Source organism: Lynx rufus, unplaced genomic scaffold (genome assembly GCF_022079265.1).
Source record: "Lynx rufus isolate CCGP_SWC_20201006 ecotype Redwood Valley unplaced genomic scaffold, mLynRuf1.p SCAF_8, whole genome shotgun sequence".
In the NCBI taxonomy this organism is placed as follows: domain Eukaryota; kingdom Metazoa; phylum Chordata; class Mammalia; order Carnivora; family Felidae; genus Lynx; species Lynx rufus.
This window is the reverse complement of record NW_025814896.1, coordinates 61,846,777-62,055,955: the sequence shown is the minus strand read 5'-3', so window position 1 is coordinate 62,055,955 and position 209,179 is coordinate 61,846,777. Positions and strand designations below refer to the sequence as shown.

Genomic DNA, 209,179 nt, shown 5'->3' with positions numbered 1-209,179 from the left:
GTGGCCTTGGGTCACCTAGTTGCCTAATCTTATATCTCAGTTTACTTATCTGTAAAATGGGGATAATCATAGCATTTTCCTTCTGGAGCTCTGTAAGGATTTAAAGAAGCGATATATATATAAAGTGCTGAGAACAAAGCACTTTAAGTGCTTTTAATAAATTCTAGCTATTATTTTAAATGTTGGTTAACCCTGAACATAGTAATTATCAAGAGTAGAACAGTTATGCCTAAAAGCTCTGTTCCTCCCAAAAGATGTTAAATTGAGAGCCACAGGTTTGCAGCCACTCCCCAAATAGTGAACAGTGAAGTGCAGAACATAATATACACAAATGTTCATTTGTACTTTGCCTTCCCCTGCTTCTATCCACCTCTCTCAAGGCAGCCTCTGACGGCCCAAACACCCTAGACCAACAGTGCCAACCAACACTCAGCCTCAACTGCAGTCTGACTCACTTGCTCAACTCCATCCTCCTCTTGTTCCTCTCCCCCTTCCTTCCTCTTCTGAGGAATGCTTCTGGGTTAAGTCCACCTCCAACTCTTTTTCACACACATATATGATTCCCTTGATCAATATTCTACTGCTCCTCTGATTCCAGTTCTTGCAGTGGGCTTAGGAAAACTGCTTTTCTTCTCTTTAGTGACCTCCCCCACCCCCAAAGATTCTAATCATGATCATAAACACAAGTAGTGCCCAGGATAGACTTGTTTAAAGAAAAAGAAAAATGATTCAACCTGAAAAAACAGCACAAAGGTCAAGTAACAATGGAAAAGCTGTCACAAGGCAGTATACCACTGCCAAGAGTGCTAACTGACAATGGCTGCTCTGAGTCTGGACACGTGGAGAAAAATTACTGGGACTGGAGTGTCCATGAAAGGTTTTGTGAAGAGAGAAGAGCTTGAGCTGACTGTGAATGACCTGGGGGTCTGTGGCTCCCAAGTAGTGTGATCCAGGTGAGGGGAGTGATCTGAGTAAAGGCATCTGTAGTCAGAGGCAGGGACAATAGAGTCTCTGCTGGAGCGTTTATGTTGTGGGCAGTGGCAAAGAATCTGAAGGTAAGGATGGGAGTCAGATGGTAAGTGCCAATTACTGAGGTTGAGAGTAGGATACAAGTGATCTGTGAAGTGTAAATTCAAAACAAATTTGTTAAAGTTCAGTACAATGGTATATCACAACTGTGCAAAAGGTATTCTTATTCCAGACCACCCAACAAACAAAAAGGAGGTGAATCATCCTGTGGCTAGCTGAATTCAAGTCAGAATCAACTATGCAGTACTGCAAAAGGACCTAATCTGCTCATTTGTCTATCTGCAATTAAAGTAATTCATGTTTCACATTTTCATATGAACTTACTCATGCAGGCACATATATATAATTGACTAAAGCATAGAATCATCTGCAGTTACTTGCATATAAGTGGCAAGTGTCCCAGGAAAAGGAAAATGCACGGGGTGAAGGTGAGGATAGGAGTGTCTGGTGTGACTACGTAAGGCAGGGTTTTGGCTATGTGAATGTTTTGTGCTCTATCTAACCGCTGAGACCCAATATTAGTCTGGCAGGGTGGGGACAGCCAGGATCACTGTGGCATTGGCAAATGTGGGCGTGGCTGCTGTACTACTCTCCTTCTGAACACAACCTTTTTTTGTACTGTTGAATTTGTGTTTGTTCTTTAGTGGTGTGGTTGCAGGTGTCTTTGCAAGGTCAGCGGTATACAATCTAATAATGTTATGGAAGGATTTTTGATCTGAGATCAAACATTTTGGTACTTTTAAAGTTATGAAGGCATTAAAAGAATGTAGGAAAATAACTCTGTGGGTGAAGTAGTTTTTTTTTGTTGGGGACAGAATTGTTCAGTTTGATTATTAACTATGTTTTATTTGATCTTTGATTCAAAAACCTACAAATGATCTGGTCACTTTATGAGTTTTGTAATCTAAAACGCACTTTAATATCCCAACATAGTAAAACAATACTTGCCTGTGGGATCTTTTATTAAGGATTTAAAGATGTATTTCGTAAGCACAATTTTATTTGAGTGACTGAAAAATCACAGGCATGTATTTTGAGCTCTTTGCTTACTTGATACAGTAAAAATAAGGTTAAAAACAAAGCCGAATGGAGAAAATAATACTATAGGAATACTCATATCTGATAGATAAGGGTATTTCGGTAATTGCAGCCCCTCCTCCAAAACTGCAGCTCACTGTCTCACCCGTCTAAGCTTCACATTCGCTCCGCCCCTGAGCGATCTGTAACTGCCCCACCTCTTTAAGCTTCTTTCCCTCAACCGTAAAATGAAGAAAATAGCTCTTCACAGCGTTCAGGTGAAAATTAAACAAAATTACACAGGTGTAAGTGCTCTACACGCTGCAAAGCACGTACAGAAGTTAATTGCAATGTTTGCTGCAATGCACTGGCCTACCTCCCGCCTTGGGCGCCTTTCTCGCCCCTTACCCAGGCTCGTCAGTATGTTTATCTGCTTGTTAACTTAGTTAATAAATATTCACCGTCGTTGTTAATTTTCCCTATAACAGCAGGCATAGAGGGCAGTGCCATCCACCCTGTCCCCTAGCGTGGGGGCCCTTGCTTTGGGTCTGAGGTGGTGACCTTGGGTGCCTCAGGAATCCGGCACACCCTCCTTCGCAACCTCGCCCCAGACCCTGCCTTAGAGCCCCGCCCCTTCGTCCCGCTGGCCCCGCCTCCACTGGGCGCACGCTCCGTGGGCGGGGCCGGCTCAGGGAGCCCTGCTGTGGTTGGCCGCGTCCGAGCAACCGGGGCTACGCCGTGGTCAACATGCTCTGAGTTTAGCTCTCGGGTCACAGAGAAATAGAACGTCTGGAGTCCTTCGAGCCAAGCGCCGACCCTTTGCCCGAGGGAGTTGGTGCTTTATCAACCAGGGGGATGCGCGTCTCACCCGCCCTCAGGGGTCAGAAGGCCCCCAGACAATGGGAGGGCGGCTGCTGAACAGGAACCGTCTTGTCTTTCATCCGACAGATTGCCTAGTAAGTGGGATGCGATCCCTTCCACGCCAGAACCTTCCAGGTGCCAAGGTTTCCAGCAGGGTGTGGAGGGAAAGCTTGGAATTATGCAGTTTCCGACTTGCACTGCCCTCCACAAAAGCTCAACGATTTTCCCAGGTTCACTTAACTATTTGGTTCTGTGGTCAGGCTGAGACACAAGGTACCGACCCCTCCTACTGCACAGCTCTAACCACCATACCCCACTCCCAGCGGAGCTCAGCCCCTCTGGTGGGGAACCAGTTTTCCTGCTTTCTGTCTTATCATAGGCCAATAGTAATAAGGTGAAGTTCGCTAGGCTTGGAATTAATACAAGAACCAAGAGATATTTATTTATTTATTTATTTATTTATTTATTTATTTATGTATTTATGTATTTATGTATTTATGTATTTATGTATTTATTATTTTATGTTCATTTTTGAAAGAGATTCCCATGTAGGCTCCGCACTGTCAGTGCAGAGCCCAACTGGCCGGCTCTATCTCACCAACCCTGAGATCATGACCTGAGCCAAAATAAAGAGTTGGACGTTTAGCCAACTGAGCCACTTAGGCACCCCCCAGGAGAAATTTATTTTTAAGAAATAGTGAGAACATGAATAGTCCAAAACACAGGGATTTGCTTGTGTCCAGATTTCTACAACTTTCCGTTCTGGGATATCCCCTCTCTCTCCCTTTCTTCTACACTTACATGGTTTTAACAATCACCTCACTAGGACAAACTCCATTGTCTTTTGCTCTTTTCATATGGACATAAAACTTAATTAGGCTTAGTTTCCACTTGGTAGAGTTTTCCTTTTATCTTCTTGGGAGCTCTTGGTTTCTTTCTTCTCAGCAATGACCTTCCTAAAGCAGCCCAGTTAGTTATTCTTAGATCTTCTTTTCTTGGCTACATTTTCTCAGCCGTGGGCCAGTCCATTTCACTGTCCTTGCCTCTACCCACATTATTTGAGCAGATGATCACAGGCTAGCCTTGCTCTTTAAGGGCAAGAAAATGGAGGGAGAAGTAGATTAAGGGTTTCTGGGGGAGAGTTGCAGGAGGATACCCAAGTGGCTTGACCCAGCTTCCTTTCTCCCTGGAATAATTATAATTCAAAACTCACATAAATCACAAGATATATCCACCTAACCTACGCTTCATTTTCAGTAAGAATTAACAATGATATAGAAGTTTTGGGTGTTGATAACAAAACAGGAGTATACCGAATGTTTAATCTGAATTAATGGACTTGAAGTGCATTGTGCCTCAACCTCTGACTATGTAGGACCCAATCTCTTAAGCCATGAGAACTTCCCCAAGGTGCTCACCTCAGAACAACCTTGGGGATCTCTTGGCAGCCCCCTATGGGCAGACTTCAGCAGTACAGACTGGCTGCACTTGGAGCCCCTTGTTCCCTTGGTTGGGGCTTTTGACTTCTGCCGACTTTACCTTTCTGTGTTCCCCCAAGCTCTGCCTCCCTGCTCTTACCTTCATTCTTTGTTATTATTTTTTTCAACGTTTATTTATTTTTTGGGGACAGAGAGAGACAGAGCATGAACGGGGGAGGGGCAGAGAGAGAGGGAGACACAGAATCAGAAACAGGCTCCAGGCTCTGAGCCATCAGCCCAGAGCCTGACGCGGGGCTCGAACTCGCGGACCGCGATGATCGTGACCTGGCTGAAGTCAGACGCTTAACCGACTGCGCCACCCAGGCACCCCAACCTGCTCTTACCTTCAGCTCAGACTTTCACTTCTTTTCTTTCTCTTCCAATTTTTTTTTTTTTTTTGTTTATATTTCCACATTCTTTTTTGGAAATCCCTTCCTATTTCCCCAAACTTTAGCTCTTGAGATAGCTTTTGAAACTTAGGGCAGTGTTCAACTGGACTTGTTTCTTACTTCTGGATTCCTCTGTTCCCCAATCTGTAATAACCTCAGATGAAGAGATTCTGAAAAGTCATAGTAATAATAATAACAACATAGTAATATCTGGAAGATAAAATGTCTCTGTTAAAGAGACGACATTTCCCGATTTTAGCCTTGTTTGACCTAAAAAAAATTGCTGCCTTATTGAAAAATTAGGATTCTCAGGGTGCCTGGGTGGCTCAGTTGATTAAACGTCCGACTTTGGCTCAGGTCATGATCTCATGGTTTCTGAGTTTGAGCCCCGCATTGGGCTCTCTGCTGTCAGCACAGAGCCTGTTTCGGATCCTCTGTCCCCCTCTTTCTGCCGCCCCCCCCCATTCTCTCTCTCTCTCTCTCAAAAACAAACGTTAAAATTTTTTTTAAAAAATCAGGATTCTTAGTAATTCTGAGTGATCAATTTAATTCAACACCCTTACAAAGTGCCTGCTGTATTTAAGGCACTGTACTGAGGACATTCATATAGTTTGTCCCTGCAATCATTGAACCTTTTAGTTTAGACAAGGCAAACCTGAAGTGCCCAAGGTCATATTGGTGAAGTGCCAAAGTGACAGTTGGAACTTTGCTGGAAACATGCTGCGGAAGGTTGGGGAGGCGGTCTGGAGATGCTTAATAGAGGGGATAGAGTTTGAAATGGGCCTTGAACTCTAAGATTTCACAAAGGAGAACTGCCTGAGACCAGCTTAGGTATGGGAAAGCAGGTGGGCAGTGTGTGGAGGGGTTGCTTTGTTGGGTCATTTGGCATCATTGCTCTGGCAGGCTCCCTTGCTCTGACAGAGTATCTTTTTTTTTTTTTAATTAAAAAATTTTTTTTAAATGTTTATTTATTTTTCCCAGAGAGAGAGAGAGAGAGAGAGAGAGAGAGGGGGAGACCCAGAATCTGAAGCAGGCTCCAGGTTCCTAGCTGTTAGTGCAGAGCCCAATGTGGGGCTTGAACTCATGAACCGTGAGATCATGACCTGAGCCGAAGTTGGACGTTCAACCAACTGAGCCACCCAGACACCCCCTGACAGAGTATCTCTTATACAGCCTGAGTAGAATGATCCCCTCTGTTTGGACGTTTAATCACCCGAGCCACCCAGGCACCCCTTTCTTCCTGTTTTCTCGGATTATTTCCATTTTCCAGGTTCTTTCATTTCTGACAATGTGGGTAGTCTTAGGCTTAAAAATCCTTAGTCAAGATCTGAATCAGAATGACTCATACAGTTTCTCAAATTCAATAGAGCCAACCAGACCTTTTTAAAAATATTTATTTAAACATTTTTTTAAGCCACGTGAGTGCAGGAGGCACTGGGGCATGCACCTTAGCTGGAGGATTCAGTTGTATTTTGTTTGGGATCAAGAACATGTTCGGGCCTGGGTGGCTCAGTTGGTTAAGCATCTGACTTCTGCTCAGGTCATGATCTTGTGGTTCATGAATTCAAGCCCCACATCGGGCTCTGCGCTGACAGCTGGGAGCCTGGAGCCTGCTTCAGACTCTGTCTCCCTCTCTCTCTGCCCCTCCCCTGCTCATCATGCTCTGTCTCTCTCTCAAAAATAAACATTAAAAAAAAAGAAAATCTTATATAAAAAAACGTATGACTCTTCTGAAACCTTCTTTAAATGTCCAAAATCCAGTTTAGGAGCTTTATAAGACAATTTGTATAGCTGTGCCCCCTTTTGAACCTCTGACATGTAGCTCCCTCTAGTAAGAAAAACATAGGAGGTGGGTGAGTGTGTGTCAGGGAAAAGAAAGATTAACTGGAAATGATGAGATAGTAAAAAATCTTTATTCTGAGATTACTTTTCTTGTTTCTATAGGAACTGTTAACCAAATTTAAAAGTTCTTCAGCTGGCAGTCTTTGTTGGACAGATCTCAAAAAGAAAGTTAAAGTCTGTTCTTGTTTTCACATTCTGTGAGTCTAAAGTCAGACGAGAAGCCCAAACTTAGTAGCTCAGACAACTGGGAACTTGAGGGTAAAACGTACTTGGAATAAAAGAGGGTATATAAACAAGGCACAATTACTAAAGGATAATGATTTCTAAATAATTTATTTGGACATAGCTCTTTGCAATCAAGTGCTTACCCACGAAAAACTCATTCATTGCTAATAATAATATTTGTAATATCTTTTTTATGAAAACTCCCTAGCCTATGTCCAACTGATTTCTTTTTTTTATTTATTAAAAAATGTATTTTAAAGGTGATTTTTTTTTTTTGAGAGAGAGAGAGAGAGAGAGAGAGAGAGAACGCACAAGCAGGGGAGTGGCAGAGAGAGAGAGGGAAACACAGAACCTGAAACAGGCTCCAGGCTCTGAGCTGTCAGCGCACAGCCTGATGTGGGGGTTGAATTCACGAACCTTGAGATCATGACCTGAGTTAAAGTAGGATACTTAACCGACAGAGGCACCCAGGCGCCCCTGTTCAACTGATTTCTGTATTTGATTGCTCATACTGTAACAGAGTCGTGCAGGGAATATGTTTGGAGTTTTAGAAATGGGAAACTACTCTTGTTGAAGTTTTATAGTCCAGGGAACAAATTTATATGTGTTTCACACTCTGGGTACAGAGAAGAGCAGACCTTTGTCTTTCTCCAAGTTAATCAGGCCTTCCCTTGAAGTTGTGATGAGTGGGTTAAGATTGCATTACCGTCTGGCCACTCCTTTCCTCTTGTGCACACTAGCTATATTTAGGCGGGTCTAGATAAGTTTAATATGTAGCATATTGCCTTGAGTCCAGCTGGTCCCAGAACAGCTGGCTACATGATTCAGAATGTTTAAGTCCAACTTTAAAATAAAACATTTGGCAAGTGAATCCATGTATTCTAGCTGGGCTGAGCTGCAATCCAGTTCCCACGCTATCACTAGCTCCCAATTAGACACTCCACTTACAGAACAGGTGTGTTTCCTCTCAGGATTTTACCCTCTTTATCCTTTGGAAGTGAAAGGTCAGGTGCAATTATAATTGGAATACTGATGTGTAATGAAGGTTCTGGAGCGAATGTTTATTTTCCAAAATGGAAGAACTTTGCATTTTTTCTGATTATGAAAGTAAATCCTCTTTCAGAAATGTTTAAATATTCAATGTAAAAATTTAAACAGTATGGAAAAGGCAAAAACTACACATATTCCCACCACACAGATAAAACTACTGTAACCTGTTGGTATTTACCTTTCTAGGTGTTCTTCTGTGTGTATAGGAGTATGGATGGATGCAGATTGAATTTTATGGATAAATTTTAGCAATATATGTGGGCCTCTTTGTTGGCAAATATACATCTATATTAAAATTTTTAACTGGTAGATAGAATTCCACTTAATGGTTGCACTGTAATTTATATTAAACCAATCCCCTGTTGATGTTAGATTGGTTCCAAGTCTTCAGGAAGTCTGATTTTCACACTTGCCCTTATAGGAGGTCTCTGTGATTTAGATCCTAATTCCGAGATGGAGCTAGCAGATTCATCTTCCACCATCTCTGAGCAGCAGCTGCAGGGGCAAGAGAGACTAAGAAACACCAAGACAGATTTGGCCGGGCAGAGTCTCATCTCATCTGAGGAATGGCTTCAACTACATGGGCTTAAGAGCAAAAAATTGACCTTGAAACAGATTTTGTCACAGATCGGATTCCCACATTGTGAAGGTATAGTACTCACAAAGTAGTATCGGTTGGAGAACCCAACCAGCATCCCGTCCCGTAGCCTTGGAGGGGACACTGCATCAGCTCTGAAGGCCCCTCAAAACCACACACCTCTGAGCTTGTTCTGATCTCGCATCTTTATTGGTAAAAAATGTTTGTGCATGGATCTCCAATATATGTTTTTTATATAGGTATATGATTATCAGTCCACTTATAAAATATTAGTAATGCTGCATTTCATTCTTTGCCCTTTTAAAGATGAAATAAAAGTAAATAGAAGTTGTGCACACCACAGCAGACGTCTTCTTCATCCCTTGGGATGTGCAGACCCCTTCAGGAGGCTGTTGATTAAGACAATAGCTGTGTATGGTTTCAGGGAGAACATGCTGTTTTCCTGTCATAGCCTCTTTTTATGTGATATCATGGTCCAGTGTTTTTAAATACATTGGTTAGAAATTTGATCCTGAACTCCCAGTAGTATAGCTTTCCAACAGGGAGTATAGAAATGGGTGAGGGTGTATTTTGGTTTTGCTTTTGTTTTTTAATTTTTAATTTTATTTTAGAGAGAGTGAGAGTATGAGCAGGTGAGAGGGACAGAGGGAGAGAGTGACACAATCTTAAGTAGGCTCCACACTTAGCTTGGAGCCCCATGTGGGGTTGGATCCCACGACCCTGGGATTATGACCTGAGCTGAAATCAAGAGTCAGACACGCAACCAACGGAGCCACCCAGGCACCCTGCTTTTGTTTATTTTCTGATGACATATTGATTTGGGTTGCTACTGAAATATAGGGCCCAGGGGACCAGGGATACAGAATATCTTACAGCGTGTGAGATAGCCCACCCAGCAGGAGTGTCCTGTCCAATGTATGAGTAACACCCTATTTGAGGAGCACTCCTTCAATCAGGGCAATTTCTATTACTTGGATTTTACTCAGTAATTTTGAATTAGCCAATTAATTAATTAATTAAGCATATATTTATTGAGTGGCCAATAATACTGTGGTTTTGAGATTTTTCACCAGTTCTCTTGGCAGCTTTGTTCTATACTGGTGATAAGGAAGGTGTAGGGGATGTGGTTGTTACAGACTGATCTGGAGGCCCATTCTAATGGCAAGAACTTTGCTCTTCAGGGTTCAGGCTGTGCGTTATTTGTCCTTCTGTAAGGGGTGGTACAACCAGCCCTATACCTTCTAAATACCTTTCAGCGAGGGCTGGGGGTGGGGCTGCCAGAGTCAGGGTCTATGGGATTCCTACATAAGGAAACAAACTGAAAGTTTTATCTTGTATTTCAAATAACTATAATTCAGTTATTAATATTAGCAAAAATAGCAGTTCAGTATATTTTGTCAAGGATTTTTCAATCTAAGGTCATGGAAAATACTGCTCTGTGATTTTCTTTTAATGCCCTTGTCAGACTATGGCATCAGGATTATGCTGGCCTCATAAAATGATTTGAAAGTATTCCTTCCTCCTGTATGTTCTGATGGTGCTTTTATATGAGTGGTATAATTTCTTCTGTAAATGTTTGATGGAACTCACCAGTGAAACTTACCTGAAGTTTTGTTTATAGGAAAATTTGGACAAGAATTCCATTTCTGTAATAGACATAGGGCTATTCAGATTTTCTGTTTCATCATGCCAATTTTAGAAAGTTTTGTTTTTCAAGGACTTTGTTCACTTCATCAGTGTTTTCCAATATATTGACAAAACATGTTTCATAATATTCCCTTAACACTTTTTTTAATGCCTGCAGAATCTATAGTGATGTTCCCTCTTTCATTTCAGATATAATTTGTGTTTTTTCTCACTTCTTTCTTGATGAGTCTTTTTAGCAGTATATCACAACTCTTTCCAAAGAACCAAATTTTGGTTTTGTTGTTTCTTTTTCCCTATTCTTTGTTTTTTATTTCATTGATATCTGCTTTGATCTTTATTATTTCTATCCACTTACTTTGAGTTTAATTTGCATTCCTTTTTCCAGCTTAATGTGGAAACTTAGGTAATTGATTTTAAGCCTTTCTTCTCCTTTCACATAGTCATTTAAAATTCCTCTAAGGATTGCTTTAGCTGTCCAGATCTTGATAGGTAATATTTTCATCATTACTGAGTTCAGAATATTTTTTTCTCTTGTGACTTTTTTCTTTGATTCATTTTCAAAAGAAATGTTTAATTTTCAAATATTTTTGGATTTTTAAAGATGTCTTGTTATTTACTTCTGTTTATGTTAGAAAACATAGTAAGATTTTTGTCTTTTAAAATGTACTGAGATTTGTTTTATTGTGCACATTTCATAACACATCTGAAAAGAACGTGTATTCTGCAGTTGTGAGGTAATATTTATAAATGTTAATTTGTTCAAGGTAGTTGGTTTTATTGTATCATAGAGATGTTCTGTGTCTTCAGAGATATTTTTGCGTAGTGGCTTTGTCCTTTTCTTAGTTCTATAAGTTTTTTTCATGTAATTTGAAGCTCTAATAAGTACACACACACATTTAGGATTGCCATATCTTTCTGATGAATTTACAAATTTTAATAATTTTTATTTTTATTATTTTTAATATAATTTATTCTCAAATTGGCTAACATACAGTGTGTAAAGTGTGCTCTTGGTTTTCGGGGTAGATTCCCGTGGTTCATTGCTTACATACAACACCCAGTACTCATCCCAACAAGTGCCCTCCTTAATGCCCATCACCCATTTTTCCCTCTCCACAACTTCCCCATCCACCCTCAGTTTGTATTTAAGAGTCTCTTATGGTTTGCCTACTTCCCTCTCTGTGTGTAACTATTTTGTTCCCCTTCCCTTCCTCTATGGTCTTCTGTTAAGTTTCTTCAGATCCACGTATGAGTGAAACATATGATAGCTGTCCTTCTCTGACTTATTTCACTCAGCATAATACCTTTCAGTTTTATCCACGTTGCTGCAAATGGCATGATTTCATTCTTTCTCATTGCCAGGTAGTATTCCATTGTATATATAAACCATACCTTCTTTATCCATCTTCAGGTGATGGATATTTAGGCTCTTTCCATAATTTGGCTATTGTTTAAAGCACTGCTATAAACATTGGGATACATGTGCCCCTATGAATCAGCATTCCTGTATCCCTTGGATAAATTTAATAGTGCTACTGCTGGGTCGTAGGATAGCTCTATTTTTAATTCTTTGAGGAACCTCCACAGTTTTCCAGAGTGGCTGCACCAGTTTACATTCCCACTAACAAAGCAAGAAGGTTCCCATTTCTCTACATCCTTGCCAGCATCTGTAGTTTCCTGAGTTGTTAATTTTAGCTACTCTGACTGGTGTGAGATAGTATCTCAGTGTGGTTTTAATTTGTAGTTCTCTGATGGTGAGTGACATGGAGCATCTTTTCATGTGTCTGTTGGCCATCTGGATATCTTCTTTGGAAAAGTGTCTATTCATGTCTTCTGCCCATTTCTTCAGTGGATTATTTGTTTTTTGGGTGTTGAGTTTGGTAAGTTCTTCATAGATTTTGGATACTAACCCTTTATCTGATATGTCATTTGCAAATATCTTTTCCCATTCCGTTGGTTGCCTTTTAGTTTTGTTGATTATTTCCTTTGCAGTGCAGAAGCTTTTTATCTTGATGAGGTCCCAATAGTTCATTTTTGCTTTTAATTCCTTTGCTTTTGGAGATGTGTCAAGCAAGAAATTGCTGAGGCTGATGTCAAAGAGGTGGTTGCCTGTTTTCTAGTGTTTTGATGGTTCCTGTCTCACCTTTAGGTCTTTCATCCATTTTGAGTTTATTTTTGTGTATGGTGTAAGAAAGTGGTCTAGCATCATTCTTCTGCATGTTGCTGTCCAGTTCTGCCAGCACCATTTGCTAAAGAGACTGTCTTTTTTCTATTGGATGCTCTTTACTGCTTTGTCAAAGAGTAGTTGTCCATACCTTTGTGGGTCCAATTCTGGGTTCTCTATTGTATTCCATTGGTCTATGTGCCTATTTTTGTGCCAATACCATACTGTTTTGATGATTACAGGTTTGTAATATAGCTTGAAATCCGGGAATGTGATGCCTCTTGCTTTGGTTTTCTTTTTCAACGTTACTTTGGCTATTTGGGGTCTTTTGTGGTTCCATACAAATTTTAGGATTGTTTGTTTTAGCTTTGAGAAGAATGCCAGTGCAATTTTGATTGGGATTGCATTGAATGTGTAGATTCCTTTGGGTAGTATTAACATTTTAACAATATTTGTTCTTCCAATCTATGAGCATGAAATGTTTTTCCATTTCTTTTGTCTTCTTCAATTTCATTCATAAGTTTTCTATAGTTTTCAGCATACAGATCTTCTACATCTTTGGTTAAGTTTATTCCTAGGTATTTTATCATTCTTGGTGCAATTGTAAGTGGGATCAGTTTCTTGATTTCTCTTTCTGTTGCTTCATTATTGGTGTGTAAAAATGCAACCGATTTCTGTACATTGATTTTGTACCCTGGGACTTTGCTGAATTCATGTATCAGTTCTAGGAGTCTTTTGGTGGAGTCTTTAGGGTTTTGTATGTAGAGTGTCATGTCATCTGCAGAAAGTGAAAGTTTGACCTCTTTGCCAATTTGGATGCCTTTCATTTCATTTTGTTTTCTGATTGCCGAAGCTAGGACTTCCAACACTATGTTAAACAACAGTAGTGAGAGTGGACATCCCTGTCGTGTTCCTAATCTCAAGGGGAAAGCTCTCAGTATTTCCCCATTGAGGATGAAATTAGCTGTGGGCTTTTCATATATGGCTTTTATGATGTTTAAGTATGTTCCTTCTATCCTGACTTTCTTCAGGGTTTTTATTAAGAAAGCATGCTGTATTTAGTCAAATGCTTTTTCTGCATCTATTTGATAGGATCATATGGTTCTTATCCTTTCTTTTATTAATGTGGTGTATCACATTGATTGATTTGCAAATATTGAACCAGCCCTGCAGTCCAGGAATGAATCCCACTTGATCATGATGAATAATTCTTTTTACATGCTGTTGAATTCAATATGCTAGTATCTTGTTGAGAGTTTTTGCATCCATGTTCATCAGGGATAATTGGCCTGTAATTCTCCTTGTTTGTGGGGTCTCTGTCTGGTTTGGGAATCAAGATAATGCTGGCATCATAGAATGAGTCTGGAAGCTTTCCTTCTGTTTCTATTTTTTGGAATAGCTTGAGAAGGATAGGTATTAACTCTGCTTTAAATGCTTGGTAGAACTCCCCTGGAAAGCCATCTGGCCCAGGATTCTTATTTGTTGGGAGATTTTTGATAACTGATTCAATTTCTTTGCTGGTTAGGGGCCTGTTAAAATTTTCTATTTCCTCCCGTTTGAGTTTTGGTAGTGCGTGGATGTCTAGGAATTTGTCCATTTCTTCCAGGTTGTCCAGTTTGTTGGCGTTTAATTTTTCATAGTATTCTCTGATAATTGTGTTTCTGTGGTGTTGTTTGTGATCTTTTTTTATTCATGATTTTATCTCTTTGGGTCCTCTATCTTTTCTTCTTGAGAAGTCTGGCTAGGGGTTTATCAATTTTGTTTATTTTTTCAAAAAACAAACTCTTAGTTTCATTTATCTGTTCTGTTTTTTTGGATTCTATATTGTTTATTTCTGCTCTGATTGTTATTATTTCTCTTATTCTGCTGGCTTTGGGGTTTCTTTGTTTTTCTGCTTCTAGTTCCTTTAGGTGTGCTGTTAGATTTTGTATTTGGGATTTTTCTTGTTTCTTGAGATAGGCCTGGACTGCAATGTATTTTCCTCTTAGCCTTTAGCCTTTAGCCTTAGCCTTATCCTTTGCTACATCCCACAGGGTTTGATTGTTGTTGTTTCATTTTCATTTATTTCAATATATTTTTAAATTTCTTCTTTAATTGCCTGGTTGACCTGTTCATTCTTTAATAGGATGTTCTTTAACCTCCATGCCTTTGGAGGTTTTCCAAACTTTTTCCTGTGGTTGATTTCAAGTTTCATAGCATTGTGATCTGAAAGTGTGCATGGTATGATCTCAATTCTTTTATATTTATTGAGGGCTATTTTGTGACCCAGTATGTGATCTATCTTGGAGAATGTTCCATTTGCACTTGAGAAGAAAGTATAGTCTGCTGCTTTAGGATGAAAAGTTCTGAATGTATCTGTCAAGTCCATCTGGTCCAGTGTATCATTCAGGGCCATTGTTTCTTTGTTGATTTTCTGTCTAGATGATCTGTCCATTGTTGTAAGTGGAATATTAAAGTCCCCTGCAATTACCACATTCTTATCAGTAAGATTGCTTATGTTTGTGATTGTTTTATATGTTTGGGTGCTTTCAAATTTCGTGCATAAACATTTATAATTGTTAGCTCTTCTTGATGGATAGACCCCATAATTATGATATAATGTTCTTCTCCATCTCTTGTTATAGCCTTTAGTTTAAAATCTAGTTTGTATGGTGTAAATATGGCTACTCCAGCTTTATTTTGACTTCCAGTAGCATGATAGATGGTTCTCTATCCCCTCACTTTCAATCTGAAGGTGTCCTCAGGTCTAAAATGAGTCTCTTGTAGACAGCATATAGATGGGTCTAGTTTTTTATCCATTCTCATACCCTATGTTTTTTGATTGGAGCATTTAGTCCATTTACATTCAGTGTTATTATTGAAAATATGGGTTTAGAGTCATTGTGTTATCTGTAGGTTTCATGCTTGTAGTGATGTCTCTGGTCCTTTGTAGTCTTTGCAACATTCCACTCACAGAGTTCCCCTTAGGAACTCTTGTAGGGCTGGTTTAGTGGTATTGAATTCCTTCAGTTTTTGTTTGTCTGGGATAACCTTTATCTCTCCTTCTATTCTGAATGACAGCCGTGATGGATAAAGGATTCTTAACTGCATATTTTTCTTATTCAGCACATTGAAAATTTCCTTCCACTCCTTTCTGGCCTTCCAAGTTTCAGTAGGTAGTTCTGCTACTACCCTTATGTGTCTACCCTTGTAGGTTAAGCCCTGTTTATCCCTAGCTGCTTTCAGAATTCTCTCTTTCTGTTTGTATTTTGCCAGTTTCATTATAATATATCATGCAGAAGATCGATTCTGAAGGGAGTTCTCTGTGCCTCCTGGATTTCAATTTCTGTTTCCTTCCCTGGATTGGGGAAGTTCTGAGCTACAATTTGTTCAGGTACACCTTTGGCCCTTTTCTCTCTCTTTTTCTTCTGGAACTCATATGATATGGATCTTGTTCTGTTTCATTGAATCACTTAGTTCTCTGACTCTCCCCTCATGGCCCAGAATGTTTTTATCTCTCTTTTTCTCAGCTTCATCTTTTTTCATAATTTTATCTTCTATTTCACCTAATCTCCCCTCTGCTCTTCAGTCCTCACTGTCATTGCCTCTAGTTTATTTTGCACCTCATTTACAGCATTTTTAATTTATCATGACTATTTTTTAGGTCCTTAGTCTCTGCAGCAGTAGATTCTCTGCTGTCTTCTATGCTTTTTTCAAGCCCAGCGATTAATCTTATGACTTTTATTCTAAATTCTTGTTCAATTATCTGTTTTTTGTTTATATTTGTTTTGATCAATTCTTTAGCTGTCATTTCTTCCTGGAATTCTTTTGAGGAGAATTCTTCTATTTCGTCCTTTTGGCTAGTTTTCTGTCCCTCATGTGTTTAAAAGCTTGTTATGTGCTCTGCACCTGTGAGCACTGCTATGTTAAAGAGGGGTCATATACTGTCCAGGGCCTGGCCCTTCAGGCGGTGTTTTTTGGAGAGTGTTATGCTCTCTGTTATTGTGACTTTGGCTACTTTATCTCCCTACTGTAGTGATGTTTTGGACCCTCCACTAGGTGTGCTTTGATTTGTTCCTTAAAGTTGCTGTGGGAAGGAAAACAAACAGAAAACAACAACAAACACATAAACAAAAAAACGCAAAAACAAAAAACCAGAAACACCAGCTATAAGTAAAAAACAGGGTGGAAGCTGTGCTGATGGAAGAGGCCTTATCCCATACAAAGAGAGAAATGACAGGGGCCAGGAAAAAGAGAAGAAAAATTGACCAGATAGAGAAACTATATGGTTTAATCCAGAGAGAGAAAAAGGAAAATAAGGAGGTATCTAACATGTATGAAGAGAATAGATTAAAAAATATGTCTGCTTAAACAAACCAAAACCAGAGTGACCAGACTAGAGGAGGGAAGAGATAAGAAAGAGAACAGGAAGGAAGAATATACATATATAATAAGAATTGTCTGAGAACTAAACCAGGCAATGCAAGAGCGCTGGTCTGTGTTGTAGACTCTAAATCTAAAGTTCTCTCTTGACCAGCAAGAGAGTGGATGCAGAATTAAAAGCAAGAGATGGCTAATGTCCAGGAAAAGACAAAAGCCCTGAATAAGAGTCCTTGCTCTGTATTTATTAAGATTATAAGGCTTACAAACCTGATGGGCATGCACAAAGAGACAATGAATCTGTGAACATTAACTCATGGGCATGAGGAAAAGGGGGTTTTGAAGATATATGGTGTTTGGGGTTTGGGTTAATATGAAATAAAACCTGGTGCTGGGCAGATGGGCAGATGGTTGTTAACGGCAGACAGGAGGCACCATGTCTGTTTATCTTAGCTAGACTAGGGGATGAGACAGATAGAGCATATAACCTCAGGGTTAACAAGGCACCTTTCTTTTGTTAATCAGCTCCCATCTGGGTAGCTTCACCTGCAGTGCAGCAGTCTATAGCCCTATTTACTCCTTTACCTAATTTAGTCCTTCCCTCCTGTGAAAGCAGCTTTCTGCTATAGTACAAAATTGGGAGACACTTTTGCCCTGAATACCTAATCTTGTTTACCTCATATGCCTTTTTATTGGGGGTCTTTGCTCCCCCCACTCTATTCTGGGGGACTTTGCCCCCCTCTGGTCTATCCTGGGGGTCTAATCTTGTTTACCCAAGCTTGGATGTGAGCATCCTATGACTTTGTAATTCTTTCTGCCTTGTTAACCCATTGGTGCAAGCCTAGGGAATTTCTAGGCTTATTCCTCACAGGTCTGGAGGAGGGGCTGACTGGTTTGTCACTGTCAATCCCGCTCCAGTAGACATGCACTTACCAGGCACAGAGGGGCGTGGTTTGGTGTAGGTGGGTCCCACCTCCACTGTGGGCCCACTGTCCACTGTCAGTTCCCTGAAGCCCTGCCTTGGTGGTGGTGGGGAGAAAAATGACGACACCCCAGTGTCTCCTCCATGGACTGGGTGTCCCCAACAACTCTGTTCAAGCCGTCCTCACTGTGTTGCAGGTGCAAACGAGGCAGTTTGTCCCACTCTGCTGACTCCTGTGCCTTCCTGGCATTGGGCTGGGATTTAAACCCTGATGTCTTTAAGGTTCCCACTCCATCCACCCTGGTTTCGGGTAAGTGCTGCTTTGCACTGCCCCATTTATGGCCTCTGGCTGGTGGGCACAGGCAACCTTTGCCCTTTGAATGGCTACATACCTTCTTCCCACAGCACTCCAGGGAGGGGATTGCTTTCTCCCATTGCGCACTATGCCTCTGAACTAGTTACTGAACCAGGGCTGTCTCCCTTCCTCCCCAGGTACTCAAACAGGGCAGCTGGCCCCAGTCTGGAGAAAGCCCCACAGTTAGATTGGATCTTTCTCCATCCTGGTCCATGGTTTTTCTCTTGTCCAGATACCGTATTACACTTCCCCAGCCTCTTTTTCTCTTCCCTTTGTCTCTCCACAGAAGGGGATCCCTCCCCTCCTTTCCTCTGCCTCCTGTTTTATCTCTCCCAGTTCACAGTCACGCAGGTATGGCCTGTCATGTTGTCCCCATGGGTCCCTGGAGGCGTCTCTATCACTTTGCAGCCTGGACTCTTGGAGTTCAGAGTCCTTTGGCCTCAACACTGCTGTGTTTGAGAGATGAGGGAACTTCGGATCTCCCTACTTCTCCACCATGTTGGCCCCTCCTCCCTTAATAATTTTTAAATGTCCTCTTTATCTCAGATGATAGTCCTGGTTTTGACATTTACTTTAATATTGATACAACCACTGCAGCTTTCTTAGGCTTCATTTGTACCTGGCATATATGTTTACAGTCTTTAACTTTCAAGCTATCTGTAGTCTCTAAATTTTTCCATTTACATTTCAATAGGCTTTTTATGTATGCCCTTTTTGTGTTTTGTTTTCAGTGGTTGCTTTAGTGATTATATCCTTAACTTGTTATAGTCTGTCAAAAGTTAGCTTTGTACTACATCATGTAAGGTGTAAGAACCTTGCAACAGTATAACTCCACTTACCCCCCAATCCTGTCCTTGGTATTATTGTTTAATGTATTTTATTTTTATATACATCATAAACCTCACAAGCCGGTGTTATGATTATTGCTTTAAAAAGTCATTTGTCATTTAAAGAAACTGAGTGGGAGAAAATAGCATTTTACATCCACATATTTACTATTTATAATATTCTTGCTTCCTAGAAGTTCCATCTGGTATTTGTTCCTAAAGAATTTCTTTGAATCATTTCTTGTAGTGCAGGTCTGCTGGTGACAGATTTTCTTAGTTTTTGTTCATCTGATACTGTTTTTATTTCACCTTCTCTCTTTTTTTTGAATGATTAGTTGTTTGGTTGATTGATTGGTACTTGTTATTCTGAAATTATGATAGCTTTACAGGAGGTTGCAAAGATGATATAGACAGAACCCAAGAACCCTTCACCTAGTTTCTCCTAATGGTTACATCTTATAAAATTTGGGTATAATATCATATCAAGGAGTTTGACATGGATGCACTGTGTGTGAATAATTCTATGTAATTTTACCACTTGTGTAGATTTGTGTAACCATCACCACAATCAAGATATAGAACTGTTTATTACCACAAAGATCTCCATTGTGCTACCCTGTTATAGTCGTACAGACACTGTAACCCCCAACATCCTTAACTCCTAGCAACTACCAATCTGTTTTCTATCTCTAATTTTCTCATGTAGAGAATGTTTATATAAATGGGATCATGTAGTATTTGACCTTTTGAAATTGGCATTTTTTCACTTAGTATTATTTCTTTGAGATTCATCCAAGTTATTGCATGTAGCAATGGTTTGTTTCTTTTTATTGTAGTTGTATTCCAGGGTATGGATGTACCGCTGTTTGTTTAGCCAGTCACCATTAAAAGACATCTGCGTAGTTTCCAATTTTGGGCTATTACAAATAAGTCTGCTACGAACAATTGTTTACATGTTTTTGTGTGACCATAAGTTCTCATTTCTCTGGGATAAGTGCCCAGGAATGCAAATGCTACATGGTATGCTAAATGTGTGTTTAATTTTTTGTTTTGTTTAGTTTTATTTTGTTTTGTTCAGAAACTGCCAAACTTTTACAGGGTGGCTATGCTATTAACTTCAGTAATATATGAGAGAGACAGTTTCTCCACGTCATCATCAGCATTTGATATTGTCACAATTGAAAAGTTTTAGCTGTTCATGGCGATTAAGGAGTGCACTTACCCTGATGAGCACAGGGATGGAAGTGTTCAGTCACTATATTGTACACCTGAAACTTAATATTACACTATATGTTAACTAACTGTTATTTAAATAAAAACTTAAAAAAAATAAAAGTTTTAGCTGTTCTAATATTTTCTAATATTTGTGTAGTGATATTTCATTGTGGTTTTAGTCTATGTTCGCCTAATGTCTAGTTTTGTTGAACACATTTTCATGTGCTTATTTGCTGTATATCATCTCTGGCAAAATGTTTTTTTATTTATGTCTTTTGGTCATTTTCTAATTAAGTTTTTTTAATGTTGAGTGTTGAGAGTTCATTATATATTCTAGATGTGAGTCCTTTTTCACATATGTGGCTTACAGATATATTTTCCTATAGCTCATCTTTTCATTCTCTTAACAGAGTTTCTCAGAAAAGAAGTTAATTTTGGTGATTTTTTTTATTTGATGATATTTTTCTTGTGTGAATCTTTCTGATGCTCAAAGTTTTCTCCTATTTTTGTTTTACTAAAAGTTTTATAGTTTTCTATCTTACATTTAGCCCATGATCAATTTGAGTTACTTTCTGTAGAAGTTTCACTTTTGGACTATGGATATCTAATCGCTCCAGCAACTTTATTTAAAATTAAATAAAAGGCTTTTGCACAGTGAAGGACAATAAAAAGGTTTTCAGTAAAAAGACAACCTACTGAATGAGAGAAGATATTTGCAAATAGTATACCCAATAAAGGGTTAATATCCAAAATATATAAAGAACTTATACAACTCAACACCCAAAATGCCCCAAACAACCTGATTTAAAAATGGGCAGAGGACTTGAATAGACATTTTTCCAAAGAAGACATACAGATGGCCAACAGACACATGCTCAACATCACTCATCATCAGGGAAATGCAAGTCAAAACCAAATAAGATATCACCCCACACCTGTCTGGATGACTAAAAAAAAATGCAAGAAATAACAAGTGTTGGTGAGGATGTGGAGAAAACGGAACCCCCATACACTGGTGGTGGGAATGTAAATTGGTACAGCCACTGTGGCAAACAGTGTGGAGGTTCCTCTAGAAATTAAAAATAGAAATACTATATGACCCAGTAATTCTACTACTGTGTATTTACCCAAAGAAAAGGAAAATATTAATTTGAAAAGGTATTTGCACCCCTGTGTTTATTGGAACATTATTTACAACAGCCAAGATATGGGAGCAACCTAAGTGTTGATCAGTAGACAAATGGATAAGGAAGATGTGGTATATGTATATAATGGACTATTATGCCACCATAAAAAGGATGAGATCTTACCATTTGTAACAACATGGATAGACCTAGAGGTATTGTGATAAGTAAAATAAATGACACTGAGGAAGATAAATACCATATGATTTCACTAATGTGGAATCTGAGAAGCAAAACAAATGAATTAACAAAAAGCAGAATCAGGTCTATGCAGAGAATAAACTGATGGTTGCCAGAGTTGGGATGGGGTGGGGAACACAAGAGACCAGTTAGAGAATGAATAAGTCATGGGAATAAAAGACACAACAAAGGGAATATAGTCAATGATACTGTAATAGTGTTGTATAGTGACATATTTTAGCTACCCCTGTAGTGAGCATATTGCATATTGAGAGGTTGAATTACTGTGTTGTATACCTGAAACCAATGTAACATTGTGTGTCAACTATACTAAAATAAAATAATAAAAGACTGTCCATCTTAAGAATTGCTTTCACATCTTTGTTAAAAATTAGGTGATTGTACTTGTGTGGGGCTATTTCTGGGTTCTCTATTTTGTTTTATTTGTCTATGTGTCTCTCTACCACTACCACACAGTCTAGATTACTGTAACCATGTAATGTCTTGAAATTGGACAGACTGATTCCTCCACTTTATTCTTTTTCAAAATTGTTTTAGCTACTCTAGTTTATTTGCCTTTTCATAAAAGTTTAGAATAACTATGTCTATGTCTAAATATTGATGGGATTTTGATAGGAATTGCATTAAACCTGTATATCAATTTAAAAATTTTTTAATGTTTATTTATTTTTGAGAGAGAGACAGAGACAAAGAGTGCGAGCAGGGGAGGGGCAGAGAGAGAGGGAGACAGAATCTGAAGCAGGCTCCAGGCTCTGAGTTGTCAGCACAGAGCCCAATGCGGGGGTTGAACTCACGAACCTTGAGATCATGACCTAACCTGAAGTCAGACTCTCAACTGACTGAGCCACCCAGGCACCCCAGACCTGTATATCAATTTAAGTAGAATTGACATCTTTATTATAGTGGGTCTTCCAGTCCATGAATGTGGAATATCTCTCCATCTATTTACATCTTTTATTTATTTCATCAGCTGTTGTACTTTTCAATATATGTCTTGCACATGTTTTGTATTTTATTTTTCTAAGCAATTGTAAACGCTGTTGTGTTTTTTATTTTGGTTTCCACATGTTCATTGCTAGTATAAAGAAATATGGCTAATTTTTTAATGTTGATTTTCTATCCTGTGACCTCACTGAAATCACTAATTCTAAGAATATTTTTTTGTTGCTCTTGATTCCTTGGGATTTCTAGGTAGACCATCATGTCCTCTCCAAATAGGGAAAGTTTTCATTCTTCCTTTGTGATCTATATACCTTATATTTCCTTGTCTTACCATGTGCTGGATAGAACTTTCAGTACTATGTTGAACAGTAGCAGTGAGAGTGGACATCCTTACCTAGCATCAGGTCTTAAAGGAAAGCTTTCGATCTTTGACCATTAAGGATAAAGTTAGCTTTAAGTTTTTTGTAGAATTAAAAAAAAAACAAGTTGAGAAAGGTTCGTTATATTCCTAATGTGTTGAGAATTTTTATCATGAATGGATGTCGAATTTTGTCAGATGCTTTTTCTGTGTCTATTGAAAGGATCATGTGGGTTTTTTTCTTTGCTAGCCTGTTAATTTGGTTGATTCTATTGATTGGTTTTTGAATATTGAACCAATGTAGCTAATACATTTTTGCATATGTAATAATGAAGGATATTGGTCTATAGTTATCTCTTTTTTTTATAACTGCCTTTATCTCTTTTTGGTATCAGGGTAATATGGGCTTAATAGAATGAATTGGAAAATGTTCCCTTGTCTTCTGTTTTCTGGAAAATATTGTGTAGAATTTTAATTACTTCTTGTGTGTTTGGTAGAGTTCTCCAGAGAACCTATCCAGGCCTGGGGATTTCTGGTGTAGAAGTTTTTGATTACAAATTCATTTTCTTTTTTTTTTTTTTTCAACGTTTATTTATTTTTGGGACAGAGAGAGACAGAGCATGAACGGGGGAGGGGCAGAGAGAGAGGCAGACACAGAATCGGAAACAGGCTCCAGGCTCTGAGCCATCAGCCCAGAGCCTGACGCGGGGCTCGAACTCACGGACCGCGAGATCGTGACCTGGCTGAAGTCGGACGCTTAACCGACTGCGCCACCCAGGCGCCCCTACAAATTCATTTTCTTATTAGGTATAGGGCTAGTCAAATGATCTATTTCAGATTAAGAAAGTTGTGGTAGTTTGCGCTTCTTGTGGAATTCACTTCATCTAAGTTGTCTAATATATGTGTGTGGAGTTGGTGGTAGTATTCCATTATTCTTTTGATGTCTGAAGGGTCTTCTGCAATATTCTCTGTTTCACTCCCAATATCAGTAATTCATGTCTTCTCTCCTTTTACCTTTGTCAATTTTATTAAACTTATTAAAATACCAGGTTTTTATTTAATTGATTTTCTCTATTGTTTCTCTGTGTTCAATTTTCTTGATTTCTGCTTTCATCTTTATTATGCATTTCCTTCTACTTGCTTTGGATTTGTTTTGCTTTTCTTTCTTAGTTTCTTCAAATGGGAACTTAGATTATTGATTTCAGACTTTTCATCTCCTCTTTATGCTATAAAGTTCCCTCTTGGCAGTGCTTAAGCTGTGTTCCTCACATTTTATATTTTCATTCAGTTTAAAATATTTATTTCTGTTGTACTTCTTTGACTCATGGATTTATTAGAAGCATGTTATTTAGTTTCCAAGAGTTTGGAGATTTTCTTATCTTTTTGTTACTGATTTCTAGTTTGTTTCAATTGTGGACAGAGAACATACTCTATTTGCTTTTAGTTTTTTTACATTTTTTGGATTTTTTTTTTATAGCCATGGCTATGCTTTGTCTTGGTATATATTCTGTGCTTAAAAAAGAACGTGTGTTCTTTTGTTATGTAGATTTTCTGTAAATGTCAATTAGATCTTGTTTGTTGATGGTGTTGAGTATCCTTGATGATTTTGTGTCTAGTTATTCTATCAGTTGTTGAGAGAGTAGTATTGAAATCTCCAATTATAATTGTGAATTTGTCTCTTTCTCCTTTCAGTTCCATCAATTTTTGCTTAAGGTATTTGCAGTCTGTTGTTCAGGGAGTACACATTTAGGATTGCTATGTCTTTCTGTCTTCCTGGTGGGTTGACACTTTTATAATTATATAATGTTGTGCTATATCCCTATTAATATTCTTTGCCCTGTAGTTTACTTTTGTGATATTAATATAGTCAATCTACTTTCTTTTTATTAATACTTAAATGACATCTTTTTTCCTTTTTATACTTCTAGCTTATATATGTCATTATATTTGAAGCAATATAATATATATATAATATATATATTATATATATAATAAATTATATATAATATAATTATATTATAGATGCCTTATTGTTGGGTCATTTTTTTAAATCCTCTTTGCCTATCTTTTTTTCTCTCTCTTTGTAAATTTATTAAGTTTTTATTTTAATTCTAATATAGTTAGCATACATACAGTGTTATATTAGTTTCAGGCCTACAATCTAGTGATTTAAAAATTCCATACATTACTCAGTGCTCATCATGACAATGCCCCCTTAATCCCAATCACCTATTTTACCCATTCCCCCTACCCACCTACCCTCTGATAATCACCAGTTTGTTGAGTATAGTTAAGAGTCTGTTTCTTGGTTTCTCTCCTTCTCTCTCTCTGTTTTTCTTTGCTCATTTGGGTTGTTTCTTAAATTACATATGAGTGAAATCATGTATATTCAGCCCTAAAGAATAAATCTTGCCATTTGCAAAGGCATGGATGGAGCTAGAGAGTATAATGTTAAGTGAAATAAGTCAGTCAGAGACAGCTAATCACTATCTTTTAATTGTTGTACTCAGGATATTTACAGTTAATGTAATTATTAATTTGTTACAGCTGTGTTTTAGACTGTGCCTTTTGACCTCTATTTTAGTCATTCTGGACAGAAGAATCTGGAAACCAAGAAACAAACTTTATTTTTCCTCTCCATTCATTTGTGCATTAAAGGGTTATGCATGTCATAAATAGTTAACATATACCATAGCACCTAGAAACACTTCATTATTTAGGACAGAATACCAAGCATCACATATTTTTGGTGTCACTGGGGATATAATTTGAATGGTGTCAGAGAAAACCATTTTGAAATAAAAATAAGAAACATTGATAATGCACCATTTTGACTGCTTTTCTTTATAAAAATACAGATTACGTGACTTCTCTGGGGAGACTCGTGGCTTCCCGGTATGCAGATGGCCTGTTTCCACAGTTCTACAGACCCGAAGATGGCAGAGTATACAATGTAAGTCGGAGTTCCCTTGATGGATAGGCCCAGTGACATGCTTCTGGTGTCTGGGAGTGGCCTATGTGGAGAGGCTCACACTGCTTCCTAGTGATGCAGTGGAGCCCAGGCCTTATCAGGGCTGGAGGCTTTCTTCTGGCCATGTGGAGAGTGATGAAAGTTATGGCTTAGGGGCTGGGAAGGGAAGCACTTGACCTGTTAGAGATGAGTGCATGAAATCGTTGACCAGAAAGTGAAAACCTTCGCATATCAATAGTACTTTGTTTTGCCTTGAAAATAAAGAAGGTGTAGTATGACAGAAGTTAGCAGACGGGCAAGAGCTGCTGCTGTTACCTGACAAATGCACAGGGAACAGGGGGCTACTTTTATAGCTAGTGGTTTTATAGCAAGCGGCACCTCTTACTGGAGTCCTTAATTCCGGCAATTCAACACGTGACTCGTGTAGTCTCATAACGTGTCTGCCCCTGTGCACACCCTGGTACACCACAGGGAACTCACAAAAACTCATATCCCATCATGTCACTTTACAGATATTTGTTCGTGTCACTGTATATCTATGTACCACCTGGACTGCTATATCTTTTTTTTTCTTAAAAATTTTTTTTAATGTTTATTCATTTCTGAGACAGAGAGAGACAGAGTATGAATGGGGGAGGGGCAGCGAGAGAGGGAGACACAGAATCCGAAGTAGGCTTCAGGCTCTGAGCTGTCAGCACAGAGCCCGACACGGGGCTCGCCCTCACAAACGGTGAGATCATGACCTGAGCCGAAGTCGGTCGCTCAACCGACTGAGCCACCCAGGTGCCCCCCCTCCTTTTTTTTTCTTTTAGAGAAAGCATGTGAGTGGAGGAGAGGGATAGAGGGAGAGACAGAGAGAGAGAGAGAGAGAGAGAGAGAGAGAGAGAGAGAGCCAATGAGAATCCCAAGCAGGCTTCATGCTCAGTGTGGAGCTAGATACAGGGCTCCATCCCATGACCCTGGGATCAGGACCTGAGCTGAAATCAAGAGTCAGATGCTCAACCAAATGAGCCACCCAGGCACCCCTGTTATTTCTAAATATTTAAAAAAGTTTACATTACTTTTTGAACTTAGCAATAATATCCATAGAATCTTGAGTTTGGTGTGCTAAATATATTTTTTATCTTAACCACATGAAAATCAGTACAGAACTATTGAAAACATCTGTCTTTGCCATCTGACCACCTCCACAGCCCCTATGACATGGTCCTACCCTGGTTTCTGTATCGTGGTAGAAACTTTAATAAGTTCTGTGAATGCTGGTGAGAGATTTAGGAATTTTGCCCTCAGGAACCATGGAAAGCAACAGGAAGTGGTGCTGGAGCTTGAGGAGTAAGCTGGAGAGACACAGGAGATAGAGAAGGAAAACAGTTTGAGGCAGAGGGAACAGCGCGAGCCAAGGCATGAAAATGTGGAATTACATGGTGTGTTCAGAAAACACATTTTCCTTAACAATTTAGGTATTTAAGGGGTATTCTGAGGATTGTTAAAGTTAAAAATAAGTACCAGATCTTTCAAAATTTGATTCTTCACAGAATAGGGCACATTTTTTTCTTATTCCTTTTCGATGTCTCCTACCTCCCTACACCCTAAGAGGCCTTGCACAGTTGTGCCTGGTCTGTGTGAATGATCGTTTTTTTGTGTCTACAAGAAATTGCCTGCAAGTCTCTGTCACCTACCTTTCAGGCACAGCCTCTGCAGGTGTTCGTGATCCACTGATCCAGGCATGGGGCAGTGTGGCCTGGGAGACAGAGGATACAGGGTGCAGGTTGTGAGCAGGAGGATGCGTCACTGGGGCACATCTCTTAGAGGAAGCCAGGCAGGTGTGCTGGCAAATCTAGAAGCATTCTCACAAATATTTTTGGCATCTTGGTGTTAGGAAAACTTTTTAGAGAGACTTATTTTTTTCCATCTGCCTTTGCTGATCTCTCTTTTCTTCTACCGAATTCCTTGAAAGTTCTTTTCTTCTACCTAATTCCTTAAAATGCCCCCCTGAACATTTTCTGGTAAAGATAATTCTGTAACTATGAAGATAAAATATAATTTAGAAACACATTTTTTTTTAAAGTGTTATATGTTGGATAGATCACATCATCATCATTTCTTCTGTGAGGAATCATCCAAAGGTTTTCACTTGAGAGACTGAAGCACTTCCTTCTGGATTATGTGGGGTTTAGAGGATCATCTACAGAATTGTTATTAGTGTCCAATTCTTGATGGCAGAGGTCATGACTCAGTGGGCCCTGTGGTTCTTGGCTGCATGGTAGTTCAGATGATGTATTATGGTGTGTTTTTGTTCTGTTTTTTGTTCTTTGCCTTGATTTCCATTAAGTTGACAGCGAAGTCAGAACTGATCTATCAGTTTGTGGAATATTTAACACAAGCTGTGGAGAGCTACAAGCAGCGGATGGACTGGCTCACCAGCAGAAGCCGCCAGATTTTTGGTGTCATCTTGGAACAGTGCATCACCATAGTGCTGGATTTTGGCAGCATGCGGGAGGAGGAGCTTAATCTGTGCCAAGATGCTCTAATAATGGTCCTCCAGGAGCAGGTGGCTCACATAGCCAAGTTTAATATCATATGGTGAGTTCCCATAGGAAGAGGATATTTCTGGGAAACTTCATAAGTAGCTTCCATTTATTCGGAGTTAAGTAACATAACTAACATAGTTCTATGGGGAGTAAGGAGGTCTTATCTTGTCATTTCCTAGAATATGTAATTCCAGCAGAAGACCCACAGTAAAACCTTGATCTGCTTTGCATGTGGTGTCTTAGTTTTCAGATGAGAAGAGATTTAGAAACCTACTTTTCTTCAATGCATAGCAAGGTCAAAATAGAAGAATAGGAATTTTATTGAATATATATTTAAGGCCATAAAAATCCTTTAGGTGATTTTATCTTATATAATGAATTCAACCTTGTCACAAGTATCACTTTTTTCAGACTGAGCTTATGACTCCCCTGTAAATTGACCCTCTTAAATCAGAACAACAGGTGATTGGCTTTATAGAATTTCCCATATTTCAGAGTTTTCACAACCAATTATTTACGGATTTTTGGATTTGAGAGAATTTGGGCTCTAAGGCCAACTTTTCATGTGGAACATTGGCTGTACCTCTCTGACGGGAAAAATCTGGATGAAGGCCATCTACCTAACTGAGTTTTTCTTTAAAATAAAACAGTTTCAGCTAAACAGATAACATCTTTGGGGATGCTGCTTAATTGTGTTCTATCCCAGATTCCTATTTCTGTAACAGATATATTACTGAGGGAATTGAGCCTTAAGTTTGCAATGCTTTAACTTTCTTGGAAACATTCTGTAGCATATAGGCCACTCAGCCAGATTTCTACCCAGAGGAGCCACACAGAGGTGACACAGGTATGAGGCAGCCTTTGTCTCTGAAGGTGGGCTATCAGGGACAGCTCGGGCTGGCTCATTAATCAAGATTCATATAATTCTTATAATTATGAATGCATGTATGATTCATATAATTTGTTCAATTATAAACACAGAGATACATAAATTCAAAGTTTGTTTATTTATTTATTTTTTAAGAGAGAGAGAGAGAGCAGGGGAGGAGAGAGAGAGAATCCCAGGCAGGCTCCATGCTATCAGCACAGAGCCCGATGCGGGGCTTGAACCCATGAACTGTGAGATCATGACCGGAGCCCAAATCAAGAGTCGGATGCTTAACCGACTGAGCCACTCATGTACCCCAGAGATAAATAAATTCAAATGGCTGTTCTTTCTTGGGGGGATTCTACCACTTTTTTCTAAGTCCAAACTAAATTGTTTAATCACATGTTCCCAGGATTTAAAAACTAATGCTCTGCTAAACTCAATATTATTTTTGATCCAGAAGAGGTAACTGATGTGAATTCAGAACAATGAAAACAATGTCTTAAAAGAATTAGAAATAAAATTCTAGCATAATGAAATCATTGCTGATTTGTAAATATTAATGCTGTGAGTCCTTATAAATTTACTATTAATTGAAGGTAGTTGTATATAAAACTGCCTGTTTATGAAAATAACTCAATAGTTTTAATACAGCTGTTAATGTTTGCATTTTTGAGATTTTTAATGTTTATTTTTGAGAAAGAGAGAGACAGAGCGTAAGCAGGGGAGGGCAGAGAGAGAGGGAGACAGAATCTGAAGCAGGTTCCAAGCTCTGAACTGTCAGCACAGAGCCTAACATGGGGCTCAAACCCACGAACCACAAGATCATGACCTGAGCAGAAGTCAGACACTTAACTGACTGAGCCACCCAGGTGCCCCCATTTTTGAGATTTTTTTAACCCTCCTGTACACATTGTTCTTCCTAGTCAGTACACTTATGAAAGATAATGGTGCTTTGCAAACCCATCTTAAGCAGCTTGCCTATTTTGTTGGTAACTTTCAACAAGGGCTGGGAGCTGCGTGTTCTTTCCTTCAGCTCTGGTGATGTTAAGTGTTTGTTGCTCGCAGGTGTGGGCCTGAAGGCTGATAGCTATGTTGCCCACTGCCCATGACAGCCCCATGTGATTCCTTTCAGGGTTTCTCAGGAGCCTGTGAAATGGCAGGAAAATGCTGCTCCTGTGACAGGACAGTCCATAGCTGCTGCCATCAGTTGGGTTGAAAAACTGCCTTTTGAGCTGGCTGTGAGCCATGCTAGCCGCCTGGACGCACTGCTGGAAGCTGGGCAAGACAAAACGGTAAGTGTGCATCCATGGTGGGCCCCAGGTCACGTAGGTGGCTTCAAGTTTATCTCTCTACACCCAGTATCCTCATACTGCCTTTCAACTGACCTTAGCCCTTACCCCTCCCAGCAGCATCCCACAGAGGCTACATCACTGGCATTGAGGAGTCCTATAAATCCTGTTCACCTCTGAATTTGGAACCAACTGAGAAATCAGTGACGGGGCCCAGGTGGGGATCAAAATAGCAACTTTGGTGATGGCTGAGCTGGACCAACCACAATGAGGCTCCATAATGCTGCCCCCTGAGCCTGGCAGGGCTCCCTCTGGGTGATCAGGGCACAGGGTAGACCCTTATTTAACCAGTGCCAGCAGAGCCACATGCTGCTCACATCCACTGAGCATTGAGAAAGGACAGAGAATTAGGCATAGTTGTGCATCTTTAATATTTTAATTCTGCTCTTGCTCTCCTGACAGTCAGATAAATCAATCCATCTCTAATGGGGAAGAGAGGCTGGAAGACTCTTCATAGAACCCTGAGATCGAGGAAGTAGTTTCCCCACATCTATGTTCTGAGTCTGTCCCAGTCCCTCTTCTTCACAAATGTGTCTGTTACGTGCCTTCCAAGGTGAAGTATATCCATGCAGATGAGTCATCCACTTTTGAATGTTAATGCATTTGCACATGCTTTTTGATAGGACCCTTTGGACACAAAGCCTTACCTAGAAGAAGTGCTGAAATAGTGGTGGTTTATGTTCTTTTAGCCACAAGGGTATGAGCTTTTGTGAGTGATTCTAAGGATGGGACCTGAAGGGCAGTGGCAAGTTAGTGGGCAAGGACTCTGGACAGGTGGGGTCCTTTGGACAGTCTCAGCTCCCCAGATGGGGGTAGATCTGCTTTCCTTTGGGATACAGATACTCAATTAATTTTTGATTGGTATTAAAACTTAATTGCTTCCTCTGCTCTGGGCGCCCAGTGATTCTGTAGATTCAAGCTTTTCTCTGCTATGTTAAAGAGCCTTTTCTTTTGGGCAAGGAGGCCATGTGCTGGCACCTTGAAAGGATAGCCCCCAGTGGTCACCAGATTGTTTTCATTGATACTGGGGATGATGGTTTGATATTGGAAATGCATTGTTTATCCTTTCGAAGCCAGAGGAACAAATGTTCCCATTAAAGAACAAAATACAAGCTACTTTGTTCTTTGGCCTTTCAAGTTTGTTTAAACATCTGTAAAGTTTCAGTTGTCTGGACACTATAATAAAGATTCAAGAAATGGAACATTTCACAGGATCTAGGATGCACACATGGGTGTTCTGTTTCTTTGTTCACCTGGCTTCCTCAGTCATAGCAGACTCTGGCGACCTGCCATGACTTGAAGATTTCCCAGAGATCTTGATTTTCTGTTTTACTTCCCCCTGGTTTGTACTTCTCCTTTCTCGGGTTCATCCCCAGCCCAGGAAACATGGAACAATTTAGTGAGTGCCAGGGAAGTTCTGTAGAGGATTAAGAACCCAGAAAGAGGTTAACAGGCACTGATTATCAAATGCCACTTGAAAACTCTTGAGAAGAGACTGTGGAGTATGGCAAATACAAAACAGATTCAGACCACTGCATCTGTCCTCCTAGAGCTTCTACTTGGTTGTGGTCCATAGGAAATTTCTAGTAACTATAACTGCCTCATATATAAAAATGCCATTCTCTATGTTTTGTGAGGTATGTAGGGTAGGGAGAGGAATAGATTTCCCTTACTGGTTGCTTCTCTGACCTGTGCCCCTCATGCCCACCCCAGTGAGTTCCAAATTTACCCATGTAGCTGTAGTTTTCTCTGAATAGAAAATATGTAAGGCTTAAGAAACCTTTTGAACAGTAAATCCTGCTGATGATAACTTGCTTTGGGTTAGCATCTCCTATGAGTGAGTTCTGAGAAGAACCAAGAGAGTGGGGATTGTCTTGTGTTCAAAGATTAACACGGGAGTTGGGTTTTGGTATCAGGTTCCACTTGAGGAGGAAGGGCTGACTGATGCACTTGGTGAGTGTGAAGGAGAATAATCGGAGGCTACTGGCCTCCTCCAGAACTGGGCTTTGTACCCATGATTGGACCAGAAGACTGAACAGGCAGGGATGACTGAGGGTGAGCCTTTGAATCCAGAGGAGCCAGGCAGTGTGGGGTCTGTTTAATCCTAGCTCTGATGGCAGCACTTAGAGAGCACTGTTGATGAAGTACTCTTGTATCCTGTGCCAAAAGGCCTGGCTCATGGGAAGGCAGCCTGTGGGGTACTGAGGAAATGTCTGGCAGTTTAGAGGGGCTGGCATTGTCCTCAGAGCCCAGGTGTGCCATCCAGCCCAGGGTTTCTGCTCTGCAGCATCCCGTGGTCCCAGGATAGGTCTTTGGGAAGTTGGTAGCTTCCTTGGCCTTAATGAAGAGGAGTGTTGTGCCAGGAGGCCCTGGAATGCGTACTGATCCAGGATGTGACGGGTCGTTAGGAAAGAGAAGCCTGATTATCCAAAGCCTTGATTCCCAGCTGCCTAAGAAAGATAACTGAGGGGGCTTTGCTTCTGCTTTCAGCAGAAGGCTACCTGCCCAAAGGGCACCTACGTTTCTCTTTGTGTTCTCTCAGCCTCTCTTCCATCCAGGTGATAGGCACACATTTGTTTACTTAAAAAAAAAATCCCATTCACTGGGAGGCTAAGGGGGTGAATTAGAGACAGACCCACATGATTCCATAAGGAGCCTTCAGCACTGGACAGTAAACTGAAGGGCTGGCCACACCAATCATGAGCTTGGCAGTGGGTCAGACAGGCATCAAATCTTTTCACCTTTGTCCCTAGAGATGGCAGTGCCTGGCAACGTCTTGATAGGTGTTTGTTGTACATTGAAGGAATGGGAAAGAAGTAATGTTGATAATTTTGAGGTTGGGGCGAGATGTGCATCCGAGAAATTCCCATTGACTATGCTGTGGTACAGATTTGATTATTTTGAATTGAAGTGTAGTGGTCTGTGTGGGACCAGGCCAGTGAATTTGCTGAGCCTTGTGTGACGGGGCTGGTGGGGATAGTAGGTGGAGACAGGGACTTGGAAGCCTGGGAGGCCAGAAAGTTGGTGGTGGTCAAGGGTGTTATCAGGGATTGGAGAACTGAGCTGGGTTAATATCAAGAGGGCAGTCACCACCATGGAGGGATCAGAAAAATCAAAATAGGCTGAATCAGGAAAGAGTCCCCACAGGTACTGGGAAGATCTGGAGGTCAGATCCAAGGTCTGGAGTTGGTCAAAACTGTTGAAATGGTTAAAATTTTATGAAGGATAGGAGAATTTTGTTAGACCTCTGGTTGCCGTTCTGGTTGACTTTCATCTGACTTCTCGCAGAGTGGAGATTTTTACACTCAGAGGTTTCCGACAAGCTGTGGCAGAGGGCAGTCAGGGAAGAAGCAGCCACTGCCAGTCTGGTTCTTCTTTTCCCCCAAACCTGTGTTTGAGAAGATGTCAAGGCTTCCTTGGCTAGGCGGAATGCAGGTTACCGTGGGAAGCCTCGGAACAAATGGGCCAGGCAGAATAAGATATTTCAAGTGAAAACAGAAACGTTCCACCCTATTTTTGGTGGTGTAAAGTTTTCAGCTCACAGTAAAATAGCTGAATGGAACCGAAAATATTTTCTATGTCTTGTGTTATCAAATTCAGTGCAGATTAGCATTTAGGGAAATGCTGGTCAGTGAGAAGGCTGCTCCTGGTCCTCACTGCTGTTGCTCACCCTTAAGACTGGCCCTTGTCTTAAGAAGCTCAGAGGTACTGGGGAAAGGGGAGAGGATTCCAATGAAGACAGTTCCCTTGAGCCAGACAACCTCACCCAATTTCTGGTCTGTGACATTGATTTCATGGGCTAGGAGCCTTGAATGGTGTGGGTGCCAAGGAAGTGAAAACAGTGCCTGTTTCTGGTCACCTTCCTGTCCCATGATCTCGCGTACACAGTTCTGGAATTCACGTCCATCTCTAAGAGGTAACCAGCCTTGCCATGATGAGCCAACAGAATAAAGTGGTTGAAAGCAAAGGCAGAAGCTCCTATGGGGGTCAGGGAGCTTGATTTACTAGCTGTAAGACCAGGTCAATTTACCTGTTCAGACCTCAGTTTCTTCATCTGTAAACAGGATGCAATAATAAGAATTCATTTTCCACAGGACTATTGTGAGTGTTGAATAAAACAATCTGTGTTGGCTTATCATCCCAAAGAGCAGATGACCCCAAAGCCATTTCACTTTAAAAGGTGTTTTGCCAGTTTGTGGGGGAATGGGCTAGGTAGCAGCATATTTATTTTCTTTTTTTCTCAGTGTCATTATGTGAGTGGAAAGGAGAGGCAGGAAGGCAGTGTGTAGGAGGTGACTGAGAGTGGGACAGGTCGTCTTGTTGTAGAGCATGTCCCAGGAAATATGGACCCTGCATGGATAACCGAAAACCTAGGCAATTCAGAAACTGAGCAATGAACTTGATGAATAGTGAATAACCCCATAACCTGAGTAAAGGAAAGGAAATCCTGACTCACTGCTGGCTACATCAATTTTTAGCTTGATGAAATCTCAAGGGAAAAACATTTCTGCACAAGGATTTCAAACTCTGGGGTTATTGCCAGAGCAGAGAAGCTGAGTTTGCACAATGTGCAACAGAGATGCATGGTGTCAGAAGATGCTGACAGACCTCCCTCCTAGAGATGTTTGCCCCCACCACTTCCCTTGTTGAGCTAACAAATCCTAGAAAAGAATCCCAAGACTCCTCTCTTGGGCCATGTGTGACTTTAGATCTTTATGTGAGGTTGAACCTGTCCTCATGCTAAACTTGAGCCCTGACCCAGCTGAAACACTACTAACAGTGCAACCGAAGGGAGCCTACTTAACCTGTCTCACACAAGGTAATGCGTAACATGGGGGAAAAAGGGAAAGAGAATGCATTTGCTGGGAGAATAATACTAGCTGCCTGACAAGGAATGTGAAGAACAGTTTTTTCCTTCCTTTAATGTTGTTTTGTTTTGTTTTGTTTTGTTTTCTGTCTCTTGGTGACTGGCTGAAAGAAATGTGTAGTATTGCTCAGTCTTTACCCCCCGTTAGGTCTTTAAAAAAATTTTTTTTAATGTTTTATTTATTTTTGAGACAGAGAGAGACAGAGCATGAGCAGGGGAGGGGCAGAGAGAGAGGGAGACACAGAATCCGAAGCAGGCTCCAGACTCTGAGCCCAACGTGGGGCTCGAACTCATAAACCACGAGATCATGACCTGAGCTGAAGTTGGACACTTAACCAACTGAGCCACCCAGGCGCCCCTAAAAAAATTTTTTTTTAATGTTTATTTATTCTTTAGGGAGAGAGAGAAACAGAGTGTGAGTGGGGGAGGGGCAGAGAGAGAGGGAGACACAGAATCTGAAGCAGGCTCCAGGCTCTGAGCTGTCAGCACAGAATCCAACTCAGGGCTTGAACCCATGAACCACGAAATCATGACCTGAGCCAAAGTCAGACGCTTAACTGACTGAGCCACCCAGGTGCCCCCAGTTAGGTCCTTTTTAAAATCGTGGTTTGAAAGCCTTGAGAGAAAGAGTCATGAGTGTGGGAGCCCCATGGAAGAAAGGCTGTTGCTGGAGTAGGCTGCTGTCAGCTTCCACTCTGGCCGTGGCTTCCCTCCCAGCCGGGGCCCTCTGCCACCCTGCTCTCACCATCTCCCTGGGCACAGTTGGCCCCAGCTGCTGCAAACAGGGTGGCCCAGCCAGCTGGAGAGCTGACCATAAGTCCTCTTCATAAGTGCCAGGTGGGTTTGAGTCCCAGTTTGAAGTTGAACTGAGGCACCTGACTATTTACCTTCAGTTCACAGGGCTTTATGATTAGAGATAGGCTCAGGAGTCCTAAGGGGATGGTGACACCTATTTTTTCCTTCAAACCCATTTCATTTTCTGGGGGTTCTCCCCCAGTTAGCTATGGGGACAATCCATGAGGGTGCTTTTAGGGACAGATTCAGATGATATGTGCTGCTGGGTTTTAACTTTCTGAAATATATACATGCATAAGTGGAAGTCATCTCGTTTAAACTTAGTCACAAGGGACACTATATTACCTCCCTTTGTATAAGTGAAGAAACTGAAGTTCTATCACTTGCCCAATTTCATAGAACTCATTAGTTCTCATTGCCCTCCCTCATTAGCAGGGAGGGCAAACACTGTGAGAGGCAGAATCTTCAGGAAGAGCAAGAGCAGTGTGGTTGAGGTCGGGGTGGAACCTTGTCACGCGGCCCCCTTGGGTGGATTTCATGTGTCTCTAAATTAAGCAGGGAGCACTTTGGGATTGTCTCCTACCTAGATGAGGTATACATCTCCCATATCCCTAGCTGAAAGTTGGGGTGTGTGTGTGGTGGGGCTCCTGACATGGGTTTGTTCATTCTCTCATTCTCGTCATGGCCTGGCATGGTGGTGAGAGTCAAGGCCCAGTGCTGCATGAAGTCAGGACAGTCTCACCTCCCAGGCATGTGTTTCCTTGTGAGATGAGAGCAGAGCATGAACCCAGTGGGAATATGCCCTCCTTCCCCCATTCTGCCTCAGACTGAGGATAGATGAGTCTGTAGAATTCTGGCACCACCATGGGAGATGGTTAATAAGCTTCCTGCCCACAGCGGCTGTGCCAACACTTCCTTCATGTTGAAAACAGCCACTCCTGACCTGTCGACTGTATCCGGGGGCTTAGTGGAAGCTATTTTCCACATTGGCCAATCATATCCTTCCCATGCAATATCTGAGACCGTGAGCACTGCCAATAGACCTTCTTGGCACCAGGCCTTGAATAGTTCACTTCCTGACTTCAGCCTCTAAATGTCCTCACAAAACATGGAATAGTGCTGTTATTCTTGCTGTCCCCCACTGTCCCAAGGCAGTTTTGTAGAAAGTATATTGCCAGTGAGTTCAGTACAAGGCTGGGGCACGTCAGGGAGATAAATTGTCAGTAGTACTGTCTTGCAGATGGAATCCATTTACTACTTTGTGGTGGGAGACATTCCTGAGCAAACCAAGGAGCTTCTCCTTCAGAAGGCTTTGGAGATCCCATGTCCTGTCTGCACAGTGTCCTTCAATGCCAGAGGAGAAGGCACTATAGCGTTCTTAAAGGATCTGAGTGCCAAGACCCACAGCAGGTAGGCAGAAAACATGCTCTTGAGTGACAGTGGGTGAGCTGCCTACTTCTGCAAGGTCAGCAGTGGTTTTCCTAACTGGTTTGTTCCTATGTTCTCCTCTTTCCAGTGGTCTTTAGTCTTCATGGCCTTTTCTTTTCTACCCTATATTAATATCTTGCCTTGTTATTGCTTTGACATCAGGGGTCCTTGCTGCCCCTGGAAAGACTGCTCCTTCCAAGGCTAGCTAATTCCTAGAGAGCATAAATGACCCAGGAGTGCACTTTTGTATGCAGGTTAACTGATCCAGAGCCCGCTGTGATGCCTACGGGCACTCACACTCAATACTGCAAGCCAGGCCAGGTAGCAGACAACTTGGGGTAACTCCTATACCCCAGAACCCACTGAAATTATTCAGCCAGCCAATCCTAAACCTGCTTCCTCTCCCTCACCCATTCCATCCTCCTGCAAAATCCACAATAAAGACTCTTACTCATGTTTTCTTCTTGTTCTCTCAAGCCTCCTGACTGTCCCTGGTGCTGCCCTGTGTGGCCCTGTGTGGTGTGGTGTCCTGTGTCCCCTCATCTTGGGAACTGAGTAGTCAGTTTTGGTTGCCATAATAAATACCACAGACTGGGTGGCTTAAACAACAGAAATTTGTTTCTCACACTTGTGGAGGCTGGAAAGTTCAAGATCAAGGTGCTGGCTGATTCAGTTTCTGGTGAGAGCTCTCTTCCTGGCTTGTAGACAGCTGCTTTCTTAACTATATCCTCTCATGGGAGGGAAGGAGGGTAGGAAGGATGAAGGGAAAAAGAGAGGGGGGGGGAGAGAGAGAGACAGACAGACAGACAGGGAGAAAGAAAGCAGGAGCATGCCTGTAAGCTCTCTGGTGTATCTTCTTAAAAGGAGATTAATCTCACTGGATCAGGACCTTCTGACCTCATTTAACTTTAATTACCTCCTAAGGCTCTATTTCCAAATATGGTCAAATACAGTTACATTGGGGGTTAAGGCTTCAACATATGAATTTAGGGGGCAGAGGATGCAATTCAGTCTATAGCAGGGACTGTGAATAGCAAACTGTATTTTCAGTGGCAGCTAAACTGATCTAATGGCCTCATCATACCTGAATAATAAAAGGGCCTACATTATAAAACATACCCACCACCTTGTCTGTGTGCATAGGTTTAGGTCCCTTGTGGAGGGAGAGCAGCTACCTATGTGGTTATAAGGAGAATGACTGAGTCCTTTCCTAAGTTAGCCTGTCTGAAATGGGTACAATTCCTGCCCTTGAGCATTTGTTCCCAAATTTAATTGCTCATCGTATTTGACTGAGGAGCTTGTTAATAATTCAGAGGTCAAGCCATAACCAGTAAAGAAATCGAATTAGTAATAAAAAATCTCCCCAAAAACCAAGAATCCAGGGTCAGATGGCTTTCCAGGGGAATTCTACCAAACATTTAAGGAAGAGTTAATGCCTATTCTCTTGAAGCTGTTCCAAAAAATAGAAATGGAAGGAAAACTTCCAAACTCTTTCTATGAAGCCAGCATTACCTTGATTCTAAAACCAGATGGAGACCCCACTAAAAAGGAGAACTATAGACCAATTTCCCTGATGAACATGGATGCAAAAATCCTCAACAAGATATTTGCCAACTGTATCCAACAATACATAAAAAAAATTGTTCACCATGACCAAGTAGGATTTATACCTGGGATGCAGGGCTGGTTCAATATCCAGAAAACAATCAGTGTGATTCATCACATCAATAAAAGAAAGGACAAGAACTATATGATCCTCTCAGTAGATGCAGAGAACGCATTTGACAAAATACAGCATCCTTTCTTGATAAAAACCCTCAAGAAAGTAGGGATAGAAGGATCATACCTTGAGGTAATAAAAGCCATATACAAAAGACCCAATGCTAATATCATCCTCGATGGGGGAAAACCGAGAGCTTTCCCCCTAAGGTCAGGAACAAGACAGGGATGTCCACTCTTGCCACTGTTATTCAACATAGTATTGGAAGTCTTAGCCTCTGCAATCAGACAACACAAAGAAATAAAAGGCATCCAAATAGGCTAGGAGGAGGTCAAACTTTCACTCTTCACAGATGACATGATACTCTATATGGAAAACCCAAAAGATTCCACCAAAACACTGCTAGAACTGATTCATGAATTCAGGAAAGTTGCAGGATATAAAATCAATACACAGAAATCAGTTGCATTCCTATACATCAACAATGAAGCAACAGAAAGAGAAATCAAGGAATCAATCCCATTTACAATTCCACCAAAAGCCATAAAATACCTAGGAGTAAATCTAACCAAAGAGGTAAAAAATCTATACACTGAAAACTATAGAAAGCTCATGAAAGAAATTGAAGAAGACACAAAGAAATGGAAAAAGATTCCATGCTCCTGGATAGGAAGAATAAATATTGTTAAAATGTTGATACTACCCAAAGCAATCTGTATATTCAATGCAATCCCTATCAAAATAACACCAGCATTCTTCACAGAGCTAGAAAAAATAATCCTAAAATTTGTATGGAACCAGAAAAGACCCCAAATAGCCAAAGCAATCCTGAAAAAGAAAACCAAAGCAGGAGGCATCACAATCCCGGACTTCAAGCTATACTTCAAAGTTGTAATCATCAAGACAGTATGGTATTGGCACAAGAACAGACAATCAGATCAATGGAACAGAATAAAGAACCCAGAAATGGACACACAAACATATGGCCAACCAATCTTTGACAAAGCAGGACAGAATATCCAATGGAATAAAGTGGTGCTGGGAAAACTGGACAACGACATGCAGAAGAATGAACCTGGACCACTTTCTTACACCATACACAAAAATAAACTCAAAATGGATGAAAGACCTAAATGTAAGACAAGAAGCCATAAAAATCCTCGATGAGAAAGCAAGCAAAAACCTTTTTGATCTTGGCCACAGCAACTTCTTACTCAACACGTCTCCAGAGACAAGGGAAACAAAAGCAAAAATGAACTACTGGGACCTCATCAAAATAAAAAGCTTCTGCATGGTGAAGGAAACAATCAGCAAAACTAAAAGGCAACCAATGGAATGGGAAAAGATATTTGCAAACAACATATCAGATAAAGGGTTAGTATCCAAAGTCTATAAAGAACTTCTCAAACTCCACACCCAAAAAACAAATAATCCGGTGAAGAAATGGGCAAAAGACATGAATAGACACTTCTCCAAAGAAGACATCCAGATGGCCAACTGACACATGAAAAAATGCTCAACATCACTCATCATCAGGGAAATACAAATCAAAGCCACCACAATGAGATACCACCTTACACCTGTCAGAATGGCTAGCATTAACAACTCAGGCAACAACAGATGTTGGCAAGAATGTGGAGAAAGAGGATCTCTTTTGCACTGCTGGTGCGAATGCAAGCTGGTGCAGCCACTCTGGAAAACAGGATGGAGGTTCCTCAAAAAATTAAAAATAGAACTACCCTATGACCCAGCAATTGCACTACTAGGTATTTATCCAAGGGATACAAGGATGCTGTTCCAAAGGGACACATGCACCCCCATGTTTATAGCAGCACTATCAACAATAGCCAAAGTATGGAAAGAGCCCAAATGTCCATTGATGGATGAATGGATAGAGAAGATGTGGTATATATATACAATGGAGTATAACTTGGCAATCAGAAAGAATGAAGTCTTGCCATTTGCAACTACATGGATGGAACTAGATGGTATTATGCCAAGTGAAATTAGAGAAAGACAAATATATGACTTCACTCATATGAGGACTTTAAGATACAAAGCAGATGAACATAAGGGAAGGGAAGCAAAAATAATACAAAAATAGGGAGGGGAACAAAACAGAAGAGACTCTTAAATATGGAGAACAAACTGAGGGTTACTGGGGGGGTTGTGGGAGGGGGGATGGGCTAAATGGGTAAGGGGCACTAAGGAATCTACTCCTGAAATCATTGTTGCACTATATGCTAACTAATTTGGATGTAAATTTAAAAAAATAAAATAATAATTCAGAGGTCAAGGGCTTCACCTTACAGGCTGATACTTCTACATAATAGAGGAGATCCTGGGGATATGCATTTAATCATTCACTTTGAATAAGAGCTGCCTAGGGAGTTTGATTAAAATGCAAATATCTTGCCACAGCCCCAGAGATCCTGATTTGTGAGCTCTAGAGAGGGCCAAGAATATTCATTCTTAACCAGACCCCTGGTGACTCTGAGGACCACTGCTCTGGCTTCTCTTAAGGCCCTTTGAAAATCTTTTAACATTAGGTGCTTCAATTTTGGGTTCCTAACCACCTCCCCCCAATAAAGAGGGGGCTCACTGTCCTACTTTTGCTAGTAGAGAGAGTAAAAGTCAATTGGCAGGACCATCTGTCTTGCTAGTCCTCTGCTTAATTCACGTGGGGCACTTTCTGTGGGCAGGTGAGCTGTTAGGGCGTAATTTAACATGGGAGAAGCTGCAGTTTAGGCCGAGCACCATCAAGTGAGTTTTGCAGAAGAGGATGACACATAGACATGCTTTTCTGTCTCTGTTTTGGCCCTCGTGGATGAGCCTGACCCACAACCAGCAGTGCTCCTGCCTGCTCCGCCCCCAGCCGGACCGCTGTGTCTCTTGCTTGGCCTCTGCACACCTTTGGTTTTTGAGTTCTAGCTGTGGTGCAGTTTGTATGGACTATAAAGGGCATGCCCTGAGCTGCTCAGGCTTGCAAGGAGGCTGGACTCTTGGTTCCCTTGTGCCCGAGTCTGTGTCTAAACAGAGCCACCCAGCTGCAAAGCATGTTTTGCTTTCTTGCACAAATGAGGTTGTATTAGCCAGAGGAAATGTCTGCCCTGTTCTCTTTTCTAATCTGGAGAACAGGTCCTGGGCACTGAAGTCCTGGGCACTCAGAGTGTGGGACCTGGTAGGACAAACCTCAGCCCTCCACACTCTGCTGGGTAAGGAGGTCACAGGACAAAAGCAGCTGGCCATTTCCGCTCTGGTGGAAGCACCTGCGGGAGGCAGGAGTGGCCAGGTTAAGGGTCCATTGTCCTCATGAGGGGCTATTGGAACAAGGTTGGCTTGTTTAGTGCCATCAAGTCATTGTTCTAGTCTTACCTGAAACCCTTTAGAAATAAATAGGGCTGAGGCTTCCCGTGGCCCAGGAGAAGCCCCCACATCTCTTCTATCATCCATGCATCTGTCTGTCCATCTCAACTCGTGCTTCAGGATTCTCTTCGTGCTGAGTAACAGGCCGAGGTGGAACTTTAAGGGGCTGGAGGAGCATTACCCAGAAATCTTCTGATAATCTGAAAGAAATTACCTGCTATCACTGACTTTTTGGATTCCAGATAATTGGTGTCATGGGTGTGCTTAGCCTATCATTTTGTAGATTACCCCAGTGCTTCTTGAGCTTTATCATGCACACGAATCCCCTAGGGATCTTATTAAAGTGCTTATTCTGACTCAGCAGATCCAGGTAGGGCCCAGGAATGTGCATCTCTAACTAGTTGCCAGTGCTGTTGCTGCTCCTGGGACCACATTTTGAGGAGTCAGGCCTTAAAAACTAGTCCACACAAGAATTTTTTTCATTAGTGCTTCTGCTTACACTCAAGGGAAGTTTGTGTTTGCCAAGTTAAAGTTGACTGAAGCCCTTTGGCAATTGACAGTTGAGCCAATGGTGCTTGTTGTCGTCAGCTTTCAACACTGAATCCACAGGGCCACAGGCACTGTTGGGGCCTCATTAGACTGTTGGCTTGTCAACACTGTGTTGACATGATTGAACCTGGGAACAGAAGATAAATAAAGCAGAGGGTATCATTTTTCCAGGGTCAATAAATACAATTTGGTTGGCCTAATTACTCTCTAATGAGGAGAAGAGTCATCTGTTAAAATCCCAATACATTTGCAGCTCTCTCTTCTCTTTTGCCTCCCTGTCTTTTGTTTGGGGGAATTGATCAGGTACACGGAAAAGCAGTGAAACATCTAAGATGCTCAGTACCACAGCAGAGCAAGTTCACAGTCCTGGGAGAATGAATAGACATACACAAATACCACGATTAGCCTAATGTTGCAAATCTCTTCATGTTTCAGATTCCATGCCTTTGCAGAGAGAACAGAGTGTGTGGAATTTCCTGCATCTGCCTTAAAGGATGGTGACAGTGTAAATACTTGGAATTCAAGGAAACTGAAAGGAAAACCCCCTCCAGGTACCTGGGATAGAAAAAACAGCAACAACAACAAACAACAACAACACAGTGTGGTTTATATCTTAACTTCAGATTTTCTGTATGCTTGGGAAATAAAGCACCACGTAGGGACCAATGGTATCCTTTTTCTTATTTATATGGTCCAGGGGAAGTTCATGATGGTAATGATGAATTTGTCAGCTCAGCAACCAGGCATAAGTTTGTTACCCAGGGAAGTGGCCTAAGTAGTATGTGTTGAACTAATATGAGAACCTTCTGGAGATGTAGTCCTGGTGTGTCAGTGCTGGACTTAGTTCCTGGTAAGGCAGAGCTCCTGTGCTGTGCCCAGGTTAGCTGGATGCTGTGGTGAGGATCCCTGCAGTTCTTGGGAAGTTTCTGCTGCCCAGCCTGTCAGTGACAGCAGGGCTTGTAGATTCATGTGCAGGATTGACCTGCCTCTTATGAGGGCCAGGCATGCACAGGAACCTTTGTGGGGGCAGAGTGAACCTCCCCCTTCATTCAAAGAGTGTCATCAGAGATTTAACAGGCATAGGGAAGGAGGTCACAAAATCAGTGAGAAATAGGTTCAGAAAAAATGGTACTAGAAGGTTACTCAGAAAGCCAAGGGATGGGACTTTCTTTGGAGCTGCTGACATTGCAAAGTGCCAAAGACACCAAGTGAGCTCTGCTGAGAAAAGCAAGGAAGGAAGGGATTGAGAGGTGATGCGGCATGGTGCCGTTGGAGGTCTGAAAAAGGCCCATCGCCACCTCCACCCTCCTACATTTGAAGTTATTGGCAGAGATTTCTAGCTTCAGTATAAGGCAAGAACTACTCTCTGGGAGAAGAGAAGAAGCTGCAGGACACATCTGCGTGACAGGTTTCTTTGTTTATATAACAATACTGCACCTGAGGAGGACACAGTTGCGTAAAGGGATGGGTGGTCAGGTGGAGGCGAAGGAGAGGGGTCAAATCACAAAGCCTGTCCCTGACACATACTTTGTGGATTCAGATTCTCAGTGTCCCACAGGAGCAGGGAAGAGTTTCCACTAGGTCTCATTGGCGGCCCTGATTTAGGTAACTTACGCCCTTGTTCTGTTGGTGAAGTGGGTTTCTTCAGAGAGTTTGAGAAAATGTCAATTGTCAAGGAAGATTAATGCTAATCTAACAAAAACAGTTAATTCAGGATGTATGCCATGCCTACTGAAAGTATTTTACAAGATTAAGCCTAGTGGGCAATATTTCAATCAGGGTAAAGAATGTGAGATGTCCCAGTTCCCCAAGGCATGCCAATTTCTGTAAAGGGGTTTAATTTTGGCTTATGTGTTCCTTGGCAACTTAGTTATAAAGGGAAACCTATCTGGCTGCATAGCTTACATTTGCAGCAACTACCATCTTCCCAAACCTGTGAATCATGCAAATTAAATTATAGATTAAAACATTTTCTTGGAACGAAGTGCTCAGACTGTGGCCTGCCATTCTGATGCCATTTCAGCGATCCCACATTCTGAATCTGAGGAGAGAGCCCGAATCCTAAATATGCAATCTTGTCTCCTCTATCCGTCACAGTGTCCCAGAAATGCCAACATTGCATTTCTCCTACTCAAAAACTGCCCAGAAATCCTTTGACACAGTCTTTTGGTTTGGAAAATAAGTGGTTTCCAATCTGACCCAAGGCCTCAGAGGCAGATGTTCAGGCCTTCCTGCTCAGTTCCCTTTCCCTATTTCCCACTATTGAGGTCAAGCATTTATCAGTATGAGTTTGCCTGGGCCCCTGTCCAGGCTGGGGAGAGAGGATGCCTCCTCAGGAGTTCATTGTGCCACCTGTTGTATAGAAAGAAGAGACTGTCAATTGAAGGGTTAGAGGGACACTGCTCAGAGAACTGACCTGGAAGAGATTTCCTGCTATTACCAACTCTCTGGGTTCCAGATAATTGGCATGACTTACCATTACCCCGTGCACTATGCCAATGCAGAAAAACTGTAGTCAAGATAAAGGATCATTTTAAAAATTGTAGTAACATATATGTAACATAAAATTTGTCATCTTAACTTTTTTTTAAGTGTACAGTTCAGGAGTGCTATGTGCACTCACATTGCTGGGCAGCCAATTTCCAAGGCTCTTCTCATCTGCAAAGCTGTACCCATTAAAACAGCAAATCCCCATTTCCCCTCCTCCAGCCCCTGGCATCTGCCATTCTACTTTCTGTCTCTGAATTTGGCTACTTTAGATACCTCATGTAAGTGGGATCATACAGTATCATTTTGTGTCTGGCTTATTTTACTTTAACCTATGTTGTAGCATGCGCCAGAATTTCCTCCCTTTTGAAAGCTGAATAATCTTCTCTTGCATGTATAGACCACATTTTTTTTTTTATCCATTTATCCATTGATGGACACTCAGGCTGTTTCCGCCTTTCGGCTACTGTGCATGATGCTGCTGTGAACACACATATACAACTATCCCTTTGAGACTCTGCTTTCAATTATTTGGGGTATATACCCCACTCATCATGTATGGTAATTCTATTTTTAACTTTTGTGGAACCTCCATCTTGTTCACTATAGTGGCTGCTCTGTTTTACACTCCCACCGACAGTGCATAGGTTTTCCACTTCCTCACTAATACGTGTTATTTTCTGGGTTTTGGCTTGTTTACTTTTTGGTTTTGGTTAATAGCTATCCTAGGTGTGAAGTGGTATCTTGTGGTTTTGATTTGCATTTTCCTATTGATTAGTGATATTTGAGCATCTTTTCATGTACTTGTTTAATACAATAGTGCAGTGTTTTAAAAGTTCAAAGTTAGGGGCACCTGAGTGGCTCAGTCGGTTGAGTGTCTGACTCTTGGTTTCAGCTCAGGTCAAGATCTCAGGCTCCTGAGTTCAAGCCCCATGTCGGTCTCTGCACTGTTAGTGTGGAGGCCGCTTGGGATAATCTCTCTCCCTCGCTCTCTGCCCCTCCCCCACTTGGACTGTCTCTGTGTCTCTTAAAATAAGTAAATAGACTTAAAAAAAAAAAAAGTTCAAAGTTAGTGCAAAAAATCCATCGTGATCAGAGCGTCACAATTTTAAATAAAGACAGGCTCCAGCAATGATATGTTAGGTCATACGGTAGCCTAAGGTAAAGGGAAAAAATGTGTGCCTCTATACACATTTTATTTATTTGTTTGTTTATTTAAATGTTTATTTTTGAGAGAAAGATAGAGTGTGAGTGGGGGAGGGGCAGAGAGGGAGGCACAGAATCCAAAGCAGGCTCTAGGCTCTGAGCTGTCAACACAGAGCCTGATGCAGGGCTTTAACTCATGAACCATGAGACCATGACCTGAGCTGAAGTCGGATGGTTAACCTACTGAGCCACCCAGGTGCCCCATGTACATGTTTTAATTTATTATTTTTAATGATTGTTTCTTGGTTATTAAAATAGTTGAAAAATATTGAAGAATTGAAACATAGGTGTATTGAAATGACATTATTAAAAAAAAATTTTTTTAACGTTTATTTATTTTTGAGACAGAGAGAGACAGAGCATGAACAGGGGAGGGGCAGAGAGAGAGGGAGACACAGAATCTGAAACAGGCTGCAGGCTCTGAGCGGTCAGCACAGAGCCTGATGCGGGGCTCGAACTCACGGGCCATGAGATCATGACCTGAGCCGGTCGGACGCTTAACCGACCAAGCCACCCAGGTGCCCCAAAATGACATTATTTTAAATTTAAGTGTTTTGGGAGTTCATTCATAGCTTTTGCTGAAGTTTTATATTCATCAAGCATGGTACTGTTCACTTGGTTCTGCCCCACCTTGTAACCTCACTTTTGCACAGGACCCCTACTTTCTGTCTGAGGCCCCTGTCTCAATGTTTGTTGCCTTTTCAGAGCAATACATATTTGCTCTCAGTTGAGCCCTCAAAGATACCTCTCCCCTGCCTTTGCTTGGGTTTCTCTGTCCCCTCTGTATATATGTTACCTTTCTGAGGACTCTTTCCTGATGATCCTCTCCACTCTGTTCTCTCAGATTACTTATAAGGCATCTATCTGCTTGTGGCCTATGAGTCACTGACAGGACAGCATCTTTTAGTCATAGTTTGGGAAGGGTCCAGAAACCAGGGCAGACAAGAATCTCTCTTCACAAACTCTGATGTGCAAGATAGATCAGTTAAAAATTTCATAATGATTTTTTATTACCACCTCACTCTCATTTTTTCACACATTAGGGGAAAATGTGCTTTCCCCTCGCTGTGGGCATCTCTGGAAAACACAAGCACAGAGTAATGACAAAGGGAAAGAGTGTGTGTGTGTGTGTGTGTGTGTGTGTGTGTGTGTGTGTGTGTGTGTGTGTGTAGGGTACAGTAGTCATATTGCAAAGGTCATGACATGACCTTGGCTATCCACATTTCCTGAAGCAAATCTCCATGTTTTAAGAAAGGAATGGTTTGTCACCTGCAAAAGGGTGGGGCTAGGTCACTGGCCAGCATTGGACTCTCAGGACATTGGTAGTATTTGGCTGGGTGGATTATAATCTCAGGCTCCCAGGAGTTGGGTGTGGAAACTTGGGCGCTGTGTGGACTTCTTACCTTTCACTTCCAGCGATGACTTCCTGTCTTAGAAAGTCTGCTTCCTCCCAGTCCAGGCTCTATCCTATATAGGAATGCTCCATGACCTTTGAATGGGCTCTCCTCATTGGGGAGAACAGGATTTTTGGTTTAGATTTAGGAATTATGGGAGATTTAATCTGGCAGATGATGCCAACCTAAAGCTTTAGGTCTGTGCATTGTCACAGCAATCTTCCTCCTTGGCTTTCTGCCCAGAGTTGGCTGGGTGCCTGCTTATGTTTATAGTTATGGGGCATAGAACAGCCAGCACTCTCCTCTCCTGTGTTTCTCTTCATGTGGTGTCCTTGCCTCTTTCTCTCTTTGTTCTGGGCTTGACAGTCTGCTGGAGAGGAAGAGGGGTACTAACAGAGCCTAATTACTGTGGGACCAGAGTGATGCTACCTTCTAGAGCTCTTCTGAGCTACCCAGCCCCCTGCAACTTGACTTCCCTCCCAGTTAATGAGTATGGATTCTCTTCATGGTCTTTGTATATCATGAAATATTCATCTCATCCATAAGCAAAATAAAACAGGTATTTGAGCTTCCCTGAACTCTAGGCATTTTTTGAAGAAAAGATTCCTCTTCAGGACTGGGCAATACTTTCATTGTTCTTGCCTGGGCCAGGCTTCCCCCTCCCCAACATTCTCCTGGCATGCGCACCAGGCCATCTCTTTGACAGCAGGTCAAGGTGTGGGTTGGATTGCAGGTAGCAGAGTCTCCTTGTCTTGGTGGTTGGCTTTTATGAAATCTGTGGAATTTAGCTTCCTAACCTCCTAAACATGACAGCCAGGGCTCGACAGCAGTGACAGGCTTCATCTGCCCTGGCTGGTAGGGCTTCAGCTGGTGCTGCTGAAATAGTTCTTTCTTCAGAATCTGAAATAGAGGCCTGAAAAATCATCGTCCATGTCCCTGTTTCTGGGCATTCTAGGGAAACTAATTGTCTAAGCAAACTCCAAGTGGCCTTTTAGCCGACTACTTTGTATCTGACCAGGACTTAAAAGTATTGTGTACTATTCTTTCAAACTCAGTCTTATCTCAAGCCAGTGGTGTTCCCCAAGTCTGCAGTGACTTCCAAGAGACCACACCTTTTTTGCACATCGGTTTCCAATGGTTACAGCCATCCACTAGAGATGAATTGGCTCCAGTGTAATGCTTGTGTGAGAGACACTGCCCACTCAAGAGAAGCCCCTAATGTTACATATGAATGTCTGGTCACAAAGCAAGTTGGTCATATTCTTTGATTTCTAGAATTCAGTTTAATTTTTGATTCCAGGGCCTTTCTATCCTAGCACAGTGGTAGGAAATTAAACTCAGTTATTTTCGGGGTCCCCCTCCTGAGGTTTTCCCAAGGTTTAGAGATCCTAGGCAGTGCTAAGAAACCCTTCAGGAGAGGGCTGTAGTTATTGGACATCTGTTCCCGAACATCATCCTATAAATACCCATTATCCCTGGCTTATGGCCATTCTAGGTCGACCAGTTCTCTACTGCTCCCATGCTGGGCTTTGGATGTGGGAGTCTTTTACAGACCCTGCCGTACCACACTGGATTCACCATGCACCTTCCAAGGGGCTGCAGAGATGTGGGGACAGTCCCCATCTTCTCCTGGGACCCTCTCCTCTTCTACCCCCACACTGAGGGGAATTTCCTATTCTGGGACAACTCCTCTCTCCCTCCTGCTTTTTCAAAACTATCTGCTCTGTAAACCCTCTCTAGGGGGTTAGACTTCAAAAGAAAAAGCCAGAATGTCTTGCTGGCTTGTTTGTCTTTCTGCCCTGCTTCCTTTAGGGCAGATTTGCGATGTGCCTGATATCTGCTTGAATATGGAGGGAGGGTGGGGAACAGGAAAAACAGGGAGAACAGATCACCATCACAAGATATGATCCAATGACATGTGTAAATGTGACCTTCTATACAGGTGAAGCCCTAACCTAACCCTAGGATAGCTTTTCTGTGAAGGTGGAGATCACTGAGATCATGTAACTCGTTCCTTTTTTTTTTTTTTTTTGGTAAAATAACACTTCAGGAATAGATGCTGGAGAATGGAAAACGGAGGGTTTGTATGTCGTTAAAGTTGGTGGCACATGCAGATCTAAGGCTTCTCTGTCCAATTACAGAAGCCACTGGCCACATGTGACTACTGAACACTTGAAATGCATTGAGTCCCATTTGATATGTGCTGCAAGTGTAAAATGCACACTGGATTTCAAAGACTTAGTATGGAAAATGATTTTTAATATAGATTGTATGTCAAAATGATAATAGTTTTTAATATAGATTATATGTCAAAATGATACCAAGGATATGTCGGGTTATAGCAAATATAGTAATAAAATTAAATTCACTTGTTGCATTTTTCTTTCTAAAATGTGGCTACTAGAAAATTTGCTATTATACATGTGGCTCACATCATATGTCTATTGCCTAGCACTGCTCTGCAGCCACACTAGCTGGCCCTGTCACTTAAATAGCTATGTAACTTTTGGCAAGGTATTTAACCTTTCTGCTTCCTGTTCCTTATCTATAAAATGGCAATAATAAGTTGTTATTATTGTGATATATTATCTGTGTTAAATGATGAAGAAGCAGAGAGGAATAAGGCACTGTCCTGGGTTCTAGGAACTCAAATGCAATAGAATCAAGAGTCCTGACTTTGGAGTCAGACCTGAGATTGGATTTATCACTTAACTGCATGATCTTAGTTAAGGTACTTAACTAATCTGAGCTTTAGCTTTCTTATTTATGAATGAGGATAATGGTGTTTACTTTATGGGTTTTGTGTGTGTGTGTGTGTGTGTGTGTGTGTGTGTATGTGTGTGTGTGTACAACAGTATTTTATATAGCATCTGGCACATAGTCGACCAGTCAATAAATTATGGGTGCTTTTATGCCTGTCATCATCCGGCAGGTTACCTTGCTATAGGTAAGCAACTTAAAGACTAAATTTTTATTTTCTTCTGTTATGCTGATTCTCATGTTTGTTTCAGTTTTATTTCTGTCATTAAATAGATTCAGTTCTGTCTTGTAGTCCATTTGCTTTGGTTTCCCAAGCCATCTCTTGATTGGCTGAAGTCCTAGTAGTTTGCTCAAGGGAGAATCACAAGAGCAATATTCCCAGGGTTTTTGAATGTTCTTTTCTGTATCTTCATACTTAAAGGGCAGCTCGGCTGGGTAGAAAACTCTTGGCTCATTCTTTTCCCTTTGAGTGTGGTATGGCTTGTGTTCCAGTGTCTTCTGTTGCCAAGGAGAAACTGAAGCCAGCTTGATTTTTTTTTTCTTTTTGAGTGACTTTGTCTTTTTGCCTGGTCGCACAAGGATTGTTTTTATTCCCAGCTTTATTGAGATATAATTGACATATGATATTGTGTAAGTTTAAGATCTACAATACAATGATTTGATACACACATATATTGCAAACTGATTACCATAGTAAGGTTAGTAAATGCATCTATCACCTTGTATAATTACCATTTCTTTTTTCTGGTGAGAATATTTAAGATTTTCTCTCTTAGTGACTTCAGGTATATACTACAGTGTTAACTATAATCATCATCTGCACATTACATCCCCAGAACTTACTCACATAATAATTGGACATTTGTGCTTTTGGACCGGCATCTCTGCATTTCCCCCAGTAAGCCCCTGGCAACTACCTCTCTACTGTTTCTAGGAGTGTGTGTGTGTGCGTGTGCATGTGGGTGTGTTTTAAGATTCCACATGTGAGATCATATTTTATCTTATTTCACTTAGTGTAATGCCCTTAGTGTAAGGTCCATCAGTGTTGTTGCAAATGATAGGATTTCCTTCTTTCTTAGGACTGAATAATATTTCATTAAGATATCTGTTTCATCTGTGTCTATATCTACACCTCACATCTTCTTTATCCATTCATCCATTGATGGACACTTTGGTTGTTTCCATGTCTTGGCTGTTGTGAATAATGCTGCAGTGAACATGGGGGTGCAGATGCTTCTTCAAGATGGGGATTTCACCTCCTTGGTTAAATTTATTCCTAAGTATTTTATTATTTTTGATGATGGGATTGTTTTTTAATTTCTCTGATGGTTTGTTGTTAGGGTATAGAAATGTAACTTATTTTTGTGTGTTGATTTTGTATCCTGCAAAGTTTACTGAATTTGTTTATTCTAACAGTTTTTTTGGTGGGATCTTTAGGGTTTTCTGTATATAAAATTATATCATCTGCACACAGAGGCAGTTTTACTTCTTCCTTTCTTATTTGGATGTATTTTATTTCTTTTTTTCTTTCCTTTTTTTTTTTCTTTTTTTCTTTTTTTGCCTGATTGCTGTCACTAAGATTTCCAATACTTTGTTGAATATGAGTGGTGAGGGTGGGAATTCTTGTCTTCTTCCTGACCTTGGTGGGAAAGCTTTCAACTTTTCATTGTTCTGTATGTTACCTGTGGATTTGTTGTATATGGGCTTTATTATGTTAAGGTGTGTTCCTGATATACCCAATTTGTCAAGAGTTCATTTCCTGGTCATTTTTCATGAAAGGATTTTGAATTTTGTCAAATGCTTTTTCTGCATCTGTGAAAGGATATATAATTTTTAATCCATTGTTCTATTAACATGGTGTATCACACTGTTTGCATGTGTTGAACCATCCTTGCATCCCGGGGATAAATCTTTTGGGGTCATGATATATATATGATCCTTTCAATGTGCTGTTAAATTCGGTTTGGTAGTATTTTGTTGAGAATTTTTGCAAAGCCAGATTTATCTCTGATAAATTTATCAGAGATAAATCTGGCTTTGGTATCAGGGTAATGCTGGCCTTGTAAAATGAATTTTGGTGTGTTCCCTTCTCTTCAACTTTTTTGGAAGAGTTTGAGAAGGATTGGTATTAATTCTTTAATGTTTGGTAAAATTCATCAGTGAAACCATCTGGTCTTGGTCTTTTCTATATTAGATTTTTGATTACTGATTCAATCTTCTTGTTATTGGTCTCTTTGGATTTTCTGTTTCTTTGTGATTCAGTTTTGGTAGGTTATATGTTCCATTATCTAGTTTGTTGGTGTTCATATTAGTCTCTTATAATCCTTTGTATTTCTGTTGTGTCAGTTGTAACTTTTCTTTCATTTTTGACTTTATTTGTTTGATTCTGTCTTTTTATCCAAGTCTAGCTAAAAGTTTGTCAATTTTGTTTATCATTTTAAAAAAAACAGCTCTGAAATTTTGTTGATCTTTTCTATTGTTTGTGTGGTCTCCATTGTATTTATTTCTGTTCTGATCTTTGTTACTTCTGCTAGCTTTGGGCTTAGTTCTTCTTTTTCTAGTTCCTTGAGGTATAAATTTCAGCTCATCTGTGGTCTTTCTTTTTTTTCCCCCTTTTAATGTAGGTGTTATTGCTGTTAATTTTTCTTAGACTGGCTTTTGCTGCAACCCATAAATTTTGATATGTTATTTTCATTTTCATTTCTTTCAAGATATTTTTTTATTTCCCTTTCACTTTTTCTTTGACTCATTTTGTTCAGGAATGTGTTGTTTAATTTCCACACATTTGTTAATTTTCCTGTTTTCTCTGTTAGTAAGTCCTTATGTATCAATAATTACATTTGGTGTGTTTAGTCTAAGATATAGGTCAAGTCCAATGTTTCTTTCTTGATGTTCTGTTTGGGTTATCTGTCCATTGCCGAATGTGGAATATTGAAGTCCTGTTACTGCACTATTGCCTGTTTCTTCCTTCACTTCTGTGAATATTTGCTTTAAATATTTAGGTACTCCAATGTTGGATACATATATATTTATAATTATAATAGCCTTTTGATGAATTGATCCCTTTATCATTATATAGTGACTTTCTTTGTCTCTTGTGACTGATTTTGATTAAAAGTTTGGCTGGGGCACCTGGGTGGCTCAGTCAGTTAAGCATCTGACTTTGGCTCAGGTTTTGATTTCATGGGTTTGTGAGCTCAAGTCCCACATCCATCTCTGCCCTGATGGTGTGGAGCCTGCTTCAGATCCTCTGACTCCTTCTCTTTCTGCTCTCTGCACCCCCCGCCCCCGCACATGCACACTCTCTCTTTCTCTCAAAAATAAACATTAAAAAAAAGTATATTTTATCTGATATAAGTATAACCACTCTATCTCTCTTTTGGTTACCATTTGCAATGAATGAATGTCTTTTCCTATCCCTTCACTTTCAACCTATGTCCTTAAAGCTAAAGTGAATCTCTTGTAGGCAGCATGTTGTTAGATTCTGTGTGTGTGTGGGTGTGTGTTTTAAATATATTCAGCCACTGTGTCTTTTGATTGGATAATTTAGCCTCTTATTAAAGTTTAGCATAATTATTGATAGATAAGGACTTACTATTGTAAGTATTTTCCTATTTGTTGTTTCCTATTTTTTAATTTCCTTTGTTACTTTGTTCTTCTCCTACAGTCTTCCTTTGCTTTTTTTTTTTTTTTTTTTTTTTTTTTGTAGTGGAATGCTTTAATTCCTTCATCTTTTGTATAACTACTATAAATATTTTTGGTGGTTACCATGAGGTTTACATAAAATAAAACATTATGTAGATATCACAGTCTATTTTAAGCTGATAACAAGTTACCTTCAATTGTATATAAAAACTCTACACTTCTACTTTTCCTCTCCCCACATACTATACTACTGATGTCATACTTAACATCTTTTTATATTGTGCGTCTATTAACAAATTATTGTAGTTATTTTTAATAGTGTTTAACTTTTATACTAGAGATAGAAGTCATTTACATACCATCATTACAGTATTAGAGTATTCTGAATTTACTTAAATATTTACCTTTACCAGTGAGTATCAGACTTTTATATGTTTTTGTATTGTTACTTAGTGTCCTTTCATCACAACTTGAAGAATTCCCTTTAGCATTTCTGCAAAGCAGGTCTAATAGTGATGAATTTCCTTAGTTTTTGTTTGTCTAGGAACGTCTTTATCTCTCCTTCATTTCTGAAGGACAGTTTTCCTGGATATAATATGCTTGGTTGGCAGTTTTTTCTTTCAGCACTTTGAATATATTATCCCAATTCCTCCTGGACTGCAAGGTTTCTGCGGAAGAAATCTACTAATAGCTTTATGGGGTTCCCTTGAATATGACAAACCATTTTCCTCTTGGTGCTTTCAAAATTCTCTCTTGGTCTTTGAATTTCTACATTTTTATTGTAACATGTCTCAGAGTAATCTTTGGGTTGATCTTGCTTGGGGTTCTTTGAGGTTCCTGTACCTGATGTCCATGTGTCTCCCTAGATTTGGGAAGTTTTCAGCTATTATTTCTTTAAATCATTTTTCTGCCCCTTTCTCTTTTCCTACTGGGCTTCCCACGATGTGAATGTTTATTTGCTTGATGGTGTCCCATAATTCATATAGACATTCTTTACTCTTTTTTTTTTCTTTTTTCTTTTTGTTCTTCTAACTGGTTAATATCAAATGATCTGTTTTTGAGTTTGATGATTCTTCTGCATGATCAAGTATGTTATAGCTCTCTTGAATTTTTCAGTTCTATCATTGTATTCAGTTTTGGGAATTCTCTTTTGGCTCTTTTTTATGGGTTCTATTTCTTTATTAAAACTTTTATTTTGTTTATGCATTATTTTGCTGATTTCATATGGTTGTCTATGCTCTTTTGTGTTACATTGAATGTCTTTAAGATGATTATTTTGAATCTTTGTCAGGTAATTCATAGATCTCCATTTTTGGGTGCTTGGTTACTGGAACATTTTTAGTTTTCTTTGGTGGTGTCATATTTGCCCAACTCTTCATGATCCATGTAGCCATAACAGGGATACAGAGCTGTTTCTGTTTCTGTAGCATTGATGCCAACTTGCCTTCTCAAAATGGCATTGTTATGGGAGGGGGTGTGATTGAGGGATTCAGCCATTTTGCTCCAAAGGATTCTTTCTTTATCTTTAAAGTCCATTAAGTCCCCTAATATGTCTCAGTGTTGACTGCTGTGGTTGATACTCCCTGGTGTTCAGTGTGCCCTTTACATATGGAGATCTAAAACTTCTATTTGAGGCAAGTTTCCTTGAATTATATCTTTAAATATTTGCTCTGTTCCATTGTTTTATTTATTATTATTTTAAAATTTAAATTATTTATTATTTTCAGATTTAAGAAAAAACTTAGACATTGTTTAGTACATGTGCTGGGTACTGTGCCAGCCTCTTATCAAATTAAAAAAAAATTTTTAAGAGACAGAATTTTTGAGAGACAGAGACAGAATAAGAGAAGGGGAAGAGAGAGAGGGAGACTCCAGGAGACTCCAAAGCAGGCTCCAGGCTCTGAGCTGTCAGCACAGAGCCCAATGTGGGCCTCAAACTCATGAATTGTGAGATCATGCCCTGAGCTGAAGTCGGAAGCTTAACTGACTGAGCCACCCAGGCGCCCTAAGCCTCTTATCAAATTTTAAGTGACTTAATCTTTATAACAACCCTATGAGGTAGGTACTATTATTATTTTCATTTTAGTGATAGGGAGACCAAGACAATGTGGTTAAGAAGCTTCTCCAAGTTCATATTGTGACAGAGCCAGGATTCAGACTCCGTTTATTCTCTTAACCATTGCACCATGCCTGTTTTCTTCTTCAGGGACTCATTTTATGTGTAAAGCATGATTGATTTTCATTGACTGTCACATCTATCATTTTATCTCTAATATCTTAAAATACTTGATTTCTGCTCACCTTATCTGGCTTCTTATAATGAGTTCCAAAGTATATTTTCTTCATTGAATTCCCACCAATTTTCTCCTAGCTTCTGTGATTTTTTTCTTGTTTCCAGAGTTTTTATATTTCATCTCTTCTTGTTTCTTGCCATCTTACTCTGGAGTTTTTAAATTTCTGCTTTGTTTTCTTCCTTCATGGACATGATGGCTTCATATGCATTTTTATTCATGGTGAAATGTTAATCATGTTCATGTGTTCCTTGATAACATTTTTTATGAAGCATTACTCATCTCTTGCTAGTTTTGCTGCTCTTTTTTTTTCTCCTTATAGTGCCCTTATTTAGATGCTGTGTGCTAATCTCCTTTTTATTATTCAGCACAGGAAGGAGATAAGTTCCATATCTGTAGGCAGGATATATGGGAGTTAGACTAGGGAGGGGTCTGTTTCACAACTCAAGGCTTTCTTCTCTACTGCTCTAGAGAGAGAGAGAGAGGTTCCTACAAATAGGTTTGTCCTGGGTGATGCTTTGTGAAGCCCTACCTCTTTTGCCTTTGTAAACCAAATAAGTAGACTTTTGCTACTAGTCCTTGTCATTAAGTTTCCAGTATCCAGTGTTGCTGACCAGGCTCACCCTTGACATTGAGTGGGCCCCCCACTTTCTAATACCTGCCCAACTCTCTGGACCACTGCCAGGTGCATGTTCTCTGTGCTTTCTTCTGCATAGCTACTGCCCATTCTCAGCTGTTCTTGACAACCGTTATCTGGATGTTATTTTTGTCTCCTAATTTGGCAAAGAAGGCATATGTGTTTTCTTTTTCATTCTTATTTCCCACCCCCCATGTAATTTCTAGGAAAAAGAAAAGATGTTGAGTTATATAGTTGTGTTTATCCTGGAAGTGAAGGCTAAATCTTGAATGCTCAAAGATGTGTTAAAGAGAATTCTAAAACCAGTGTGAAACCTGATGTCTTCATCTGTGTGGGATGGATGGTATCTTTCACTTTTTCTTGTCACACATTTATATGTCATGTATTATGTTGCCATTCACTGTATTTACATAAAATCAAAGTATCATTGAACACTTAGCCCATCTATTATCAAGTTCTCAAATTACAAAATATCTTTCAACAGGTTCGGATAAAATTCTGGTGTTTTAGGGGTGCCTGCGTGGCTTAGTCAGTTGAGCATCCAACTTTGGCTCAGGTCGTGATCTCACAGTTTGTGGCTTTGAGCCTTGTGTCGGGCTCTGTGCTGACAGCTCAGAACCTGGAGCCTGCTTCAGATTGTGTCTCCCTTTTTCTCTGCCCCTCACCCACTCATGCTCTGTCTCTCTGTCTCTCAAGAATAAATAAACATTAAAAATTTTTTTTAAAGTCAGATGTTTTAAAGAGAATATTATTTGTAAATATTAAAAAATAACTTTTGTCATTTTTCCCTCCCACTATTACATCAGTTATTTCCCAGAAAACATGATATCACTTCTAATTATTGGATGAGGGTGCTGAAGCGTACTATCCTGCAAAATGTTTTTTTTTTTTTTTTAAATTTTTTTTTCAACATTTTTATTTATTTTTGGGACACAGAGAGACAAAGCATGAATGGGGGAGGGGCAGAGAGAGAGGGAGACACAGAATTGGAAACAGGCTCCAGGCTCCGAGCCATCAGCCCAGAGCCCGATGCGGGGCTCGAACTCACGGACCGCGAGATCGTGACCTGGCTGAAGTCGGATGCTTAACCGACTGCGCCACCCAGGCGCCCCTAAAATGTTTAATTCATGTCACTTCAAAGGATTTTTCCCCCAAATGATTAAAGCAGGTGTGTGTGTGTGTGTGTGTGTGTGTGTGTGTGTGTCTGTGCATTGCTAAGTGCGTTATACACATTGCCTCATTTAATCCCCATAACAATTATGTGAAGGGACTGGTATTATTATTCCAGTTTTTCAGAAGAGAAACAGCCTGAGAGTTATTTTTTGAGGTTACATACCTGGGAAGAGACAGAGCAGGAGGTCTGAGCCTAGGCTGTCATAAACCTGTCCTGCCCTCTGCAGATACCTTGTAGACAATTTGGAAAATACAAAGAAAGGAAAAGAAACATTGTTGCCACCCAAAGATTTTCACTCTTGAACATATTGGTGTATTTCTTTCAAGTCTTCTTTATTGCCCACTTAAAAAAAATTAAAGCATAAATGTCATATTATGTACCACTTTGAATTCTGAATTTTTTCCTTAATATTATAGCAAGTATTTTCCCATGTTCTTATAAAACTTCTGTAAGTTACATTAAAAGATACATAATGCAGTTGACCCTTGAATGACAAAGGGGTTAGGAGCACCCACCCCCTGAGCAGTGAAAAATCCACATGTAAATTTTGTCTCCCCTAAAACTTAATTACTAATGGCCTCTTCTTGACCAGAAGACTTAGTGATAACAAAAACAGTTGATTCACACATGTTTATTTTATGTGTATTTTATAATGTGTTTTTATAATAAAGTAAACAAGAATAATGAAAATTTAAAAAAAAATTTTATAAGTTTATTTATTTTTTCAGTACTATCTACACACAATGTGTGACTCGAACTCACGACCCCACAATCAAGAGTTGTACACTCCTCCGACTGAGCCGGCCTGGTGCCCCTAGAATAAAGTAAATGTTATTAAGAAAATCATAAGGAAGAGAAAATACATTTACAGTACTGTGCTGAATTGAAAAAAATCTGTGTAGGGGCACCTGGGTGGCTCAGTTGGTTAGGCATCTGACTCTTGATCTTGGCTCAGGTCATGATCTCATGCTGCATGAGATCAAGGCCTGTGTTGGGCTCGGCATTGACAGTACAGAGCCTGCTTGGGATTCTGTCTCTCCTTCTTTCTCTCCCCTCCTCCACTCATGAGCACACTCTCTCTCTCTCAAAAGAAAAAAAACTTAAAAAAAAAAAAAACCAAACCTTTAAAAAAGGAAAAAAAAATCTGTGTATAGATGGACGCATATAGTTCAAACCCATGTTGTTACAGGGTCATTTGTACTTCATTAAAGTGGTATACTATAATTTTGTAAGTCACTTTTTGTTGGACATTTGGGTAAGTTTGAATTGTTTTGCTATTAGAGATAATACAGCACTTATCTTTTTCTGTGGTATATTTCCTCCTTTAGTTTTGACTTTTTTGGGGAGTAGATTTCCAGTAGTTCAAATACTGGATTAACATGTTGAACATTTTGGGTTAATCTTTCCCATGGAATTGCTTTCCAAAAAACTGTTTTAAGACGATATAATTCACCTGGGGTGCCTGAGTGGCTTAGTTAATCGTCTGACTTCAGCTCAGGTCGTGATCTCATGAGTTCGAGCCCCGCATCGGGCTCTGTGCTGACCACTCAGAGCCTGGAGCCTGCTTTGGATTCTGTGTCTCCCTTTCTCTCTGCCCCTCCCCTGTTCACACTCTGTCTCTCTTTGTTTCTCAAAAATAAATAAATGTTTAAAAAAATTAAAAAAAAAAGACGATATAACTCACATCAGCAGTGTATGGGGAATACCCATTTCATGGAAACTGAATTAGCATAAAAATAGTGATCTCCTTTCTATCTAGGTTTCTTTGATGAATAACTTAATGTCATCAGTAGTGAATAGTAGTGGAATTTAGCATGTTTGTATTTAACTTCTTTTGTGAACTACCCACTTGTCTTTTGCCCATTTATTTGCTGGCTTCTTGTGTTTATCATGTTGTGTGAACTCTTTGTGTATTAATGACATTAACTCATTGGTATTCTTACTTATTGATAACTTATCCTAGTTATTCGTCTTCTTTTTCATTTTGGCAATAATTTAGATTAGCCTCAAAATTTGCATTGCAAGCCCAGTCTGTAAATCCTGTAACTCCTTTGTGATTCCATCTCTTTTTCAGGTGTGGCCTGAGTTTTTCCTTTATAGCCTGAGTTTTTTTTTTTTTTTTTTTTTTTTTTTTTTATTTTTGGGACAGAGAGAGACAGAGCATGAACGGGGGAGGGGCAGAGAGAGAGGGAGACACAGAATCGGAAACAGGCTCCAGGCTCTGAGCCATCAGCCCAGAGCCCGACGCGGGGCTCGAACTCACGGACCGCGAGATCGTGACCTGGCTGAAGTCGGACGCTTAACCGACTGCGCCACCCAGGCGCCCCTATAGCCTGAGTTTAAAACAAAAATAAAGATCTTTTTGGCCTCTCAAATTTTGGCCTCTCAAAGCAAAAATAGATTTATTTTTGAGGTGTGGTGTAATGTCAGGATATAAACGGAGTTTTCCGTAAATAGCTAGCAGCTCTATTCACCTCATTGACTTATGAACCTTTACCTTTCTTTCTTCTCTGCTGTATGTGACTTCTTTTGTAATATACTGCATTCCTGTATGTAGACTTGCTCCTGGGCCATCTTCTCTGCTTCATTGCCCTTCCCTGTTCTACTTTTCCCTTTCTGGTGATGACCTTTTGACATTAATTTGTTTTTCTATCTTCCCTGTGTATTTATTATAGATGTGAAAGATGGATTTGATGTTATCCAAATAAACCTTCATTTTGTGTGCTCCTGGACTGAATCTTCTGAGGGGAGAGCACATGTATGTTTGGTTTCTGTGCTGTCTTAGTCAGTGAACACTTGTTTTCCCATAATATCCATTGACATTTCAAGGTTTTTATTTTTTGCCCCAAATATATTTTGTTTCTTTCCTCTTCCTTTTTTCTTTTCTCCACTCCTCCCCCACATTGTTTATTTGTGTAGTTTTAGTAGGTCCAGTGGTACAATTTGAAAGCAAAACAAAAGATTGAGCTGTATCAGTAGTTTGCTTACTATAGCTTGTATTAAAAGCTGTATTAAAGCCTTAAAAAAACTTAGAACAATAATGTTGCATTTTTTTAAATTAAAAATTAATGTTTATTTTATTTTTGAGAGAGAGAGAGAGCAAGTGAGGGAGGGGCAAGGAGAGAGGAAGACACAGAATCTGAAGCGGATTCCAGGCTCTGAACTTCAGCATAAAGTCCTGTGCAGGGCTCGAACTCACGAACTGTGAGATCATGACCTGAGCCGAAGTCCAGTTCTTAACCGACTGAGCCACCCAGCGCCCCAATAATGTTGCATTTTTACCCATTATCAAGTAGAGATTTAAAAGGCTATACTTATTCTCTCAGGTTTCCAAAGTCCTTTAGAGTGCTCTAATGTAAACTAGTAGAAACTGGATAAACTAGATACATTGCTACAAAATCTGATTTCATTTAATTTTGACATTTGATATTTGGTGGTAAGTCGACATTTGTAGGAATCTGCATTTCTCCTAATGTGTTTGATAAGTAAATTGTAATAGTATCTTATATATGAATAAGTTACTTATATATGAAATATTACCAATTTTTAGGCCTTATATTTTGGGGTGATTTCTTACATCAGCCTCTTCCCCTAAGAAAGTAAAAACTAGTTGTAGACTGAGAGCAATTTGGTCTTGTTTCTTCCTTCACTGCAAAGATAACAATTGAAATATCATATATAGTCATTTATTTATCACGTGCTTGCTTTGGATTATCATATGTACATTAGTTCCTTGGAAGAATTTCCCTCCGCATTGAAGTTTTTCCTGTTTATTTTTCTAGGACTGTTCTTTTCAGGTGATGGAAAGCTTTTCCATTGTTTTGACAGAGGCTGCTTAGGGTGGCACATTAAATAGCACATGATGCTTTAAGTTGTTCCTGTATTACCTCCCAAGAGTTTAAGGTCAATCTCCTTTGACTGTCAAGAACATTTAGAGAGAGGACAGGAAAGGGACTAAGGTTCATGGCACCTACTGCATCAGTCCCCCTGAGCACTTGTGCAGATGGGGTGTCTGCCCACCTCAGGAATTAACAGAAAGTTGCCTTTAACCCTGATTCTGTGGCCAGCTGCTCTCTAGAGACCTTCCCCCTGGATTTCTTTTATGGGACAACTTTTAGGGGAGGAATCATATCCTTTTGTTCCCTTTGCCCTCTAGAATTCTCCGACTGCCTGCACTGTGTCTGGTTTTCCCCACATTGGTCTGGATGGAAATTCAGCTCCTCTCATAATTCCCATCTACTACCCTTCACTCACACTCTTCATCAGGTGTGATTTTTTTTTAATCTTAAGTAGGCTCCATGCCCAGTGCGGAGCCCAATGCAGGGCTTAAACTCATGACCCTGAGATTAAGACTCTGAGATCAAGACCTGAGCTGAGATCAAGAGTCAGATGCCTAACCAACTGGACCACCCACATGTCCCCATTAGGTGTGATTTTTAGTGCTACTGACCCTCTGTAGGTTGAGAAAAGACATATCCTCCCTGGCTGCTCCTTTATTTCTCTTTTTGCCTCCTGAAGCCGCTTAGCATTTCTTTTTAAGTGCAAAACATGCCACAGAATCTCCCTTCCAGTCCTTCAGACATGTATCTTGTACTTGGGTTTGTTGGGCTTCTTAGATCTGTTGGTTTATAGTTTTCACCAAATTTAGAAAGATTTCAGCCATTGTTTCTTGATCACAGGTCTATAAGTCAGCTTCAGTTTGATTAATCTAAGATGGACTTGCCCTTTTTTAACTAGTGCTTTCCAGAGTATATTCTTATTGTGGTGAACAGCATGAGCCATGCCAAACCATGCAGCTATATTGAAGGCCTCTGCTTATGTCACATCCACTAACATTTCATTGGCCAAAGCTAATCACATGACTGAGTCTAACATTAGTAGGATGGAGAGGTAAGTATTTTTGCTGAACAGTAATGTAAGCTATCAAAAATTTTTGGTCTTGTGTGATTCTTTTTTGGCTCTGGAAAACAGTGTTTGCTGGAAAGTGAATCAACTTTGTAATCAGACCTGATTTCAAACCCTAGTTTTGCCACTACCTACTTATGTGACCTTAGCAAGTTACCTAAATTTTCTAAACTATGTTCCCACAGTTGTAAAAATTGGAACAACAACATTTACCACATATGGTTGTTGGGAAAATTAAAGCATATAGCACACCTGGAAATGTTTATTACAAAATTAGCATTCAATTAATGTTAGTTTCCTTTTGGGGTTCCAGGTGGGGTTTTATTGTAGACATTGGTTCTAGAAAGTAATACAATCTGACATGATACAAAAGCTTCTGTCATGAAGAATATTTTTAGAATAGTCATGATACTGGGGTGCCTTGGTGGCTCAGTCGGTTAAACATCTGACTCTTGATTTCAGCTCAGGTCATGATCTCATGGTTCATGAGATTGAGCCCTGCATCAAACTCTGGGCTGACAATGAAGAACCTGCTTGGGATTCTCTCCCTCCCTCTTTCTCTGCCCCTCCCCTAGTTGTGAGTGTGTGAGTGTGCATATATGTGCATGCTCAGTCTCTCTCTCTCTCTCTCTCTCTCAAAATAAATACTGAAACAAAAAGAATGATACTAACCAGTTTATTTTCATTCATAATGATGGATGAGAATTGGAATTTAGATCCAGGAAATGAATACTGTTCAACTATGTCCCGATAGAAGGAAGGTCCATTTCCAGGGTTGATACTAGTGGTGGGCTCCTTCAGGAACACCCATTCTTCCACTATAAGTAGTAAGTAGGATTATACTGAGGCCTTTTCTGGGCATGACCTTCTCCTACTTTCCTATTGTCAGACCGGGCTCAGGGAGGAGCTTGAATGGTGCAAGAATAATTGTAAATTGGATGTGGTAGTTTTCAGCTCTCAGAAGTTTTCATGTAGGGACAGGTTGTTCAGGATGGGGTCTGGGTTATTGCTCTTTGGGGATGGAACTTTAGGTGCTAGAGCTTTCCAGTGACTGTATCTTTAAGGGGTACAATCCTAATAATGTGGGGAGCTGGCTACTCCTTAGGTTGTGAAAGTCTTGTGGGCCTAGAGTGAGGGGTCTATTTTGGTGGTTTGGGGACTCCCTTATAGGAGGGAAAAAGGCTTCTGATGATCTCTTGGGTTTGGAGCAAACCTCATCTTCTATATTGGTTCTCACTTCTTATTTTATCCTCAAAAAATGTAACTAAACTGAAATAGTAAATATGAGTAGTAAAATCATGTTAGAGCAAAAATTTTCACTTAAGGGTCTGGCATCTGGCAAAACAAACAAACAAACAAACAAACAAAAAACAAAACAAAGAAAACAATTTTGGCATTGATGTAGCTATCATGGGATCTGGACTGATTGGCGAAGCAGACAGTGCATTTATTTTAGATGGTCCACCAGGCTCTTCAGAATTGGAAATTCAAGGCAGTCCAATGGTAGAATGAGCACCCAGGCTGACATCCATGATCAGAGCTCTGAGTTCCTACTTCAAGCCAGAGCATCACACTTTATACCTGAGGGGGAGGTAGAGGGCGGGTGGGGAAGTGGAGGAGGAAGAGGAAGGAGGAGGCAAAGTGCAGACAGTTGGGGCACAGTTATACCTTAAGTCTGGTTTCATATCTAAAGCCAAAAGGGCTCCCGGCTCAGGAGCCTGTCATGGTTCTTGGAGGTCAGGTTTGGGCAGCCCAGGACCTTTCACTTACACCTGCATCCACGTCAGGCATCCCTAGTGGATCCATCATCATCCTTACCACTGAGCATTACTGCCCCAGGCCCTCAGCATTTGCACCTGGCCACCCCTAATTGAATGAAACTATAAACAGTGTTCATAGAGCTCACCACCATATTGGCTCCTGCCCCCAAGAGAAGGATTTCTCAATGAATTAGTAAAAAGGGATATCCAGTAATAGAAAAGGGCACTGTTTTTCTGAGAATATTTTTACGTTTAGTACTCCTGGCAAAATGGTGTTAGAAAAGCTACTCAGATCAGCTAGTTTTATTCTGAAGTCCAAAAATGGTGTAGCTGTAAAAATTTGTCTGATTCTGCCTTTGGAAACTGCACTTTTTTTGTTGTGGTGGTGGAGATAAATGCGTGAATTAAAACTAAATATCATGAAACCAAACTTTTATTTACTTTAAGATATATTCAGGCTGTTAGGCTTGCGGAGAAAAAATAACCAAGTTGTGTTCTTGGAAGGCACTTCCGATCTTTAATTAGGTATGTAAAGTTTACTGGCCCATCACTCGGGCTTGGCATTGCCTCTTTGTTTCTAATCTCTGATTTAATTTAGAAGCACTGATTGTAACTCACTGACAGCAGGAGGCTCTCTGAGGTCTTCTTCCTTCTTCCTAGAACTCAGTTTAATTCAACCCATGGAGCTAGAGCAGCTGCACTTCCAAAATTGTTGCCACATTACAGCTTTCAAGGCTGAGAGACTTTAATTATCTCCCAAGTCCTGCTCCTCCCAATAAATGGTTCGCCTTGAATTTCTGTGAGACAGTTGCTCTGGTTAGTTAACAAGCATTTGTTCAACACCTTTTTTGTTTTTAGAGGCTCAGTAGGGCTGAGGAGGAGATTCCAAAGGAACAAAGGACAAGGTTCCTATTTAGGGAACCCCAAACTCTTAGAGTATCAATTATGCCTCTGCTTGATGATTTAAATATTTTTATTTATTTTTTACAGAGAGAGAGAGAGAGAGAGAGAGAGATTGAGCGAGCATGAGCAGAGAAGGGGCGGAGAGAGAGGGAGACACAGAATCTGAAGCCCAGAGCCTGACGTAGGGCTCGAACTTGTGAGCTGCAAGATCATGACCTGAGCCAAAGTTGAACGCTTAACTGACTGAGACATCCAGGCACCCCATTCTGCTTGATGAGTTATAAGTTGCTCCTTCCCTCCATGACTCCAGGATCCCAGTTTAGGATTTCAGAATTTCCCACCTCCACCTCCACCCACTTCTTCCCTACATCTTGGTATGTGTGAAGGTCTGGTTTTCTTAACCAGAGACTAAGACTCTTTCAGGGCAGGGAACTCCTGTATTCCTTCCCCCGCAGTGGGTTTACATCCTGGGTTCCTTGTTATTCTTGGCTCCTGGCTGTAGTATAGCCTGTCACCAGGATGCCTCCATTGCTTACCACAGCTCTTTCTCACTGGGCAGTGGTGGGCTTAGCCCATTTCTTTGGTCACCAACATAATCAATCTTTTAGTATCCCACTGAAATAATTGAGTGGGTCCAGACATCTTGCATCACCTAACAAAACATATGGCATAGAGAAATCCCTCAAGAATCTCTTAAAAATTAAATCGAATCACTAGGTAAAAGAGCCGGTGTTGATTTCTGATTACCTTTGAATATACTCACCCTGATTTGAGGGTGAGAGATTCTCCACATTTGCTTTTGAAAGTCAAGCACTGTGCTGAGCTCTGGGGATACAATGATGAAAAAGGAAGTCCCTCTCCTCAGCAAGTTTATGCTCTGGAACAGTCTATTTGGAAGTGTCTTTCAGCTGTCAGGGATGTACCAGGGGGGCTGGTTATAGAAATGATAAATGTCTTCAAAGAAATCACAGTTGGATAAGGGAGACAAACATGCAGATAACAGAAGTCTAACACTTCAGAGCTCTGGGAGTTAAGAACCCCATGAGGCTGTCCTGTGGGTGACTGCCAATCCCAGCGCAGGCAGATTACAACTAAGCCACCAAGTGTGTGCTGTTGCTCATCAGAATGTCGCATTAGGCCCTGGCCTTGGATAAGTAGCTCAGCAACCATCATCACCTACATATCACAATTACAGACTGGGTGTGTTCCATCCCAGGAAAAGATGAGTCTATAAGCCCCTTGAAGGAAACTAAAAACAACCAGTACATCACAGATGAGATTTGCTTTTAGATCTAGTGTTTACGAAGATACACAAAGACGATATTCTAGTGTGGAAAGAGAATGGGGAACTTTGGAGACAGACCTGAATAGAATCGTGACTGCACTACTTATTAGTTGTGTGGCCTTGTGTAAGTTTCTTAATTTCTCTGAGCCACAGTTGGCTCATCTGTGAAATGGGGGTAATGATCCCTACTTATAGGATCATTTTGAGAGTAAATAAGGCAATAGGTTTAAGTGCCCAACACAAGGGCTGGCACATAGTAGGCACATAGTAAATTTTAGTTTTTCCCACTTTCTCCTCCTTTATGCATCAGCAGGAAGCAGGCTTTATAAAAGACATGTAATCTTAAAGAGATGACGCTATTAGAAATAGTGGAATGTTATGAACCACATCAGTGAGGTTCATGGCCTGGGATAGGTATATAGAAAAGATGGTATGTCAGGGACTCTCCAGTACTTTGAAAGGGAAAAAGAACTCTAATTCCTTTGAGGAGCACTTCTTTAGGGCAGAAATTGAGGCATCAGGGTATTAGAATATTGTTCCAGAAATCACTCAACTTTTTTTCTCCAAGACTATTTTGTGTAGAAATAACTTGTTTACATGCCTGCCTTGCCTATCAGACTAAAACTTTGCAAGGTTTTGTTGCAAAAGAATCACTGGGATGCTTTTTTGTTTTTTAATTTTATTTTTTATTTTTTTAAATTTACATTCAAATCAGTTAGCATATAGTGCAACAATGATTTCAGGAGTAGATTCCTTAATGCCTCTTACCCATTCATCCCATCCCTCCTCCCACAACCCCTCCCGTAACCCTCAGTTTGTTCTCCATATTTATAAGTCTCTTCTGTTTTGTCCCCCTCCCTGTTTTTATATTATTTTTGTTTCCCTTCCCTTATGTTCATCTGTTTTGTCTCTTAAAGTCCTCATATGAGTGAAGTCATGTGGTTTTTGTCTTCCTCTGACTGACTAATTTCACTTGGCATAATACCCTCCAGTTCCATCCACGTAGTTGCAAATGGCAAGATTTCATTATTTTTGATTGCCAAGTAATACTCCATTGTATATATATACCACATCTTCTTTATCCATTCATCCACCAATGGACATTTGAGCTCTTTCCATACTTTGGCTATTGTTGATAGTGCTGCTATAAATATGGGGGTGCATGTGTCCGTTTGAAACAGCACACCTGTATCCCGTGGATAAATACCTAGTAGTGCAATTTCTGGGTCATAGGGTATTCTATTTTTAGTTTTTTGAGGAACCTCCATCCAGTTTTCCAGAGTGGCTGCACCAGCTTGCATTCCCACCAACAGTGCAAAAGAGATCCTCTTTCTCCACATCCTTGCCAACATCTGTTGTTACCTGAGTTGTTAATGTTAGCCATTCTGACAGGTGTAAGGTGGTATTTCATGGTTGTTTTGATTGGGATGCTTTTAAGAGTACAGTTTCCTGGAGAATGAGTCTGGGGTGTGGCCTAGGAGTTTGTACTTTGAAAAAGCAGATGGGGGGTTTCTGACACGGGTTCTGAGGACCACACTTTGGGAAGACCACACTGGAGTGAGAGTCTCTTAAAAGCTTGGACTGTTTCTGTTCATCCTGTATTTCCAGTGCCCAAATATAATAGATATTGATTGAGTTTTGTTGAATAAATGAGTGAATGATGATTGCTCTAAGAGGATGTCCTATTGAGAAGAGGATATTTTAAAATAATTGTCTTCCTGGGTCCTAGGTCAGTGTCTTATGAGTTTAAAGAAAATCATTAATGCGCTAAAACTTGTGAATGAGACCCAGTCCTCAGTAACCCACATGATCAATTTTCACAAAAATGGGCTTTTGTTGAGGACAGGAGGCTGAGTAGATGCTAATGTGGGGTTGATCCCCAAGACAAGCCCTAGCCTTACTGTTTCTCTGTTGATTCAGAGTTGGTTGACAGATATCAGGGAGCAGCTCTGTGACCATCTTGTGTTCATTTTGTGCACTGTGGGGCCCTTAGAACCAAAAGAAGGCCAGGTCTTTTTGTGATGGAAAAGCTGAAAGACATCAATTTTAACAAATTTTCTCTGAAGGAAACCCATAAAGTTCCCCTGAATTGACCATTTCACTAAAACACCTTTTGATTTGGTGCCTTTTAGAGGGTATTGCCTGTTCTAAAAAGAATAGATTTACTCAGCTAAACTTTATTTGTGGGCATTTTTTCTTTGGATATTGCTTATCTTTCCCTGTGCCCGTGTCTTCATCACCTGCTTGCTTGGTAGCACCCAGAGCCTGGGGTCATGCTTCTTGCTGAGTTTGGTGGAGCACTTGTTCTTTACCCTGGGGTGAATAGCGATGGCTTATATTCAGGTTTGCTATGTGAATATTGGACGATTAGACTGCAACACATTTGCATTTTGCGGTGTTCCACTTAGAAGAGAGAGGCCCCAGGAGATAGTATCACGCCCACTTATTAAAAGTTGCCCATACTTGGTATTTGAAATTACTTTTAAGACATCATGGCCCTTGTGAAGCATATACATTCATTGCTCCAGGGAAATGCTAGATGTTTATCCAGATGGTGAAATGCCTCTATTTTCTTTAAATTAATTAGTGGCTAATTTCCATAGGGCGACTGAGTACAGCTGTACACGCACCTCAGTGGTTGGGGGGATGGTGCCGGATCAAGCCACAAGGTGTTCAATGACTTCTCAACACCAAAACATCTTAATATATAATTTAACAGGAATAACTGGGGATTTTCCATTGCAACAGAAACTACCGATTTCACCACTTGCAATATCTTTATGGATGTAATTGCCCCCTTTCATCACACCTATATTATCCCATATTATAATTTTATTTTTCTGGACATTTTAGTCACCTCTTGGTTTATTATATTTAAAAAAACGTTGTATTGCCTTCTGTAAATAGAAGCATGTGCTTCTTTTTCCTGAAAATACTGCCTTTTGATAGTTCTGTTCAGCTCTTTCAGATCCTCACAGCTAAATAGAAGTTTAGGGCTCAGGCAGACAGCAATCTCCTTTCATCTGGGTCAGTTCTTCACCCAGGAGTCCTGGGCAGTGGAGAAAAGCCACAGACAGGTGAGCCTGCACTGGGACTAGGGGGTGGTCTGGGATTCAAGGTTGCTGAGGGTGGTTTTAGTTTCTGGATTGCCCTCTCCCTACATTAAATGTCCTGGGGCCAGTGCCATCCCTGGCTGCTTTTGGAATCACCTTTCCTCTCCTGCCCTTGGATTGCTAGTATTTCAGATAATGGGGGGAGCCTTGTGTAGCTGTGGCAGGAGCATCTGAAAGGAAGTGACTTACTGCTTGAGGGCAAGTCATTGCTAATGTCTAGAATACCTAGGGCATAGCTATATACTCTAAGGATATGAGTCTGTTACATACCACTCTCGAGAGTTTCTTGCAATATTGGGCCTCTCAGTCATGAGGCAGGGCAATTCCCCGAGGAAAGACCATATTAGGTGCTCAGTCATTGTTTCTTTTTAATAAGGAAAATAAAAACAAAGAAGGATAAGAATTCTTGCTGAAAACGCTAGCTTCTGTGCTAAGTGCTATGGAGGATACAACGAAAGAAAAGATATTGTCCCGATGCTCAAGATGTTTATAATTTAGTGAGCAAAGTCAGCCTGCACAAGCATAAACAGTAATCCAAGCCTGTGTGCTAACACCATAGGAGAGCTGTAGACCACACGTCTGGGTAGCAGGATGACAGGGGACATGCTGCTGGGTGGTGAGCTGTGTTATAAGCAGCTGCGTACCAAAAATAAGGCATCATGTTTGCGAAGGATTGACTTAAATTAGACTATTCAAGGCTATGCATATTCTAGTTCACCATCACTGGCTGATGCTTCTTTGTGCTCTTTGGAATTGGAGGTTGGGGGACAGGTGGCCAGGAATTGCATATACTGTCAGCCTATCTAATGGGGGTGGTAGTGGTGGTGGTGGTGGTGCTGAGAGTGTGCCCTGGCAGCAAAAGGACTGAGAACAGTGGTGTGGCTGATTCCTTCCACAGGGTTGAGAAGGAGCAGGAGGCAGATCACTATTTGCTGGGATGCATGGACCAAGCTTGATGGTGGAGGCTGAACAGTGCCTTGAATGAAGGGTGGGGTGGGTGGAGTGGAGGGCTGTGAGTTTCCTGGCGGTGAAGACAGCAGCGTCCGGGGGCCCAGGGGGGCTGGAGGACAGTGCCCTGACTAGGTGGCAGAGTGTTAGAGGGAGTGTTATGGGGGCCTGGACCTGATTGGACCTGATTGCAATGCAGGGAGCAGGGCCCTCAGCACTGGCAGTGCTCATCTGCCACATTAGGTAAGTGCTTGACAAATATTTGCCAAATGAATAATTAAGGAATTGGACTTCTGTAGGTGAGACATGGAAGATTTGACAGGGAGGTGGTGTTCCCCTGACATATCAAAACATATCTAATCTGGGTCTCATTTCATTTGTTAAACCAGCCAGTCTGAGAAATCAATACCAGGTCCTAATGAAAAACAGCAGCTTAATGTGACATCTCTCCCAGCTGGTGTCAGAATTTTGTGAGCCTTCAAATTGCTACCTCACGACACATGGGAGATATCAGGGGTTGGTGCACGAGAGGGGACACTTGGGTTGGAAGATTTTGTAGGTCGTCTGGATGTCTCTATGAGAAACCATATCCTGCTTCTGTGCACAGCAGACTGTGGCTAGCTTATACCTTGATGATCAAAATCCGTACAGCTTCATCGTGGTTTTGTCGCCTCTGTGGCATCTCAAATTCACAGAGCTCTCTGAATACTGGGATTTCCTGTGCCTTGTCTTCCACCCTCTTCTGTTTTAAGAAGAGGGCTGTCTCCCTTGGCTGCAGCTGTCTGATGTCCCAGCTACATCCCTTAGAAGTGACCCTCACAAAAATGGCAGCCCTTCCTCACTGCCTGTGGAATAATGATATAAAACCTCTACATTCTAAGGTCTACTTTGTATTGCCCTGCAGCTTTTCTTGTTTTGTTTTCAAAGCAAATCTGGTTAAATGGACAGTTTTATTTTGTTTTCTGATCACCAGTATAGGAATCTGTAACTGCCTAATTATAATGACTAAACCCGTGTAGTGATCATCTCGTTACTGCCTGCACTGGGAGCATGCTGTCAGTTGCTGCCCCTTAAACACATGTCCTGTTCCTGCATCATAAAGAGCCACCTCCGTTTCTTTGAATTTTTCCTTTGTTGCTGACCCGTGGTCCACTACCTCTTAAGACATTATTGGCAAATCTGGGGAAAATGGAAAGCCTTGACTCATTTGAACTTCTTGGAGGATTCTGCTGTTTAACCCCTCTGTGCTGCAGCAAGCAACCGGAAGCCAGTTTTGTTTTTACAACAGTCAGAAAGTGCTATGGGCTTAAGGTTTGCATTTGGCAGCAGTTTACGATATTTTTGGAGTTCTACCATGGAGCTGGGTGTACATCACGTGCCATTCCTTGGGCTGTTGATGGCTGCAGAGGCATGGTGGCTATCCATCTCTGTCAGGGCTTGTCACTTGCTTCTTTATGAATATAGCTTTTAATACTCTCTCACTTCGGGAGGGCCAGATCCCTGGTATCCCTTCACTTCTGCCCTGCCCTTCCTGACGACATTTTAAAAGTCAGAAACATTGACTCTGGTCTATCCTGGTAGCTTAAGGTCCATCCTTTTACCCTGGGTGGGGGCAGCCCCTAGACCTGATGGTGGTCTCTCATTTTCCGTGGTTATGGGATCTCAGGCGTCTGTGGACTATTAGGTAGACAGACTTGGAATCTTAATAGCAGCTCAGGGAGGGGGCTGCAGGGACCCTCTATAACCATCCAATCCTTTTCTAGGGCAACTATTCAGGGTGGCTGAATTGGTATAGTCACACCAACTTGGGTTTGACTCCTTCCCTGCTCTGCCGCTTGTTGACAGTGTGACCTTGGACAGTTCATTCTGTCTCAGTTTATATATACTGTAGAAGGAGGACAAGAATATAATTTGCCTGCAGAGTTGGGGTAAAAAGAGAAAGAGACAATGTTTAGAAAGGCCTGAGCACAATACTGAGCACAATGCAGGTACCCTCAGAGGTATTTATCATTAGAGAATTTGGATGTAGCTTACTTTAATGATAACAGAGTCATTGTTCTCTGAGCTGACTGTATACTGTCTGAAATTGAGTTGGTTGTTGTTGTTGTTGTTTTTAAGGTTTTTATTGGAGTGGAATTTTTAAAACTAGAAAATATAGCTATTAAATAGTTGTCTGTACAGCCGAATTAGGAACAACCCCAGAATGGCAACTCCCTGGTAATCCTGCAATGCCTTGGGTAGTACCAAGGCAGTGGCTGGGCCCGTGGATGCCATGGAAAATGGGTGGTTCTTTCATGGCCTCTTGGAGTCACTACTGGCCTTGTGTGCATAGCAGGCTCTAGTCAGGAGGTGTGTGGGGATAATCATAGCTTTATACACAGTTGTAAGAAATAATAGAGATAGCCAGGTCCTCTCTATCCAGTTTCCATTTATGGTAACATCTTGCAAAACTATAGGACATTACCACAACCATCACATTGATATTGATGTTGTCAAGATACCACCACAGATCTGATGATGTCAGATCCCTTATATTGCACTTCTGTGGTCATATCCATTTCCCTCCCACTCCTATACCCTACTTAATGTATGGAAATGACTAATCTGTGAGGGCCTAGATCTTGGTGAAGGCAGAGCCTCTATCCCAGCTTTGGACCTGTTACCTACGGGATAAACTTTTATTGATTAATTGATTGTGAGAATGATATTAGTATCTATATTTAGAAGCCAAATCATTTTGAAAAAATATGCCATATGGCCAAACCTAACCCTTAATTCAGACAGCAGAGATCCAGAAAAGGAGGTCAAAGAATCACTCTTACCTTAGGGGAAAATAAAGACTGTGAAGGTGGTTTTCAAAGAAGCAGGAAATCTCAGCTTAATCAAGAAAGGTTAGGAAGTATTACTTTCCTAAACCATTGAATTTCCCTTCCTCACCTTGGCCTTTATTAGGTGATTTTGAATATTTTTATTCTTTACCTTATTTGAGTATTATCAGTAATTCATCTTAAAATATTCTGGCTGGTACAGATATTTACAAAGATTTACTGCATCCCAAAGTCTGCATTTATGTTTCCTTAGCTGACAGCACTTCCTTAGGGATTTCAGTTCTGATTCTCACACTAGGGGAGACGGTGGAATTTGATGTTCAGAAATGTTCTAGATACTTGACTGGGGTATGCCAGGCCTCTAGGACTACTAGAGGGTTCTTGGGCCTGCCATAGCCACCCACTCACTCTGTGTTTCCCTTCCCAGGAGCTGGGGTCAGAGAGGACGTGTTTCTCATCTGGAAGGAGATGGAGGAAGCATGCAGCATTCTGACTCAGATCCAGAGGCTGGTTGCTGAGCCGCCCAAGTCTGACGTGGCCACACCAGACAGTGGTGGGTGCTGTTTATGTTTATAGTGTAAGAGTCATAACTGTTACTAGTTGGGGATGAAGGACTGTTTCCTGAGGATTGCTTCCAGAGTTGTGCTGTGGTTTGTGTGTATGTGTATGTGAGTGTATGTGAATGTGCGTGTGTTAGTGAGATTGTCAAAAAAAAACACCAGCTGGACAGGAAAGTGGTAACCTGCAGTTACCAGTATAGAGCTGGGCTTAGTGATGAATACAACATGGACAAGTGGGGATTTGTAGCCAAGGAACAGGGGTTGAGGGGGCAGTGGTGGTTAATGGATGGAAAATTACTAAGAGGAGACATCAGGGGTAAAGGGGAATTCTGGCCAAACCTACCTGACAGGATTCTTCTTGAAGGCAGGCCAGGGTGACCAGCTACCACCTGGGTGTGGTAGGCTATGAGGAATTTGATCATATGTGAAGGGTGGGGAATTCTGGCTGAACTGACTTAACAGGATTGTTGCTAAAATTGGGTGATGCAGAGACGAACACAAAAGTCCGAAGGTGGTGGCTTAGTTGAGAAGAGGATTCAGAGGACCCTGAGTTTGCAGTAAGAAAGTCCTGGTGGAAAATCCCAACTCCATCATTTGGAATTAACCCAAATTAATCTATTTAAGCTTTAGTTTATTCTTCTGTTAAATAATTATAATATTGGTCTTGAAGGATTATTGTAAAGATTAGGTAAAGTAATGGATGCTTTGCACCAAGCAGGTATTTGGTAAATGTTAGCTCACTCTTTTCCCTTTCACAGTTGGGGACTTTGTGTACTGATTCTCTTAAGTTAGTAAACGATTTTCCTCTGTAGGGAACTGGTTTCATTTAGACATTTCTGGTAACAATGGTCGTTAACACTTATAACACATACCTTACGTGGCAAGCACCGTTCTAGGGTCTTCACAGTATTAACTCATTTAACCCTACCTACAATCTTATAAGATAGGTGCTACTATTTTCTCCATTTAGCCCAAGGTTACACAGCTAGAAGCAGTAAAACTAGGATTCAAAACCCAGTTCCTCAGGAACGTACTGATGTCTGGCTTTCACCCTGTACATTCTGACTGAATCCATAAAGTATGTGATCTGGACATTGAGGGGGGGTTTTGAAAGCTTCCCAGGTGATCCTAATCACCACAGCAAAGTTTGGGAACCCTTGCCAGGCTGTATTGCCTCCTGGTACCCTGCCTATATTACAGAGGTGTCAATGTGGAAGAAGGGCAAGGAGGCCAGAGCAGCTGGGCAGGGATACAGTTGAAGAAAAGTGGGGAAGCGATACGTGTAGAGGGAGGAAGAGGTTAAAGGCATGGGAGAGCATACCCTGTGTAACCTGATAAATTCCAGGTGACAGTGACTTTTTACTGTGACTGGGTGTCCAGCTATGGGTCTGGGGCAGCACAGCTGCAATGTTTTGCCAGGGCCAGCTCTCCAGGTCCCCAAGCTTATCCAGAGGGGCTGCTCATTTGTAGTGACACCATACTCAGTATCAACCCAAAGAGTCCTCTGTCATCCCAAGAGAATGAAAATGAAGCAGGGGGACCTGAGCTAAAGTCAACATCCACGCCAGGCAAAGATTCTCTGCTCAGGGTTTGGGGGAGTACAGTGGACTGAATTGTTTCCCCCAAAGTTTGTGTGTTGAAACCCTAACCCCCAGTGTAGCTGTATGAGGAGATAGGGTCTTTAAGAGAGGTAATTAAGTTTAAATGAGATCATGAGGGTAGGACCCAAATCCAGTCTGACTGATGTCCTTCTAAGAAGAGGAGGAGATGCTAGAGACTTCTCTCTTTCCATGCATGCACAAAGGAAAAGCACAGTAGGAAGATGTCAATCTACAAGCCAGAAAGAGATGCTTCATCATAAACCAATCCTGAGGGCACCCTGATCTTTGACTTTCAGGCTCCAGAACTGTGAGAAAATGAATTTATGTTGTTTAAGCCACCCAGACTATGGTATTTTGTTGTGGTAGCACAAACTAATGTAGGGAGTATTTAAGCTTGGGGTAGTTAGTTTTGAGGATTAACAGAAGATTTTTAGGTATTATTCCTAAAGGAAACAAAAGAGATAGTGGCCTTAGTAATTGATAAAGGATAGATTTTCATCCCTTTATTTCAGTCAAATACACACACACACACACACACACACACACACACACACACACACATACACACACACACACCCAAAACTGAAAACTGAAATTACTCCAAGCATACATTTTCAAAGATGCTTCAGGTGTCCCATTTCTAGTTAAAAAGCAAAATTTGGCCACTGTTGGATACCCACTGAGGCTTTTATAACTTTGTTTTGGCCCCAGAGACTACATGTGGAGTGTCTGATCTGTTCCTGTTGCTACCCACAACACAGTGTTATTGAGGCAAAGGAGGGTGTGCTTCATGTGGAGGCACAGCCAATCCCTAAGTTTGGCTGCCCAGAGCCTGCAAGGCTGAAGGAGTTAGCATAGCCATCTGGAGGGGGAAACGTTAGGATGGAGGAGGCCAGATGGACTACCGTTGCATGTGAAACCTTCATGTGAATTAAACAAAATCTACCTTCCTGAGCTTAGCAGCCCCCACATGCCCCCTGGGCTGGATGTACTGGTTCAGGAACCAGCTGGAACCTACAACCATAGGGCAGGAGGGCAATATCTGGCAGGGATGGTTCATAAGCTTGAGGCTTTGGATAAGAAGATGGTGAGGTCAGACACTCTGGCCACTGGTAATTTTGACCTCTTTTACTTACCAAGAGTAGGACATGAGAAATCTCTGGTAGGGAAAACCTGACAAAAATATATGAAGTAATGGTTTTTAGAGATACTGGGCACCAAGCAATGAAGGCCAGTGACCCCTGAGATACAGGGAACATCCAAGGTGAACTCTGCTGTTATCCCAGCTTAATGCTTTGAGAAAGTTTCAGGGCCATGGTGTAGGGAGAAGGATCCTGGGTGGAGCACAGCAAACTTCTGAGTCTGGGAGACAGAGCTAAAAGTCCAGGAAGACCAAGAAATCTAGATTTCATAAGACAAATTACCAGAGAGGAGAGAGGTACAGACAGAGAACTCTGGAAATCTGCAGAGCCCCCCTTGAGAATTTGTGGATGAATTCTTTCATGTGGAGAAGTCACCTGAGGCTGGGAAAGATCCAATGGGAGGAATTCTAGAATAGTCTTGGAGCTCACACAGGAGACCAGTCTTTTCTTTCTAAGAGAGCTCACCTTGGATATTCCCTGTATCTCAGGGAACACGTAGATAGAATTTCCAAGGAGAGAAGAGAAAAGGGAACAGAAAAATATTGGAAAAAATAAAGATTAAAAATTTCCCAAGTTTGATGAAAACTATAACACCAAGATCCAAGGAGTTCAATGGATGTCAAGTACAGGAAAATGAGAGAAAGTATGCCAAAAGACATCATAATCAATTTGCTCAAAACCAGTAAGACAGAGGAAATCTTAAAAGCAACTAGAGGAAAAAGAAGAAACATTACATACAAAGGAACAAAGATAACCATGACAGCAGAATTCTTTTTGCAAGTGAAAAGAGTAGAGCAACGTCTTTTTTTCCTTTCAGTACTTTAAATTTTGAATCCAGAATTCTATATTTTGTGACAATAACTTTCAAAAAAACAAAAAGCAAAATACAGATGTTCTTAGACATATGAAAATGAAAGAAGTATTAGCAGTGATCTGCACTTCAGGAAATGTTAGAGGGAATCCTTCAAGCAGGAGGATTATGATACTTTAAAATGGAAAAATGAATGAAAATAATGGAGCTACACAAAGGAATAAAGAACACAGGAAATAACTGCATGGGTAAATATATGATATTTTTCTATTTAAATGTCCAAAAGACAATTCACTGTTTAAACAGAAATAATATCAGTGAGGCCTGTCACGTATGTATAAGTAAAATGTATGACAACAATGGCATAAAAGCCAGGAGGGGAATAGCAGCACTATTCATTAAGTTCTAAAGATGAAAAACCCACAGATGACTGGATAAATAAACAGTGCTATGTACATACAGTGGAATATTATTCAGCCTTTAAAAGAAAGGAAATTCTGATATAGGCTAAAGCAGAAACAAAATGACAAATATGATATGAGTCCACCTATATGATGTGCCTAGAATAGTCAGATTTATAGAGTGATTACCAAGGGTTGAGGGGAATGGGGAATGGAGAGTTATTATTTAATGGGTATAGAGTTTCTGTTTGGGTTATTGAAAAAGCTGTGGCTATGGATGGTGGCAGTAGTTGCACAACAGTGTGAATATTTAATGCCACTTAATTGCATTCCTGAAGATGGCTAAAATGATAAATTTTATGTATATTTTACTACAATTAAACAACAACAACAACAACAACAAACCAATGCATTGCAAAACAAACAAACAAAAATCCAGAAGGGGAGAAATGGAAGTATGCTATTGTAAGGTTCTTATACTGTGCATGAATACCAGCTGAAGTTAGGGCACAATACATTGAAGATGTTTGCTATATACCTAAAGTAACTACTATTTAAAAACAAGCCAACAAAGGAGATAAAATGGAATTAAAAAATAATCTAAATCTGTCAGGAGAAAAAGAAAGAGAGCAAAGGATAGATAGGGCCAATAGAAAACCAATGGCAAGATGATAGACATAAACTACCATACATATGTCAAAATGTACCCATTTGTACACTTTAAATCTGTATGGTTTATCTTATGTCAGTTATACCTTAACACAGCTGTTAATAAAGTAAAAGGATGATGTGGATCACTCATGAGGTGCTGAGCTGTTCAGAATGTTGGCGTTAATGCATCTGAGCATTGTGTGTGTGTGTGTGTGCGCGCGCGCGCGTGCCAGGTATGACTCTCAAACAAGAAGATGGCTTTTCTCACAAAACATTCAAGGATTTGTCCCAGTTAGGGAAACTTTACCCTTCTTTGGATGATGCTGCAGCTCAAAACATTTCAGGAACTCCTCATTTGTAATAACCTTCACAGCCATTTTATGACTCACCAGAGATAATAAGTCTAATTGTGTTGTATAATCATACCAAGGTTGGACTCCCAATATTTGGTTGGTTCAAAATATCAAACTTGATGTCAAAAGACATGGAAGAGGATAGAGGCTCATTGAATCCCTTGTAGGTAATTCCAATCCAACCGGGAGCTCTACAGGAGTTTTGAACACTTTTTTTTTTTTTTTAACACATGGTGGGTGGGGGGGGAGGGGTGATGCTTGTTTTTATTGACATTGTATTAAATCACCAGCCAGATGTCTTTCTTGTCATAAGTCATGGTGACATACACAGATTTTGAGTTAGAAAGATGAGTGGGGTAGAGATCAAGTTAGCAGTTGACCCTCAATGAGTCTGGAAAGATAGGCAAGGATCAGATCATGCTGGGTCTATAGGCCATTGTATGAGATGTCAGTCCTTAATTTAATACCAGGGGGAAGCCACTGGAAGATTTTAAGCAAAGGAATGATAAAATAAGATTTGCATTTAGAAAAAAAATTCACTTGGGCTACTGGGTGGGAAACAGATTAGAAGAGAGAGGGCAAGTGAGGATGAGGGAAAAGAGTTAAGATGTATAAGTGAGAGATAAGTTGGCAGATCTGAGGGAGAATTCATATATTGAACTTGGAAGAACTTGGGAGTGAGGAAATTATAGGTGTCAAAGCTAAGCTCCTAGATGGACACCATGCTGGAGGAGAACCAGATTTGGGGGTAAACATGGTGAGGCTTGTTTGGATTATTAAGACTGAAGCCCTCTGGAGAGACCAAACAGAGAAGGAGGAGAGGCAATTGACTCTATAAGTCTGGATTCATATAGCTGTGAGTGAAGTGATATATGATAATGGATGGATGAGCAAACATTCTTGGTATAAACACATGGACCCATCAAGTGAGAATGCCATGTTTCTGAATCTTTGATCCCAAGATCTTTGGATTCTGATATATACGGAGAAGAACAAATGTGAGTTCTCTGTTCTGTACCAGTGATATACAATCAATGTAATAGATGAAGACTGTTTTACCAACATGATGACTTGAGATCTGAAGCAAAACAGGCTAATTTACAGAGCCCTTGTACATATTTACTTTCTCAAGAATACATTTCCCTTTTGTTCAAATAGAACTGGCAGGATGAGATCTGGGGCAGAGCACAGCTGGTTTCTTATGTAACCAAAAGCAAATCTAACACTTGTCAAAGTGCTCACACTTCCAGCAAGGCAAAAGAGAAAATAATATTTCTTCCCAGAACTGAATTTTTTTCCAGTATGCTTTTATACCTTTAAAGCTCTTTATAGTCAAATCAATGTTAACAGAGCTGATTATAAGCAGTAAGTGATACTGCTAAAAGGGCCAGGATTTTGTTGATCTCAAACATGCATTTTTTTAATAGGTAGTAATCCCTGTCTTTTCCAGATTAAAAAAAGAAACAAAAGTTTCTGTGTAAGAGTATCATGTAATGCCTCCACAAGTTAGAGTTAAAGCTGTTACTGAAAAATTTCTCCCAAAATGTGGGAAAAGAATTAGTTCATTAGAATCCTGTAGATGTGATGCATTAAATTTAGGAAGGATATTGGAATGTAATACAAAGTATGATGAAATGTCAGAGCTAGAACCATGTTATTAAAAAGTGACTATGGTAAATGAAAATGAAAGTTCAACTTACCAATATTTGTAGGATGCAGTGAAAGCAGTGCTTGGAGGGAAATTTATAACATTGAATGCATAAATTGGAAAAGAAGATAGATCTAAAATCTATAAGCTTCCACCTTAGGAAACTAGAAAAAGAGGGACAAATTGAATCCAAAGTACCCAGAAGCAAATAATAATAAAAATTAGAGCAGAAATCAATGAAGTTGAAAATGAGAAATCAGTAGAGAAAATCAACAAAATCAAATACTGGTTCTTTGAGAAGACAATAAAATCAATAAGCCTCTAGCCAGGCTAACCAAGAAAAAAAGAAAATACAAATTACTAATATAAAAAATGAAATATGAGATCACTAGATATCCCATAGGTATTAAAAGGATAATAAAGGAATATTATGAAAATTCTGTGCCTACAAATTTGAATGTATCAATTGATAAAATGGGTCAATTTCATGAAAGACACGATCTGTCAGAACTTCCACAAAAAGAAACAGACCATCTGAGTAGGCCTATATCTATTAAAGAAATTAAATAAATAGTTAATAACCTTCCACAACAGAAAGTGCCAGTCTCAGAAAAGGAATCTTGAAAGCAGCTAGACAGAAATGACTCCCTGTATGCAAGCAACCCTCAATAAAATGAACAGCTGATTTCTCATCAGACACCATGAAGGTCAGAGGTAATGAGATGAAATATTTAAAGTGGTGAAGAGGGGCGCCTGGGTGACTCAGTCAGTTGGGCATCCGACTTCGGCTCAGATCATGATCTCACGGTCTGTGAGTTCAAGCCCCACGTCAGGCTCTGTGCTGACAGCTCAGAGCCTGAAGCCTGCTTCGGATTCTGTGTCTCCCTCTCTTTCTTCCCCTCCCCTGCTCATGCTCTGTCTCTCTCTGTCTCAAAAATAAATAAAAACATTAAAAAAATTTTTTTAAATAAATAAAGTGGTGAAAGAAAAAAGACTGTCAACCAAGAATAGTATACCTGGCAAAACTACCCATCAAAAAAGGAGGAGAAAGTAAGACATTCAAGATTAACAAAAATAGGTGTCATTGTTAGCAAATTTGCCCTATGAGAAAAATATTAAAGGAAGTCCTTCAGGATGAAATTAAAGGATATTAGAGAATAACTTGAATCCACATGAAGAAATAAAGAGCACAAATAAAACTAACTATATGGGTTAATATACAAGTATAAATGTAGTTTTTATTATAACTCTTTTTTTCCTTCCTATCTGATTTAAAAGACAACTGCATATATCAATACAGGAATGCCTTGGAGACCTTGTCACTTTGGTTCCTGACCACTGTAATAAAGTGAATATCACAACAAATTGAGTTAAACACATCATTTGGTTTCCCAGGGCATAAAAAAATGATGTTTATACTGTAGTCTGTTAGGTGTGCAATAACATTATGTCTTAAAAAACAGTGTACATACCTTATTTAAAAATTACTTTATTGCTAAAAAATGCTAATCATCATCTGAGCTTTCAGTAAGTCATACTCACTGATCACAGATCACCATACCAACTGTAGTGATAATGAAAAAGTTTAAAATACTACAAGAATTACCAAAATGTGACACAGAGACATGAAATGAGCAAATGCTGTTGGAAGAATGATACTGATAGATTTTCTTGATGCAAGATAGCCACATACCTTCAAGTTATAAAAAACACAGTATTTGCAAAGTGTGATAAAATGAGGTATTCCTGTAGCAGGGATGTAGTGTACATGATGACTACAGCTAATGCTGCTGTATGCTGTATAGAAAAGTTGTTAAGGGGCACCTGGGTGGCTCAGTCAGTTAAACGTCTGACTTTGACTCAGGTCGTGATCTCACAGTTTGTGAGTTTGAGCCCCCCACGTTGAACTCTATGCTGTCAGCACAGAGCCTGCTTTAGATCCTCTGCTTCCTTCTCACTCTGCCCCTTCCCCCTCTCAAAAATAAATAAACAAGAAAAGAAAAGTTGTTAAGACAGTAAATCATGAGAGTTCTGATCACAAGAAGAAAGATTTTTCCTTTTTTTCCTTTTTTATCTTTCTTTTTATTGTATTTATATGAGAAGCTATTAGTTGTATTAATTGAAGCTATTATGGTAATCATTCCACAATATATGTAAATCAAACCATTATGCTGTATTCCTTAAACTTACACAGTGATGTATGTTAATTATTTCTCAATAAGACTGGAAAAATATGAAAAGACAACCCACAGAATGGAAGAAAATATTTGCAAATCATTTATCTGATAAGGACCTAGTATTCAGGAGACATAAAGAACTCTTCCAATTCAACAAGAAAAAAGACCAATAACCCAGATGAAAGATAGACAAAGGATTTGAATAGACATATCCCCAGAGAAGATATACAAATGACCAGGAAGCACATGAAAATATGTTATGAGAGAAATGTAAACAAAAACCGCAGTAAGATAACACTTCACACCCACAAGGATAGCCATAATAAAAGAGAAAGATAATAGCAAGTTGGCAAGATATGGAGAAAATGGAACCCTTATACATTGCTGGTGGGAATGTAAAATGTTACACCCACTTTGAAAAGTCTGGCATTTCTTCAAATGTTAAACATAGAGTTAGCATACACCCCAGCAATTCCAGTCCTAGGTATATGCTCAAGGGAACTGAGAACATATGTTCACAACATTCTCCAGATTAGATTACATGTTAGGCCACAAAACGATTATTAAATTCAAAAATGTTGAAATCATATCATGTATCTTTTCCAACCACAATGGTATGAAACTAGAAATCAATCTCAAGAGATAAATCTGCAAAAAACACAAATACATGGAGGCTAAACAACATGCTTCTAAACAATGAATGGGTCAACCAAGAAATCAAAGGTGAAATAAAAAAATAAACGGAGACAAATGGAAATGAAAATACAGTGATCCAAAGTCTTTGGTATACAATGAAAGAGGGAAGATTGTAGGAATACATGCATACCTCAAGAAGCAAGAAAAAAATCTCAAATAAACAAGCTAACCATACACTTAAAGAAGCTAGAAAAAGAAGAACAAAGCCCAAGGCCAAGAGAAGGACATAATAGAGATTAGAGCAGAAATAATTGAAATAAAGACTTAATAGAATAGACCAAAGAAACCCAAAGTTGGCTTTTTGAAAAAATCAAGGGGTCCCTGGGTGGCTCAGTTCGTTAAGCATCCAACTCTTAATTTCAGCTCAGGTCATGATCTCATGATTGTGAGATGGAGCCCCACGTTGGCCCCATGTTCTACTCACATGCATGTACATTCTCTCTCTCTCAAAAAAAAAAAAATCAATAAAATTGATAAGCCTTTATCCAAACTCATCAAAAAACGAAGAGGATTCAAATAAATAAAATCAGGAATGAAAGAGAGGAGAAATTATAACCAACACCACAGAAATGTAAATGATTATAAGAGAATATTATGAAAAATTATATGCCAACAAATTGGGCAACCTAGAAGAAATGGATAAATTCCTAGAAACATATAATCTCCCCAAAACTGAAGCAGGAAAAATAGAAAATTTGAACCGTCCAATTGCCAACAATGAAATTGAACCAGTAATCAAAAAACTCCTACCAGGGATGCCTGGGTGGCTCAGGTGGTTGAACAGCTGACTGTTGATTTCGGCTCAGGTCATGATCTCAACCATTCATGAGTTCAGGCTCTGTATCCAGCTCTGTGCTCACAGTGCAGAACCTGCTTCAGATCCTCTGTCTCCCTCTTTCTGCTCCTCCTTCCCCCCCTCCCTCAGCTCAAAGGTAAATAAATATTAAAATTTTTTTTGAAAAATCCAAAACTCTGAACAAACATAAGTCCAGAACCAGATGGTTTCACAGGTGAATTATACCAAACATTTAAATAAAAGTTAGTATCTTTTCTTCTCAAACTCTTCCAAAAAATAGAAGGGGAAGGCAAGTTTCCAAATTCAAGGCCAGCATTACCCTGATACCAAAACCAGATAAAGACATCACAAAAAAAGGAAACTATAGGCCAATAACTCTGATCAACATAGATGCAAAAATCCTCAATCAAATATTAGCAAACTAAATCCAACAACATATGAAAAAAATCATTCACCATGTTCAAGTGGGATTCATTCCAGACAGTGGTTCAATATTCACACATTGATCAATGTAATATATTAACAAAAGAAAGGATAAAAACCATATGATCATCTCAAAAGGTGAGGGAAAAGCATTTGACACAATATAACATCCATTTATAATAAAAAACTTTCAACAAAATAGGTATAGAGGGAATATACCTGAACATAACATAGGGCCATATATGAAAAATAGCTAATATACTCAATGGTGAAAAATTGTGAGCTGGAACAAGACAAAGATGTCCACTCTCACCACTTATTCAACATTTAACATAATACTGGAAGTCCTAGTGACAGCAATCAGACAAGAAAAAGAAAAAAAAAGGCATTCAAATTGGTGAGGAAGAAGTAAAACTTTTACTATTTGCAGATGACATGATACTATATGGAGAAAATCCTAAAGATCCCACCAAAAAACTGCTAGAACTGGTAAATGATTTCAGTAAAGTCACAGGATGCAAAATTAACATACAGAAATCTGTTACATTTCTATACACTAGTAATGAAGTAGTAGAAGAGAACTTAAGAAAGCAATGACATTTACAGTTGCAACAAAAAGAATGAAATACTTTGGAATAAACTTAACTAAGGAGGTGAAAGATCTATACTCTGAAAACTATAAAACATTGATAAAAGAAATTGAAGGCAACACAAACCAAAAGGTAGTCCATGCTCATGGATTGGAAGAACAAATATTGTTAAAATGTCCCTATTACCGCAAGAGTATACAGATTCAATGCAATCCCTATCAAAATACCAACATTTTTCACAACACAAATAATCCTGAAATTAGTATGGGACCACAAAAGATCCCAAATAGTGAAAGCAATCTTAAAAAAGAAGAACAAATCTGGTGGTATCACAATCCCAGATTTCAAGACATACTGAAAAACTATACTAATCATACCAGTGTGATAATGGCACAAAAACAGACACAATGATCAATGGAACAGAAAGTTCAGAAATAAAACCATGCTTTTATGGCCAGTTAATTTACAGGAAAGGAAGTAAGAATATACAATGGGAAAAAGACAATCTCTCCAACAAATGGTGTTGGGAAAACTGGACAGCTACATGCAAAAGAATGAAACAGCATTACTTTCTTACACCATACAAAAAAACTCAAAATGGATTAAGGGCCAAATATGAGACCTGAAGCCATAAAACTCCTGGAAGAAATCATAGAGAGTAGTTTCTTTGACATCAACTGTAGAAACATTTTTCTAGATATGTCTTCTCTGGCAAGAAAAACAAAAGCAAAATTAAACTATTGGACTACACTAAAGTAAAATGTTTTTGCACAGTGAAGGAAACCATCAACAAACCAAAAAGGCAACCTACTGAATGAGAGAAGATATTTGTAAATGATACATCTGATAAGAGGTTAATATAAAAAATATATAAAGAACTTATACAACTCAACACACACACAAAAAAACAATTTAAAATCCAATTTAAAAATGGACAGAGGATCTGAATAGATATTTTTCCAAAGATATACAGAGGGCCACAGACGTATGAAAAATGCTCAACACCACTAATCATCAGGTAAATGCAAAATAAAACAACAATGAAATACTACTTTACACTTGTCAGAATGGCTAGAATCAAAAAGATAAGAAATAACAAGTGTTGGCAAGGATGTGGAGAAAAAGGAACACTTGTGCGCTGTTGGTGGAATGCAAATTGATGTAGCTACTGTGGAAAACATTATCAAGGTTCCTCAAAGAATTGAAAATAAAATTATGATATAAATCAATAATTCAATAATTGCACTAATGTGTATTTACCCAAAGAAAACACACTAATTCAAAAAGATATATGCACCCCTATGTTTATTGCAGCATTATTTACAATACCCAAGTTATGGAAGCAACTTACATGTCCACTGATGGATGAATGGATAAAGAAGATGTGGTATATATACACAATGGAGTATTATTCAGCCATAAAAAATGGTGAAATCTTGCCAATTACAAGAACATGAATCAACCTAGAGGGATTAACACTAAGTGATATAAGTCATTCAAAGAAAAATAAATATCATATGATTTCACTTGTATGTGGAACTTAAACACAACAAAACAAAGAAAAAAAAGAGACAAACAAAAATCTGACTCTTATATACAGATAGCAAACTGGTATTTGCCAGAGAGGAGGTGGGTGGGGGGATGGGTAAAATAGATAAAGGGGATTAAGAGTACACTTCTCTTTAAAAAAATTTTTTTTAATGTTTATTTATTTTGGAGAGAGAGAGACAGAGTAGGAGTGGGAGGAGGAGCAGAGAGAGACAGACAGACAGACAGAGACAGAATCTGAAGCAGGCTCTAGGCTCTGAGCTGTCAGCACAGAGCCCGATGTGGGGCTTGAACTCACGAACTATGAGATCATGACCTGAGCCGAAGTCGGACGCTTAACCAACTCAGCCACCCAGGTGCCCCAAGAGTACACTTATCTTTATGAGCACTGACAAATATATAAAATTGTGGAATCCTGTTGTACATTTGAAACTCCTGTAACACTGTATGTTAATTATACTTGAATTTTTTAAAAGTCCTTAAAAAGACATGTTCACACAAAAACTTGTACATGAATGTTCATAGCATCATCATAATAGCCATAAAAACAAAAAGTGGAAACAAATGTCCAGTAACTGATAAGTAGATAAGCAAATGTGATACAGCCCTACAGTGGAATATCATGTAGCCATAATACATGTAATGTGGTACTGATACATGCTACAGCACAAATTAACTTTGAAAGCATTACGTTAATTGAAATAAGCCAGTCATAAAAGGCCAGTTTGTATGATTCCATTTATATGAAATGTCCAAAATAGATGAATCCGTAGAGTAAACTCATAGTGGGGAGAAGGGAAGGGAAATGAGAAATGACTTCTAATAAGTATAGGGTTTCTTTGTGGGGTGAGGAAAATGTACTGGAATTAAATAGTGATGATTATACAACCAGGTAAACAAACTAAAAACCACCAAACTAAAAACATTTAAAAATATTAGTTTTATAGCATATGAATTATAGCTCAAGAAACAAATTTTTAAAGAATACATGAAATAAACAAACTGACTAAAATTAAAAAAAAAAAAAGATCAAGCCCTGGCATTGGTGATGCAGGATCAAAAAAGTGGCAGTATTTTAATTTCCCAAGGGAAGCAGATTCAGATTTCTCTGTTGGTCTAATCCCAGCATCCCCACTCTGCTTTATGGTTCCCATTCTCACTACCATGTGATCTTCAGGTTCTAATCTAAAGTTCCCAAACTCTGTCAATCCCTTTCTCATTTCTTAATCTTGATTTTTCCACTTTATACTAAGTATCTTGAATTGATTTATCTTACCACATCACACTACTTTTAAAGAAATTGTTGCCACAGGTATAATTTGTTGCCTACTCAACTATTATCCTTCAATTTATTTTAAATGTCATTGTAGATGTAGATACATTGGAATGTGGCATTTGTTGGCGCACCTGGGTGGCTCAGTCATTTGGCATCCAACTCTTGATTTTGGCTCAGGTCATGATCTTCTGGTTTGTGAGTTCAAGCCCCATCCATATCGGGCTCCAAGCTATCAGCTTGGGATTCTTTCTCACTCTGGCTCTCGATCTCTCTCTGCCCTCCTCCACTCATGCACTCTCTCTCTCTCTGTCTCTCTCAAAATAAATAAATAAACTTAAACAGTGTGGCTTTTGTAGTTCTTGTCTTGGAATCTGTGGTCTGCTAGTGGTTTCTTCTCAGCCTTCATGCTGGTCTGTCACTGTCTGACTGCTGCTCTTAGTAGCCAGTTGCAGGTCTTGTTTGGGGTTTAAACATTCTTTCTGCAGCTGCCTCATTCACAGCCCACATATAAAGCAAAAATTTTTCAGTTTCCTTCTTTCAGAATCAGGCAGAGGAGAAGGTAAGGGAAATGGGGACTGCTGTCTTGGAGAGGGCGTTAGCTCCTCTCCCACCTCCTGTCCACTGTTGGTGCTTTTTTGTCTTTGTTTTTATGTCTGCTTCTTTCTTGCCTTTTTGTTTTTTCAATTTCCTTTCCCTCCCACTTCCCCCCACTGAGGATTGTAGGAATTAGAGACACTTAGTGTTACAATCATTTTTCCGCTGGTTTACAAATAAGTTGGGTAAGCCATGGAACCCTTCTTTTCCACAGAGATTTTGCTTTGATTTTCACAAGTATTAAAGGAGGAAGTAAAAATCATTTCATGATATTCCAGAGGAGAAAGGGCCTAGGAGTCACGGTCCACTCAGGGCCTACTCTATAACTGTACATTTGGCTCCGTCCCATATTAGAGATGTGACCGAAGGCCCATCACTGCATCTCTTTGTTCCAGGGCCTTCGTAACCCTTGGTGTGTGCATAACCCCTGGGGCACTCCAGAGAACAATTACCCAAACCTGCCCTGCAAGGCCAGGTGGTGCAGAATATTTCTGGGTTACCCTTCTCTGTCCCTGCATCCCCTTCTCCTCTTTTTTGGCTCCTTGCAGTGCCAGGCAAATATGCTCAGCACATGGTACTATCACAGCTGTAGAATGGAAAATGTCATGTTAGTCAGCAAGTACAGTGAACAGAGCACATGTCTGCCCAGAGACAGATATGTCTCTAGAGCCATGCTTTCAAGACGTCTCCTGGGTGCCCACCCAGGCAGGCTTCATCGTGTCTCTCACCTGCAGATAGTCCTTGGTCCAGCAGCTGCCATCTGCTGAGCCGGCTCACATGTCTGACAGGCAGGCAGCTGGATTTCTTATCCTTAACAGTTGCCACCTTTCTTCTTCCCTCCCTCCCAGCTGTTCATAATTCCTTCCTTCATTCCCTGCCTGTCCCCCTCCTTTCCTTGTTTCTGTTGAACATCGCTTTCAGCTTCTTCTGAACCTTTCCTTTTCAACTAATTCACAGCATCCTTTGCCAATGCCACTTCCCATGGGGCAGCCAAGTGTTGGCTTAGTGTCTCATGACACTCATGATAATAGGGATGCTGGGAAGTGTGTACCAAACTGTGGTCTGTCAAATATAAGCCCTCCCAAATGTTCTATGCAGAAAGGGTTCTGGGACCAAATAACTGTAGGAAATACTATTTATGTCTCTACCCATGGTGAGGCCCACTGCTGATTCCTGTAACAAAGGCTCATACAAGTCCTGTGATGAAGAACTGATTGAAACTTTATTTTCAAACTCCCTAAACTTTTTGCTAAGAAACCTCTTTCTGAGTGATAGCCACCGACATGCAGGGTAAATAGTGTTTGTGGACCATAGTGCGAGAAACACTGAACTTGATGCTCTCAGAGGTCGGTGTCAGATCTAGAGCTCTAGTTTATTCATTAGCTGATGGTTTGCTTGAAAGGCACATGAACCTTGCATGGCAGGAATGTGGTGCTGGACAAGTCCTCTTCAGTGGAGGAGGATGAGCATATCAGTCAGGGATCTGCACAGAAACAGAACCAATAGGATGTGTGTGTGTATGTAGTGTGTGTGCGCATTTGTGTGTGCATGTGTGCATGTATATACAAAAAGAGGTTGAGATAGAGATTGAGGGAGATTCAAGGAATTGACTTGAATGAGTATGGAAGCTAGAAAGTCCAAATTGCAGGACAGACCAGACAGGCCACCCACCCTCATGAGCTGGTTTTGCATTTCAGGTCCCAAGGCAGTCTGCTGTCAGAATTCCCCTTCCTCAGGGGACTTCAGTCTCTTTCCTATTAAAGGCCTTCAACTGAATGGAGATGGCCCTCTCATGATATGGAGGGTAATCTGTTTTACCCAAAGTCTACTGATTAAAATGTTAATCTCAGGGCACCTGGGTGGCTCAGTTGGTTAAGTGTCTCACTTCGGCTCAGGTCTGATCTCACCATTTGTGAGTTCGAGCCCCGCATCAGGCACTGTGCTGATAGCTCAGAGGCTGGAGCCTGCTTTGGCTTCTGTGTCTCCCTCTCTCTCTCTGACCCTCTCCTGCTCACACTCTGTGTCTCTCTCACTCAAAAATAAATAAACATTAAAATGTTAATCTCACCTAAAAATACTTTCATTGAAACATCTAGAGTAATCTTTGACCAAATATCTGGGTACCATGGCCCTGCGAAGTTCACACATTAGGATAACCATCACCATAAGGAGAGCAGTTATGATGGTGATAAATCCTTGATGGCCATGAGCCACTACAGGACTACACCTTGTGGGGAGGAAGGGGCACAGATAAATGGTACCCATTTTGTCTTTTTGATGTAACCCTGGCTAGTGATGTTTCAAAAGTACTGGCCAGTAGATCCTGCTCATTAAAACATGTTTTGAGATCGACAAGTAGGATGGAGAGGACCAGGCACATTATAGATGGCATAGATATGGTCTGTCATGTGCTGCTTCTCCTGCAAGTAACTGAGAGAAAATCTTTAGCAATCTGTCACATGGAATAGGATGAGCTGTGAGCTCACAGCTCTAATAAATGAAAGTATTATCCTAAGCTCTGTGGGTGAGAATTTATGTAACACTTTTAATTAAGATAACTGCAGGGGAATGGAAAGAACTCTCTAGTAAGTGACTCTAATGAATGGATAATGCCCTTCCCCTTCCCATCTGGGGAAGATGAGGCTCACCCACTAATTAGTGTAATTAGCACTGAAAGTGGAAAGATTTACCCCCTTTTTCTCCTTTCTTCATCATTGGAGCACCTAGGCTCTTTGTTTTTGCATGCCTGGCTGCCCCTTCTTTCCTTTATGAAGTTCAAGTTGCTTTGGAGTTTTCCTTGAGTCCCCATCAAAGTGACTGTACCGCCTGTTCCTGGGTGAAGCTTAGAGTCAAAAGTTAGTCTCTGGCTCTTTAAAATCCCTTACTGGTTTGATGTATTTTTAGGAAGTCCTTTTATGGTAAGCTTGAATTTATAATTGAGAAAAGGCTCTTGTCTTTTTAAAAGAAGGCAACCCCTTGGGGCAACTGGGTGGCTCAGTCAGTTAAGCGTCCAACTCTTGATTTCAGCTCAGATCATGATCTCAGCTCAGATCGTGATCTTGTAGTTCTCGGGTTTGAGCCCTGCATTGGGGTCTGTGCTGACAGCTGAGAGTCTGATTGGGATTTCTCTCTCTCTCTCTCTCTCTCTCTCTCTCTCTCTCTCTCTGAATAAACTTTGAAAAAGAGAAGACAACCCCAAAACAGCAGAAATATGTGCTAATTTATGTGTTGCTATCTATGGACATAACTGAATGAAAATTTTATTTCCTACTACACCTGTTAATCAGAAAGAAGGAAGGAGAATAAAGTAGGAAGAAAGAGGAGACAAAGGCTTAGAATGTAATTAACAATAACTGTGGAAAAATAGTCACTCAAAAGGTTTCTCCAAGGAGACTGATCCCACTGACAAAAATGGCTCTGTTCTCTTTGCTGTTTCCCTGAGATGCAGGAAAACAGGAGAGCCTTGGGGATGAGAAGCTCTGGGGAACCTCTGATTTGAGTTCCCTGGACAGGGTATGAAGATACTTTGTGAATCACATAGAAACCAACTGCTGGTAACTGGGGACAATGTGCAAAGGGGCTTTTGGTGCCAGATTGGTTTAAAGTTCAAAAGCCAAAATCAAACTTCTTTGAGAAAGTCTGGTTCTAGAGGGTTTAAGCGCATTATTTATAAGGTGTTCTATTAAAATCTGAGGACATGGCTCACATATAGTATTACTTGGCAGATCCTTTACATACTATTGAGAAACAGTTGTCTCTAAAGTGTTTTATTTCATCAAATGCTATTCTAATTTTATATTCCCTTAAATATAATAATGGATAAGTATGGGTAATATTTTGTTGCACTAATATTGAGTGCTTCTTTTTCATTAAAAGTGTCCTTGACCTTGAATCTATGTCTGATAGAAGCATAACTGGTGGAGTCACCAAATCATAATTTAGAAAGCTCTTTCTACCTGACAGTAGTTGTAAAGCTTGGTTGCACAGTACAGTCACCATGGGAGCTTTGAAAAATCTCAATATCCAGACCAATTAAAGCAGAATCTAATGGGTAGGGCTCAGGTATCAGTACAGAACTCAGAGGATTCCACTCTGCAGGGTTGAAAACCACTTATCTAAGTGCAAGTAAACTTTTAGGGCTAGTAGACCTAATATGCAGTGGTACATGTTATAAAAAACTACTTCTTTGCCCAGCACCCCCTCCTGGTACCTCCTAGGGCTCTGCTGGTCTCAATGGGGCTAAGAGCTAGTCCTTTCTGCCTTCCTTCCAGTGGCAGGCAGGTAAATGTTTGCCAGTGCACTCCCTGGAATAAAAAAGCTCTGATTTCCAGATTCTGTAAATACTTCCAGCATGGTCAATTTTTTCCTACTAGTGTACTTCTAGGGAGCATGGAGTTGGGAGAAGAGGTGTACATTTAGCTTCCATTGGCTAGTGCAAGCCTGCTCCAGAAACGAGTGCCTCCTTCTCAGCTTCAGATTTGCCCACCCCCAGATACTCCTGTCTCCTTTAGGTGGCACTAGTAGTTTGAGCCACCTGGATGAATACTTTTCTGTTGTATGGTGTTCTGACCAGCTAACAGAGCACCCCCCACCCCCCACTTAAAGAGTATAGATAATCTTTGGAAAATGGCAAAGGAATGTGCTAAGGCTGGGGATATTTGGGCAATTAGCTTTCTGGATTATACTTTAACCTGTGAGCCTGACTAGGGTGAGTTATAGATATAGCTATAGGTGCCTGAGCTGACTATATGAGGTTTCTCAGCCTGCTGACTTGAGGCCCAGGCTCTGAATCAGAATACATTCGCCAAAGTTAATAGGGGAGCTCCTGAGAGGCAGGCTTCCAGCCTTCTGTGGTTGACTGACTTCTACCTCAACACAGGTTACATACCCCTAATTCTCACCCCCACTCATCAAAAAGCACTTTCGCGTAACTTTTCTCTTGAATCGCTTCAACACATTTAGGAAGGCCAAACAGATGCTATCTTCGATCTGCAGGTAAGCAATTCTGTGGAAGCTCAGAGAGGTTAAGTGCAGTGATTCATCCAAGTCTGAGCAATTTGCCCGAGCTAGTAAGTGGTGGAGCCATGACTTGAACCCAGAGCTTCTGACCCCAAGTTTAATGCTCTCCTGACACATGGCCTTGGTCTGCCAGCCATCTCCCATACGCATGGGGTAGGCAACTTAGGTAAAGGAAGAAATGAGATGAAAAGTAGCAGATCCCTGCCTTCCAGTCTGGTGAACTAATTCTTTGCCAGTCCTGTTTAGAAAGCATGCTTCCTGAAATGAATGTGACCTAACAAAATATGTTCCCGCTTGCTAAATATTAAGTTGGGGGTGAAGTATAAATGGCTTGCAAAATATGAATGGCACTGATGAACTGTAATTCCACAAATAGAATCAGGAGCAACCTCTGTAGAGAATGAATCAAATCCAGAGAACACCTGGGACTCCAAGAAGTGGCTACAGAAATATGGCTTGAAAGCCCAGGGGCTGTCCTTTTATGACGTCCTTGCTGACTGCTCCTTCCGCCATGCTGATGGAGTCGTTGATGTAAAAGCCAAACCAGGAAATGAGTCTGTGCAGACTAGTGCGGTAAGTGAAGTGAACTCCTGGGCATGGCTATGGGCTTCCTTTGGTGCCCTGGATGGGTGAGGCCCCCCTCAGACTAGAACCCAGGGCAAGACCAAGGTTGAAAGGCAGCATGGAGGGAAACCAGCTTGGGTTTCCACGAAGGAAGATGGCTTTGTGCTTCCCATGTTACACTTCACTGAACACCACTTGGGGATGTGGAGACCATGTCTGGGAATGGTTTCTGAATATAAATAGATTACACAATAATGGTACATAAGCCAGGAGCTGGCATTATGAGTCTCAGAATTATTCAACCTTGTCAGTTATTCACCTTTTATTGGTGAATTGGATGGTGAAAATGCCCAAAGCAGGGATTTCTATGGTCCTCTTATATTGTCACTCTCTTAAAGATATATTAGTCTAGTGGCTACCAGCCAGTATTTAGTGCATTCCCCATAAGTATAAAAAGAAATTCTCTTAAGAGATTATGGCACTGGACAGGTGTATATTGAAAACTTTCAAAAGGTGGTTCCATTGTGTCAATGGCTCTGGAAGGAACATAGCTTCTCAAAATGCTTGACTCTGGTTCACAATCAAAGGATAATTAGGTTCCTAAACTTCAGCATGCTTGAGTCAGTGAGTTTGAGGGAGGGCCCAGATGATGCTGAAGCTACTGGTCCAGGGTCCACACTCTGCAAAACACTGATGTGTAGACAGTACCCAGAAGATGGTCAGAAGTTTAGAATTATGGAAAGACTAAAAAGTATCACAATAGGAAACAGAAAATCAGGATAAAATGAATATTCCAAATTTGTAAAACTGAAGGAAAACTCTTTTAGAAGATAGTAAAGGCCCATACTCTGAAGTGAAAATCAAAATGTGAGCAACAAAGCAGATGTGCCAGTAACGGCAGCCCAGGAGAGACCACTGGAGAGGAAATCAAGGTCCTCCAATGTACTGTCACTTTATGTATTCTCTAAGGCTCTGATTCAATGTCATGATCACTGAGATGTCTGTCCATCCTATAGAGGTAAAACCCCAGTGTCTTTGCCACTCCTTTAGGCTGGCTGGCCACTGGGTTCTGTGCGTCCTCCTGAGGAAGGGCTTTTTCCGTGGGGGCTACATTAACCACACAATGTGGTGTTTTAGCCTTCTTAGTGCCGTGTGTTTACAGTGAACTACAAGGAGGAAAATGTAAAAATTGGTTGAGAGAAATGCAGAATTGACAGAAGACTTGTGTCCAGGAGTTGTGTCCCCTACACTGGAATGTGGAGTAATTGCCATATTGCAGGGAAATTTCATTTGTGGGTTTCCTCCCCTGGCACAGTTTTCTGATTTTGTAGTCATTATTCAGTAATGTTATTAGTTCAGGAAATCATATGTTATCGTATGTAATCTAATCATATGTAGATTTTCATTTTTTAAATACATTAGGCCCTGGATATTTAGAAATATCAATCCATGTCAATTTGAACATAGCTCACTGTGAGCTGGTGACAATGTGGTATGTTCAAGTCCTCTCTAAAACTGATTTCTCATTTTTTCTTGACAATTTAAACAAAATCTTATGGGGACAGGTTGAAGAGTCTGGCTTATAAATGGGGAATTTTACCTCAAATTTCTTGTGCTAAAAATAATACAGTAGAAGTTGAGAAGTGTACAGTACAGTTATCTCCACAAATATTGATAGAAAAGGGACAATTTTATTTTCAGTATTTGGGGCCACAAGCTATCTGGATTTATACCTAAAATTGAATTGTGTGTGAGGTAGGGAGTAACTGAAGCCATGAATAAGTTGACTATTTAGGGTTCTCCCAGACCCCCACTGGGAAGGACCCCCTAAACTTCTAATGATAAAAACTGGTTTGTAGGGACGGATCCAGGAAACTCGCTTACACTGAGAAATAAATGACTAAAAAGGCCTTGCTATGTAGTATTTCTAAGATGGATGAACAGGTGGGAGGAGGAGACCAAAATGCATTTCCAGGGGTACCTGGGTGTCTCAGTTGGTTAAGCAACCGACTTGATTTTGGTTCAGGTCATGATCTTGTGGTTCAGGGACTCGAGCTCTGTGTTCAACTCTGTGCTGATAGTGTGGAGCCTGCTTGGGATTTTGTCTCCCTTTCTCTCTGCCCCTCCCCTGCTCATGCTTTCCCTTTCTCTCTCTCAATAAACAAACAAACATTTAAAAATGCATTTCCAATTAGAGGATTTCAGACACCCCTTAAATCACATTGCATTCATGGCTGCTCATGCTGTTTGTGCACAAAGCCAGCCTTGATGTTCACAGACCCACTCTAGTCTTGCCATTCATTCCTCTAACAGATATTCATTGAGCTTTCACTAGGTACCGGTCCATGTGGTCTGGACTTGGAGTAGGAAGACCTGCCTGTAAATGCTACTTCTCCAGTTACTAATTTAGAGATGTTGAGCAAATAATTTAACACTTTAAGTCTTACTCTCCACCTCTGTAAATGAGTAGTGTAAAGTCCAAACTAAAAAATGCATGTCTGAGTACAGTGCTTGGCACTTAGGAGATGCCCAGTAGAGGTTACCTTCTTTCTTTTTCTTTTTTTTTTTTTAATTACAAACACTGTGAATCAGAAATGAGCATTTATGGAATGCCTGTGGGCTTTATATGCAAGGTGAGTATTTGTGCTCTCATAGCACACGTGAGAAGACAAAGTCACAAGGCCTCTGAGAGGTTATATCATGAGATGGCAGGGTTTGAACTATCTGCTGGGACCTTACACTGTGCTTTTCCCATTCTGACACTCTGCTGTCTGACACCCGTATTCATGTAACATATGGTCTGGTGTGTTTCCATCTGGGAGTGCATAACGCACAGTTAGAAGGCCATGTTTTGGGATTGAGACTAGGGAGAACTCTTGAGGGATAAGAACATGGTGAGAATGAGAGAGAGGACATCTTTCTCCTTCCATCCTTATGTTGTGGTTGACATGTGGTTCCCCTGTCTGCCTGTCTTGGGAACATCAAGACTGATCTCATCATGCCCTTCATCCATGTTCATATCATTCACCACCAGACTTCTCAATCCTCATTCCCATCTCTGAGTTTCCTCCATTCCTCCCTAACTCCTAAATTCCCTCCACTGTGCCCCATGGAACTAGAAGATATCAGTACACCCACTGTAGTGTCAAGTGCTCTGCAGTGTTCTCTTTGCCTGCTTGTCTGGGTTTTTTCTCGAGGACCCTGGTTTCTCTCCCATTCTCCTTGGACCTGTGGGTGGGAGAGGTGGGTGCTGTCCTTCCTTATTCCTTGTTGCTGTTTCTTGACCATTCTCCCTCTGTCTTCCTATGTCATCAGAATGTACCACCCATGACACTTCCTATGGCTGACATTTTCTGACTCCCAGGTTACCCCCATCATTAATTGAAGATTGTAGCTTGTGACTTGCTGTCACTGGATCCAACCATTTTTTAATGTTAATCCCATGAAAATGACCCTTCTCACACCCTGGCCTTTCATTTCTCTGACCTCCTCTTTTCTGGTGACTTTCTCCTCCACCCCATCTCTACCAATCCTGCCATAGGCATCCCCTTGACCTTGTCATTACAAATAACTCTTCCATCATAACCCACATAAATCAGTTCCAAAGGTCCCACTTTTTGACCTCTTTTTTTAAGGTCATTTCCTCTACTACCTAATTCCAATCTTTCAACTCACTGGGATTATATAATTTGTTATTTCTACTCCCTGTTGTCTGTTCTCTCTATCCTTTTGTCCCTCTTGTACCTGCTCAGCTACTTTTCCTCTCTTAAATTATTATTCTCATCTGGCAAAACCCCAACCCTGGTTAAATCCACCTCTCTGCCTTTTCTGCATTATAGCTGTGCATCTGACTGCAGCAGAAGAAACCAGAGAAAAGCACATAGCCACAGTACCTGGCTTCCCTTTAAATTCATGACCTCTAACTTCATGAATCTCTCCATGAAGAACCTCATGGATCTCTTGTGCTGTCCACCTCCTGTAGTTTTCCAATCCACTCAGATGCTCATTCTCCAAGATGTCTATTCTTTTTTCCTCAAACTTCAAACACCATCTCCTCTTTGCTTACTCTAAGCTAGTGACCTTGCTTCCCATTTCATTGAACATTGGAATGAATATTCATAAACATCCACTTCTTATCTACAAATCCCCAGCATTTGTGCCTGTGTTTTCTACCCATATTACTTCCAGGATGGCTAAATTGTCCTCACTTCTGTCTATGGTCAACCCTTCCATGTGTGCACTGATCCCTATTTGCCATTTACTCATTTGCCCCCTTTCTATTCTGTATCATCATTATTACCCTTATTTCTGCATCTTTCCTATCAGCACACAAATATGGTGTTCTTTCTCTCATCTTAAAAATATAGGATTTTGATCCCCATACTTGCCTCTGCTTCTGCCTCATTTGCCTCATTTCTCTGTTCCTTTGTAGAATCCAACTCCTCAAGAGTTGTATATGTTCCCTTTCTCTAGTCTTGGCAATTCTCCCGTGCCCTCTTGAATGCACTCCACTTCAGCAAGGCCCTCTCTCCACCAAAACCCTCTCTTTCCAGGGATACATGTATTGCTAAATCCAGGGGTCAGTTCTCAGTCCCACTCTTACTTGACCTACTATCAACATTTCATATAGTTGGTTACTTCCTTGAAATTCATTTGCTTGCAGAAAACACTGTCCTGTTTTCCTCTTACTTCACTGGCTATTCTTTGTTAGTGTTCTTTGTTACTTCTTTCCCATGTTCCCAGCCTCTAAATGCCAGAGGGCCTCAAAGTGCGGTCCTTGGACCTCTTCTCTCTCTGTACCCATTCTCTACATGATCTCATCAAGTCCTGTGGCTTTTAATACTGTGTGCATGCTGGTGACTTCCACATTTAAATCTCCAGCCCTGAGTCCTTCCCTTATCTCCACCTGGCTACTTGCCATGTCAATGGGATGTCTGATAGGCACCTTGAACCTAGTACATCAGACACCAGATTCAGATTTTCCCATTCAAGGCTACTCTTCCCATAATCTTCCTCCCATAAATTCATTGCAACTCCATTTTTGTAGTTCTGTGGGCTGAAAACCGTAGTGTCATCCCAAACTGCTCTCTTTTCTCCCACACCCACATCTGACCTCTCATTAAATGCTGTCAGTTCCGTCTTCATAATATGTCTGTAACTCAGAATCCAACCACTTCTCGCCACGTCTGATACTACCCTGGTATGGACCTGCTTCTGTCCTTGACCCTCTATGGTCTGTTCTCAACAGAGTAGCCAGAGTAACCTTCAAAATGATATTTTTATAAATTAAATTTTAAAATTGTAAATAAAACTTAAAACTATGAATTCTGTCACTTCTCTAAGAGAGTAGATCTTAAAATAGATCACAAGAAAAAATCTGTAACTATGTGTGGTGATGGGCATTACTTATTTATTGTGGTAATCATTTTGTAATATATCCATATATCAAATCATATTGTATACATAATATAATGTTATATGTCCATTATATCTTAATTAAAAAAATTTGTCTCTTATCATGTTAAAGTTCTTGGATAGTTCCTTTTTCACTCAGAGGAGAAGCCAGAGTCACTTCCATTAGCCAGTAGGCTTTACGGAGTCTGCATCTGGCTCTCTTCCTCACATTGCCCTAGCATCATCTCACCCCTTACCCTTGCTCACTCTGTTTGGACTACACCAGCCTTCCTAAAATTCTACAGACATGCTAGGCACACACTTACTCTTACCACAGGGTTTGGCACTTGCTGAGTCCTCAAGCTTCCCCCAGATCTCCATATGGCCACACTTTTTGTTCCTGCTGGTCTTTGCTCATATTTTACCTTCTGTTTAAGGCTTTCTTTTTTTTTTAGGTTTTAACTTCTTTGGAGCGCCTGGGTGGCTTAGTCAGTTAAGTGTCCAACTCTTGATTTTGACTCAGGTCATGATCTCACAGTTTCACGGGTTCGAGTTCCATGTCGGCCTCTTTGCTGGCAATGCATGGTCTGCTTGGGATTTCTTTATCTCTCTCTTTCTCTCTTTCTCTTTCTTTCTTTCTTTCTTTCTTTCTTTCTTTCTTTCTTTCTTTCTTTCTTTCTTTCTCTTCTTCTCTCTCTCTCTCTCTCTCTCTCTCTCTCTCTCTCTCTCTCTTCCCTGCCTCTGGTTACACTCTCTCCGTCTCTCTTGAAATAAATAAACTTAAAAAAAAAACCTTCTCCATCCCCTCCCATCCCCTGTTCTTTATTCTCCTTCCTTATTTTTCTCTATAGCATTTATCACCATCTGACCTGCTGTATGATTGTTTATTATCTAGCTCTTTCCCTGTAATGTGAGCTCCATGAAGGCAGGAATTTTGGTCTTTGTTTATGGTTTCTAGTGCTGCTGCCTAGAAGATTGTATTGCTGGTGACATGGAGTTGTGCTTGATAAATTCATAAATCAGTTGAGTGAGCTCTATGTGTGGGAAGCCATTGTCCTCAGACCAGTTTTGTATGTACCAGTAGAGGATGCTAGGTGTAGAATGGGTTTCTTGGCTACTTTTCTTCATTTGGGGCTGGGAGTAATAATGGAAAGATTTTTTGTGTGTGAATCTTAAGTCCCACCTCCTCCAGAGAGTCCTACTGACCCTCTAGTCCTTGAGAACTCTTTATTCTGTTGTCAGATTGCCCAGTTATTATTGTCTCAACCTAGCACCAGGTGCTGGGTGTCTAGTGCTCTGCCTTCCTAACTTTCTGTGTGTGGGTGCATGCGTGTGAGCATGTGCATACAGTGTCTCCCTGCTGGAAACATTATCTTCTCTGGGGCACAGATGAGATTGCACATGTTTTTCTGACTATCATTCATGACATCTGGCACAGGGCTCCATATAGAGCAGGCCCCAGTACATGTTGGTTGAACCAGCAGTTGAATGATTTTACCATGGAAGTGAGTGCTAGGAGCTGTATAAATAAGGCAGAGATGGGGTGCCATCTGGAGATTTCTTCTTTGAATGGTCTGAATGGCTTCTGTACTTTGTCCTTTATTTAGGAGACCAACAAGAAGACAGTCCATGCGAAATACTGCAGCAGATTTGTCCATGCACCCTGGAAGGATGGGAGCTTGGTCCACGTCTGCATTACCAAAGAGAAGTGTACCTGGTACAATGAGAGAATCCACACAGTCCTTGCTCAGATTCAGAAGAGGTTGGTAAATTTGCAGGAGGGTACAAGTGGTCTAGTTTCCCTTGAAACTAAAATCTGTGACTTCTCTGTAAATGCTTAACCACAAAAAACAGCCAATTAACATTGTTATGTCAGGGTTGCCATCTGATGGTTTGCTCGTGGCTTTTTGTTTGTAATAAAGGGGAATGTTTGGATCCAGATTCCAAGCTGCTTTGATTCCAAGCAGACTTTTTAAAAAAGACAGCAAAGAAATATGTCATTATGTTGGTTGTACACTATAGGAGACTAAGGAATGCTTCTGCTCATGTCTTGCATTTTTTGTGGGCCACGAACATATTGCAAATTGTATTACACCTGTCCTCTGTACTTGTATATTACATTTCAAGGCAACTGTTAACAATGTTGTGGAGTATTTTAATACAATGGAATAATGTATATTCAGCTAAAAATAACTTCATGTGGTCCTTGTCAACCTTGCTGGTTCTTAAAATCTGCCAGTGCTAATGCATCTGAGGTACTAATGCTGTGACCTCAGCATCAGTCCCATGGGGATGATCTACCTTAATGCTTTCACCTCCCTGATGCCAGAGGACAGCTTTAGACCACAAAGACCAAATCCATTTAGGTGCATGGCCTCTGAGGTCAGATGGAGCTGGATTATAATACCAGCTCTGCCACTTTCTGTGTGACCCTGGGCAAGTTAGTTAATGTCTTTGTGCATTGGTTTCTTCATTTATAAAGTGGGAATGATAATGCCATTTACAAATATGCCCTATGGATTATAGAGTATAGACTAGTACTCAGTGGGCAGTAACCACTTGAAAATGAGAGTTCTTTCCATCCTTCTATGTTTTCTGCTATAAAATCACAAGCTGCAGACAACTGTTCGCCTCATATTAACTCTTCAGAGCCCCAGTTTCTTAAAACCCACCTGGCAGTGGGTAACTTAGAACAAGTAATCCTTGTGTCTGGAGTCTTCTGTTTATTGTTTTGGGGTTGACTTTTGGGGAAAGTAGTTTGGACTTCAGGTCTGGGGAAAAAGGATGCTGTTTAAGACACTCCACTTGGTACCTGCCAGATCTATTTGTCCTTTTCCACCCACCAAGTGTTAGGGGTTGTTGGGAACTTCTCTCCTCTTTTCTATTCTCCAGAAGTCTTTGTGGAGAGTTGGTATCATCTCTCCCTTAAATGTATGTAGAATTCACTACTGAAACAATCTGGGCGTGTAGTTTTTCTTTGTAGGAAGGTTTTTAATTATGTATTCCATTTCTTCACATACACATAGAACTGATATTAGTAATTTATATTATCTTTATTTTAAGCCTGGTTGGAGATTATCCATTTTATTGATCTTTTCAAAAAATCAGGTTTTGGTATCAGTGGGGTTTTTTTCTCTGTATGGTTTTCTCCTTTTGGTGCCATTGATTTCTACTCTTTATTATTTCCTTCTTTCTCCTTACTTTTAAGTTTCTTAAGATGGATGCTTAGATCACTGATTTGAGAACTTTCTTTCTAACATAAGCATTTAAATTTTCTTGGGATATTGCTTTAGCTGCCTCTCACATTATGTTGTATTTCATTATGTTCACTTAAAAATATTTTGCAAATTTCCCTTATAATTCTTCTTTGAACAAAGGTTATTTAGAAATATGTTGTTTACTTTTCAAGTATTTGTGGATTTTCCTGATAGCTTTTAATTGCAGTATGGACGGAGGGATACTGTATGGCTTTAGTTCTTATAAGTTTATTGAGACCTATTTTGTTGCCCAGGATATGAAGAAAAACTACATATTTTGCTTTTGTTGGGTGGAATATACTATAAATATCTCAGTTCAAGTTGATTGATAGAGTTGTTTCAGTCTTCCATATCATTACTGACTTTTTTATTTAAATTGTTCTACAAATTGTTGAGAGAAGAGCACTGAAATCTCTAGCTATAGTTATGGATTTGCCTATTCTTTTTTCAATTCTGTCATTTTTTCCTTCATGTATTTTGAAACTATTAGTAGGTGTATGTACAGTTAGGGTTGTTATGTCCTCTTGATGAATGAATTCCTTTAATATTATTAAGTGTCCCTTTTTATCTCTGGCAGTATTCCTTTTTCTGAAATCTGCTTTGTCCAGTATCAATAGAGCTGCTCCAGTGTTTTTTTTTTTAATATATGAAATTTATTGTCAAATTGGTTTCCATACATCACCAGTGCTCATCCCAACAGGTGCCCTCCTCAATACCCGTCACCCACCCTCCCCTCCCTCCCACCCCCCATCAACCCTCAGTTCTCAGTTTTTAAGAGTCTCTTATGCTTTGGCTCTCTCCCACTCTAACCTCTTTTTTTTTTTTAGCTCCAGTGTGTTTTGATCATTTTTTTGCATGGGTTCTCTTTTTTCTATCTTTTTACCTTTACTTGTTTGTGTCTTATATCAAAATAGGTTTCTTGGAATATATATGGGTATTGTTTTTTAAATCCAATCTATCTTGGCCTTTTAACTCCATATTGTTCTCCAAAACAAATAGACAAAGAGACTAAGATAATACATAATACAGGGAGTAAAAAACAAAAACAAAAAACAAAAATAAAACTTCGGAGAAAACCAACATATTAATATTCTCAGAAAGACAGAAAATATTGCACTCAGAAAGTTGGAAAATACTGTTATACATACATATAGATATTAAGAATTACAAGAGCTCTTCAAAATATGATAGCCAAAATAAATGATTCAATGGGAGAGCTGGAAGATGAAGGCAGTCTCTCAGAAAGCAACACAAGCATCCTGTGGTTGAGGTTAACATACATGTGTACCTACAAATAGACAGCTTATAGACATATATAAAATGAAGGGGAAATCTCACAAAAAATTTCAGAACTGAGAGACATGTAGTTCCAAACTGAAAGAAAGTTGCAAGGAATGTCCAGAAAATGAGTAAAAAGACCTATTCAGCATACATCATCACAAAATTTTAAATATTAGAGATAAAGAAAAAAAATCCTAAAATCTTCCATTTATCTCCTCCCCAAACTCTGGTTGGGTTTTTTGTTTGTTTGTTTGTTGTTTTTTTTTTAATTTTTTTTTTCAATGTTTATTTATTTTTGGGGGGACAGAGAGAGACAGAGCATGAATGGGGGAGGGGCAGAGAGAGAGGGAGACACAGAATCGGAAACAGGTTCCAGGCTCTGAGCCATCAGCCCAGAGCCTGACGCGGGGCTCGAACTCACGGACCGCGAGATCGTGACCTGGCTGAAGTCGGACGCTCAACCGACTGCGCCACCCAGGCGCCCCTGGTTTGTTTCTTTTTATCTGTTGGTTCCTTTCACCCATTTTTCCCACCCTGCCTCTTGGAGTCAGCAGTCTTTTTGTTCTCTGAATCTATAAACTTGTTTTTTGTTTTTCTTTTAGATTCCACATATAACAGAGATGATATGGTACTTGTCTTTCTCTGTCTGACTTACCTCACTTAGTGGAATGCCTTCAAGGTCCATCCATGTCATTGAAAATGGCAAGATTTAATTCTTTTTATGGCTGAATAATATTCCACTGTATATATATATATACCACAATTTCTTTATCCATTCATCTGTCAATGGACACTTAGGTTGTTTCCGTATCTTGGCTATTGTAAATAATACTGTAGTGAACATGGGGCTGCATATATCTTTTCAAGTTAGTGTTTTCTTTTTTGGATAAATACCTGGAAGCAGAATTGCTGCAATGTATGGTAGTCCTCTTTTTAATTTTTGAGGAATCTCCGTGTTTTCCACGGTGGCTGCACCAATTTACAGTCCCACCAACAGTGTACAAGGGCTCCCTTTTCTCCACATCCTCTCCAACACTTGTTATCTTTTGTCATTTTAATAATAGTCATTTCTAATCTCTACCTTTTATTTTAGTATTAAGATCATTTCCTTAATGTGATTATTTATTTGGTTGGATTTAAATCTAGATCTTGCTATTTGTTTTTTGTCTTACCTGTTCTTTGTTCTCTTTTTACTCTTTTTCTACCATCTTTTGTTGGAGAGTTTATGATTCCATTTTATTTCTACCTTTGGCTTATAAACTCTACCTCTTTATTTTGTTTTGTTGTATGTGTGACAGCATTAGCATTTACAGTATACATCTTTAAATTACCACAGTCTACCTTCAAATACTATTTCACTTCATCTATATCATAAAAATCTTATAACTTCCATTCCTCTCTTCTGTCTTTTCTATTGTTGTCCTATACTTTTTTTTCTTTTTTTAAGTAGGTTTCATGCCTAGTGCAGAGCTCAGTACAGGGCCTGAACTCAGAATCCCGAGATCAAGACCCGAGCTGAGATCAAGAGTTAGATGCTCAACTGACTGAACCACTCGGGCACCCCTATTATTGTCCTACACCATATTTCCACATATGCTATAAACCATAATGTATTATAAATAATCAATTTTTGTATAAATAGATTTAAAATGAGAATTAGTGTATTTTGTATTTATCCACATATTTGATATTTCCGTACCTCTTTATTCTTTATATTTATCCCAGTGCAGGTCTGTTGATAATGAATTATTTCAGCTGTCTTAGTCTGAAAAACTCTTTAATTTCCTTTTGTTTTTGGAATATTTTTTGTTTTGCTTTATATAGAATTGTAGGTTTACACTTTATATTTCAGTACTTTAAAAATCTTTCTCCATTATCTTTTGGTGTGTTTGATTTATGGTGAAAAGTCTTCTGTTATTTTTTTGTCACCTCTGGATGCTTTTAAGACTTTTTTCTTTATCATTGGATTTCAAATTATATTATGATGTGTATTGGTGGTTTTCTTTTTTTCCATTTTTCTTCTTTTTGGGTTCTTTGAGCTTCTTGTATATATTCATATATTGTTTTATCAAAATTGGAAACATTTGGCCGTATTTGTCCAAATATTTTTCCTGTTTCCCTCTTTCTCCTTTTTCTTAGTTTCTACATATATGTTAGACTCCTTGACATTGTTCCATGAGTTGTTTATTCTCTACTTTTTGTTTTTTTCTCTGTTTTCATTTTATTATTTTTATTTTTTTATTTTTTTTTTTTTTTAAATTTTTTTTTTCAACGTTTATTTATTTTTGGGACAGAGAGAGACAGAGCATGAACGGGGGAGGGACAGAGAGAGAGGGAGACACAGAATCGGAAACAGGCTCCAGGCTCTGAGCCATCAGCCCAGAGCCTGACGCGGGGCTCGAACTCACGGACCGCGAGATCGTGACCTGGCTGAAGTCGGACGCTTAACCGACTGCGCCACCCAGGCGCCCCTATTATTTTTATTTTTAAAAATGTTTTTATTTTTGAGAGAGAGAGACAGACAGTTTGTGAGCTGGGGAGTGGCAGAGAGAGAGAGAGAGAGACATAGAATCCAAAGCAGGCTCCAGGCTCTGAGTTGTCAGCACAGAGCCTGATGCAGGGCTTGAAATCTACAAGCCATGAGATCATGACCTGAGCCAAAGTTGGATGCTTTATAGACTGAGCCACTCAGGCTCCCCAGTTGTTTTCATTTTAAATTGCAATGTCTTTCTTAATGTTCCCTGATCTTTTCTTCTGCTAGTGTCTGATGTCTATTAATACCATGTAGTATATTTTTCATTTTGGTTATTGTGCATCTCTATAAATTCCCTTTTATATTTTCTATTTCTGTCCTCATTTTGCTTATACTTTACCTTGTTGAAAATATGGGTTATGTTTATAATAGGCTATGTAACATCCTTTTCTGCTAATTCTATCATTTGTATTATTTTAGGGTCTGTTTCTGTTTATCTGTTTTTCTTCTGGTTGTAGATCATATTTTCCTGCTTCTTTGTATGCCTGATAATTTTTTACTGAAATGCAGACATTTTGAATTTTACATTGTTGGGTGCTGGATTTTGCTGTATTTTAAAATACATGTTCCATGATGCAGTTACGTTCCTTTCACGTGGATCCCTCTGGGGCTTGCTTGTAAGTTATGTTAACAGGTCCAGGGCAGCCTTTAGTCTGGGGCTAATTTGGTCCTACTACTAAGGCAATACCCTTATGAGGACTCTACTTGATGTCCCATGTATTATGGAGCCTTTCCCACTCAGGTTGTTTGGAAGATGAACTAGCCCTGGGTAAGCTCTGAGGTGCTGATCTAGTTACTCCTTTATGGTGATTTATTCCTTGGTTTTAGTAGTCTCTTCACATGCATGCCCTGATTATTACTTAGCCAAAATCTTTTTTTTAATATTTCTTTTATTGAGAGAGAGAAAGGGAAAGAGAGAGAGCAAGGGAGGGGCACAGAGAGAGGGAGACCCAGAATCCAAAGCAGGCTCCAGGCTCCGAGCTGTCAGCACAGAGTCTGTGCTGATCTCACAAACCATGAGATCATGACCTGAGCCAAAGCTGGATGCTTAACTGACTGAGCCACCCAGGCGCCCCTACTGAGCCAAAATCTTTAGGGCACTCTCTGCAGATGGCCAGAATGCATTCTTTCTCCTGTTTTCTCTCTCTGTCCATCCCTCCCCACCCCCTCTGCTTCTATGCAGCAACCTCTTCATCAATATTTTGCCCTACAAATTGTAGTTACCTAGGCCTTGGTGAACTCTGAACTCAGTTTCAAGGATTTTTTCCCTCTGCCTTTCCCCTTACCCCAGGTCTCGCCTTGAACTTAATTTACATCCTGTTATGGGAGTCTGAGATCGCATCACAGAAGTAGTCCTTCTCCAACTGCCTGATGCTTAGTTATTATAGGGATCTGGGGTTGCTTGATATTGTCTATAGGCTTCACTGAAGCTTCAGGAATGTGCTGGCATTACTAGCTTGACTGCAGTCAGCAGGGTTAAAAGAACAAATGGTCTGAAGTCACTGAGGGATTGAAACTATCAGATGACAGGAAGTAATTTACTTCTGGCTTTGGAACCCAGTATTGGATTTATTTTTCTGTCCTATTGATTTTCCTAGTTCGGTTTTACATGGATTGATGATGGATAGTGGAGGTGGGGATGAACAAGGGAGCCAGCTCAAATGTAGGATTTTTCACAGGAAACCTTCCAAGTGAGTAATCCACTCACAGAAGATTATGCATAAACAATATAGTACAGCTTGGCCTCTGTATATGTATTATTAAGTTCTTAGGAAGACCTGTCATTGCCACAGGCCGTAAAAATTCACTTTCAACCAATTTCCTGCCTAGGATTAAGTGGCTGCAGGATGGAAGTCAAATCGTCTTTGGAAAAGTACGTAATGATTTTGTCTACGTCCTCATTGATACATCTCACTCAATGAAGAGCAAACTGGACTTGGTGAAGGACAAGATCATCCGGTTTATACAGGTTAGATGGAGCTGTCAGGTTCATGGATTTGGGGGACCTTTGTGTCATGAATGCATCTTTAGCAGCCTTCATCTGCATTGGTTCTGCAAGGTGCACAGGTAAGGTCTGCACTCAGGCATCCACAGGGAAGCCACTTCAGATAAAAGCTCTCTTTTGCCAGTTAGAGATTCATCAGTTCTCCTTTGCAAGCAGACCCTTCCCGTGGCAGGGTCTTCTGTAACAGGTGGGACACTAAGGGAGTTTCAGTGTCTATCGCTCCAGGTTTTCTCTATCCTGAAATCTGTGGTGTGCCCATATCTCCATCGTTTTCCAGATGCTCTTCAGCTTGGCATTTTTATTTTAATTTCCAGTGTTTATTAGGGGTGTTGCATGCATTGGCCCCAGAACTGATGTATGGGAGGAGTGTAGGCTGATGGTTAGGAGCTTCCAATTCTTATTCTACCTGTGCTGTGACCCAAGGCAGACTGCTCTGAGTTGTGTGACCCAAGGCAGACTGCTTCCACTTCCTAACTCCTAGAATGGATATAGCGGTACTGTCACAAATGAGTAGTATTGATGTATTACCACAAAAAATAATTGTGGGGAGTGTTCACAAATACAAAATACAGGTTTTATTTCGATAAACCTCTACTGGAGAAATGTGGGTTGGTGGAAGGCAAATAAAAAGGTATGTAACCAAATGCTAGCCTTAACAAAAAGATGATGGCCAAAATGATGATGGCATTTGGGATTTCTTTTCTTGAAGCAGATTGCATTTAGTTTGTGTATGCAGTATACCATTAATGTCAGTATTAAAGACAACATTTAAGGTCATATTATATACAAAAACACACACGCATATATATATGTGTGTGTATATATATATACATATATATATAATATATTCAGACATATATACATTTGTAAAAGCATAATATCCAAACTGTGTATAAATTTTGTTTAAATATTTTCTGAAAAGATTTTTTCTTTTGAATGTAATTTTTAGCTTCCAGATCTGAAAAGAGATTTCATAGTGATTAAAATGTATCAAACTGTGACCTAGCCTAACCTTTTCTTACATCTGAGTGGTGTTTTGGTTAAATAATAATTTTCTCTTACAGGAACAGCTGAAATATAAAAGGAAATTCAATTTTGTACAGTTTGATGCTCAAGCAGTTGCTTGGCGGGAAAAACTTGTTGAAATCAATGAAGATAGTTTGAAAGGGGCTCAGTCCTGGATTAGAAACATCAAGGTAAGAAAGATGGAGACTGGGTCTGGGAGAAGAAGCCTGATTTGATCACCTGCTGAGTTAATTCATGCCATGGAAATTCTTGAGAAAAGGGTTCTGAGCCCTGAGACAGCAGGGTTTTCACACAGACACTCATTTTGTGTACAATGGTCACATGAATCCAAGCTCATGAGTCACTGTCTTAACATTTAGATAAGCTTCTGTTCACAGTACACCATTTTCAGATATGCCCTTGGCTCTGATCTCACCCCTTTATGAAGACAAATGTCAAAATTTAATTTTTTTTGTACTCAAACATTCAGATTTGATCCTCCTGAAACCTCATTATTGTTTCAAATGATATATTGCAGCTATTTTTAACAGTTGACTTTGTTCAAAAGTAATGAACTGGTGGGTGGAAGCACACAGTACAGTGTGACTGGTTAAGACTGAAAGCAAGGAGGGAGAGAGTGGCGGAGGATACAGTGAGAAAGGGAAATCATTTCTTCAGGACTGCCTTTCATTGGAGAACTGCTCTTGGCACTTAGACTACTGGGAAGGAATTTCCTTTCCTTGAATTTTCTCTTATCCTGAACTTACCTTCCTTTTTAAAAAAGGTCTTTTTTCCAGAACCACAAGCATTCCAGATAGTTGAGATACACTAAAATTGAAACTAAGGGCTCTTCTCAAAAAGTGAAATGTAGATCATAAACATCTTTAAATAGTTCAGTGCCTGAGTGTCCCAGATTTGACAGGAAGCCACAAATGGACATTAGCAGAGCTCCTTGAATATCGGGACATACCAGATATGCTGTCATTGGGATATACCAGAGTTCCATTAGGATTGATTCTTTAAAAATGGGAGAAGGAAGAAATATGTTCTGTAAGAAATTATGATGCCTTAAGATCTTGATCTAACTGGCTATCTTATGCTGGGAAAGAATATTCAATTCACACCCAACTTGATAAATTTCCAGGGTTAGCCAGTGAAGTTACTTGGGATACATGTTCCCTCCTTTTATGGACTATAGGTGATTGTTAACTCAGAGCCCATTTATTTAGAGTTGGTCATAACAGATATCATATATGCAGTCTCATTAGATTAAAACACTAACAGGTGCTGCTTTTTATAGAAATCACTAATGAATAGAACCAACTACCTGAATGGCTAAAAATATAACTAAAATAATTATTTGTAAAGTATAATTCTGTTATCTTCAAAAATCTTCATCGAGGCTCCCTTGCTTGCTGAATGTGCAAAATTTATTTTCAGGAAAACCACATTTCTCTATATTCTTTTGACTGGTCGGCTCAGGAATCAACCCAATAAATTCAGGATACCACTAGAGCTTCTGAAACTGCCTTGTGCTGGTGTTGGAGCAGTAGTTCCCCAAATAGGCCTAACCAGTCCTGAGGTCAGAGGAGCATAAGCTTGGGCTGAGTCTGCCCAGTAGTTGGGGGTGGGGGTCTGGCCCAAGGCTGGGGGAAGCAAGGAGGGAGCAGGTGCAGAAGAGGCACCAACTTCTGACCATCTTTCCCATGATTCCCAGTCTGGCTTTCTCCTAGCTTTTCTACCATCTTTGCAACAATCCCTGAACAGTGGGATTGTCAACAAGACTATTGAGATAGGGCCTAGAGAGAAGAGTTGTACTGTTTACCATCTGAGCTATATTTCTGCTGCCCAAATGTTGAAGCAGTTTTTTGGTGTTTTTTTTTTAACTTTTTAATTTGAAATCATTTTGGACTTATGAAAGAGTTGCACAGATAGTACAGAGGGTGCCTGTAATACCCTTTAGTTAGTTTCCCCTAATGTTAACATCTGACGTAAACATAGTTTAATTGTCAAAACTAAGAAAATCACAGGGGTGCCTGGCTGGCTGAGTTGGTAGAGTATGTGACTCTTGACCTTGGGGTCCTGAGTTTGAGCGCCCGTTAGGCTTAGAGCCATTTTTTTAATGTTTATTTATTTATTTTTGAGAGAGAGAGAGAGAGAGAGCACAAGCAAGGGAGGGGCAGAGAAACAGGTAGACACAGAATCCAAAGCAGGCTGCAGGCTCTAAGTTGTGAACTATGCTGACAACTTAGAGCCTGACACGGGGCTCAAACCCATGAACCACGAGATCATGACCTGAGCCAAAGTCAGACCCTCAACCAACTGAGCCACCCAGGTGTCCTGACTTAGAGCCTACTTAAAGTAAATAAATAAATAAATAAATAAATAAATAAATAAATAAATAAAATCTATTTAAAGCAAAACAAAACCAAAAACTAAAAAAATGACAATGCCATTATTAACTATATTACAGACTTCATTCAGGGTTCATTAGTCTTTCTACTAGTATTCCTGTTCTGTTCCAAGATCCAATCCAGGGTCCCATATTGCATTTATTTCTTAAAAGTTTTATTTATGTATTTATTATTGAAATATAGTTGACATACAGTTTTATATTAGTTTCAGGTGTAAAATATAGTGATTTGACAATTCTCTACATTACTCAGTGCTCCACACAATAAGAATAGTCACCATCTGTCACCATACAATACCATTACAGTATTATTGACTATATTCCCTCTGCTGTGTTTTTTATCCCCATGACTTAATTATTTGATACCTGGTAGTTTGTACTTCTTAATCCTGTTCACCTGTTTCACCTGTGCCCCCACATTACAGTTATAGTTGCAGTGTCTTCTCAGTCTCTTCCAGTCTGTAACACATCCTCAGTGATGCCTTGTCTTTCATGACCTTTTGATCATGTGTTTTGCAGAATGTCCTTCAATCTGGTTTCATCTGATGTTTTCTGATGGTTAGATTGGGGTTAGAATACTGCAGAGGTGATGTGTCCTTCTCAGTGCATCATGTTGAGCAGTACACTGTGGTGATACACCTTACTACTAGTGGTGTTAACTTTGATCTCTTGGGTAGGGTGGCATCTGATAGGTTTCTCCCTTGTAAAACTACTTTTTTTTTTCTTTTTATAGATAATACATGTTTTGGAGGATATAACTTTGAGGCTATGCACATATCCTTTGTGTCTTGAACTTTTACCCACTAATTTTAGCACTCAATGGTGGATCTTCTCTATAGCACTTATTAATGTGCTGTTCTAATGGTGACTTTCTATTCCCTCTATTCCTTTTACATTTATGTGTTGGAATTCTGTAATGAAGAACTTCCCCTTTCCCCCTCTTATTTATTCATTCAGTCATATATTTATTTCATTATGGACTCATGGATATTTATTTACTGTTTCAGTAATAATTCAATACTGTTGTTATTTATTTTGTTACCAAGCTTGTTCCCACTCTGGCCATTGGGAACTCTTTCAGTTTGCCCCCTGTGTTCTTCACATATGCATCTATCTTTTTTTTTTTTCCTTGAATACTTGTTTATTTTCTGGCACTATAGATATTTCATGATCATCTTATATTTTCCCACCTGAGTCCTGGAGTTTACCACTTCTCCAAGGAACCCTTGTTTCTTTTATTAGAAAGTGGTATTTGAAAACCAAAATCTGGGCACTTAGGTATGCATATTGCTGCTACTGGACTCACTGCTTCTAGGCTCTCTCAGTGGACAGAGATGGGAAATATATGTATAATAGCCCATCAATCCATAAACATCTATATTCCTGTATCTATTTATCTATATTTTCATTAAAAAAGGAAAATAAGGGACGCCTGTGTGGCTTAGTTGGTTAAACATCTGACTCTTGATATCGGCCAAGGTCATGATCTAATGGTCATGGGATTGAGCCCTGTGTTGGGCTCCGTGCTGAGTGTGGAGCCTACTTGGAATTCTCTCTCTCCCTTTTTCTCTGTCCTTCCCCCGCTCACACACATTCTTGTACACGTACTCTTTCTGTCAAAAGTAAATATATAAATGTAAAAAGATACATAAAACCATGAGTTCATACTAATAACTCTTTACTCCAATCCAGAGCCACAGAAATTATTTGTAAAGAACGTATTTGCTTATTTTTAACTTCTTTGACCACGAAAAACCTGGTTTTCGTTATCTGTAATGATTTAGTTATTTGTTAAACCCTGGTATACATATAGTTGCAGAATTTCTAACCCATACTCTGAGAAACACACTTATCAGCTGGGGTACAGTGTTTACACATAGTTCTTTCTCTCTTTAGCCTTACACTATCCAGTCAAAAAACTGTTTCCTAAAGTTCTTAAAGTCAGGTATTTTTTTACTCAACTACCTCAGTGTGATTATATCATTCATTATTAATATGTTCACTTCCTCCCTCATCCTAATTGAATTATATTTTTTTTTTTTATAAATTTTTTCAACGTTTATTTATTTTTGGGACACAGAGAGACAGAGCATGAACAGGGGAGGGGCAGAGAGAGAGGGAGACACAGAATCGGAAACAGGCTCCAGGCTCTGAGCCATCAGCCCAGAGCCTGACGCGGGGCTCAAACTCACGGACCGCGAGATCGTGACCTGGCTGAAGTCGGACGCTTAACCGACTGCGCCACCCAGGCGCCCCTTGAATTATATTTTAATTTGCACACAGCAAAAGCACTCTTTTTGGCGTATAGATCTATGGATTTTGACAAATGTAGAGAGTCATGTATTTACACCTCTCTGGCTGAAGGACTGGTGAAAGGTAGGCCCACCAAAGATCTAGTGGGACTCCCCAAACTCCACAACCCAGACCCTGACACGTAGTCTAGTTCATTGGAAGCAGTGGCAAGAGTAAAGCCATGACTGTCTCAGTCCCTGCCTTACAATTCAGATCCTGTCAAGTGGTCTGGTCTTCCAGCAGCAGCAAGAGCAGCAGAACTCCAGCTGCCCAGTTGCACAACCCAAGTCTGGCAGGCAGTCTGATCCACCAGAAACAATGGCAGCAGTAAAGTCCTCAGCCACCCCAGCTTCTATGTCACAACATTGTGGCATGTATGAGCAGTCTGATCTTTGGCAGCAGTGACAGTGGCAATATCCAGACTGTCTTAGAGTGCACTCCACACGTGGGGTACTGGCAGGGGGTCCCATACAACTGCTGCAGTGGCAGCAGCAAAGTCTTGGGCATTTCTAAAACCAGGTCACCTGTAGATGGTGTGACCAGCCAACAACAGCAGAGTTCCTGACTGTCCCAGCTTCACAACTGGGGCACCAATGAGAAGTCTAATCTTCCAACAACAGCAAAGGTGAATAAAGCCTTGTGTCTTCCTGCTCTCAACTCAGTGGCATAAGTAGAGCCAGGTTCAGCAGCTTCTGCTCCTATACCCCAGAAGGTCACCTAGCACCAATAGGCAGCCCCAAAACATGGCTTTTCTGGGCTTCCCACAGACAGCACCAAATAGGAACTGAGTGGGAGACCCAGCAGCGCAAGAGGAACAAAGACCAGAGTAGGGTTGCATAGAGTAGAAAATTAAATTGTCATTGGAACTAAAGCCCAAAAAAGTAGACTAAAATAAATATACTAAACCTGAACAGGGTGACTGCCTGCTAAATAACATTTAAATGGGAATAGTCTCCTAACATAGTGACCAAATTGTCCAGGACATAAAAACCACTTGTCATACCATGATCCAAGAAATCCATATTTCAATGAGAAGAGCAAACCACTGATGCCAGTACCAACAGAGCCTCGGAGATCTCTGGGACAGTAAAAAAGATGTACTATTCATACCATCATAATTCTAGAAAGGATAGGTGAGTGTGGGACTGAAAATGTATTTAAAAAAAGCAATAGCTAAAAACTCCCCAAATTTGGTGAAAAACATAAAAACTACAATTCAAGAACCTAAGCAAACCCTAGACAGGGTAAAACCAAAGAAATCCATACCACAATACATTATATTTAATCTTCTGAAAAGTAAAGACAAAGAAAAATCCTAAAAACAGCCTAAGAGAAATAATGCATAAGCTATAAAGGAATACAAATTCAAACGGCAGCAGTTTCTCATCTGAAACTATGGGACAAGAGGGAGGTGGCACAACATTTTTCAAGTGCTGAAAGAAAAGAACTGTAAGCCATGAATCGTCTCTCTGGTGAAAATATCCTCCAGGGTTGAAGGAGAAGGAAAATGAAGAGAATTTATTGCTGGGAGACCTACTTTTAAAGAATGGCTACTGGAAACTCTCCAAATAGGAAGAAAGCTTGGACCTTCAGAAATGAAGGAATAACAGTGGAATGGGTGAATATAGAAGTAAACATAGGAGAGAATCTGTAACCTCATGAGTTTCTTTACTCATGTTTTATGGTGCCAGCAAAAGTTTAACACCATCTATATATATAATGAATATAGAGGAAATACTTCAGGCAATTATATTTTTTAAATGGCTACAGTAAAGGGACCTAAATGGAAGAATAATTTTTACACTTAATTTGAAGTGGTAAATTATCAGTATCACTAGACTGTGATTAGTTACACATATGCTTAAGAAAATACCTAGAGCAACCATGAAGAAAACTACATAAGACAATACACTCAAAAATATTACAAATAATCAGAATAGAACATTAAAAATTTTCAAATAATCCACAGCAAGGCAAGGAAAAATAAGATAAATGAGAAACAGGAAATACACAAAAAAACAAAAATGGGAAGCTTAATTAAATATCAGCAATTACATGTAAATAGTCTAAATATACCAATTACATGACAGATATTAGAGAGCAGACAAAAACATGATCCAACTCTATGTGGTCTGTAAGAAACTCACTTCAAAAATAACAACATAGGTTGAAAGTAAAAGGATGGAAAAGATATATAAACACTAATTTTTTTTAATCTGGAGTAACTATGTTAATATCACATAAAGTAGACTTTAAAGCAAAGAGAATTGCAAGAGGCTTAACATGATAATAAAAAGATCAATCCAATGAGAAGATAACAATTCTACCTACACTTGTGGTGAGCATAACGTATAAACTTGTCCAATCATTATGTTGTACACCTGAAGCTAATGTAACAGTGTGCGTCACCTATAATTTACAAAAAAAGAAGATAAGAATCCTAAATGTGTATGCACCAAACAACAAAGCTTCAAAATACATGGAACAAAATCTGATGGAGTCAAAAGGAATAATGGACAAATCAGCAATTATAGTTGGGGCCTTCAGTACCCTAGTCTTAGCAGTTGATAGCACTACTAAAGAGTCAGCAAGGATTTGGAAGAACTGAACAATACCTTCAACTAACCATATCTAATTAACATTTATAGAATGCTCCACCCAACAACAGAATACATATTCTTTTCAAACAAACATCGGACATTCACGTAAAGAGACATATCTTGAGTCATAAAACAACCCTTAGCAAATTTAAAAGAATTGATATCACAGAGTATGAAGTCACACAGATGTCTCCTGACCATAGTGGTATCAAACTAGAAATCAATAACAGAAAGACAACATGAAAATCTCAGGACACTTGGGAATTAAAGAACAGGCTTTAAATAATTCACAGATCAGAAAGAATGCCACAAAGAAAATTTAAAATATCATAGAATTTAATGAAGATTAAGCAAAACGTGAAAATTTGGGGGGATGAAGCTAACACAGTGCTGGGAAGGAAGTTAATGCACTAAAAGCCTACATTACAAAAGAGGGAATGATTTCAAGTCAATGATCTTCTTATATCAAGAACCTCTGGTCAGTCTTTTCAAGGATGTTTATATAGCAAACTGCCTGAGAAATTAGAGATAGTGTCTCCTTTCAGGGCAGAAGGTGATGTGTTGATTATCCAGTATAAAGATAATATCTAACTCCAGAGCAAAGGACAAGCATGCTTACAGTCCATTATAGAATATACAGTTTCCTAAGTTCAGGGTCCCTCTCCTTTAACACAATCTACTGTGTGTGCAAGTGTCACTTAGCCTTCTTCACATCACTCTATGGGAATTGGAACTCAGGACACTGGTGCCAAAAACTGACATTCTGGCTACTGCTATTGCTGTGAGTAGTAAAGTCCTTCGTCAGTGACCCAAGAGTCTTGAATCTTCTGCCAGCATCCATGTTAGTCTGCAAGTAAGGGAAAATTGCAGACCTTTCACAGTTCTTGATGTATATTCACTCAAAAACCTGTAAGCAAACGTTTGTAACAGCTTTATTTATAAACACCCAAAATGGGAAATGACGCAGATATCCTTCAATAGGAAAACAATGGATAAACAATTTTACATCCATACATTGATATACTAGTCATCAATAAAAAGGAACAAACTCTTGATTCATGAAATAACTTGGGTAAATCTTAAATACATTTTGGGAAGTGAAAGAGGCTCAACCCAGGAGGCTACATACTATGGGGAGGAGGTAGAAGTTGGAGTCCAGCTTCCCCACTTGAACTCGGAGGGGTGCAGCATCTCATTACTGCTGGGTGGGTGTGAGCGCTGTTGGGCGGGGAGGGCTTGTTACACTTGGTAAGGATGAGAGTCTTGGCTCACTACTTGGCTTTTTCTGCCACAACCCTGGTAGAAGTATCGGGGCACTTTATTCATTTATCTGACTTGACCTTCTTGGGTCCATGGGTTCATGTCTGTCATTGTTTTAGGAAAACTCTCAGCCATTCCTTTTTTCAAATATTTCTCCTATCCTGTTTCCTTTCTTGTGTTTCCAATTATGCACATGTCAGAATGTTTGATACCATCCCACAGCCCTTTGATGCTCATTTCTGTTTTGATTTTACTCTTTGTATTCATCTGCATTACTGTGTTTTTGATTTTTAGTGTTTCCATTCAACTGTTTCTTAAGGTTTCCATCCCTCTGCTGAAATTACCCATCTGGTCTTTAGTGTTGTTCACCTTTGCCATTAGAAGTTTTAGTGTATTAATCACAGTTATTTTAAATTTTCTTTCAAATAGTTTCAACATCTGTGTCATATCTGAGTTTGTTTCTGAGGAGTGTTTTTGTCTCTTGGTAATATGTTGTTTATTTCTTTTTAGTATGCTTTTTTTGTTTTGTTAAAAGCTGGACTTCACATGTAGTATATAGAGACTGAGATAAATATTATTTATGTCTGGAAATGAGCATACCTTTCTTTTTGAGGGCAGAGGGGTAAAATTAATCCGGAGTTGGGCTACGTTTGAGGTTTGTTACCGTTACCATGTACACCAGGCCCCTCACATTTTTGTAGTACTTGGGGTTAGGGTGGGGGATGATATGCTAGAGACTTGTTTGTCAGTGTCTGCTCCACCCTGTGATTTTGATTTTCCCTTCATACTGGGCCTCACACTGTAACTCTCTTACCAGTTCCTTGCCAGTCAGTATTGGTAGGGGAACGTAGGGTGGGTGTTCTCTGAATGAGCCTTACTCTTAGGCAGGCTGGTGTCCCAGAGTCACTCCCTAGAGTGTGTTTTTCTCAGTAGTTCTGAGCCCAGAACCTAGCCCTGTTCCTTTTCCAGGAGTGGAGGGTTTGGAGAACTTCCCCCAGCTCTCCTGGATTTTCACCAGTACCCTAAGGGTAACTCTGTTTGTTGCCCTTCCTCCCCTCCCCCCACCACACACACAGATACATACACACACACATTAGGGCTTTTGTTCCGAGGGTGAGATGGAGGAGAAGGGTCCCTGTGTCACTGTTCTCCCCCAGTTCTGCACCATGTGGGAGACTTTCTTGAGCACCCTGTGGGCTTTGTGGTGAAAAAGCCTCCAAGAGAGTGCAGATTCCCCTATATTTGTGGCCTGTGGACCTTTACCTTCTCACCAGTATATACCTGGCTAACCTCTACCAGTTCACCAGTCACCCCAGCCAACCTCTTCTTACTAGTGTCTGCCGCATCTCACCCCAGAAGCCAGTGCTTGCATCTCGCCAGTCTCTGCACATGCCTGTCTGTCCTCACGTTTGGGGCAAGTCGATTGCCCTGTGACCTAAGCACTCTAATGAGCCTAACAAAAGGCATTTACTTGCTGTTTGTCTGGCTCCTTTTTGTTACAAGGCTGGCAGTGGCATTCTTTCCAGTGCTCTACATCCTTGGGCAGAAACTGCAGGGGTTTCAAAAACTTAACAGTTTCTTTGCTGTACCCCAGATTGCTGATGTTAACACACTCATGTTTGAATAAATCCTGGTTTGCCCTGCCAGGCTTATATTCAGACTGTATGTTTAAGCTGTGTTGACAGCCGAATGAACAGTAACTGAGTTAGTTACACAAAGATAAAGTTGCATTAAGAACTCTGTCGTCAGGACAGGAAATCCATAGTCCTGGCTTCTAGCTGTCCTGGAATTGTCTGGATAGAGGCTTTTATAGAACACCCAGGGATTTGGCTCCTTGGAATTCCTGGGCTTAAATTATTATCTCGATATAATTTTATCTTTTATTTTGCAAGTACTTTTCTATCTTTTTTTGGAAGCAGAAAATAACTTGTTTGTGAGATCTGTTTTGAGACTCAAGTATGTGCTTGGTATCTCTCTCTCTCTCTCTCTCTCTCTCTCTCTGTTATAGATTGGAAGTTCCACAAACACCCTAAATGCTCTGCAAATTGCTTTCGCTGATGAAGAAACACAAGTAATCTACCTTTTGACAGATGGGAGACCTGATCAGGTACTTACCAAAGTTGGGGACACAGACAGATTCACCAGTACCCTTTCAATGCTGAGAATGAGTTTGAGGGACTTTTATAACTGCCAGTGAAAAGCTGTTGAGAGATGGTTCCTTGGCTTAGGGACCCAGAACTGAGGTGAGAAAATACACTGAGGAATTCTTTTGTCTGCTGAAATGCAGAGGAGAATTTATATGACAGCAAATGTTGTCTGGTTAATGCACCACACACCCACAGGCCTGGAGACCAAACCCATGAAAGGAGATGTCCACCTTCCACTGAGGACTGGTTTATGTTTTATTACAAACTAAGAGTAAGGAGATTCTTTTTTATTTTTTTTTTTCCTTCGGGGACTCCAAATCTAAACATGTCACTGCACAATGTCCTTGGTTTTACCCCTAATTTTAACTTAGTAATCACTTAAACAAAAGCATGCCTTTCTAGTGAAATGTTCTTTGTTTTGCTTAGCCTGACTGGAAAATATTTGAAAAGTTTTAGTGGAGTCTGTTCATCTTCTTTTGAGCTTTGTGAATGAAAGACTAATGCTCTGGGCATTAAATAAACATACGGATTTGCAGGCCAGTACAATGTAAATTAACCGCTGAAGTGAATTAGTATCAACTTGCATCCTTCATTGTGAGGTGTTTGCATGTGAAGAGTGCTAGACAAATACTGTAAAATATCCTACGTCAAATGGTCCAGGGCTTAAATAGTAAAGCAACCGGATTTTATCACAGCATTAGGTTTATGGCAGAGAAGTTATATGTAAAGTGAAATTTTATTTTGAATGATTTTCCAATCAACTTCACTATGCTTTCTGTTTAAAAACAATTTATTGTGCTTTGCTTATGCTCCATGTGTGGTGCCAAGGTTTGAGGCTACAAAGATGAATAACATCTTACCCCTGCCTTAGGGGCACTTACACTTTGGAGGATGTGCTGGACATGTATGGTTAACTGTGATATGACACAGGGTGTGGGGTTGTTTGTGCTGTGAGATGTCTGGGAGCTGAGTGATGAATTCTGCTGTACAAGATGGAGAGAAGGCTGGGAAAGAGTCCACTGAGGAGGGGGCATTTGAGCTCTGTCTGGAAAGAGGACAAGTAATTTCCTTTTAAATTATTTTTTTATGTTTATTGACTTTTGAGAGAGAGAGAGAGAGAGAGAGCGCTGGGTAGGGACAGAGAGAGAGGGAGACACAGATTCTGAAGCAGGCTCCAGGCTCTGAGCCGTCAGCACAGAGCCTGATGTGGGACTTAAACTCACAAACTGCGAGATCATGACCTGAGCAGAAGTCAGATGCTTAACGAACTGAGCCACCCAGACACCCCAGGAGAAGGAAATTTCTAAACAGAGATTATTGGTGTCTTGGGCAGAAGGAACAGAAGTGTGGAAGTATGTGGGCTACCCAGAGAAACAATCTGAGAGCAAGGGCAATGACAGAAGAGTGTCAGGGCTGAGGCTGGAAAGTTTGGTTGAGGAAGATTATGAAGGTCCTTGACGGCCACCTGGAAAGAGTGAGTGGGTTTTACCACAGTAGGGGCTGTAGTGGGGCAGGTGGTCCCATTCACCTGTACTTCAGAAATGTGCCTCAACAGTGGGAGGGAAAGACTAAATCTAGATGGGAGCTGGTGAGGGCCCACCTCAGGTAGGAAACAGAAGTGGGGAGGAGAGGACTCTCCTCAGAGATGAGATAATAGAAGTAGCATCAAAGGATGTGGGGACCAGTTTGGGAGCAGAGGAGGATGGAGTGAGAAGATAGGACCAAGAGAGAAAGGCATCATGATTACTGATATCTGGTTTATAATGATTATGTTAGTAACTGATTTAAATTTAAATTTAAAGAAGAAGCAAGCTTGGGAGTTGCTGATGGAGGAAGCTGAGTTTGAGCACCTGTAGTCCATGGATGTCCAGAAGCCTCTAAAAATATGGGGCTGGTGTTTGAGGAATATGGGGGCTAGAGATTCTGATTTGAAAGTTATCTGGACAAGGGGTCTTTTCTTTTTTAATAAACTCTTGCTGATTTTACTCTTTGCACTATAGGCAATTTAGAAAATATAGATAAGCATATAAGCATAAAAAAGAAAATTTAACTCAGTCATAATTCAATTTTGTTTTGCTTTGTTTCATCTAATATATGCATTTTTTGGCAAGTCATGAGAAATTCTTCCAAAACATCATTCACAATGACTCCATCATATTCCATTATATAAATAAATTTAATATAACTTCTACCTTGGAAATTAATTTTGTTTATTTCATTTTGAATAGTAATGAGTGTAGTGTAATAGTATACCATTCACATGGTATTACAAAGGTATACAAAGATATACCTAGTTACAAAGGTATAAAGGGCATGCAGAGAAAATTCTCCTTCCTACCTCCTGTTCACTAGCTAAGAGGCAATGTATATTACCAATTTTTTGTATCTTCTTTCAGGGATTGTTATGCAAGCAGAAGTGTATTTATATATACTCCCTTTCATAAATATATAAATGATAGTGTATTCTGCACCTTTATGTAAAACAATATACCTTGGAAATTGCTTACTATCATTTCATAAAGAGCTTCCTCATTTTTTATAGGTGCCTAGTATTCCATCACATGGCTAAGTTATTTAGCCATGTGTCCTGGAGATGGACATTGAAGTTGTTTTCAGTCTATTTTATTATTATATTATGCAGTGCTTCTGTTATACATGATGCTGCAAAAGTAACTATTCGCATGTGTTTTGCAGATGTATAGCTATAGCATAAATTCTGAACAGTAGACTCAGTACAAAGGTATATGTTTTGATAGATACTTCCAAATATCCCCCAGAGAGGATGGACCAAGTAACACTCCTGCTAACAGCATATTGGGAAGGATTCTTGTCCTATGGTCCACCATGTTGGGAAGGACTCTTGACCTACAGTCTATCATTACTTCTGAGAGTCTGGAATCTTCCGAGAGTATATGCAGAATGTCCTTGTACATTTCTCTGGGGAGAAGATCTCTCGGTTTCATCAGAGGGTCTGTGGACCACTTAAAGATGAAGGACTAAGGATATGGATGATAATTGGAATTAGAAATATACCGGCGACCCAAATAGTAATTTATAAACTCCTAGTTAGGCATTTTATGTTCATATCTGCATTTTCCTCACATGCAGTCTATTTCTCTTGCATTACCCCTCAGATTCTCTCAAAAAAGCAAATGAATATTTGATATTCATGTTCTGTGTAGAGGACATTAAGATGTATCACACAATCTCCATTTCTTTCTGAATTTTCACTGACTTTGTAGGACCTGAATATGTAAGGCCAATGCTATTATTCCCGATACTCAGCAGAATTTTCTGCTTGAAAGCATACACAGAGATGCTATTCAGGATTTAATTCCATAGATACCAACTTACTGCTTGTTTGTTAAATGTCTGGGGAAGAATTATACAGCAAGACAAGTCTTAAATTAACCAAGTGAAAAGAATTCTAGTAATATTCATCTTCATTAAAATGGAATTTATAGGTGTCCTTTGATGGGCATCTCTAGGTGCAAATGGACACTGCAGGGCCTCTGCCAGGAGCAGCCCAGCACATCTTTGGCCATTGTCATTTTGGGACTTCTTTGAAGTTAGGGACTTACCCTGGTAGGAATCAAGAAAATGGGAGTGAGGAAGGCTTTTGCACCATTCCAAACAAAGAGAAATGAGTAAAGCCTAATATGAGGTATACCAGGGATGGGGACACAGAGAAGGCACAGAGTGAGCCACCTGCACAGCCAAACCTCCTTCAGGCAGTTGGGAGAACTGATCCTTGCCTTTCTTGCCACCCCAGTTGACATTTGTGGTGAAAGGGTCATCTGGCTACTGTGTAGACTCAGAGAAGAGAGAACTGGGGAGAGTCTCTCAGGCACACTGCTTGGCCTCATTTAGGGATTGAAGGGACCTCCATGAGGAACATATGAAGGAGTCTTGGGCTGTGAAAGGCTTCCTCAATGTCATGCAGGGGTTCCACATGGAAAGGCCCCGCTACTTTCTTAGACACAGAGCTGCTAGAATAAGTGTGTGGAAGGAGTCAGGGTCAGTCAGGCTGGTGTGCGTGAAAGGTTTACTTCCATGTTCTGAGTCTTCTCTTCAAAGCTGTGAGAACATAAACTAGGGAAAGGAATCCTTGAGTGGGGTGCAGGCAGGAGGTCAGGAATGGCTGGTTTCCGTTGCAGGGATGGAGCTCCTTCTGCAGTCCAGGTGTGCCTGCACCCTCTGCCTAGCTCTCCCAACACCACATTGGGTCCAGTTTAGCAAACACTACCTGAGGCTGGGTGAAGGTGGGGGGTTCACGAGAATACACTAACAGACTTTCTCATGCCTGCGCTCTCTTTAGCGGTATGGAATGACGGAAATAGCTTTGGAGCTAGAGAACAGGGTTCAAAGTTCATCCCCAGCACTGCCCATCTGAATGACCTTGGGCAAGTCCTCTACTGTGAATTTCCTCATCTGTGGCTAGAACTAATACTCCCTATTCATGAGTAAATGAGATGATGTTCCCATGAATGCATTCCACAGATATTTACTGAGTACCTTTTATGTGCCAGGCATTGCTATCAGTCTAGAATACAGTGGTAAGCAAGATGAACCTGTCTTCAGTGAAACTTATGTTTTATAGGGAAATAGGCAATGAGCAAATAAATATATGAAAATGTCAGGTAGCATATGAAAAGCTGAAAATGCTACCCACAGTACCTGGCACCCACAATCAGTACTAAATCAATGTTAATTGCTTTCCCTTCCCAAATATATCAGCTATAAGTCAATACAGGAATAGTTCCTGGCTAAAACTCTACAAAATTAACAGAATTTAGGTCTAGCATATCCAGTCTGGTATCAGGGGTAGTGGCCAGGAGTCCCTGGTAAGAAACAAGGATAACGATAGCCCCCCCTCAGAGGGTTGTAGGGAGGATGCAGGCAGAGAGCACAAGCAGAGCTCTTAGTGCTTGGTATACAGTATGTACTCAGAGATGGAAGGTAGGCTGAAGGGAGGGGAGGCAGCAGAGAGGACTTTGCTCTGTGCTTGCAGTTGACAAGAGGGATGAGGTCAGCTCAGTTAGGTTGCTGTTTGGTTAGGAAACCAGCTGATGGCCAGAGGGGAGAGGAGAGAAAAAAGGACGAGAGGTGGAGGTGGGCTCGTGGCCAGGGGCAGGCTCAATTGCTGCAGCCAGATCCAGAGACTGAGGCTGTGTGTAAGTGGTGGTTGGAATGAGGCCAGACCCTGGGGGACCACTTAACCAGTCACCTCCCTGGGTGGTGTGTGAGCTGCACAAGGCCAGCCATTGGTGCATCCCGAGTCCTCTCTCCCTTATCACTCTGCCTTTCCAGGGCTCATAAGATGAATATAGGAAGGGTTAAAGACCAAATGATAGGAACTAGAAGCAGAGAATAGAAACTGGCTGAAGGAGCCAGCAAGTTGGGTCAATCAAAGAGGGACTCCTGGCACTTGGAAACTCAGAGGAAGTGGGGACAGGACAATCAGAAGCAGTTTCTGAAGGTTCCTAGCTGGGCTGTGGTTGTGGTGGTGGAGAGATGACAGAGGAATTCATCAGTTCATCTTTTCTGAGAGCCAGATAATGTTAACATTACTTGACAGTCGATCCTTACCAAGAGACAGTTTTTTTTCAGAGATATCTTTTTAACGTTTTTTATTTATTTTTGAGACAGAGAGAGACAGAGCATGAACAGGGGAGGGTCAGAGAGAGAGAGAGGGAGACACAGAATCTGAAACAGGCTCCAGGTTCTGAGCTGTCAGCACAGAGCCCGACACGGGGCTTGAACTCACAAACCGCGAAATCATGACCTGAGCCAAAGTCAGACGCTTAACCGACTGAGCCACCCAGTTGCTTCTAATACCAAAAATTGGCTTTGAATTTCAATCCTACCACGTAAGAGCTTGATGACCCTAGGAAACAATCTTTCTGAGTCTCAATTTCTCCTTTTTCTGTGGAGCCCATACCCATTGGGCCATTTAGGGTTGCATGTTACTGGGAAGAAAAGCAGAGGAGCAGACAAATGACTGTAACAATGGAGAGATTTATGTTCCTATGGATAAGAAACCCAGGGGTAGGTAGTCTAGATTCTATAGCTACTCACGGATGTCTCCAAGAAAACAGACTTCTTTTTATGTTCATTCTCTACCATCTTTGTTTATGATTTCCACCCTCATGGTTGTAAGATGGCTGCTCCATCTCTAGGGTGTGTCCATTTTCCAGGGGGTGCAGATGGAAAGGGGAAGGACGTTAGGACATTAATGTTGTTGTTGTTGTTGATGTTGTTGTTGTTGTTGTTGTTAAATCTTTGCCTTTTTACCAGAGAAAAGGAATCTTTCCCCTGGGACTTCCACCTGTATCTCAGTGGACAAAACTGGGTCACATGGCCCATTCTAGCTGCAAAAACATGTCAGAAGATGAATTTTTATGTGTATATGGTTGTTTGTTTGTTTGTTTGCTTTTTAACTGGGCACATTACTGTCATGAAAAGAAAACCAGGGCTCTGCCAGTAAAAACAAGATGGGAGGAATTGATATTAGTAGACAACTATCCGTCTTTCCAGCACTGCCTCACAGGATGATTGTGAGGACTAACTGGCATGTTATGCTCCCAGCAGAGTGCCTAGCACGTACAAGGACCCTCAATAACCGTCTCTTCTTTCACTCTGTGGGAAACTCATTGACAATGGCCTTTCTGAGGCTGGAAATTGCTCTTTTGGAGTAGGTGCTTTGGAAGCCACCTTGAGATCCAGTGGCCTCACTCTCTAGAATCCCAATAGCAAGGATGTTTTACCCTGATACTTTCAGTGCTCTAAAATATAACCCAGCACTTTATTATTATTATTTTTAAATATGTTAAGTTTATTTATAGTTTGCTGTGTTTCTTTTTTTAAATTTTTTTAATGATTATTTATTTTTGAGAGAGAGAGAGAGCATGAGCAGGGGAGGGACAGAGAGAGAGGGAGACACCAAATTTGAAGCAGCTACAGGCTGTGAGCTATCAGCACAGAGCCCAACACGGGGCTCAAACTCATGGACTATGAGATCATGACCTGAACTGAAGTCAGACGCCCAACCGACTGAGCACCCAGACACCCCTGCCCAACACTCTAAAAGCATGAGCTTTAGGCTTAGGTGCACCTAAAATTGAGTGATTTAGTTAGTCACATCTTTCTTCCAGATTCTTTTCTCCACCAAATTGTGAGCCCTCAGAGGCAATGGCTGAATCATTGGTCTTCATACTCTCACCACCTGGCATTGTTTGCTTTGTTTATTGAATTGACACCTTTCCAAGAAGCCACTCATCACTGTATAAGGAATTACTAGTTGAGAATCTCACTGTCTATAGCAAATACTAAGGACTTTCACATCTAATTTTTTCTTTCTTTTCCTCTCTTTCCATCTCCCTTTTTTCCCCTCAAAATGTATCATTTCAGCCACCTGAAATGGTTATAGACCAAGTCAAAGTTTTTCAGAAAATTCCCATTTGCACCATCTCCTTCAATTACAATGATGAGATTGCAAATGGATTTTTGAAAGAGCTTGCTTCTTTGACTGGAGGAGAGTTCCACCTTTATAATTTTGGCTGCAAAGATCTGTATCCTCCAGAGCCTATTCAGGTAAGAGCTTAATGAACTGAGAAGAGAGTGTTCACTCTGTACAGGCTGGAGGCCAATGGATAATACCTTAGTTGAGAAAACTGCAACCACAAAGACAACTTAGTCAAGCAAATGAAATCACTTAACCATGTACTCCAAGATGTGGTCCAAGGACCATCTGAACTAAGGCATTTGTGAAAATGCAGATTTCCAGGGTCACACTTCAGAGCTACTAAATTAGACTCTAGGCATAGAGGCCCAGAAATCTGAATTAATAAATTTTGTTTTTCTTCTAAGCTTTTTATTATGGAAAGTTTCAAACATACAGAAAAGTAGAAAAGTATATAGACCCCTGCCTCATGTACCCATCAGTCAGATTCAATAATTATCAACATTTTGCCAAATGTTAGGAATCTGTCTTTTTTTAAGTTTATTTTTGAGAAAGAGAGAGAGAGAGGGAGAGAGAGATTGAGAATCTCAAGGACACTCCGCTCTGTCAGTACAGAGCCCGACACAGGGCTTGAACCCGTGAACCATGAGATCATGACCTGAGCCAAAACCAAGAATCAGACACTTAACCGACTGAGTCACCCAGGCATCCCAGGAATCTGTATTTTTAACAAGCATCCCAAGGGGTCCCTACTTGGAACTTTGTTAACCTCTGCTGTTTATAGACATTTGTGGAAAACTTAAGAAAAATTCAGATCCTAGGAAGTCTCCTGACTTCTCAGACTGTATAACCATGTGACCATCTGATAAATCAATTCATTCTAATGGGCTGATAGGAGAAACTAAATAACATTCTATTCTCCAGTACTCCAGTCTTGGCCTGAGGATATGCATTTCAAGAATGCCCTTCTAGAGAATGTTTTTTATCTTATCGTCTCTCCTGCAGAGTCACTTTAAATCCAGGACAAGCCAGAGCAATGCTGACATTTGAATAAACTACTAGAGTCTGGGGAATGAATCATCTGAAAGGAGAAGGATCGGAGGGAACAATGAGCTCTCTGAGCTCACACAGGGCAGGGAATAGTGACTCCCTCCATCAGCTAGACTGGAAAACTTCATAATCCAATGGACATTGGGTAGAGTATAAAGAAGGATCTTGCCTCAGGAGTGTGAAAAACCAAATGCTGCTCCAGGTCTGCCTAGAAAATCTTCAAAATGCACGACCCGAAAGGTTTGATCTATTTCCAAGGAAGTTAACTGCATCCCTGAACAAACCCCAAGAATAATTATAAGAAAGCAAAAATATCCATGACCCAAGAAAGTAAAATTAACAGTTTCTGACATTAATTCAAATAGTACCAGGTATGTGAAAAAAGCAAGAAAATACAAGTCCATAAGGAGGAGAAAAAGCAAACACAAAAATTAAAACATGTGCATAACTGATGCAGATATTAGTGTTAGAACATAAAAACAGTTATTGTAGCTCTATCTGATATATTCAAAAAGGGAGAGATGAAAGATACAATTAAGACACAATTAAAAATTTTAGAGATGTAAACTACAATGTATGAGGTGAAGAATACATGGGATGAGAAGAACAGCAGGTCAGACATTGCAGAACAAAAGATTAGTAAACTGTAAGGCAGCAATAGAAACTATCCAAAATGTAACAGAAGAAAAAAAAATTAAAACAACAAACAAAAACCTAGAAAATAGGGCATAAGTTAGCTGTGGGAAAATTCAAGTAGTCTAATATGTAGTTGAAGCAATAGTGCCAGAAATTTTCCAAATTGGTTAAAAACTATAAACCCACAGATCCATGAAACACAATGAATGCCAAGCACAAGAAACAGGAGGAAACTACACCAAATCATATCAGACTTAAACTTCTTAGAAGCAGTGACAAAGAGAAAATCTTAAAAGAATAGGGTAAAAGAAGCCGAATTATTTACAGAGGAACACAGATAAGGATGACAGCATATTTCTCATCAGAAACAATGCATGTGAAAAGACAGTGGAGTGATATTTTTAAAGTACTGAAAGAAAAAAAAAAGCTCAGTGTAGAATCTATAAACTGAAAATACCTTTCAAAAAGGAAAGTAGAATAAAGACTTCAAAGATATACAAAAACTGAAAAAAATTGTCACCATTAAACCTGCAGTAAAAGAAATATTATAGGCAGTACTTTAGGCAGAAGAAAAACTATACCAGATGGATATACAGATCTACACTTAGGACTGAAAAGCAAAGGATAACTGCATGGGTCGATAATTAAGACTTTTTTTTTTTTACTTCTTATTTAAATCTAATTATAAGATAAATTACCAGAGGGACTTCCAGTTCCAGCTGTAACGGTGTTGCCCCATTCCTTCCAGATCCTACATCTTATAGCTAAAAAAAATCCTGGATATAACACAACAAATAAGCATAGGAATATTCTGAAAGGTGGAGAGAAGAAAATAGAATCCCTAGGGACCTCAGAACTTAAGGAATGACATGGAAGTAAGTCTTGGGGGATTTGTTAATGCCTCCCATATATCCCAGATAGGACACTACTGAACCCTCCAATCTGGAATCTCTAACAGGCACAGTCAAAAAAAAAAAAAAAAAAAAAGACCCAAGAAAACCTCATTCTTCCTAGCCAAAGGACTGAGAAGAAGGTGACCTAAAACAGAAAACCTTTTTTGCAATACCTGCCATAGTCTAGCCATACACCAATAGAAAAACTTCACCCCTTCCCCTGAGATTTGAGCTGAACAGGGAGCTGATCTTCTGCAAACCCCTGGAAGCAAGTGATGGTGCTCTGATCCCTCTGCCAGGTGGCATTCGTAGAGCTGACCAGAGAGCTAATCCTGCATCCCCCACATGGTGGAAGCAGGCAATGCTCTGATCTCTCTGCCAGGGTAGTATGAGTAGGGCTGAATGGAAAGCTTATTCTCCAAACCCTACTAGACAGAAGCAGGTGGTGTTCTAAATCCTGTGCTGGGGTAGTATCAGAGGAATGAGAGGAAGCTTATTGTCCAGTCAACAGTGCTCTGATTCTCCCATCATGGAGTCCAGTAGCAAGCTGGACTACCCCACCATGCAGCTCTAAGACTTAACAAGGTAGTGTGAGAACACTCTAGTCACTGCCGTGCTTCACCACAGCCCTCATCTGATGGGACTCAGTGAGGAGATGAGCCTCCAAAAACACTCCTCATCAGTGAAAATGAAAAAGGAATTGTGATTTGGAGATAGGCAGCACTCCACTTGCCCCCTATCCCTGGTGCCAGTGAGGGTTGATAGGAGGCTGAGGCTCCATAACACCCAAAAGAATAAGCATAAATTAAATGTGAAAGAGGAGTAGCCCTCCTGTGATCCTCCCTGAGTGGAGAACTGATCCTCCACCCCATCCAGTATCAACAAGACCAAAGGAGGCAGTGCTATGTGGAGCTCCCCAGTACTCTGACTCCCTACTCTTAGGGGCTCTCTCTGTGAACAAAGTAGAGATTGCCATCCCACACAAAGATAGCTGAACTCCTGACACTGTGACAGCTTGCTTTGACGACAATAACTGGGAAAAAAAATCACCAGATACACAGTTGTGCCCAAATGAAAGTAAAATTTAGCCATGAGAGCCCCAAACATATAAAAAGTGTACTAGAAAAACAGGTTCCCTAGGATAAGTGGGTAGGACTAGCCAAAGAGACACAGCAACAAGTGGTCTGGTTTGGGAAGCCTTTTTCCCCAGAGACCTGAGATTCTTCTCTGCACAGAGACACCAGAATGTGTGCGGGAAAAACAGGCAAGAATGATCCAGCCAGAGCAAGTGGTCCATTCCAGGAAAACTCTTCCTATGGGACAGGGACCCTCCTACCCCACCCAGTGACACAGAACACCCTGGGGAGAGAGTAGAGGCACCAAAAAATACCTGGCAGTGTGACTAGAGGAAACTCCTTCTGCCGGCTTAGACAGCACCAGCAGGGACCAGCGGGTGCCCCAGTGACACCAAATTAATAAAGGAGACCAAAATAATATCAAAAAGGCTCTGAAAATTAAACTGCCATTGGAGCAGCAGCCCACAAAAGTAGGACAAAGTCCCACATGCTAAATTTAAACAGTTACTGTGAGCTAAAATAAAAGTTTTATTTTGAAATTTTTTTAAAGTTTATTTATTTTGAGAGAGAGAGAGAGAGAGAGAGAGAGCAAGTGGGGGGAGGGGCAGAGAGAGAGGGAGAAAGAGAGAATCCCCAGCAGGCTCCACACAGCCAACATAGAGCTCCATGTAGGGCTTGAATTCGCAAACTGTGAGATCATGACCTGAGCCAAAGTCAAGAGTCAGACGCTTAACTGACTGAGCCACCCAGGTGCCCTAAAAATAAAAATTTTTAAATAAGACCTAGAGTTTCATAACACAATATAACCAGAATGTTCAGGATACAGTAAAAAGTCACTCATCATACCAAGAACCAAGAAAATCACAACTTGAATGAGAAAAGACCATCATATGATCCCAACACAGATAGATGAATCAGATGTTGGAATTACATGACAAGGATTTTAAAGAACCTATTATAAAAATGCTTCAACAATCAATTACAAGTTATCTAGAGAGAAATGAACAAATAGAAAATCTCAGCGAAGATGTAGAAGTTATAAAAATTTCCAAGTGGGTATTCTAGAACTGAAAGATGCAATGAAAAGTAAACTCACTGGATAGGCTCAGTGGTGAGAATGCAGATGACTTAATGTTATCAGTGAACTTGAGGTCAGATGACAGAATTCTGTCAATCTGAACAATAGAGAGAAAGCCAGAACCATGGGAACCTATAGGACAATAATGAGAGACATTAGTATAATCGGAGTTTCCCAAAGAAAGGAGAAAGAAAGGGGGGTGAAAGACTACATGGAAAAATAATAGCTGAAAGATGCCCAAATTTGGTGAAAGATATAAACATACAGATTCAAGAAAATGAGTAAACTCCAAAGAGAAGTATGGAGTGGACAACTTTGCAGTCATAAATTTGACAACTTAGAAAAAGGACCACTTCCACAAGAAACAAAAACTACCAGAAATCAACCAAGATAAAATGTGCAGTGTGAATCACACCAAAATAAATATTTTATCAAGAGAAATGAAAGCAGATGTCTGAAAAAATACTTGAACACAGAAGTTCATAGCCTGTTTATAATAACCCAAGCTCATAAAGTCCCTCAACCAGTGACTAAATTTAGGTATTCAATATATAATATAATACTACTCAGCATCGGTGAATGAACTCCTGATTCATGCTGCAACCCTGGTGAATCTCAAAGCGTATGAATGAAGTTGGACAAAGAATACATACTGCATGATTTCATTTATATAAAATTCTACAAAATTGAAGCTATAGTTTCAATATAGTGACAGAAAGAAGATGAATAATTGCCTAGGAATTGGGGGGGAAGGGTTTTAGGGTATGGAGGATGGCAAATTTACAAGGGGACCTGAGGAAACTTTTGGGGGTTATGGATATGTCTATTATCTTGATTGTTATGAAGATTTTACAAGTGTGAATGTCGAAACTATTCAAATGGTACACTTTACATACATTTGGTCTATTTTATATAGTTTTATATTCATATAAATTTTATATTAATTATACTTCACTAAAACTGTTTATTAGAATGGAATAATATGAGAACTACATGAAATTCTTTAGATCTTTTCTTGATACAGTTGGTTTTCTGTTAGAAATGTTTGAAATTTGAACTCTTCACAATATATTTACTTCTCATTTTGGCAGAATGAAGATCTGACTCTTTTAATTAAGGAAATGGAGCAGGGACGAAGTGACCTGGAGAAGGTACAAAACCTTTATTCGGAGTCCTTGATCATGGATTGGTGGTACAATGGGGAAAAGGAAGGAGACAGTAGGTGAGTGTGCCAGAGCCCCTGTTTTCCCCCTCAGATGCTCTGCTCACTCTCCTTGCTACCTCTTTTTTCTGTAGTACTTCTGGGGATTTCTTTTAGTGAAAGGAATCACATAGCATGATTATGTAGGAATTTTTTTTAAGGAAAGAGAATTCATAATCTAATTTTATAATCTAATATGTGGCTTAAAGAGGCCACATGTTTACCTTTATATGTAAGTTCTAAAATCCTTGTGTGGCACTTAAGAGAGCAATGTTAACATCTCATCTCCACCCCGTGTGGATAGGCCCCCCACCCCCAGCAGTGACAGAGCACAGCAGGAGTGCTATGTTTTGTAGCAGATTTGACTCAGGGATCAGGAGCCCCAAGGGTCTCTGTGTGATCTTGGCGAATCTCTAACTTCTCTCCATACCTGTCCATTGCTGAGTCTCCATTTCCTCATCTTGGAAATGGCAGCTGTGGTGGTAGGTTTGGGATAGATAATTTCTCAGGTCTTTTTCTAGCCTATAATCTAATATGCCTGTAATTAGAAATCTTTTAAACAAAAATCAAAACCACACCAATATTCAGAAATGGTGTCAAATCTTATTAATACAATTTAACATTATACAGATATTCAAATATCTCAGCTTCATATAAATACCCTATCAGGAAGATGTCTTTTTTTTTTTTAAGGTTTATTTACTTATTTGGAGAGAGAGAGAGAAAGCGTGCACATGTGCACATGACTGGCAGTGAGGGAGGGAGAGAGAGGGAGGGAGGGGCAGAGGGAGAGAGAGAATCCCAAGCAGGCTCCACACTGTCAGCACAGATCCTGTTGCAGGGCTGGATCTCATGAACTGTGCGATCATGACCTGAGTCAAATCAAGAGTCAGGTGCTTAACTGGGCCACCCAGGTGCTCCAGGGGGATGTCTTTTTTAAAAAACAGTGATAGCAAATACAAAGAAGTTGAAAATACATTTATCAATCAGGATTTTATCTTTGTCAATATTAACTGTCTTCCTCTTAGCAAATTAAGCATTCATATGGGCTGGAGGCAGGGCATGAGCATGGAATCAATAAAAAGAGATAAATATTATACTGGGAAATCTTCTAATTTTACAGAATTATTTTTAAAGTATTTACTTGGAAAAGCTCAGGTCCATCTTCTCAATTCAGATAATTGGAACAAATAAACTAACAGTCAAATAAATGGGCAGCACCTCAATGTAAATTACCCTTTGTAGCTTAACTATCTTCTTTCCCTTATTTAATCAAACTAAAAAATCTCGGGACAAAATGACTAGCTATTACTTGGAAGTTGGCTTAGTCAGTTGACTGTATCTGCTATTGATTGAGTGGTGAATGCATTTTTGGTTTTTGTGTTCTTTTTTAGGGGCTATGTTCTAGAGTCATGCAGAAAAGTATTTTAATCCAGGCTTCCCATCATTACATGTTGGGTAAATTTGGGCAAGTTAGTTAACCCTGCTGAGCCTCAGTTTCCTCATCCACAACATGGGAATAATGGTGGTCATATGGTTGTTGGGGAGATTAAATGAGGATATGCCTGTCATGTAATAAAAGCCTCATTCTAGAGAGAGTATCCTCCTATACTTCCTTATAACATAACATTAGGAAAAGTTAATTCGCTGACATAACTATAGTCAAAAATAAATTACCTTGTTCTAGCTTTTTACTAGGTGAAAAAATGTTTCAGCTCCAAATCTCCTCTCCCTTCCTTCTTTTTTAAAGCATTTATGGAAGCGCAGATCATTTGCCTGGCGAACTGGGATGCACAGATGAATATAAGCCTGGCCCCTTCCATCACAAGATGCAGTGTGGTGGGGGATACAGACACACAAGATTATGGAACACTGTGGAGTGGTTGATGAAGTAGGCAGGCAGGTGGGGGGGGGTGTAGAAGAGAGGGCATGTTTTACAGTGTTAGAGCAGGAGATTGTTCTGGAAACTTTCCTTTCTGTGGCTGCTATGTTTAGAGCTTCAGGAAAGGTGTGTCTGGGAAAGTTCTCTGGCATTTCTAGGGCCCCTCCTGGCTCCAGATCTTCACCAGAATGGTTTGCTGTGATCTGGTACTGGCATAGGGGGTCCAAGGCAAGGGTTTCCCTTCTCTGGCTTTTATAAGAGCTATCTAGTCAACCCTATGGTTAGAGAAATGGGTTTGTGTAAGGCTTTCTCATTTACAACTGGCTTTTCCTCATGTTCATTCTCACATCAGTCCCACAGAGTTAGTGCACAGCTGAATTACCCCACAGTTTATAGAAGAGGAAAATTAGGAAGTTCAGAGAGGATTCAGGGACTTCGGCAAGTCACACAGCAGGGAAAGAACAGAGCTGCAGTGTGAGCCATAGCTAATGACTCCACATCTGGGCCCCTGTCCTTTCTTTGGCATCAGGGAAGATAATTCTTATATTCACCAAGTGAGGCGAGGCCCATTTCTTTAAGTTTGTAGCATTCAACATGATTGTATTGATCTAATTCTGCCTTCTTGATGGAAATTCTGTGTTTCTCCCCACTCCTTTTTTTCATCTATTTTTTTTTATCTAAATCAAAACAGGCATCAAAAAGAAATCTCTTCTATGGTTTCAACTTCAGAAAAATGTGCAAAACCTCACTCTGATGTCAAATCAGCACAAATGTCATCCCTAGATACGTTGAAATTACCAGAGGACTTTTCAAATCAAAAGATTCCGAAAAGGAAAGTCCTCCACGCAGGTATCAGTGAACAAAATGGTTTGAATCTCATTACTAGTTTTCCTTCAATGCAAGAAGGTAGAATAAAACTAAATCCACATAATATTTATTTTTTTTAAATGACACCAACACTTCTTTTTTTTTTAATGTTTATTTATTTAGTGAGAGAGAGAGCTGGGGGAAGAGAGAGAGAGAAAGTGCACAAGCAGGTGGGGGAGAGAGAGAATCTCAAGTAGGCTCCGCATAGAGCCCTGTGTGGCCCATTCTCAGGAACTGTAGGATCATGACCTGAGCAGAAATCAAGAGTCAGACGCTTAGCTGAGTGAGCCACCCAGGTGCCCCAATGCACATAATATTTCAAAAGGAGCCTAAACCTATGGGTTTTTGGTTTTGTTTTTGTTCTAATGACATGTAATTGACACATAACATTATATTGGTTTTAGGAGTACAACATAATGATTTGATAGTTGTATATATTGAAGATTGATCACCACAGTAAGTTTAGTTATCATCCATCACCATACATAGTTATAAAAACATTTTTCTCTTATGATGAGACAAAAGATCTATTAAGATCTACACTCTTAGCAATTTTCAAATACGCAGTAAAGTGTTAACTATAGTCACCATGCTGTACATTACATCCCCATGACTTTATTTTATAACTGGAAGTTTGTACCTTTAGACCTCCTTCGCCCATTTTGCCAACTTCCCCATCCCCCACCTCTGGCAACCACCAGTCTACTTTTTTTTTTTTTTTAACTTTTTTTAATGTTTATTTTTGAGAGAGAGAGAGAGAGAGAGAGAGTGTGAGCGGGGGAGGCCAAAGAGAGACACACACACAGAATCTGAACCAGACTCCAGGCTCTGAGCTTTCAGCACAGAGCCTGACACAGGGCTTGAACTCACGAACTGTGAGATCATGACCTGAGCCAAAGTCAGATGCTTAACCACCTGAACCACTCAGCATCCCTCTGTCATAAATTGACTAACCATATAAACATAGGTTTATTTCTGGACTCTTATTCTGTCCCATTGATCTGTGTGTCTGCTTTGATGCCAATACAATACTGTTTTGATTACTATGGCTTTATTAACAGTTTGAAATCAAGGAGCATGATACCTCTGGCATTGTTCTCCTTTCTCAAGATTGCTTTGGCTCTTTGGGGTCTTTTGTGGGTCCATACAAATTTTAGAATTGTAAACCTGTGTTTTTTTGTTTTTATTTTATTTTTTTAAATTGTGTTAATGTTTGTTTATTTTTGAGAGAAAGACAGAGCGTGAGTAGGGGAGGGGCAAAGATAGAGGGAGACACAGAATCCCAAGCAAGCTCCAGGCTCTGAGCTGTCAGCACAGAGCCTGATGCAGGACTCAGACTCACGAACCATGAAATCATGACCTGAGCTGAAGTCAAACGCTCAACCGAGACACCCAGACGCCCCTGTAATGGCTAATGATTTTGAATATCTGTTCATGTGCTTGTTTGCAGTCTGTATATCCTCTTAGAAAAAATGTCTGTGCATGTGCCTTACCCATTTTCTACATGGATCATTTGTTTTGTTTTTTATTGACAGGTACTGAAAGTTCTTCATTCTAGATTCTAGGATTTTAAATATGTTGCTTGCATATATTTTCTCCCAGGATGTAGTTTGTTTTTTCATCTTCTTGAGTCTTTGACCAAGCAAAAGCTTTTAAAAATGCTGAGATTCAGTTTCCCAGTCTTTCCTTTTATGGATCATGCTTCTGGTGTCAAATCTAGGAACTTTTTCCTTAGCCCTAATTCCTGAAGATATGCTTTTATGTTTTTCCTTAGAAATTTTGTCATTTATTTACATAGTTTTAAAACAAATGTAGCTTTATATTATACATTTAAATCCATAATACATTTGAGTTTTTATTATTCTTATTATCCAAGTATAATTAACATAGTGTTATATTAGTTTTGGGTATACAATATAACAATTCAACAATTATATACATTTTTCAGTACTCATCATGATAAGTATACTTTAAAAATTTTATTTATTTATTTTTAATATGAAATTTATTGTCAAATTGGTTTCCATACAACACCCAGTGCTCATCCCAACAGGTGCCCTCCTCAATACCCATCACCCACCCCCCATCAACCCTCAGTTTGTTCTCAGTTTTTAAGAGTCTCTTATGTTTTGGCTCCCTCCCTCTCTAACCTTTTTTTTGTTTCCTTCCCCTCCCCCATGGGTTCCTGTTAAGTTTCTCAGGATCCACATAAGAGTGAAAACATATGCTATCTGTCTTTCTCTATATGACTTATTTCACTTAGCATAACAGTCTCCAGTTCCATCCATGTTGCTACAGAACGCCATATTTCATTTTTGCTCATTGCCACGTAGTATTCCATTGTGTACATAAACCACAATTTCTTTATCCATTCATCAGTTGATGGACATTTAGGCTCTTTCCATAATTTGGCTATTGTTGAAAGTGCTGCTGTAAACATTGGGGTACAAGTGCCCCTATGCATCAGTACTCCTGTATCCCTTGGGTAAATTCCTAGCAGTGCTACTGCTGGGTCATAGGGTAGATCTATTTTTAATTTTTTGAGGAACCTCCACACTGTTTTCCAGAGCAGCTGCACCAGTTTGCATTCCCACCAACAGTGCAAGAGGGTTCGTGTTTCTCCACATCCTCACCAGCATCTATCGTTTCCTGATTTGTTCATTTTGGCCACTCTGACTGGCGTGAGGTGGTATCTGAGTGTGGTTTTGATTTGTATTTCCCTGATGAGGAGTGACGTTGAGCATCTTTTCATGTGCCTGTTGGCCATCTGGATGTCTTCTTTAGAGAAATGTCCATTCATGTTTTCTGCCCATTTCTTCACTGCATTATTTGTTTTTCAGGTGTGGAGTTTGGTGAGCTCTTTATAGATTTTGGATACTAGCCCTTTGTCCAATATGTCATTTGCAAATATCTTTTCCCATTCCATTGGTTGCCTTTTAGTTTTGTTGATTGTTTCCTTTACAGTGCAGAAGCTTTTTATCTTCATGAGGTCCCAATAGTTCATTTTTGCTTTTAATTCCCTTGCCTTTGGGGATGTGTCAAGTAAGAAACTGCTACGGCTGAGGTCAGAGAGGTTTTTGCCTGCTTTCTCCTCTAGGGTTTTGATGGTTTCCTGTCTCACATTCAGGTCCTTCATCCATTTTGAGTTTATTTTTGTGAATGATGTAAGAAAGTGGTCTAGTTTCATCCTTCTGCATGTTGCTGTCCAGTTCTCCCAGCACCATTTGTTAAAGAGACAAACTGAGGGTTGATGGGGGGTGGGAGGGAGGGGCGGGTGGGTGATGGGTATTGAGGAGGGCACCTTTTGGGATGAGCACTGGGTGTTGTATGGAAACCAATTTGTCAATAAACTTCATATAAAAAAAAAAAAAGAGACTGTCTTTTTTCCATTGGATATTCTTTCCTGCTTTGTCAAAGATTAGTTGACCATACTTTTGTGGGTCTAATTCTTGGGTTTCTATTCTATTCCATTGGTCTATGTGTCTGTTTTTGTGCCAATACCATGCTGTCTTGATGATTATAGCTTTGTAGTAGAGGCTAATGTATGGGATTATGATGCCTCCTGCTTTGGTCTTCTTCAAAATTACTTTGGCTATTCTGGGCCTGTTGTGGTTCCATACAAATTTTAGGATTGCTTGTTCTATCTTTGAGAAGAATGCTGGTGCAATTTTGATTGGGATTGCATTGAATGTGTAGATAGCTTTGGATAGTATTGACATTTTAGTGATATTTATTCTTCCAATCCATGAGCATGGAATGTTTTTCCATTTCTTTATATCTTCTTCAATTTCCTTCATAAGCTATCTATAGTTTTCAGCATACAGATCTTTTACATCTTTGGTTAGGTTTATTCCTAGGTATTTTATGCTTCTTGGTGCAATTATGAATGGGATCAGTTTCTTTATTTGTCTTTCTGTTGCTTCATTATTAGTGTATAAGAATGCAACTGATTTCTGTACATTGATTTTGTATCCTGCGATTTTGCTGAATTCATGTATCAGTTCTAGCAGATTTTTGGTGGAGTCTGTCGGGTTTTCCGTGTATAATATCATGTCATCTGCAAAAAGTGAAAGCTTGACTTCATCATCGCCAATTTTGATACCTTTGATTTCCTTTTGTTGTCCGATTGCTGATGGTAGCATTTCCAACACTATGTTAAACAACAGCAGTGAGAGTGGACATCCCTGTCATGTTCCTGATTTCAAGGAGAAAGCTCTCAGTTTTTCCCCATTGATGATATTAGCTGTGGGCTTTTCATAAATGGCTTTTATGATGTTTAAGTATGTTCCTTCTATCCCGACTTTCTTGAGGGTTTTTATTAAGAAAGGATGCTAAATTTTGTCAAATGCTTTTTCTGCATCGATTAACAGGATCATATGGTTTTCATCTTTTTTTTTATTAATGTGATGTATCACAATGATTGATTTGCAAATATTGAACCAGCCCTGCAGCCCAGGAATGAATCCCACTTGATCATGGTGAAGAATTATTTTTATATGCTGTTGAATTTGATTTGCTAGTATCTTATTGAGAATTTTTGCATCCATATTCTTCAGGGATATTGACCTGTAGTTCCCTTTTTTTACTGGGTCTCTGTCTGGTTTAGGAATCAAAGTAATGCTGGCTTCATAGAATGAGTCTGGAAGTTTTCCTTCCCTTCCTATTTTCTGGAACAGCTTGAGAAGGATAGGTATTATCTCTGCTTTAATTGTCTGGTAGAATTCCCCTGGGAAGCCATCTGGTCCTGGACTCTTATTTGTTGGGAGATTTTTGATAACTGATTCAATTTCTTCGCTGGTTATGGTCTGTTCAAGCTTTCTATTTCTTCCTGTTTGAGTTTTGGAAGTGGGTGGTGCTTAGGAATTTGTCCATTTCTTCCAGGTTGTCCAATTTGTTGGCATATAGTTTTTCATAGTATTCCCTGATAATTGCTTGTATTTCTGAGGGATTGGTTATAATAATTGCATTTTCATTCATGATTTTATCTATTTGGGTCATCTCCCTTTTCTTTTTGAGAAACCTGGCTAGAGGTTTATCAATTTTGTTTATTTTTTCAAAAAACCAACTCTTGGTTTCATTGATCTGCTCTACAGTTTTTTTAGATTCTATATTGTTTATTTCTGCTCTGATCTTTATTATTTCTCTTCTGCTGGGTTTGGAGTGTCTTTGCTGTTCTACTTCTATTTCCTTTAGGTGTGCTGTTAGATTTTATATTTGGGATTTTTCTTATTTCTTGAGATAGGCCTGGATTGCAATGTATTTTCCTCTCAGGACTGCCTTTGCTGCATCCCAAAGCATTTGGATTGTTGTATTTTCATTTTCACTTGTTTCCATATATTTTTTAATTTCTTCTCTAATTGCCTGGTTGACCCACTCATTCTTTAGTAGGTTGTCTTTAACCTCCATTCTTTTGGAAATTTCCAGACTTTTTCCTATGGTTGATTTCAAGCTTCATAGCATTGTGGTCTGAAAGTATGCATGGTATGATCGCAATTCTTTTATACTTATGAAGGGCTGTTTTGTGACCCAGTATATGATCTATCTTGGAGAAGGTTCCATGTGCACTCTAGAAGAAAGTATATTCTGTTGCTTTGGGATGCAGAGTTCTAAATATATCTGTCAAGTCCATCTGATCCAATGTCTCATTCAGGGCCCTTGTTTCTTTATTGGTCCTGTGTCTAGATGATCTATCCATTGTTGTAAGTGGCGTATTAAAGTCTCCTGCAATTACCACATTCTTATCAATAAGGTTGCTTATGTTTGTGATTAATTGTTTTATATATTTGGGGGCTCCTGTATTCTGTGCATAGACATTTATAATTAATTGTTAGCTCTTCCTGATGGATAGACCCTGTAATTATTATATAATGCCCTTCTTCATCTCTTGTTACAGCCTTTAATTTAAAGTCTAGTTTGTCTGATATAAGTATGGCTGCTCCAGCTTTCTTTTGACTTCCAGTAGCATGCTGGATAGTTCTCCATCCCCTCACTTTCAATCTGAAGGTGTCCTCAGGTCTAAAGTGAGTCTTTTGTAGACAGCAAATAGATGGGTCTTGTTTTTTTATCCATTCTTATACCCTATGTCTTTTGGTTGGAGCAGTTAGTCCATTTACATTCAGTGTTATTATAGGAAGATATGGGTTTAGAGTCCTTGTGATGTCTGTAGGTTTCATGCTTATAGTGATGTCTCTGGTACTTTGTGGTCCTTGCAACGTTTCACTAACAGAATCCCCCTTAGGATCTCTTGTAGAGCTGGTTTAGTGGTGATGAATTCCTTCAGTTTTTGTTTGTTTGGGAAGACCTTTGTCTCTCTTTCTATTCTGAATGACAGACTTGCTGGATAAAGGATTCTCGGCTGCATATTTTTTCTGTTCATCACATTGAAGATTTTCTGCCATTCCTTTCTGGCCTGCCACGTTTTAGTAGATAGATCTGCCACTAGTCTTATAGGGCTCCCTTTATTTGTTAGAGCGTGTTTATCCCTAGCTGCTTTCAGAATTTTCTCTTTATCCTTGTATTTTACCAGTTTCACTATGATATGTCGTGCAGAAGATCGATTCAAGTTACAGCTAAAGGGAGTTCTCTGTGCCTCTTAGATTTGAATGCCTTTTTCCTTCCCCAGATCAGGGAAGTTCTCAGCTATGATTTGTTCAAGTACACCTTCAGCCCCTTTCTCTCTCTCTTCCTCTTCTGGAATTCATATTATACGGGTATTATTCCAGTTCATTGCATCACTTAGTTCTCTAATTCTCCCCTCATACTCCTGGATTTTTATCTCTCTTTTTCTCAGCTTCCTCTTTTTCCATAATTTTATCTTCTAATTCACCTATCCTCTCCTCTGCCTCTTTAATCTGAGCTGTGGTCGCCTCCATTTTATTTTGCACCTAATTTGTAGCAATTTTTAGCTCCTCCTGACTGTTTCTTAGTCCCTTGATCTCAGTAGCAATAGGTTCTCTGCTGTCCTCTATACTTTTTTCAAGCCCAGCAATTAATTTTATGACTACTATTCTAAATTCTTGTTCCATTACATTGCTTAAATCATTTTTGATCAATTTGTTTCATTTCATTCAATTTGTTTTGATCAAATTCGTTTGATCAGCAGGACAAGGTGAGCCCAGTATCCTCCTACTCCACCATCTTCCCCTGATTATATCCACAATCTGATCTTAAAACGGGCAAAGGACCTGAACATACTTCCAAAAGAAAACATACACATGAAAAGACAACAGACACATGAAAAGATGCTCTGCATCACTAATCATCAGGGATATGTAAATCAAAACCACAGTAAGATATCACCTTACACTTGTCAAAATAGCTAAAATCAAAATGACAAGAAATAACAGTGTTGGTGAGAATGTGGATAAAAGGGAGCCCTCATACACTGTTGGTAGGAATGTAAATTTGTACAACTACTATAGAAAACAGTATAGTGGTTTTCCCCAAAAAATTTAAAAATAGAAATACCATATGACCCAATAATTACACTAGGGACTTACTCAAAGAAAATGAAAACACTAATCCCAAAACATAGATAAATGCACTCTGTGTTTATTTCAGCATTATTTACAATAGCCAAGATATGGAAGCAACCTAAATGTCCATCAATAGAAAAATGGATAAAGAAGATGTCACACACACACACACACAGAGGAATATTGCACAGACATAAAAAAGGATGAGATCATGTCATTTGTGGCAACATGGATGAAGCTAGAGGGTATTATGCTAAATGAAGTAAGTCAGACTGAGAAAGACAAATACCATGATTTCACTCATATGTGGAATCTTTTAAAAAAAATCAAAACAACAACAAAAAGCAGCAGCAGACCTGTAAACACAGAGAACAAACTGATGGTTGCCCGAGAGGAGGAGGGTAGGAGCTGGGCAAAATGAGTGATTCTGTCTCCTTCTCTCTCCACCCCTCTCCCACTCACGCTCTGTCTCTGTCTCTCAAAAATAAATAAATAAACATTAAAAAATTAAAAAAAAAAAACAAGGGCATGTTTCACTCATGAATACTTCATAAAGGCTTGGTACTTGTACCTCCAAATTGTGAAATACAGACCACACTTACAATTAATGCAGTTTCTATAATCACATATGAAAAATAATCAAGATGTCTTAGTACAGGCTCATTTACCTTGTACATAACACACTGACTAAATGTCTATATTTGATAAGTATCTATTTGCTAGTTAAAGGGCTGCAAATGTGAATAGGGTGAGGTATCACTCCCAAGATTATGTTATGTTGACCTTAAGCCAAGGTTGTCTAGGAGAGCCCGGTAATACTCACAGGTGCTCTTAAAAGCAGGAGCTTTTTTCCGGCTGGTGACAGAAAAGAAAGTCAGAGAGACTTGAAGCGTGAGGGGAATTCAATGTGTCATTGCTGGCTTGAAAACAGAGGTGCCACGTGAGTAGTAATGAAGGTGCTTAGGGAGCTGAGAGGCCCCCCAACAGCCAGCAAGGAAACAAGGACCTCAGTCCCACAACTGCAAAGAAATAAACTCTGCCAACAGCTTGAATGAGCTTGGACGCAGATCTCTCTCAAAGAGGGATAGAGCTTCAGCTCAGATAAGTGGAAAAAGCCTTTACCTCAGCATTGAGTTGGTGGCAGAACTGTTCTCTGAGGTTTGGGAGACTGAACTTGCAATCATTTTTTGAGGATCCAAGGAAATGGTTGCATCTAATAAAATATCTTCTTTTGTCCCAAATTCCTTTAATCCCTTTCCCTTTGATACCAACAGAATCAACCAAAACCAGCCTGCTCAGAAGCCAGATGTCCACCCACAAGAGCTCAGCTTGCAGTGAGAGGATGGATGACCTTTCTAGTTTCAGCAGCGGGAACACTCCAGGTGACAGAGGCAAGCCAGAGAGGGTCTCTATGTTAGGAAGCCCAGGGTGGCCTTCCTTTGCCCATTGTGTCTGTTCCTAAAGAGCTGGGTGTAGATACATTTCGATGACAGCGGGGACAAATCATTTTTAAGTGGATTAGGATTGATTCCTATTCAGGGACTCCTTGTAAATCAGGTCTACCTGCTGGAGACCTGATTTTCTTTCTTTCTTCTTTCTTCTTTCTTCTTTCTTTCTTTCTTTCTTTCTTTCTTATACTAACACTCCCAAACACTCCTTCTTCTAGATGTTGCTGACTCAACTAGCTAATATTTGTTTTCATTTATAAATCCAAGTTTATATAAGGATATATATTAACAACCCCAAATATTAATTGAAAAATTGTACCTACAACTAAACAGGATCTAATAGGAGTTTTGGTTTTCCATACAGAGTTGAGGAACCACAAAGCAAACTATTAGAAACTAAAATGTTGATGAACCTTCTTTTGTATAATTTGGGGGGAGTCTAATGAGGGCAACACTGAACAATCAATGGTTACTGGCATTCTCATTCAACATTTTAAAAATGTATTTTCTGGGGAATGAGAGAATGAATGTCTCATTCTTCCTGGAGAGGGATCTGAATGGGTATGGGATGAAGTAGGTAAGCAAAACAATAGGGCCATTTGTATCTATGCATTGGTCTTTTGTGTTACTGTAAATGAATCTTGCCTGAGAACCCACTATGACAGGTCAGTATTCTCTGAAATATGATTCATTTATTAGCCTTCAGTCACAACTGAACTCTGAGATAAGAGCAATCCTTTTGCATTTTGGTAAAAAAATATATATATATACAACTGTCATTTCTCTTTCCACAGAAATGAGTGTCCTGTTGATAAATGAGTATCCAGATGGCATATCATTAGAAAAATTGAGTGAAGAAGAAAGCCAGGTCCATGGCCAAGAGTGAGTACTTTAATTTTCCAGGACAGTTGTGTTATGTTTTTGTTTATTACAAGCTTTAAGCATCATAGTTTTGTGGTCTTATTTCTTCAAGTATGTCTCCCGAAAACTGGCTCAAAACTCATGGCTTGGTTGCCAAGAAACTCACCATCATGGATGCCTTGTCACTGACAGCGGTCCCTCACACCCCCACCTACATTCCCATTCTGGACAAGTATGTTGTTTCCAAGGTCTTTGATGAGGTAAGACTGTTTTTCTCTATGTCCCTGCCTGATGTATTTTTCATTTCCAGTTCAAATAAAAAGTAGCCCACTTCAGTCTTGTACAGTTGTAAGAGAAATGTATTTCAGCCATTGAAAAGAAAAGTGTTTGTAAAGATAGTAAAAAGGAGAGAGGAAAGCTCTTAAGCATTTTTGTTTTTAAGCTGAGAAGAAATTGGCCTTTTTCATGACTGGCTGCTGGTGGGTGGCAGTGTGGAGCTGCAGAAATGTTTGAAAAGCATCTCAGAGTCATGAGTCAAGAGTGAACATCATCCAGTATCAAAGGACTGGGAGAATTTGTGAGAGATTATGTCCTTTGCTTACCTTCTGTTCCTAAATATAGTGCATCTTTTCCATCATAAAAGTCTCCAAAAGAAAAGAGAGAGAAAGAGGGAAGGAGGGAGAGAGAGAGAGACTGAGAGAGACTGAGAGTGAGCCAGAGCAAAGAACCATAAGAGAGTGACAGCCGTGTCTTGGAAGGGGAAAAAGCAGTAGGAGGGCATGGAAGGGTTAAACGCGGAGGACAGCCAAATAAATACTGAAAAGTTCCCCTTGAATTGGGCAACCAGAAAGCTCTTGCCCTTGGCAAGAACAGATCTAGCTGAACAGCTAGACTGTTCAAGGATGAGGAACACACAAAAAGCAAGGATATGAAGATCAAACCCCAGTGCTTCTGGACAAATACAGTGTTAGCTAATGACTTAAATAGGAACATATCAGGCTTTATGGGCACTAAGTGGGAATAGTATCCTTAAAAGATCTTATCTCATGTTGAAATATTTATAGAATAAATGTAAGGTGTTTGGGATTTGTTTCCAAATCATTGGGATAGTGGGAGTAGTTGGGGGAAGAGAAAATAGATAAAACAATATTGTCTGTGAGTTGATAATTGTTAAATTTTCATAAGAAGAATATTGAGTTAGGGGAAGCTCATTCTATTCTGTCTGCTTGCTTTTTTTTTTTTTTACATAGTTTCAATTTTCCATCATAAAAATTTGAAAAAAGCAAAGGCAGGAAAACTTTTTTAAAAAGGCTTTATCTAACTGGTCTTGATATATTTGGAAGAAGCAGAGAAATTGGCAAATTTTTTCTATTAGTCACATTTAAGACATTATGCCCATGGAGTTCAACATGCATCCTGGTTTGACACAACCAGTGGTTTTTGCTCTGGAGGTTGTGTGTGATTTATCCTACATTCCTGATGACTGTACCTCACGGTGAGTGGTTCTGTCCCTGGCTGAGACCTTGTGACTGGCAGGTTCTATTTGTACCTCCAGTGAACTCTAAACCGATTAGATAACAACATATCCCTTGAACTTGACTTCTTCCAGAAGCAACAGAGAGAAACCGAAACTGATTTATTTCTTCTAGGAAGTTTGGTGGCAGCTTCCCCTATTTTGTGCATTTATTTTCTTAATATTCTTTTTTAGTGTTTATTTTTTGAGAGAGGGAGAGAGAGAGAGAGAGAGAGAGAGCAAGGGAGGGGCAGAGAAAGAGGGAGACACAGAATCTGAAGCAGGCTCCAGGCTCTGAGCTGTCAGCACGCAGGGCTGACAGATGCAGGGCTCAGAGCCAGATGCAGGGCTCAAACCCACAAATCGTGAAATTGTGACCTGAGCTGAAGTCAGACGCTTAACCAACTGAGCCACCCAGGCACCCCTTTTTATTAATATTCTTGAGTTTTATTTGGAATAAAATGTATTTAGTGAACTGCCCTGAGAAGTAGAATTTTCTTGTGCTTATCATGTCTCTTTCTAAGCCTCCCAATAACCTGAAACTTGGAAAAGTACATTTCTCAAAAAACAAATATGATAACCGTAGTGAAGTATAAGCATAAAATCAAAGGAAGAAACCATGAGGGAAAGATTTATAGATTGAATACAGAAAAATGTTATATTACATAAAAACATGTAAATAAAGTGAAAGAGCTCAGAATAATATTTGTAACATATACAACAAAAAGTTATAGGAGTAATGTCTTAAATATATTTTTGTGTGTGCATCCATATAAATGTGTGTGTGTGTGTGTGTGTGTAAGCACATGAGTGCATATAAATCAGTGTTTTGTTCTGTGTACACATACACATGCACATGTATTCATACCATAAAGGAATAAAAAAATGGTAAATACCTCAGTGGAGAGTCTGGAGAGGGCGGGGAGTCAAAACCACATTCAAAAATATTTCTTACTGGTAACCAAATATATGTGTTTAGAAAAAATACAAATTGATAAACCAATTAGACAACTCCCCTACCACCACCATCAAATTTGTAAGATTAAAAAAGTACTAATAAACAAAAATACTAATGAACAGTGATGGAAAAGATAGGATGAAATTGGAACTTTTATATCCTACTGGATATACTAGATTTATACAGGAGTATAAATTGTTTCAGCCTTGGCAGTACACTCAGAGGTGTTAAAAGCATATAGTCTTCCCTCCAGCAAATCCATATTTAGATATTTCATAATCAGAAATACTAATACATATATTCAAAGAATAGTTAGCACTGCCTTATATCTAACATTGAGGACCCTAAAAGCAACCTAAATATCTAAACATCTATATCATGGAATGTCATACTTTCATTAAATATCATATTTCTCCAGAATAAGAAATGATGTGGGGAAAATCTCTCAACATAGTTAATGCTAAATGATAAAATCAGGTACATATCTTCACATATAGCATGTAAATTTGGTTACATGTAAGTATGATGTAAGATGTGGCACTCTTTCTCCCTCCTTTTCTCTTTTACCAAAATGTTAATAGTGTTTATCTGAGTCATGAGATTATTGGAGGCTTGGGGGTCTTGTTTATGTGCTTTCTAATTATTGTTGTAGTGCTTTTAACTCTGAATATGTATTAATGATACACTGAAAAAAAAGTTAAGAAAAACAGACCTATAACAAATGATAAAATGGTAAAATATAAAGGGAACTTAATTTTTTACTAACTTATTTTTTTATTTTTATTTGCTAAGTAACATATGAATACATTCTCAGTAGGGAATGAGCATATAGAAGTCTTTAAAGGAAAACATGGAAACTTCTTTCTCAACTCCTTTCATCTAGGAAGGAAACCCTCTGAGTAGTTTGGTGAATGTCTTTCCAATTCTTTTTCTACACACAAACTCATATATGTACATATGTATACCTAACATATACATATGCATAACAATTTTAGTAAACATAAATGAGGTGATATCATATGGATTTGCCATTTTTATTCTTTTATAAATTATCTTTTATAAAAATTATCTTCTAAAAATTAAGATCTTAGAGACCTTTACACATGTGTAGATATGGGTCTCATTCTTACTAGTTTCAAGGTTATTCTCCAATGTTACTTTTATTTCATGTGCACAACATAGTGATTTGACAGCTCTGTAAGTGACGCTGTGCTCAGCTCAAGTGTAACACCATCTGTCACCATCCAATGCTATTATAATACCATTGACTATATTCCCTATGCTGTATATTTCATCCCCAGTTCTTTCCCATTATTAATGGGCATTTACACTGTATCCTTCTTTTCCATATCACAAACAATCCTGTAACACATTTCCTTGCACACAGATTTTGGGGCACATGTACAAATCTCTCTTTGGGATAGATTCTGTAAAGTGGTATTGCTGGACCCAAAGGGTGCATATATTTAAAATTTTGACAGATGAAACCAAATCACCCTTGAAATAAATGTTACATTTCTAGTAGTTACAGTGACAGCCTTTTTTCTGAGAGGAACTCTATATAATGTCTCTTGATAAACATTTTCTCTACAAGTGTAGAAATGCTTTGAAATCCCTGAAAATAGTATACAGACATAAAATCTTATTCAACCTATCCTCTCCTCACTGGCTCATATTCTGAAGAAATAAACAGCAATTCATGTAATAATAATATACCTACTCTGAGACTGTCATGGGATTAAAAGAAGTAATGCACATAATAAGGCACTCAATAAACATTGGCTTTTATTACAAAAATATTTCACAAATATTACATGCCTACTATATGCAGACCCTGAGCTGGTCTCTAGAATATAGCTAAACAAGACAATCAATATTCTTACCCAAATACAGCTTACCATCTCATGGAGGAAATAGTAGTTAAAATAAGTTCTAGTTAAATGTGACAAGTGGGAAGTACTGAAGTCAAGATGCAAGAGGGGCCCCTAACCCAGTTTCCATTGTCAAAGAGGCTGCACACTTGGCTGTGAGAGTTCAGAGCCTGGAGCAGAAAAGGAGTTATGAGGTGATGAAGTGGGGAGGGATATCCTAAGTAGTGAGAGAGCAGGTGGCAAAGTCTCAGGGTCGGAGAAAGTTTGTCATTCCAAAGAAAGTTTGGTGTTAACACTTGTAAAGGAAGGGCCTTGATTAAGAGTTTGGAATATCAACCTGAGGACAACCAAAGGATTTCTAGCAGAAGAGAGAGAAGATAAAGTTTGGGCTTTAGCTGCAATATGCAGAAAAGTTGGAGAGGTTTGAGGCTGGGAAGGTAAGGGTTGGTCAGGAGGCAAGGCCTGGGTGTTTTTGACCCAGGCGGCAACAATGGCAGTGAATCCAAGGCTATTTTTTCTCTTTTTAAAATTTTTAAAATTTTTTAAAAAAAACTTTTAAAAGTTTTATAGAGAGATAAAGAGAGTGTGAGCAGGGAAGAGGGGCAGAAGGAGAGAGAGAGAATCTCAAGCAGGCTCCATGACCAGTGCAGAGCTTGACACAGGTCTGCGTCCCATGACCCTGGGATCATGACCTGAGCCGAAATCAACAGTTCCTTAACTGACTAAGCTACCCAGGTGCCGAAATCAACAGTTGGATGCTCAACATACTGAACCATCCCAGCACTCCCAAGGCTATTTTTGAAGTCAGCTAAGTAGGATTAAACCATGTAGGGCTGAGAAAGAGAAAAATATGGAGTGATTTCCAAGAAGGAAAAACTGGAAGAGTAGTGAGGATCCTGTTCTTTAGGAGAGCATTCTAGTCTTCTGACTCTAGAAAGCAAAGTCAAGGGATGAGGATCAACATTTTTCAGTTGCCTTCCACCATGGACACTTGTGCTTGGTGCCTTTGGTGGCAATGGAGACATTTGTGCTTGGTGCCTTTTGCAGCAACGTAAATTCTCATCACAGACCTGTGAGTAAGTAGCACACTACCCAGCATGCTTTCCTTCTTCCATTTTTAATGGTAAGAGCAAGAATTATGATGATGATAGAAATATACTGCAGTAAATTCCAATTTCACTCTCAAAGCACACTTTTATTCCTTAATATTTTCTCTGACTGGAAGAGACCCTCACTTATAAATAGGAAGAATAGGAAAACAATAATCTAAAAATATATCTCCCTTAGTGGGACAAAAAAGTAGACAAAAAAGTAGAATGGAGCTGAAAAGGAAACATGAATCTTAACCCACTTCATTAAGAATTTTAATTGACTCCTACTCCTACATTGTGTGTATGGCCACATCTGTCTGGGCCGAATTGTAAAGCAGAGTTTGGCTTTGTCCCCAGCTCTTTGTTTCATTCATGACTTATATATGGACTCTTTCTTCTTCTGGAACACAATGCTGCTTTGGTTTTCAATGTTTCCTGGACCAGCATCAAATCTGTCACCTTGGAAATGAAGTATTGAGCAGAGAGGTTGCCCTAGCAACTCTTCATTACAAGATACTAACTGGCACTTATGGTTTCCAACGGACCAGATAATTTTACCTTAGCTCTTTCAAAAAGATTAGTTCTTCACCAAGTCATATACCAAATAAAACTGTTTTAGTTATTTGACAAATCTGGAATTGAAAGCTCTTTATTGCCAATTGCTTCGGAAAAAAAAACCCAAATAATTTGGGAACATTAATCTATCATTGGAAAGTTTACATTATCATCATCAACATCATGATGTCTTTAACAGCTTCCCATCAAGGCTTTCCTGCTTTGCCCTAATCTGGGTTCATTAAGCACATAGTTCTGTGGTCAGATACCCTGGACTTGCACACTAGCTCTGTCATTTACTCCTGACAGGTCATGGCACAATCCCATTAATATAGTACATGAAGAGCCCTCACACTAGGTACTGAGTGAAGCATTTGATAGCAACAAAGTATCTGTCTAAAAATTAGAGCAACTTAGTGAAGTTACTGTTCATCTCATCATTTAGCTGATGAAGCTAAGTGCAAAGAGGTTAGGGATGCTGTGAAGGACAGGCATTTTGTTGCTTTCAAATGTAGTAACATTGAACATAATGCAATTATATATTGATAGAAAGGCTTATCTTAATTAAAAATTTAAAAGGACAGTCATTGCAAAAGCTAAATATATTCACTGTGTCTAAAAATTAGAAAATACAGATAAGTGAAAAAGAAGGAAACAGTAGAGTCATATTTCCACCACTGATGAATCACTTGGTGGTTGTCAGGCCAGACCTTTTTATCTACCTATATATCCTTTATTCTCTGTGTTTGTTTTACCAAAATGAAGTCAAACTCAATGTACAGATTTGTGCCTTCATTTTTACTCAGCAGTCTACAGTGAACATTATTCCAAGTCAACAAGTTTTAATCTACTATGCCAATTAAAATGCTCACTACATTGAAAAAAATACCTTTTATTTTCTAAAAGTTTAGATGAAAAATGTGAGACATAATCTACCCTGTAGTAAGTAACATATTGTCATGGGTTTATGAGTGATCTTGTTGACACACTGCTGCTTTGCCAGTTAATTCTGTGGTCCTGCTTTCCTTTGTTCTTTGGAGACTGGAGATGTTCCAGTTTGAAAGCAGACGTTTAAGCTTCTACACTCAGCATTTTGTGCAACTGCACTGTCTAAAAAGCCACTGCGTCTGCGTTCAGAGTTACCCATGCAGGATTTGCATGGCTTTTGGGTTTTCATTACACATGTCCCATCAGACCTCTCCTTGGCCAATCTGGCAGCAAGCTCTGGGATATTTGTTGGAAGAACTGATTTAGTTGGAAAAAAAATGAAATTAGTGAATTCAGTCAGGGTTGAACAATAAATATATAAACACACAATTTCATACTGTTTTCTCATTTTCAAAATGTGGGATTACTGATAAACACAGAATGTTGTCAGGAGGAATTCTACCTGTAGTATGACTTTAACAACTAATAGCTGTTCGTACAGTTCTGTATTCTGCTTTCCTCATTTAGCATATGTTATGAACATATTCTCTTGTAATGACCATATTTGGATTAATTTTTAATGGTTGTACCAATATTCAATAATATGAATTACTACAACTTGTTTAATTATTCCCCACATTGCACAGTTTACTTGGAATTTTTTTTAATATATAAAATTTATTGTCAAATTAGTTTCCATACAACACCCAGTGCTCATCCCAAAAAATGCCCTCTTCAATGCCCATCACCTACCCTCCCCTCCCTCCCACACCCCATCAACCCTCAGTTTGTTCTCAGTTTTTAAGAGGAATTTTTTTTAATGTTTATTTATTGTTGAGAGAGAGACAGAGCATAAGCAGTGGGGGTGGGCAGAGAGAGAGGAAGACACAGAATCTGAAGCAGGCTCCAGCCTCTGAGCTGTCAGTACAGAGCCTGACGTGGGGCTCAAACTCACAAACAGTGAGATCATGATCTGAGCTAAAGTCGGACATTCAACCGACTGAGCCACCCAGGCACCCCTACTTGGAATTTTAAGAGTGCCTATTTACCTATATTTTTGTTATCACTTAAAAGCAATACACTTAAAAAAATTGCCAATTGTTCTGTGAAAATAGTATTTCATTTTAATTTTCTATTTTCTTGTTTCAGAATAGTTTTCTTATGTAAGCTAAATCTCTTAAAATCTTCTTCACATTATTCATGTTTCTAGCAAATATCTCTTTAAAAATAGCAAGTTACACTTATCCTGTGCCTTAATTACTAAGAATTCAAATTTGGTGGAATCCAGACTTCATTATGTTTTACAATATAGATAAACTTAAAATTTTTTTGAGCCTTGGCCATTATTTTATTTATAGTTTTAGTCTTTCAGATATTCAATAAATGGTTACTTTGTACATGTATTATGGAGAAAACTAGGGTTTTTTTTTTAAAGAAATAAAGAACTGAAGAGTTTAGTGGAGAGGAAAGCCATATAGGAAAACCTGCCGTTCAATGTATATATCTATACAGGGATTGGATGAGAAAATATGTAGAGAGTACTTAGTGCTTGGCAGAGAGTAAAGGATAAACACTATCACCATTATTGACAACATTATTCTTTTTTTAATGTTTATTTATTTTTGAGAGAGAGAGAGAGAGCAAGAGCGAGTGGGGTGGGGGGGAGTCAGAGAGAGAGGGAGGCACAGAATCCAATGCAGGCTCCAGGCTCTGGGCTGTCAGCACAGAGCCTGACGTGGGGCTCAAACCCACAGATTGTGAGATCATGCTGAACTAAAAGTCAGGCACTTACCCAACTGAGCCATTGACAAAATTAGGTTGCTTATGGGTTTTCTCTGGTCTAACAGTGGGAAAAATTCTAACAGAATTGGCCGGAATTGACTGTCCATGTATTGACCCACTCTCTTTCTCTCTCTCTCTCTGCCTCCCTCCCTGCCCGCCCCCCAGTCCTTCTCTCTCTCTCTCTTCCTTTCCCTCCCTTTCTCATGGTTAAAATTTTCTCACACAGTGTGTGATTATTTTAATACCAATTTGGTAAGACTTCTTTTAGGTTACTTTCAGGAGAATTGAAGTAATACCATGAGGCTCTCTTTTGTTATCAAATATTATCCAAGAGGTTCTCTTGATTTGCATTATGAAAGGTAATAAGTAAACCATTTTCAAAGGTGGTGTGGTCAGGTTTCATTCTCTTTCAAACAGATCTGTCAATTTCTCTGTCCTCCCCACATGCTTCCTTGCAGAAGCTGGGCGGGCGTGGTTCTGATCCCTCAAATCCTGTGAGAATGCCCCTTATGACCTCATTGTCACACTGCAATTTGACATCATAAACAGAATATCCCATAGGACCTCCACGTGACCACCATGTTGTAAAAACTAAGACCACAGATTTAAGGTGTGGAGTATGACTTTGTCTTTCCCTATATCTGCATGCAGAAAGGAATGAGAGTGGGTGCACACGAGCCAAATTTGAACTACCGCCACACTGAAGTACATGATGGCCATGCAAGGCATGAGATCCAAAACCACAAAAGAGGGAAGTAGAACATTAATATAAGTTATCATGTTGCTAAATATTTTGTGGTGTTGGTCTGCAGTTGAGCCATATGTTGGCACTCTTGGAGAGCTATTTATAGACTTCTAAAGGGGTATTTTTTCCAGGGATGATAAAAATGTAAAGGTCTTTCATTTTGTTGAGATCGATTTCTTTTTCCTCTGAAAGTTTTTGTGATATGCAGCTCTGTTTAGAGAGTTGTGGTTTTGGTGGTGGGGGGGGAGGTTGTTTTTGTTTTTGTTTTTTTTGTGTGTTTTTTTTTTTCATTTCTGCAAGCTTCAGTCAGTGTTCAAAGTCTAGTCGACTCACCTTTTAACCCACTGTTCTGACCCCTTTCCTTTGACAAAGGTTGTGCTGAATTCATGTGTCTGACAAGTAGTGAGGTTTGACTTTGCAGCTCTTAACTTCATTTCTTTCTCCTTAGTTTTCTGCATCTTTGCCTTTTATCTTGTTTGTTTTGGTCTTGATGTTTAAATTACAAAATTAATAGTCTTCTGTTTCAATGTCCATTTTTTCCAAGATTAATTTTATTCCTTAAAATATTCTTTTTCCCATCCACTTCTTCTTATATGTTTTTGTACTTTTATATGACGGTTACTTCTTTGAATAACCTAACAAGTATTAATTTTAATTATAATTAATATAAAGTCCAGATGGCTCATGGAATTAATTTCTTCTCTAAATTGACTTTCTGATTATTGATTTTCTCAGCTATCATTTTTGCATATTTTCATTGTATATTTTAGAATTTTAGTACAGTGGCTCATTTTAACAAGATTTTTTTTTAATCTTTTTTTTCCTCTCTCCTTCTCTTTTGCAGTTGCCTAAATCCATCCCCTGACTCCCTTAATTGGCATTTAGAGCTCTTGTTCCACAGTGATACTGGCATGTGATAGATTCAGAGGGTGGCTTGGTTTGGTTCTGGGTGGTGAGGCTACATCACTGCCCTCTCTCACTTGGCAGAGCCTTCTTCCAGGGGTCAGAGACCCTCATACAGCACTGGCTTCAGGCACTGAGCCTGCCTTGGGCCCTCATCCTACAGAACACACATAGTCCTGCTTGCTCTCCAGGAACCGTGTTCCCATGCCATCTTTGGACACAGGGTCAACAAGTCCACAACTTTAGCCCTGCTCACTTGTTCACAGTTCTGGTCAACTTTTCTATCTAGAAATTTATCAACCATGCATCTGACCTTTTTTTTCTTTCCTTCTGTTGTATGCATTTTTTCTTAATAACAACAATACTATTTTTGTGTGATTTTGGATGCAAGAGGGAACATAAAAGCATGAACTATATCATCTTGATTGAAAGTAAAGATTTACTTTTCAAAAGCAATTCCCCACATTTTCAAAATGCCTACATGCTGCATATGGTTGGAATAATATATAATTCTGAAACAATATTATAGCTTGGTATTCTGTTATTTAGACTTTTCTTTTTGTTTAAATATTAAGATATGAAATATACCTTTTTATGAACATATATTTATTCATTTATCAACAAATATTTGTTGAAGGCACACTATGTGCCAGGCAATGTTCTAGGGCAATAGGAATGCAGTAGTGAATAAAACAAAATTTCTGCTCTGATGGAGTTTACATTCTAAGGAGATATAAGTAATATGCAAACAGGTAAATAGATAAATATATACCATTATAGGTACTATTAAGATGGGATTGAATCATAGGCATCCCCAAACTCAGAAGCAAGCACCAAGTGCAGGCAGAAAGACTAGAAAGGAGACTTCTCTTTTTGGTATTCCGCTGTTCTTCTAGAATATGATCACTAAGCCTTCTCTATTTGACATTTATAAGAATATCTTATAAATTGACAAGGAAAATGGTCAACAGATGTTAACTATAATCATATGTTTTCAAGAGAAAATCAAATGTAAAATAAACATATGAAAAAGATGTTTAGCCCAAGTAGTAATTTACAAAGTAGCAACAAGGGGAACCTTTTTCTTAAAAATTGCTCACTCTCATCAATTTGACAGGGGCTTATGAAGATAATGCTTGATTCTGGCTAGAGTTTCATGAAACAGTTGTTTTGTGTGTGTGGTGGTGGTGATTTTAAAAATACATGGTTTGGGGTGCCTGGGTGTCTCAGTTGGGCATCCGACTTCACCTCAGGTCATGAACTCACGGTTCGTGAGTTCGAACCCCACTTTGGGCTCTGTGCTGACAGCTCAGAGCCTGGAGCCTGCTTCGGATTCTGTGTCTCCCTCTCTCTGTGCCCCTCCCCGACTCACACTCTGTCTCTCTTTCTCTCAAAAATACAGATTAAAGAAAAAAATTTTTTAATAAATAAATAATAAAAATATATAGTTTGGGGGCACCTAGTGGCTCAGTCAGTTAAATATCTGACTTTTGATTTCAGCTCAGATCATGATCTCATGGTTTGTGAGTTACAGCCCTGTGTCACACTCTGCACTGTGACAGTGTAGAGCCTGCTTGGGATTCTCTTTCTCCCTTCTCCCACTCTCACTCTCTCTCTCAAAAACAAACTTAAAAAAAAATCCGTATCTATATATCTATAGTTTTAAAATTATAAAAATGTTAGCAATGATATCTGATTCTTTTCTTTATGATTTTCTGTATTCTCTAATTTTTCTATAATTATATTGATTTTATAGTCAGAAAAACATACTTTATGGCTGTGTAGATCATTTTTGAAGGTGTTAACCTATCAAATGACACTTTCCTTTGGTATTTGGTGTGTAGGTGTTCCCTCTGGCACATGTGTGCAATGACACAAATAAGATGATGTTAATTAACCCCCAAGGAGTCAAGCTCAATATCTACAAGCAAAAAGTGGAACAGGCAATTAAGAGCTATGAAAAGTGAGTATCATTCCTGGCTGCTCTTTAATGACTGTGGGATTTGTTTGTTTTGGCTTATTTTCTCTTGTTTTAGCTTAGATTTTTAATTTTTAATTTTTTATTTATTTTTATTTTTTTTTATTTTTTTTATTTAAAAAAATTTTTTTTTTTCAACGTTTTATTTATTTTTGGGACAGAGAGAGACAGAGCATGAACGGGGGAGGAGCAGAGAGAGAGGGAGACACAGAATCGGAAACAGGCTCCAGGCTCTGAGCCATCAGCCCAGAGCCTGACGCGGGGCTCGAACTCCCAGACCGCGAGATCGTGACCTGGCTGAAGTCGGACGCTTAACCGACTGCGCCACCCAGGCGCCCCTATTTTTATTTTTTTAATGTTTGTTTATTTTTGAGAGAGAGACAGAGCACAAGAGGGGGAGGGGCAGAGAGAAAAGGTGACATGGAATCCAAAGCAGGCTCCAGGCTCCAAGCTGTCAGCATAGAGCCTGACGCGAGGCTTGAACTCACGAAAACACGAGATCATGACCTGAGCCTAAGTCGGATGCTTAACCGACTGAGCCACCCAGGTGCCCCTAGCTTAGATTTTTAAAAACCTGGAGCAGGTATTTAATAATTGCCCATAAGGAAGATCAATAGTAGCATCCACAAACATAGGTGCTTCCTATTTGCCAAGCACTGCATTAAGTACATTACCTGAATAAACCCAACAGAGTTTTAAAGAAACCATCCTCTCTCTCCAAAAGCTATAGAAATCTCATGTTTCCATGAGATCTTTAAAGCTTTCCTGTTAGCAAAGTGCATTTGATCATTTTCTGCACCTAATGTTTTGTAAAGTGAATAAAACTTCACAATAATGAGATAATGGAGATAATATGTGTCTCCTACTATATAAACCATTTCTTACCAAGCTCAGGAAGATGATCAAGTTGGCTCGAGTGAAAGTTATACTCTTAAATAGTCCCTGTGTTAGTGCTGACATGGGGCCTTATTTCACAAGGGCCGAAGCCTGGTCTCACCCCTTACCTAACTCCATGGTCACCTTCCATCCCACTCCCAGCACTTTATTGATCCTTTGTGCATAGCACATAAACTTTGAGCATGCCCAGCTTCTCTAGGGAGGCCTTTTCATGGTTCTAGAAGCTGTGCAGCTGGGTTTTCACTTACTGCCATGTGAGTGGGAGAAATGAAATGAAGTACATGAAAGTTAATGACATGTCCTAGCCAGCATATGCTGGTCTGCTGTCGTTTTGCACTGTGCTAAGTGTGTGTTCAAAAGAAGCATAAAGTCTGACTCCTGCCATGTGGGGTACACAATCCAGTCCAGAGGCTGGCCTTTCCCTACTGTGCCCATCACAGGCCTCTGCGAATCTCCTTTCACTGGAGACTTTTTCTGCCCTCACCTAAGAATGGAGGATGGCTTACATGAGTTCTTCAGTTGCCTCCAGCCTCCTCAGGACTTCTCTTTTCCACCCTTCGTGTCTCTTGCAGACAGCATGGACTATGCCAGGGCTCGTTCTTCTCCGTGGGCCTGAGGCTCTGCTCTGTAGATCCCCCCCACCTCTGCTGTACATGGGGGGCTGCCCCTCTTCTCCTCCTCTCCCCCTGTGCCAGGCAGTCCTTCCCTTGCCTCCCAGCAATGCTGCCCCTCTTCCCATCCCCCGGCTGGTCTCTTTCCTTCCTGTCTTGCCTAAGCTCTAGTGGCCCTCCTCTGAGAGCCCTTTCCAAGATGACTCCACCACCCACCCTGCATGTGGCCCTCAGAGGGCTCACAGCTTCTGCACAGGCCTGTCTCCCCGCTGCAAGGACGTCAGCTTCCAAGGGCAAGGGCTTAGCAGCCTTACTCTCCCCCCTTGTCCCCTCTCCCTAGCAGGTGTTGCTAGGTATTGTATTTGGTAATGTATTTGGCTGCTGGAATTTAATTTGAATTTTATCTAATTCACATTTAGTTATTAAAATTCATCAAATTCAGTTATTCAAAATATAATACAATAATGTCATTCATATTATAATTGAATTTGCTTGACTCAGTCAAATATTTGAGTTCTAGAATCCCCTGGTCTGTGAAAGCCTGGTGCAGGGCCATAAGCTAGGGCTTTGATGTCCCAATTCTGGGTTTCATTCTTGGTTCAGACGTCTACTTGGCAGGTCAAGTAACAGTTGCTGGCTTTAGGTTCCTTCTTTATAAAATCTACCTCACAGGGTGGCTGTGAGGGTTATGCAAATTATATATAAAGAACAATTGATGTTAATGCTTCCTCCTTTAATTCCCTGAATCTGTTAATCCTATTATATACTGAGTGTAATAGTCACATAGCTCCTCCCTGTGCACTGACATTTTCCCTTTCTGGGAGACAAGGATCCCTCCTTCCCTAATAGCAAAACCAAAATGCAGACATAGTGATTTGTCCCACTCTTACTTCCAATGAGTGAATCTGGAAAAGCCTTTTAGTAACCCCCAGAGAAATGTTACACTATATTGTTATTATTAATAATAACATTAATTTTAATATGGTTAATTTTATTTAAAATTCAATATCATTGAATTAACGTGACATTAATGTAATATTTACATTAAATGAATTTTTTATTATTATTTAATAATCAATTAATACTAACATTAATATTACACAGATACAGAACAAAACTTCCTGATCTTTCACATTCAGTAGTATTTAAGGATTTTATTGGCATAAGTGTCAATTCCCTTTTCCATCTTGTGTGACCTTTCTAAAGATACACATAATTAAGGAAACTTGGTTTACTCCCACCCCATCCCAATATAACATTTCTAAGGAATTTCCCTTCACAAGTAAGCCAAATATAACCCTAAATTTGTTTGATTAGCGATGGCCAGACAATTGAGAAGCTCACAGCCCTTTGGCCAAAATAGGGACATAAACTAGCTATTTTGGTCACACTTAGTGGCTATGTGTGGGAGTCCTTCTGTTTCAATATTTTAAAAATTGAGGGGCACCTGGGTGGCTCAATTGGTTAAGCATCCAACTTCAGCTAAGGTCATGATCTCACGGTTTGTGAGTTCAAGCTCGGCATCAGGCTCTGTGCTGACAGCTCGGAGCCTGGAGCCTGCTTCAGATTCTGTGTCTCCCTTTCTCTCTGCCTCTCCTCCACTCACACTCTGTGTCTCTCTCAAAAATAAATAAACATTAAAAAAAATTTTTTTAAAGAATTGAGATAGCAATTTTTGTGTGTCTGAATATAAACTTTGAATGAAGATTGCCAGAATTGGCTGGCTTCTGGGGTGATTTTTCTGCAGCTTTTCAATTTTGAGTATAAGGTCAAGGTTGTGGCCCTCAGACCCACAGGAGAAGCATCAGTTCTAACCTGGCTGTGGGAACATGCTTAGTAACCTCTTTCTAAGACCTCCAAGATGCTCGGCCTGCTGGTTAGACTGCTGAAGTGTCGTTAGTTACAAGTTGCTTTGCAAATGAGTCAATTCTTGGCACAAGGTGATTTGTCAACTAGAGATATAGAGAGCTAGTGAATGCAAGCCGTCAACCAAGTTTCACCCTCCTAAAACAAGAGGAAAACCGTGGTTAGTAAAATCCCTGAATGAAGGGGCTGGGCCAGCATCAGAGAGGTCCTCATGTCCGTGCCCTCTCAGCATCTTGCAGGGACAGCCCTCATCCCACACCCTCAGTGGCTTTTCCACTGTCACCTGGCCAGTCAGTGGAGCCTCGATTGACACACTCTCAGTTGCACTCAGTTCATGCCCACACACTTTTTCTGCCCTGTGTGCTTTGAAGTATTTCAGTATAGGTGGAAAATAGGAAAATAATAGAAGTTATGTAAGTGTGCTCTTAGAAAAGTATTTTCTAAAGGATTGATTTAAAATTAGCGGGATGTGCTAGCTAATTGGGCCCCATTCACTAAGGGTTTCTCAGTTTCCAAGCCTTGCCCATCTTCAGAACCTGGAGGGAATAATCACAGAGTTATTCCTGGTCACTTTATATGTACATCTCAATCCTCCCAGCACCAAAGTAGGTGGTGTTATCCTTGTTTCAGCAATAAGAAAACAGAATTTCAAAAAGTTACGTAACACAGGATCACACAGCAGCAAAGTAGAGGCACCGAGATTTGAACCTAGACCCATGTAGCTACAAAGCCCTTGTCTTCACTCCCAGCCTCCTTAATACACTGCCTCTACTTTCAAGGTCTAGATTTAAGGAGATTTTTAAATGAAGTTGTGTTTTTGTTTTTGTTTTCAGAGAAGCATACACACAGAAACCAAAAATGCATCCTATGAGTCCTTTGAACAAATCTTAGAAGCCCCGCTTACCAATATAGGGACCATGTAATTAAAGAAACCTAATTTCCAAATAGGCCCCAAAGAACCAACAACATCCAAGCGAGACAGAAGCACTGAGCTGGCTTATTTCCCGTTTCCTGACTGTTTGTATCACTTAACAGAGCATTTAGCCGCATCAGACAGGTTCTATGTGCTGTGCACATGCTGGCTCATTGAGCCCTCACAGCAACTCTAGGAACAAGGTACTATTATTATCCACATTCTACAGAGAAGTTGGCTGCTGGCCCAAGGTCTCACAGCCAATAAGAGGAGAAAGCTAACTGAGCTTTGGGACCAGGCAGTCTGGCTCCAGAGCCTGTGCTATTCACCACACGCCAGACCCGCTTTCCCATGGTCTCACCAGGCTCATGGAGGGAAATCAGGCAGGGTAACACCACCCAGAGTGTTCTCAGAGTTCTGTGTCTCTGACACTGGGTCCATTGGTTGGAGAATGCCTCCCGGAGAGGAGCAGGATTTTCCCACCTCATTTTATTGAAGCTTTGTTTTTCATGGAACCCTAGCTCACTGCCCGTGGAGCCAGTGTTTTTTGCCCTGCACTTCAGGAGGCTTACCTTGAGTGATGATGTAGTGGTACAGAATTAGGTGTACAGGATGGGGCTAGAACCTCTGAAAGAAGCAGCCCTGATTCATAACAAGAACAGAAGCTGTGACGACCCCATAGAAACCACTGGCATCAGCCTCCTCCTTTTCTGTTGGGTTGACATTGCCTCTCCACAAACATATTCAGGGATGAGCTTCAGAAAGTTTCGGCACTGCCACTGCCCACCAGCCATGATGAATGAGCAGGACACCTCATCTGCTTGCCCCTCCCAGTGGCCTCGTTTGGAAAACAAGTTGGTCAGGCTGGTTGATCTCTAAAATGTGTCCTGATACTATTATTTCGGACCCCTTTAGCCCCCTTTGCTCTGAAAATCCAGGTAGAAGAATATCTATAGAAGGTAAACTAAGGGCACAGTTATACTCTTTCATAGGAAGAAAAACAACAAGTGTTTAGAGACCCCTTCGTGCCAAGAAAATCACAGCCCTTTTGTTTACTGCCATTTCTTAGCCTGGGTTTCACCTGATTCAGTGGAGACCTGTGCCCTCCTTTAGTATTTAACACAACTGCTACAAAGCCGTGAGGCTTCTGCAGTGATGCCAAGGAAGGGAGATACTCTCATCCAATATCTTTAAGCAAATGGCAGTGGCATGGTCCAATGGGTGCGTCACTTGGCTTGGGAGCTTCCTGCTGTGCCCTTCAGAGCCTGGGGTCAACCTTGTGCCATGAAATGAAAGTACTGCTACTAACTAATCATTGATTTTTTTAAACAGGCGCTTGAATAAAATTGTTTGGCAAGCGTTATCTCAAGAGGAAAAAGAAAAGTAAGCCAGTTCCTCTTTACTTTCTTTTTTTATTTTGGTGAAAGTCATATAACCTACAATTAACTGTTTTAAAGGGTACAGTCAGTGGTATTTATTCAAAATGTACAACCACCCCCCTCCCTTATCACCTCAGAAGAAACACCTTCTACCCATTATGTAATCCTTCCCCAAACCTCTCTCCCCCTCTGGTAACCACTAGTCTGCTTTCTGTCTCTGTGCATTTGCCTGTTCTGGGTAGTTCATAAGAAAGGGATCATACAACATGTGACATTTCATGTCTGGCTTCTTTCACTTTGTTTTGTAAAAACGATGTTTCCCAGTTGCAGCATGCATAGTTATTTCATTTCTTTTTATGCTTCTGCATTGATCCATTATGTATATACCAGCTCTTTATCCACTGGTGGCTATTCGGGTTGTTTCCACTTTGGGGCTACTAAGGACAAGGCTACCATATACATTCATGTAGAAGTTGCTTTGTGGACATATGCTTGCATTTCTCTTGGGAACATATCTAGGGGTGGATTTTCTGGGTCACAGGGTAATCTATGTTTAACTTTTTGAGGAGCCACCAAACTTCTTCAGGGCAACTGCACTATTTTACATTCTTACCAGCAATGTATGAGGGTTCCTGTTTCTCCACATCCTTGCCAACATTTGTTATTTTACCTTTATATATATTTACTTTTATATTTTACATACATGTGTATGTGTGTGTGTGTGTAACTAAAGCCATCCTGGTGGCCTCGTGGGTGTAAAGTGATAACTCATTGTGGTTTTCATTTGCATTTTCTTAACGCTCAGTAATTAAAAAAAATTTTTTTAATATTTATTTTTGAGAGACAGGGCATGAATGGGGGAGGGGGAGAGAGAGAGAGGGAGACACAGAATTCGAAGCAGCCTCCAGGCTCTGAACTGTCAGCACAGATCCCAATGCAGGGCTCAAACCCACAAGCCATGAGATCATGACCCGAGCCGAGGTCAGACGCTCAACTGACTAAGCCACCCAGGCACCCCTAATGATCAGTAATGTTAACTATTCTTTCACATGCTTGTTGGCCATGAGTATATCTTCTTTGGAGAAATGTTATTCAAGGTCTTTGCTCATTTTTAATTGGATTATTTTGTCATTGTTGTTGAGGTGTAGGAGTTCTTTATATATTCTGGATTTTAACCACTTATCAGATAGATGATTTTCCTTTTTTTTTTTTAAGTTTATCTATTCATTTTGAAAGAGAGAGAGAGAAGAGAAGGGGCAGAGAGAGAGGAAGAGAGGGGATCCCAAGCAGGCTGTGCGCTGCCAGCCCAGGGCCCGACACGGGATTTATCTCACCATCGTGAGAACATGACCTGAGCTGAAACCAAGAGTTGGATGCCCAACTGACTGAGCCATCCAGGCGCCCCTCCAGTAGATGATTTTCAGATACTTTCTTTCATTCCAAAGGTTGTCTTTATACTCTCTTGATATTTTCCTCTGATGCGTAGTTTTTATGTTTGATGTAGTCCCATTTGTCTATGTTTGCATTTGTGTCTGGGCTTCGGGTGTTCTATCCAAGAAATCATTGCCAAATCCAATATCATGAAGCTTTCCCCCTATACATTTTTTCTAGGAGTTTTATAGTTTTTGGCCTTCTGTTCAGGTCTTTAATCCATTTTGTTTTGAGTTAATTTTTATATATGGTATACATTAAGGGTTCCAGCTTCATTCTTTTGCATGTGGATATCCAGTTTTACCAGAACCATTTGTCAGAGATGGTCCTTTCCTCCATGGTGACGTCTTAGCACCTTTGATGATCATTTGACCATCTATATATGCATACACATAGGAGTTTATTTCTAGACTCTTTATTCTGTTCCACTGATCATGTTTGTCTTTATGTCAGTACCACAGCATTTTGATTACGGTAGCTTTGTATAATATGTCCTGAAATCAGGAAATGTGAGGCCTTCAACTTTGTTCTTTTTTGAGATTGTTTGGCTATTTGGAGCCCCTTGAGGTTTCATGAATTAGGATGATTTTTTCTACTTCTACAAAACATGCCATTGAGATTTTGATAGGGACTGCATTGAATCTGTAGATTAATTTGGGTAGTATGGATATTTTAACAATATTAAATCTTCTAATTCATGAATACAGCATGTCTTTCCCGTTTATTTGCATCTTTTTAATGTTTTTTCCCATGATGTTTTATAGTTTACAGTGTGCAAATCTTTTACATCCTTGGTTAATTTTATTCCTAAGTATCTTACTCTTTTTGGTGCTATTTTAAGTGGGATTATTGTCTTAATTACCTTTTTGGATTGTGCATTCGTAGGGTATAGAAACAAAACTGATTTTTCTGTGTTGATATTTTATCCTGCTACTTTGTTGAATTTATTTATTAGTTCTAATAATATTTTTATGGGATCTTTAGGGGTTTCTACATATAAAATCGTGTCATCTGTGAACAGATATGATTTTATTTCTTTCCAGTTTGGATGTTTTTTTAGTTTCTTTTTCTTATCCAATTTCTCTGGATAGGACTTTCAGTACTTTGCTTAATAAAAATAGTAGGAGTGGACATTCTTGCTTTGTTCTGTTCTGAGAGGAAAAGTTTCCAGTTATTGACTGTTGAGGATGATGTTAGCTGTGGGCTTTTCATATGAGGCCTTTACTATGTTGAGGTAGCTTCCTTCTATTCTGGCTTATTGGGCGTCTTTTCTTTTTTTTCCATGAAAGGGTGTGAATTTTGTCAAATGATTCTTCTGCATCACTTGAGATGATCAAGTGGTTTTTTTCCTTCATTGTTAATATGATGTGTCACATCAATTTTTATATGGAATCATCCTTGCATTACAGGAACAAATCTCACATTTAATGGTATATAATCCTTTTAATAGGCTGTTACATTTGTTTGCTAATGTTTTGTTGAAGATTTTTGCATCAGTGTTCATAAGGGTTATTGGCCTGTAGCTTCCTTGTAGTATTTTTGTCTGGCTTTGGTGTGGGGAAATGCTGGCTTCATAGAATGAGTCTGGAAATACTCCTTCCTCTGCAGTTTTGGAAGTATTTAAAGAAGATTGGTGTTAATTCTTTAAATGTTTGGTAGAATTCTCCACTAAAGCTATTTGGTACTGAGCTTATATTTGTTGGAAGGTATGTGTTTACTGAATCAGTCTCCTTTCTAGTTATAGGTCTCCTCAGACTTTTTTATTTCTTCATGATTCAGTCTAGCTGATAGTGTGTTTCTAGGATTCTATCCTTTTCTTCTAGGTTATCCAGTTTGTGTGTATAAATGATTATAGCAGTTTCTCATAACCCCTTTTATTTCTGTAGCTTTACTTGTAATGTCTCCTTTTTCCTTTCTGATTATGGTATTTGAGTCTTCCATCTTTTTTTTCTTAGTTAATCTAGCTGAACATTTTTCAGTTATGTTATTCTTTCTAAAAATCAACACTTTCATTGATTTTTTTCTATTTTTTTTTGTAATCTATTTTACCTATTTCTGCTCTAATCTATATTTTTTCCTTCCTTCTACTAACTTTGGATTTAGTTTGTTCTTTTTCTAGGCTATTGGTTTGAGATCTTTCTTCTTTTTTAATGTAAGTATTTAGCACAATAAATTTTTTCTCCCGGTACTGGTTTTATGGTATTTCGTATATTTTGTTATTTTGTGTTTTCATTTTCATGTATCTCAAGGTATTTTCTAATCTCCCTTGTGATTTCTTCTTTGACCCATTGGCTGTGTGGTGTTTAATTTCCATCTGCTTTTAATTTTCTAATGTTGTGCCATTGTGATTAGAGAAGATAGTCTTTTATGATTTCCATTTTGAAAACTTTTTTTTCTGTTTATTTATTTTTGAGAGAGAGAGACAGAGTGCAAGTGGGGGAGGGGCAGAGAGAGGGGGATACACAGACTCTGAAGCAGGCTCCAGGCTCTGAGCCTGATGCAGGGCTCAAAGTCGTGAACCACGAGATCATGACCTGAAGTCGGACACTTAACCGACTGAGCCACCCAGGTGCCCCATCGATTTTGAAAACTTGTAACACTTGTTTCATGGCCTAACCTGTAGTCTGTCCCAGAGAATGTTTCATGAGCACATATGAAGAATATGTATCCTACTGTTGGCTAGTGGTATATTCTGTACACACCTATTAGATCCAGTCAGTATATGGTATTGTTCAAGTACTCTGTTTCCTTATTGACCATCTGTCTGGTTGTTCTATCAATAGTGGAAAATGGGGATTGAAATCTCTTACTTTTATTATGTTGCTATCTATTTCTCTCTTCAATTCTGTCAATATTTGCTTCATGTATTTGAGAGCTCCGACACCGGTGCATATATATCTATAATTGTCATATCTTCCTGGTGGATTGACCCTTGTATCATTATATAATATCCTTCTTTGTCTCTTGTAACAATTTATGGCTTAAAGTAGTAATAATTTCCTGATTTTTTTTTCTGCTTGATCAAGTCTGCTTTTAAACTTCTCTAGAGATTTTTTCATTTCAGTTATTATATTCTTCAGATCCAGAATTTCTCTTTTTTATAGTTCTCTTTTTTATAGTTTCTATATTTTTGTTGATATTCTTACTTTGTTCATGCATCATTTTCCTGATCCTATGTAGTTGTCTGTGTTCTCTTCGAGCTCATTGAAATCTTTAGGACATTTTGAATTTTTTTGTCACATTGTTCATAGATCTCCATTTCTTTTTCTTTTATTTAATTTTTTTTAATTTACATCCAAATTAGTCAGCATATAGTGCAACAATAATTTCAGGAGTAGATTCCTTAATGCCCCTTACCCATTTAGCCCATACCCTCCCACAACCCCTCCAGTAACCTTCTGTTTGTTCTCCATATTTAAGAGTCTCTTATGTTTTGTCCCCTCCCTGTTTTTATATTATTGTTGTTTCCCTTCCCTTATGTTCCACAGGTCTCCATTTCTTTAGGGAAGATTTCTGAAGACGTACTTTATTCCTTTGATTGGGTCACCTTTCCCTGTTTCTTTGTATGCCTTAGAATCTTTAGTGGAGATTTGAATATTTGAAAAAGGACACTTCTCCTGGTCTTTATAGACTAGCTTCTTCTTCTTCTTTTTTTTTTTTTTTTAGACTAGCTTCTTATAGGAAATGACCATCACCAGTCATCTGGGTTAGAGATTCTGGGGATCTTTCAAACCTTTTCTGGGATATGTCTTCTCCAGCCTTGTATATGAAATTTCTGTCAAATAGGTTTGCCCCTTCCTTCTCAGAAGCCCATAATCTCTTTCTCCCCCTGGTGTCTGTTTTTGGTATTGCAGTGTCTCTGGTGCTGCAATAAGCCATGGATAGTCCTCTTTTTTCTCAAGCTACCCCTAACATGTATCCAGAATATATCACCATTCCCATCAGTGTTCTGAGTCAGATAAGATGTAAACCAGTCCCTTGGGAAGCCTCCCAAAACTCCAGAGTATTGGATGCACGTTCCAATCCTCCTTCCCTCCCAAGGGGGAAGCCACAATTTACGAGTTGTCTCCCACTTGTGCTGCCCTATATCAGGGAAGCAGGGGGACTAGGAAGGCAAAATGCAACAACCTTTTTTATCCACTTTAATCCACTATTCTTTTTTAGCTTCGAGTTCATCTTGAATGCTGTAAGTTCTTAACTGGTTTCTGGAATCCTTACAAAGGGAATTTGGTCCATATATTGATTAGTCAGTATTTCCTGGTTGGGGGCTGGGGGTATGAATGGGAGCCTGGGGGTTCTTATTCCACCATCTTAATGACATCACTCCATTCAGATTTTTTAATAAGAATTTTTTCTGTTATCTGGAGATAGGTTTGTTTGTGGATTGAGTCCTGTGGCTGTGCTAGGTTTAAACTGTACTCTTTCAATACCCTAAACCTAAAGGAAGTGATGCTTTCAACAGTAAGAAAATGATAATTATGAAATGCCTTCCACTCTCTCTGTTGCTCCCTCTCTTTCTTTCTCATGCTCCCCTGCCTCTCTCCCCCTCCTCCTCTTTCTTTCTCTCCCCCTCCAGGCGTGTCTGATGCAGCAGAAGCTGGACTGGAAGTAGACTCCATCACACCACACTGGCTTCCCCTGGAGTCCCACAGCCTGTATTCATCAGCTCATAGAATGTTTGCCTTCTGTTCTTTGTGTCCCAAAACAATGAAGCCAGAAAGTTTAGGCCTGTTTAGGCTTATAAAAGGAGAGGAGATCAAAATAGCTAGAGTGAGCTGGTACAAGAATTACTGCACTGAGGCAAATATTTGGCTTATGTTTTGCTTCCCTTCCCTTTGCTTTGCTGTGTTCCCAGGGTTACTGCTGGGCATAGCATGTGAAATCTCTTTGAAGCTCATTTTTGGTCCTGCCAAATGTTGGGCCTAGGGAGAAAGGAATGAGTTCCAAATATGCCGAAAAAATTGAAAATAAAGCTATGTGTGTAAAACTTCTTTAAAGTCAGATAATCAAATTAGGTAGTAGGGAAGAGTGCCTATTGTAATTCACAGAGATGGTCATTTTTAACTCATACAAGCCACCACAGTGGTCCTCTGATGGACCAGAGGGTGTGCCCATCATTGTGTCAACTGATAGCTAACATCTGTCTGAGAGATGGTTCTCAGGAGAGGTTTTACTGAAAAGTATCTTTCCATGTTGTTTCCATTATGATCACTTTGTTTTTGGTTTTTTTTTTTCTTTTTAGGTTAGATGCATACAAGCCAATGCGGTACTTGGAAAACAAGGCAGCTTTAAATGGGGCGTTAGAACGGTTGAATTGGCCCATTTCACTGAAGGAGCTGTCAATGCTGGAAAATGAAATCCTAGCTGGGAAAATGTATATCCAACAGGCCATGGAACTCCAGGAGGCTGCCAAGAAGGAGAATTATGTGAACAAGAGAGGAGAGGTAGGTGCCGTGGAGGTGTTGATATGTCCGTCCTCCCTCCTGTCCCAAGTCATTGCCATCCCTGCATTGGCCTTCCTACCCCCTCCCGCACCCCCCTCCACACCGATTTCTAAAAGAGTTAGAGCCAACCCATTAAAGTGACAGGATTTCCTTTCAACAGAAAGGAAATGCCATTCGATTTTACTGTGGCCTTTTTTTTTTTTAAATGAAACTAAACAGAAGTATAATGTAGTGATCAAAGGCCTGAACTTTGATTTGAGCCACAGCAGGGTCCAGCCTCAGATATGCTACCTAATCCCTATGTTATCTTGGCCAGGTACTCCATCTGAATCTTAGGTCTTTTAATCTGTAAAATAGGAATATTACTAGTATTTGTCTCACAGGGTTATTATGGGAGTAAAATGACTTCTTAAAGTACTTCATGTTGAAAGCCCCCCCCCAAGGGTTAGTAATTATTACTAATAAGACAAACTTTTCAAAAAGAAAAAAATGATTTCTAATCCAACTGCCTTATTATTACCACTTTGGATCACTTACTTTTAGCTTTCTTTTCCTCCTTGAATAAATTTTTTATATAGAAGCAGTCATAATCTCCATAATTATTTCGTATTCTCCTCTTTAATTATAGGTGACACACAGCGTTATATTAGTTTCAAGTGTACAATATAGTGCTTTGACAATTTAGTATGTTATGCTATGCTCATCACAGTGTAGATACCCTCTGTCACCATACAACACTAGTACGGTACCATTGACTATATTCCCTATGCTGTACGTTTCATCCCCAGGACTTATTCATTCAGGCCTGTACCACTTCCTCCCCTTTACCCCTTTTGCCCATCCCCAACCCCTTTCTCTCTGGCAACCATCAGTTTGTTCTCTGTATTTATGGCTCTGTTTCTTCTTCTTTTTGTTTGTTCATTTGTTTTGTTTTTTAGATTCCGCATATAAATGAAATCATATGGTATTTGCCTTTCTCTGTCTGACTTATTTCACTTAGCATGATACCCTCTAGGTCCGTCCATGTTGTCACAGATGGCAAGATTTCATCCTTTTTATGGCTGAGTAATATTCCATTGTGTATGTGTGTGTATGCCACATCTTCTTTATCCATTCATCTATCAATGGACCCTTGGGTTGCTTCCACATCTCTGCTACTGTAAATAATGTTGCAATAAACATAGGGGTAAGGTATCTTTTTGAATGAGGATTTTCATTTTCTTTGGGTAAACACCCAGTGATGGAATTACTGGATCATATGGCAATTCTATTTTTTAATTTTTGAGGAGCCTCCATGCTATTTTCCACAGTAGCTGCATCAATTTACATTCCCACCAACAGTGCACAAGAGTTCCTTTCTCTCCACCTCCTCACCAACACTTGTTATTTCTTGTCTTTTTGATACTAGCAATTCTCACTGGTGTGAGATGATCTCTCCTTGTGGTTTTGGTTTACATTTCCCTGATGATGAGTGATATTGAGAATCTTTTTATGTGTCTGTTGGCCATCTGTGTGTCTTCTTTGAAAAAATGTCATTTTCTGATTTTTAAGTTAGCATTTTCTCATATACTTTCTCTGTGTTTTGTGAATCTCAGATTGATTTTTTGTGATTACATAATATTTCATGGTGTGTATTATACCATGATTTATTTAATTCTTCACTGAATGTTAGACATTTGGGATATTTTTCAGTTTTCTCTTTCACACATCTTAATGGCTTCCATGGTGTATTTTTTTGTTAGGACAGATTCTTAGGAGTGGAATCCTTTGTTCAAAGGACATGAATATTTTGGGGCTCTAAATACTTGTTACCAATATAACATCCCCTTTCTGACTGTGCATGGGTGTGTGTGGACCTGGAATAGATCATCTTAAATCTTACTGAATTCTATATACTTTTTTTATATTCATTATATATATTCACTAATAGATATACCCCCAAAGAACTAACCCTTGAGATTCATCTTTTTTGGATTTAGTCTTTGCTAAGTGATACTGGCTTTGCCTGATTTAAAATTTAAAAAAACATTTTTTTTTTTAATTAGAGAGAGACCATGAGTGTGGGAGAGGGGCAGAAGGAGAGAGAGAGAGAATCTTAAGCAGGGGCAGAAGGAGAGAGATAATCAATGCAGGGCTTGATCCCGTGACCCTGGGATCATGACCTGAGCCAAATTCAGAAGTTAGATGCTCAACCGACTGAGCCACACAGGCTCCCCTGGCTTTCCTTGATTTTAAATTCTGCATTTGCTGCTCTGGATTCTTGGATTCTCTTTTGGTTTTGTTTGTTTTTCTTTAACTTTATTTTTCCCCTACAAATCACACTTTCCCCCTCCATTGTAGAAAAGTATCTTTGTGCAGAAAGCAAAAATTTTATCACAAAACATCTTATGCCTATTAATGTTATTCAAACAAAGTGACTTCCCCAAAGAATTATTTAGTATTCCCTTGGGAGGCACCATATGAGGCCTTCAAACATGTGGCTGTCTGTTGGCCCTCCTCACTGGATGCCCTGTGGGTACCCAAGGGTCAAGAAGACAAAGTGAATAACTAACTGTCCCTGAAAACCTGCTCTTGCTACATCCATTGTTAAAGTTTCTACTGAGAAGTTTTGAAAAGTCATACAGAATGATGTCTCCAAGCCATTTGATTATTAGTGATCTTAGAATAATTTCAGTGGAATTGTGGGAACAGAAACCAGTTTGCAGTGGGTGTAGTGGGTAGAAGTGAAGAAAAGTAAGTACAGGAAGTAAAGATTTTGTTTCAAGATCTTCATAAAGAAGGAAAGGAAGAAGAGATGGTGGGAACTTGAGGCATGAGCTAGAGTGAGAGAAGACAGTGCATGTAATGGTATCAGTGGGTCCACTGCTGCCCCCTTCTTGGTCAGGGGCTAAGGCTCTCCCTTCACCACCCTGCCCCCACATAGGGTGTGTAAAGTCCCCACTGTCTGTTCCAATGAGGTCCATGTGCTCAGGACAGTTTTCCACTGGTAATGAATGGGAGGAGGGGGTATCATACTTGGCATCTTCTCTTCAGAGTTCTTTGCACTCTTAGCATGGCCCTCGGCAATGGGATAGTTTGTGTAGTGTTTTCTTATAATGATGCTTCTCCTCACGATGTGTGATGTATTATGAGATGTTTTTATTCCATGTCTGCCATGCTCCACTGGTTTGACTTCATAATCCACTAACAGGTCTCAATCTCCTCTTGTGACAAACATTGGTTGGGACCAAAGCTCAAGATGGCAAGGGCTTGTGAGACCCCTAGGGGAAAAATTCACCACAGATGAAAGTCATTTTCACTGACTCATATATAAATATAGTCTGATCATAAATTCCTTCAGCAAAGGCCAAAGATTTTGATGAATGATTGTAAATTGGGGAGCAAGAAAGCATCTATTTTTTTATTAAGGTCCCCTAGAGTTTATTGATAACATGTAGCAAAAGGTGACTAAAGTTTGTTAGGAATGGGCATCTAATCGGAAAGCCCACACACAGTCAGAAGGGGGTGGCCAGTGGATTTGGTCCATGCCACAGCATGCTATGGAGTCTGGATGTCTGTGACTCTCTGATCTGTAGTCACCCCACTGGTTCCTGAGTTTGGGGCAGCTTCGTGACTTTTCTTGTTGATCAATATCAAATGTGGGAAGAAGTGGCTGTACATGTTAGTGTTAGGCTAGCCTATACCTTGCTTTTTCTACTCAAGCTTTACCTGGTAGTCTTTTGCTGGCCTCAGGATCAGACCTGAGGGGAGAACCATCATCCCACCTGCTCTGCCCACCATGGTCACATTCTGCACATAACTAAAGAATTGCTTCCCCTATTTCCATAATCTGCTAGTTCTGTGGTGTCCCTAGAGACAGGTGCTTGGCTCACTGACTACATAATGAAAAGAAATCTGAAGGCTGAAAATTTAAATTCCCCTTGAAAACTACCTCTGCTCACTCTTCTTTTATTGCCATGATTGCATATTTCACCATCATTGGCTAATCAGAGCTATGCTATGGTAGAAATCACCACTGGGCATCTGAATTATAATTAACCTTCCATAGTTCTCCCTGGGAGCCTGGTCTAGGCAGCCCAGCCATGGTATCCTACATTTCCTTACTACCTAAGGGTTGTTCTCCAGAGCAAATCCTGCAGAACCCAGGTCCAGAAAGACCCAACAGGCTCTCCATACTCATAACATTGACCCAAGCCTTGGAAAATCTGGAGGCAGAAAATCTTGTGAAGCTGTAAGCACCTGTAAGCAACCCTAAAAGAGGTCATGGAAACATAGCTACACAGCCAGCTACCCATGTTTATTTCTCCAAGTTGTGACTAGAAAGGAATCTGGAGTCTGTGGCCTTTAGGAATGGTGCAATGAGTGCTCCACTCCATGAGAAATCATCCAAGAGAAAGAGTGTAGGGAGGATACAGGTGAGGCTGGGTGAGGTGGAACTTGGAAAGTGAGAGAAGGAGAGAGACCATTTGGATTGGAAAACACTGTCAGGAAAACAGTGAGTTTGGCACTGTATAGGAGAAAGTTGGTTGGAAAGACTTAGACATTTCTTTGAGTTGTATAAAATGGAGTCAGAATAGGGGCACCTGGATGCCTCAGTCAGGTGCATCTGACTCTGATTTTGGCTCAGATCATGATCTCAAGGATGGTGAGATCTAGCCCTGAATCGGGCTATGAGCTGTCAGAGCGCGCGCGCTCTCTCTCTCTCTCTCTCTGCCCCTCTTCTACTCGTGCTCTCTCTGTCTCTCAAAATAAATAAATAAACATTTTTTAAAAATAAAATAAAGGGTCCCTGGGTGGCTCAGTCAGTTAAGCATCTGACTCTTGGTTTCCACTCAGGTCATTATCTCACGTTTTGTGAGTTCTTGCCCATATCGGGCTCTGTGCTGACAGCGTGGAGCCTACTTCGGATTTTCTCTCTCTCTCCTCTCTCTGCCCCTCCCATGCTCTCTCTCTCTCTCTCTCTTTCTCAAAATAAATAAATTTTAAAATAAATAAAATAAAAAAGGGAGGAAGGAGGCCTCCCACCAGAACCCTTTACAACTAGTCAACCTTCCTCATTCCACTAGAAAAACTTGAGTCTGTTCTGCTGATACTCGAGTATGGTAGGAAGACTTTCTAGCGATTGTTAATTGCTTTTCAGCAGCACATAAGATTCCCTGGTGTCTGGGCAGAGTATTAACAAATCTGGGCTGTGCATCACAGGAAAAATGTGATGTTGTCATCACAGGAAAAATGACCCCTGCACATTCAAGCCAGCACTTGGAGATAGTTAACTTCTGGGAAAGGGACCCCATATGGGCCCTTGAGGGATGATGGTAGATGTGGCCAGGTGGGGCTGAAGTCTCAGAGAGAGAGGCACTCCAATGGGACAGGTGGGGGTGCCAAAGGGAGAGTGCTGCCAGCCTCGTGATCGTCCCACAGTCAGCTGAGGTCTTAAGGAGAGAATCCTGATCAGGAATACCAGTCACTGGAAGGAATTGAAAGAAGGGAAGAAAAACTCCCACCAACTCTAAATATTATCTAAAAAGTTTCCTGTCTAGTATCCTGATGTTTTGGAGTGGGAAGGTGACTATCAGCTCTGGGGATCCCTGAGGTGACAAAAATCACAGCCAGGATGTCTCTTCATCCTAAAGCTGAATAAAACCCTCTTTGCTGGAGCTTTTAGCTGGGCAGACCTCAGCATTGTCCTGTACTAGGTTTTTTTCATAAGCACAAATCCTACCCTCAGCAGGTTTAAGTATGGTCATTGACCTCCCTGTCTGGAGTAGAACTGAGTGTGGAGGGCTTATCAATAGGGGCCAAGCAGGAAACAGAATCCCATTCAGTCAGTTCAAGTGAAGAAATGGAGGGACTGTTTGTAGAGGTGGACGTAGGTCTAGGGTGGCCAAAGGGATTCAGGGCCCCCAGCAACCAGCAATAGCAGGAAGTTGTCGTTACCCCTAGACCTGAAGGGGTGGAAGGAAATGGTACTCCTGGAGCCCTGTAAGAGCTAAATCCACTAGCAGGAGTGGGAGATAGTTCTAGAGAGACAGGGCAGGGAAGGAGTATGGAACCGACACCCCAGTCTTTTCTCCTCCTGCTGCCCTCTGACCTCTGGCCTGCCATTGGCTCCCCCTGTCCAGAAGCTGGCCAGCAAGGTAAAAACATAAGGTGGTGTCATCCATGGGGTCACCCTCTTGAGGTATGGAGCAGGGCAGGGCAGAATGGATTTGGGGGCAGGTAGGTGGAGTAACCACAACAGAGGTCTTGAAAAGTTTTCTTAAAGACCCAGCATTTCTATTTATACTGTAGCCATGTGTGAGATATATATTTGTATACAGCAGATAGCTGGTTGTGGTCCACACTCCAGGCAGTGACACAAAAGTAGCTCCAGTGTGTGGCATTTGTTCATGGGGTAGCAACATATGGATAACTGAATCAGTAACATCTGAGTTACAGATTAGAAGGCTGTGGTAATTTTCAGATTTAACTATTTAAAACACTTCAAATTTTTCTCTTTGATTTTTTCCTAAAGGCGTAGTGAAGAAATATTCCCTGAGAAGATGTTACAAGTTTGGTCTTCAAGCTAGGAAAATAATTTTATGCAGCATCTAATGCATATATATCAGTTCCTTTGCCACTACCAAAAAAAGAAAGGGGAGGGGGAAGAGGAGGAGGAGAAAGAGAAGAAAAAAAGAAAATTCTTTTTTTTCCCCCACAAAAGCCCTTTGAGTTGCTATTGATTAACGTTAATTGGAGATTTTACTTTCAGAGTGGTTGACTCCATGGCCCAGTGCTGCACGCACGGTATTGGGGAGCAGAGGACTGTTTTGTGGTTCAGGGCTTCATCCTGCGGTGGGTTTCCTGTGTTTCCTAAGGAGCCACTCACATTGCACCAGAACCACAAACTGGGAGGAGAGTAAGGCCAGACAGCTCAGCCACTCAGCAGCCATCTGCTCAGGAAGCAGCCCCCAGGAGAGGGAAGTGAAAACTGCAGGGAAGTTCTGGGGATGTGTGTTTCACATGCTGTGTTTTCTAAAGTTACACCATTCCCTGAGGAAGAATGGAACACCACCTCCAGAAAAGCACTCTCCGTCCCCTCCTTTGGATTTTAAAGCAAGGCTAGGTGTCCAAGACTCCTCACAGGAGATAATGATTCTCTCTTCATGTCCACCTGGCCACAGCATTCCCTTTAAGCCTTGGATTCGGGTGCGATATCCTTAGTGTCCCTGTGGGCCCCAGTGCTGACCTGCTGTGCTTCTGAGAGGTCTTGCAAGAGGACTTTGCCCAGGGCTGAGGCAGGACGTTCCCCTTAGAGCTTTACTCTTTGGCAAGATAAGTTTGCCTCCTGTTAAAATGCAAATGCCATGGGGTGCCTGGGTGGCTCAGTCGGTTAAGCTTCCGACTTCAGCTCAGGTTGTGATCTTGTGGTCCATGAGTTTGAGCCCCAAGTCCATGAGTTCGAGCCCCAAGTTGGGCTCTGTACTGACAGCTCAGAGCCTGGAGCCTGTTTCAGATTCTGTGTCTCCCTCTCTCTGACCCTCCCCCATTCATGCTGTGTCTCTCTCTGTCTCAAAAATAAATAAAGGTTAAAAAAAATTTTTTTTAATAAAAAAAAATAAAATGCAAATGCCTTGGGAAGGGAAGCATACAAAGACTTCTGACTCATTTACTTGGGTGGTCACTTGGTGGCGGAGAGGGGCTGGGCAGGAGTGGGCCCATTCCTGATTTACATTTTCCTATAAGGTCTTTTCATTCTTTTTGCAGAACCCATTTTTAAAAGAGAGGCAGACCCTAGATATTCTCAGGGTGGAGGAAACCCCTCTAAATCTAAATGAGGAGAGAGATAGTGAAGGTCAGCAGATGCTCCAGGCTGGCCTCATCCTTCTCACCAAGGTTTTAAAGAGAGTTGAATGATTTACAGAGACCAGTTTGCAAATGTTCTGGTCTCATATTTGGGTATCCTGGCGAGAGGAAAGGTCAAAATATACATGATACTACAAGTATTATCTTGATTATAGCAGTCACAGACTTTAGTTGGTTTTTAAGACAAAACATGGACAGAGAAGCATGTTGGAGCTGCTGGGTGGCAGAAGTTCAATGATTTAGGGCAGAAAAAAATATTTAGTAGTCGTTTCATAACAAGATTTGGAGCCAAAGATTAGTTCTAGTGAAGTTGTAGAAATGCATCCTATATGTAGTGTGGAAGCACATTGCTAAATGGGAAATTTTAAAGCATCAAACATTTACTAACTTCACTGTCCCCACCAATGAAAACCTGAGCATGTGACCTTGAAATTAAGTCATAAATGAAAGGAGGGTGGCACCATTTTGGATCCTGCTCTACATCACCTGGTAATCAAATCTGGTAAGAAAATGAATTGGATTCTCTGAATTTTGGAAACAAGGCAAAATCAAATTACCCAGTGGACAGCATCCTTACTGCCAGGATCATTGCCTGTCTGACTTCCCCACTGAGATTGACACGCAGCTTTTCTCATGCACCTAAGCCTAGAGCTATGTTGCCTTATCTATTTAGTGCTACCATTTTTGTTCCTATTCTCCACCCCCTCTGACTTTCATCCTCCATAGATTTCTTTTTAAAACTCAGACATGTTTGTATTTTGTGTGTGGATAGCTGAAGGCATGCCAGGAAAAGAACAGCACTGGGCATGTTCTTTGGTATAGGCTGTACAGTGTTTCTAAAGTCTTTGGCAAGATTCAAAAATTGTGGCACATGGCCTTTCTGGAAAGGTGCTGTCAACATTGTGTCTGAAGGAATGCTGTGTGTAGCTGTCCTTACTGCTACCCTTCCATCCCAGCAAACCAATGCTCTATTTCTGTGGAATGTACCATTGTACTAAAGCTGGCCCTGTAGATTTGTTTCCTGTGGCTACTCTACTTAATCTGTGATGTAGCTGAATTGATTGTGCAGTGGTGTGGGTGAATCATTGAGTGTAGAGTGAATAGTTCTTCCATAAAGCTACATGTTGTGGAAACAACCAGAAATGAATTGTTGCCAATAGTAGTAACAGTTGGAAACAAAAGAAGAGTAAACATGTTGCGTGTACAAAGTTCTTTGGTACTGGAATGGTCCTTTCAGGTGAACCCACAGGTGTACGAGTGATTTGAAGGTAGGCAATACTTTTCAGTCATTTAGAAAGGCATTTTCTTAGGTGGTGTTTTCTGTTTGTAAAAAAATGAACATCATAGTACTCTGTGTTGCTACTGTTCAGTGTTGCTCATGCAGGGAAGGTCTTCACAGAGTGAACGGTGGTTCTATATCAGATGAATTGGGAAGTGAGTGACAGCTATAGAGAAAAAAGATCTCTCTGATGATTTAAGGCCATTGACTTCGCGGATTTGTACCTGTGAAAATATAGAAAGCATTTTCATCGGTTAGCTTCTGGCTAGGATGTTGAGAGAATCGATATTTGGAATCTAGAGATGAAGGGGGCTAGTTAAATAAATGCGATTATACTCATTTAGAATTTTTTAAAGGAACTTTAAATGTATCTAGGCATAGATTCTAGTAAGTGGCTTATCTGTTATATTGTTGAAATCTGAAGGGGGGAATTGCCTTTCTGGGATCAATGTGGACATCTTTTTGGAAATCAAGGTAATATCCATCTGGAGGTGAAAAGGCTATCTGGTGACCTCCATAGTTGCCTGGTCTGTGATGTGGACACTGGCAGCATGAAGGAAGGTGGCTTTGGAAGTTAAACTTTATATAGAGGTGAGGTTTTTAAGCAACAGGTGATTTTACTTGGTATGTTCAAGATTCCCGAGATTCTAAATTCTATTCAGGGTGAGAATACTTTACATGGAGTCTTCCGTCAAGGAACTGATTGTAGGAAACTGTGGTGTTTGTGTCTCTTTGGAGTGTTATGATGGAACACTGAGTTACTCATGTTCACGGCTCTGGTTGTTGCGTTTCCCTTATATTGTGAAAACTGCAAACAAAGATATCATGCTAGTATCCTGTCTTTGTATACACACAGCCCGACAGTTTCTCTAGTAGTATAGAAAAAGTAATACCTAGGTTCTTCTGGGAAGAAATATGGAATTAGAAGATGTTAGAGATCATTTAGTTTGTACCATCTCTTTGCTTATGCAGAAATTGAAGCCCAGAAAGGTTAAAAGATTGCCCAAAGTCACACAGCCAGCTGGGCAGCAATTGGTTGTATTTCTCCTGTCTCCTGGTCCAGTCTCCGCCCTTTGAGGCCATTTCAGATTGTAGTAGGTCATTCTGAAGGACAGCTTAGGTTTCTCCTCTGGGTGAAAGCCCAGGAAGAAACAGGTAACATTCACCTCTTTGACATAATAACTGCATCTATAAGAATAGAAATTCCATGAGAATGAAGGGACTCCAGCAAAATCTGGTGAAAATGGAGCATCATAAACAGAAGGGTAGTATTCAGCTTATATTTCTGTCCATGGCTGCATAGGCCACAAGCAACACAGGTGTGAAGGCTTGTTACGTATCCCACAATTCTGGGGCACCTGGGTGGCTCAGTCAGTTAAGTGTCCTTCTTTGGCTCAGGTCAGGATCTTATGTTTGTGGGTTTGAGCCCTGCATCAGGCTCTGTACTGATAGCTCAGAGCCTGGAGCCTGCTTCAGATTCTGTCTCCCTCTCTCTCTCTGCCCCATCCCCGCTTGTGCTCTCTCTCTCTTTCTCAAAAATAAATAAATATTTAAATTAAATAAACATTAATTAGTTAATTAATTTAATAAACATTTAAATTAATAAACATTTAAAAATTACATATACATATATTTATATTTATATATCCATCCCACAGTTCTTTCAAGAGACCTTAAGCCTTTACTTAGTTCATTATTTCTTCTCTTCTGAGGCCCCTGCCCTACATTTTCATCTCCCCAGAAATAAACCATACTCCCACTTCTTTTGATGAACCCGAAAAGCATCTCCAAACAGATCCAAATGATAGATGGCTGCAACAGAACCCAGTTACATAGGGCACCAGGGAAATGAGCCCAAATTATACTGAACATGAATTGCAACCCAAGACAAATTATGTTCACTAGGTGTATTTCAATTGTTACAGTCAATGTTTCATAAATTAGAGTCTTCCTTAACAGAAGACCTGTATATGAATGTTGAATACTTTATGTATAATATAGCTATAGCATTGTAAAAAAGTGACATCAAAAAGCATGTGGAAGCACCTTATATTGGCTTTGTATCATGAAGGAAAGGGGCATTTTGATGGCCTGCAAAGAGAAGCTGGAGAGTGATGTCACGGGCACTCTGATTAGGATGGAGGACCCAAGAATTAATAAGTTAATGGTCAGGAAATTTAAAAATGAAAAAAAAATCTAAGGAAAAAAGTCCCCAGTTTCCACAATGTGGTGATTTGAAGAAAAAGACCTATTTGGTCTATGTTTTGATTTAAGAGTAGATTCAGAAGGTTCTGTGCTCATTCACTCATTCACCCCCACTGCATGCAAAATACCGTGAATAGTTACATAGAGCAAACCAAAAGTAAACAGCTATCTATTTTTACCTTAAAAAAAAAACCCACAGGTTTATGGAAATATGATTTTCACACTGTAAAGTTTACCTATTTCAATTAAGTGATTTTTAGTAAAACTGACAGCTGTCAACTACCACCACCAAAATCCAGTTTCAGAACACATCCATCACCCCAGAAAGATACCTCATGCCCATTTGCACTCAATCTCTGTTTGCACCCCCAGCCCCAGGTAACCACGCATCAATTTCTGTCTCTATATATTTGCCTTTTCTGTACGTTTTATATATAAGTGGCTCAATAATATTTCATTGTATGGATATGTGACATTTTGTTTATCCATTTCCCCTGTTAATCAACATTTGCATTATTTACACTTTTTCATTATTGTGCATAATGCTGATACAAATACATAAAAGTCTTTGTGTGATAAAAGTTTTCATTTCTCTCGGCTAGATATCTAATAGTGGTATATCTGGGGCATATGGTAAATTTATGTTTAATTTTTGAAGAAGTTGCAAAAATTTTCCCCAAAGTGTTAAAAATCAATTGACCACGAATGTAATGATTTGTTTCTGGACTCTCAATACTGTTCCCTTGGCCATAGGACTATCTTCATGTCAGTACTGCACTTTCTTGATTACGCTTTCTGATAATAAGTTTGGAAATCAAGAAGTATACGTCCTACAGGTTTGTTCTTTTTTCCGAATCATTTTGGCACTTTTAGTTTCAGTATTTCAATTTCTGCAAGAAAACCCAGAAAACAAAAAACTTACTGAGATTTTGATGTGAGTTATATTGGATATAGAGATCAGTTTGGGAAAAATAGCTGTCTTAACTATATCAAATTTTCCAATCCATAAACATGATATGTCACTCCAATTGTTAGATCTTTCATTTCTCTCAGCAATCTTTTCTAGTTTTCATTGTATAGTTCTTTCACTTATTTTGATGTTTATTCCTAAATATCTGTTCTTTTTGATACTGTTATAAATGAAACTCTTTTTTTTTAATTTTTTTAATGTTTATTTATTTTTGGAGAGAGACAGTGTGAGCAGGGGAGGGGCAGAGAGAGAGGGAGACACAGAATCTAAAGCAGACTCTAGGCTCTGAGCTGGCAGCACAAGAGCCTGTCACAAGGGCTCAAATTCATGAACTGCAAGATCATGACCTGAGCTGAATTTGGACCTTTGACCAACTGAGGCACTCAGGTGCCCCTTGGTTTTCTTTTCTTTTCTCTTCTTTTCTTTTCTTCTCTTTTCTTTTCTTTTCTTTTCTTTTCTTTTCTTTTCTTTTCTTTTCTTTTCTTGAGAGAGACAGGGCACAAGTGGGGGAGGGACAGAGAGAGAAGGAGACACAGAATCAGAAGCAGGCTCTGGGCTCTGAGCTGTCAGCGTAACAGCGCAATGCAGGGCTCCAACTCACAGATCACATGATCATGACCTGCGCAGAAGTCACACACTTAGCCAACTGAGCCACCCAAGGGCCCCTTGGAATTCTTTTCTTAGCTTTATTTTAAGATATTCAGAGCTGGTACATGGAAATACAGTTGGTTTGTTTTTGTAGATCTATCTTGTATCATGACATCCTGCTGAGCTTGTTAATTAATTCTGGTAGTAGCTGGGTGAATTCCTTAGAGTTTGCCATGTAGAAGATCATAGCATTCATGAATAAAGACAGTTTTATTTATTCCTTTCCAACTTGGATGCCTTTATTCTTTCCTTGCCCTGATTGTACTCACCAGAAGCTCAAGTACAATGTGTAGGAGGGGCAGAGTGCCTTGCCTTGTTTCTGATCTTAAGGGTTTTCATCATTAAGGATAATGTTTGCTGTAGGCTTTTCATAGATGATTTTCACTGAGTTGAGAAAGTTCCCTTCTGTTCCTAGTTTGTTGGGAGTCTTCATCATGAAAGGTGTTGGGTTTTGTCAACTACTCTTTCTCCATACATTTAACAATATGGCTTTATCCTTTATTCTATTAATATGGTGTATCACATTAATTGATTTGTGGATGTTAAAACAGGTTTACATTCCTAGGATGCTTGGTAATCATGTACAGTCCTTTTTGTATGTTGCTGGATTTATTTGCAAATAGTTTCTTACAGATTTTTTACATCTATATTCAAGAGGAGTATGTAGGTTCATAGTTTCCTTTTCTATGGTAGCTTTGGTTCGGGATTGGGGTAATACTTGGCCTTCCCTCTTGTAATATAAATGCTCTTCCCGGTAATTTCTGATTTCCTGGGGTTCCTCTTTCCAGTCCTCCAGCCAGAACCTAAGGTTTTATGTTCTCAGCTCAGCTGCATGCCTCCACTTACTTGCATCTGGAGCTAAACAGGGGCCAGGGAAAGAGAAAGAGAGAGAGAACACTGGGGGTTCACTCACCCTCTTGGAACCTAGCACCACTAACCAGACAAGAAGATTCCCCTCCTTCAGAGATTTAGCTCCTTTGGACTCACACTGCCAACACTGATGCCCCTACCACAGGACTGCTTGTGGACTGGGGTCTGAGAAGAAGAGAAGGGGATTTCTATAATTTTTGTGAGTGTTAGGAGTTCCTTTTCCCATTAAGCCAGAACTACAGGGCTTCTCCTAAAGCCCTCTGTCTGCACCCTGGTGCCACTGTTGTGTTTTGGGCGGCCTTGTGATCAGACCATGAAATACCAGAGGAAGAAAATGGTAAACTTCTCACCAGTCTGTTAGTACTTTGAATTTAAGTCTTCTTTCCCAAGCCATTTGTTATTTGCCTTCCAGAATGATAAAATAGATCTTACCTAGAAACTCAAATGCTGCATGTCTGTTTTTTAAATCTTGTTTTCTAATAATTCATTTTAAATTTATTTTACAGGAGCACTGGTTCTAAAATTTATTGGAAGTAAAGCATAATGACTGTTCTGGTTGATGTAATGAGGGCTTTGGGGTTTGGGGGAGTGGAGGATACAGTGGGGACTGGGTCTTTCTACTAGTGATCAGTCAACAAGCATATAGAAAACAGGATTTTAAAGTTAGACTCTACAAATCAAAATGATGCTACCAGTTTCTTCGTGTAGTGGACACAGCATGACATTCACTTCAAGTCTTGAGTCATACGGTACCATTTGAACATTACAAAGCGGTCATTTCCTTTACTTTTTCTGAAATTGCCTGTGGTAAAATTTTCCCAGAGAGATTATAATTGAGCTGGGCTTTGAATGAGTTATCTGAACAGGAAGGATATTGCTCATTTTTAAAAATATTTTTTCTCAAAAAATTAATAAATAAAAAATAAAAGTCTTTTTCTTTTTTTTTTTTAATTTTTTTTCAACGTTTTTATTTATTTTTGGGACAGAGAGAGACAGAGCATGAACGGGGGAGGGGCAGAGAGAGAGGAAGACACAGAATCGGAAACAGGCTCCAGAATAAAAGTCTTTTTCTTCTGTATTCTTCAGATTAGATCATTTCTGTTGATTCATCTTCAAGTTTCTTTTTTCTGTCATATCAATTCTGCTATTGAGCCCTTCCAAATATTGTGGTTTTTTACTCCTAAAATTTTTAATTTTTTAAAAATAGTTTCTATTTCTCTGCTGAAAACAACTACCTTCCCATTCATTTCAAGAATTCAACCTCATGGACCATGGTTATAACTGCAGATTTAAAGTCTTTATCTGATTACTCTAACACCTGGGTCATCTCAGGATTGTGATCTATTGATCACCTTTTAACTTGAAAATCAGTCATATTTGCTTTTTAAAACCTTTTTTTATGCTTTTATCTTAGTTTTGAGAGGGAGAGAGAGAGAAAGCGAGCGAGCAAGTGGGGGAGGGGCAGGAAGAGAGGGAGACACAGAATCTGAAGCAGGCTCCAAGCTCTGAGCTGTCGGCACAGAGCCTGACGTGGGCTCAAACTCACAGACCATGAGATCATAACCTGAGCCGAAGTCGGCTTCTTAACCGACTGAGACACCCAGGTGCCCCTGCTTGCTTTTTAAAAGTATGTTGCAGAGGCGCCTGGGTCTTTTAGTCAGTTGAGCATCCAGCTTCAGCTCAGATCATGATCTCATGGTTTGTGGGTTTTAGCCCCACATCAGGCTCTGCGCCAACAGCTCAGAGCCTGGAGCCTGCATCAGATTCTGTCTCTCTGTCTCTGTCTCTCTGTCTCTCTCTCTCTCTGACCCTTCCCCACTTGTGCTCTGTCTCTGTCTCTCAAAAATGAATAAATGTTAAAATAAGTATAAATAAATAAATAAATAAATAAATAAATAAATGTATGTTGTATTCTGGATTGTATCTGTATATACTGAATATTATGTTTTAAGACCGTGGATCCTGTTTAAATTCTCTGGAAAAGGTTGACTTTTTTTATGTGTTAACATTTTGATTAGTCTTAGGCTGCAAATTCTGTCTCACTTCTTATAGACATTGGTTCCCATATATCAGTTCAATTTTATTTTATTATTTAAAAAATTTTTTAATGTTTATTTATTTTTGAGAGAGAGAGAGACAGAGTGTGAGCAAGGGAGGTGCAGAGAGAGGGAGACACAGAATCCCAAGCAGGCTCCAGGCTCCCAGCTGTCAGCACAGAGCCCGACATGGGGCTCAAACTCACAAGCCATGAGATCATAACCTGAGCTGAAGTCAGACACTTAACTAAGCCACCCAGGCACCCCATCATTTCAATTTTAAAAGCTTATTCCCAATAACATAGAACAGGAAGTACTCCAGAATGATTATACAAAGTATATGTATATTCTCTAATTTTTGATAGCGCAATTCTCAGTAGAGAATCCCAGACTACCCTGTATCTGTGATTTTCACTGTCTGTGTTGACTTTTTAAATCAATTATTAATGTTTTATATTTTTTAGCAACAGAAATCTCCAGGAAATCCAACAAATAAAATCAAATCAAAAAAATTGGATCCTCTCAAAGGCCAGAAAGTTATTGCAAGATGTGATGAAAATGGCTTTTATTTTCCAGGTAGATAATCTATTTTGTAAGATTTTTTTGTTAACTAATATGATATCAGGGACCTGAGGTTCTTAAACTGTGCTTTCCCTAGAATACTACATTTCATAAGCTGTACTAAGATATTCTATTTCTAAAATGAAATGATGATGGGTTTCTACTTATATTTGTAGGGGGGGAAATAGCCAGAAAATATATTTCATCTTTCATTTGTTTAGTAAAAAATTTTACTATACATCTATTATGTTGTATGTATGTAATATTCCTAAAGTGTTGGTCTCGCATAGTGAGCAAGCAGACGAAAATTCTTGTCTTCATGGAGTTTACATTCTACTGAGAGACACAGACAAACAAGCAAATAAATGCAATGTGTAGTGTGTCAGATATAGTGCTGTAGAGAAAAATCAAGCTACAAAGGGAATTGAGAGTTTCAAGGTAAAGGCTGCAATTTCAAATATGGTGGTCAATGAAGAGCTTCTGGGGAAAGTGATGTATGAGTAACACTTAAAGAAGGAGAGGCAAGTCATTAAATTATCTTGGGGGAGGGAGTTCTGAGCAGAAGGAATAGCACTGCAAAGTCCTGAGGCTAGAGTGCATATTGGTGGAAGAGGCCAGTGTGGCTGAACCTGAGAGCTTTTCCCAAGAATTTCCTGGGACATGTGATCCTGAAGGAATCAGCCAGGTGACGTTCAAGTGAGAGCTTTGTAGACAGTGAAAATAATATGTATCTAGAGGTGGAGAAAAACATTTTATATCTGGTGAAATAAAGCAGAGTATGGCTAGAACCTAGAATGCAAAGAAAGATAGGAAATAATAAAGGTCTTCAGAGAGGTAAGTATGAGGCCATTCATAAAAGGTTATGTTAAGAAGTTTGGACTTTACTGGAGAGCCACATTTAAAGCAAGGAAAAACATAGTCACGCTTGAAGTTCACAAAAGCTCTCTCCCATTGTTGTGTAAAGAGTGGATATGGAGTGGGTTGGTTTGGGCCATGTGGTAGATAGTGGTACCTACATGAGATGTTGGTAAGGACTGGAAGACAATGATGTGCCTGGAACATGATGAATTGTAGGTACACTACTTATGTGTTAATGTCTCAAAAATATCTGTCTCCAGACAGATTTCCTTCTTGAGACTCTAGGCCCCTATCTCCAAATGCTTCCAATGCTGAAGTTGTCAGAAAAGCAATTAGAGATAAGGGCCTAGAGTCTCAAGAGGAAATCTGTCTGGAGATAGAGATTTTTGAGACATCAACACATAAGTGCCATTGATATCATGTAAGGGCCTATAAGGGAAAAGAGAGCTTAGGGAAAGAGCCCTAGGAAGATCCATGGGGCAAGAAGATGATACCACAGAAACATAGCCAGTCTTGCATAGGCATTATCTGTCAATCACCAGTGAAAAGAATCATCCTTTATTAGTGAAATTTAATTAAATCTTTTTAATGGGAAGAATACTTTAGCAGAAGTTTTAGTTTTTGGTAGGCATGTGTGGAGAACTGACAGCTAGGATATTTTATTTGAAATTTGCTGAATGTGCTTTGGAGTTGACTGGATGAGAGTAATTAAATACAGATCTGAGCATTTGAGATGAGCATATAAGCCAAGGCGTGAAACTCTTGTTTGCAAGAGCAGGGTCTGAAAACCTTCTGTTTCCTTGGGACCCAGATTTTCGAGGTGAGGATTACGCAGAGCTACCCTTACTTGGTTTTCTGAATTGGAGCCCTAGAGAGGGGTCAGAGACTAATTTGGCAGTTGAATGGAAATGCAGGAAAGGACTAAATTCCAAATGGCTGCATTAGGGCTTGGTGTCAATTTGCTGGCCAGGGTTCTGGAGAAAAGTAGAATGGCTCAAACTTTCACTTGGCACCATCCCTGTGTGACAAGAAATGACAGAGACCTACTGCTGCCAAGGTGGGGAAGTAGAGGAAACAGGTATAACCAGGGCCACATGCAATACCTGAGATCATGTCAGCAATGATTATTGCCCTGTTTTGTTTTGTTTTATTTTGTTTTGTTTTGTTTTAAATGTGCAATTAGAGGCAGAGAGCACAGACCCCCTAACAGTTGCATGGGATCTGGCTATTCCAGAATTTTTCATTTGCAGCTGTGTTTAAACTCAAGTAAGACAGTTTGGAGGAAATACATTACTCGTATAATCAGTCATTTCTACTAGTGGCTTGTTAGTAAACACTGACTCAGACAATTAAATGCTAATGCATGTGTTACTGGATGTACTTAGCTTTTGTTCCCTCTCCCCTCAATGAATCTTTAATCAGGAATTTCAACCCTACCATCATAGACTTAAAAAAATAATTTCAGACTTAAAGTTGCAAGAATAGAGAACTTTTGTATGCTCTTTACCCAGATTTGCCAATTTTTAATTTTGTCATGTTTATTTTACCACATTTATTATTTTATTTTATTCCCTTTCTTTCTCTCTACTTATCTCAACACATACACATTATTTTTCTGAACTATTTGAGATTAGGCAACATCGTTGTACCCCATTACCCCTTAATGCATCAGTCTGTATTTCTCAAGAACAAGGGTACTCTCTTAACATAATCATAATAAAGTTACAAGATTCAGGAAATTTAACATTATTATAGTACTTTTTATCTGTATATTTCAATTTTGTTAACTGTCCCAATTCTGGCTTTATATTTTTTGTCTCTAGAATAGGCCCAGTACAGAATCATGTATTCCATTTAATTAACGTGTCTCCTTAGTCTTCTTTAATCTGGAATTATTTTCCAGCCTTTCCTATCATTTTTCATGATACTGATGTTGAGTAAGGTCAATTACTTTATAGAATGTTCCGCAGATAGCTTAGACTCAGAGTGTGTATTTCTGGACAGATTGCTAGGGCATCCCATCCAGAGGCACATGATGTCCGTCTGCCCTCATTAATGACACTAATTGAGATCACCTGGTCACCGTGCATTACTATTTCTCCCTTGGAAAAAAGGCCAAATAGAGGTTTGTGGAGCACAAGCATGATGTCCATCGGTGACTCCTTTTCTGAGAACTTCTATTCAAAGCCTGCTAAACATTTCTAATGGAAAATATCTGGCTTTAAAATGTACCTCAGTAGTAGGTGGCTTTGGAGTGACTGGATCAGAATATCTGTTGCTTCAGACCAGGAGCTGGAGCAGAGCTGGCCTGGAGGAGAGCTGGCCTGGTTGTGGCTGTCGCCCTTGGCAATCAGGGCAGGGATTTCTGTGTGGCTGACTCTCTCCCAGGGTCAGCGTGGATTATCTAGTTAAGGAATGACTGCATTGTTCAGAATGGAAGTGACAAGCTGATAGCCTGGCTCATCAGCATGATGAAAGGCAAGGAGGAAGACACATTTCAATACCTTATTTTAAGTCCCTATTTGCAGGAACTGGGTCATCCTTCCTGTCCTTCAAGAAGCATTTACTTCAGGAAATTCATGATGATGAAAAGTCTTGAATTGCAAAAATTTTCTGCACTGTGCCAGAGAAACAAGTTATAATGGAAGAAAAAGCAGGTGGCAGAGGTGGGAGGGGGGACCTGAATACCTTCTCGGGTATAATGATTTAGGGTCAGAAAATTCCAAGTTTTTATTTATTTGAAGTCTGCCTTTCTCCTCTAGTAGCCATGTGACTGGAATCACTGAAGTTCTCTGAGCCTCAGTTTATCTTTATCTTTCTGAATGAGATTTAAAACAATTAGAATCCCTATAAGGTTGTTATGTAGATTAAATATGGTCATGTACAGGGGTTCCTGGGTGGCTCAGTTGATTAAGCGTCTGACTTCAGCTCATGATCTCATGGTTCATGAGTTTGAGCCCCACATCGGGCTCTGTGCTGACGGCTCAGAGCCTGGAGCCTACTTCGGATTCTGTGTCTCCCTCTCTCTCTGCTCCTCCCCCATTCTCTCTCTCCCTCCCCCTCTCAAAAATAAATAAACATTTAAAAATTTTTTTACATATGGTAATGTACAGTATTTTCTGAATTGGGAAGTGTCAAGTGTGTGTAAGGAGTTTTTGTGTCATCCCAATTGAAAGCTTCTCTTAGGAGATAGAAACAACTCCTGTCTTCTCCTGGGCATCAAGGGAGCTGCTTGCAATTTTAAAACTTTAACAGCCATTTAGAAACCTTAGCAGAAATTCATAAGGGCAAGAATTAGCACAGGGGACAAGAAAGAAACCTGAGGCTGAAGGAAGGAGAGAATATGATGAATAGGTGTGCAAGATGACTTTCAGGGGAGTGGGGCAGGTAGAGGGGCTGCTTTTGGTGAAGCAAAGCTAAAGCCTTTTTTCAGGAGATGGAATTTAAGCTGGGCTGTGAATATGAGAAAGTTCTTACAGCCAAAGGTAAAAAGATCCAGTCTCCAGCCAGAGCAATTCCTGTTTGGAGTAAAGATTGAGAACTACTCCTGTGTCTTTCACCCCATGAACTGACCTACCTACTTGGAGTATTTCTGCAGTCTCCTGACCACTGAGAATGGGCCACATTTTTGCTGAGGGCCTCAACAGGGCACGTTCCCTTTTCTCCAGCCTAAGTACAGGAGAGCCCTCTGGCTGAGGTGGGGGTGCGGGTGCGGCTTGTATCCAAGGAAGATGACTGGGATTGCCAAGATGGGGCGAGCCTGAGGAAATAGGCATGATTTGTCTTTATATTTTAATCTGATTCCTTTCAGGGGTTGTGAAGAAGTGTGTGAGCCCCACCCATGCACTGGTGGGCTTCAGGTATGGAGACACCAAGGTTGTGCCCACCTCATTCATCACGCCTGTCGGGGGTGCCATGCCCTGCCCGCTGCTCCAGGTACCTGCTACAGCGATCTTTTCCGGGGGCACTTTCCACCATCCCCACAGTTGTGGATAATGGGATGGTGAGGCCACTGCTGGGCCTTTGCTAAACATCTGGTTGGGCTCCTCTTGGGAGCTTGTGTTTGAGCAGGAAAAGCAGTGGCCCCTGTTCCTCTGGCCTCTTGCCTGGTGACTTTCTTGCTCCACTTTCACCTGCTAACCCTCTATTGGGTAGTTTCATGACTGCACAGACTGGCTTGCATTAGCACCTGTGGCCCTTGTCACTTTACAGAAGATGGTTGTGGAAGGGAGTTGCTATAACTGCTAACTCCCTTAAAACTTTATTTTATTATTTTTTTAGTTTATTTATTTTGAGAGAGAAAGTGCACGTGCAAGTGGTGAAGGGGCAGAGAGAGATGGAGAGAATCCCAAGCAGGCTCTGCCTCAGTGCAGAGCCCGATGCGGGGCTCGAACTCATGAACTGCAAGATCACAACATGAGCCGAAATCAAGAGTCAGACGCTTAACTGACTGAGCCACCCAGGTGCCCCAACAACTGCCCTTGAAACTTTTAACTGCAAAAGATTATATTAAAACAGATTTAATAACAAGGGCAGAAGTAGCACTTTCCTTGACATTGTAGTCAGTTAATGCCAGACCTTGATACCATAATGCAGTTACACCTGAACATGCATTCCACAGGTGAGCTGGGCTGATGTGCTCTCCTCTACATATGAATTCATAAAAGCTGTGCAGCCTCTGTTCCATCCTCCTGCCACTACCTGCACCTCAGTGCCCAGGCCAGAGAGTAGACCGACAGCCTCCCAGACTTCCACCACTGCCATTCCTTGGACGGGGAGCTGGGAGGAAAAGCGCCGTGAGCACTCCCAGGATTCCATGTTGGTTGTCTGCTGCCACCTCCCTGAGCTGACCCAGAGCGCCTGTCGGTGCACTCTGTCCCTGACAGATGGTCCTGTCCATCTGACAAGTGCCCAGCAGCCTCTGCATGCCCCTTCACAAGATTTCCCTTCTTCCAGAAGCTGTCTCTTTGTAACTTTTGTCCATGGATTCCAGGCGTGTGCTTGGGGGCAACATTAAACAAACCTCCTTTCCTTTTGGTGACGGTCCTTTAGTCAATGAGGACACTGTTTGTATCCCTCCTTGTCTTTATGTGAAATAGGTTACTTTAACCAGTCTTTGTAGGATATGGTTTCCAGACCTCTGGCCATCTTGCATCTTGCTGGCCATCCCCAGGATCCTTGTCAGGTGAAGAAGTCCTGCTAAAATGGGGCTCCCCCAAACTGATCACAGAATTCTGGGTGTGGCCCAGTGAGCCTGGAGAAGTTTGAAACCATTGATTCTTTCTTAGTAGAGAAAAAAATATGTGTTTGAATTGTAGCATCAGTACTTGCTCACCATCTTGGGGTATTTTAAAATATTTGCTATGGCATAATGTTCTCATCTACAGGTTGGAGATTATGTCTTTGCCAAAATTGTGATACCCAACGGATTTGACTTCTATGTCCCTGCCATTGTCATAGCACTTCCGAATCAGGATATGGCCGAAGATAAATTCTACACAGTTTTGAAGTGTAACAACCGGAGAGTAAGTAGGCTTTCAGGGAGGAAAGGGCTTTCTCACTAGGCAGAAGGTAGCTTCTTTTACCCCTACTCTCCTGGGCAATGCCTCTCTTTCCTGGCTCTGCCAGACGTACTGAAGGAATGATTTCCTTGGCTGTACATGTTCCCTTTGCACATCCAGTCTTCAACACAAAATCTACCCTTAGTAAGGTCACCATGGCTCCTATCTCCTTCATCAAATGGCCTTTTTGGCTGTCATTCCGCATTTGACAGCTGGGGAGGCTCATGCCGGTTCTTTACTGTCCTCCCCGGGTTCCTACAGCACCTTTCTCTCTCTCTTCCTTGCCTGCTGCTACTAGCCTGTTCTGGCCTTACATTCCCCTCCCTGTCCTCCTTATGAATTTCCCTAAATGCTTTAGAAAGCCCTTCATTAGTTTACAGATCTGATGATGTCACTTGTCTGCCTGATGTCCCCCCCCCCTTCCTGCAACGCACACATGCTTCTCATCAACCTCAAGAAAAAGCCCAGCCTGAACCCATCATGGCCCCAGCCCCATGGAAGACTCACTGCTTCCTGAACACTGTTGGCTTCTCTAGGCCCCTAGTCTTTCCCTCTTCCTGGACCACCCTCCCTGTCTTCTTTCCACAGAAACTCCTGTCACCAGAAAGACTCTGCCTAACTTCCTGCTGAGGCCCTCAGGGGTCCCTCTTCCCACACTGGCTTCCTCACCAACCTCCCAGTTCCTTAAAGGCAGGAAGGCAGGGACTGTGACCTATTCATCTTTGTAGCCCCAGCACAGCACCTGATGAAGGTTCTCAAAATTGCTTTTTTAAATTCTTAAATGAATAACGTTGCTAATGGAAATAACATTGTCTTGATGGACCATTTAATATGCCTGGAAATTAGACCAGCAAGCAAAAAGGAAGAAGCAAAATACTAGTGGCTAACTTTATTAAGCACCTACTATGTGCCACAGATACTAATCCAGGTACTTTATACGTAATGAACAATTGAATGCTCAAAACACTGTGAGCAGGTACATTTACTATCCCCGTTTTGAGATAAAGAAACTGAAGCAGAGACATTAAGTCACATACAGGGTAAGTAGGACAATGGGCATTTGAACCCAGGCAGTCTGGCTCCACAGCCTACATTCTGAATAAATCTCTTTGCCCAACTGTCTAGTATACAGAATACAAATAACCAGTCAATTCTTGACTATAATATGAGGTGTATTCATCAGAGGAGGAGTCATGGTAAATAAATTTTAAAATTAAGGGCAAGAAGTGAAGACCAGGAGAGCCAGAGGCCCTAGAAGCACTATATCCAATCTGACAGAACAAGAAAGAGAAAGGGGCACCTTCTCATCAACCCAGGAGAAAAAAAAAAAAAAAAAAAAACTTTGAGAAAATAGACTTTCCGAGAGCTATTTAGATGACAATAAACAGACAATTGGCAGGGCAGCAGGCTGGAAGCTTTTTTCTTTTTAATGTTTAATATTTATTTTTTGAGAGAAAGAGCAACAGAGAGACAGAACATGAGCAGGGGAGGGGCAGAGAGAGAGGGAGACAGAATACGAAGCAGGCTCCAGGCTCCGAGCTGTCAGCACAGAACCCGATGTGGGGCTCGAACTCACAGACCGTGAGATCATGACCTTAGCCAAAGTTGGACACTTAGCCAATTGAGCCACCCAGGCACCCTATCGCAGGAAGCTTTTCTGATATGCAGCACCAGCTCTGGGTATGTCTCCTAGGCAAGAGAGGGGAAAGCAAATCAAGGGACATTTGAAGAGATGTCCCTGAGCATGCCCTAGGGTGTGGGGAGAGTTGATCCCTGAGAAAGAGCTTCAAAGTCCAGGAGGGACCTTGGAATTTACCCACAGGACAGCAAGGCCCTAGAGACTAAAGCAGCATGGTCAGGGGGATAGACATTGAAGACCATTCTGATAGAGATTCATGGGGCTGATGGCGGCACATTAAGCCCGGGGTGGTGGTTATAGTTTCTGAGTCCAGGAAAGAGGTGGCCAAGGCTGAAGTAAAGGTAGAAAGGAAGGTGGTTCTGTTGAGGGATGTGTGGGCATGCATGGGCATGTGCGTGGGCAGTCATGTGCATCTTGTGTGGACGGCCTTGGCATGTGATCCAGGATATGGAGACACGAGAAACGAGAAATGAGAGGACTCAGCGATGACTTTCATTCAGCATGTGATTATCAAGCTAGGTTTTGCAATTTGACTGCCCTCTTAAATGTCACTCTGAATAGGAGAGTGGCTAGCAGCTCTTATAATGGGTTGAGCTAAACAAAATTACATCTAAATTGTGGACATTTCTGACTTAATTTGTGTGAACCCTTTTGGTATTATTACAGGAATTTTGCCCTCGGAGTGCACTTATTAAGATCAGCCAGAACAAGTATGCTCTCTCTTGCTCTCATATAAAATCACCCCCAATTCAGGAGGATCCAAAAGTGTAAGTAGACCCAACTTTTTATACTCCCTGAATTTTATTTATATCTTTGCACCTTTGGTCTGTTTCTGGGTTGGGATTCATGATCTCTATAAATACTTGGGGAGAAAAGCAGAAGTGGAGGACCTCCTGCTTAAAATGTGGTTATTTTGTTTTTGTTTTAATGTTTGTTTACTTTTGAGAGAGAGAGACAGAGCGCGAGCAGGGGAGGGGCAGAGAGAGGGAGACACAGAATCCAAAACAGGCTTCAGGCTCCGAGCTGCCAGCGTAGAGCCCACACAGGGCTCGAACTCACAGACCGCATGATCATGACCTGAGCCAAAGTCGGACACTTAACCAACTGAGGCACCTAGGTGCCCCTAAAATGTGGTTTTATGATTATTATTCCTTCAACATCACACCTCTTACTTGCTTATTATTTGTCTGTCTGCTTCTAATCTCAAATGCAACATTATTTTACTGACTCCTCAGAAAAGTATTCAATCCTGTCATGGGCATGAAGAAATTATTCCCCTTTTATTTGTAAGGGTTCAAAGCCTTCTAACGAAGTCTCACTCTAAAGCAAAGGTTAGATTAAGTTTCAGTTAGGACCATCTGCCTCTCCCCTTGCTGGAGAGTGAGAGTAAGGTGTTGGCCCTGGTGCCCTGTGCCCAGGTGAGCATGGGTGAGTGGGTAAGTGGCAGTTTCCAGGGGCTACAGTGGGGTGAATCCATTTTTGTCTGAGGAAATAGTATTGTTAAAAGCTGGAAAGATAGGTTAAAGTCAGTAAGAAGAAATGCAAGCCTAGAAAGCAGGCAAAAACCCAAGTCCTTGGGGCCGATGAGGGGCATCACAGTTGGAGTCGGAGCCATGACTTTGGAGATGAAGGGTGAGGGAAGGAGCAAGGGTTAGGGAAAGGGATCATGAAAACACCCTCCAACTTCACTTGGAGTTTGTGGGTTGTCATGGGTGTCAACCTTCATTCTCCTGATGGCATCACCTTGTACTTCATAAGCAGAAACCATCAGGTGTCTCTCCTCCACTCCTTTTCCTCCACCTCTAGGCTTGTGGAAACTTCTTTCTCCCTGATGTCAAAATCCCTTCTCTTGTCCAAGGCTGACCTGCCCACCAGACTCCAGAGGCCTTCCCCACTACCCAGTCCTTGCTCCATCAGTTATCCTGGATTCTCTCCTATCTCCCTAGCTCCTCTCCTGATTCCTTCACCTCAGCAAAAACCCAACTTTGCCTCCCCTAACATGCATGCATGCACACACCCGGTCCTAAATCCATAGAGCTCCCTTAGTTCTGCCATGTGACCTGGCATGCTCCCTCCCTTCACAGCTGCTCTCTATGTGGCAGTCTCATGGGCTGTTGTCTCCTCTCTCTTGCCTCCTCTTCCCCCTCCTTAGCCTTGGGTATTGGCTCCCTCCCTTACCCCTGTGTGAAGCTATTCCCACAGCGGCCACTCAAGACCTCTCACATGCTCACACTGAGTGTGTGGGCTGTTTCAGTCTATTTACCACTGTCAACCACCCCTCCATCTCTTGAGGCCTGTCATGGCTCCTCCCTCTGGATTTCTTCCCTGCCTCATTTCACCCACATCCCTTGCTTTCACGACTCCATTTACACTAAGGACCTCGTGTCTCCCTCTCCACCCCCACAACATTCCTATCCTCTGACATCAGGATGGTAGTGTCTGACAGTGGGACCCGGGATGGGCTTTTCTAAAAGCTCCCCTGCTGGTTGTAATGTGCAGACATGGCTGATAACTATAGTGGGAAGGGCCTTGGAAACTAAAACCTGAGTGCCTGTCCCAGCCCCATCCTCACTTATTTTGTGTCCTTGGGCAGGTTGCTTATCATCTAGGAACTTGTTTGCTCACAGGTGAGGATTGGAGATGGTCTGTTGCATGCTTGGGGTAAAGCAGGTGGTCAGGCCCTGGCGGGAATCCTGTTACTTCCAGCCATTCACCTGAGGGTACAGAATCTCAAATTCAGCACATCTAAAACACTCCACAGACCCACTCTCATCTCTGCCTTCCCTGACTTAGTTCTCTCTTCCACCCACCAGTTCATGGAGTTGTCCAAGCAGCATCTGGTAGTCATCCTTGGCTTCTTCTTGCCCTTCACCCACTACTCCCCATTGGTCTCCAAGTTGTATTGATCTAACTTGCAAATACTGCTCAGCTCTACTGGATCTGGACTGCCTTAGGTCAGGTGTCTCATTTCCTGAGGCCCCTGCCTTTGGCCTCCTCCTGCTACAGTCCCAGCCCACTTCTAGAAAGGCTGAGCAGAGGAATCTTCCTTGTGTGGAAATCTGCTCCTGCCCCTCCCCTACTTAAAAAACCCTTCAGAGTCCCCCTCCTAGGCCCCTTCTGCTTTTTGTTTTCTTTTGTTTTAATTTTAGTTAGTTAACTTACAGTGCAATATTGGTTTCAGGAGTAGAATTCAGTGATTTATCGCTTACATACAACAGCCAGTGCTCATCACAAGTGCCCTCCTTACTACCCATCACCCATCTAGCCCATCTTATTATTGTAGCTTAGCCTCTTGTGGATCTGATTCAGGCCTGCCTCCCTAGCCTCACTTGTCCCTAGCCACCCCACAACCAACTTCTCACAAGCCCCCTGCACACTAACCATGCGAAACTACTTGTAGCTTTCCCCCCACACCATGCTTTTTCAGGGATCTGTGCTTTGCATAAGCTAAGCATTCCCTCCCCCTGGAATGTTATTCTTTGTCCTTGGCCACTAGGGCACTCTAACACTGAACTCAAGCATCACCATCACTATGTCATGATCCAAGACTCTAGCCCTTCTATGCAGTGAGGTGATCTCACTGCATCATGTAGCGGTTTCATTACAGAAATTTTCCCTTGTGTTGGCCATGTACTTTCTTAATTTCTCACTCCCATTATGCATGAGTCCTTGAAAGCAGATGTCAGGTTCTATCCACTTCTAGATCATAGTTGCCAAGGTCCAGCTCATAGGATATGCCCAATGAAGAATGACCCAGTGAACAAATATTAGTGGATGCCCAGCATTGTTCCTTGAGAGGTGCATGGTTTCATAGAGCATCTTTCCCTAGGTATTATTATTGAAAATATACACTACAATCTTTCATTCTCCTCCAGGTGAGTATAATGTTTCATTTATAATTATAACACATGTTTTATTAATCTCAAAATCATATCCAAATTACAGTACATTTTAAAGGAATATGAAAAGATATGTCTAGGTATTGACCATTTTCACTAAATTCAACATTATCAATCCTATTTTAGAATTAAAATTCAATTCTTTCTATGTTGAGAAAAGCCTTTAATTGTTCTCTATCTTAGTCCTGCTCCAGGCCTTATTTAAAGCTCTTAGCTGCTAATTACCTACCCAGATTTCTAGGGCTTTCTTTACACAGCAGAAGCATTCATTGACTCTCTAGTCTCCCCATGGTAACTTCCACTGTTTTTTTTTTTTCTCTGCCTCCCCACTAGCAAGAGACTACATTTAACTTTCTTAAGTAGAGGTCATGTCCAACACACTAGGTTCAGAGTTTAATCTCTCTCTGTTTGTACAATCAGGGCCAGCAGGTGTGAGCACACAGACTGAAGGTGCAGGTCTTATTTTGTCTCGTCTGGGATTTCCTTCTGGCAGGTCCTTTCTCATCAGGAGCACATCCTCACTTACTCTATAGCGTACTGCCTCCCTTCAATTTATCTTTAGTAAGCCTTCACATCATTATACGAAATGAGACCATTAAAAAAAAAATCCCAGTGCTTTCTTCATGGGCTGATTAAAGAAATGTGCTATAGCTTGCAACTCCAACAGAACAGCACTTGACTAAATTTAACTTTAAAATATTGAATCCACCCTAACCGTCCATTTGGGGTTGGTCAGACAAGGGGTACATGGCCCCAGGATGCCAGACATTCAGCTCTCCATCTTCTGTGCCTCCTCTTTTTCTTCTTTTTTGAGACCTCCAGTTGTGGGTGACAGAGTATTTCCCCCAGGCCCCTCTTCTGGTTCCTAACTGAGGGTGACAGACAGTGAAAGAGGGAAGTATTTGGAGGGTGAAGGGTTCAAAACTGATTGAATATGGCCAAAACTGATGCAGAGTTTAAGTTTCAGCTCAAAATTTGACACCAAAATGACTCTTGAGGACTTTTGTCCTCCTTCATCCAATATGTTCCCCATATTGCTAAATTCCAAACAACTAGTTCTTAAAGAAGAGAGTGTTTAGTATCTCCATATTTGCAATGTGAAATCACGGGTGGCTCGCACTGGTTTGGTTTTTCTCTTTTCTTTGCTATATGGTTGAATGCATTTTCTGACAGCACAGCTGAGAGAGAGCTGTGCCTTCTGAGAGTGTGTCTGTTGGAGGGAAATGATTGCTCTTGCTTTACCCACCTTCAGTAATGTCCCTGAGGTTTTTTCCACATTTCATGGCATAGAGATGTCTGTTCTGGGTTAAAATCGTCCGTAACCTGGCTATAACTTTCGCCATTTAGAGAATACACATGTAATTTCTCCTAATTCCAAGATGCAAGCAGACCAGGAGGAATTTCCCCTTTCTTGGTGTCCTCCCTCCTTGTCAGGCAGGACTTCTCTCCCAGGATCCTGTTCCTGTCAGAAGGCCGCAGCCTCGGGTGCTACAGGGGAAGCATGCCTGGTGGGTTTGGTGCTCTGGCTTCTGGTTTTCTCCAGTGAAAGGAAGTGACTCTACCAAGCCTTATTCAACTTCCCGCTGTGAGGTGGTTGAGTACAGGCTGGGGACTGTGTGTTCCTCCAGGCAAGGTGCCCCAGCAGGCTTGAGCTGGATCGCATACCTGGTGTCATGTAACTGGCTGAATATGCCTCCCAGGCATAGCTGGGATCCACTCTCCATTCTCGACAGAGCAGAGTTTGGGCACATTACCTCTGAGGTTCCTCCTTAAGGAGATTCACTTTGAGGGAATTGGATTTCTTGAAAAAATTAGCAACATTCTAAATGTGAACAGGAAAGGGCACCTGGGTGGCTCAGTTGGTTAAGTGTCTGACTTCAGCTTGGGTCATGATCTCATGGTTTGTGAGTTCGAGCCCCGGCCTGGACCCTGCTTAGGCTTCTGTATCCCTCTCTCTCTCCCCTCCCCTGCTCACACTCTGTCTTTCTGTCTCTCTCTCTCTCTCTCTCTCTCTCTCTCTCTCAAAAATAAACAAAAAAAATTTTAATGTGATCAGGAAAACCAGAGAGAACTAATCATTTTCTCTATTTCGAAAAAATCACTGCACATCCAAAGGAAATTGCTGGGCAGCGAGATCCTGAAGGCAAGGACTGTTCTTTTCTTGATGTGTGATTGTAGTTGTGTGGTCTTGGGTACATGGCTGTGTACAAGTCTATGGGAGGGGAGACCACTCTCCTAGAGTTCAGATGTGTGCTGTCCAGGTCTGTGGTCAGCTCCTGATTCCTGAGTATTAGTGCTCATTGTCTTTCTTTGAACAGTTTAATCATTTTCCATCAAACCATTTAAGAATGTGTCCCAAAGGAAATAATAATTCTGTGCTGGTTAACATTCCTCCCTTTCCTCTATGTAGTGTGGCCTCACATTGTCTTCCTGACAGCAGTGATACTAAGTCTTCAATTGAAGCCTCAAGATTCAGTGCTGGCTCTGACATTACATGAGATGAATCACTTCCTATAATCTTGCCTCATCACTGCTGACTATTTTTCCCTTAGAAGGAGCTGTGCATCTAAAATCATTAAGCCTCAGTATGTCATTAGCTCCCTTGTCTCTTCTGGTCAGATTAGGACCCCCATTTCCTAGGCTGGAGCAAAGCCCTTAATAAAAAAGCAGTTCAAGAACAAACCCTGCCTGTGAGTGTCCCATATTATCTGGAGGGACAAATGCCATTGCCTATTTTCAGAAAGCATTCTGCGGTGCCCTAATATAAGAGAGCATAGAGAATCATAGCGATTTCTAACCCTGAGGGCCAGTGGTAACAATTGGGATGGCAGCAGCCTTATCAGTCTCTCAATTTTCTGCTCCTTCCATTGTTAAAATTCAGGGGTTTCATGGTCCTCACCAGACATCTATTCGGTGCCTACCCCATAGGTCCTCCCATTCTAAGATTGGCTTTGTGACAGACACTTAGAGCAGAATAGAAACGAGGCCTCAGGAAACCAGTGAGATAGGGCAAACTGGCAAGCTGGCATTAGGCGAATGAGGTGGGTTTTGACCCAAAGAGGGTGTGGAGTGGGTGCTCAGCACTTTCCTCCCCAAAGTGGAACCACTGCTTCTGAAGAGCCAGTGGAAGTCACCATGCCTGGCTTCCCTCACCTTACCCCCACCCCCTGACACACACATACGTAATTTTTACCTGTTTGTCACATTATTTAATCAAACCTAGAGCCTAAAGTAATTAATAGGACACTGAATTTTTTTTGGTTTTGGTAGGAGATGAGGCAAAAGAAAGCCATTTAGCAGCGCCTTTCCAGGCATGCTGATGCATAATGTCCACTGGCTAGCAGTCTGGAGCATGGCCACCTTCCCCCTTCCTCAGAGTGGGTTTGAGCCAATCAGAGTGGAGGGGCATGGGGAGGGTTGGGGAGGGGGGCGCAGATAAGAACTCTCATATCAGATTCACACCTACCCTGCCCCCCCCCTCCTGCAAAGGGACATTTCCTGTGGAATATTTTGAACTTAGTTGACATCAGTAAAATGGGGTAGCTGCTTACATGACATGAAGGCTTTCCTTGATCAAAATTCTGGTCTGCTTTTTATTCTGATCATGACAGCTTGCATATTTTTATTCTTATTCCAAAGTATGCATTGTTAATATAATTTTAATTTAGAAATTAAAAGCAAAAAGAATATGAAAAAAAGCAAAAAGAATATAAAAATAGTTCCACATTTCAAAAGTAATCACCATTTGTATTTTGGCACGTATCCTTCTAGAGTATTCTCTCTGCTGTGTTGATTATTTTTCCTTAAAATAAAAATTTGTGTTTCCCCGTTACCATTTATGACAGTTATAAAAAAAATTTTAATGTGGAAGAAGTGACAATCTTACTGGAATTCTTTTCCCTGAGGCAACAGTTAACCATTTGATGGAAAGGTTTCTTTTTTTTTTTTTTTTTTTTAATTTTTTTTCAACGTTTATTTATTTTTGGGACAGAGAGAGACAGAGCATGAACGGGGGAGGGGCAGAGAGAGAGGGAGACACAGAATCGGAAACAGGCTCCAGGCTCCGAGCCATCAGCCCAGAGCCTGATGCGGGGCTCGAACCCACGGACCGCGAGATCGTGACCTGGCTGAAGTCGGACGCTTAACCGACTGCGCCACCCAGGAGCCCCTGATGGAAAGGTTTCTAGTCACATACGTTGTTTGTGACTTTTTCCCCACTTAACAATATATTACTTGCTTTTGGCATGATGGGGACATGTTTTGTTTTGTTACTGCCTCCCTGGAATTTAATTATCTAGGTGGTGTGTGACTTATATGACCAGTCTCCCACTGAAGACTAGACATGTGTTGCTTCTCGGTCTTTCCTGCCCTTCTTACTGGTTTCTTTGCATGATCATCTTCCTGGTATCCTTCCGGTAGGTAGGTCAGCCTCTCTTCCACCTTTCTCTTTGGGTGCCTTATTCTCTACTTTCTCTCTCTCCTTCCTTGTTGCTCTTCTTTCTGAGAGGTTTTAGGAGGTGGACTGGACTGCAACCGATCCTGATACTTGGGAGATGTACATGGGAAAATTTTAGAGACCATTTCTAAAGAGTAAATAGAACGTATCAATTTTGTCCACTCGAGAGGGAAGCAGCAATGTGAGGAATAGTTGATGGTAATGTAGGTAAGATTTTAAATTTCACAGAGGAGGGGTGGTGTCACAGCCTTGTCATGTGATTTCAAGATGAGTCTGAGAACCCAGCTCACAGAACTTACACATCTACATAGGTGCTGGCCTCATATTTCAAGATAATTTTGTTTGTGTCCTCCTGAGAAGGCTTTCTCCCATTTTACTGCTGTTGCTTGGGCCATTTTTTTTTTTATTGTGGTAAATACACATATCATAAAATGTATCATTTTAACCATTTTTAAGCATACAGTTCAGTGACATTAAGTACATTCCCATTGCTGTGCAGCCATCATGGTCAGCCAGTCCCCAAATTTTTCCATCATCCCAAACCGCAACTCTGTACCCATTGACCACTAATTCCCCATTCCTTTGTGACTGACATTTCATTTAGCATAATGTATTCAAGGTTCATCCATGTTATAGTCTGTGTCAGAATCTCCTCCCTTTTTAAGACTAAATAAGATTTTATTGTATTATATACCACAGTTTGTTTATCCATTCATCTGTTGGTGGACACTTGGGTTGTCTCCACCTTTTGGCTATTGTGAGTAATGCTGCAGTGAACATGGGTGTTTGAGTCCCTGCTTTCCTTCTTGTCCATACATACACAGAAGTGGAGTTGCTGGATCATATGGTAATTCTATTTTTAATATTTTGAGAAATTGACATACAATTTATATGGCAGCTTTACCATTTTTATATTCCCACCAACAGTGTACAAGGTTCTAGGTTCTCCATATCCTTGCCAACATCTGTTATTTTTTGGCTTTGTTTTTTCTTTTCTTGGCAACAGCTATCCTAATAGGTATAAAGGCCATTTTTAAATCTCTCTTGGGAATTACCTCCTGAGTCTTTGAGCCAATCCTTGAAAAGTATCACATGTAGTGAATCTTGATCTTTTGAAGAGGGACTTGTTTGATGTAATTTTCTTTTTAGAAATAACTAAAAATATTTTCCCACTCTTAATTTTTCCTTGGTAATTTCCAAGAGGATCTGAAGTAGCAGTGATCAAAAGTTATTCAGAGTGAAAGCTGGGTGATCAAGGTGGTAGATACTGCTTATGGGAACAAAATAAGGTTTAACACCAGGGAACTGGTGTTTTTAACTTACCCTGAAGGCCCTGAAAAAGGCAAGTTCCCCAGATGGTGTGCCATGAGGGCATGGCTGGAATGAAGTCATGATGTTCCCAAGATACCTTCTTTGAAATACAACATTGCTGGATAAATAAACTGACCAATATATTTTCTTTTATTTTTTTATAAGATAAAAAAATATTTTTCATGTTCTTCCCATTTCTTCTACCCTCACCCCTCCCAGTCCCTGGCACCATTTTACTGTTTCTATGTCACGTATAAGTGAGATCACACAGTATTTGTCTTTCTCTGACTTATTTCACTTAATATAACACCCTCAAAGTCTATCCTTGTCACAAATGGCAGCGTTTCCTTCTTTTTTTAATAGCTAAATGATATTCCATTGTATATGAAATATATATATAATACATATAACATTTTCTTGATCCATTCATCCACCAATGGACACTTATGTTATTTCCATATTTTGGCTATTGTATATAATGCTGCAGTGGAACATGGGACTACAGATATTTCTTTGAGGCAGTGATTTAGTTGCCTTTGGATATATACCCAGAAGTGGGATTGATAGGTCATATTGTAGTTCCATTTTTAATTTTTTGAGGAGCTTCCATACTGTTTTCCATAGTGACTGTACTAGTTTACACTCCCATTAACAGCATAGAAGGGCTCACTTTTCTCTACAGCCTCAGCAACATGTGTTATCTTTTGTCTTTTTGATAATAGCCATCCTAACAGGTGTGAGGTAATATCTCATTGTAGTTTTGATTTTGATTTCTCTTGTGATTAGTGATACTGAGCACATTTTCATGTACCTTTTGGCTATTTGTATGTCTTTTGTGGAAAAACTGTTCAAGTCTTCTGCCCATTATTTGATTGGATTATTTGTTTGGTTTTTGTTTTTGTTTGTTTTTTTTTTTTTAGTAATTAGTAAGAATTTATTGTGCAGGATTATTAGTCTTTTCAATATTAGGTTGTATGAGTTCCTTATATATTTTGGATATGAATCCATTATTCAGTGTATGGTTTGCAAATAGTGTCTTTCATTTCTTAGGTTGCCTCTTTATTTGATTGTTTGGTTCTTTTGCTGTGTAGACGTTTTTCAGTTTGATGTAGTGCCACTTATTTTTGCTTTTGTTGCTTGTATTTTTGGTGTTATATCTAAAAAAAATCACTGCCAGAACCAGTGTAAAAGAGTTTTTCCCCTATGTTATCTTCTAGGAGTTTTATGGTTTGAGTTCTTATTATTTCCATTTCAGGTTCATTTTTGTGAGTGTTATAGGATAGGAGCATGTGGATTTCCAGTTTTCTCAACACCATTTATTGAAAATACTGTCTTTCCCTATTGAGTATTCTTGGTTCCCTTTTCAAATATTAGTTGATCACGTGCACTATATTTTCTAAATGGTAAGACTAGCTTTATGACTTCATAGTCGAATCCAATGTCAGTTAAATTAAAAAGCATATTGTTTTTGAATTTGGGAGACATTTTTATGATGGTACACCATACAGTAATTAGGGAAAACTAAGGGTGTAGAAGAATGTTTCTACTGTATAAGCTCCAGTTCAGTATGTCAGGAATAAACTGAACTATGATGTGGCCAAGCTTATAATCCTGGGGTGGACAGAGGTCAATTCTGAGGCATGCCAAGGGACTTCTTGGGCAGGAATTGTTGCTTCATTCACTGACTTGGTCAGGACAAAGTCCAAATGACATTAGATTCTTCATGCCACGTGAGGCTCCCACAAAGACCTGTGGAAATGAACTGCATGGAATAAAATGCAGCCCAAACTATCAGGGCCACAGGACCTCTGCAACTCCATTCCATGGGAAGAAGGCCAAGGGACCAAGAGCTGAGAAACACTGCAGGGCTGGCTTGGACATCTCTGTAGACACAGCAGCCAACAAGACCAGGGTAATCCTGCATTCATTCTCTCTCTCTCTCTCTCTCTCTCTCTCTCTCTCTAGGGAGGATGTGAAGACAAAGAATTCTACTTTCTTAATATGGCCACTCAAAGAAACTGACACTGGGGATTTACAAGAGCTAAGACCGGAGAACCCTAGAAAGAAGAAAAAGAAACCTTCCAAGAGGTTGCCTCTCCAGGAAACGGTGTCCTCAGAATCTGATGACTCTTATGGCATCAGGTCCCAAGAGTCCTACCCCAAGAAACACCCCAAGCCCAAGGTAGGCAGGGGACGACATCGCCTATCTCCGGAACACCCTGAAACCTCTCTCAAGAATAGTGCACGTGAGGTCACTCCCCAGTTTCCAGGCCAGTTTAGGTCCCAGAGTGGCAAAAACTCTAACACCCTTAAATAATGCTGACATCCACTTCCCCAGAGAAGGTCCTCGGCCCAGGATCTGGGAGTCAGCCAGCCACACCATCGCTGCCATACCTCCACCTCAAGCAGCCCTGCCTTTCCTCCTAGAGCCACCCACAGCAGCAAAGGGCTGAGGACCACTGCTGAGAAACCTTAAAGCAGTCTAGTGGCAACTATGTTTAAGAGAGCCAGCATTCCTCCAGGGCTGCCTAGACCTCAGCCAGTCAACACTGTGGAACTAGCCTCTCTGCTGAGGTAAGACTGCCTTTCATCCTACCCATTCCTACCCTGTTTGTAAAACAGGTACACTTCCCTGTTATCTCCCACCTAGATCTCCCGTCTGTTTGTGCTGTTTTCTGGCTTTTCCTAACCATTCTTTATTGTATTATTTTCTCTGTCCTCACCACATTATACTCAGTCTTTTGGTAAATTCATCATGCCCAGAA

The 209,179-nt window shown here is 40.2% G+C and overlaps 1 protein-coding gene across 1 annotated transcript; it reads left to right on the top strand.

Annotated features, from left to right (window-relative positions):
* Window positions 1-8,344: 8,344 nt before the first annotated feature.
* VWA3B (von Willebrand factor A domain containing 3B) lies at window positions 8,345-208,890 on the top strand. Its single transcript, XM_047069178.1, is given in 28 exon segments — window positions 8,345-8,540; window positions 25,522-25,616; window positions 27,967-28,217; window positions 30,169-30,328; window positions 37,288-37,457; window positions 43,546-43,661; window positions 74,874-74,999; window positions 95,109-95,305; window positions 102,298-102,452; window positions 109,592-109,730; window positions 110,831-110,962; window positions 121,345-121,443; window positions 128,894-129,076; window positions 134,770-134,900; window positions 137,453-137,610; window positions 146,378-146,494; window positions 147,346-147,433; window positions 147,516-147,672; window positions 159,602-159,720; window positions 165,355-165,405; window positions 172,075-172,276; window positions 188,594-188,705; window positions 193,360-193,484; window positions 194,936-195,073; window positions 197,415-197,515; window positions 208,380-208,596; window positions 208,730-208,838; window positions 208,841-208,890. Coding segments are annotated over 28 exon segments (3,894 nt in total).
* The last annotated feature ends 289 nt before the right edge of the window (window positions 208,891-209,179 follow it).